The 247,444-nt window shown below is 40.6% G+C and overlaps 1 protein-coding gene and 1 long non-coding RNA gene across 9 annotated transcripts; one reads left to right on the top strand and one right to left on the bottom strand.

The window, feature by feature from the left end:
* Window positions 1-21,566: 21,566 nt before the first annotated feature.
* On the bottom strand, window positions 21,567-26,304 carry LOC126960807 (uncharacterized). Its single transcript, XR_007728116.1, has 2 exons — window positions 26,217-26,304; window positions 21,567-23,420 (listed from the first exon to the last, which is right to left on the bottom strand). It is a non-coding gene; the product is annotated as an uncharacterized LOC126960807 (long non-coding RNA).
* Window positions 26,305-53,289: 26,985 nt separating this feature from the next.
* Window positions 53,290-245,324, top strand: CHD7 (chromodomain helicase DNA binding protein 7). Of its 8 annotated transcripts, none has more exons than XM_050802155.1 (38): window positions 53,290-53,384; window positions 115,375-117,213; window positions 154,345-154,775; window positions 168,613-168,754; window positions 173,753-173,890; window positions 174,940-175,005; window positions 181,650-181,705; window positions 189,638-189,752; window positions 193,284-193,367; window positions 194,956-195,093; window positions 195,190-195,311; window positions 195,667-195,910; window positions 196,991-197,167; window positions 201,653-201,796; window positions 203,301-203,556; window positions 209,320-209,530; window positions 210,057-210,252; window positions 210,909-211,076; window positions 211,318-211,497; window positions 214,871-214,981; window positions 215,071-215,276; window positions 218,092-218,291; window positions 218,481-218,640; window positions 221,731-221,820; window positions 222,267-222,370; window positions 223,709-223,838; window positions 224,249-224,321; window positions 224,474-224,531; window positions 225,210-225,438; window positions 225,686-225,894; window positions 226,017-226,688; window positions 227,555-227,712; window positions 229,171-229,398; window positions 229,641-230,084; window positions 234,115-234,336; window positions 235,418-235,558; window positions 235,901-236,005; window positions 238,388-245,324. In XM_050802155.1, exons 2-38 carry the CDS (start codon window positions 115,549-115,551, stop codon window positions 239,306-239,308), a joined length of 8,994 nt encoding a protein of 2,997 aa, XP_050658112.1. In that variant the 5' UTR covers window positions 53,290-53,384; window positions 115,375-115,548; the 3' UTR covers window positions 239,309-245,324. The 8 variants fall into 8 exon arrangements, with proteins under 8 accessions (XP_050658112.1, XP_050658113.1, XP_050658108.1 ...); XM_050802156.1 differs by having other exon boundaries at window positions 227,552-227,712; window positions 235,451-235,558; XM_050802151.1 differs by having other exon boundaries at window positions 227,552-227,712.
* Window positions 245,325-247,444: the final 2,120 nt, after the last annotated feature.

The following is a 247,444-nucleotide window of genomic DNA, read 5'->3' as shown; positions in this document are numbered from 1 at the left end:
ACTCCTGATAGAAAAATGGAGGAAAATGAGCAATTTACAAGAAAAGATATAAAATGTCCCTAAAATGCATTTTTAATTCAAACATAATGTAAGTGATGGATACATTAATTTGCTTCACTCTAGTAACCTTCTTCTATTTATGTGTATCCCATAACATGTTGTGTACTTTTAAACACAATAAAATTTATTTTTAAAAATTCAAACATGCAAATTAAAGCTAAGATGCCATTTCTCACCTATGAGACTGGAAGAAATGTCAAATACAATGCCACCTTGTATTGGTGAGGCACCTTTGTGTGTTGCTGGTAGAAGTGCAAACTGGAACTACCTTTCTGGAGGGGAACTGGACAATACCTAATAAAATTACATATACACTTGCTGTTAGCCCAGAAATCCCACTTGTAGGAATCTGCCCAGGTGATAATTCTCCAATAAAGCAAAAGCTCCATATGCACAAGGTGACTTTCTGCAGCATTGGTTGTAATTAGAAATTACTGGAAATGAGTTACATGTCATTTCCACTTACAGTGATTCAGTAAACTATAGTGATTCAATGAACTATGTCCATCCACACAGTGGAGTCCTACACAGCTATAAAGAAGGATGAGGAAGAAGATCTCTAGAATACACTAGAAACTAGTTACAAACACTGGGTGGGTACAGGGTGAAAAGTAACAGGGCTGGGAATAGGATGGTTGGGACAAGAGAATGTTGCTTCTCTCAGGGTACATTTTTTGTATGGCTCTGACTCAACTATGGTTATGTTTCACATAACCCAAACATAATTAAAAACCATGAAGTGCAGGAACTCGGTAAAATACAAACTATTAATGAACTTGTCAAATGAGTAACACCACACTGAAGGGGTAGGGAAGAAAACCAACATATATAACTTTGAAAAATAGTATTATCACTGTTTACTGTAAGACTGAAGACAAAATGAACGATCACAAAGGCTGTAGCTAGTAAAGGGGATGGGTTAGCAATGCAAAGCTACCTTTCACATAGACTGAGCAAATAAGTAAATACATTGTGGATAATGAGAGCAAAGTTCCTCATCAAAAATGCATTGCAAATAAGTTGAGAAAGGCTAGAGTGAACCTTGTGGTGGTAGGTTGCAATTGAGGAGATCATGAACTCGTGGGTTTTATATGTACAGATGCACCGTGAGTAAACATGTTTCTTCACCTTTGCTGAGAGGGCCCAGTAGCAATGAGCATAATGCCTACTGCCCATTACTGGTTTCTAAATAGCATTCTCTAATAAAGGAAACTAGGGTTCATTAGAAAAATGATTGATTTCCTGGGTTGGGGCAGTGAAATTAGAAAATGAGCCTGGAATATCCTGCGATACCAGAGAAAAGTAAGGAATTGTTCGTAAAATGATGGGGCAGAGGGGAGTCAGGCCAAAGGACACTAACTAACGTGCTAGTAGTGGATCGTAAACCGGGGAGTGAGATAAATATCCATAAGTTTATATTAATATGAATGATTAAGTAGATGGGAAAGACGCAGCTCTTCCTTACATTAGCGACCAGTTAGTAAAGATAAAAGGGATGATGTAAACAGAAAATCTACAACACAGTCATTGTTAAAGGCAGGAATCAATACTAAAATTCGTGGGCAAAAGCCTGACAAAGGCTATGCATACAGTCTGAGTATCTCCTCACAAAATATTATTGCAAAAGAAGAAATACAACAGTGGAGAGACCTGGCAGACACCATGGCTTATCAAGTGATTAGGAAGATGTGAGGATGCCACGTACTTCCCAATGGGATGCCCTGAGAAAAACACTATTCCATGGCGAAAAATGGGTCACCTCAACCCAGTCATGAGGAAACCTGTCACCCAAATTTAGCAACATTCTACAAAGTATCCAACACTTCACAACTGGGCATCATGAAAGTTAAAGAAAGAACGAGGAACCGTCAGAGATTAGAGGAGATAGGGAGCCATGGCAACTAAATGCAGTTTGGGATGCTGGATCCAGGAAAGGGCATTAGTGGGAAAACCGGTGAAACAGGAATAGTGTCTGCTGATTCATTAGCAGCATTTTAATCAGTGTTAATTTCCTGGTTCTGATCATTGTTCTATGGTTATGTAAGAGGCTAATATTGGCTGGGCACGGTGGGTCATACCTATAATCCCAGCACTTTGGGAGGCCGAGGCAGGTGGATCACAAGGTCAAGAGATTGAGACCATCCTGGCCAACATGGTTGAAACCCTGTCTCTACTAAAAATACAAAACTTAGTTGGGTGTGGTGGCGTGCACCTGTAGTCCCAGCTATTTGGGAGGCTGAGGCAGGAGAATTGCTTGAACCCAGGAGGCGGAAGTTGCAGTGAGCCAAGATTGTGCCACTACTGCACTCCAGCCTGGTGACAGAGCGAGACTCCATCTAAAATAAAAAATAAAAAAAAAAAAGCTAATATTAGGGGAGGTGCATGACAAGTATATGGAAACTTGGCGTAGTTTGAGACCAACCTGGGAAACACAGGGAGACCCCATCTCTACAAACAAAAAAACTAGCGTGTGTGGTGGTGTGCACTCATGGTCCCAGCTACTCAGGAGGCGGAGGTGGGAGGATTTCTTGAACCTGGGAGGTTGAGGCTGCAGTAAGCCGTGATAACAGCATTGCACTCCAGCTTTGGTGACAGAACAAGACACCATCTTAATAATTTTGCAACGTGGTTATCTATATTTCTAAATATATATAATTTTTTTAAAGCTCACAGTGAAAGAGTTATAATCCATGGGCTGGCAAAATGTAAAAGTCTGACATCAAATGTTTGGATGTTGGCAAGGTTGTAAAGCAAAGGAAATGCTCATATCATATACTACTGGAAGGAAAGCAAATGTGTGCAACCACTTTAGAAAATAGCCTGCAAACCCTTCTCTCAGAACATGCCCTAGAGAAATTCATCCACATGTGCACCAGGATCCTTCTGCCAGAATATTCAGTGTCATAAGTAATAGTCCCTGGGAACAACCTTGATGTGCATCAATAGAAGGGATGAACCATAGTATATTCATATAGTGGGATAACATACAGCAATGAAAATGAGTTGAACTGCAACCATTTAGCAACATGAATGATATTTTTAAATTAGTAACCCTTATTTTACTTAAACGAATGAATTTTGCTAGTGAAAATATTATACAGAAAAGAATACATATAGCATCATTTCATCAACTTTAAAGTTAAGCAAGGAAATTATTATCACAAAAGTCAGGATATTGGTTACCTCTAGCAGGATAGGAGGGGCACAAGGAGATTATCTGGGACTAGCTATGTTCTGTTTCATGATCTGAATAAGACTTACATGGATATTTGCTTTATATGTCTATAAACTATACCTATGTGTTTTTTTTTTGGTTTTTTTTTTTTTTTTTTTTTTTTTTTTGAGACGGAGTTTCGCTCTGTCGCCCAGGCTGGAGTGCAGTGGCCGGATCTCAGCTCACTGCAAGCTCCGCCTCCTGGGTTCACGCCATTCTCCTGCCTCAGCCTCCCGAGTAGCTGGGACTACAGGCGCCCGCCACCTCGCCCGGCTAATTTTTTGTATTTTTTAGTAGAGATGGGGTTTCACCGTGTTAGCCAGCATGGTCTCGATCTCCTGACCTCATGATCCGCCCATCTCGGCCTCCCAAAGTGCTGGGATTACAGGCTTGAGCCACCGCGCCCGGCCTACCTATGTGTTTTATGCACTTCCCTATAAATAAGATTTTGTGTCCATTCAACAAACAAAAATGCTGCCTTATAAGTTGCCCTCAAAACTAAAAAGCATGAAGTTTGTAGCATGCCCCTCTTATGGGTTGCATTGTGTCTACAATGCAAAGATAGGTTGAATACAAAAGATGATAGGTTGAAATCCTAACTTGGCTCATGCCTGTAATCCCAGCACTTTGGGAGGCTGAGGCAGGAGGATCTCTTGAGGCCAGGAGTTTGAGACCATCCCTAACAACATAGCAAGACCCTGTCTCTATCAATGATAACAACAACAAAAAAGAAATGAAATGATATCTAACCACCCAGTAGTTCAGAATCTGACCGTATTTGGAAATAGGAACATGGAAGATGCAATTAATGAAAACGAAGTCCTACTGGAGTAGGGTGGGCCCCCAATCCAACGTAACTGCTTCCTTATAAGAAGATGGCCCGGTGAAGACAGACACACAAGGAGAACGCCAGGTGAGGCCAACACAGAGACTGGAGTTAGGCAGCTGCATGCCAAGGAACGCTGAAGATTGCTGGCTGCCAGCCACAAGTTGGGGTGAGGCAAGGAAGGATTTCCCCAGGTTTCACAGGGAGCATGGCCCTGCAGATACCTTGACTTCTGGCCTCCAAAATGGTAAAAGAATAAATTTCTGTTGGTTTAAGCCGAAGAGTCTCTTTGTTATGGCAGTCATAGAAACGAATACATCCCTTATACCCTGCAAACAAAGACATTTGTTCTGCTGGGCTGTCTGCATACCTGCAGTGAAACGGCACGTCACGGCCAGGGGCTATGGGAGGCTAAAGCTGCTGCACTGCCTGGCATGTGTAGAACTCAACTTGGCAGAAGCAAAGTGAATATCTAGGAGTATTATATTTACATCTTCCAGCCTCACAATAATCTGTATACCAAGAGGCTATTGAGAATATCAAATATCAGTACATAAGAGATTCCATAAAAAATCATATGTACCACATAGGACTTTATTGCTATAATATTAGAGACACATTTTCTAATGTGACTTATGCCCAGAATTCAGTCTAAATTTCAAGCAGGGGTCAAATGTACACAAGTGTCATCTTACGATGATTATGATGATGACAGTGACAATGGAGAAATAACACAGATTCCAGAAATGGTTCCCTTCCTATTGTAGAAATAAGCAAGTAAGAACAAATCCTAGAATGGGTGTGAGCTGACCAGGAGGTGTTGCGTTTTATGTGTGAGATCCTGAAGTCATTTGTGATCATTTGAATATTGCTAACAAGGTAGGGAGCATCGATGACAAGAGCGAAGATGACTTGCTGGAGGGTGAGGTAATCACTCGGGAGAAGGCCGCTGCAGTCTTATATTTGACAATTAATTTTGCATTAAAATGGCCACATTACAGTCCCCAGGAGATGCTGCTGCCGCACAGAATTCACATTTACTGAACGTGGTAAATGACCACCGCGCCAGCCCCGTGCCGCCTCTTTGCCTGTGTGTGTGTGCTGTGTTGGGAGCTGCCCAGGTGTGAGTTATCCATGCTTCATGTCATACCTTTTCCTCAAGCAGGTGGTGGTTTCTGTTAAAGCACTGATACTCAACATCCTCTTTGCAGTTAGTAGTATAAAAGCATTTACTAATGACTGTAATCATCGATGGTTCCGTTAGAGCCTGTAGCCAAAAAATTATTTATCCCTAGGATCTATCCTATAAAAATTTATTATCTAAAATGATCATGAGTTTATTTCACAAGATTACCCAATACAAGATCAGTGAGGTATTTGTACAGGTAATATGCATTTGAAGGTTGAAGAGCAGGGATTATTATACAGTGTAGTATTGCTTGGCTAGGGCAGCCATAACAAAGTACAACAGACTCGGGGAGTTTAGCAGCAGAAATGTATGGTCTCACAGTTTTGGAGGCTGCAAGTCCAAGATTAAGGTGTTGAAGGATTGGTTCCCTCTAAGGCCTCTCTCCTTGGCTTGTAGATGGCCATTTTGTCTCTGTCCAGTTACATTATCTTCCCTTTGTGTGGGTCCCTATGTTCAAATGCCCCCTTCTTATAAGGACACCAGTCATACTGCAGTTGGGCCTGCCCTGGTCACCTCATTTTAACTTGACTGCACTGTAGAGGCCTCATCTCCAAATACTGTCACATTTTCTGGTACTGGGGTTTAGAAGTTTAACATATGAATTGGGCTGGAGCACAATTCCACTCATAAAAAATGTGACTGTAGATTATGAGCTTTAGAGGGTTAAAAAGGGAAGCCCTCAGCTCCTTCCTCAGCCCAGGGAGTCTTTATGATGAAGCTGGGATTTAGGGAACACTATGTGTGACACAAACAGGCAAAGTATAAAGAGATTCTGAAGAATGCTTCCTCCGTGTTCCTTGTTTTCATCTGTGTCTGCTGAATCTAGAGAAAAGCTCAGCACGTGGAATAATCAATCCCCTTCCTAACTGTGGGTGTCTTACCACCTGTTCAACACTCATTAGGCATGTGAGCCCTTCACTCCTTGAGCCTCCGTGATTTCACGAGGCTGGCATGCACGTCTCCACTGTGTCGCCTGGTCCGAGGGCCATATGTCATCCTGCGAGGCAGAATCACTGGTCTGCCCAGTAACGTTCTTGAAAACATGGCAAGTGCAGTAGTGTCCAGCATTCCTAATTCTTCTTGCCTTCCCACTTAGTTGTCTTCCTTCCTTCCTTCCTTCCTTCCTTCCTTCCTTCCTTCCTTCCTTCCTCCCTCCCTCCCTCCCTCCCTCCCTCCCTCCCTCCCTCCCTCTTTCTCTCTCTCTCTCTCTCTCTCTCTCTCTTTCTTTCTTTCTTTCTTTCTTTCTTTCTTTCTTTCTTTCTTTCTTTCTTTCTTTCTTCCTTCCTTCCTTCCTTCCTTCCTTCCTTCCTTTCCCTCTCTCTTTCTTTCTTTCTTCTTTCTCTTTCTTTCTTTCCTTTTTTCGACAGGGTCTCACTATGTCATCCAGGCTGGAGTGCAGTGACACAATCTCAGCTCACTGCAGCCTCAACCTCATGGGCTCAATCAATCCTCCTGCCTCAGCCTTCTGAGTAGCTGGGACTACAGGCACACCCCATCACATGCAGCTAATTTTTGTATTTTTTGTAGAGATGGGGTTTTGCCATGTTGCCCAGGCTGGTCTCGAATCCCTGAGCTGAAGCCATCCGCCCGCCTCAGCCTCCAAAGTGCTGGGATTACAGGCATGAGCTACCGCGCATAGTCCTTTATCAGTCTTGAATGCTTTTTTGTCCCCTTCTTTCTTTTCAAACTGAGGCGAAAGTCACAAAATGTAAAATTAGCCATTTTAAAGTGGACAATTCAGTGGCATTTAGTACATGCACAATGTGTGCAACCACCACCTCTGTCTGGTTTCAAAGGGGATCCCATTCCAGAAGTTACGCCCCAGTACCCTCCACCCAGCCCCAGGCAACCGCCATCTGCATTCTGTCTCTATGGAGCTACCTGTTCCGGATGCTTCATATAAATAAAATCTTATGATAGGTGACATTTTGTGCCTGGCTCCTTTCATTTTGCATATTTCCAGGCTTCATCCACACTGTAGCTGTACGAGTACTTCATTCCTTTTTACAACTGAATTTTATACTACAAGTTGCTTATGCATTTTTCCACCAATGGACATATGGGCAATTTCCACCTTTTGGCTGTTGTGACCAGCGCTGCCATAGACATTGTGCCTGTGTGTCCATCTGAGGATTAAATAGCACTTGTCTGATTTTTCTAAATTGAAATAAAAACATTCCTTCAATATTTTATTTTAAAATGAACATTATACAAGCACACAGTTTTTTTAGAAGCCAGATAGTATTACAAGTCTTATAATAAGAAAGCAACCCCTCCTCATTTTGTACCCACCTCGCAATTCCCTCCCCAGAGCTCTCAGCCCTGTTTCTTACCCACTCCTTCCTTGGCACTGGGCATCCCTTGTCCGAAGCCAATGGCACCCGAACTCAATCTCCATCTCCCGTGTGAGGAAGGATGGAGGCTGAATCTCTGGCTGTGTGGTGTTTGGAGGAGACACAGAGGCAGCCCCACACCTTGGCTCACCTTCCCTCATGACTGCAACTCTGTTCACCGACATTTTGCTCTGCTAAGTCAAATATTTGTTGGCATTTCTTGTACACTGCTATCTCTTCTCCTATTCTCTTTGCCCTGTGTATTTGTATATTTTATTTCCTTGATGGCATTTTCTGCAGTCTTGTGAAGGAGATAAATGCATGTGTTCAATCCACCTTGTTTAACTAGAAATCCAGTAAATGCCTTTTTAACAATAACTTCGTCTTCCTTTTAACTTGTTAAAATGCAACATGCTTGCTGGAAAAACAAACAAACAAACAAACAAACAAAAACCTGAAGAAAGGAGAACATTTAAAAACTACTCACCAAGTCTGGATTCTCCACAAAGCCAACGCTGAGATGATTTGTGTGCCAATATGTTTGCCGGGAGGTGATCCCAGGAAGCACAGCGAAAGAAAGCAGAAATGAGATGGGAGAGGAACAGATAAAGCTCACGAAGGTGCTGTCACTGCTATAAATGTTACTGCTATGGGTCCCTGGTGCTCATTCTCCTGGGGACCCTCTGAGACAGTGGGAAGGACACAGCCAGGAAAGGGGACCTTCTGTCATCTGTAGGGGGTACTCCTGGGACATCAGCTCCTCAGCAGTCTGGTCTGCCCTGGGCACTGGCCAGAGATGCCCTTGGGCAGAGAGACCAGGAAACTCCTGGCCTGTAATAAGGGCACTCAAGGTGGTGACACGAGGGTGGGCCAGGGTACCAACAGCCTCTGCTCAAAAGACTGAGAATCCCACCCCCCAGAGAAAACACTCAGCATCTTTCTGGATTTCATTCTGATTTCCTTCTATGATTATATATACATTATATACATGCCTTCTTTCTTTTTTTTTTTTTTTTTTTTTTTGAGACGGAGTCTTGCTCTGTCGCCCAGGCTGGAGTGCAGTGGCCAGATCTCTGCTCACTGCAAGCTCTGCCTCCCGGGTTTACGCCATTCTCCTGCCTCAGACTCCCGAGTAGCTGGGACTACAGGCGCCTGCCACCTCGCCCAGCCAGTTTTTTGTATTTTTTAGTAGAGACGGGGTTTCACCGTGTTAGCCACGATGGTCTCGATCTCCTGACCTCGTGATCCGCCCGTCTCGGCCTCCCAAAGTGCTGGGATTACAGGCTTGAGCCACCACGCCCGGCCATATGCATGCCTTCTTTCACCAAAATCAGGTCACACTGAGCACACTGCCTCCTTCCCCACTTATGTTGCATAAAATCTTTCAACGTTGTTACATAGTTGTAATGATTAGGAGTGTTCAAATTCGGGCTCTACCACTTACTAGCAAGGAGTTGCACCCCCTCATTGGGTTCCTCAGCTATAATATGAAAGTAATCATCGCCCGGCCTCATACAGATGTGTGCGGAGGGTGAAACACATTGTTGCACGTCAAGTTCTTAGAAATCTGCTTGGCAAATGCTAAGCACTGGACAGATGTTAGCTCACTGTCATGCTATATAATTTTGATGGCTGCACAGTGACGGTGTTCACTGAGTGAAGGTTTCATTGTGAGGGTGTTCGATAATTTATTTAATCATGTCTTCCTATTGACTATTTAGATTGACAATTTACGCAAAACAATCAACACTCAGTTATTATCTTCAGAGATACGTCTTTGGACACATCAACAACTCTTTCACATGAGCCCAGGAGTTCCAGACTGCAGTGAGCTATGATCGTGCCACTGTACCCCAGTCTGAGTGAGAGAGTGAGACCCCATCTCTAAAAGTAAAAAATAAAATAAAATAAAATACTAGATTTCCTTAGAACGCATTCTTAGAAATTGAATTACTGGTTCATAAAGTATAGACATTGTTGAAGATTTTATATCTGTATAATTTCCCACCGGAAATGTGCCGATTTATACTCCTATCAGACCATGAGAATGTTCTGTTTCCTGCACTCTATTACCAATAGTGGAAATTTTTATTTGAAAAATATATTTTTGGCAACTTGATGAGCTTATGTTTTGTTTTAATATCATTTATTAAGCAGTTAATCCTTTCCTCAGTACATTTAAATGCTTTAATTTCAGGCAACTTTTATATGCATATTTGAACCTGCTTCTCAAGTTTTTATTGTGTCATAGATTCTGTATTTCTATGCTAGTGCCACCACTTGAGACCCTCATAGTTCTCTTGGGATTTTAGAAAGTTGAGGTAAATGTATGGTTTAATTTGGGGAAAATTGATATTGTTATAATAGCAAGTGTTCTCATCCAGGAGCAAGATACGCCTCCATGCAACAAGGACTTTTAAAAAATATTTAGAGATAATCACATTTATTCCAGAAACACTTCTGTTTTAATGATCTCTGTTTTCAAAATCTAAAATTTGTTTTGCTTCTACATTTTCAAAATTTTGTTCATTTTAGGAAGGAAATTCTTGCCTGTTTTTATTTTTTGTTTGACCAAATCTAAGATGTTCCATAATTTCTACTAACTCTGATTTTCATCAGTTCTTATCTATTTTTATTTTCAATTTCTTGCTTTCTATACATCTCTTAGCTTATTATCTTAAAAAATAGCCTTTCTTGGCCAGGCACATCGGCTCACACCTGTAATCCCAGCACTTTGGGAGGCCGAGGTGGGCGGATCAGCAGCTCAAGAGATCGAGACCATCCTGAACATGGTGAAGCCCCGTCTCTACTAAAAATACAAAAATTAGCCGGGCATGGTGGCAGGCGCCTGTAGTCCCAGCTACTTGGGAGACTGAGGCAGGAGAATTGCTTGAACCCGGGAGGTGGAGGTTGCAATGACCCGAGATCTCACCACTGCACTCCAGCCTGGGTGACAGAGCGAGACCCTGTCTCAAAAAACAAACAAAAAAACAAACAAACAAAAATTAACTTAACCTTTTCATACCTCAGTTTTCTTAATCAAATGAATACCTGTTCTATGGGATAGTTATGATGATGGTAGTGTGCAACCTGTGATTCCAGCTACTTGGGAAGCTGAGGCAAGAGAATCGCTTGAACCCAGGAGGCGGAGGTTGCAGTGAGCTGAGATTACACCACTGCACTCCAGCCTGAGTGACAGAGTGAGACTCTGTCTCCAAAAAAAGTAAAAATATATAAAAATACAAATAGTATTTATCTTATTTTAGCTATAAAATGTCATCCAGGAAGAAAGAGCAAATATTCACTCCATATGCATATGAATCAATTCAATATAAATGAAAATTCTCAAATGCTAAGTAAATATAGCAAATTCACCAGGTAAATATATCAAATCATATTTACGTGTTATTTGATAATGTAATAACACGTAAATATGATATAATATTCTTTCATACATATCATCCAAATCATTGAGAAATAATGACTATTAGAATCATAGCTTGTGGCTCAATAAAGCAACTTTTCCACATTGAAACCCTGCCCAGCAAGCTGGCCCTTATTGACTTACTTTAACCTTGTTCTCAAGATAAATTGTCCTTGATTGGCTCCATGGTCTGTTCTTTCTGCTCCTGGATGCTGTGAGAATGTGTTCTTTCTGCAGGCCACCTGCATACCACACTTCAGAAAGAAGGCTTTCAGCTGTTCTTTCTTCTACCCGTGTTGGTGCTTCTGACCTTCTCAGTCCCCCTGAACCTGACTCCCTGCTCCTCTCCAGGCTGCTTGCTGGTTCCCTGGGATGTGCACTGCAGCACCATGCGAAACCGCAGGAAACTAGAAACAGCATGAACTTATCAATAAGGTAATTTTAAAGTAAAATTTCAATTGATTCTGCAACTTACCAGCATGTGATTTTGAGCAAGGTACTTAACCTTTTCATACCTCAGTTTTCTTAATCAAATGAATACCTGTTCTATGGGATGGTTATGATGATTAAATGGGCTAATACTTATAAAGCACTACAAGAACGCCTTATCCACCCGCAATATGTATGTGTTGATTAAAAAGAAAGGAAACAAAAGAGAGAAAAATCTAATGATGTTCTGGTCATTTCTGGCTATATAACAAAAATACATCTTAAAAAACAAACATTTATTTCTCACAATTCTGCAGGCCGAGAAGTCCTAAATCAAGGTATTGGCATATCTGGTGTCTGGAGACAGCTTCTTTTTCACTGTACCTTCAGATGGCCAAGAACTCGAGCTCTAGCTTCTTTGTTTTCTTAAAAGGACGTTAATCCCATCATGGGAGCTCCAACCCTCAGGACTCCATCCAAACCTAACTTCTCAAAGACCCCATCTCCTAATACCATCTCACTTCGGGGTTGGGTTTCAACAGATGAATTTGGGGGTGGGACACAAACATTCAGTCTATACCACATGGAATACTAAAGGATGGTTTAAAAATCAGGGTTCTCCAAAGCCGGGCACGGTGGCTAAGCCCGTAATCCCAGCACTTTGGGAGGTCGAGGTGGGCAGGTCATCTGAGGTCAGGAATTTGAGGCCAGCCTGGCCAACATGATGAAACCCTGTATCTACTACAAACAAAAAACTAGCCAGGTGTGGTGGTGGGTGCCTGTAATCCCAGCTACTCAGGAGACTGAGGCAAGATAATCGCTCGAACCCTGGGGAAGGAGGTTGCAGTGAGCCGAGATGGCGCCGTTGCACTCTAGCCTGGGCGACAGAGCAAGACTCCATCTCAAAAAAATAAATAAAATAAAATAAAATAAAATAAAATAAAATAATTTGGAAAAAAAAAAACCTTGGTCAGGCACAGTGGCTCATGCCTGTAAATCCCAGCACTTTGGGAGGCTGAGGCGAGCAGATCACCTCAGGTCAGGAGTTTGAGACCAGCCTAGCCAACATGGTGAAACCCCATCTTTACTAAAAATACAAAAAAAAAAAAAATTAGCTGGTGTGGTGATGGGCGCCTGTAGTCCCAGCTGCTCGGGAGCCTGAGGCAGGAGAATCGCTTCAACCCAGGAGGCAGAGGTTGCAGTGAGCGGAGATTGCTTCACTGCACTCCAGCCTGGGTGACAGAGCCAAACTCTGTCTCAAAAATAAATAAATAAATAAAAATAAATCACGGTTCTCTATGTACGACATATTGTTAAGTAAAACAATTTATATATAAATCTATTAAGTTCAAAAAGCATGATGCAGGATAATAGATTTTTATGATCATAGTTACACACATACACATGTCTGTATACATGTATGTATGTATCACATATGCAGAAAAAAACTTTATAGGTGAATACATCCCAAATTTTGACTAGAGTAGCTGATCTCTGGATACAGAATTTTTACATTTTAATTCTATACTCTTCTGTGCTGTTCAAATCTTTTTAAAAATTATTTCTTATTTTTTAAGAGATGGCGTCTCCCTCTGTCATCCAGATTAGAGTGCAGTGGCACAATCGTAACACACTGTAACCTCAACTCCTGGGCTCAAGCAATCCTCGTACCTTCGCCTCCTGAGTAGCTGGGACTATGGGCATGCACCACCACACTCACCTAATTTTTCATTTTTACTTTTTATAGAGATGAGGTCTCACAATGTTGCCCAGTCTGGTCTCCAACTCCTGATGTCAAGTGATGCTTCCACTGTAGCTTCCCAGCACGCTGGGATCACAGACATGAGCCACTGCACCTGGCCCTGTTTGAAATTGTATAAGGACATTACATTAATATATTACTTGTATTATATGAATTGTTGTATATTACTTGTGGAAATTATTTTAAAAGAAAAATAGGTGAAAAGCATGAACAGAGACAATTTCAGAAGAAAGAAATTCAAATGATTTCCAAGCATATGAAAAGATGTTCAAGATCAGTAAAATATAACTTGAAATAATGAGATTCCAATTTTTGCCTTTGAAGGTGGCAAAAAATACCATCCAGCATGTAGAGATTTACTTATGTTGCTGGAACTTATAGAGAACCATTTAAATCGATGAGAGTGTGTGTGCATGTGTGTGCATGTGTGTGCGTGTGTGTGTCTGTGTGTGTATGAAATGAGCCAATAATCCCAATTCTATACTTCTGCCTCGTCTTACAGAAATTTTAGCACAAATGCATAAAGATGTGTGTATAGAATGTTTACTTAAGCATGATTGGGAATAACAAAATTACTTATATCTCTATCATAGGGTAATGGATTGTGGAATACTATGCAATCATTATGCACTCAGCTGGAAAGTTCATACAGACAATTTCCAACTTACGATGGTTTGACCTAATGATTTTTTTTACTGTACAATGGTGTCAAAAGCAATATGCATTTAGTAGAAACCATACTTCAAGTACCCAAGCAATCATTCTGTTTTTTATTTTCAATATAGAATTCAATAAATTAAATGAGATATGCAACACTTTATTATAAAATAGGCTGTGTTTGATAATTTTGCTCAACTGTAGGCTGATGTAAGTGTCCTGAGCAGATTAAGGCAGGGTAGGCTAAGCTATGATGCTTGGTAGGCTAGGTGTATTAAGTGAATTTTTAACATGATATTTTCAACTTATAATGACATTTTTTACTTTATTTTATTTTCTGAGGTCTTAACAATTATTGGATAGCTTATGATGAGTTTATCAGGACACAATTCTATCATAAATTAAAAAGCATCTGTACTGTATTTAAAGAAAAAAAATTTGCAGAACAATATTTATGGTAGAATCCCATTTTTGTAAAAATAATAACACAAATGAAACTGCCAGTGAACTGAGAAAAAAAATAACAAAAAACCCTTAACTTCACTTTTGAAGCACAGAAAAGTTACGTCTGTAAGTTTACACATTGTATTGAGTAGTGACCAAGGCAAGGGGGTGGGAGTGAGAAAGAAGGAGAAATTATATTTTTGTTTGTTTTTGCGACAAAGTTGGCCTCTGTCGCCTAGGCTGGAGTGCAGTGGAGCAGTCTCGGCTCAGTACAACCTCCACCTCCCGGGCTCAAGTGATTCTCCCACCTCAGCCTCCTAGTATCTGGGACTGCAGGTGCACGCCACCATGTCTGGCTAATTTTTGTAATTTTTGGAGAGATGGGGTTTTACCATGTTGCCCAGGCTGGTCTCAAACTCCTGACCTCAAGTGATCTGCCTGCCTCAGCCTCCCAAAGTGCTGGGATTGCATGCATGAGCCACCACGCCCGGCCAGAACTGACGGTTACATTCGTCAGGTCTGCTTTGCTTGTACTTGTTTCTGTGTGCTTCTATTGCATTTGAATTTTAAAAGTTGTGAAGTTTTGCTCTTTTTTAAAGTCAACATTTTCATTAGCCAAACCACATGCAACTATATTTTCATAAATGATAGACTGTAAAAATGTAGGTGCTAGGCCAGACGCAGTGGCTCATGCCTGTAATCCCAGCAGTTTGGCAGACTGAAGTGGATGGATCACTTGAGGTCAGGAGTTCAAGTCTAGCTTGGCCAACATGGTGAAACCCTGTCTCTACTAAAAATACAAAAGCTAGCCAGGTGTGGTGGCACACACCTGTAATCCTATCTAGTAGGGAGGCTGAGGCAAGAGAATCACTTGAACCCAGGAGACAGAGGTTGCAGTGAGCTGAGATTATGCCACTGCACTCCAGTCTAGACAACAGTGACACTCTGTCTCAAAAAAAAAAAAAAAAAAAAAAAGGTGCTAGGGGCATACGGGCAACCTCTGTACTTTATGCTTAATTTTGCTATGAAACTAAAATTTCTCTCAAAAACAAAGTCTAATTTTAAAAAACCAAATGTCCCAAATATTGTTTTGGACATTAAAGTGTTTAGCTTTGGGTGGCAAATTCCTAAACTGGCAAACTCCTGTCAAAAAAGAAATTGCATGCAACATATTGTTTTAAAATAAAATGTTATGGTACATTTTCTGCATTAAACACTTTACATAAAAGTTTGTTTGCAAAAACAAGCGTAAAGGTTCAACATATTCTTATCAAATGATTCTGCAACAACGTTTCTTGGTATTACCCACATGAGTTGAAAACTTATGTTCACACAAAAGCCTGCACATGAATATCTACAGCAGCTTTATTCATAATTGCCAAAACTTGGAAGCAACCCGAATGTCCTTCAATAGATAAATGGATAAAAAACGGTGGTACATCCCTACTATGAAATGTTATTCAGCAATAAAAAGAAACGAGCTATTGGGCACAAAACGAAACGAAGGGATCTTACACACATATTGCTGGGTGAAAGACACCCATCTGAAAAGGCTCTCCACTGTACGATTCCAGCTATATGACATTCTGGAAAAGGCAAAACTAAAAAGACAGTCAAAAAAGCAATAATTACTCGGGGTTTTGGGGAGATGAGAAGAGATGAATAGGTGGAACACAGAGGATTTTTAGGGCAGTGAAACTATTCTTTTGATACTGCAGTGATGGATACATGTCATTTTGCAATTATCAAAACCCATAAAGGGGCAGGGCATGGTAGCTCATGCCTGTAATCCCAGCACTTTTAGAGACTGAGGCGGGTGGAACGCTTGAGCAGTGGCGTGATCTCCACTAACTGCAACCTCTGCCTCCCAGGTTCAAGCAATTCTCCTGCCTCAGCCTCCTGAGTAGCTGGGACTACAGGCACCCACCACCACGCCCAGCTAATATTTGTATTTTTAGTAGAGATTTGGTGTTGCCATGTTGCCCAGGCTGGTCTTGAACTCCTGACCTCAAGAGATCCGCCCGTCTCGGCCTCCCAAAGTGCTGGGAATATAGGCATGAGCTTAAAACTACTGATTTCAGTAAGTAATAATGTATCAATACACACTCACCAATTACAACAAATTACCACATGAATGCAAGATGTTAATAATAGGGGAAATGAGGGTGGCAGAGGAGGTACATGGAAACTTTTCTATAAACCTAAAACTGCAAAAAACAAAACAAAACTAAACTAATCTAGGCCAGGCGCGGTGGCTCACGCCTGTAATCCTAACACTTTGGGAGGCCAAGGCAGGTGGATCACTTGAGGTCAGGAATTAGAAACCAGCCTAGCCGACGTGGTGAAACCCCGTCTCTACTAAGTACAAAACTTAGCTGGTCATGGTGGCGCATGCCTGTAATCCTAGCTACTCACGAGGCTGAGGCAAGAGAGTTGCTTGAACCCAGGAAGTGGAGGTTGCAGTGAACCGAGATCGTGCCACTGCACTCCAGCCTGGGCAACAGAGCAAGACTCCATCTCAAAAAAGAAAAAAAAGTAATCTATTCATTCAAAAAACAATCAAAAGAATACTCTATTCATTTGTGTAAAGGTTTAAAGCTGTGGCTCACCCTTCCCAACAGATCTCCAGATGGGAGAGCCGTGGGCAGAGCTGTAACTCAGTGCAGCTCAATTGCCGCTTGGAATCAGAGGCAAGGCCAGATGCTTGAAAGATGAACGGAGAAGCATGCAAACGGCAGGCGGATTCAGCTGCTTTCTTTGCATAAATAGAAACCCCCTCATCAAAAAAAAAAAAAAAACGACTATCCTTTTAGTGCTTTAGTATTCCCGCCTCACCTTGCATTAGTACTCAAGCCAAGAGCAAGCCCTATTGTCAGACTCTGTTTCCCGAGTCCAGTTCAGACCTACACAAGACGTTCAACTAGTTGTCCTACTGGCCCTATCTGACCAGTCGTGGACAAGGCAGGTGGTCAATTTCTTTTTCTTTATTTTTATTTTTAATTGAGACAGAGTCTTGCTCTGTTGCCCAGGCTGGAGTTCAGTGGCGCGATCTCGGCTCACTGCAAGCTCCGCCTCCCGGGTTCATGCCATTCTCCTGCCTCAGCCTCCCGAGTAGTTGGGACTACAGGCACCCACCACCACGCCCAGCTAATTTTTTGTATTTTTAGTAGAGACGGGGTTTCACCGTGTTAGCCAGGATGGTCTCGAACCTGACGTCAGGTGATCCGCCCGCCTCGGCCTCCCAAAGTGCTGGGATTACAGACGCGAGCCACCACATCCGGCCAGGCAGGTGGTCAATTTCTAAACGTGTGCTCATTTTTGTATCTAAGTACCTGGAATAAACCCAGCTCACTCTTGGCCCGGGTAGTTGTTCTCTTCCTTGGCTTCTGTTGGGATTCCCCATTTGCTCACATGTGCCTCCACGAGGTGTCCCAGTTTCTGATCCAACTCCCAAAAGAACTTCAACTCCAAGAAGGCAGGCTATGGGTTTTTCACTGCTTTGTTCTCTGGTTCCTGCATCTGAAATCACGCCTCATTCATAGGGGTATAAAAAAAATCATTGGTAAATGAATAAGTGAATGAATAAAGAAAGGAAAAATATATAAGCATAGTTTTCCCAACTGTTCTTTTTGTGGAAAAAAAACTCTTTTTCTCTAAGATTATGTTTTTCCAAGTTGTTTATATTAAAATGGCTTTTTTTTTCTAGTATAATAATAGAGGTTGCCTCTGTGCAAGGGACATTTACTTTCCACCACCATCCTTTGTACCTGAGCAAAGTGAAACTATTCTGTATGAAACTGTAGTGGTGGATACATGTCATTTTGCAGGTATCAAAACCCATAGAATGTACACAAAGAATGATCCCTTATGTAAATTCCTAACTTTAGTTAGTAATAATGTATCCGCATTCACCAATTATAACAAATTATCACACTAACGCAAGATATTAATAATAGGTGGGTAAGACGGTACATGGAAACTTTTCTATAAGCTGCTAAAAAAAATAGCCTGTTAATTTAAAAAATAAAAATACTCTATTAATTTGTTTAATAGATTTTTTTTTTTAAGGCAGAGTTGCACTCTGTCACCCAGGCTGGAGTGCAGTGGCTCAATCTCAGCTCACTGCAACCTCCACCTCCCGAGTTCAAGCGATTCTCCTACATCAGCCTTCTGAGTAGCCGGGACTATAGGTGCACGCCACCATATCCGGCTAATTTTGTGTTTTTAGTAGAAATGGGGTTTTGCCATGTTGGGCAGGCTGGTCTTGAACTCCTAACCTCAAGTGAACCACCCACCCTGGCCTCCCAAAGTCCTGTGATAACAGGCATGAGCCACACCCACACCCAGCCTGTTTAATAGACTCTTGAATACTAACCTATTTAAAAATAAATTAATACAAATAAAAAATAAAATAACAATGAAAAAGTCTTTTATGATGGCACTTTCAAAAAATCTCCATACTTAGCATAATAAAAATTTTAAACGTGCAATTCTATATCAATCTCCTAAATTTATGTAATTTGCTTAAAAAAGAACTACGGCAAAATTCTCAAATCTCAAAGCACTGAATATAGTGCCTTGCATATATTTGGCACTCCAATATTTGATAAGTGAATGAACCATCTCTAGTTCACAAGGCTTGGGGTTAGTGTATGGACTTCACAACAATGAAAGTGTTCATGACACTGTTGAGGGCCTTTGTCACCTGTCACTATACTCTCACAGCAAACTCCTAATTGCTTTCCCTGGAACTGGGCTCCTCCAGCTCGGATCCATTATTCTCACACTTCTCCCAATTGTTCATGTACGTGCACACTTGGGGTGCACTCCGGGCAGGGCATGGGTGTGGGCTGCAGAACGCTGGGGAGACCTCCCCAGTATCCTGATGCCGTGGGGTGGGTTGCAAGTGAGGCTGTCTCCCTGCATCAGAGTCACTTGGGACTTGTTACAAACACAGGCTCCAGGACGCAGAGTCCGAAGGGAGTCGCCTGAAGTCTGGTTATAAAGTCGCTCCAAGAGACATTCCCAAGCTGCTGTGTCCCTCTCTGCTCTGTGCCCTCTTCCCCTGTAGCTGCAAGCCAAAGAATGCCAATTGCAGGAACCCTGGAAGCTAGGCTGAGCCAGGAAGGTTTCTAGCCAGCAGCTCCGAAGAAGCACAGTGCTGCCTGTAGCTGGATTTCCCACTCTTGTCTAGAACTGTGAGAGAATACAGTTCCATTGCTTCACGCCACCCAGTCCGTGATACTTTTACAGCAGCCCTAAGAAACAAACACAGATTTAAATGTAATGCTTACACGCTGAATGACAATCCCCCACCACCATTTGTTTTTTGGTTTTACCTTGGCGATGATATAATTTGAATTTGAACCACAGGGTGTTTTTGTTTTTGTTTTTTGGTTTGTTTTTGTTGTTTTGAGATAGAGTCTCACTCTGTCACCCAGTCTGGAGTGCCATGGCTCGATCTCGGCTCACAGCAACCTCCGCCTCCTGAGTTCAAGCTATTCTCGTGCCTCAGCCTCCCGAGTAGCTGGGATTACAGGCACGTACCACCATGCCCGGCTTTTTTTTTTTTTTTTTTTTTTTTTTGTACTTTTAGTAGAGATGAAGTTTTGCCATGTTGTTCAGGCTGGTCTCGAACTTCTGGTCTCAAACCATCTGCCCGCCTCAGCCTTCCACAGTGTTGGGATTACAGGCATGAGCCACTGCGCCTGGCCAGAACCACAGTATTGATGGACCTGTGTGAGGTGCATACTCCTTTTCATTCTACTGCAAATCCTTCCACTTTCTGGAAACCTGCAAAATGGCGTACAAAATACACAAAGGGGTTCCCATTGCGAGAGCTATGGGGGCTTCTGGTTGGTCTCGTTTGGGGTCTGCTCTCAGCCCGGCTTTTCCTGTGATGGGGGGTGCATGTGAGTCCCCTGAAGATGTCTTTAGATCTGGGTCAGACGATCCCAGTACAACCACGAGGATGCTGCTGGCCTTGAAACCACACTTGTGACAAGGCTTTTTGTTCACAACCCATCCAGGTCCGGGGAAAACTGGGCTCATTTAGGAGTGCAAGGGACAGATTTAGGGAAAGGACGAAAGTTTCCCAAACATGGTGTGAATCCTGCTGGCTCTGGGATGCATGCTCTAACAGCAACACAGAGGACCACATTTCACCAGAATTATTGCTTTTATCGCCAAGGTCTTAGGTCTTTTGGACTCCAGTTTACTGATGAAGAAACAATTAAAATGCCTTGCATGAAATCAAAGAGATTTTGTTATCAGCTCCCCAGTTACCTGCTTGGCAGCTGCCTCTCATCTCTCTCTGGGATTTTAAAGCTCTTCCTAAGTCCAGATGCCCTGAACACTTAAAGATGCTTTAATAATAATAATAATAATGTTAAATAATAATTATAAAGGAAGTCCAATTATTTTCACTTGTCAAACATCTAATTATTAAAGCAGAGAAATTTATTGTTGGGACACATTAATCGCTGTATTAGGGGTGATGGTGGGGTGGGATGAAATATAAGTAGGTGTTGCTTTTTTATGTTAATATTTGACAGTGTGAGGAATGGATTTCAGCAGATTAACAGCAGCATTAATGATATATCAGAAGGATCAGCTCTCATTCGTCCTAGGCTACAGCATTACATGTAACCATAACCATCCACTTACATCACTGCAGAGAAGTGCTAGACATTGAGATGGCCACACTGTACTGGGAGTGCCTTCAACACAGTCCTGTGACTGCCTCTGGGCCGACAACTCCCCCCGCTGCACAAGCCATCGATGGCATTTCTTCACTGGGCTTTATTACTGTGAAGAAAACCTTTTTATTTCTTCACGTGATTTGACACTAGGAATTATTAAAAAGAACTTAACAAAACCAAAGCCATGACAAAAAAAAAAAAAAAAAAGAAACCCACACCAATATGTTGTGAATGTATCAATTTTATTCTTGGGACTGGTTTTATTATTTTTGGAACTATTACAAGACTTCTGTTAAACATGTTGAATGTTAAGAGGAAACAGACTCTCAGCAAATGTTGAAAACCAATTACAGAAACGTCCCTGCTAGAACTAGAGAAACACAGGGAGAGACCGAGGAGAAGTTTGTCCTCCCCTTCTCCCACTGCCCAAAACACACAGATGGTGGAATTCCCATGAAGAAAAATATGATGATTACACTGTGGCTCTTATTCTTCTGTTCACAGGCAAAAAAACACTAAAACGATACTTCTGAGTCAAACCTATTTATAATGAGTTCAACATAGGATTATTTAAGGCAAATCTGATACAGGAAAAAGTCATATAACTTACAGAATGATTCTTTACTATCCACAAAGAAATCTTCACTAATAAATCAAATTACATTTAAAAACACTTAAATTTCAAATATTAATCTATGGAACTTTCAGGAGCACATCTGCTGTAAACAGTATTGTAAAAGCATGCTATCATGTACACATTGATTAAAGTACATAATTTCATGTACATAAATACTGACAAGATTGAAATTTTTTAAATTTCAATTTTGAAACTCTAAAAACTGATTTAGGAAAAGGATCAACAGAAGAAAGAAACTTATTTTCAGTTATTATTCAGCTATTACTTTCCCATGTTCTACCATAAGTGAGGCTTTGTGCTAAGCACCAAAAAGGTACAGATATGTAAGACACCATCTTTGACCTCAATGAACTTCCCGTTCTGGAAAGGCAAGGCAGCAGTTACAATTCAATATGGTAGCCAGGCATTTGCAGTCCCAGCTACTTGGGAGGCTGAGCTGGGAGGATCACTTGAGCCCAGGAGTTTGAGGTTGCCGTGAGCTACGATTGTGCCACTGCACTCCTGCATGGGTGACAAAGCAAGACACCATCTCTAAAAAAATAAAAATTAAAGACATGTAAAAATAATTTTAAAATGCAATGCGCTAACGGCAATAATAGAGGCAGCCCACGTGGAAGGGGCTCTAGGAAGTCTTCGTATTCTTGGCAGAAGAACAGCATATGCAAGGTTGAGAGTGGTGGGTGGGTTAGGGCAGCAGTCTGATGCGTCAGAAGCAAGGATGCAGAAAGCAAAGACCACAGTGTAGACTGGAGGTGAAGGAGGGGCTGGACCATGATGGGTGTCTGAATCGGGCACCATCTGAGGAGGTCATCAAAGGCATATTCCTTAGGGGGTTTTGTAAAGACTTTTAAGAAGTGTGGGCAGAGTTAAGGGAATCAACACGGCAAGGCTCCCAGGGCCCAGTAGCAGTGGGAAGCCAGGCCCTCCCTTAGACTGAGAGGAGAAGATGGCACAGCCAGAGGCGGGCCGTGCGCTAGAGGCAAGGAAGAGTGGCCACCTGTTGAGCCCTAAGAAATACTAGAAAAAAGATCTGGAAAACTAGGTGCTTGTTATCAGATTTAAAATATTTTTAAATATTTGTAATATGTTTTAATATCTGGGTTTGAGAAATACCACATGGTAAAAGCTTAATTATGGAACTCCAGAAAAAAAAAAAAAAAAAAGACATACCCATTAGCTAATAAGAGGCCAGGTGGCTCTCTTTAGTAGGGCCTGAAGAGGTGTCTCCACTGCCCCTGGGGCACCTCGGGTGTTAAGACACTGGGCACAGCCATGCCTGTCACCCCCTGATGGCAGAGTGACTCGATGGGTCGGGCTTGCCAGCTGCTGTCCCTTCCTCCATGCTGTTCCCTAGATGTCACTTTACTGTACAGGAGCTAGAGAACCAGTTGTTGGCCAAAGATAAAGAGAGCTAAGTGATAAGTGGGAGGATGTGTGCATACAATCTTTTTCTCCCTCTCAGCCCGAACATCAAATCCTCACACTGATCCTTAATCACAAAAGTTAAACAGACTTAGCCAACTCAATTTTCAGTGATAATGAGCATCGAAAATCACATGGATTAATAAGTCACAAATGATCCCCTTCAGAATAATTTTATTTCTAACTTCTTAACCCACCTTATAGATGCTGTAAACAAGCAACAAGTGGGATTGATCTGAGACTGACTACACTCTTTTTTTCTCCTGTCTTCAGCAGAGCTACAGATGAGCGCTCTAATGGTCAAAAACTACAGAACCAGAGCCTAGAGAGAGAGCACAGGAACTGTAAGGGGTAGCAACCCATCAGCCTCGATTGCCATTAGTGATGTGCCAGGTCTTAGCCAAAGGTACAGACTGAAGAAGAGAGGCAAAAGAAAATTTTAAATACACAGTCCTTCCTCTCAGCCATGCTAATGAACCTCCAACATTCCTGTCTCTTGCTCTCTCGGTTCCTCCTCCCTTCTCCATCTTCTGAAGGTTTGGGTGACTTGTAGGCATTCAGCCAACAACTAAGTGACTGAGTATGCTAACACCTCTTCCGGGACTGACACATTAGATGCCATAACCACAGCCAATAGGCATAGAGTTCTATGGAGCAATAGGTCTGAAGGAAGAAAAAGAGGGGGAAAGGGAACAGAGAGACAGGAAGTGGAAAGACTTACCCAGGCACCACTATCCATGCCAAGGGTCTGTTTAAAAGAGCACAGAAGGCTGGGTGTGGTGGCTCATGCCTGTAATCCCAACACATTGGGAGGCCAAGGCGGGAGGATCACTTGAGCCCAGGAGTTCAACACTAAGCCTGGGCAACATGAAAAGGCCCTATCTTTAAAAAAGTGAATAAATTAGCTGGGTGTAGTGGTGTGTGCCTGTAGTCCCAGTTACTTGGGAGGCTGATGCAGGAGGATCAACTGAGCCTGAGAGGTCCAGGCTGCAGTGAGCTGTGATCACGACACTGCACTCCAGCCTGGGATGAGAGAGCAAGACCCTGTCTCAATCAATCCATCAATCAGTAAGACAGGATAGAAGAAGAAAATTCGAGGGGATAATACTGTTAAAAATTACACAGGTGCTTGACTTAACAGATGGCCATCTTATACTCACACAGCCACCTGAAATATAAATGAATGAAAAGGCTAATGCAAAAATGTTTAAATTAGTAAACTGTCCAAGAGGTCTGATCAAAATGAATTAATAATCTCTAAGTTGAAAAATAAATACTCATATCTATAGTTATAAGTCTGTTTAGTGAGTGATTGAAAATACACAGCCACAGGGCTTTGAGCAATCAGTTAGGCTGGAATCCCAGTTCTATATCCACCGACCGTCAGACCTTGGGCAAGTTACTTAACCTCTAGAGCATCAGTTTCCAAATCTTTAAAATGGGATAATTGTACCTGCCTCCTAAAATCTTTGTGAAGATTAAATAAAATACTTAGATTGGTGTTTGGCATATACCAAGTGTTCCATAAATATTATCACTCTATATAAAGTTACATATTGAATACCAAAGCAAAAATCCTAAGGAAAACACATGCTGGGAAAGTCTCAAACTTATTTTTTTGAGGCATTTTGTAACTGATAGCCTATACATATTGCCTAATGTTTGGGTTTATTATAAACAACTTATTTCACTGAGCTTAATTTCTAAATTTTAATCACTCAGTACCTTTTAAGTAAAACCAGTTTAATTATAAAAATTAAGAATGTAAGCGCTAGGAGTTTAAATAAAACTAAATCTGCTTCACTCACACAACTATTTATGGTTCACTTCCAGGGACAGCTATCAGAAATCACGCTATTTCTGCTTTTTTTATTCCTGTATTATGAGGGATGAGGGTGAGGCGTCTAGTAAACTATCATTTGAGGAAGCTGTAACTTTTTACAATTTTCCTTATATCTCTTCTCTTTTCCATACCAAAAAAAAAAAAAAAAAAAAAAAGACATATTGCATTACTATAAATTTGAGGAAAGTCTGTAAATTTAATTAACATCAAATCTGGTTTAGTGGAAATCACTCTAATAAGAAATGAGGTCATGTCTCTTGCAATGAATCATGTCATTAAATTTATCTTCTTTCTGAAGTCTTTCCTTCGTTTGTCATTTCTAAGTCCTTAATTGTTGTTGATTATTCAAATAAAATCAGTTTGTTTTAGTTTTGAAAAGATATTAAACTGATGCTAAAAAATCTCTCTCTCTACACGTCTGCTTTTAACTTTACAGTATTTTTTTCTAACCAGTTTTTTTAAAGCAAATACCAAGTTTACTTTATTCAAAATTCTCATTTATCATGTGTATCTCTTATTTCGCGGGTGTCTTCACATATTCCTCTACTGTTTTAATTTCCCTTTTTTTTTTTTTTTTTTAAAGAGACAGGGGTTTAACTATGTTGTCCAGGCTGGACTCAAACTCCAGGGCTCAAGTGAACCTCCCAAGTAGTTGGGACTACAGCATTGTGCCCAGCCTAATTTTCATTTACTCCACAATTACACTCTATAAGATTACAACCTCACTTAAATAACACCCAGGTATTTTCAAAGATAATCTTGGGAGAACTATCATCACCTCAAGGGCTCTTTCAAAGGTCTCATCTACTCCAAGGCCTTGAGATACGATTCAATCCATAGGACATATCAAGATTTCAACTCTAGTCAGAATCAGTATTTTAACAATGGAAGCAAACTGGGAAAGCTAACCAGTCTCACGTCTTTACACACATGGAAACTAAGACCATACATATTATAGTTACTTTTGCTTAACATTTTACAAAGGACATTCAGATGACTTATCACAGGTCCTAATTAAAGGAATCCTGAAGACAAAACCAAGTCACTTTCATAACACTTGACCCTTTTCAACTACCTTAATATTTTTCATCTTAGTTTAAAGGAAACCTTTATGTCAAATCCAACTATTTTATCTCCTTGTTAAAGCTGAGCTTGTATTTTAAATCAGCACCTTTATGCCAGTCTCAGAATCTCAAAAAAGTTACACTTTCCCCTACGGTGTTCCCACCACTGAATGGCCCCCAGGCGGGGCTTTCCCAGACCCTCGCTCCGCACCCATTTTGATCCAGGGAGGGGCGGCCGGGCAGGGACTGAGACGGCCGCGACCAGACAATGTCCTGCATTCACCGTGGCCTCGGCCAATCACAGGCCGGCGCCTCCCTGCCCCGCGCGGCGCCACCGGCCACCGCTCCGGCCGGAGGAAAACCTGGCTTCAGTCGGCCATCTGCGGCCAACCCAGTCAGAGCGCGCGGCGCTCCCACTGCGCCCGGCCCGGGGAAAGGGTCTGGGCGGCGGGCGCCGCGGCGTCCCCCGGGGCAGGGTCGCGCACGGAGGGCAGGACGCGCCGCCCCCTCCGCCCGAACGCGGCGCTGTCCCTTTAAGACGATCCTCCTCCCGGGGCCGAGCAGCGCGTTGGCGGCCCCGCCGCAGCGGGCAGCGACATCCGGGCTACCGGGCGGGCGACGGCGGCGGCCCCTCGGGCAGCTCTCAGTCCCCGCGGGACGCCCGGCGCGCCGCCGCCGGACAACAGGAGACCTCTAGGCCAAAAAATTTCCCCAAGCCCAGGGTCACACCGCGGCGGCCGCGGCATCTGCCGCCACCCGCCGCAGCCTCGCAGACTCCGGGATCGGGACGCCGGGGCCAGCACGCGGGTCACGAACGCTCAGCCCGCGGGGCCGCGCGGCGCGCGCTCCTCAGGCCCGCCCCACCTCCTGCGCGTGCCCAGGGGGCGGGGCGCCGCTGATCAGCCAATCAGCGCCAGATGTCCCGGGACCGCCCCTGAAGTCCTCTTAGGGGGAGGCACGGGAGGGAGAACTTCGTGGGGGGCACGGCGGCTGGTGGCGGGTGTGGAAAACTGGGAGCGCCAGAGGGGCTGGGAAGGTGGGCGCGAAGGCACTCACCCCGACTTCTAAGCTGTGCGGAAGTGAAAGGGGCGGGAGCGGCGGGGAAGGGCGCTGGCCGCTCGTGAGAACCGGCGCGGGCGGGCCGGGGGCGGGGAGGCGCCGGGAGCAGGTGGTGCAGCCCGAGGCGGGCGGGAGGGGCTGGCGTGTCCTGGAGACGGGAAAAGCGGGGATGGATGTGCTGAGCTAATAAGCGTACAGCCAGAGCTGTCAAGGTTTATTTATGCAGGACAGAGAACTTAGAGAAGTTATGCACTGACTGGTGGACACACGTTCTAAGATTTTCCTCCGTTCGGTTTAAGAGAAAAGTGCTTACATATTTCTGATGCCTGGTGATATTTAAAATTGAAAGTTGGTCACTTGATATTTTATTATGGGATTGGGAGAAAGAGGAACAAAAGGCATTTATAAAGCAAAAGCCATTTCTGTGATGCATTCTACCAAAAATTTGAGAACGAATGTGTTTCAACAATCGGATGCACGGAATTTGTAGGAGGGTAGAGTGGGGCTTGTATTGCCTGGGAGATTCACTGCCAGGTGGTCATGCATAAGCCCCTACTCCAAGCTCTCATTTTCCCTACCTGCAAAATTAGACCAATGAACACCCCTCCTGTCTCACCGCATGTTTTGAGATTCCGCGTGTATGAGGGAGGGAGGGAGGGCTGGAGCGCGGGCCGGCGCGGAGTGGGGGTCCCTGGGCGCCGTCTGGGCCGCCCTCTCTCCCGGGCGTGCTCTGGACCGTCTCGTCCCCTCCCGGCGCGTTATCCTGCTTCCGGAACCCCCGTGTCCTGAAGTCCAGGCATATTTAACTTGGATGCCACAGAAATCTCAAAATCTAGGCGTTCTCAGCGGAGCTCGGCACCTTCCCTACAAGCCTCGCGTGTTTCCCGACTCAGCAAAGACAACACTACAGTCTGGTCATTATCCTTCTACCCCAATTCACCTAGCCCCGGGATCCGCTTTGCGTCTGCACTTCAGGCCGCCTGGTTGTCGCTGCTGCCGCTCTCATGCCTCGGTGCGGGGCGCGGCGTCTCCCACCTGGACCTCCGGCGACCGCTCTCCGCTCTCTCTGCCTCCGCCCTTGCCCCTCCCCCGTCTCGACAGAGCAGCCAGTCAGATGCTTTATTTTAATGTAAATCCGATCGTGTCACTCCTGTTTACAATCTTTAATGGGCTCTCTGTTGCTCTTGGGCTAAAGTCCTATCTCCTTAAATTCGCTTAATAGGGCCCTCCTAATCCAGTTTCCGCTTTCGTCTGGCCTGGATCTTTTTACCTTGGGCCGCTCCTCCAGCCCTTCTTCGTGTTCCTCCCAACCTGGACTGCTTTCACTTCTCTCAGCTTGCCGACTCAAGCTGCTGCAGCACTTCTCCGTCTCCTCCCCGCTTCCTTCGTTTCCTGCACCTCCTTCCCCAGCGTGAGCGTTAAGGGCGCCCGTGGAACCCCTTCCTTTGCAGCGCACCCGTAGCCTTGCACTGCCGTGGGCAGCCGTCCGACCGGGGGCGCATCCCACGCCAGCCCTTTGGAGCGTGGGCTGCATTGTTCCCATTTCCTAGGACGGTCCTGACAATACTGGCAGAGCCCAAGAGCACTTTTAGGATACACAGTGATGGGCGCAGAAAACCAAACAAGTAGCCTGAGATCTTTGTTGATTGATTCATTTTATATTGCTGTATTTTTCAGTTTTAAAATTTTCCAGTTTATAAGAATAGCATGTTTTTTAAATATATATGTATATATAAATTTAAAACTGATAGGACGTTTTACACCACAAACAATTACAAATCTCTTTTAGCAGAAAGTGTGTGGGTTTATGAAATGAAATCAGGAACAGAGGCTCGATGTTCAATGCACATGGGCAGAAATGTTCACTTTAAGCTCAGATGCTGAAACTTTAAAACAGCTGAAACTCATACCCCAATAATGATTACAGGAAGGACCAGAAGAAAAGAGCAGTAAGCTGGGCTTATTATTAATTTGTAGGCTAGTAATTATCGATAGGTTAAGAAATTGCTTTTGAAACAATTCCTGGTACTGTTAATATTTCTATTGTTTATATGAGATGTCAGTGTAACAAATTGAAATTCTCATTTTCCCAGTGCTCCCTCCCAGCTAGCAATGATAACGTATGTGCCTTTGGATCTGTAGTATTTCTAAACATGGTTCTGCTACACACTTTCCAATAAAGTTAAACAAGAATTCTTTGTTGAGCTATGTAATATTTAGAAGGGAGGATAGGGGAATAAATCTTAACTACTGCAAATTGTTTCCCTTCAGCCTAACTCTGAAGGAGATCCTTGTTGGTTTTTTCATTACTGTACTACTAGGTTGTTTACTTTGTTACACTTTGTGGAAGGGAGCAGAACTTAGTAAATAATAAAAAATAAAAAATGAGTGGGGAGAGTTTAATAAAATAAGCAAAAAATAAATGAAATATAGAAATAAAGTAATAATGCACTTTGAGTTAGAAAAATTTGTTTCTATGCTCTGTGCTATAATTAACATAAGATCTTATATTGCTCAATTTATCTAATGAAAACAATATTTCAAGCAGAAGAAATAGGCATTATAGTTATTTACTGTTTCTATAGAAAAATATTCTCCAAACATGCATTTTATCTGTTTATAGGACCTGTCAAATAACTATTATAAACAAATGATAAGAGAAAAATAAATGCTGGAGAAATGGCTTTTCTTTTGGAGGTAGACTTGAATAATTTTGAATTTAGAAAACATTTTAGATACTCTAATTTGGTAAAAGTCCTAAGATTATACTTCACTTACATTTCAGCTAACTGCATTTTTCACTTTTTAAACCTGTTAAAAAATTTTATTTCCAAACTTGATGGAATGGTAAAGGATTTTTAAAAAGTGTTTATAATGAAACATTTTTAATAGCTAGTTTTAAGAGTATATCTATAATGGAAACACAGTACATTTCAGGCTTATTTATAAGCATGCCAAACCTGATTAGGTGACTACTTGAAAGAAACATACTGAAAATGAGATCTATTGCCATTTGCTGCATTTGTTGGTTTAGCAGAAATTTCCCATTAATTGGGCATTGAAAAGGCACTGCCAGTCTAGTAGAGATAGGCAGATATGATGACTAGAGAAAGGGAGAGTAGAAACAGGGTGAGATGTGGGACTAAAAGACTGAGGACTAAGTCAGCGAGCTTTACCTTCTGCAAATTATGTCTGAGACTTAGTTTCCACATTTACAAATTGGGCAACTCTTTGCCATCTTGACCACCTCACAGTACTCATACGAGGATCAAAGGAGAGTAATGTACTCCGTAAACCTTAAGACACTGGTCAAATAGTAGTTACAGATACTGTTGTACACATTCTACTTTGGACTTGGAGACATTTGGTTTTCATGAAAATCACAATAATAACCATATATATCTCTCATATATAATACAAGAAGTATAAAGAAATCTGAAAGGGAAATAAGTTGCCTTTTCACAACTCTGATTCTCTAAGGGGGATTCATATGTACTTGCATTTGCTCATGGGTGATAGATGATTACTAAAGACAAAACAGAGTTCATTATTAGAGACAAAAAAAGATTGTAGTATTTGCAGAGGAATCTGGTACAGTCTAGATTTTGTTATGCTTTAAGTATTATAAAAGCAAGGTGACATTTATATATAAAGAAGAAACTAAAAAAATAAATAAACAAAATAGGGCAAGTATTTAATGAAGGATATCATGTTCAATACTGTCAAAGATTGAGAAAGAAGAAAAATATTCTTCATTGATTATATTTATGTGCTATTATTGACCCATGATAAATCTGAGGGATCAAGTAGCAATGAAAGCAATTCTTCTATATTATCCTGACATCTTCATCCAAGTTTGATATATTTGGCCAGCAGTTAGTCATCCTAATAGGTTTGACTGATAACTTACTATGTGCAGAGTGCTTTAGTGTACACTGCATGAATGGTAAAATAAATATAAGATGCATTTTTTTTTCTCAAGGGGGCTAAAATTGGCTTCTGAAAAGTCAAACAAAACCAACCCTAGTCCATTTTTGAGTGAGCCTCCATTCTTCACAAGGGAAGGAGAGCTGGGTGGGTAGTTCCCCCAGCTGCTCATCTTTGCACCCTTCTAACATGCTCTCCCAGCAAGGAGCGGAGGACTCAGGCCTGAATCCATCACCCTCATGCTCTGCCATTCTACCATTATAGCTGATTCTTTTGGACCCTAAAGTTTTCGATTTTCTAAAGTTGCCCCTTAAAATGTGAATCTCTCTAGGAGGGGTATAGATAGTACTTTGATACCTAGATAATCTTTTACCTGCTCAGCAGAGATTGCTCTTATCCTGCAGAGAGCAAGAAAAGGAACAAGATGGAACTGTCAGAGAAGGGAAAGTAAGCAGCAAAGACAGAGATGCAGAAAGGATCAATGACCAAGTGAGGTGAGCTCAAAGAAGCTTTGATGGCTTTGCCTTGGAATAGTGTCTCTCTAGTTCTGTTTCTGAGCTGCTCTGGCATCATGGCCTGGGGTTCCAGCCTCTGCTCTTAGGGTTCTGGGGTCTGCTTCTCTGGCCCTACCCATATTCCTTGCCTGTCATGGAGTTCAGCTGAGTTCCAACCAGTTTGATGGTAAACTAGAAGGAAAAGCAGTCCCAACGTTGGAAGACTTGAGTTCTCTGTGACTTTGAGTCATTCAGGCTTTTTCCAACTTCCATTTCCACATTTGTACAAAGAGACAGTGTATTACTTCCCTCTTTCACTCTGGGTTTCTCCCTTTCTCTGTGAAATCTCCCTTTCCCCTCAGTCCTTTCACTATAATTAAGCCTGTACCACAGGTGGTCAAAATCCTAGCTGCCCCCAGACCAGGCGCGGTGGCTCACACCTGTAATCCCAGCACTTTGGGAGGCCGAGGCGAGCAGATCACGAGGTCAGAAGATCAAGACCATCCCTGCTAACACGGTAAAACCCCATCTCTACTAAAAATACAAAAAATTAGCCAGGTGTGGTGGCAGGCACCTGTAGTCCCAACTACTCGGGAGGCTAAGGCAGGAGAATGGCGTGAACCTGGGAGGCGGAGCTTGCAATAAGCAGAGAGATCACACCACTGCCACTGCACTCCAGCCTGGGTGACAGAGCGAGACCCAAATAAATAAATAAATAAATAAATAAATAAATAAATAAATAAATCCTAGCTGCCCCCAAAATGTGGAAACAACCCGAATGTCCATTGATGGATTAATAAATAAACAAAATGTGGTATAGACACACAGTAAAATATTATTCAGCCTTAAAAGGAAGGAAATTCTGACACGTGCTACACAATAGATGAACTTTGAGGATGTTATGCTAAGTGAAATAAGCCAGATGCAAAAGTCATACAAATATTGTATGACTTCACTCATATGAGGTACTTAGAATAGGCAAAATTCATAGAAACAGAAAGTAGAATAAAGGTTGCCAGGGGGACCGGGTGCTGTGGCTCACGCCTGTAATCCCAGCACTTTGGGAGGCCGAGGCGGGCAGATCACGAGGTCAGGAGATTGAGACCATCCTGGCTAATGCAGTGAAACCCCGTCTCTACTAAAAATACAAAAAAATAGCCGGGCGTAGTGGTGGCTGCCTGTAATCCCAGCTACTCAGTAGGCTGAGGCAGGAGAATGGTGTGAACCCGGGAGGCGGAGCTTGCAGTGAGCCGAGATCGTGCCACTGCACTCCAGCCTGGGCGACAGAGCGAGACTCCATCTCAAAATAAATAAATAATAAAAAAAAATTTTTAATGGCTACCAGGGGATGGGGGAGAGGCGGGAGTGGGGAGTTAGTGTTTAATGGGTACAAAGTTTCAGTTTGGGATGATGGATACGTTCTGGAAATGGATAGTGGTGATAGTTACACAACAATGGGAATATAATTAATACCACTGAACTATACAATTTAAAAGGGTAAATGTTATGTATATTTTACCACAGTAAAAAGATATATTAAACCATGGTAGGAACCCTGGCTGAAGACATGTTTTGAGTGATTTGCCTAATCCTTTGCACCTGATTTTTCTGTGTAGCTGTTTGAGTTGTGACCCAGCCTCAGTCTCTCCCTGAAAGACAGGACCTCCTCTGTACTCCTCTCCAGGCAATGCTCCCCGTTCTCCCTCAAATACACACTCCCGGACCTGGTCTAATATCCATAGTCCCCTACCTCTCATCTAGCAAAACTCTGCCACAGCTTCTTCCCACCACCCTCAAGCTGCTGTCCCATCCCCAAGTCTCAATCTCCCATGTTCACTGGGGACATCACTGGAACTGCTCCAATTCTGAAGTACATCCATGTGCTGCCTGTAATCACAGCTTCCCATCCTTCCTGCCTGACTGATTTTATTTCACCTGCTTGAACCTCATGGAGGCCCCCATTATTTCAGCTTCTCCCCAAGTACCTGCCCCATCCTGATGCCTCACTGTGTACTCCTCTCCTCTTCATCTATCCTGTCTTCTGCATGAGCTCATGAATGCTGCTGGGGGGTTACCCAGTTATGTCTACTGGGACCCCTGCCTATTGCTTTATTGTCTGCAACCCAAAGTGAGGTTTATCAGTCCTTTTCTACCAGTCCATTGGTGACTTATTCTTCTAACCTTTAAAACTTCACTCTTTAAGCTTCATTCCACAACACTTTAGTTGGCTACTAATGCTGTGTAGGAGAGCACTGTTTTGTCATGTTTTGTTCTGCATGAACAAGTGCTACGCTCCCTCTGTCCCAAGTATCTGCTCCAACAAATCCCACTGCCTAGAATACTGCTTCTCTTAATTATTGATATTCTTAAATATCAAGTCATTACCTTTTGCATTATCTTTTTCTTCCCGTTGACTAGTTTAATACTTAGTATATCAGTTAGAATTAGGTTTGCAAGTACAGAAAATTGCCAAATAACATTAGCATAAACAAAATAGAAATTTTAGGTTGGGTGTGGTGGCTCATGCCTGTAATCCCAGTACTTTGGGAGGCTGAGGTGGGAGGATAACTTGAGGCAGGAGTTTCAGACCAGCTTGGGTAACATATTGAAACCCCACCTCTACATAAACATTAAAAAATGAGCAGGAGTGGTAGTGTGCATCTGTAGTTGTAGATAATCAGGAGGCTGAAGCAGGAGGATTGCTTGAACCCAGGAGTTTGAGGCTGTAGTGAGCTATCATCATACCACTGAACTCCAGTCTGACAACAGAGTGAGACCCTGTCTCTATAAAAAAAAGAAAAAAATGAAAGTTTTATCCTAATCCTGTACAACTTCAAGGACAGACAGTGCTGGTCTGATATGTGTTCACTGCAAGTCTTATGGATCAATTCTCTTTCAGTTTTGCTTCCCCATCCTGAGGCTGTGCCACTATCTTTGTGTCCAAGATGGGGACTAGACTTAAATTCCAGGCAGCAGGGTAGAGGAAGGAATAAAAAAAGGGTAGAAGGCTCACACCAACTGTCTTTCTAGAAAGCTCCCCAGGAGCTTGCAAACAATATTTTGTTTATATCCTGTCGGGCCAACTTAATCACACCTAGCTGCAAGGGAGGCTGAGATACACAGTCTTTCTTTTGGGAAACCAAATTTCCAGCTAAAAATTCTATAGTGTGAGAGAAGAGGAGCAGTGAATATTGGAGGACAAAAAGAGAGTTAGGCCATATGTATCTACATTTAAAAGGATATCTAACTATGGCATCATAATCCAGATGAATCTAGATTTCAAAGGTATTCCTACCCAATCTTAATCTCCTTTGTTGTAAGGTCTGACATTTAGACTCAGTAGTTCTTACTCCAAGCAAGTCACTGCATTTCCAGGGGTTATCAGGTAGTGTAAGAATCCAGCGCTGTGATCTTGTTGGGATGAGGCATAGATGTGAGCTGAAAGGGAGTGGAGATAAAGGTATAAGTAGAGTGAAAGGCTCAGTAATTATATACAAAGAAAGGATTTTACATGTTGACATTTTTGATTATGACCCCTGAGCCTCACTGGCTGGATTTGCTTTTCCCTGGACTTTCAGGGGAGTGTGCTCCGCTCTCTACCAGGCACCTGCAGTTCCACCCCGGGCAGCTGGAGGGCTCTGTTCCACCACGGGCCACTGTGAACGCACATTTATTACCCGGTGTCAGTTGACGCCCTTCTCCAATCGCCCAAGAGAAGATGGCTTCACAGGCCACAAACAATCTCCACGACAGGACAGAGTGCTGGCTGCCGCTGCGTGGGAGCCAGGCCTGCACCCCATAGAGTCTGCTTTGGTTTAGAGCCAGCCCGTCCACCCTTGCCACCTTCAGCCGCTAGCCCAAATCTCAACGCTTTTCTCGCCCATTTCCAAACATCTCTGCGCTTCTCCCTTCCCCATCCGATCATTTCTGTTTCCATTATTTTTTTTTCTTCGCAGTTCCTTCCACGGTGTCTTCGGAAATGCTGATTCCTCTGTTGGCTTTGTGCTGTTTCTATTCGCCAAACCTATTCCGTTGTAAACCGACTTCTCTGAATCTCCTCCTCACAACAGGACCAGCCCTCCTTCTCTCTTCCTTGGCTGAGGGTGCACCGCTCCTGCCTCAGCATCTTCTGGTGCTCTGTAAGCCGCTTTCTTTCTTCCTGCAGACTTGCAAGAGCTTCCTTACTTTGAAAGGAGTCTTTGCTGCTCTGTTCCTTTCTCTGCTTTCATCACCAAATAAGGACATTCACAGTACCCGCTGCTCCCATGGCTTCCCACCACTCCTAGCTTAATTTTTTGTCACCTAGTTGTACTCGACACATCTCTATGAAATGAACACCATGATATCATCAGTAAACTTCGAATTATCTAATTCTCTATTTTACCTAATCTGGTAAAGGCATCAGACTATTTGATTGTAACATGGCACCATTGCCATTGCCCATTCATCAAAATTTTATATTGTGGCTGGCGCAGTGGCTCATGCCTGTAATCCCAGCACTTTAGGAGGCTTAGGCAGGCAGATCACTTGAGCCCACGAGTTCGAGACCGGCCTCGGCAACATGGGGAGACCCTATCACTACAAGAATACAAAAATTAGCCAGGTGTGGTGGCACACGCCTGTAGTTCCAGCTACTCATGAGGCTGAGGTGGGAGGATTGCTTGAACCCAGGAGGTTGAGGCTGCAGTGAGCCATGATTGCACCACTGCCATCCAGTCTGGGTGACAGAGCATGACTCTGTCTCAAAAAAATTTTTTTAAATCTTGCTTTCTGTCAAACTACCTATTATGGTTCTTTCCTTACCTTTTATGATCATTGTATTCGGTAATAAAATAATAATATAGCAAACATTTAATGAACACTTATTTTGTGACAGGTAGAATATAAGGTGCTGTATACACATGTTTCATTTAAACTCAAAATAACTCTATGAGGTAGATGAAATTATTATCCCTACTTTACAGATAAGAAAACAGAATTGGTGGCTTACAGAGGTTAAGTGATGTGCTTAAGACGACAGATCTAGTAAGAGTGAGAGGTGGAATCAAACCCAGGCTGACTGAATTCCAAAGCACTGATTTTTGCCAGCAGAGCGCATTGCTACTATTCTGGAAACCTGTAGTTCCTCTTTTCCTAATTTCACTTTAAATATGAAACTTTCCCAGGACTCAGTTTGGGATACCTGCTTACCTGTCTATAGACATTCACTTTCACAGGGAAGTGTTGACTTTCATGGGGTGAACTCTCTCCTTTACTTACTTTAAAAACTTGTCACTATGGAAAAAATTTAAACATACACAAAAATAGGAAGAACTGTATAATGACAACCCCCTTCCCCAGGTACTATCACCCAAGTCCAACAATCATCAATTTCTGGCCACTCTTGTTTCCTCTATACCCCACCTGTCCCCATCTCCCACCCTCATTGGGTTGTTTGTTTATTTATTTACTTTTGAGACAAGGGTCTTGCTCTGTTTCACACACTGGTGTGCAGTGGTGCCATCACAGCTTACCGCAGTCCTGACCTGGAGGTTGAGGGGCTCAAGTCTCTCCTACCTCAGCCTCCCGAGCAGCTGGGACTACAGGTACATGCCACCACACCCGATTAATTTTTGTATTTTTCGTAGAGATAGGGTTTTGCCATGTTGCCCAGACTGGTTTCAAACTCCTGGGCTCAAGGGATCCACCTGCCTTAGCATCCTAAAGTGCTGGGATTACAGGCATGAGCCAACGCGCCTGGCCTATCCCACTGGATTATTTAAGGCAAATGCCAAAAATCATATCAGTTCATCTGTAAAGATTTCAGTATATATCTTACAAATATAAAGACTCATTTAAAAAAAACTGTAACCGCAATTATGAAAATATATCTAAATATTAAAAAGAATTTCTTAATGTCAGTAAATATTCAGTGACATCAAATTTCCTCAGTTGTGTAGTACTTTTTTTTTTTTTTTTTTTTCTAAGAGCTGCTTTATTAGATCAGGATTCAAATAAGGCCAATAAGTCATACTTGGTTGCTGTGGCTCTTTAAGTGCCTTTTAATCTTTAGATTCTCTTTCCCTCTTTTTTACTTTTTTCTTGAAATTTATTTGTTGAAAATGTCGGATCAGTAGTTCTGTGTAATATCCCACATTCTGGGTTTTGTTGATTGATTTCCCATTTTGTTAACACGTTTGTCTCACCCAAATTTGCAGTGAATTGGTAGTTAGATTTAGAGGCTTGAGCTGATTCAAGTTCATTTTTTGGGCAAGATTTCATAGGTAATACTAGGTACTGCCATTAGAAATCCTGTTTACCAGCCGGAAGCAGTGGCTCATACCTGTAATCGCAGCACTTTGGGAGGCTGAGGCAGGTGGATCACCTGAGGTCAGGAGTTCAAGACCAGCCTGGCCAACATGGTGAAACCCCCATCTATTAAAAATACAAAAATTGGCCAGGAGTGGTGGCTCATGCCTATAATCCCAGCACTTTGGGAGGCCGAGGTGGGCGGATCACCTGAGGTCAGGAGTTTGAGACCAGCCTGGCCAACATAGTGAAACCCCATCTCTACAAAAAATACAAAAATTAGCCAGGCATGGTGGCGCTTGCCTGTAATCCCAGCTACTTGGGAGGCTGAGGCAGGAGAATCACTTGAACTCAGGAGGCAGAGGTTGCGGTGAGCCGAGATCACACCATTGCACTCCAGCCTGGGTGACAGAACAAGACTCTGTCTAGAAAAAAGAAAAATCCTGTTTACCAAGTCAGACACAGAAAGAAAAATATTGCATGTTCCCACTCATAAGTGGGAGCTAAATAATGTGTATACATGGGCATAGGGTGTGGAAGTATAGACACTGGAGACTGGAGGGTGAGATGGGTGGATGATGAGAAATCACTTAATAGGTACAATGTATGCTACTCAGGTGATGGATATACCCTGATTTCACCACTGGGGAAGCTATGCATGTTACAAAATTGCACTTGTACCCCATAAATTTATACAAAAAAATAAGAAATTACACTTGCTTAGTTGGTATTCGGTTGATTCTTTTACCTTCAGCTAATGCTGCATCATTTCACTTGGATATTCTGCCATCTTTCAAAATTAACATGTGTAAAAGCAAATTTATCTTCCTTCCACACAAGCTTTCCCTCCTGACACCTTCTCTGCTTCTGCTATCATTTCTATTGTTTTTGGGGTCCAGATCTCAGTCATCTTCCCCTTTTCCCTCAACTCCCACATTCAGTCATAAAGACCTGCCAGTTCTCCTTCTAGAGTATTCAAACCCTCTCCTTTTGATTCTACCATCCACTACCCTAATACAGGCTCTAAATGTATTATAATTGCCTGTGACTTATGCCTGTAATCTCAGCACTTTGGGAGACTGAGGTAGAAGGATCACTTGAGCTCAGGAGTTCAAGACCAGCTTGGGCAACATAGCAAGACCCTGTCTCTACAAAATTAAATTAAATTAAAAAGTATTACAATTACCTCCCACTGGTCTCTTTTCCCTCAATTCCATCCCATATACTGCCACTTGACAAATCACCCATTGCATTAGCGGCATCTTCTTCTGTGCTTCCTTATTCACAAACCTTCAATAGTGACCCATTACCCATTAAATAAAGTGTAAACTACTGAGAGTAGTTCAACATAGTCTGGTCCTAATCTACATTTCCAGCCTACCACACAATTCATATTGCTTAGCATTAGACATTTATTCCACAGTCATGGAAATTGACAGACTTGAACATGCTTAGGTCAATGTCATATTTGATATTCTCTCTTAGCATTGAATACTGGAGTCAACAGTGACTCAAGTGCTGGAGTAAGGCAAAGTTTCTCTCTGAGGATAATGCTGGATGTGTCTCGGGAGACACCAGGGGATGGGAAAGTTGTCTGTCACCCTGGTAAAATACTGGTTGCTACTTTCTTTTCTTATTATTCTTTCATAATAAGATGTGTACACTTCTACCTGTTTGTCTGATTCTTAAAACATGGGACTTGTCATGGACCTGTGATGCAGAATGCCAGCCACCTAGGCTCTGCCCTCGTATCGCCTGCTCTCTGTCTCTCATTACAAACCCAACACACAAACACGCAACAACACAAAGAATTCTCAGCTACTCTTCCAAGAACTCTGGTAAAGTAGACCAGTAGACACCTGCATCCTGAAAGGCCTTCAGCCAAGACACTCTTGAGCATTCTCCTGGATCACATTGATCCCTCCCAGTGCCACAACGCACTGTCTTCTATGTGAATTCCCACGTGACATTTATAAAATTTCGTTACAGAAAGAAGTAGTATCGAAAGAGCTGGTACACCGTCTTTCTGTCCATAGTAAAAGTTATGTTATAAACTTTTTTTTCCCTACTTTTAGGGTCTCACTCTGTTGCCCAGGCTGGAGTGCGGTGGTGTGATGATGGCTTACTGTAGCCTTGAACTCCTGAGCTCAAATGATCCTCCTGCCTCAGCCTCCTGAGTAGCTATGACTACAGACACCCACCACCACACACAGCTAATGTTTTAAGATTCTTTCTGTAGAGATAAGGTCTCACTATGTTAGCCGGCTAGTCTCAAATTCCTGGCCTCAAGTGATCCTCCCGCATCAGTCTCCCAAAGATCTTGGATTATAGGCGTGAGCTACCTTGCCAGCTGCTTTATAAGCTTCTTAATATGCATTTGGGAATGAACTGGTGTATACATTAAATGAATAAAATACCACCACATTCCTTTGCCTCAGGCAAAGGTCAATTGTTCACCTAAGACTATGTTTGCATATTTTGTTTTCTAATTAGACTGGTGTCCCACCCTGCTCTCCTACCACTCCTCTCTGTCCCTAAATTCTAGCCATCCTGTAGAGCTCATTTGAAAACCCCTCCTCTTCTGTGAACTGCTTGCCTGCCCTAGCCAATAGCAAGCCTTCCTTCCTCTGAGAGCCTCTCATGTTGTCTTATGCTATTCATTTGCCGCTTACCACAGTCTTTTATCGTTAGTTTTATAAACTTTGTTTAAATTTGAAAGTAATATGTGCACACAGAAAATTTAAACTATACAAAAGAGGAGCCCAGGAAAAAAGTCTTTTTGCATCCACAATTCTTCACCCTAGAGGCAACCACTATTGCTAGTTCTTTGTGTATAATTTTAGACATAGACTACGCATTTGCAAACAAAATACACATATATGTACATATGTACAAATATATGTGTATATGCATGTACATTTGTAAATCCTTTCTTTTTTCCCCATGGTTATGATCAAACCATATAACACTCTTCTGAGCCTAGACTTTTTTGTTGTTTTTTGTATAACAGCATAGCTTGAAGATTACAACACATCAGCACGTAAATATCTACCTCATCCTTTCTAATGCCTGCATAGTTCCTATCATAAAGATAAACCATAGTTTATTTGATTAGGTATGTCATCATGGTTTGTATCTCTGATTCAATATACTCTTTCTGAGAGCAGTGGAGAAAATACGTGTGTTTCGTATATTCTTCCATGAATCCAGTACAGTACCTTCTGCATAGGAAAAGCTTAATAAATAAATACTTGTCAGTTTTCATTAGTGAATAGTCAAGTAACAAGTAATTATATTTTATAATAATATTTAGAAATAACTTGAGAGGCTGGGTGCAGTGGCTCATGCCTATAATCCCAGCATTTTGGGAAGCCAAGGGAGGAGGATTGCTGGAGCCCAGAAGTTGAGACCAGCCTGGGCAAAATAGTGAGACTCTATCTCTACAAAAAATTTTAAAAATTAGCTGTACATGGTGGCATGCACGTGTAGTCCCAGCTACTCAGGAGCCTGAGGTGGGAGGAATGCTTGAGCCTGGGAGGACAAGGCTGCAATGGACCAAGATTGTGCCACTGTACTCCAGGCTGGGAGATAGAGCAAGACTCTGTCTCAAAGAAATAAATAACTTGAGAAAGTCTGATAGCATTATCCAATCACCATATGTGTCCTTCACTGATATTTTTTATGGGCCTTTGTTATTATCTACAGCACAGTTTGGAAAGGCTTGACCTTGAGGTATACTAAGTTTCAGCACCTCAGCTCATGAAGAGCAAGGGCTAGGCTGAGGGGGCCTGATGCCACTGCAGTGGCTCCAGCCTAGATCCCATGTCCAAAGACAAAAGCTGGGAATCTGCAGGTGCAAGAGGGCCACTCCAAGGACACAGCACAGCAGTGCACTAGGAAGCCGGCCTCAGTTCCCCTCCCAAGAGGAAAGACCAGGAGTGGACAAAGAGATGAGGGGATCTGGCATGAACTGGTCTGGGGAAAGGAGGAGTTATAAAGTAGCAGGATCTTGGCTGGGCACCGTGGCTCACGCCTGTAATCCCAGCACTTTAGGAGACCAAGGCGGGCAGATCACCTGAGATTGGGAGTTTGAGACCACCCTGTCGTGGAGAAACTCTGTCTCTACTAAAAATACAAAATTAGCCAGGTGTGGTGGCACACGCCTGTAATCCCAGCTACTCAGGAGGCTGAGGCAGGAGAATCACTTGAACCAGGAGGCGGAGGTTGCGGTGAGCTGGAGATCGCGCCATTGCACTCCATCCTGGGCGACAAGAGTGAAACTCCATCCCAAACAAACAAACACCCAAAGTAGCAGGATCTCACTTGGACAGGTCCCAATCTTAAAACGACACGAGGCTACATCTGTGTTCATAGCAGCATTCCTCACAATAGCTAACAGGTGGAGGCAGGCCAGTGTCTGCGGACATATGAATGGATAAACAAAATGTACCATATACATCCAACAGACTATTACTCAGCCTTAATAAGGAAGGACATTCTGACACATGCTACAACATGGATGAAGATTCAGAACATGTTAAGTGAATAAGCTAAGGACAAAAGATCATATACTGTGTGATTCCATTGGTATGAGGTACCTAAAGTGGGCAAATTCATAGAGACAAGAAGTAGAATGGTGGTTGCCAATGGCTGGGAAGTGGGGAAATTTAGTTATTTTTCATGGGTACACAGTGTCTGTTGGGGAAGATGAAAAGGCTCTGGAGACGGGCGGTAGCAATGGTAGCACAATGATGTGAACGTACTTAACGCCAGTGACGTGCACACTTAAAAATGGTTGAAATGTAATATACTTTACGTTATGTATATTTTACCACAAAAAAAGGCATGAGGGAGGAAACATACAATTAGAATATGGTATTGTTTATTGAAATTCAGTCATTTTTATTCTAATCCCTTGATTTTTGCCATCTCTGAATCCACTGTTTTACCCCCTGTGAGTAGGGCCTCACAATATTACATTTTCTTTTCCTGAGAGAGGTAATAAATGAATCGGCTGTCGGGGAAACATGTGAAGCAGTACTTAATCGACTTTAGGCCCAGGCGACTTAGAAGTGACCCAAGGGCAATGGCTTTTGAGGGCCCCACAACAGCGGCTGTGGGAAAAGGAATGGGCTAAAAAGGGTGGAGGGTTTGCAGTTCTGCAGCCAAGTCAGCTTCTGTCTTTTTGACCTCACGGGGCTCTAGCATATGAACTGAGAGCAGCAGCATGCATGACATACCTGGAGAGTCTCCAGAGGGGAGCTTAGAAATGGCCTAGTAAGAATTCTTGCTAGATTTCTAGATGAAAAGCCTCAGTATAGCAGCTCAATCATGTAAACACATTATAAACATATTAAAAAGTAATTACTCCGGAGGAAGTTAACTATATTAAAATACAAATTAAGATAAAATTAGGAATGTTTCTGCTTTCAGAGTCAAGTACACAGAATATTTTTTAAAATGATGTTTGCCTTTCTGTATGCAGTCATCCCAAGACCTTCACGCTACATTTACTAGTATTTGTGCAGTGTCACCTGTGTGTCAGACTCTGTGCTAGGTGTTGGCTGAACTAACCTCTTACAAATCTGAGAAATGTGTTGAGCATGTGGGTACCCATGACTGCTGTATTTCAGTGTGAAGCAGTTAGCCAGAGAACAGTCAGTGTTTCTACCCAAGAGAAGGAATTAATCACAAATGGCTACATAATTCGCAAGTCAGTCTTATCTAGAGTTGCAGCCTATGGCAACATCTTGTGGCAATCACAGTGCAGACTTGCCCATCATATGTGACTTTTCCCCTTTCACAACAGAGGAAAGTATAAACAATTGGAAGTAAACGAGCTCAGCTCAAAGTGGATCACCAGAAAGGCAAGCCGTCTTCTGGCAGTTATTAGATTTCCATTTGGGGAAAAGCATTGATCAGGGGGTTAGAAGATCTGGGTTTGGATCCCATCTTTGTCTTTCACAGCAGGGTGACCTTGGGCAACCTCTCTGAGCCTCCCATCCCTCTCCTGTAAAATGAGAGTTGTATGTACATAATCTGCGAAGACCAAGTTCAAGTTATTGGAAAATATCTAAACCAGAGTTAAATGAGGAGTGTTCTGAGGTCTGCACACAAGATAGGATATTAGGCAACTTTAAATTATGACCTATTCTCACTTAACGTATTAAAGTACAACTTTAAGTTTGGCATAGGTTGGTCTACAATTATCCAAAAACTTGCAGTGATAATATTAATTTCCCACTATAAATATAGGCACTACCAAGATCATCAGAGCAAAAACAGTTGTTGGCCTGATTAACACCAGCCATTCAGGGACTTAATGGAATAGAAGAAAGAGGAGACATGTTTAGTTATTTGTTGTTGCTAACACATTTATTTCCAAAAAAAGGATTTGAGATGACCAGGAATCCCTACCTATCTTACATATATTCATATACAACTCATGTTATATATTTTAACAAAGGACCATGATAATGGCAGCTTCATAGCTCCAAGTAACAATTCAAGCTGATCTTACCTGGTCCCCAGAAACTCTACCCTGGCATTGGCTTTGTGACCAACCATCCCTCTGGGTCTCTCTCTGAAGAAGGGAATGACTCCTTGGGTGAATCTGCTAATTCGCTGTGTATACTCCTCCCCCGCAGGGGTGAACCACACCTAAGAAAGTTGCATAACAACTTGTTGCTGCTACAATCTCAGCTCAGGACTCAAGAAGAGACTTTTTACTTTCTTCCTGTAACTTCTTTCTTCCCTGTAGTGGCTACTGCAAAACTTGAACACTCTCCTCATGTCTCTTGACCACCTGTGAACATTATAATCTCAGCAGGTGATTAACCACTGAATTGGCAAGAAAAATAGAAGATATTATAAATGAATTTGCTAAGCATTCTTCCACCTGTCTGCACTCCAACCTATAAACTTACCACCATTTTAACCAATCTTTCTTTGATTTCAGAAAAACAGGTATAACTGCTCCCATCAACCCTGAACTTGATCTCCTCTCCTGGCCCCCAAAACCTTACTCTCCTATGTAGTTGTTCTCTCCCTACCCCTGGCTCCTGTCTCTTAGTCTAGAAGAATGCTTATCACTTTGATATTAAAACAACAAAACAAAAACAAAAAGCTACTAGCCTCGCTTTAATGTAAGTTCTTTCTATATACTATCCCAGGTCTCTTCATTTTATAACCAAGCTTCTAATAAAAGAGCTGTCTATGTCCTCAACTCCCACTAACTTCTCACCCCTTTGCAATCTACCTTCTACTCTCAATACTTGAAACTGAAAAGGTTAACAACAACCAAATCCAATGGAGGCTTTTCATTTGTTTCCTACCTGATCTCTCCATGACCTTTGACACAATTGCTCCTTTCCTTCTAGAAGCACTTTTACCTGGAGGTCTCACTTTTCCTTTCAGACTGATCTCTGTAATTTTTCTTCATTGGCTTATCTTTTTATGTCGTCTTTTATTAGTTTTTCTGCCTATAAGCAGTGTTCCCCAATGAATGTCACCTCTAGGGATTTCCTATTCCTTTCCACATTGATTCTGGGCTTGACCGTGGGATTGCTTTGGCCAGTAGAACATCAGCAAACCCGAAGCAGGCAAAGGACTGATAAGTGCTTGTGTACTGGAGCTTGCCTTATTGGAACAGAGACTGCTATGTCATCAGGATGACCAAGATGAAAAAGCAAGTGGAGAGAGACAGAGATAGAGATAGGCAGAGAGAGAGAGAGAGGCTCAACTACTCCCACTTTTTCAATTGAGTGCAACCCCCAGGTAACCCACCAGATAAATCATAATTTGTTTTAAGCCAGTAAATTTTGGAGTGGTTCTATATACAAAAATAGAAAATAAAAACGATCCCTGTCATCAGCCTGATTTCCTCACCTGTCACATGAGTTCCCCCTCAATCCCATCCATTTCAGTGGACTTAAGTACTGTTCATACCTCATAATTCTTACACCTATATCTCCAGGCCAGATTAACCTTCTAAGTTCCCATTTTTTACTTAACAGACATCCCTATTTGAATATTCCACAAACCGCCTCTAAAGGAATTCCCACACCAAAGCTCTGTGTTTTTCCACAAGCTGCTCTCGCCTCCATTTCTTATCTTGGTTAGTGATGCAAGGCAGGTGGAACCCTAAAAGGGAATCTTCACCCTTCCCTTTCATTCACTTCCCAACTTCAGCCATTCATCAAATCTTACCAAACACATCACCTAAACATCTCTCACATCTATTCCTTGATCTCTCCCACCTCAAATGCTGCCCTGGTCTAGGGCCCCATCACGTGCTGGGCATGTCACTGATGTTTACTCACCCTCAACCTACCCTGTGGTTTGATTCTCTGTTCCCATCGTTTTCCTGCTCACTATCTTTTTGTGCCTCCTCATGACCTAGAGGATAAGGTAAACATTTCTTCATATGCTACAAACCCTTTCTAACTTGTCCCTTCAATCTTCACTTTTTCCCCCTGTGTGTGCTGTGCTCTAACTGAGCCAAATTACTTGCAGTGCTGACACTACCTGGTGCTGTCCCATCTGTCCCATGCATGTCTCTGCTGGCTTTCCTGCCTGGTGGGCCTCCCCACACTCTGCCATCTGCAGAGTCCGGACAGGCTCGGCTCAGTTTAAATGTCATCTCCTCTGTTGAAGCCTCTCCTGCTCAGACTTAGTCATCCCATCTTCTGAGCTATCACTGTACCCAATAATACCACAATTGCACACATTTTAGTTGTAAAGACATGCTTAAATTCCTGCCCCCCCAATAGATGCACAGAGCCCCCTCCAGGGTGGGGTTTGCTTCATTATTGTGTTTACAGCACCCAGCACAGTGTACAATGCACAGTAAGTGCCAATAACCATTGGTGAATCATACACTATACTTTTTCAGTTTAAATGCTTTGTAAAAATATTTCATAATTAGTTAAGTTAGCAGTAGAAATGTCCACTTATTAGACTAGAAATGGACACAATGAGTGGCCCAATATTACTTAGATTAAGGTGGGTAACAGCAAGTTATAGAATACTGGAACTGGCAACTGAGGGGAGAAGAGCCAAAGGGGTACAGTCCAGGTTGGAGGCAGTGCCACTTTAGAACTGTTGCCCCTAGAGCTCCCTATCACTGCTCCCTCTAGACAGAGCACTGCCGTCCTCTACCACAGGGCAGAGCGGGCCTTTGCTTCTGTTTTCTCTTCGCTCATCAGAAGTCAGCCCACACGACACGCAGTTAGTAACAATCTTGAGTCTAGACAGTGCAAAGAAATAGGCAGTAGCTTTTATATCTTCCCTTTTCTTGTCTTAGAAGGTCTTCCTCACTTTTCTCCCTGCTTCCAGTCTAGTTCTCCACATCCTTCACCCTACCAGAGAGATATTTCGAAGTACAGATCTGACCTGTTACTCTCACATGAAGACTCTCCAATGGCTGTCCATAACCTTTGGGGAGAAGTCTAGAGCTCTCCTTGGACCTTTCTACTTATCTAGTCTAATCTACTACCTCCTTACCCCTGCCACTTAAACAAATGTGTAAGCGTTTACTGAGTTCCTTCTACATGGAAGGCTCTATGGGACCTGGGGGTACTAAAAGACAGGGCACAGTCATTGTTCCCCAGAAGCTTACAGACCAATGGTAAGATAGAATAAGAATTAACTATAATTCAACATAAGTGTGTATCGATGGAGATGGGCATCCTTGGGAGAACAAAGGAAGAACAGCCAACCCATCCTGAGAGGATCAGAGAACATTGTGGAGGAAGATTGGCTCAACCTCCATGTTCCACTCCCAATAGATCCACTTGCAGTGGCCTGGACTCATTGGGCTATGAAACCACTGTTGTCTTCTTGGGAATCCCTCTTCCCCTGCTTGTTCTGATGAACCTCCCTATTCTGATGAGTTATTGTGCTTACTGAAGACACAATGTAAGGCTCTCATCTTCTAGGAAGCTGTCCCTGATGTCCCAGGTAGCAAAAATCACTTCCTGTTTTTTTTGTTTTTTCTGATGCAGGAGATGAATCTGGAATCTTCTAAAAATGAGTATATATATATATTTTAGAGACCCACAGGCTGGCCTCAAACTCCTGCACTCAGGAATGCAGGTCCTCCCACCTCAGCTTTCCAGTAGCTGGGACTACAGGCACATGCCACCACCACGCCCAGCCTCACTTATTACTTTATGCTGCCACACAGCATGAGCTCCTTGAGGACAGGACCTTACCATGTCTCCAATGCTATTTTAGAGTCTGGCACACTGTAAGCATTCAACAAATGTTTGCTGAAAGAATGGCTCAAACTCAGCTGAACACGTTATGTTTAGGAGCCAACAACGGCCAAGTTCTAGCCATAGTGGTTTTCTTTTCACCTGATATGTTGACCTTACCAACCTTGACCATTGCCAGCAAAAGCTCCTAGCAGTGTTCTGGGCTAATAGAGATAAAATGGGAATTGTAGCTAATAGTTTTTCAATCAATATACTATCTGCTTAATTAAAAGATACTATACTATGGGCCAATTACTAAAAAGTTTTACAACATATATACCCAATAAATAAAATAGTCCAGGAAGATACTACAAGTATAGTATAAGAAAATATTTTGAAAAATAATGGAATCGATTCATACTCATATACTCTCTATGTTGAAAACCTGGGAGCAGAAATCTAACAAAGAAATGTTTTTTTGTTTTTTTTTTTTAAGAGGAACCAAAGCCAGGTACACTTCAATTAGCACAAGAGGAAATAAATAGAAACTTTAAAGCAGTACAACTAATAAGGAAAAGGCAACATCACATAGGCAACTATAATTTTAGACTATATGAAATTATAGACTTTTTTGTTTTTTTTAAGATGGAGTATCGCTCTGTCACCCAGGCTGGAGTGTAGTGGTGTGATCTTGGCTCACTGCAGACTCAACCTCCTGGGTTCAGGTGATCCTCCTGCCTCAACTTCCCAGGTAGCTGGGACTACACCCGGAATGGGCCACCACACTTAGCTAATTTTTAATTTTTTATAGAGGCGAGGTCTCACTATGTTGCCCAGGCTGGTCTCAAACTCCTGAGCTCAAGCGACCCTTCCACCTTGGCCTCCCAGAGTGCTGGGATTACAGTTGTGAGCCACTGTGTCTGGCCTCATAATAGAACTTTTAAATGAAAAGGTAAGTGACCAATTTTCTAACAAATACAGCAGCACTTATATATCTAACTAGCTTCTTTCTTATTTTTATTTATTATTACTACTTTTTGAGACAGAGTTTCGCTCTCGTTGCCCTGGCTGGAGTGCAATGGTGTGATCTTGGCTCACTGCAACCTCCACCTTCCAGTTCAAGCGATTCTCCTGCCTCAGCCTCTAGATTAGCTGGCATTACAGGCAACTGCCACCACACCCAGCTAACTTCTTTGTGTTTTTAGTGAGGTAGGTTTTCACCATGTGGGCTAGGCTGGTCTCAAACTCCTGACTTCAAGTGATCCACCCAGTTCAGCTCCCGAAGTGCTGGGATTACAGGCATGAGCCACCGCGCCTGGCCAGCTTCTTCATGAAAAAATTACAGGTCGGGCGTGGTGGCTCACGCCTGTAATCCTAGCACTTTGGGAGGCCGAGATGGGTGGATCATGAGGTCAGGAGATGGAGACCATTCTGGCTAACATGGTGAAACCCCGTCTCTTCTAAAAATACAAGAATACAAAAAAAAAAAAAAAAAAAAAAAAATTATCCTGGTGTGGTGGCAGGTGCCTGTGGTCCCAGCTACTTGGGAGGCTGAGGCAGGAGAATCACGTGAACCCGGGAGATGGAGCTTGCAGTGAGCCGAGATTGTGCCACTGCACTCCAGCCTGGGCGACAGAGCGAGACTCCATCTCAAAAAAAAAAAAAAAAAAAAGAAAAATTACAGAGGAGGATTATGCCATTATCCCAGTGAAGCAGAAAAATTTTTTTAGACTTTTCTTTTTGCTGCTTTCTTCAGCATTTATACTCCTCCCTATATCTATATTTTAATTTTTTATGTATCTTCAATGGCAGTAAACCTTCATCATTTAGAGGCAAAATATATTGTTTGGAGCTAGCCAAAGTCATTTGGATGTAAATTTGGTGAACGAAGAAGAATAATAGTTTTTAGAGCGGGAAAAATATATGGTGGTAAAGAGAGTTATTTTCCAGTACTTGCAAATTGGTTCTGAACACAACTTCAAAAGATGAGTTCCAAAAATGTATTGAAGGATGCCCTCAACACTGGAATTAGTGTAATTTACATAATATTTTAAAGTTGGAAACATTTAATATAGATAGGACTTGACTTTTAAGTGTTTGAGAAGTTGGAGTGTTTTTTCAGTTATTTTAGATGCGCACATTACCTCCCCCACACCAAGTATTATAGGTGGATACATTCTGGGCTATTTTTCCAGAGATATTTATTTGTCTGTGGAATTCAGTATTAAGTCTGAGCTCTTCAAATAGACTACTTCTATTCATGTCCTAGGGCCTAGACAACCTTTTTGTAGTAGGTCATGTTTTCTTTGGAATTTTTCTCAATTGCTTTCTGCTTGGCCCACTCCATTCTTCAATGCCCTCCTTCCCAGGTCCTTGGTACCTTTCCACTGCCCTCTGGCTACAAGGAACTCAGGCCTGTCCTATTCCTCCACGGCTCAGACTCCAAAATTACCATTCTCTTATCACCAAATCAAAACTACCAATCCACTAGATTGTAAACTCTACGAGGGCAGGACATATTGTCTGTTTTGTTCACTACTATATCTCCAGTACCTAGAACCAATCCTGGAACCTCTTAGGCACTCGAAGTTGAATGAATGGCTAAGTCTCTAAATTTGTTAGCCTGGCTAGGTGTTGGGAGGAAAGCAACCCATTGAACCAATTTACAATCATCTGTGAAAGACCAGTAGCCCCTTATCTCACCCTAAGGTATTTGCATACTTAAAGGGAAAGCTTGTGAATTCAAATTACTCTCATTGGGAAAACTTCAATAGTGAAGCAAATGGAGAAAAAACATCTCAGCCTAAAGGGGAATGCGGGGGGGGGGGGGGGGGGGGGGGGGGGGGAGGGGGGTGCGGAGGTGATGGTGGTGGTGTGGTGAGAAGTATGATTTAGGTAGGCCAGATCTGCCTAGGAGTTTGCCCCTGAGGGCTTCTACTTTTTAAGGCCCCTTACGTTCCACACCACCACAACATCTAAAAGCTTAGAGACTTCATGATGGCTCAGGGCAGTGATCAGGATAAGTAGACTATAGACTATAAGTCAGAGGACTTACATTCTGTAGGACTGTTTTTACATTGGCACTGGTATATTTTAAAAGGAAGTTTCCTAGCTTTCGAGTTAAATGTACAAGAGCACAGGGAATCTCCTCATAGGCACTATTTGTTGATAACAAGTTATTTGTAATATTGTAATTTCACTATATGTAGATGTCACGTTTTTTTCTCCTGTGAATTGCCTTGAAATAAATGCACATCTGCCATGGAGCTGTGGCACACTGTAAAAGATAAGACATAATTTTTTTATGGCACATTATTTTAAAAATGTATTCTAATATAGTCAAGTACTAGTGATTTTTTTCTAGACATTGTGTCCTGTTTTTAACCCCCCGCCCCATACACCCCTAAAGCACCTTTCATATGCTTTCATTGGGAAATATAAACTTAATGGAAACAGTAGTCTAACCTCAGAATTGTGATTCTTTGTTTGTGATACCCGGTTTAAAACAGATGGAAGTTGATTTTAGTGTTTTCAACTTTTTAAATGTCAGAATTCTTTCTGTACTGTCTTCTATCTTCTTTTTGATTATCTATAAGCTCCTTAAACATTAAAACATTTCTTTTAGAACAAAACTCAAGTATATGATGAAAGCAAGCTAAAAGCAGTGCATTTAACAAACTACAATACAATGTGACATTTATAAAATTATTACTAAAATCAGAAAATAAATGTCTTAGTGATTAAGTCTAGGATAATCAAACTTACTGAATAGTTGTAGTAGTTACATAATGAGATAGTTTTGATTAATCTTTTGTCCAAATGACAATATTGTGATTACAGGCTTAGCACTACAGGTAGTGTAACCATCAAACAGTGAGTGAGATTAGTACATTTTACACAGTTTTGCTATTTTCTCAGTTTATTTTGGAGTCCAGTAATAACTATTCAGTCTGTACCTGCCATAGGACAATCTTTGGTTGATATGAGTTCCTTTCTTGATTTAAAAATAAGTGCAATCTTTAACCTAATAAAATTATCTTAAAGTTTACAATTGATGGTTTAAACACATAGCTCCGTATTTTGCAGATAGAAGAGGCTTAATCCATGTTTGTAAATCTGTCTCCTAAAATAAAAATTAATAAAAAATGTTTTTTTCTTCAGGTTTAATATTCATTTTGTACCGGGAAGAGAAATGGAATAAGAGGCTCGGATTTTTAAGACTATGCAATCATATACAAGTGCCATTTTGGCCAAAGAATGAGTAAAACATTCTAGTCCCGACACGTTTAATAATGAGCATGCATCCTATTTCTTTGTTTCATAATCATTGCGCTCTCTGCTTTCCCTCTTTTTTGGTATGGTAACAAATTTGACAAAATCAATGCCATCTAGTTAAACTTTTTGATTAAGTAGTGGATCCAGTGTCCTATCCACGAAGAGATGGGAAAAGCGATGTGGAGAAGCAGGCACGAACCCATCTGGAATGGAACGTGTCCATTCCGAATAATTTCATGTGGGAAAATAATTTCAAGTTGAAGGATAATTACTGCAGAGACCGCCAGACACCTCCGGCCGCCGCCGGCCGCGCAGCGTTGGAAACCCTTCGCCGCGGCCAGGAGGGTCGCAGCCGGCGAGGAGCCCCGCTTCCTGCCCCGGGGCTGCGCACCCGGCTCCGGGAAGGTGCTGCGCGGGAGACGTGGCAGCAGCCCCTCCTGCCCGCGCCTGGGCTCCGCGGCCGAGCGCTCCGAGCAGCTGGGCAAGGAAGGCTGCGGGGCAGCGGCGCACCGGCCGGCGGACCCGCCTGCAGCGCCGGCGCCCGCCCGGGGACGGGAAGTGGCGCCCGGCCCGCCCTTGCGGCCCGCGGCCCTGCAGCTCCGCGCCGCCCCCTTTCTCTCGGCCTCTCCCTCGGCCTCCGCCACCCCGGCCGAATTCTTGCATAAATTATGCCAGGCGCGCCTGACGTCAGGTGGCGGCGCGCGGGCGCGCGGCGCGGCGCGGCGCGGCCCGGCCCGGAGGGAGCCGGCGGCGGGCGCGCGCGGCCCCGCGGTCTCGGGTGCGCGCGGCGTGCCGGACGCGCGCAGGCGCTGGCGTGCTGGGGCCGCGGCGGCGGCGGCGGCGGCAGCGGCGGCGGCAGCGGCGGCGGCGCGGGGGTTGAGCCGTGGTGGTGCGGACGCGCTCGTGCTCGGGAACTATCGGATTAAACTTGAATCGAGTGAAATTACACAAAGGAGCGCCGCGGAGGAGGCGGCCCGGGGACCCGGAGACCCTGAAACTCACCAGAGCCCCGTTCGCCCCCGGCCAACTCCGTGCCCGTGGATTCAGCCCCCTGGCCGCAGCTGCCGAGCCAACTCCGGAGCCCGCTCTGCGTTTTGTTTTCCCCTCGGCACTAGGCAGCGGAGGAGCCCGACCGACCCGGTAAGCGCGAGAGTTCACCCTGCGCCCCCGGGAGGGGCGGCGGCGGCGGCGGCAGGAAATCGCTCCGGGCCGGGGCCGGGGCCGCGCGAGGAGTTGGGATCGAGGAGTTGGGCGTGTGCGGGGCGAGGGGCGAGGGGCGAGGGCGGGAGGGGGCCGGGGCCAGCGCAGGAGCGCAGCGCCGCCCGCGCGGTGTCGCCGGCGTCGCCGCCCGCGGGGCCCGAACCCGCGCCCCGAGCGCCGCCCGGCGCCCCAACTTTTGCCTGCGTCCGCGGGGCCGGCGGCGGCGGGGGCGCGCGGTGTGGCCGAGGGTCACTTCCTCGCATGTAAATGGCTTTTTGTTGTGCTGCCGGCGTGGGGGGGGGTACGGGGGACAGGAGGGAGCGTGTCTGCGCGCGGGGGAGCGCGAGCGCGTTTCCTCCCGCCGGCGCCGAGCACGAGTTGCCGGCTCCATTCGAGAGAAAAAGGAAGGAGGAAAAGTTGGGCTCCAACTCAAGTGCGAGCGGGCGATGGGCGCGCGGGCGCGGGGCGGCTGAGCAGCGGCGGCGGCGGCTCGGGGACGGCGGCGACCCCCGCCTCCCGCCCCCGCCCCCCGCTCCGGACCGACCACGCCGCGCTTGCCGGGAGCGGCGGCCGCACCGGCGCGAACAAAGTGCGTCCCTCCCGGCGCGGCGGCGCCAGCCCGCGCGGGGACCGCCACCGACCGTGGTGGGTCGGCGGCGGGGAAAGTGCGCGGGGCGCCGCGTGGGGCGGGGGCAGCGCGAACACGCGGCGCGGGAGGCGTCCCGAGCCCAGCCAGTGCCGGGCGCGGGCGCGGAGTTGCGAGCCCGGAGTTGGGGGCTTTTGGGGCTCCCCGGCGGCTCCTAAGTGCGCGAGGAGGAGAAGAAAGGGAGCGGGGCCGGGGCGAGCGCCGGGAGGCGCGGCAAGGAGGGGACCCCACCTTGCCGAGCTGGCCGGGCCGCCGGCGGCGGCAGCTGCATAATAGCGACTTTAACCTCCAACGCAACTCGGCTCCCCCGCCCCCCAGCCCGCCGGGGGTCAGCGCCGGTGGGGGGGGTCACCAGGTGGCCCCCGAGGTGACCCGGGTGCGCTCTGCCCTCGCGGAGAGCCGCGGCTTGGAGCGTGAACGGCCGAGGTGGCTGGAGGCCAAGCGGTCAGCGGGGAGAGGAAAGGAGGGCGGTGGGGAACGCGTTGTTTGTTTGGTTCGCACCGGGGATTGGGCTCGCTGGGGGCGCGGGGCTCGGGCGGGGGCGCGGGCACCGGCTGGGCTGCGGTGCTGGGCGGGCGCGGCGGCGCGGGGCTGGCGAGGTCGCGGGGGAGGGGGGTGGCGGCGGATCCCGGGCGGGGGTGGGGGCGCTGGTCGGGAGGCTCTGGGGAAGGAGCCGCCGGCCCCGAGCAGCCATCATTACCGAGCCGCCTTTCTCCGGATGGCTCTGCCTCGAGGAGCCCGGAGCCGTGGGAGCGCACCCCAAACTCCCGGCCGGCCGCCCGCTTTGTGAGCGCCCCCGTGGAGCGAGCGGCGCGGAGAGTGCTCCTGCTATGGGTCGGACTCTTTTCCTGGAGGTCACTTTTAGAGACTGTTCACGCCTTGGTTTAAACTAGTTTTTTTCCCCCTCTTCTGAACAGACAATGGACAAAAGAAAAGTAGCAACCCACATGGAGAGAGTTTCCTTTTGAATTGCTAGAATTAGATACACTATCCAGCGCTCCACTTGCTAAGTATACTTTTTAGTTTCCCATTGTATATTATCTAGCAATCGATTTAAATAAGTTATCTTAAAAAGTGTCTCTTTTGGGGGCTTAATTTCTGGAATACATTACATGTCTTAATTTATTTTTAAAGGATTTCGTGAGGCCCTAATTTTTTATTTTCTAAAAATTTTAATTTAAGCCGTCTTTGCAGTGGGCGATACCTTTCTAAAGGGTTGAGTGTTATTTCACCCCAATTCTCTTTCGGTAAGGGAGGGAGTACTCAGTATACGTAGCAAAGAGGAAACAAAATACATGTCTTCATTTCTTCACTGATCTTGTCTAACGATGTCAAAAAATATCTTAGTGACTGTGACCTTAGCAGCATTGGTACCTGATTTATCCCAGTTATAATTACGTTTAGATTGCAGTAATGTCTAAGTACTAGGTAATTCCTATTTCAGAAATAACTTGAGCAGTGATTTTACGAAGTTGAATGCTTCTCCCAGCCCCCAGAGTACATCTGTCGCGCAGTGTTTTTGTCTTGCTGTTGCACAACAGAAGCCCTCCAGTCTTTACCCTAAAATGGCAGCTTTCATTTGACTGGGGCCCATTCATTGACAATGATAATAAAGAGGCTGAAAGCTAGATGCTTGGGGCATGGAGTAGGACTTGGTTTGCCTTTCTAGGTGATAAGTAGGAGACATTTTATGTCTTCCAGTTTGCTCAGGAAAAGTTTATTTTCCCTGAAAAATCTGTCTTGTGGAAAAAAGTTATAAAGTAAAATAATTTGGAAATGGGTAAGGGCTTGAGCTGCTAGCAAATTTCGGAAGGTAAATTTTCTTATTTTGCCCAATAGTGGAAATCTGGCATTTTCTCTTTTTTGGTAATCTGCTAATAAAAGGACATAATGAATTTTTGTCAGGCTTGTAACAGGTGAATTTCCTCATCTTGGCACTCAAGAATTGGGATTGTTTTCTAGCACTGTGGGTTTTATTCTCTTTATATTTTCTAATTTTTTCTCCTGTGCGAGTCACTAAATTGAACCATGATGAATTGTATCCTGGGTTTATGCTTTCGAGATTCAAATGAGTTTTCAGATAAGAAATAAATTATACTTTTAAAAGACTGGTATATGAATTTTAAATTGTTATATTCATTTAATCAATGGCCTTAGTTTTAAATTAGTTTTTTTAAAAAAATTACTTTCTTTTGTATGTCTTAACATAGAAGGCAGAATAGAGGAATGATGGAATGGTTGTAGAGGTGATATTTAAAAACCCAAATATTATTTTCCTCTTTCGAGGAAATAATTAACTTTTTTTCCCAAGTTGAAAATACAGAAGTCAAATTTATAACAATGTATTCAGTAACTTAGTTTTAAAATAGTACTTTCATAGATTCGCCAGTATTTGGTCTAGTTTTTCATCAGTTCAACTTACAGAAACATTTCCCAAACTTTTTTCATAATGAGTCTTTTAGGTTAGCCTTACTTTTATTGAGTTAAAATGAATACCATGAAGAGTTCCTTTATAATACAGTAACATCAAGGAAATATTACAACCGTTTCTTCATACAGATGCGAAGTCAGTAACGTTATAGTTTTTAAGCAGTTAGGTCAAAATAGCAGGAATATTTTGTTATGAGAGAATACACTGTAAATGCTTCTGCGTGCCTGCTGTGTAACCCATAAAAGCAATGTAAGTGCCGAGTTAGTGTAGTTCTCTCAAACCTAATATTACAGCATTGTGTTCCACATGCTTGAAAAAGTTTGCTTGCCACACAGTCACTATGCCTTTAGTTAATTTTGATTCAGCAAACCTTGGCAAGCTTTCCATGGTTAAAACAATAAAAGGCAGTACTTTCCCTCAGGGAGTGTACTGTCTCTCATAGAGAGTTCTATAGGTAAACAAATATTCACATTTGATTTTTAAGAAAAACTTATAAGTAATAGATATCTTTCATCTTTCATTAACTAAATACAACCTTTTGGGTTTGATAGCAGACACCATGGCCATCTTAGAAACATCTAATATAAATATGGCATTACAAGAATAAAAATGTTTAGTCAGGTCTGAGCAAATGGCTCTTAAAACTTCAACTTTGTAAGACAGTGATTCTTTTTCAGCAAATGATTTCTACATATAAGTAGTAAGCACATAGTCACATAGCTAAATTCACCGAAAAGGGTGGAGAAGGAACATCTTAGGTGATACTAAGATGATGTCAGGAATATATTGGCTCTATGGGACCCTTTCAGTTGTCTTGGTCACCCATGTGGTCATATTTGTGTATCTTAAAAAAAATACATTCTTTTCATGCGATTGGAAATTCAGAATTTGGCATTTTTCTAGACAGGTTTCCAGAACCACTATAGTTTCATTAGTTCAGGAGATACAATTTTCCCCTTTATCTATAAAACTTTATTTAGTCTTAAAAAAATTGTTGACATTCAAAGGTGAATGATTTTAAAATAGAAAAGAAATTGAAAATCAATAATCACTTGGTTTTTCTACAAAAAATACAAAGACAGAATGATTTATTTCAATTTGGGTATCACTCAGGTTGCAGTGATGGCAGAAGTCCATAGCTGATTATGGTGGTTGTTAAGAACTGGGAAGGTAATTTAAAACACTGACTATGTGTCCGTATTTTACTTTTATCAATATATTAAAAATTTGAAATGAAATCACATCTGCATGATAAAAAAGAAATAGAAACAGGAAGTTGTAATGATATTGTCAAATAAAAATTCATTTTATACTCATTAGAGAATCATTGGATATTTAGAGTATGAGGACCTTAGAGAGCTAGTTGAACTTTCTCATTTTACAGATGAAGGAAGTAAAGCCCAGAGAGATTAATTAAATGAACTGCCTCTGACTGGCCACCTACCGTTGCAGAGCTTATCTCAGTTACAGTTGTCTTCCTAGTGCCTAGCATGGTGCCGGTGCAGGAGGGATGCTGGCCTTGTCTTTGTTGGCTCTGTAAGAGTGCAGCTCTTGCTCATGTTCTGACTCAAAGGTACCTTCTGGCTTTAGAATCCTACAGCATAGGACAACATAGCTCTTAAAGGTGTTCCTAAACCAACAATAATTTGCTTCTGTTTTTGGAGGTTTTATTTTTTAAACTATGATTATCCAGTTAGAAAAATGCAGAGATAATTACTTCAAGATTTGGTAACTGTTTTCACTTTAGATGCATGTATTGATCACCATAACTAGATTCCTGTTGCTTTTTAACTAATGTTAGGTGACTGACTGCAAACGTGATTGTTTTTTCAGAGGAGGATTTTTTGGGGGTTTCTGTTCTGCTTTTACTTTGAAACTTAGAAATGTCTTTTTAAAAGTAAAAAATAATGTAGATATTTATGAGGAAACATAACTTGGCAGTAAAGGCTGGTTCACTCTCAGGCTTGTTTGTTTATGCTAATGTGGAATCTAAGGCACTTTTTAAAGTGACCCTTTGAGCCTTGCTTCCTCTGTGCACGTCAGGATTGGCTTTCATGGCCACAGAATCTGGACTGTGATTAGTCTTCCTGTTTAATCTGTGGTTTTGCTCATTGATTCAGCTGTTTGTTGGGTACCTGCTACCTGAAAGATGCAATGCTATGAATTGGCAATATAGTGATGACATGAGAGGACATGGTAAACTCACACAAAAACGGGCTACCTTAAGGTCGTAAGTGTGATACAGTGGGTGCCAGGAGGAATGAGAGCTTGGGACTTGGGGATTCGGTCAGTTGGGTGGGGTATTACCTCTTAGGAAGTGGCTTTAGCATTGCCATCTGAATGATGGTAGAAGAAGGGGTGAGGGCACTTCAGGCAGTGCCCCTCACCTGCAGGGAGGCTGTGTGTTTGAGGCACTCAGAGAACTGCAAGATGAGACTCGAGGTAGGCAGTATCCAACTTGGTCAGGGCTTTCAGGATATCGAATTTGGGATTTTTGAAAAAAGCAGTAGGAACCACTGATGAATGTTAAGCAGTGTTTGACACAAGCAGAGTTGTGTTTTGAAGAAGATTGAATTGGTGGGTGCAGAGAGGACAATAGGTTGGAGACAATGTCCTGCCTGCTTTTGTTGTGGTCTGTGGGATGAGGAAATGACAATGATTTGGACTACATTGGTGGTGGCCATGGGAATGGAGAGAAATGGACAGATTTGAGAGATGTTTAACAGTTTGAATGAACAGGACTTGGGGATAGATGCGCTTTCAAGAGGGAGATCTCAGGGCATATAGGTTTCTAGCGTGTTCCCTGCTTGGCTGGTTGGCTGCTGATGCTATTCACAGAGGCAGGAATCAGCTTTGCTGAAGATTTGAGAAGGAAGCTCATGAGTTCTTGTAGCATATGATTGTGGTAGCTGATAATGGACCATGATAACATTATTTTATCCTTTGCATTGCTAGTGACATTCCAGAACTTAAAAAAAAAATAATCTGCTAGCTTTAACCAAAAGATATTGGCATGTGGGGAGTCCATCAAGGAATGTGAATGGGTTCAGTGAAATGGGAGACGGGAGGGAAGCTTTACTTGCTGAACACATAGCACTTTGCTTGTTACTTGCCTGATACATAGCACTTTGTAGGAGTTTGCTCATTCCAGGTTAAGCATAGAATCCTGTGGTAACCAGACCTTGGCACATTTTCTTCTTCTATATCTCCGCTTATGGAGGCTGCTTTCTGTTGCTAGTCACATATTAGGGCAAGGTCTTTGGGTTCCCGATATGTGGCTGGCAGGTCCCCCATGTTCTCAGGGCTGCAGTCTCCCTCGGAGAGAGTTGTATTTTAGAAGATGGTTGTAGTCATACAGAGGCAAGGTAGGAGTGAATACATTATTTAAATAAATGTGGAGAAGAATACCAGTGTTGATCAGAATACTTACCTGGTTTTTAGTGGAGTATATGTATAAACCAGTTTAATAAGTAAATTACCTTCAAAGTTACTTTGTTCAATTATTATAAAAAGTAGATTGTACAGCATGGTTACTGGTGGCAAATGAGCGATGCTGTTACACCCAGAAAAGCTTCTGTATTGCTGACTTTAATATTATATAAGATAAATTATGAAAATCTGGAACATTAATTTTGAAGCTTTTTTTAGGGAAGTATTTGTAGTTTTGTGTTTGCCAGCTAATATGGGTGATAATGTTATCTGTTTTGTTATAGATCAGATTTTGTTCTTGTATGCATAACGATAACCTTCCTGGGACTCAGTGTCTTTAATTAGGGATCTGTTTCAAAGATACTTTTATTGTCATTGTGTGTTCCTCATGGGCCTTTTTGGTGGCCATTGTGACTCAGTCAAGTCCTCTGGGTTCCTTTCTGTCTTGCCTTGGTTGTAGGGACATGCTTCATGTGAAAGTTTGCCTTCACCTGCAGGAGTTTTGAGTGATTATTTGAATACGTTTAAATTCAGGAGAAGTAATGTTTCCATGTGTGGAATGGCAGGAAAACTTGGTGCACTAACTTTAGCTTCAGATGGGCTTGTGCTAACTACTCTGTGGCAATTTATATCTAGTACTATTTGTTCAACTTGCAATTAAAAAAAAAAAAAAAACCTTTAAAACACATTCTGTCATTAGGTCCGGCCAGCAGTGTGTTCTTAGGGTGTAAGAGATTGTTTCTAAGAGGTGTAGACATTGAATGGAAAGGCGCACACAGGCTCCTGTGGATGTGGCTTTGATGGAGGAATAGAGGGGAAGCTTTTTTGGGGCCTGCCTTCTCTCCTGGCATCTGCAGTGGCCGAGGAGGCAGCAGAGGTCATGTGGTGGATTTGAGTTTTCCACGATATATTTTATCAGGATGAGGTTGGGCAAATAGCCACCTGCTGCTGAGCAGGAACCGTATGCGACCTGGGTTTCCACACCCAGCCTTTGTGTAGGGAAAGGCATGGAATTAGACATGTGTTAGTTTGGACACATCACCTACTTCCCTAGTATGCTCAATGGAAAACAGTCAGGTTTCTATACCATATTTGCAGTATGTCTAAAAAAGCATACATGGGACCTTAGTGGTTAATTTTCCCTCTAGTTCTGCAGCAAGTTTGGGGAACTATTTTAACTTATTAGAGGCCGCTGTCTCCTCTTTTCATCATTTTGAAAGAAACCACAAACATTTTGTTTATTATCCATTTTTGTTTTGTTTCGGTTTCGAGATGGAGTCTCACAATATTGTCCAGGCTGGATTCTAATTCCTGAGTTCAAAGGCTGTTCCTGCCTCAGCCTCCCAAGTAGCTGGGATTACTGGCATGCACCGTTGTGCCCTGTTACATAAACATTTTAGAAATCTGTTCTGTTGATATTTAAAACATAATTAGCAAATGTGCATATTATTTCAACACACCTAAAAACTATTAAACATGTTTAACATAATACTAAGCAGTCAAATAGTGAGAAGTCCCTTGAAGAATTAAAAGCATGCCTTTAGTTTCCAAGGCAGTGCTTGCTAGCATACTAAGTGAATAATAAAATCAGTTTGAGCACAGGAATATGATAAAAAAAAAACCTCAGTTGGTGATGTATTTTGAAGTGTATAAGCCTAGCAATTATTTATGGTTAGAACTGGCACTATATTGAAATTGTTAAGCCCACGTCCTTAAATAATTTTTTAAAAGTCTCTGTTAAAGTGTTTTATGTTCATGTATACTTGGCCTTGTTTGTGCTTGAAATTTTGCTTTCACTAATTGCAAGTGTACCAATCTTGCAAGAAAAGTTGTATATACTCATCTTGAGAATTTCAAAATCTTGATTAACAGTGTACCCCACCCTTAAGTATGTGTTGGGCCAATCAAGTAAAATAGTGCAGAAATAATGAAACAATATTAAAAATAACAGTAATAACCATAATGACCGGCTGTTATTTCCAGTTGGGTACTCAGCTGAGTGTTGTCATGGATCATTTCATTTCCTCATCAGAGCAACTCTAAGTAATAGGTAGAATTATTATTCCCATTTTACAGATAAGGAGACTAAAAGGGATGAGAACTTAAATTACCCGGGCCATACATTTCTAGCACGTGGTGGAGGAGGAATTTGAATACAGATTAGCTAGACTCCACAGTCTGAGTGCATAACCATCGTGCTGCTCTTGCCACCTAGACCAGCTCGGGAGCTTGCATTGTTGCCGTCTTAATAGACAAAGGTGTGTTAAAAATACCCATGCCATGCTGTGATGCTGCCTATTGCTATGTTTTACCAGCCCAGGCTATTTTTTTCTGTACTTCCTTTGTTGGTGCCTGCTGTAGTTGTGGGGCCATATGTCATGAGATGTCTTCGTACCTAAAGTGACCAGGTCCTTGCCTTTCGCACTTAAGGCCCTTCTTCTCACATGGAGAAGAGAAGAGTTGTTCTTGTGGAGGTTTCCTTCTGAGGTGGCTGAGAATTTGAGTTTTGATGTCAGATCAGGGTGTGAATCATAAAAATGGATATAATAAATTCTCCCAACTGCCCAGAGTTATGGTGAAGATTGAGATACTCTACCTAACACATTTGGTATAGCATATGGCATATTTATTGAGTAGTTACTATTTTTATTAGTTCAGTTTAATCATTGAACTTATCAAATCATATGTATTGATTTTACTTTTGGTTTAAAAAGTCCTTCAAATCATAATCTTACAGATGACCGGACAAGAATGAGTGGCCCAAGACGGTGACTGGCTACACAGTTTTCATTTTTCTTCAGGAGAAGACATTTTAAAATAACATCGTTATGTACCTTTGTCCATCAGTGCAACCAGATGTTACTTTCCTAATTCTCTTGTTGATTATATATATAGAGTTGACTCAGATATCCCAGGTACTAAAAGTGACAGGTTTGAGGGAGCGCTTGTTCATCTCGTCTTGAAGATGTTCATCTCCTACCAGAGTTATGGCTGTCCTTCTAGTGAAACAGTCATTTCTTTTTTGTCCCAAATCTACAATTCTCCAAACATGGTGGCTAGATGATCAGTGGTGTGGGCATGTTTGATCAGCTCTTTGATATTATGTTTTTCTGATTTAGACCAGAGGCCATGGGGTGTTCTCAAAATCTATAGAAACTCCAGATTCTCAAATCTCAGAACCTTTGATTCCTCAGCTCCTTCCCCCCAAGTTCTCTTTACCATGTAAAGAGGAGACAAGATGGTATCTGAAATGGGAGTAGGTTTGGGTTGGGGGCAGGGATGTGAGTAGCAACTAGAACATAAGAATGTTTCGTAGGAAAGGGAAGGCTCTGAGGTAGCCTACTTAGAATCTTACTGCTACCCAGATTGGCAGGGAAATGGAAGAGATGGAGTATAGACGATTTTCATTTTATTCTATTCTATGTCTTTACTTGAAAATGACTTGGGATAACAAAATAAATGACACAAAAAGTAAATAACTGATAAGTGTGGATTTATGGGAGATCCTTGTACTATTCTAACTTTACTGCAAGTTTGCAACTGTATCAATATCAAAAGTTTTAAAAGAACGGTGACTCCAAGGGGTTGATGTCAGTAGCTAACATTTGTGAAGCATAGAGTTTGTGTCAGCATTTTGCTAAACTATTTACATGAACTATTTTTACTGAATCCTAAAGTAGGATGAGTCAAAATGCTGAGGTAGGAACAATAATTGCTATTTTACAGGTGAGGAGGTTGTTTAATAAATTTGTCTAAGATCATAGCTTTTAATGAGTGGTGTTGGGACTCAAAGCAAGACAGGCTCATTTAACAGCCTGTAGCATTAACTGCTCTGCAGAAATTACTTTGGATAGTCCCATCAAAATAACCTAGGTCTTAGAAGGATAGGAACGACAAATGTCATGATCTTACACACCTGCACTTTCTAGCGCCAGCTCCTGGAGAAGAATCGAGAGGCTGAACGGTGTCTGTTAACAGATTATAGTCAGTGAGGCCTCTTTCCTCAGATGTTGTATCTTATCAATGGCAGACACTTTCAACCTGAAAGACACATGCTCGTTAAAAGACTTACTAGTGCTCCAACCCTGTTTTCACTTATCAGTCTAAGACGTAGCCGACATCAGAGTATTCAGCTTATTACAGAATTGACTTCCTCAAAGTTTCTCTCAATGTTTATCCAAGATGTAGTTCACTTAGCATCTTTATCTCACTGCACAGGACTAGAGTTGCCTTCGAAAAAACTCAGGATACTACTTGGCTCTAGATCACAGTACTTGTTATTTGTATTTGCGTTAACTTATGTGAATATGCAGCCTCCATGAAATGTTTGCATACTGCTTCTGTGAACACACAGGACAACAGACTGTCTTCCACAGTCATACGCTCAGTCATATTCTCAAATAGGTATAGAGTTCAAATATAAATCAGTAGTCTTGTAGGGTGGATGGATATTCCTTTGCCAAGGGATTAACAAAAATCCCATGTCTTAATACTGCTTTCTCCCATACGAATAGTCTGTGATGGTATATTTTTGGATTTTGTATGTTTATACTTTTTTTCTTTTCACAATTGAATAAACTGTAGACTAGCTTCAGTATAAGCCTCCACCTAAAATGTAAATTTTGCTATTTTTGGTGCACCTAATATTTTAATATATGTCTTAATTGTGTTAATTTTCAGAGCTGTGTTTATCACCAGATTTAGTATGTTAACTTTTCAATGTTCCCACTTATTAAAAAACAAAAATAAAAATAAACATCTGGGCTGGTGTATGAAGCAAACCTCCAGTTTTATAGGGAACTTTGTGGCTACGCTGGGGTGCTGAGAGCCTTCCATTTAGCTGCTGAAGGCCGGCAGGATAAGCAGAACTGTCTTATATGCTGTCAAATACATTAATAAGGACACAATTCAAGGACACAAGTAATTTCCCCACACTGTGGAGCGCACAGGTGGTGATACTGCTGTAGCTGAATTGCTGGCTGGCAGGCAGTACTGCCGTAGCACCACAATGTTCATTTGTGTTGTTGGTTTACTGTTGTCTCAGTGTGGTGAATGGTTGGGCTATAGGAGTGGCGCAATACCCAGGCTGTACCTAGCAGAATGGTTGACAGTCGATGACTCCCTGTCACTTTCTGCAGCTCAGTATTTCCAGGACTCAGGGAGCTGCCCATGTCATTGGCATCATTCTTCTTCTTCTTCTTCTTCTTCTTTTTTTTTTTTTTTTTTTTGTGAGATGGAGTGTTGCTCTGTCTCCCAGGCTGGAGTGCAGTGACGTGATCTCGGCTCACTGCCACCTCCACCTCCTGGTGTGCCTCAGCCTCCCGAGTAGCTGGGATTACAGGTTGTGCCACCACTCCTGGCTCATTTTTATATTTTTAGTAGAGATGGGGTTTCGCTATGTTGGCCAGGCTGGTCTTGAACTCCTCACCTCAGCTGATCCACCCGCCTCGGCCTTTCACAGTGCTGGGATTGAGAAGGTACAGAGTCGTTTTGCAGAAATAATGCATCCATTGGTCTTTAAGGAAGATTAGAATGGTGAGCTGGACTGAGGTAACTTTCTTACCTGTTTTCTCCAAGAAACCCATAAAATGGGTTTGTTTTAGATTGTTTTAAAGGCCATGTGGAATTTGTAAAAAGTTTATCTGGTAAGCTTAGAATGACTGAAAAAATAGATATTTATTGGGAGTTAGAATTACACAGTCACTTAGAGTGCTTGTTAAAAATGTAGATTCCTCAATTCCAGACCAGATTTATTGAATTAAATCTCCCTGGGTCATCTAGAATCTGAATTTTTATCAAGGTACGTCTGATGTACTCTGAAACTTACGAAGCAATGTGCTTAGACCAATGTGTTATGTAAGGAACGTACTTCGGAAATACGAAAAATTTAGAAAATGGCAAGGAATATATGTTTGTCCGTCATTCATGTTATAAGAATTGCAAAAATTCTTACAATGTATTTTGGAGTATTGAAAGTAATGTTATTCTCTTACACGTAATTGAATGAATGTGGCTGCTGTTTGACACACCAGTTACTGTAAAGGTGAAGATGGATGACCGATTAAGAGTTTGAAATCGTAGTCTTTAAAGGTGGCGCTAAAAGGGTAGAAGATAGATTGCTTTGTATTTATTTGTTAAATTTTATTTTCATTTCTACCACTGAGTAATTAAAAGCTTGTTCTGTGTATAGTTCTGGTTTAAATGGTAGATGTCTGCAAAACTGATAGATTTGTTAAGCTACAGTAACTATTTTGGGGCAACCATTTCAAGCCAGTGTTATTTCCACGGGCATATAATACATTTAAAATGAGAATCATCTTAAAACGTAATTTAGTGAGTGGGTTAGTGTTTTCTTGGAGGACTTGTTAGCATAATTTCGTGTAAGACAGGATGCTTATATGAAAGGCATAAAGGAAGCACATAAAGCAGCTTTTTTCCTGGCCCTTCCCCCCATTCCCCTCCCTTTTGGATAGAGGCCATACTGACCACTCCTCTTCCTGACGCCTCAGGTTGTCCTGGACCGTGGCTGAAGGCATCATTAGGGTCCTGAGCTTTCCCTTCCATGCTGCCTCAGTTCCTTATTCCTTTTCTTCCTACCCCCTACATATAGCCTGTTCTCAGGGGTTTGATCCTGGCATCCTCTGGGTCTAGTTCAGGCCCACAGCAGCCTCATTTTCTACTAACTTCTACGTCTGTATTCTTATTTCTTATGTCTCCCCCAAACTGCTATCCTTAATGTTCCCAATCTGTTTAAAACCGATGTCATCGTAACAACTTCTTCCTGCAAAAGCACGAAACAAAAGTATGAAACTTCAAGCCCAGCCCTTTCTCTTGAACTTAGGCTCTGCACTGCGAGTCTGCGAGTCTGCTCTGGTGGTATCAGGTCCTGGTGGCCCAGCTGATGGGCTGCTTCGGACTCCACTTCCTGTGTCCTGGACTGTTGGCATCCTTGTTCCTTCCATTATGTTGTGCCCTCCCCAACACCCCCTTGGTGGTCAGAGTGCAGTCCTAGGCCTACTAGGCCATTATGGTCACTGTAAACTTGCATAGGTGGGGAGAGTACAGCAAAGGCCCATGTTAGGGAGAGCCTTTCCTTGCTTCCTTCCTGCTCCCCTGTGGAACAAGTCCCTGTCTGTGTGCTGCGCCCTTCAGACCTGACCACCCCATTGCTCCTGCCGCTCAGCCCTCCTTGGGGCACCTGCAGAGAGAGGGTCCCCCCTCCAACTCTGCTCCTCTGGCAGTGCTTGTGGGGTGCCTTCCACAGGCAATGCCTCTGTTGCTGCTGAGCCCCAACGGTTTAGTGTCCAGGTTCCCTGTCTTTGGCAGGGCAAGGTTGCTCTGTGCCTGTGGCCTGTTCTTCCTTGGCCTCCTCTGCGACAGAGGTGCTGGCCCCTGCTTGGCGCTCTCCTAGCTGGATTAGAATGTGGGTGGGAAGAGGAGGTGAGTTATTCTGACCTCCTCAAACCCATTACCACATTCCTGGCATCTGATTGGAACACATTTTCCCATGGTAGTGTTATTATGGTTAGGCACTGGTGGGACACCGTGGGTTAGCCCAGTACTGTTGTAGGTTAGCACAACAATGTCAATAGTATAATGTTATATCCGAGGGAAAGTGATTCAACTAGCAGCTGAAGGCCTTTTGGGGAGGAGCTGCTTGCTCCTGTGAGCCCCCTGGGGAACTGTCCTGTAGAGTGTCATACCAGCACCATGGGTGGCATGACATTTGGTGGCACATTTGGTGGCGCAAGCATCAGAGCAGTCACCTGCTTTGCCAGTGGGCCCTCCGGTGGGTTTCAGAAAACTGGGCCTATCCAAACTCATAAGCGTGAACTTTTACATAAGAACCATGACCATGGCAATTCTAAGGACTTTAATGAATGCAAAAGCATGGCCACTAACGACAAGGAAAGAATTCGATAATGTTTTCAGATTTACATCTCTAAAGAGCAAATGGCAATTTTGGTGTGAGACTTATTACAAAATCTTTTTGGCTTTTGGAAGTGTAGATGTGCCTGGTGAAAAATGTTATTTTATTAACTTTTTTCGAAGATAAATAAGGACTATGAACAGGCACATCTTTAGGCTGTTGCTACTAACTTGTCGGTATAACTTTAATGTTTGTGAAGGTGTGCAGATGTGAGATTATGGCTTTGTTAAGCTCTGTGGGAGATACTAAAAATGTTACTCCTAGCTAGGTAGAGCAGGTTAACACACTTATGACCCTGTGGAACAGGACAGCACAGTCTGTAATTAAGTGCTAAGAAGGTGTGATGTGGTATAGTCATTGTATAGTGGAGAAAGAAATCAGGAAGCGTGACTTGCCCTCTCCTTTGATAAGTTAGAGGAACTGAGTGATAATGTGAAAACAATCATGGAGAGGCTGTCAGCCCAGGGTCCTGGCAGGGAGCAGGTGGCCAGTCCAGAACATCCTTCAAGGACCAGGGCAGGAGCCCTTTGTCGCTGGTGTCCTCCTGGGAGGGCAGCTTTGCAGGAGCTATGGCCCCCAGGGAGAGCAGCACAGCCACTGCCACCTTCTGTCCCCTCCCCACCTCAACGTTCAATTCAAGGACCAGTCTTCTGGGACTCAAGGAAGATCAGTTAGCCTGCCCTGAGAAGAGGGGCAGCAGGTTGGATAGGTAGGGAGAGGTTGAGCAATGGTGAAATTGGAAGCTTAGACTGAGTGAGATTCTGACTTATATTATGTGATGGAAATGGAGTTGAAAGGTTAGTTTGGCAACATGTGATGGATTGCAGTTGAAGAGAAACTAGAGGCAAAAAGTCAGAGGCTGTTGAAATAGCCCAACCAGGAGGTGGCAGAGCTTTGGCTAGCCAGGGAAAATGGACTGAGAGAGGAAAAGATGCAGCTATGGACATTCAGGGTGTAGGGAACAGGGACAAGGAGCTGCTCCACAAGGCCTGGCATGGAGCGAAGAATAGCTTAGAAAGCCTCCTTTCAAGAGAAGTAAGGTTGACATTTGAAACTTAGATTTGATCCAAAATAGGAAACATTTGAGCAGGGAGAGATGTATAAAAAGATCACCTTAGACAGGTTTAGAAATAAAGCTACTCCACTGGTAAACGTCTGCAACTTACAGGTCAAGAAAATAGGTATCTAACAATTAAAAACAAGTTTTAAAATAAACTTCTTATAAAAATGATTTTGAAGCATATAATTTGACATTGTTTTTATAAATATCCTTATAACATTGGGTACAGTCAGAATAATATGTCAATTTGATATTAGTATTATACTTTCAGAATCAAAATAGTACAATGATAATAGCCCAAGAGGGCTACAGAAATGCAGGTACTAGAAATTGAAGTTTATCATTTTAGCATACTTGACCTTTCTTTGGGATGTGTGTGTTGCAACGTTGGGAAGCATTGTCTCATGTTTTATGCTTAAACAACTCTAATACTTGTGTATGGGTCTATTAAAAAGGCACATCAACATGTTCTGTGAGAGAATACAACAGAGAAACAATTGCAGTCTGAAAGAAAAGCAGCCAAGGATATAAGTAGGTAATGTATAGAAAGAGAATGTAATTGTCAATAACCACAAACATTTCCAAATTATGGAATAATTTAAAAATGCAAATTAAATTAAAATGATAAACTTCTCCCCCTTATTAAATTAGCCAAGACTTTAAAATATTTTTTATGCTGCTAGAATATGGTGAGACCTGCACACTCACTGTTGCCTGAAGTTTCATAAGTATAAACTTTTTTTTTTTTGTAAAGAAAGTAGAGACTGTGTGTATAAAGATCTTTACAAATGGCCATTCCTGTTGTATCAGTCATCTATCCCAAGGAAAAATGTAAAATCCAGTCAACTGTTATAAGCCAAAGCATTTCTTTTTGACATTGAAAAACTGAGAATGGTTAAATTTATGTTATAGTCATGCTGGAATATCATGCAGGCACTGAAAATCATGTTTTTGAAAAATACGAAGCTTAAAAGAATACAAAAGAACATATTAACTGTATCATGAATAGTTTTATACAAATTACATTTTTACTTTTTAATTTTTTAAATATTTCTATGACCAGGTGTCTACAACAATACAAGTTAAATTATAAACATAAGAAAAGACTAGGGGAAATATATCAATTTAAAAATTATTAGTTTCAGGGATTGGCAGTTTCACTTAGTTAAAAGCTACGATTCCACAGTTAAACAGATGTGGTTTGAATCTTCCTGACCACTTAACTGTGTGACCTTGGATAGTGACTTATTAGTTCTATATGACTTACTAGCTCCAAGACCACAGGCCAATTACTTTATTGATCTAAGACTCAGTTTCTTCAACTGTGACATGGGAGCAGTAACAGTCCAATAAGTACAGTAATGCTCCAGCAGTGCTTGTTGCATCATTAGCCCACAACTAATGTTAATTATTTGGATTGCAGGTAGTTTTTTTTTTAAACTTCAGTCTTTCCACTTTTTAAATATTCTAAATTTTATACTGAAAGGATTGTAAAACTCAGACTCTCTGATACTGTATATGGAAGGAAGGACTCTGACAGTTTTTCAGTAATTTTGTGGTATAGGCAGAGAAATCTTTTTTTTAGGTACCATAATTTTCCATAATTTTAACCAGTGATACATCTGAAACAATACTTTCAAATTTTGTGGTTTTTTTTTTTTTTTTTTCCTTTTCTAGATTGCTTGGCAGTTTTGGCTTCTTTTTTTAATCCCAAAGAAGTTTTGTTTTACAGTAAGTTAAGTTTAATTGGAACCTCCCCCACTTTTTTTTTTTTTTTAAGTTTCCTGAAATCAAGGAACGTAAGAATAAGTTTTAAACATTTTCTGTAGGTGAAATCTGAATTTGATTAATATTAGCTGCATATTTAGCACTCAGATTTCAGACCTATTTAGTGGTAACTTCTGTGCATCTCACCTAATTGTTTAAATATGTGAGCATGATTTTGATATTTGGGAGGTTGAAGAGAAGCCTCTTGAGACTTTTGAACTGAAGTTAAACAGCTTATTCTGTCTTGGAGTTAGTTGGTGTAGGTTAGTAGGAAGACTTTAACATCTGGGCTCTTTCACCTTGGAATTGTATCTTTCTCATAGAAGAAACACATTTGAGCTGCAGACAGCCTGGAAAAGCTTTCAGGCTATATTTTCTTCACAGGAGGGCAATAGCTTTGCACTTATAATAAAATAGCTTCAAAGTTTTTGTCTCCTTGAAGTTATGTTACCTTTAATTTACACTCAAACATTATTATATCTTCTATAGCAAACAGAGGAGGATAAGAAAAGGAAAAACAGAGACAAATTGTTAACAGTGTTCCCAAAATTATTAATAAATGGGTTGTTGGTAACATAAGACTTGAAAACCATAGAATCCAGAATATATGCAACTTCATTTTATTACTGTATTGCATTAAATTTAAGATGGTGTCAGTTGTAAGATGTGTTCTATTTCTGATACATTGAAATACCAAAAAAAAGGTCATGGAATTGATGAAATCTGGTAGTTAAAAAAAACACAAAAATGTCAGTTTGCAGTCACTTATATTTTTCAATTTGGTGTATGGAACAAAAAGGAAACTCACCTGAATGCATCTGAAATTGGACTTTAATCTTTAGCAAAAAGATGTCCCAGCTATGTATGCCACTTTAATCACACGTGGTGCCACCTCTGATCTTGCTCCTTATGTTGTGCACAGCAGGTAGAGTACAGCATAGGTGCACTCATGAGTTAGGTGTTTGAACATGACCCTCCTCAGCTACTGGGCCGAATGTAAACAGTGGTCAACTTTTTATAGTGTTAATCTGCCAGACTGCTGTCAACACACTGGGTACCATTAAACAGTGTCACCAAGACTGTTCCACAGGAGTGATGCCAAAAATCTATTAAAACACGGTAAAATAAGAAATGTACTGCTAACCACTTACAGCCTGACTTGACAATTATCAAGTATTTGAGTATACATTCTAAGCTTCACTTACCTTGTACATAAGCAAAAGTCGGAAAATGAATGGTTCCTGTTTGTCAGAAATTTAAAATCAAATTACTCAGCAATTCAAAGCAGGGAAAGACCCCCTTTACCTTTCTGTATCGAGGATAATTTGAGAGGATTTTTGCATCAGTTAGGGTGAGGCCAATACAGGAAGAATATAGGGTAGGTGGACCAATTATAATGATGTCAGAGATTCCTCCTCCACCAGCCATAGGAAAGAATAATTTCATATAAAATGATGGCAATTTAAAGATTTCTCAAATATATAATTAGAGGTTGGAGGAGGTAATACGGCGTAAAGGTTAGAGGCAAGGGCTCTGGAGTTAGACTGCCTGGGTTCAAAGTACTCTCTGCCTTTGGGATCTTGGGCAGATAATCTGTTCCTGTTTTCTTGCTTATAAATAAGGTAGCTGATAGTCCCTTCCTCAATGCCTGGCATATTTTATACCAAACATTCACTGAATTGAACTAGAGTTAATATTGTTAAGGCTTGCTTTGTTTCTTACTAAAGAGAACATGGAAGTGAGCCGTGTAAAGATTTGCAGAGCCTTGGTGTCTAGTAGTATGACTTGACTTCTCATTTCTTCTTTCTTTTTCTTTTCTTTCTTTTTGAGGCAGGGTCTTGGTCTGTCTCACAGGCTGGAGTGCAGTGGCACAATCACAGCTCACTGCAACCTCCACCTCCTGGGCTCAAGTCATCCTTCCACCTCAGCCTCCAGAGTAGCTGGGACTATCCGCACATACCACCATGCCTGGCTAGTTTGTATATTTGGAGAGATGGGGTTTCACCATGTGGCTCAGGTGATCCTCCTAAAGAGGCGGGATTACAGGTGTGGGCCACTGCCCCGGCCGACTATGAAGCATTCAACATGGTACATAACACATTTCTTGGTGTTATAGTGAACGGTATGCAACTTGAGAGCAATTAGATATTAGCATATTTAAAATAAAATATTGTGAAAGTATGATTGTGGCAACTACCTATAGAACATTTTGCTGGTGGTATCTTGGTCAGAGTTTTCTAGATTTCCCCATGTGTCATGTGGTTAAATATGGAGTGGTTTTAACATGGCAGCGTGGATTTAAGATATAATGAAGTGTAGGAGCTATGCTTTGTATGAGATGACAATGGCATATCTATTTTGTTCCATAGATTTATTCGTCTTAGGTGATATAACCCAATATCTTAATGTCACCAACAAATTATGTGATCATCCAGAAGAAGTGAAATGATTTCAAACACTGATGATTTAACTGTTTTGTTTCTAATCACCTAGAGGGAGCCAGGATAATGTGATAGGTCCTATTTATTACATTTCACTTAAAAATGTCTTTTTTTTTTTTAAATCCTGGAGTAGCCTGTTTCAGAGCCAGCTCATTGTCTGTCCCATTGCTATGGAATATACTGTAGCTGCTCTATTTCCTTCCCTAGAGCCTGTCGGTACTCTTGCATGAGGTGGGAGAAGCTGTAGAAAATTATAATAAATAGGGCAAGACCTTAAGGAGTTTGTAGTCCATCTACATTTCTACCCCATGCTCCCTGACTTCACGTGTCATCCGTCACATTCTGCTCTCACCTGCATAACGGATTAGATGGCATTGTTTTTTCTTGTTTGTTGTTTGATGACTTGAAATCTTTCTTTCTTTCTTTCTTTCTTTCTTTCTTTCTTCGTTCGTTCGTTCGTTCGTTCGTTCGTTCGTTCTTCGTTCTTTCTTTCTTTCTCTTCTCTCTTTCTCTTTCTCTTTCTCTTTCTTTCTCTTTCTTTTTCTTTCTTTTTCTTTCTCTCTCTCTTTCTCTTTCTCTCTCTCTCTCTCTCTCTCTCTCCCTCCCTCCCTCCGCCCCTTTCTTTCTCTTTCTTTCTTTTTCGAGATGGAGTTTTGCTTTTGTTGCCCAGGCTGGAGTGCAATGGCGAGATCTCGGCTCACCACACCCTCCCGAGTTCAAGTGATTCTCTTGCCTCAGCCTCCCAAGTAGCTGGGAGTAAAGGCATGCGCCACCATGCCTGGCTAATTTTGTATTTTTAGTAGGAATGGGGTTTCTCCATGTTGGTTAGGCTGCTAGGCTGCTCTCGAACTCCCGACCTCAGGTAATCTGCCCACCTTGGCCTCCCAAAGTACTGGGATTATAAGCGTGAGCCCCTGTGCCTGGCAACTTGAGATTCTTTCTATGGAAATATTTTAAATTCCAAACAGCCAAATTTTAGAAGATCATTATGAATGAAACTAAATACTAAATTAGTACTTGGTGATTGCTTGCCTTAGGCTCTTTCTAACCATATTGGCAGCTTTTTACTTTCACAAAATGTCTGGGACATTTCTAGAAGCTTACCATCTTAGAATAATTATAACTGCCGGTGATTGTTCTGGAGTAGGTGTATGTTACTTAACAGGTTGTGGAGCTTGTCAGCTGATGCTATGTTGAGAGTGTACTGACCTCACAAGAACTAAGATTTCATCCATATCTCAGTCCAAACTAGAAGATAAAGACAATATTAAGCCCCAAGGCATCAGCACCATAGAAGATTACTGCATTTGGCCTAACACAATGAGATGATGCCATGTCAGGTGACTGAATAGTTGGTAGCAACTATGATGTTGCTCATTTTAGGTAGCAACCTAAAAGTCCTGCCTGGTTGGGTGCCGGCTGGTGCCCATTTAGCCAGTCACATGGTCTATCAGCATGCAGCTTTCTAATGCCAGATCTGCTGTTGGCAGCCATTGGAGGCAGTATAACCTAACAATTAAGAGTGGGTCCTGCAGTTAGAACCTGGTTCTAATTTAGACTCCTCACTGTACCATAGTATCTTGGGAAAGCGACTTAAGTTCTGAAGAGGGCCCAGTGCCGGACACACACACTGTAAGTGCAACAAGGACAGTGATGGCAGTGAGGCATCAGGGGTACAGCTTTGGCAGGTTGTCACTGCCTCAGAGCACGGTGCTTCTCACAAGTGGCACGCTGCTCACAGAGCACAGGCTGCTCATTTGAATTCTGTCTCAGGTTTTGAGCTGAGTGAGGTTGTGATAACATTATGTTTGAGTTGGAAAGTAATCTGAAGGAAAGGGAATACAAGATACATGCTGACTTATACTTGACGCGATTCAGAATCTGTTATGTGAAAGTAACAGGTAGCAACAATCTGACCAACTCAGCAGACTATAGGTACAGTTTTTAAAAAAAGATTCACAACTGATACATCTTGGTGAGCAGCAGCCACAGTTCAGTCTCTGTTTCCAAGAGAGAGCTGTGTGTAAAATGTTCCCAGGTTGTGTAGTACCGAGTTTGCAGTAAAGTCCTCAGTAAATGGTCATCATGGTAGAAGAGATCCTGGCACAGATCACCAGTCTTTTCAGTCACATGGATTCATTCATTTGTGGAAAGTCTATAATCAGTATCTTTATTTGTGGACTATCCCTTTTGTTTCCCAAAATAAGTGTAAGTCCTTAAGGTTAGGTGGATTATTTTTGCCTCTGTTTTTCTAGATAGTTATACTTGGATGTTTGGTTAGGACAGATGGGATTCGCTAGTTTTAATGGAAAGGGCATTCCTTACCTGAACGTTAATTGTGGCTTCTCCACACATAGTCATTACAGTGTGGATTACTTTATCGCATCATAGTTCTTCCTTTTGTGTAACTGTCTACCTTATATAATGGAAATATTTCCTGATATTCTTTTGTTGGACACCTTTTTATCAGGCAGTTACAATTTTTAAAGAGTGAATTTTATTTAGAAAGGTAGGCTTGGGTAAGGAAAAAACACTGTTGGTTTGAAAGGTATCTGGTTTAGTAACAGTTCCATGTGAACCTATTAAATATTTTTAACCTTCCTAGAGATCTTGAAAAGTTTATCCTGCACTCTTTTTGGTGAGAGGAAGGCATCATCATTGTGGCTTGTTTAATTTTTCTGTAGGGCACATGTGTCTTGATGTACGGTTGTTTTCTGCACCCAGTGCCAGTCCTTAAGTTCTGGCGTTGTGCTCTGCGCAGTCGTGAGGAGTGGAGGCTGTGCCTCCCTGCAGTGATGTTTTCTGGAGGCATGATAGAACAAAATAGAGAAAAAACATGCACCTTAAAAGCAGTGGGACCTAGAATCAAATACCAGCTCCTCCACTCACTAGTTTTGTGATTTGGGAAGAGTCACTTAATTGCTTTTGGTTTCCTCATTTACAAAATATAGGCAGCTAATATTCAGGCATAGTTGTGAGGGTTATAGGGGGGCAGGTGGTGTGTGGGTGGGTGAGAGGGTGTATGATGCAAAGCCCCTAGTGCAGTGCCTTTTCCATAGGGAGCACTTACTAAATGTTAATTACTTTTTCTTCTGCTTTAATACTAATTTTCTTTTTTTTTTTGAGACGGAGTCTTGCTCTGTCGCCCAGGCTGGAGTGCAGTGGCCGGATCTCAGCTCACTGCAAGCTCCGCCTCCCGAGTTTATGCCATTCTCCTGCCTCAGCCTCCCGAGTAGCTGGGACTACAGGTGCCCGCCACCTCGCCTGGCTAGTTTTTTTGTATTTTTTAGTAGAGACGGGGTTTCACCATGTTAGCCAGGATGGTCTCGATCTCCTGACCTCGTGATCCGCCCGTCTCGGCCTCCCAAAGTGCTGGGATTACAGGCTTGAGCCACCGCGCCCGGCCAATACTAATTTTCTCTATGTGGTGTGTATATAATCTGGAAAATATAGGATATTCTTATTTTAGATATTCTTTCTTTTTAGACTAGGTATCCCTCCTAATTTTTACTTCGGTGTAAATGTAGTTATTGTATTCATACCACAAGTTGTGTCTTATAGCTCTTGTTTTGGTTTTCTCTGACTGTCCTTTCCGACTTTACAGAACAACTGGAATCTATGTAGTCTCTTAAGTAAATAAAGCTTTTAATGCCAAGACCATTAAGCAATAAAGTGAGAAGGTGGAGACTGTGATCTTGGTTGTAAACTTAAAAGCAAAATCTCTTACACCAGTCTCTTCCCTGTTACAGCTTTCCAGTTGCTGGTGAATAAAATGCAAAAGTGACAAAGAATTTGCATATATTCTTAGGGACGTATAGCCTCATTCTCTTAGTGAATCTTATTAGTTATCTTTTGCTGTGTAACAAACTACCCTGAAACTTGGTGGCTTAAAAGAGAAGCCATCTATTTAGCACATACTTTTTTTGTGGGTTGGCAGTTTGGATTAGTTTCAGCTGGACTCACCCCTGCATCTGTGGTCAGCTGGTGGCTGATAGTTAGCTGGGGCCGTATGTTTGCCTGTGAGAGTGAGTGAGCAAGCGAGAGCGCGCCACACATTCCAGCAGATTGGCCTAGGCTTATTGACATGGTGGCAGAAAAGAAGGCAACTCTGGTGCTCAAGCACTCTTCAGGTCTGTTTGCCTGAAGTTTGCTATTGTCTCTCTGGCCAAAGCAAGTTACATGGCCAGGCAGTGTGAGAGGGAATACTCCAGGGAAGCCCAACGTATTGGGCCACCACTGCAACCATCTTCTGCAGAGAATGTGCGTCTCTCTCTCTTTCTCCTCCCCCTTCCTTTTTCTTACTGCGGTAAAATACACATCTTAACCATTTTTAAGTGTACAGTTCAGTGATACTAAATGCATATTCATAATGTTATGCATCCATCACCAGCATCATCTCCATATCTCTTATAAAACTGAAATTTTATACCCATTTCACTTCCCCACGTGCATATCTCTTAATTCTTCTGTAAAATGCCTTTGACCAGTGATTGGTCATGGCACCAGAATGAAAGGCCTGGGTAAGAACATGTTAAAATTCATTGCTTTCTCTTCCTCTTATTGGTCAAGGTAGGGTTATGGATAGGAAATGAAAATGAAAGAAAAAAACAAAAGAAAAACAGAAGACTACTTGTGCTTTCATTTTCTACTGTCCTCCCACCACCCAATCGAAAACCAAATTCGTGATACTTCAGTAACTGGAACCATGAAACTCTCTCATTTTGTTTAGCCACATTGTAAAATTAATGTTAATTTCTGTCTGTGAATACAAGCGGATCCATGATCTTGTCCCACCCCTTTATGGAAGGACTGTCCTGCCAACAAATAGCCCTCCCATCCTGGGATCATCTTGGCTGCTGCTTTGGATTTTAATTGCCTAAACTGCCCACCTTCCCTTCATCGAGCCAGTTACCAAGCCTGGTCTGTTCTGCTGCTGCATCTCTGAAACAGCTCATAAACTCCTACCTCTCCCTGAGTGAAGTCAGATACAACTTCGCTCTGCCAGGTGAATCTCGATTTAACCATGCCTCAGTTCCTGGATCCACAGTGTAAAACTTTCTCTTAATCTTTCAAGGCCCTCTGCTTGCACCCTTTCTTTCGTCCAGTTATTTTGTTCCTCTCCAGTGTGGCCCAGCTCCACTTGTGCCATTCTCTGACTTATGCCATCTTAGGGCTTTCTTCCCTTGATGCTCCCCCTGCCCCTTTAAAAGAACATTCCTGTTGTTAAACCTACTCACAGAAAAATTTCTCCCTTGTTTGAGTTTCCTCAGTACTCATGTCATATATTTTGTCTTACTCTTCCCAAGGTATTAGCTATAGAATTTATTGTTTTGTATTTTATTTATTAATCCAAAAAAGTATTCATGTATACCTGTAGGCTGGGCACCATGATGAGTGTTGGGGATGCAGGGGGGAACACAGTTATACCAGGCGCCCAAGGCTGGGGGACAGTGGGCCAAATAACCACACAAACCTGTGAAAGTACAGCTGTAATAATTGCTTGAAAAAAAGGAACAGTAGGTGATGTCATGGAGTGGGTAACAGAGACATTTAACTTAGTTCAGAAGATGTAGAAAGACTCACCTGAGGAAGGCAAGCTTGGGCTGGGGTCTTCTTGCCCAAAGGTTCTTCGGCTACACTGGGAGAGCTTGGTCTGTACCCCAAGAGCAATGGGAAGGAGTTACTCTGGTTGCACCATGTGCATCGATTGGAAGGCCTGGAAGGGGAAGACCGTTGCATAGTCCAGGTGAGAGGTGGTAGTGATTTGATCTAGTGTGGTGTGGTCCGGCTGTAAGCAGAATTGGGTGGGTCTGAGAAAGATTTAGCAGGTAAAATAAAAAAGATCTGATTATGAGTTGGGTATGGGAAACCACAGGGGCAGAATGTGTCCTGGGTGACACATGGATTGCTGCTTTGCCTAAATGGCTGATGTTCATGGGGCCACCCCTAACCCATATGGTGCCTTTGCAACTTAACAAGAGGTACCCTTTCTCTGGAGCACATGGCTTGGCTAGTGGAATACTGGCTGGAATTTTATACTCACTTGCTTCCTGTAGTAGTCCCTTGTGTAGTGAAGGGACTATTCAGTCACATGCCTTACTCCAGCAGCCCCTGGCCAGTCACCGACATGTAGGCTTTCTAGCTTTCTTTCTCACCTGGTTAGGATAGGAATCTCATCTGTTTAGGAGCTCTGAGTGTGATATAAAATCTGATCCAATTGAGAGGTGAGCTATAAAGGACTATATAGTAGGGAGAGAGTAAAGGGTAATTGATGGTTTAAGAGTCCTGAAAGGTAGTTAAGTGTGGAGTCTAAAAGTGAGGGAATAGGTCTCGGCCTGGAAGAGCATAGCTCTCCTGGAAACAAGGAGGCAGGAGGAATGGATGGGTACAGAGATGTTAGTGAGCCTGTGCATTTGACTCTAGGAACCCCCACAGTTAGCTATCAGAGGGGTTCCTATTTTGTCTGCAAAGCAGGAAATGACATTACTTGTTTATGTCTTGCTTCTTTAACCAGAGTATAAATTCATTGAGGACAAAAACGTATGTATGTATAAACATGCTTATTTGTTTTTTCACAGTACAATTTTGATACTTAATGTTGGATTTCATTGAAAATTGGAGTCACTGAAAAATCAGGCTTGTTAGTTAGGGTTAATAAGACATTGCATCTAAAAGATGACTCACCCAGTTTGAAAAAATATTAAACTCGGTAAATAGGTGCCATATTAAATTATTGCTAACTACTTCCTGAATGTTACCAGTTTAATTTATGATTAGATATCCATAAATAAACCTTATTGAATAAAAATGGCAGAATTTGTGCCAACAGTTTGGTGCCTTGGCTTTAGAGAAATGCACACCACCTATACTTTGAGATTTAAAAATAAAGTATAAAGATAATGGTGATGCATGTAGAAGAGAAATGGAGAAAAGTGAACTACCTGGAAAATAGCTCTTTATATCAACTCCTATGAATTGATTAACATTATATAATAAAATGAGTCACATTTGTACTATGTTTTATTGCTTACCAGGCATTTTAATACTTGCTGGCATAGTAATCCACAGTAATCCATATTTTCCATTTTATAAAAGAAACTTTGGATTTTCTCAAGACCATGCATATAGTAGATGGATGAGACATCCTTGATTCTAGGTCTCAGGACCCCAAAGGAAAGTCAAGAGCCTTTCACCCTGGGCATCCTAAAAGGATACTTTTTTTTTTTTTTTTTTTTTTTTTTAATGATCCTGAGCTATGCAGTTACAAAGGACATGGAAAATCTAATGGAAACACACAGACCCTTTTACACCGTGGTGATTACATTCATTGGATCTGATTGCTGTTGAGTGATGTGGCAAGCTTGATGATTCATATGATTTTTTTGTGTGAAATTATTTAAATTTTGAATTTGGGTTAGATAGTTGAACCATTATGGATTGCTTAAGTTGATAATGTTAAGGAAGTAGTAAGGAATAATTTCATATGGCACATCTTGGTAGTATTTAACATTTTTACACAGTTGATAAAAGAGTGAGTTTTGTGATACCACGAAATATTTTTGTGCTTGACTAGAATTTTGCATATAGTTTAATAAAAATAATTTAAACAATATCCTGGAACAATGTCTGAACAGTGTAGGTGATGAAAGAACAAGGGGTAATACTAGACTACTTGTTATATAATTACATATTATGAAACTTCTTTTAAATAGAGGATTTTGCTCTAATTATTGAATACTCAGAAGTAGGAATTAGAGCTGTAGCATATAAAAAGACAAATTTAAGAGTATCACATTTATCTTCAAATTATGAGGACAAAACTACAGTAATTTATGATTTGGTGATTTAAGAAGTTTGAAACCCCTCAGTGGAAATATTTTGCCATTTAAAAAAGTTGACATGTTGAAAGTTAGTTATCATTGACATGTTGAAAGTTAGTTTTCATATATGAAAAAAGGAAGTTATTTTAACTTTGCTTAGTAACCTACAAAGATCTTTTAAAATAACATATTAGTATTAAGATTCTGCATAGGAGCTCTGAATATGATATAAAATCTGATAAATATTAGTAAGAAACACCTTTTGATGCTGTCTGATGTGGTCTTGAAACTTGCTTATTCATGCATCCACAGAGGATGAAATATGCAAATATTGACAAAACTAGATTTATTGATAGTGATTTCAATTACAGTAGTGTGAGCCTCTACATCCAGCAGTCTCCCTTGACTGGCAGCTCTTCTGTGGAAAGGAATTTGCTTGCTTTTCCTGGAGTGCTCTTCTGTGGCCCTGCTGGATTTGGAGGTCATCATTTACTGTCTGACTTAGTTCATGCACATGTTCCCTGTGAACCAACTTAGATGTCTGTCTTAATGTAACTGATAGCTCATTTACTTACTAATGGATTGGATAAATAAAGTTTACAAGTTCCTCTTGTATAAGAATCTACTTTGAGGGATTTTAATAGTAACTGTGAAGAATTGATGACCAGAATTGGGTAACTATTAATCGATGACCAGCACTTACCGACAACCTACTATGGCAAAGCAGGATGCCAGGTACATGCAAGTTTGAATAAAATGCTGTGTATAGTCTGTCAAAGCATGAAGACCTCAAGTGTTTATTATATGTAGCCAGTTAAAGTGTGGGTGAGGGTTCCTGGAGGAATTAGCTTTTGTGCAGGATTTAAAGAATGTACTATAACCAGAGAGAGCGGTGATAAAGGTAGAAGGGCGGTGCGTAAAGCAGCCGAGTTTTGTATTTAGGAACCAGGAAGAATTTGGTCTAGGTGAAATAGAGAAGACGCGAAGATGCCCAAGGAGGACTTTTTGAATGAATCTGGGACTATTTTTACACTGGGAAGGGTGACAGCTGAGCTGTGCTTTGAGTATGAGGTATTTAAAATCACACCTGGCTTTCTCCCCAACCATTCTCCAAGTCACCCAGGAATACAATCGCCATTTCATCTCTGACTTTCTCTCCTGTTGCAATCCTCCATATCCAGAATGTTGGCAAAGTCTGTAGATTTTATCTCCCCACATTGCCTCTCACATCCTGCCTGCCTTTCAGTGTCTACTGCCTTCTCTTCTGGACTTGTGCAGAGACTTCTCAGTCTCTCTGGTGCCTGCATCTTATCGGCTCACACTTCTGGACACCCAGCTTTGCATTTAACCCTTGAAAACAGATTGCCTCCCTTCACCTGGGATGCAGGCCTCCCCTACTGCCTCGCTACATTTCTAACTGTTGGATCTGCTCTTCTTTAAATATAGTCCACAACAGGCCTAACTGGATTATTCATGGTCCCTAAACACTCAGTCATTTCCCTCTTTCATGCCTCTTGCTTTTGCTTCGCCCTATTTCAAGTACCATTTTGTCCACTGAAACCCAGCTTTGCCTGTCGAAATTCTGCTTATTTTCAGGTTCTGTTTCAAATACTACCTCTTCTGTAAAGCCATTTCTGACTCTTTTCAACTGAATGCAACTTCCTTACCTTACATTGTCCTTTCATTCTAGTTATTTGGGGGCACATGTCCCTACGTACCTAGGCTGTGTAGCCAGTAAACACACAAGTGAGGTACAGAGGTAAATAGGGCAGCGTCTTACAACGCACTAGTGGCTCGCCTGTCCCTGTGGAGACTTTGCTGGCCCTTCCTTTCCTGGGGTGACTCATTGCTCTGTTGCTCCTCTCTTTGACTGGGGCTCTTTCCTTTTGCATAATTCCTAAGATTTTATTGCACTTCATTATCTACGTTCCTGTTTTCTTCTTTTACATTACAAGTTCTTTGAAGGCAGCCTAGGGCTGTTTTATTATTTTCCTATTAAAGGGTTAAGATCTGATTTCTAAAATAGGTAGCTTCATTGTAACATTACCTAAGCAATAACCCAGGTGCATTTGTGTAGCTTGTAATATTTTGATAACTTGATAAAATGGTGGATGCCCTTAAAGAAGGAAATCTTGCATATGCTTGACTGGAACTCAGCTTAGTTAGAGGAAGGTGGAGATGATAAACATAGTATAAAAATCACCAACGTTTATTCACTTTATTTTTGTATCCCTGTAGCAGCCAGCATACAGCTTAGAATAGTAGGTTTACAGGTTTTGGTTGAATCGAAAATTAATAAAAACTCTTAGGTAAAAGTTACTTGCAACTGAAATATGCTGAATGAGTGTCATTGTTACTTTCTTTTTTGCTTTTCTGACTAGATTGAGTTCATGAAGAATTCCTTGTTTACTTTTAATTTATAGCAGCAAGTTCAATCTGACACATCCTATGTATATTTAAGTTTTTAAATAGAAATTTAAACTGTATTTGAGTGTAAAAGAAATCTTTAGTTATAATTTATTCATATCTCAAAAAAGGGAAACTATTTGAGATGATCGATATTTTAATTTGCTGGACTGTATAGTAGCCATTTCACTATAAGTATATGGAAGCATCATGTTGTATCTTAAATACAATTTTCAAAGCCCAATTTAATCTTCAATAGCAATGATAATAGAAAATACCATTTAAAGATAGCAGTTCTCCTACAGAGTTTAAAATGTGTCTTATAGTAATAATTTGTATAAATTTATGTATACCTAATTTGTTAGTAATGGAGTATTTAAGATTGGAGATTGTAAAGATGGGTTACTGGGAATACTTTTCATTATTTTTTTAAATTTCAGATTTTTATTATCTTAGTATTGCTTATAATAGTTGTTCTTGGAGTAATTACAAAAATCCACTCCATTTTGGGGGAAAGAATTCTCCCAGTGTCACTTTTTTCTTTACACTTTGTTTAGATGAAATATTCTCTTCTGTTCACAACAGTGAGAGGAGGCAGTGGGGAAGAGGGTATTCAAGAAAAACATTTTAGATTTCAAAATACATGTTCTTAGTTGATCATAATTCTTGTGCAGACTTTGAAATGAAAACTTTTTTTTGGTCATACTGATGGTGATAGTCCAAGTAGCTGTATTCTTTTTGGCAACACAGAAGTCACTCATGCTGGAAGCACTAGTCAGCCCATAGAGGGCAGGCGCCATGCCTGCAGTGCGCATAGTCATGTACGTCATCGATTCACTCAAGACACCCCATGTAGCTCTGTCTCTGCCTGTGAAAGATGGACATCTTTCCTTCTTCACTGTACCATCTGTGTGCAAGTTGGTAAATTGCCTTTCTAGCGTGCAGTTGATTTCAAGATTCAAAAACTCAGCGTCTTTTCTGTTGTTAAGAACCCAGATTCATTTTTATCTGCTTTCCACTACCCTTTGACATTGTTTTCCATACCCAAATCCTTAATCTTGAGGTATTTTAAATGCAAATATTTGTCATGGATGATTAGCCTGAAGCCTGTTGGATTTAAAAATGGTGCATTTTAAAAGAATAGAATACAGTGTGTACCTCAGAGAGCAGTGTAATTGTAAGAGGGCAACACCAAGACTTCACTTAGGAACAGCTCCAGCTGTGATGGCGATGTATGGCTGTGATGGCCAGCTCTTAGTGTCCTGCGTAAAAAAGAACTGGAAAATGCATACTATGTGCAGACACCCATCTGCACAAGCTCACCTAGGCAGGAAGGGATGCACAGGAAACTATTGAGTTTATTAGCTTTGGAAAGTTACACTAGGCAATGAAAGAGGGTAATAAAATATATTTTTTTGGTTCTTCGTCGTCTTTACTGTTGGGTTTTTGTCCTTTTTTTATATCAAAAGTTACTTTTACACTAAGTAAAATAGACCAGTTGACATATGGTGAGCGTGAGGCTGTGAAAACCTGTGTTCCCTGCAGTTGTGCTCCATGTACAAGTACCTCTAAGATCTTGTGGACAAGGAGGGCTATTAAAAGACTGTGACTGTCCAGCTTTAAAGTGTAAACATCAAATAACTATTTACTTTGTATTTAAGGACTTTTAGTAGTAGGCTTAATTATAGTCCCACGTCACAATTTTAAAGGAAAAAGTGATAACTCCTGGGGAAAGCATCTCTGTGGCCTGCAGAATTCCATTTCCTTGTGGAGGAGATGAGAAGGTTATAATGGAGTCCAGAGCAGTTTCAAAACAAACTGTAGCAGTCTCATCAGATACAGCTTGGCGGCCTAGTGACTTATAATGAGGGTGGCATGTAATTAGAAATTGTCCCTGTCTTTTCTGAGTACTGATGAAAACCATGGCTCAGAGGTTAATTCAAATAATAATTAATATTGGTCTCTGTCAGTACAGGGTGGTAATGAAATCTTTCGTTATTTGATGACTTTGACTTTAAGTGTTGAGCGAGGAATAGAAATGGTGTTATTCCTCTCGCTAATTGTGGGGCACCTCCAACAACTGAACACTCTGTGGTAAAAAATGTGATTCGGAAGATGTCAAGTACAAAATTTCTTTGTAGCCTATAATTGCCTACCATAGAAGTTATAATATGACACAGACATATTAGCGTTATTTTATTTTCTAGAGTGATAATTATTTAGAGTGAGGTATTAGGAAGGCAGTTGATCCTACCATTGTAGATTGAGGATGCTTTTGTTGGTCTCCCATTTTTCCTACTGTATGTGATACATAGTATCCAGAACAAAGTTACCCATTCAACCTTAACAGATTGCGTGTACACATTAATCTGAAAACAAAACCACCAAATGGCTGGTTGATTATAGAGAGCCTTGACTGTCCTTTACAACCTTGAAAGTCACTGATTGTGTAAGTTGGTGCACCACATTTGATGAACATCTTCCATATGCAGAGGTGGGTGTTCCAAATGATGTGGAAGATACATAGTTGATTTAAGAAGGTTATTTGGAAATACATAGGTATATGTTAACACAGATTAACGGCAGCTTTTAAAGCTGCAAATGGCAACTACAGTTGTTTCATTACAATAATTTTGGTGGAAGGAAGACGTTTAGGCAGGACAGTTTTGAAAAAATAATTACAGATGCTTCATTGCATAACTTGCTTTAAAATTAGTTTTTTTTGAAATGTTTGTTGACTGAACTTCTACAGCTTAATCATGGAGGGTGGTGTTTGGTATTATTCTAAGCAACATCATATTTTATAGGGAAAAGTAATAGGAAAAAAGAAGAATTTTTACAATGTTTGAGGACTCTGAGATGCTTCAGATACCCAAACAGCAGAACCTTTCTAACATGTAAAAGTAGACACCAGCAGAATCGGCCCTCCTGCATCCCTCATAAAGTCCATTAACTCAGGCCTACCTTGTTTATTCACATTCTCATTGGTGTTTTCCATGTCCTGTATTATTTAGCAGCAAATCCCAGGTAGCATAGTATTTTATTTTAAAATACTTCAAGTTGTATCAGTAAAAGGGAAGCTGGCTGGGTGCAGTGGCTCATGCCTGCAATGCCAGCACTTTGGGAGGCTGAGGCGGGCAGATCACTTGAGGTCAGGAGTTCGAGACCAGCCTGGCCAACATGGTGAAACCCCATCTCTACTAAATATATAAAAATGGCTGGGTGCGGTGGCTCACGCCTGTATCCCAGCACTTTGGGATATCACCCACGGTCAGGAGTTCGAGACTAGCCTGGCTAATATGGTGAAACTCCTTCTCCACCAAAAATACAAAAAAGTAGCTGGGTGTGGTGGCGTGTGGCTGTGATCCCAAATACCTGGGGGGCTGAGCCAGGAGAATTGCTTGAACCTAGGAGGCGGAGGTTGCCGTGAGCCGAGATCACGCCACTTCTCTCCAGCCTGGGTGACAGAGTAAGACTCCATCTCAAAAAAACCAAAAAGCTGGGCATATTGGCAGGTATGTGTAATTCCAGCCACTGGGGAGGCTGAGGCAGGAGAATTGCTTTTGAACCCGGAGGTGGAGTGCAACGTTGCAGTGAGCCGAGATTGTGCCACTGTACTCCAGCCTGGGCAACAGAGTGACACTCTGTCTCAAAAAAAAAAAAAAAAAAAAAAAGGAAGAACTATTTCCAGATTAAATTGCTATAGAGATTTTTGTGGACATTTTGTTTTTTTGTCGTCGTTGAGACAGTCTCACTCTGTCGCCCTGGCTGGACTCAGTGACGCCATCTCCACTCACTGCAACCTCTGCCTCCTGGGTTCAAGCGATTCTCCTGCCTCAGCCTCACTAGTAGTTGGGATTATAGGCGGACGCCACCACGCCTGGCTAATTTTTGTATTTTTAGTAGAGATGGGGTTTCATCATATTGGCCAGGCTGGTCTCGACTCCTGACCTCGTGACCCGCCTGCCTTGGCCTCCCAAAGTGCTGGGATTACAGGCGTGAGCCACTGCCCCCGGCCAGAAATTTTTTTTTTTTAATTGAAAGGCAGTACTATATTTGAGAAGGGATTCGTAAGCATGCTTTGTTAGCTAGAATATAGAGGGTGATAGGCAATTGTTAGACAGTTAGGATCAGTAGGTTTGATTTGATTTCAGCAGCAATCGTAGAATTCTGAAAAGAGAATGACAGGGTCAAAACATTATTTTATTTACAAAAGGAACGTTCTCTCTAGTGTGTCAGTATTAAGATTGTTTGGCGGCCAGAGGTTTGGAGGAGGTGGTGGGCGTTGATGAGGAGCTCTTCTAGAGCTGTTGCTGCCTAGGGTAAACTAACACGGATTCCAGGAGAAGCCAGGGAAAATGCATCCCACTGGGATCTAAGTGACCTTTCCCACAAGACCAGGTCTTGTCACTTCTCAGCTTAACATCTTAGATCGGCTTCTCATTGCCTGCCTGAATATGAGTGAGGAATTTCGATGTGATTTCTTTCCTTATTTTGCTTCCCCCTCCCACCTCCACTCCCAACCCCCGTTTTCTTTCTTTGTAGAAAGATAGCAGACGTAAATAATATTCAATAAAAAGGCAGTTAAGAAAAAAAGGCATGCCTTCATTCCAAAACCCCAGATTCAGACTCCCAGGGCTGCTTGGGGGGAGGGCTGGGGCAGAGCCAGGCCTCGGCGGGCGGGGTGGGCCGGGCTGGGCCGCGCTTCCGGGATGGGTCAGCGCCCGGAGCCCGCGCCAGGACATGAGGACGGCGAGTGGGCCCCCCGGGGGCGGGGCGTCCCCTGGGGACGCAGGGCGGAGCGGGGTCATCGCTGGCACGCGGAAGGCCCTCGCAAGGCCCTCGCTGCCGGCACCGTGGCCTCCCACCCACTCGGGGCGCTCGTTTCACCTCGTGCCCGCCTCAGTGGCTCAGGCCCCGGAGCTCCGGCCACTTCCTGACCGGAAGGCCGAGCCCCACCTGGCCTGACAACATGGCGGCCGGGAGAAGGCCCCCACACTGCCGGGCCTCCGGACGCTGAGACTGGGCGCGAAGTGGGCAGGAGTCAGCAAGGCCACATCGCGCCCGTGCGCACCGCTGTAGGGTCATCTCCAGCGCTGGCACCTGGCTCAGCCCTCAGCCGTCCTGGCCCCTGGGCTTCTCGAAATGGCCACACTATCCCCCCTTCTCGGCCTGGTTCCGCCCTTTCTTGGCCTCAGGTGCTGCACAGGCCACGCCCTCTGCTCTGAGCCGGAGCCCTGCTTGCCACCTGCCCTCCCTCATGGCTCCCGCTCTTCCTCACTCTGGTCGTCTCGGGAGGCCTTCTCTGGATGGATCCCCGGCTAGGTCCCCGTAACTTGACCTCAGCAGCCTGTTTTGCCTTCGTAGCCCACAGCCCACTTGTAAATCTGTGTTCCAGGTCTGCCCTGGGGAGAAGGGGGTGGTAATGCCTGTTGCTGACATAGCTCTATCAGAAAGGTGCTCGGTGGATGAATGAATGAATGCGGTGGAGCATGAGGGCGCAGGCGCCATAGCGGGGAGGGGCAGGAGGGAATAGTCTGCCGGCAGCCACAAGAATAGGAAAGAGAAATACTCTGTCCGAATGGTTTGTTTTTTGTGTTGGTGGGATTGCTCAATGCATGGCTCTTCTTGATCAGTGAGAAATGTGATCGGAGAAAGACATTAGAGTTTTATAGCTGATGTTAAAAAATAAGAGCAGCCACATTGACACGATTTGCTTCCTGAGACCAATGAGAGTGAAGAGCTAACAGCTTTGGGCTAAACGTTCGAGTGCATTTTTATTAATAAGGCTAGATGAACTATTGCTGGCTTTCCAATTGTATGTATCCCTCATAGAATCAGACACCAACTCAGGGAGGGGCCTTTCCAGCACACAGAGGGCTCTGCCTTTTTTTTGGCGGGGGGAGTCTTGGTCTGTCGCCCAGGCTGGAGTGCAATGGCGGATCTTACCTCACTGCAACCTCCGCCTGCCGAGTTCAAGGGATTCTGCGTCAGCCTCCCGAGTAGCTGGGATTACAGGCACCTGCCACCATGCCCAGCTACTTTTTGTATTTTAGTAGAGACAGATTTTCACCATGTTGGCCAGGCTGGTCTCAAACCCTGACCTCAGGGTATCCGCCCTCCTTGGCCTCCCAAAGTGCTGAGATTACAGGCGTGAGCCACCGTGCCCGGCCCCTTCCTCTTTTTGGCTTCCACTTGGCCACAGGAGCTTCCCTTTGGGGCCGCGACTGAATCATGTTAGCCGCTGGATCAAGGGAGCCATCTGAAACTCCCTGTAGCAGGATTTCTCCAGTATATGGCAACACTCTACCTTAGAAAAACAAAACAAAACGTCTAGCCACATGGTATAATGGAAAAAAACCCCAAACTTGGGCTAGAAAATACAGGCTATTATTTTGTTTCTAATACCACTATGTATATGGACAGAACAGTTAACTCTCCCCACGCCCTGTCTTCCTTCGTGAAAGGTGGTGACACTGCACCTTCACAGCCTACTTCATATGACTTTGGTGCAAAATGAGACAGCAGATGTTAAAGTACTTTCAGAGACGGTTGTTTTCAGAACCTTCATCACATTGTGGTATTTGAAACCTTGGAGTCCTCCTTGACTCTTTCACAGGCTACATTGAATTTGAGCCTCTGGCTCTGCCTTCAGAGTATATGCAGAATCTGATACCTTTTCTCTCCACTTCTTCCACCCGGCTCCGCGGCCTTTTTTCCTTGGCGGTGTTACTGCAGTAGCTCCTCAACTGCTCTCCCTGCTGCTGCCTGTGTTGCCTGCAGTCTGTTTCCAATGTTAGCAGTCAAAGTCATCTCTCAGAGCCAGAGTTGGATCATGTCTCTCCTCTGCTGAAAACACTTCCGTGACCCACCTTCTTCAGGCAAAACCTCAGCCCTCACAGAAGCACCCTCTGCTCCAGCCTCCCCCATCCAGAATCTCATGAGACACCGCATTTTGTCCTTGCTGTCCTTTAGATGCTCAGGTACCGGTTCCCCTCTCAGTCTCCACAGTTGCTCTGACCTCCTCAGACACTGTCAGGGCCTCTTAGGGCCTACTGGGCTGACTCAGTTCCTTCACGATCATACATAACTATCTTCCCTGTGAGGCAACCCCTCACCACCCTATTTAAAATTGCACCCCCTTCCTCCAACCTGTCCGCCTGCTGTGATTTGGTTTTTCTGTCTTACTTTTTAGTTATTTACTTATTTGACTCTCTCCACACTAGAATTTAATTAAGCTACATGAAGGAATCGTTGTCTATAATGTTTACTGATGGATCTCCAGTGCCTAGAACAGTGTTTGACAGATGGTAGGTGCACAATACATATTTGTCACTTAAAATTATATGGGAGCTAATCATTACAGGGAAAAATGTCTTCAGTTCTCTGTAGCACACTTTTTGGCATAGTATACCTGATGAAACTTTGTAAGCAAGATAGCAAATACTGTTATAGTGACTTTCAGAAATTAAAGACAGTGTTTTCTCTTTGAGACAGTCCTAATCAGCAAATTACACATTTTTTTCCCCTCATGTTACATCTACCTTAAGCCTTTTTTTTTTTTTTTTTTTTTTTTTTCCTGGAGTAATGCATGAATGATGATATATCTTCCCTCAGGTCATTGCATCTGGGTACATAATGTTCATTTGTCCCATTTACTGGTGATACTTAGTTTGATCACTTGGTAAAGGTGAGTTATTTCATTTGAAAAGAAAATTATTAGAATAACATTAGTTTACTGTCAAGTTGGAATTATAGTGATTTACTTGCTTGTAAATGAAAGTTTATCATTGTGGTGTTTTCCATTTAGTTACTTGTTTCCTGCAGATAAACACTTTGGTTAGTTATTAGACCTGGCAGTAACTTTGTGTAGAACTTTTCTGAGGGCACAAAGTTATTTCACATTTTTGTTTCAAGAGTATTTCTAGCGCTATGTATTTTGTTTATCTAGAGAGAAAGTAACTGTGGTCTTGATATAGGTCAGGCCTTGTAGTGGCACAGTATGTGACCCTAGCTTCTTTACTGTTACTTTCCTTTTGGTCATGCTGCCACTTAGGTGGTTATGTAGTTAAACCTTACGGGTGTAGGGGAAGGGCAGGTGGCATGAGCTGAAAAGTATAAAGTAACTAGCCCTGAAAGTTGACTGACTGAAGGTTCATTATACGGTCATGTGCCATGTAATGATGTTTTGGTCAGCGATGGGCTACATACACAACAGTGGTCTCATGAGACCGTAATGGAGCTGAAAACTTCTGTTGTCCAGTGACACTGTAGTCATCATAATATAGAGCAACACATTACCCATGGGTTTGTGGTGATGGTGGTATAAACAAACCTACTGTACTGCTAGTCTTATAAAAATACAGCATGTAAAATTATGCACAGTACATAATATTTGATAATAACAGTAAACAACTATGTTACTAGTTCTTGTATTTGCTATACTATACTTTTTATTGTTATTTTGGAGTATACCCCTTTTACCTTTTTTTTTGTTTTTTTTGATTTAACTGTAAAACAGCTTCAGGCAGGTCCTTCGGGGATATTCCAGAAGGCATTGTTATCATTGGAGATGACAGTTCCATGCCTGTTATGGCCTCCGAAGACCTTCCAGTCTTCAGAGTGGGACAGAATGTGGAGGTGGAAGACAGTTATATTGAAGATCCCAGCCTGTGTAGGTCTAGGCTAATGTGTATTTCTGTCTTAGTTTTTAGCAAGAAAGTTTGAAGCCGGGCGTGTTGGCTCGTGCCTGTAATCCCAACACTTTGGGAGGCCAAGCTGGGTTGGATCACCTGAGGTCAGGAGTTGGAGACCAGCCTGGCCAACATAGCGAAACCCCATCTCTACTAAAAAAATAAATTAGCTTGGGTGTGGTGGCAGGCGGTAATCTCAGATACTCGGGAGGCTGAGGCAGGAGAATCTCTTGAACCTGGGAGGTGGAGGTTGCAGTGAGCCAAGATTGTGCCATCGCACTCCAGCCTGGGAGACAGAGTGAGACTCCATCTTAAAAAAAAAAAAAAAGTTTGAAAAGTAAAAAACTAAATTAAACATTTAAAAATAGGAAAAAGCTTTTGGAATAAAGACATAAAGAAAATACTTTTGTATGACTATACAATGTGTTCTTTTTTTAAGTTGTAAAAGAGTCAAAAGGTTAAAGAAAGTCTATAGAATAAAGTTACAGTAACCAGATAAATTTATTGAAGAAAGAATTTTCATAAATTCATTGTAGTCTAGGTATACAATGTTTATAAAGTCTACAGCAGTGTGCAGTAACGTCCTAGGCCTTCATATTCACTCACCCACCACTCACTCACTCACTGACTCTCCCAGGGCAACTTCTAGTTTACAAGCTTCATTCATGGTAAGTGCCCTATACAAGTGTATCGCTTTTAATCTTTTATATTGTATTTTTGCTGTACCTTTTCTATGTTTAGATACCACTGTGTTGCAGTTGCCTACAGTATTCTGCAACATGTTGCACAGGTTTGCAGCCTAGGAGCAGTAGGCTGTATCATATTGCCTAGGTGTGTAGGAGGCTGTACCATCTAGGTTTGTGTAAGTGCACTCTGTGATGTTCGCACAAAGACAAAATCACTTAGCGACACATTTCTCAGACAATATCCTCATCATTAGGTGACACATGACTATGTTTACAGGTAGCCTCTTGCATTCTAAACTAACGCTGGAGTGATGCATGACACTATTTGGATATGGGAAAGGATTTTTGTCACCCACAGTGTAGGAAGCTTTGGAGATTGGCAGACTTCCTTTTTTGATTCAAGTAAGTCTAAATTATGATTTCAGATGAGTAGGCTGAAAATATTTTGTAAAGTTCCAGAGCAGGAATATGGAAAATTTGGACACCTTTCATTTTGAAGTTCCACAATTGTTAGATTTAGGTAGATTCATTGATTTTATGTCTTTAAAATGTTTGGAACATATGAGGGGGATCAAAGATTTATAAACTTTTTTTTTTCAGAATTTTCTTGAAATGGACATCAGTCCCAGACTGACACATTCTTACATTATTAGTATTGATTAAATATGTTAGGAGCTAGTCTGTCTTCTCCATGAATTATTAGTGGATCAAACCTTTGTACTGCACACTCTGGGAGCCCTGGGTAATAAATAAAGCCCTGGGGTAATAAAGGTGTACAAGACACATTCTGCAGCTGCCCTCAGGGAGCTCCAGCACTGGGGGACCCTCCTCAAACGGCAGTCTGTGAAGCCCAGCTCCAGTGAGTCCTGTGAAAGAGCAGAGAGTCCATTGTGAGATAAAATCGGGCAACCAACTTCTCATCCCCACAGGTCTTCCCGCTAACCTGAAAGGAAACTGAGGCCTTGTGAGGGTTATCAGCTAGCAGAACTTGGATGGACACCAGATCTCTTTGACAAAGGCAAAAAAATTATAATTAATTATTTTTCTAACATCTGGCTGATTGTAAGTATGCTTATTCTAAAATATTCAAGCCATAAAACATTCATGAAGTAGAAAGTGAAAGCCCCCACTCCTGATAAATTCAGATACCTTAATTAATCTTTTAGGTTTTTAATGGGAGAAAGGTTGCAGAGTGTGAGCATATTATAGATATGCAGCTCCTTTTTTCCCAAAATACTGTGGCTGATCTTTTCATACTAACACACAGAGCTCTGATTTTTTTCAGCTAGGTCAAATGACTATGTCCTGTTCCATATAATTTCACTTATCTGTCCTCTTTCAATGGCCAGTTGGTTCATTTCAGTGTTTCACTATTGAAAATGGCACGGCTGTAAAGATCATTAGCCTTTTATATACCTCTCTTTGCATATTGAGATAAATTCCTAGAAAGGGGTATTACAGGGTCACAGACCATGTTCATTTTAAATATGGTACATGTTCCTGGATTGACCCCAGAAAGGCCATATCAGTTCACACTCCTTTCATTGGTGTACGAGTTACCCTTTTTGTTTTTTTCTTTGCACTCACCAACTGTGGACCTTAGTGTCTTTTGCCAATTTGATAGGTGCCTTTCTTTGATTACCAGTGAAGTCAAGTATCATTCCATGTGTGTTTTTGACCCTCTGTGTTTCCTTAAAGCCTGTCCTCTGCACCATTGTGCTCTTGAGCCTCCAGCTTCTGTGATCGCCTTCCGTGACTGAATATCATCGCCTCGAGCCTGTGCGCCCTTCTCCATTCTGGTAGAGAGAGAGTAGAGGCTAAGACGGCTGTCTCTGAAAGCAGTCTCAGGGATTATTCCCATTGCTGCTGCTCGCCAGCAGTGGCCCCTTGGCAGGCTACTTAACCTTTGAGCGTTTCAGTTTCCATTCCTCTAATGGGGGTAATAAGGATTAAACGAACGAGTGCATCTGAAGCCTTAGCACAGGGCCTGGCATGTGAGTAAATGTCCAGGAAATGCTTGCCATCGTCAGCAGCAGCACCTGTGTGGGAAATTACTTTCCCTCCTCCTTTTTCTGTGGGAGTCCCTGAGAGCCCTGCTCAGCAACCTGGATCTTCATCAGTGCTGGGATTCTCTTGGCAGCTGCTGCTTTTCCAAGTGGACCCTTTTCTCTTTGTCACTCCATGTTGAGGCCTGTGAAGTGAGGTCCCATCAGCTTTGGCTTGGAGCCTGGGCATTTTCCTTCTGGTTGGTCTTATGGATTGAATTGTGTCACTCTCTCCCACCCAAACTCATATGTTGAAACCCCTAATCCCCAAGGCAATTGTATTTGGAGATAGGGCCTTTAGGGAAGTAATTAAGATTACATGAGGTCATAAGGTGGTCATAAGGTAGGATCATGATCTGATGGGACTGGTGGCCTTATACAAAGAGGAGAAGAGAGAGCTGGCTCTCCCAGTTAACAAAAAAGAGGCCAAGTGCGCACACAGTGAGATGGTGGCTGCCTCTAAGCCAAGAGAAGAGGCCTCAGAATGAATCCTGCCTTGCCAGTACCTTCGTCTTGGACTTCAGTCTCCAGAACTGTGAGAAATAAATTTCTGTTTAAACCACCCAGGCTATGAAGTTTGTTATGGAGCTCTGGCAGACAGATTGTTGGAGAACCACAGTCCTGGTGGTTGGGTGCCTGCCTCAGGCATTATTGTTTCTAGGCCAGTGGTTTGTGCATCAAAATGCTTGGTAAAGCAGACTGCCAGGGCTTACTCCAAGAATTTCAGATTTAGGATTGACATGAGAAGTCACATTTCTAACCAGTTCCCCAGCAGTGCTGATGCTGCTGATTCTGGTCCATGTTTGGAGAACACTGGTTTAGGTGGTGTGTCGGAGAGGCTTCAGGCAAACGCTGGGAGATGGGGTAGGGATAGTGGCTCTCCCACCCAACTAGGAAGTTATTTAAACTCAGAGCCTCAGTTTCATTATCTGTAAAAGGGTGATAGTATTTATTCTACTTATTTCATGGGATTATTGAAGTCAGATGCATAAATGAAAGTTTTTAGGTCCTCCTGCTTTTCATACAGAGTAGTTTCATACAGAATAGGACTGGGGTCAGGGATGTTGCATTCTTTTTGCAAAAAGAGAAGAACAAATGAAATGCTGAAGTATTCTAATAGTAAATTACAAAGCAAAAGTAAGGTATTTCCTTCCTTTTCTTCACCAGATACGGCCTGGTCATCTGATTTGCTGACTGCTTGGACATTGGTCTTTACCCACTTCTCTTCTCTGCAATCCCCACAGCAACTTCTCTTGAAAGCCAGGCAGTTTAGCTAAGAACCCTTTATTACAGTATCTGTGGCTCCTTATTCTGGCCCTGCCTTGTCAAGGATGCCTGTGGCTTTTTTGGTGATTGAGACAGTGGAAATTACTGAGTTTCTAGTTCTACTCCATGGGTACGATTGTGGTCATGCTTTTCATGTCCAGGGTATTGTAGTTGAAAGGTCTTTTTTGGATTTGTTTTGCCGTGCTTAAAATGTTTTGTGTTGTATAAGTTTTAAATATATAATTACTGGCATATTGTATTTTCGACAGTGTTATCAACCCATAATAAGATTGCTAATCATTTAGAGCTATGGTTTTCACATGAGAACCCCAAAGAGCTTTGGTTTATGTTGGTTAGATCTATGGATAATTACTGCATTTGAAATTAAATCTGAGAAGTGTAAAAATATTTAGTTTATTTAAAATCAACATAAATCCAGTGCAAGTTAATATAAATAGTGTAACTTTTGTTTTTTGAAACAAAAGTTTATTGAGAATGAGTGACATTCTTTCCTATTTTTATAAATCTCTTTAATGCCTGGTTTGAGAAAACAGCTAGATTCTCATAGCTGCTTCTACATTCAGTCTTTTATAATATGTTATTTCGGTTGAAGAACATGAAGAAAATCTGGTCTCATGTGGACATGTAATTAAAAAGGGAGGAATTTTTAGCTTTCTTAGATAATTAGACACTACATCAAAACTCTACAAGGGGTAGCTGCTTAAAGGTAGTTTCAATGTGGAATCTGAAAGTGTATGAGTGAAATTTCTGTGCTTGAGTTCATTAAAATCTGTTGGTCTATCTTGCACTTTGAATGGATCTTTTCACCATCTGTGGTTTTATAACATTGTTCATTGGTAATTTGGAAATTATTGGTTTAATGAATTACATAAATCTTTCAAATGCTGGCATATTTTATCATTTTTTAAAAATTGTGTTTGTATTACCACCTATCTAATCAGAAAGCCTTTTAAGTATCAGAAAACTGTCAAATTGTTGGTGGTAGATACAGGTTTTCCAAAATTCCCATTTTATTCGAATACTCATTTTATTTTATCATTGGCAACAAAACTGTCAATTGTTTTCTTGGAAGTAACAGGCTTATTTTGTTCATTTTTGAAATGTTTGCCAAATACTCAAGTCTGTATAACCGTAGTTTTTCAGTTGTTTTTTTCTCCCCTAGGTAAAACTGGTGGTCTTTGAAAAAAGCCTGCACCTCAGTTACACAATCTACTTCTCCTCTCCCTCAAATGGAATGGTTACTGACATTTAACCACCATCTAGAAGGAATGTAGGAATGATGGCATAGAGAGCACATCTCTGTGTATAGACAGGCTACTCAGAGCCATTTGGGGGAAGCAAGTACTCTGCTGGTTAAAAGCAAAAAACCTAACATAGTTGACTTAATATGCCAGAAATTATGTAAATGAATGTTGTTTCCTTCAACATAGTGACCTTGAGACGGGACATCACATTCAGTGATAATGCCAACAGTTAGAACGTTTTTAGAATGCCACCTTGTTTGGAATTGCTTCAAGTTGTGACTTTAAGCTTCCTCCATAGATTGTATTTGGATGTATTGTTTTAAAGTTGTAAGGCCTCAAATGCTTGTTAAGTTTTTCCCAATTATATCTGAATATAGTTGTCTAGTCTGTGAAGACCCTGTTGCATAGTGGAGAAATTGTGGACACATTTTTTAACAATTTAGGATATTTATCACACAGGACCCAGCACCATGCAAGCATAATTCTCAGAGGCAGGCCTGGGTTCTCACCTCTGCTCTGCCACTGACTGGCTGGGTGGCCTTGAACAAAGCATTTGCCTTCTTACTATTTCTCTGTGAGGTTAAGTAGTTGGCTTAGGTCTCAAGTCTTTTAGCCCTCATGTTCAATGATTCAGAGATTCTAGAGGCATGATAGGAGGATTCCCTTCATAATCTGGGAAGGTGGTTCTTCAGGGGGTTTGCTTCACAGCCTTCCTGTCCCTTTTGTCCAGCCTGTTTCTGGCCTAGGAAGACAGCAGGTTTCCTGTGGTTGTGATTTTTTAAAGGCAGTGTTTAATTCTTATTACAGCACAAGAACTTGGGTAACAGCATTTGAGTATTGTAGATTATCAGCTCCTACAGAGATACCCTGTATGTTTGGGGTTAAACTGGGAGCAAGGAAAGTTGGGTGACTAGATTAAGGTTGGTGCAGGATGGCAGGGAGAACAACTGACATTTGCCGACTGCCATATGCAAGGCATTTTGTTAATAGCCACTTGTGACAGTTAAATGAATCGCTTCCAAGTAGCCTTGTGAGGGAGGTGGTGGAGGTGATGGAATGCGAATTTTCATAGATGAGGAAGCTGAAGTTTCTCAAGAGCTACTTTAATTTGCCTGAGGTAAAGAGAGTGTTTGAGCCAGATCTAGCTGGCTTTTTACAACTGGTTCACCCCAAATTTCTCCTTTTTTCCTGCATCCCTTCCCAGCCATTATATTCCTTTTTTTTTTCATTTTTCTCTATGACTGTTTTAAGCTGTTCTAAAGTGTTGGAGAAATGTCACAATTGGACATCATTAATCTTTGAGAAGTGGTGATTTTATAAACTTTAACATTTATAAACTTAATTTTTGATAAAGGTCAATAAAAACTAAAGAAGAGAAAATGCTTATGTTAAGTCATAGGCCTGTGTTGAAATAGATGGCCCAGGGCTATTAGATATGTGAAATTGAGGGCAGATAAGCTTTGGGACAAGCAAGGACAGAATGTGCAAATCTGGCATTCAAGTGTTTCCAATTTGCCTTTCCATATTAAGAACAGAAATTCAAATTTTGGTGGATTATTTGTTTAAAAGAACAATTATCTTTTACTCCTTCAACAAGTGCATTCATGTACCTGCTTTATCCTAGTCACAGCAATAAGTCCTGGGGATAAAGAGGGGCAGGAGCCCATGGCCCAGGGCCTCAGAGCCACAGGGCTCCCAACCAGCAGCTTGAGTTCTTAAATTCCAGATTCCAGATGTGGGGAAATGTACTGATGGCAGGTTGTTAGGGATGAAGATGTCTTAAAGGAATGTTCGGTTATCTCTCCTGAAGGTTTTTAAAAATTGTGGAAGTCAAGATCAAGGGTGAAGATGAAATTTCTTATGGTTTCTTAATGAGATCTCTCTACTATCTGCATACTTAAGAATTCTGAGTAGTATCCCAAAGTGTACCATCAAGACAGATCTAGCAGAGAGTTGAATTTGTATATATTTTTTATATTGCTAAGCATATTTTTTGTTAGGGATTCGAAGTAGTTAAGTCATCCTCACAGCATCCCTGGGGATGACAGTTGACATTAAGCTATTTTATTATTGGAAAAGGAAATTATGGAGGTTGCTTCTCACTCAGATTTTTTCAGCAAATAATTGGGAAATGGAAAGAATATGTTAAGCGTCTGCATTATAGGATGCCCTTGCAGTTACATTCTGAACCCTTGAATTGTTATTTTGATGGAAGGGTTACAGTTGTGTGGCAGAGAGCTTATATTGTTGGTGATTAGGGAGAGATTGTGTGCTGCCAGACCTGTTTAGGAGTAAAGGGTAGTGAGAGGTTTCACTCTTCTGAGAAAATTGCTTCAGCTGACTTACTTGTTTTAGGACCAACACTCCAGGCTTATGGGACTGGGTCTGAGAGGTACCTGAGCCATTTTCCTGGAGGTGGTGCTGGCAGGCGTTCCAGTGCCAACTTCCCTTCCTTTAGGTGGGGAGCAGGGGGATTTCCTCCAGTGAGAACAAGCGAATGTGTTCTGAGAAGTGATGGTTTTATAACAGTTGGCATCAGAAGTATACAGGTTTACTACCAAAACCAGGTTCTAATTTACCTGCAGGGAGGAGCAGTTACTTTCTGATTTCTAATAGTTTCCTGGTAAATATCCCATAAAATGTAATTTTGCATTTAAAACTGAAGCTTCACTGAATCATTTACGTAACATGTGTTTGATTTATTTATATAATTATGTTTTATCCATTATCTGTGCTTCTTGAAATTTGAAATATTTTTCTTTCACCAGAAGTGTGGATTTCAGAAGAGGACAGCTATACTTAGCATATTTCCAATTGTGAAGCTAGTAAAGTTAGTATCTGAGAGTGAAGGGACTTTTGCCATTCTCTTCAGCCTCCTTTCCACTTCCCCATTCTGGAGATACATCAAGAATCAGAGAGGTTAAGTAACTGGATCAAGGCCACATGGCCTAATTTAATATTTTGTGTATTTAAATTTTTCAGGTTAAAACACGAAATGTGTGATCATCTGCACTGAGTGCTAATTATCTACCAACTATTGCGTTAAGTGCATTACATCACACAATCTAATTTGGCCTGATGAATTAAAGGTAGGTGGTATCATATGTATTTTACAAATGAGAAAAGGAATTTATTTGTAGTGCAGGTTCAGTTATAGTTCAGAGTCAGTCTCAGACCTTCATTGGGCCCAGAGTGTTCTGTTGATTCTTTCTTTAACATAAGCACCTCATGACCACTACACCCTGCGTAACTCATTGAGCCAATTGTAGCCATCAGAGTGGAAGCACGTCCACTGCTGATTTCCTTCTGCCATCTGCACCCACCTTCCTGTGTGTCCCAGGGGGTTCTGCCTCTCCCATCTCATCTCTTCGGAGACGTTTCCTTAATTTCCCGCTTTGTGTCTTTGCCCCTTCTTACTCCTCTCTCCCTCCGTGCCTACTTCTGTTAGTGTTTAATTGTATATTTTATGTAGCAAATGCTTACATAGTGCTAAGTGGCAGACATTGTTCTAAGTGCTTTACAAATACTAATGTACTTAATGCTCCTAATAATTCTGAAATAAATACTATTATTATCCCCATTTTATTTTATTATTTATTTATTTATTTTGAGACAGGGTCTTGCTTGTTGCCCAGGCTGTAGTGCAGTGGCTCGATCATGGCTCATTGCAGCCTCGACCTCCCAGGCTCAAGGGATCCTCCCACCTCAGCCTCCCGAGTAGCTGGGATAACAGGCGTGTGCCACCCCTGCCCGGCTAATTTTTGTATTTTTAGTAGAGATGAGGTTTCCCCATGTTGGCCAGGCTGGTCTTGAACTCCTGACCTCAAGTGATCCCCCCGCCTAGGCCTCCCAAAGTGCTGGGATTACAGGCATGAGCCACTGTGCCTAGCCCATAGTAACTACTTTTAACAGAGTTAATATCCAACTTGTTGAATCTGATGGACACTTGTCTTACCTTGCTTCTTTCTCTGTAGCATTTGAACTAGTTGGTCACTTCCTTCTTAAAGCTTTCTCTTGGTGTTTGCCCCTACCTTGTTGGCTGATTCCTCTGCCTGCCCTCTGAGTGTTGATATTCTTCAGGATTCTGTCCTTGCTCTTTTCTCTTGTCATTCTAAATATGCTTTTGGGTTGACCTCATCTGCTGCAACTTTGTCTTCCTTTTGTTTGTCAGTGACTTAAATGGCCATATCTCAGCTCAGCATTCTCTCTTGAGCTCTCTACTTTCATATTGTACTGTCTCCTGGAGAGCTCTGTGTGAATTTTTTTCTATACCTCTCTTCCATACCAAATAAATAAATCCTGCTTCTCTCCTGTTCCCCACATTTCAGTGAATGGTTTTTACCATCTGCTCAGTTACTCAAGTCACAGTCCTCGTTATCATCCCAGACTCTCCTTCATCCAGAAACAAGTCTCTCTCTTGAGTATATCTGTCTCCTTCTTTGTAGCACCATCGTCTTTTACCGAACTCCTGTATGAGCCCTTGAATTTGTCTTCCTGGCTCCAGTCTCATACCTTTCTCTTCCAGTCTGTGCTCCACAGTTAAGTAAAATGCGCAACTCTCTAAAAAAGCATAGCTTAAAAACTGTGGATTCTTTGACCCTGTTGATGGGAAATTTGCCAGACCATGTTACCTTGGAGGTTCTACTCTGAAAGCTGGAACAGGTCTCTACACAAACAAGGAATTGTAAAGCTGGAAAGGTATCATCAGTGTGCAGTTCTTTTGAATGGTATAGTATTAGCGGAGAGATGAAAGATACTTTAATTCCCCACCCCAATCCAAAACCCACCCTCACTTATGTGAATAAAGTCTTAAGAAACCCATATAGTCATTGACTCTTCCATGTTTTTGTGGCAGGAGGAAGGAGTGTTAGTGATATACTGAGATGTTAGGTAATGGCTAATTCCACAGCTATTTTAAGGCACTGTGTCTGGCATTGGGGGTACAAGTGAGAGATATAAAAGGCAAGGTCTTTCTTTTTTTTGAGACAGAGTCTCGCTCTGTCGCCCAGGCTGGAGAGCAATGGCACTATCTCGGCCCACTGCAACGAGCAAGGTCTTGATGTGCCTGCCTACCTGGGGACACTGTGCACATTTATAGAGATATAATGGGGACATTGAAATGTTTTATGATGAAAGAAATATTGAAATATAGTCTATATTTACAGGTTGACCTTTAAACAAGATATCATTTTTTCAAAGAAAAATATGAAAAAATGAAAAAGAATTCTTTCAAAATTAAGATAACAAGGTTTATTTATTTTAACTTTTAAGTTTGGGGGTACATGTGAAGGTTGTTACATAGATAAACTTACAGGGTTTTTTTGTACAGATTATTTCATTACCCAGGAATTAAGCCCAGTACCCAAGAGTTATCTTTTCTGTTCCTCTCCCTCCTCCCACCCACCACCCTCAAGTAGACCCCAGTGTCAATAACAGAAAAATTAGATTTATTCTACAAGTGTTATACATGATTCTGAAAGGTTAAACATTACTAAATAACCAGTTTGTATGTAGCTAGTAAAAGTTATTTGGATATGATGATCTAAGCAGTTTTGAGTACAAAGTGGTATTTAAGAACTTTTGCCATAAGTTATCTCACTGTCTTAGGATGGCAGGATTTTGGGGCTGAGGAAATTTGGCATTTGAACATGGAGAGTTCCAGACAGGTGCCCAACCAAAGCACAGAGCGCTTGTGAGTGTGCTTTTGAAGTAGAAAATTTAGATATGTGGTCTGTCAGAACATTTTTTTTTTTTTTGCCAAACATTTATTTATATTCTTCAGATTTATTTAATGGGATAGTGACATTTCAAATGATTTCTGAGAAATGGGCATAAAGTAGGGAATTTGGTATGTTTGGAGATGCAGCAGGTATGGGGGAGGAAACTTGAAAATGTGGGTAGGTATAGTATGATGCAAGTATTATCCCTGATGATACCTAATTATTTAGATTTCCTTATCTGGATCATAATTTTATTATCAACTGATTTATGGTAGTTAAACTCATTAAGATCATATAGATGAGTGGGTGCAGCAGTCTTAGGCCTTAGTAAACACTGTATTTTAAAACTGAGTAGGTGCCTGCTTCTTTTTGTAATCTTTGATTAAACCAAGTACAAAATTCAAAGCTTCATAGGTAGACTTAAATTATTTTCATCATTCTCATTTTGTAAAACAAATGTCATGTCTGGTAATAGCTTGTCTTCTCACTGCACTTTTTCTTATATTACATTCTCTTTGCTAACTTGATGTGTACTTAAATATTGATCTGTGATCAAAATGGACACAATGTAGAAATTTATGACTACTTAAGTGTGATCTTTTTTCAATCTGAAATCTGAAGTTTACCTACAAGTTAGAATGCTGTCCTAGTATCAAGAGTCTTGTACACTCATATGTATAAACTACTTAGAATTGGTTAGTCAAATGATTTTTAGGGAAAATATGTGAGCCAGAAGCATGTCATTACTGTCAGTGCTCAATGATGTAGAATAGCATGGTGGTGCAAAAAAAGTAATAAAAGAATTTGTTACAAAATGCTTTGTATTATAGTTTTAAAAAACATAGATGTAACTTATGAGTTAATTACTGATAATATTAAAAAGATGTTTCTTGAAGTTAGTTTTCCGCCAGTACACGACTGTCTGGAGGAAGGAAACCCAGATGACTGCTGGGGAATAAGGAGAGAGGCCAGTTTGGGGTTGAACCTTTGTTGAAGATGTAGGAAGATGTTAAGTTAAATATACAGAGTTTGTGGATAAAACTTTGTCTTTTATCATAGGCTAATATGAATGAAGACATTTAATTTGGCCAAAAGATGGCATGTTTCGCTGTATGATATTTATAGTTTTGATTATGGTGGCGTTGTAGAACCTACTTGCATTTATGATAAATGTAGGTACAGTAGACCCCCTGCCCCGCCTCAGTTTCAGCTTTCCATGGTTTCAGTTTCAGCGGTTTCAGTTACCTGCGATCAACTTTGGTATAGAAATATTAAATGGAGGCTGGGCGTGGTGGCTTATGCCTGTAATCCTAGTACTTTGGGAGGCCAAGGCGGGTGGATCACGAGGTCAGGAGATTGAGACCATCCTGGCTAACATGGTGAAACCCTGTCTTTATTAAAAATACAAAAAATTAGCCGGGCATGGTGGTGGGCGCCTGTAATCCCAGCTACTCTGGAGGCTGAGGCAGGAGAATGGCGTGAACCTGGGAGGCGGAGCTTGCAGTGAGCTGAGATGGTGCCACTGTACTCCAGCCTGGGCGACAGAGTGAGACTCTGTCTCAAAAAGAAAGAAAAATGGAAAATTCCAGAAATAAACAACTCCTAAGTTTTTAATTGTGTGCCCCTCTGAAGTAGCATGATGAGGTCTTTCACTGACCTGCATTGTCCCATCCAGGACATAAATTATTCCTCTGTCCAGCATACCCACGCTATAGATGCTACCTGCCCATCAGTCATTTTGTAGCCATCTTATGGTTATCAGGTCAACCGTGACAGTGTCAATGTGCTTGTGTTCCAGTCACCCTTGTTTTACTTCAGAATGGCTCCAGAGTGCAAGAGTAGTAGATTTGGATATGCCATAGATAAACAGGAAAATGCTTCTTTTAAATGGAAAGGTGAAAGCTTGTAAAGAAAGAAAAAAGTTTGTGTATTGAGATATACACCTTATAAATAAATCGCAAGTATTATTTGTGGTAAGAATGAGTCTTCTGTCAAATTGTGGGGAAGGAAAAACAAATTTGTGCTAATTTTGCTGTTGTACCACAAACTGCAAAAGTTACAGCCACAGTGCCTGATAGGTGCTTAGTTAAGATGGAAAATACATTAAATTTGTGGGTGGAAGACATGGATAGAAACGTGTTCCAACTGACAGCAATGGGGTTTGGTACTGTGCATGGTTTTGAGTGTCCACTAGAGGTCTTGGTACATATCCCCAGGATGAAGGGGGACTACTGCGGAGAAAAAATGTTTCCCAAATTTGTTATAAATTGAAATGATTGTGAAATATCAGATGTAAAACTGTTAACTCTGTATTTCAGCCTTAATTCCATCTCCTTTGTCAAATATAACTTGATTTGAAACCAAAATTTAGTATCATAGTCACCGAATAAGTTACATTTGTTTTCTTCATTTTTTTTTTTTTCTTCCTGTAGATTTACCTTTTTGAGATTGGGTGCAGTTTTCCAAAATACTTTTTCTAATACTCTTCCAAAGATCTCAACCTTCCTTTACAGTTTGAACTCCTGTTTGTATTGCTTGCTTCCCTGATAGAAATCTGAATTTTTATAATTCCTGTTATTTCTTTTTTGCATTGCCTTAACAGGCATGGGTCTTTGAAAGCCCTGGAGCGCCTTGTGTGAACCCTGCCATTGGTATGCTGTGATGCTTTGCCTGTCCTGTGCTCAGGTTTATTCGTGATGGATAAGGCTCCCTTCCTATCACATGTGCACTGCTCTAGCAAAGAGAATAGACAGATTCTTTTCAGTTCTGATGTTGTGCAGGGTTTGTTTTGTTTTTTTTTTTCTTTCCCTTTAAGGAAAAGAATGTTGGTGGTGTATATCAGAAAAGATTGTTTACACCCTTTCTATCCCTTTCCTTTCAAACCAGGCAGGATTGAGTACACTTCTAACTCCACTGGAATATGAAAAAAGATCCCTTTTCAGCTTTCCAGAAATTTTTTAAAATGTAAAAGAATGTAGGAAATTGCCAAATCAGTTAGTTAATCAGTGACAACTGCAGTAAGTACACGAAGTGCATGCTTCTTACAAGAGCAGCTGGCTGTTTGCTGCTTTCTCGGCCCCTCTGCATGCTTGCCCTTGCCTCACCTCTGCCTCCTCCTCCAGAGGTTCAGTGTCAGCCTTATAGGAGCTGGTGATTGCCAGGGGGTCCCCAGACAGAGCATGGCCACAGGGCAGCTCCTTCCTTCCCTTCCTTCTGTTCCACCCTCACTTTTTGTAGGCTTCTGTGTGTGTATGTCAAGTCAGTAGCTTGAAATAAGTCTAGAATAAGTGGGAAAATCTTTCCTAATGGTGATTTTTTAAAATCATGCTAATAAACATGGTGTCATTAACCTTTATACACCACCCTGGGCTTTACAAAACTCAGGATATTTTATAATATTAAGCAAGATACATACTAGCAATCAGCAAATTTTGTAAACTGTGCATGACTCTTCCATAAGTCTGCACTGTAAGCATTCTTGCCAGGTGGGTTGAAATATATTTCTGAAATTTAATTTTTTTCCTGTCCAAAATAAGTTACTTTAAAAATTTTCATTTACTTATTTCTAGACCTAGCTCTTCATTTGATTTTCTTCTTTATCATATTACAATTAATTAGGATAACATTCAAAAGATATGAGATCTGGTGCGATGGCTCATACCTGTAACCCCAGCACTTGAAGAGGCCGAGGCAGGAGGATTGCTTGAGCCTAGGAGTTCAAGACTGGTTTGGGCAACATAATGAGACTTTGTTTCCCAAGGAAAAAAAAAAATTTTAGCTGGGTGTGGTGGTACACAACTATAGTCCCAGCTACTTGGGAAGCTGTGGTGGAAGGATCACTTGAGCCCAGGAGTTAGAGACTGCAGTGAGCTGTGATTGTGCCATTGCACTCCAGCCTGAGTGACAGAGTGAGACCCTGTCTCTTAAAAAAAAAAAAAAAAAAAAAAGATATGGGATAGATACACATGTTTTACATAGCTACATATTTGATCTACACCTAGATATGGTATATATGGATACATGTTTGTCGTCATTTCTGTTTTGCCATACAATGTTGAGTGCTTCAGGTGCTATTAGAATGTGTGCCCATATGTTGCTAGGCCATGTTGTGTACATGGAATGAAAACCCTGCTGGACATATTTTCTTGGTGTCTGCACTGGGGCAGCAGGTCAGCTGTCTCCACGTTAGGGTCAAGGTGCTGGCCACCTTCTCAGTGGGCTTAGCTTTTAGGAGTTAGCTTCAGAGAGTGGTATTTGAATTTTGAATTGCAGGGTGTAAAGGCCATTCTCTAAAGGACATAAATTTCCATGATCCTTGTGCTTTTGTGGCATAACTTATGTATGGGGTAATATACTCCTTTTGACCACTTAGGAAAAAGCTAGTGCTGTGGGCATGCACTTAGTATAAGCTGTTAGCCAAGTGCTATTTCATTAGTTGCCTTGAAAGGAAACATATTAGTGTCAATACTGCATGAAGGAACAGAAGAACAACTTTTTTTTTTTTTTTTTATATCATAAAGGCTACTCAGAATATCCAGACTCTTCAAAGTTATGTAGAAATAACTGAAAGATTTCTGCAAGAAACCTGTGAAATAGTATGTTATGTAACATAGCATTAGATATTAATGTTAACTGCATTTTTTTGACTTGCACAAATGATTGGCAAACAGATGGGCATATCTTTAAAATTAACCATCTTTAGATACCCACTCCTTGTAAACTGTTACAGATTAAATTTTTCACTAAGGGCTGTTCATAATTCTTTGAATGAAGTCAGTATTGTTTATTTGTCAGACGCAAATGTCAAGACTACTTTCTTTAAGTGACATATCTTTGTATTACTTTGTAATATTATTTGTAACATGTGTCATTTGTTGTTGATCCATTATATTAACCGAGTGGTCAGTGTGTGCTGTGCTATAGGAGGAGCTCAGAGTCTGAGAGCAGGACTTCCCAAACTTTCACATGCACAGGAATCACCTGGGGCCCTTGTTAATAAAAGGTAGATTCTGGTGCAGGAGGTCTGAGGTGAGCCTGAGACTCTGTGTCTCTTACCAGCTCCCAGGGGTGCCGGGGGTCCTGTCTTTCAGGACTCCACTTCACATGGCCGGGGTCCAGTCTCCAGAAAGAGAGGGAGCTGAACACATAAGGACAGTAGAGTGCTTGGCACTTTTGTAGCTTCTGCTCATGTTGATGTGGTGCTAGTGTCAGTGAGGGCTTTGGAATCAGCCTGAAGAGGGAGGGTTGAGGTCAGGAAGCTTCCAGAGATGGGTTTTAACAAAGGAACTGAGATGAAAAAGAGGCCAGGTTGTACAGTGAGGGGATAAGGAGGCCAGAGAAGAGACCATGGGTGTGAAGGCGAAGAAAGTGTGAGATAGCTGATGGATGGTTGGTAAACTTTCAGTAGTTTGATATACCTAATGGGGGTGTTTGTGAGTGCTTCAGGGGACAGAGGGAAGGGAGTTAAGGGAGTTGAGAATGGACGGGTCAATAAGGATTTGATTATTAATACCTTCAAGCATGCTGGAGCATTTGGAGTGGAACCTGAAAGCTATGGGAGGTCCTTTAAGGATTTTAATCAGGGAGCGGTATGATGTAATCTGTGTTTTATAAGATCATTCAGTTGGTAGCGTGAAAGCGTTGAGACCAGACTTGGGAGAACCGATTAGATTTCTAATTTTTTGTGGTTCACTAAACCATGAAGGCCTGATTACTTCAGAGCTAGTGTAAACAGGGAGGAGGAGGTAGACCCATAAATATCTGGGAGAGAGCATTAGCAGGTTGGGAAATGCACTGAATATGTGGGATGTACTGGGGCATTTATTCAAACTGCGAGCTGCATGAAGATAGGGCCACATCTGTTTCGTTCAACACTGTATACACAGTGTCTGTTAACCTTGAATATTTTTTAAATGAATGATGACAGGAAGGATCTAGGCTTATTTCCCATTTTTTGGCTAGGTCGAAGAGGTAGATGGGGATGATGTTGCTGTCATAGGGAATGCTAACATAAGGCGTAGCGTTGCCCTATATGATGTCAGTGGTTTTCCTTATTGAAAATGTGTCTCTTCTGTTAATACCAGCAAAATGGGAGATAACCTAGTAATATGAATGGAGGTTACCAGTGCAATCCTTATTGCTTTCTATGGTTTTATTTTTAATATGATGCTTGGGGACAAACAGACCTTAGGAGGACTTCACATACTTCTTTTTTTTTTTTTCTTAATCGTTTTCTGAATTTTATATAGCTGAGAATTATTCCTAACAGATTGAAAATTATTTATGAAGAAATGGGAATATATGTTGGGAGATAATACAGAAAGGAGACATAGGTTGTAAGTATAGTTAACATAAAATATGATATATGGAAACATACCATATATTTCATCCCAGAGGGTAAATATGGACCTTTAAAAGAATACTAATCTCCGAAAGAGGAGAAAATATTTTTTTATGAAAGAGGATTGCTGCTATTTAATACGGTCTTCGTTAAAACATGTTACCTCTAAGAAGAAATACATAGGAGTGCTATCCATAGAATTTTCTGCAGTGATGGAAATGTTCATTATGGGCACTATCAAGTAGGTAGCCACCAACCACATGTGGCTTTTGAGAACTTGAATGTGACTTGTACGACTGAGGAACTGAATTTTAAGTTTTATTTAGTTTAAGTAGTTTAAATAGCAACATGTGGCTGGTGGCTGCTGGATTACACAGCACAGTCATAGAGTATTGGCAATGTCCTAGCATACTAATGAGGAAGAAAATGTGGTCTTGACCAGGAAGAAAACATGGTCTTGGCCCCGCTGGCCAACCCAGGGGGTTCAGGAAGGGCATCATTTGACCCATGAAGCAAATACGGAAAATACTTTGTGGTGAACTGATATGCTGGTGTTGGTGACTTGGGGGGCACTTCCTGATTCTTTATCTAGGTTCTTGTCAGTTGGATAGATGTCTTCTTCACCAGCAAGCATTGGCCCTGCTAGATGTTCCCAAGTGGCTGTCGGGGGCTGGGTTGTGGGTGGGGCAGGGGGAGGAGATTGCTGTTAACTGGCTTCAGGATCTAGCTGAAAGGACTTTCACTTTGAGTGGAAACTCAGCAGTGTGAACCCTTTATCTTCGGTCTGTCCACCTACCAGTGTGTGGATTCTTTGCCCCTCTTGATATGTTTTGTAGCCTTGATGATTGAGAGGTGTCTCTATGGGTTATGATGAGGGTTGTGATGTGCTGTTTTTTCATCTGCACGATGCTTCCTTGGAAATTCTGGTTCATGCTCCACCCTCATCCCCAGAATCATTACCACAGCTGTGTTCTATACCTTACGCTCTTTGGAAGTAGAAGAGAGAAATTTGAATAGAACAAATTTCTATTTGAAATTTGTTTGATTTTGAACAAATTCAAACCATAAACAGCAAAATAGTCTTCAGGTTCCAATAGGCAATATTCTATGATTTCACTGTTGCCCACTTGTTGGCTGTTTATCAAAAAAGTTTCCCTTGGATGACATTTTACTTACACAATTGGACGTATAGTGGTTGAGCTATAGGGGATACTTTGCATGCGAAAGATGGTATATATTCGCCTATCTCCTTGCTAGGTTTCTAGCCCATACCTGTAACACAAAAAGGTTCTGTGTCACTACCAAATTAAAACTCAGCTATACAAATACCATTCTACTTTGAGAAGAGTGTAGTAAATAATTGTTTATGTTGTTTTGAAAGGTCAGAAAATCACTATATATAAAATAAATGTAATAAGTAAAAATTTTAAATGAGTTATGATTAACAAATTTTATATATACATATATTTTTTCAAAATATTAATGTTTTCGGTGACATTTCTTTCATCTTGGTTTCTTGCGCACCCATTGCTTTTATCATTGATTCTGTGCTTGGATCTGCCCATTTTTCCTTTGGCTATTTTCCAGTAAAATTTACCAATAGCTCCAATTTGGTGTTGATATATGCTTGTTTCCTAAAAGTAATATATGGTATAATTTAAAAACATTTTTGGAAAGGAAATTCACTTCTATTTGATGATGGCAGCATTGTTTTAGTGATTCTCTGAATAAAACAGACTTGATGTAGGCCTTTAATATTTTGTCCTCGCTAGTAAGCTGCCATTTCAGTCATTCATTTCTTTCATCTTTGGGAACTGTCACTAAAATGTTTTGTAGAAGAAGTTTACTCCTCTCAGTCTATAAAAGGATTTTTTTCATCAGTTAAATGAGGAGGGATTTGGATTAGAAGGTCTTCAGAGTGCTTGCTAACTCTAAAATGTTTGTAATTGGTTTCACAGTGTGCCTCTAATGTTGATGATTCTGTTAGTTGAGTGGTCTCATTGTGACCCCTCCTCACCCCAAAAAACACATGCATCTTCTGAACCGTCCTTTCGTTCACATCTCAGAAAATGCTAGCCAATAGGGCACTGAGTAGAAACTTGAATTACTATGTCTCCATTATATGCATCTGTACCGTTTGCTACATATTCTCACATTTAGTTAGACTATTCCTTATCAGAAGTTACTGAGAAGTATTTTGTAAAATGGTAACTGATGTTTTTAAGAACATAAGCCCTGAATCTTAGTTCTTATTTAGGAGATTCATCATTTACAGATATATAAGCTCCATGAGGACAAGAGGGAATTTTGTTTTATTCACTGATCTCTCTCCAGCTCTTAGACTAGTGCCTGGATCACAGTAGTGCTCAGTAAATATTCAAATACATTTTGAATAAATGATTGTGATTTGAGAGTTAATTTTTATGTAAAGCCAAATAAAACATAAATGCAACTCAAATGTTTATTACCCAGGTGATAATTATGAGACTTAAAAAAATGTCATTGCTAATTTGTTATTTCTGTTTCTTCTTTTTTAAATACTTTATGCTGTCCAGTATGGAAGCCACAGCCCCATATGTACATTTTTTCACTTGAAATGTAGCTAATAGGAATTGAGATATACTGTAAGTATAAATTACATACTGGGTTTCAAAGACTCAATACCAAAATATGTGAACTAGCTTATTCATTTTTTCATATTGATTACCTGTTGAAATGACAGTATTATGCATTTATTGGGTTAAATAGAAATTGATAAAATGGATTTCACTCTTTTGGTCTACTTTTAAAATGTAGCTACTATAAAACTAAAAATTAAATGTAATGGCTCGCATTTGTGGCCCATTGAACAGCGTTCATCTAGACACAGAAAATCTAGATATTGTCTGTAGACAAGGGAGAAGCTTTCAAAATAGGGCTTTGAATGAATATCTTTTATAGAAACACAAAATTATACGTTGCAGCTGCGACTTGGGAAAGTGGGCTTTCAGATGGTCTTGATCAAATTTAAAAAAAGGACCAAAACAAATTAATTAGATTAGCTCAAATCAGAAATATGAAATGCAGCTACCAGATGGATTCCTGGCATAGTTGCCAGCTGGGTCTTGAGGTCAGAAAAGGGGCAGGAAGGCGTTGGTGGCTGTCCCAGTGAGTGGTCACTAATGACAGACTACAAAGCCAGTTTTTGAACTTCTCTGCCTGGACCTTACCTGAGCATGATTGTAGTTGTGGTGAGCGACATGCTTAGTTGATACCATATAATGCTGGCGTTTTTCATGCCTCTGGGAGATGGACACTTAGTAGAAGGGTGTAGGGAACAGGAAGAGGAGTACAGCCAAGGGTCAGTATGGTTACTGTCGGAGGGCTGTTTTTTCCCTACTAATGCCGTTAGGCAACTTGTCCTTCTTCTGAATCTTAAGCTGATAAAAAGTAAGCACCAGCTTCATCGCCACTTCTCCAAGCTTGATCTGGCTCTGCCTCTCTGCCTCTGGGCTCAGTGGGCTTGCAACAGAAGGTCACCAGTGGGCTAAGCCATCCACTCCCTCTCGGATCACTTTTACCTGGAGCTGGCCTGGAGCCCCATCCAGTCAGTAGCATTTCTTCCCGTAACAGTTGGCAGACCCTGGAGGATGAAGCTGCTCCCCAGGACACATGTAGATGTGACTTTCCTTAAGCTAATTTGAAATGTTGTTTTGGTAAGTGGTTGGTCTGCATGGCTGGTTTAAGCTATTACCAAGTCCATTCCAGTATTTATTTCTTTCAAAGTTAAAATGAGCCTTGAATAAATGACAACTGACTGCTTAGCCTTCTTAGGAGTGTATTTAATTTTATGAATATTTGTTGCAACTGGCACTGGAGATGTCTACTTCTCTTTATTTTGGATTTTAAAATAGTTGCATAGTAGAGCAGCGTGTTTTCAGTAAAATGGCTTTCATGTTCACCTTATTTTCACCCATCTGACCTCTGCATTTGGAGAAAGTAGTTCAGAAAATTCATGGCAGTTAGCGGCGGAGTGAAGAGACCTTTGACTTTAGCTGACAGCTGTCACCTGAAAACTACAGACCTGGAGACCCTCTCAGGTGTTATGTCTATAGTTCTGACAGTGAACAGGAATGTTGTTTACATTTTCTGTAAGCAAAATTCTCCCCTTGTTAGGAATGTGTTAGAATAGGGCAGGCAGAAACAGAATTTTTATGTGTCTTACTGGTAAGTTCTCAGGAGTGTTGGTTAGCCCATTGTTCATTCCCATGCTCTTATGGAAGCGTGTCAGTAGAATTTATGAGTGTGCCTGTTTATAGCATCACTTTGGAAATTCTTCAAGATACTGTTTTTTCAAGTGGGCTAGTATCACACAATGCTTAATATCCTTATAAAAGAGAAAAAAATGAGTGAAATTCCAAAGATGTTTGAGATTTCAGTCATTTTCTCTATATGAATTAGTTCTTTATTAGGCCGTTGATTTAATTAGCACTCAACAAAAACACTTTCCTGTTTAGATTGTCAAAGCATTCTTTAAATTAGTTATTTTAATCTGACACAGGGTCGTTAGGAAGACTTTGAATAAAATGCAGCATGTTACATAGTGTATACTGTGCACTGGAAGCACGTAGGGTGCGAACACAAGTGCCTGCCCACTTGTCTCCCTACCTGCTTAGGTCCTGCCTTATCCCAAAAGGACTTAAGGCAATGGTGAAGAGAGCATATTTTGAACTTTATTCTGTTAAAATAATTTTCAGGCCGGGCGCGGTGGCTCACGCCTGTAATCCCAGCACTTTGGGAGGCCGAGGCGGGCGGATCACAAGGTCAGGAGATCGAGACCACGGTGAAAGCCCGTCTCTACTAAAAATACAAAAAATTAGCCGGGCGCGGTTGTGGGCGCCTGTAGTCCCAGCTACTCGGGAGGCTGAGGCAGGAGAATGGCGTGAACCCAGGAGGCGGAGCTTGCAGTGAGCCGAGATCGCGCCACTGCACTCCAGCCTGGGCGACAGAGCGAGACTCCGTCTCAAAAAAAAAATAAAAATAAAAATAAAATAAAATAATTTTCAGTTCTGGAGAAAGTTGTGTTTCTAGTTATGAGAATAGTCATTGTCTACAAAGTATCCACTCAACTAGTTTCCTCTTGAGTGGTCACATGGGATTCTGGTCCACCAGAGCCCAGCGTGCCTGCGGGTGAATAATGAGCCTGGTAATTGGGCTGCTCTGTGTCAGTGCAGACTGGGACCATGGTAGGCTCAGAGCCATGAGTGAAATTGGTCCTCTTGGAGAATGAAAGCTTTTCTTTTAGTCTCCTTCTGAATCTTGTATATTTCTGCCATTAAACATAATGAAATTATGTATGTATTGTCCTGTTCTCAAGGTTGCTTTTCAACATCATTATGAACACTTTCTTGTTAGATGCCTCTGTTGCAGTTACATAGTTGTATGTGGGCTGTAAATATCTAATTCGTATGAAATGACCGATTTTGGTATTTGTATAATCCTCTAGTCAATTTAACTAAGTTGAGCTTTTCACAGCCCTTGGTGCTGCTGTTGCTCATCTGATTACACTGCTCAGGGGAATAAGGTTAAGGGCGGGCTGTTGGTAACCAGAGCATTTCCAGGGCTTTAGTTTAGCAGATGAGCTGCTTGGCTATATTCATACATCTGCTTGCCTGCTGTGGCAGCTGCTGCTGCTTCATGTTGTGTTCTTTTGTTCTGTTCCATTCAAGAATGGAACGCTAGGAAGTGTAGTGAATGGATTAATTTAAGGTTAAGGTTAGTGTTTTGCTTGCTTTCTAAGTAACTGATCATAATGATGCTTCTGGTAGAAACTAATGAGTTTCTCTTAAAGTGAACTAAATTTATAAAATACAGCTCAGTGAGGGAGCTAGATTAGTATTGTTGATGGGGACCAAATTCAGATGTACAAAATACTGGCAGTTTTATCATCGGATCCTAATTCTTTGTTTTCTTCCTTCTTCTCCCCCACCCCCAACTCCCTTCTAGGACCTATATCCAGACTTTGCCTGACACTGCAGGGTCCAAGAGAATTAAAGAAATATGGAATGACATGAAGAAGATTAGTTAAGGATTATAGGCTTTGAGGGCAAACACCTCAGTGAAGTGAAGCACAGGCAAGCTCCTGAGCTGTGGTTTGGAGGAGCCGTGTGTTGGAAGAAGATGGCAGATCCAGGAATGATGAGTCTTTTTGGCGAGGATGGGAATATTTTCAGTGAAGGTCTTGAAGGCCTCGGAGAATGTGGTTACCCGGAAAATCCAGTAAATCCTATGGGTCAGCAAATGCCAATAGACCAAGGCTTTGCCTCTTTACAGCCATCCCTTCATCATCCTTCTACTAATCAAAATCAAACAAAGCTGACACATTTTGATCACTATAATCAGTATGAACAACAAAAGATGCATCTGATGGATCAGCCGAGCAGAATGATGAGCAACACCCCTGGGAACGGACTCGCGTCTCCGCACTCGCAGTATCACACCCCACCCGTTCCTCAGGTGCCCCATGGTGGCAGTGGTGGCGGTCAGATGGGTGTCTACCCTGGCATGCAGAATGAGAGGCATGGGCAATCCTTTGTGGACAGCAGCTCCATGTGGGGCCCCAGGGCTGTTCAGGTACCAGACCAGATACGAGCCCCCTACCAGCAGCAGCAGCCACAACCACAGCCACCGCAGCCAGCTCCGTCAGGGCCCCCTGCACAGGGCCACCCTCAGCACATGCAGCAGATGGGCAGCTATATGGCACGTGGGGATTTTTCCATGCAGCAGCATGGTCAGCCACAGCAGAGGATGAGCCAGTTTTCCCAAGGCCAAGAAGGCCTCAATCAGGGGAATCCTTTTATTGCCACCTCAGGACCCGGCCACTTGTCCCACGTGCCCCAGCAGAATCCCAGCATGGCACCTTCCTTGCGTCACTCGGTGCAGCAGTTCCATCACCACCCCCCTACTGCTCTCCATGGAGAATCAGTTGCCCACAGTCCCAGATTCTCCCCGAATCCTCCCCAACAAGGGGCTGTTAGGCCACAAACCCTTAACTTTAGTTCTCGGAGCCAGACAGTCCCCTCTCCTACTATAAACAACTCAGGGCAGTATTCTCGATATCCTTACAGTAACCTAAATCAGGGATTAGTTAACAATACAGGGATGAATCAAAATTTAGGCCTTACAAATAATACTCCAATGAATCAGTCCGTACCAAGATACCCCAATGCTGTAGGATTCCCATCAAACAGTGGTCAAGGACTAATGCACCAGCAGCCCATCCACCCCAGTGGCTCACTTAACCAAATGAACACACAAACTATGCATCCTTCACAGCCTCAGGGAACTTATGCCTCTCCACCTCCCATGTCACCCATGAAAGCAATGAGTAATCCAGCAGGCACTCCTCCTCCACAAGTCAGGCCGGGAAGTGCTGGGATACCAATGGAAGTTGGCAGTTATCCAAATATGCCCCATCCTCAGCCATCTCACCAGCCCCCTGGTGCCATGGGAATCGGACAGAGGAATATGGGCCCCAGAAACATGCAGCAGTCTCGTCCATTTATAGGCATATCCTCGGCACCAAGGGAGTTGACTGGGCACATGAGGCCAAATGGTTGTCCTGGTGTTGGCCTTGGAGACCCACAAGCAATCCAGGAACGACTGATACCTGGCCAACAACATCCTGGTCAACAGCCGTCTTTTCAGCAGTTGCCAACCTGTCCTCCACTGCAGCCCCACCCGGGCTTGCACCACCAGTCTTCACCCCCACACCCTCATCACCAGCCTTGGGCACAGCTCCACCCATCACCCCAGAACACCCCGCAGAAAGTGCCTGTGCATCAGGTAAGGGGACACAGAGCCTGCCTCTGCATTGCAATGTGAAATTCAACATGGCTAACTTGTGTAATCAAATTTTTCTTTAAGCTATGAAAATATTTTCCATTATGAGTGCCTTAATTTTTATTTGTTATTGGCTTATGCATTTATTTTATTCAGGCAAGAATTCTTGAATCTCCCTGTCCCAGGGATTGTGCTAGATGTTAAGGGTATGTAGATAACTAAGACTGGGTCCCTGCCGACAAGGAGCTAGGTCGCCACTAGCAGGGAGATGGACAGAGACTCAGAATGCTCATGAGACAAATGCTTTTGTTTCCTTCTCTGAATTCTTTTTTATTCTTTTTCTTTCTCTGTGTGTGTGTGTTTTAAAAATACACTGACACTTGGTTTCTAGCAAAGATTTATGTGTGTGTGGTAGTCTCCTCCATCTCTCCTTTTATATTGATATTTTTCTTGGGAAGCTGCAAAATGTATACTTCTGTGACACTTATTTTACTAACTGTTGAATTTGTTAATATGAGTTTAAATTGCAAACTGTAGAAAATCACAGTAAATGATAATTCACAGAAGATGTTTGGTCTCTAAAAGATTTGGGTACCCTGCACTGAAGTAGGGAATCTTCCTTTTTTGTAAGCTGATGTTTTTGTTATCATTTAGAATTTATAAAAGAACAGATTTAAGTTTTAAATTATCATATTCACAAAGACATCTTTCCATTATAAATTTTGCTGTTTATGCCCTAGATCTGTGAAAGATAAATTAATGCCTATGTATACAGATTATTCTTAGTGCTATTCAAAAATATATACTTATTATCTACCAGAATTACAGTTCTGTTTTTGGGGTGCACAGTAGCTGATTTTACTGCTATAAAGCATAGTGATTGTTTTGATGCACTTATTATCAATTTTGGGGAAATAAGACCTCATGTGAAAATACAAAAGAGTGAAAGACCAGGCATGATTATGTGACAAGTGTCCAGAGAGAGGAGATAACCTGTAGTTGAGGGTGCTTGGAATTTGGGTAGGCCTTACCCAGGGAGGTGAACCCAGGTCAGCAGTTCAGATTGAGGGGTGGTTTGCTAAACAAGGGCACAGGAAGTCAAGCTTGCTGCAGGTAATAGGTTGGAAAGTATCAGTCAGGGCCAGATTGTTGTGATCTTGGATTCCTTTTTAAGGAATTTGGACTTAAAAGGAGGGGGGAGCCAGTGATATTGATTAGACAGTCCACAGGACAGATGGAGAAGCAGAAGATGAAGTATGAACCTGTCGTTCCAGGCCTTTGAGGACAGTTTGGACCAGAAGGGTCAAACTGAGAGCAGAAGGGATTGAAAGCAGTGTTGAAAGTAAAAGGGTTTGGTCAGTAAACAAAGCCACTCAGGTCATCTCAGAGCAGCTTTTTTTTTTTTTTAGTGGTGATAATTGTCTTCTATGCTTTTTGTCAGTTCATTTAAAAAAAAAAAAAAAGTATTTTAGGCCGGACACGGTGGCTCATGCTTGTAATCCCAGCACTCTGGGAGGCCGAGGCAGGCAGATCATCTGAGGTCAGGAGTTCAAGGCCAAACTGGCCAACATGGTGAAACCCCATCTCTTTTAAAAAATACAAAAAATTAGCTGGGCATGGTGGTGCACACCTGTAGTCCCAGCTACTCGGGAGGCTGAGGCAGGAGAGACACCTGAACCCGGGAGGTTGATGTTGCAGTGAGCTGAGATCATGCTACTGCACTCCAGCCTGGGCAACAGAGTGAGACTCCATCTCAAAAAAAATTTTTTTGTTTGTTTTTTGTTTTAGTTTCAGCCAGGCATTTAATACAGAGCCTCTGAAGCTTCGTCCTAAGCTGGGCTGGGGGAGTGGAGGTCAGGAAGACTCCTGGGACCACAGGACAAGTAGTGGCTTCAGGAAAGTTGCCCTCAGCCGGTGGGCAGGGCAACTTCCCTGAAGACTTTGGTGATCCTCATATAACCACCCTTGGTGATTCTTACATAACCTCAGGGCAAAACGCCTCTCCTCAGAGCAGACCAAAAGTACTGTCCCTGAGGCCAGCAGATATGGGAGGCTTTTAGGACAGAAATGAATGTGACTTAGTTTTTAGGAATTATTATTCCCTGGAAAGTTTCTTAATAAGCAAGGGATATTTTAGAGCAGTGGTTTCTCAGACTTCTCATTCTGGCATCCTCTGTCTTCACCAGAGGGCGAGCACTGTTTGGAGACCCGCTGTGATTATAATCTGATCTCTGGATGAGAACTGTTGCTGTCCTCCAGCTTTCCTGGGTTTTAAGAGTACAGATACCTCAATGGCTTTTTCAGAGGACATGTGTGAGTCTGTGGCATGTGAGCCCTTGAGCAGTGGAGGCTCCATGCATGCTGTGTCCTGTGCTAGACTTCAGGAGAGCCCACATGCATTCCCTCCTTCTTTGACTATGTCATTATAGGCAAACTCAGGATCTTTACAGGGATGTAAACTAGGACATTTGAGGTATTTTCATTCAAAGTACAATTATGTTTTCCATTTTGCTCATTATTATTTGCTTTCTTATTTCTGCTTAACTTTGCATTCTCTTCAGATTTTGAAACACTCACTTTTGAACATAAGGCTATGGCGGTGTGAAGTCTTAGGCACAGAACATAGACTTTAAAGGTAGAAAGGTATGTGGAGCCCAGCTCTATCATTTATTAACCTGGTGATCTTAGGCAAAGCATTTAACTTCTGTTTACCTCAGAATTTGTATTAGTTAAGCAGGAAAAATAGCACCCACCACAAAGGGTGTTAAATTAAGTGGGCTTAACATAGACGGAGTGCCTAGTATAATGTCCACTCCATGGTATATATGTTAATTCTTTTCTAATTTTAGCTTCTGATCTCCTGAAGTGCAAACCTTGCTACATAATTATGTCATTTCCCATGTAGTTACAGTGTAAAATTAACTTTGTTTATTATTTATTGTTTTTTGAGATGAAGTCTCACTCTGTTGCCAGGCTGGAGTCAGTGGCGCAATCTTGGCTCACTGCAGCCTCCGCCTCCCAGGTTCAAGTGATTCTCCTGCCTCAGCCTCCTGAGTAGCTGGCACTACAGGCGTGCACCACCATGCCCGGCTAATTTTTGTATTTTTAGTGGACACGGGGTTTCATCAAAATTAACTTTATTTTTAAGGATAGGTTAACTATTATGTAATGCAGCCTTAGTTATGAAATAACTAAATTTGATTTGTGCAAATATTATCCCCCTTTTAGCTTGTGTTGCCACATGTGAGGAGGATAATGATATGGGTAATTCAAAATACTATCCTACACCTTTAAAATCTCTGTCTCTGAATGATTGACATTCTACCCTAGGAAATATTTTTATTTAATTATGTTTTACTTTAGAGCTACTAAAATTATTTCAAATTTTATATATGATGGAGTAGTGGCTCAATACTATACCAGGTATCAGGGAAGATACCAGATTAGGTTGAAATGTCCATTTAACTTGATAATGGAATTATCACGTTCAGGTAGACTTAACTCATTCTTGAGTTTTTTGCTTTTTAAAAATAGAAATTATGCTCTTTATGTGTTTCCTGACTTCTGAATGGATATTTCCTAAATTATGAAACACGTGTAAGTATCTTTAAAGATAAGTTTAACTTTATATTGAAAAGTCAACAAAGAAAAAATATTAGAACAAAAAGGCCACAGTTCATCTGATGAAAATGTGAAAAATTACACATTTTGGTGTATGGACACTTCTTTAATGGAAGTGCTAGACTTTCGATTATTTGATAAGATTTACAGGGAAGGGAAAAACCCTAGCTTATATTTCTTTTTCAATAGCTAATTAGAACAGTTTTTCTCAAACCTTTTCATCTCAGACCTCTACACATTCTTAAAAATTGTTGGGGACTCCAAAGAGTGTGTATTAGCTATGTGAGTTATATGTATTGATATTAACTGTCTCAGAACTTTTTAATTTTTTTATTATTTATGTATTTATGTTTTTATTTATTTTTGAGACAGTCTTACTCTTCTGCCCAGGCTAGAGGGCGGTGGCGCATTCTTGGCTCACTGCAACCTCCTCCTCCCAGGTTCAAGCAATTCTCCTGCCTCAGTCTCCCTAGTAGTTGGGATTTCACTACTAGTAGAGATGGGGTTTCACCATGTTGGCCAGGCTGGTCTTGAACTCCTGACCTGAGATGATCCACCCGCCGTGGCCTCCCAAAGTGCTGGGATTACAGGCATGAGCCACCGCGCCCAGCTAAAATATTGATGAAAGTTTAAAATATTGATTTGTTAATTATTTAAAAATAATAAATCGGCTGGGCGCGGTGGCTCAAGCTTGTAATCCCGGCATTTTGGGAGGCCGAGACGGGCGGATCACAAGGTCAGGAGATCGAGATCATCCTGGCTAACATGGTGAAACCCAGTCTCTACAAAAAAATACAAAAAAACTAGCCAGGCGTGGTGGTGGGCGCCTGTAGTCCCAGCTACTTGGGAGGCTGAGGCAGGAGAAAGGCATAAACGTGGGAGGAGGAGCTTGCAGTGAGCCGAGATCCAGCCACTGCACTCCAGCCTGGGTGACAGAGTGAGACTCCGTCTCAAAAATAAATAAATAAATAAATACAAAAAATAAATAAATCATTATGTGTTAACATACAAAATACTTTTTAAATGAAAGATAACTTTTTTTAAAAACGAAAGATAACTTTTCCCAAGACAAAAAATTAGTGGCATTGTTTTATATTTATTAAATATTGATTCTCACATCTGCTTCTGAATGTAGTCTGTGTGCTAGTCATAAGCCTCTGGAAAAGTTTACTGCTCATTTGGAGAAAATGAGGATGAAAAAGCAAATAACATTTCAGGATCATGTGGAAATAGTTTTCTGATCTCACAGACCCTACAGACCCTGGCCCACAATTTTAGAACCACTGGCATGAAGGAAAGAGTACAGGCTTTGGAGTCTGAGCTTTTGAATAGAAGCACCACTGCTTAACATCACCACCTGATGTTAGTAAGGATGTCAGGATGTCATTTCATTATCTCTGAAGTGAGGATTCATATGCCTTCCTGGTTAGAGGCTCAGTGAGATTAGTAGCAATGTCTTTTAAGTGGTTAACAGTGCGGACTCAAAAATGACACATCTAGCAAGTGTTCAGAATTGCCTGTTGCAAAGTTTTAAGAAGAATCTTACGTATTTCAATGTTAAACATTTTCATAGTTGTTTGACTTTATATCTTTGGTTTTAGTGAACACTTATCAAATATTGAGGCTTCCTATGTGCTTTGAGGGAGGGAGAACAATCTTGCTGTGTGAGCAGGAAGATGCAGGCAAGGATATGCCGTGAAAAGCACACTGTAGTGATCAGCACTGATCTTTAAGATCAGTCTTAAAGTGGGTGAGGTGGGGGTCTGGGAGGGCTTTCTGGGGGCAGTGATGTCTTTGCTGAGATGTGAAGGATCAGTCTAAGTTGAGGGAAGGATGGATAAAAGAGGAGGGAAAGGAATTTAAGATTTAGGAAACAATGAGTGCAAAGATCAGAAAGCCCTTTGGGCCTTGAGTGTCCCTCGTATTGCCGGAATGTAGGTCTGGGGCTTAGTGGACAGAAAGCTGCATGGTCCCGGGCCCATGCCACTGGAGGGCACTAGGAGGTGTTTTCAGCATGGACACAGCACCATGGGGCTCTCTGCAGCACCCAGGAGTATGAAGAGAGTGGAGAGGGGGTGGAACCAAAAATGAAATATTTATCAGTACACTGTGAACATGGATGAGAACAATCTAGAAGGAAGGCACAGAGCAATATTTTGTTCATTTGAAGAGCTTATCTGAAGAAAGACTGGTTAAGTGGATTGTCCTTAAGGTTACAGGCAAATCCCTGAGTTTCTGGATAGAATTTATACTGCACAGTCCATAGACGTATCCCAGATCACGGATTACGCTCTTAAATGGAAAGTTCTAGTTGAATTTTTAGGATCTGCAACAATGTGTCCTTAAAATAAATTTATTTTAGATACATTTGTGACTTTTTCATTAATTTGGTCCTGAAATACAGTCATCATGAAACAGAAGTAGAAAAAAAATTTAAAGGCTACTAAGATTAAGGTGATAAGTAATAATTTCCCATCTCCTCATTTTCCCTTGAGATTAAAAAAATACCTGGAAGAATCAGTGGTACAATTTTTTTTTTCCAAAAAAAAAAAAAAAAAAAAAAACAGCCTTTCTGAGAAAAGCTTTTATTGGTAAATCTAAAGCAGCATCAATCTTATACTGAGACTCTTTAAGTTTACCCAGTAAATAAAGAATTACAAGGCCGGGCATGGTGGCTCATGCCTGTAATCCCAGCACTTTGGGAGGTCGAGGTGGGCGGATCACAAGATCAGGAGCTTGGGACTCTAGCCTGGCCAACATAGTGAAACCCCGTCTCTACTAAAAATACAAAAATTAGCTAGGCGAGGTGGTGCATGCCTGAAATCGCGGCTACTGGGAGGCTGAGGCAGGAGAATCACTTGAACCTGGGAGATGGAGGTTGTGGTGAGCCAAGATCACGCCACTGCATTCCAACCTGGGCAAGAGAGCGAGATTCTATCTCAAAAAAAAAAAAAAAAAAAAAAAAGAATTACAGACATGGGCAGAGTAATTGGCAACTACTAAGTAAATTTATGGAAAAAGGTGGCTATATTTCTTAAGGATTATGTATGCAGGTTGTAAGCAGAAATAGACAAAAATACCTTTTTAATGGAGAGCAGATGTATCTTATCAATACTACCTTTCTCACTTCTAAAGATGTCTGGGGAAGATGGGAAAACAAAATGTCTCTTTAAAAAATTAGCTTTTACCTAAGTGGTATTTAGGGGCTTTTGCAAGTGTACCCACCTTCAGAAAACAGGCACCCAGGCTGGACCTCATTGGAGCAGGTTGCCCCCTCTGGTGCTCACAGACAGAAGGCAGAAGACATCACTGCTTTCCCACTTTCTGTGGCCCACTGCTAGTTCTTCATGAGACCTTTAGTTAAAGCAAACCATCCAGCCTTTACTGGTCTCTCATTCCTGGGCCATAGGGTGCTCTCAACAGACTCGTCGTTTCTCACGAAGACTCAAAGTATTTCTTCTGACTACCTCAATTTGTATATACTACAGCTTATTGAGTAACCTGTCTACGTTTTTCCTCAACATCCAACAAGCTCGTTTATCCCAGAGGTCAGAATTATACCAAGTGTCAAGTTAAAGCACAGGGAAAATTTTGCTCTGTCTGTCCTTTCACCCCATAGTCTGAAAGCATGAATACCTGATAGCCTTGCCCCTTAGATGGCTTTTATTTTGTAAAAGAGTATTGTTTTATGTGACATCAAAAATATTGTAGGTGATAAGAATTTAGTTTGTTAGTTTACCTTTGAAGCCTGGATATTAGGCCTCTGCTAGGTGTCCCAGGTAGCCAATTGATATTCTTAAAAGAAGCCACTTTTGATGCTGCATTTTCATCTTGGTATCTTAGGTATCTTCATGAAAGGCAGTACCGTATGAAAGAAATACTTATTTAGTGCCTGTTATGTGCCAAGGACTGTGTTAAGGAGAGATTGCTGGTATGGTGGAAGGCAGGGAGGAGACAGAGGCCCCCACTGAGGTGAAAAGGGAATTTTGTTATTTAAGTATAACATTCTGGCTGTCCTGTCTTTGCGTACTTACTATGTTCTAGACCAGAACTGTCCAGTTATATGATGGGAGCTACAAATACAATGCGTTTATGTTGATACAGATTTTCTGGTAACCGCATTTTACCATTAAAGAAGCTGGTAAAACTAATTTTAGTAATACATTTAATTAAACCAACATATCCAAGACATTATTTCAACATGTAATCAGTATAAAAAATTGCTTGTGAGATATTTTACACAAGAATTTAAAACCTGATATGTATTTTACACAGATTGCGTGAGCTGCATCTCAGTTGCTCAGTGACCACACATGGCTGGTGGCTGCATATTAAACAGCACAGGCTATACTCTTTCCGTATCAGTTGCTGCATATTCTTTTTAAAAACAAGTCAGAGTATAAATAATTTTATTCACATATAAATAAATGTAAAATTGTTAGTCTAATTATGACAGTCATCCTCCAAGACAGGTGTTACCCACTTTGCTATAAGGTTAAGGAAGTAGTAGCAGTGTTTTTAGGTATCATGAATAAATGCAGTACTGGGGGGTGTGCCTGTGTTAGGGATATTAGTATCAGTTCTTGACAAGATACGTTATTGAAGTTTGATTTCATTTGTTTGAGTTTCAAAGAAGGCTACCTAAATGGTGTTTGTCCTGTGGAAAAAAATAGCGTGTTTCTCTGAAAGGTAGATTACAGACATTTTCAAGGTTTTAGCTTTGTGTGGTGTTTGGATACTTTTGGTAGTTAACTCCTCACCTCTATCCCCCAGCTTTTTGCCTCTCTGTCTTTAATAGAATTGCTTGTTTCTTCATGAAATTGACTCTCCAGGATAAGGGAAAAAGCCTTCATTTTTATTAATATGCATGCTCTCCCCTCCCCATTTCTTTCATTTTTTTCTTTTGTGCTGCTTTTTTCTTCCCTGTTTTAATAATCTTTCAGAAAGGCGGTCTCTGGTACAGCAGAGCAATAGTTAGCTGAGGAAGGAGAACTGGGAAGTGGGTTAGGGAGACAATTAGGGGAACAGCATTGTGAGAACTAATCTGGAGAATTTACCCTACCCTTGACATCTTAATGTTATTTTCCATTCTCTGTAGTTACAGCTGTAAATCTATAGATAATCCCTAAGTAGCCATGCAGAGATGGTCCTGGTATTTCCTTTGTTGCTGAATGCAGCTCTTTTATCAGTGAAGACAGTCAGTAGCAAACTTGTACTTGTCCTTTTGCCTTGTAAAACTTTAGTGGTTCATGGTGTGTCACCAGGAGTGAGGTTTTATTTTGGTTTTTCTTCACTTCGTGTAAAAAATGGAGGAGAACCTTCAAGCCCTAGGACATGACAGCAGAAGTGGTAGTGATGGATAACGTAAAGGAAGCTGGCAAAATGCCAAGAAATTGACAGCATTGCGTTTAAGAAAGTCAACATAGATACAGGACTACCCACATCGTCTTGCTTGGTTTTTATCCTGGACAATTTCCAGGACGATGAGAGCGATGGCCAGGGAAGGCTGCAAGGCATTTCCTTACCTCTTATTTTAAAGATTGGATCAAAAACATGCGTTTTTGATGCTCCTTAATATTAATGAAGACTATAACATTTCTGTTATTCTTTAAAGTGTGTTTGTCCTGTTTTCCTCTACTGCCTTCTGTGTTTAGTTCTAAATCATTCTGTAGGTTTCAGGAGTCCTAGACGTTAACCTTAACTTAATGTTAAGTGTGTAATTTGGCTCACTGTGTGAAAGCAAAAAAACAATTGTTTTAGGGCTTAAGCAAGTGTTATTGATTTTAAGAGTTTTTTTGTTCTGGCCATGGGTATAAAGCGTTGGAGAATATTGAGGAGGTGCAAGCAGTGGTGCTGGGAAACTGTGGAGGCTTTTTCGAATGGCAAGTGTTCTAGCTTAACTTGTGCCTTTCCTGTCTAATCTATTCATAGACTGGCTGAAACAGGTTTGCAATATTAGCATAGGAATTCCACTCTCACCCATTTGGTGGGCTATGAAGTGTTTTGGCCTCTTGCCAGCGGCTGCTCAGTTTAGAGGGTTGGGAGGTTGCAGGGTGCATATCCTTTCTTGTGAACAGGCAAGGAACTTTAGATCATTCTTTTTCTGAAAGCTTTTTGTTTTTTGAAGTTATGTATCTAAGTGTGCTCTTTAATGAAAGGGGAGGGTATAGACTTAAAATTCTTATTGAATATAGAAATACTTGAAATTAGAGTTTAATTTTTAGATCATGTTTCTTGATGGACTCTTGTAACTTGAACATTTTCTTCCATTAAAAAACAATAATAGGAAATTGTGGGATTTTTGAAAGTTGTCATGTGTTTGTTTTCACTGTTATTTTTAAAAACAAGTTTAGCATGAAGAGATACCAAGTTTAACCACTTTGGAGCCTGCTGGAAATAAACTGTGGGGAACTAACTTGGAGAATTTTCCTTGATCTTGACATCTTAATGTTACCCTCCATTCTCTGTAGTTACAGCTGTAAATCTGTAGATAATCTCTAAGTAACCATAGGGAGAAATGGAACTGGGCAATAAATAAGTAGAATATGCTGACTTTGCTTTAAATTGGTCCATTACTAAGCTAACTCTATTTTTGGCTGCTCAAATATGTCAGAGACATTTCCATGAATGAGAGCTGTTGAAATGCATGAAGACATAACTTGAATTAAAGGAGATAAGTCACAGTTTTTTAGGGGAAGTGTTTGATTTAAGTAAGATGCTAAGTAGCATTTCATTTTTGTCATCGATTTCTCTGAATGTTTTTTCTGTTCACTTTAATTATATTTATCCAGAGAGTGGGACATGTCAAGGGAGTAGTCATCTTCATATTGGAATAAGGTGCTGTGGGAACCCTTGTGCTCAGTGCCTAACCTGACCTCTGATGCAACAACGTGTCTTGCTTACTTGAAAACCACGGTAGAAGACCTACATCAAAGAAGGAAATAATTTAGTCTAATTTTGGAAAACTTCTTTCCTTAGATCTGAGCTTAAGGTTTGCAGTTTTATTTTTTGCAAGGAAGTTCAAAACCAATATTCACACATAAATAAGGTCTCTAAGCTAGGATATCATTGATGAAGAAAACAATAAAATGACAACAGTAAGAAACTAACCATTCATAGAATAAAAATGAGCCCAATAATAAGATCAGTTTTTTTGTTTTGTTTTCTTTTGAGATGAAGTCTTTTTGTGTCACTCAGGAGATGGAGTTTGCAGTGGCGCGATCTTGGCTCACTGCAGACTCCATCTCCTGGGCTCAAGTGATCCTCCCACTTCAGCCTCCAGAGTACCTGGGACTACAAGTGCCCACTACTACACCTGGCTGATTTTTGTATTTTTAGCAGAGATGGGGTTTCACCATGTTGGACAGGCTGGTCTCGAACTCCTGACCTTAGGTGATTCACCTGCCTCAGCCTCCCAAAGTGCTGGGATTATATAGGTGTGAGCCACTGCGCCCTGCTGCAAATCATTAAATCAGTTTTAATAAGCTCCCCACATCAAAGAGCCATGTTAGATCCTAGAGTGGTATTTCATACTGAATATAAATTTAATTCCAAAGTAAGTAAATGCAGAGAGACAAGTGTCAGTTTATTTCTTTCATTTAATGTTTTCTCTGTCATTTTTTTAGCTTCTCACCCCTCCACTATTCTGTGTAGTGGTCACACACTAGGTGGAGCTGCCAGGACTCTGCCCCTCACTGCTAGTACAGGTTGCTGGGCAGGCAGGAGCACAGGGTTATGAAGACCACAGGCTTCATATACACCGAGAACTCCATTTGAATGTGGCTCTTCCATTTTTTTCTTAAGTCATCTTAAATACATACTTGCTTAAACCTCAGTTTCCTGATACAATAATTGTACCGATTACACAGAATTATGAGAATTAAATGAGATAATGACTGTAAAGTTTTTAGCACAGCATGTGGCATGTAGTACATGCCCAATAAATGTTAAATATTTTTTATTGTAACTACTGTTGTAGTGGTTATCAAAATGAGCTTTTGGAATTCTTTATTTTTTCACTTTCTACTCTTTCACTTTGAAGTAGACCGACTTTCCTTTATTTTGGAAAACAGGACATCATCTATTAATGCCTTAAAAATCAACTTACTAGAGTCTCCATAAGGCAGACAAAAATTCGTAATGTTTTATAGGGGGGAGCAAAAATTACCATCACACTACTGTATTTCTTTTCAGTTGAATCTCTAGGAAATATTACTATATATAAGATACTAGCTGCTTTCTAAGTGTTTAATTTCTAACTTCAACCAAGGTGAAAACCATCACTTAGTTTTCAGAAACTTCAAATGGCAGGTTAAGTTGACACCCTGTTTCCTATTGCTAGGGATGGTTGCTGGTATTCCCTCTAGCATGCAAGAAGTTCACCCACTGACCTATAATGTATATAGGTCTGCACAGAGAGAGTTCAGTAGTACTAAGTCTTTGTTAAATATAACTTTAATCTTACAAATTCCTTAAATCCAGTGATCCACTTCACCCCCTTGTTGTTACTAGCACCTTACCATGTTTTCATGGTGTGCTCTCCAAAACCCTGAGGTGATATTATACTTTAGTGGATGGGTTCCTGTTGACTGGCACTGAAGGCCCTGTTGTGAACCCAGTTGATTTATGAAGGCTGTCGCACTCAAGATTTTTATAATGCTTCTTTACCCTAATCTATTTGTTTTTCTTAAAAAGTAACTTCATATGTTTTAAAGTATGGAAGACAAAAGAAAATTGAAAGGATGGCTGCAGTGTAATTTAGTACCTAAATTTTTTAAAAAAATAAGGCAGTTCACATTTTTTCAAATAAGTAAGGAAGGTTTACATTTTTGGAGACAGTTTTTATCCATAAAAAAGTTTATGGGCAATACTGTAACACCATTGCCATTGTTTTTTAGAGCGAGAGACTTGTGTAAGAATTGAGCTTGGAGCCAGGCTTTCTCTGCAAGAAAGAGTGGTTATATCTTTGCTCAAATTTAAATATAGGGAGAAGACCGTTTTGTTTATTGTCTTCAAACTTTACACACTATAGCTTTTAAATATTTTAACAATATTTTAATGTATTTTTAAATAAAAATATTGATAAAAATGAGATTGAAAACAGTAAACAGAAAACCTATTTAATGTCCATCAGTTGTAATATGTTTACTAAATAATGTGTATACTGTTTATATGTATTTTATTGAATTGTAATCTATATGAAGTGTTTCCTGAATTTTATACTATAGAGTGGTTGCAATCCAGGCTGTCATATATGTTCAGTGAACTCAAGGATTAAGGAAAGAAAAGCCTTTTAAATATAACCGTGTACTGAAATTTGTCAGAAAGTATCTAGGATTTTCCAAATTATTTTTTAAAGAAAGTTTGCCGTGTACTTTGATATCATGCTAATAATGAATGTTTGTAGAAAATGTATAACTTAGTACTGTCCATGATCTTTCTGTCATGAAAATGTTCTGTATTTGCTCAGTCCAATATGGTAGCCACTAGCCACTAGCCACAAATGGCTACCATACCCTTGAAATGGGGCTAGTGAGGCTGAGGAACTGAAATTTTAATTTTATTTGATTTTAATTTAAGTAGCCATGAGGCTAGTGACTTTCATATAGGAACACTGAAGTATAACCACACAAGCCAAATTATTTCAAGTATCAGAAAATAAGATGTAGAGCACAATTAAACATAGAACGGAGAGTTTTTTGTTGCATATGTAACCAGTGTAAGCTTTGTGTTTCCACTTTTATTCTCTTACCTCTTACTAGGTGGCCCTGAAACCATGGGTATCTCCTGTCTTTGGCCTTGTGATGTAGTGATAGGATATAGTCATCCGTACCTGGTAAATGCTGACATAAGTCACTTCATTATTTTTGGAATAAATTTTTGCTCGGTATTAGCCAATTGTTAAACACAGCATATTGTTTTAACTAATGCAAGTACAGCATCTTGTTTTATGGTATAAGTGATATTTTAGAAAGTTGTTAATCCCAAAGAAGTCCCCATCACAAATGCTTCATATAAAATATTTAAGGCCAGGCACGGTGGTGTGCACCTGTAGCCTAGCTATCTGAGGGCTGAGTCAGGAGGATTGCTTGGGCCCAGGAGTTTGAGGAGGCCACAGTGTGCCATAATTGCGCCTGTGAATAGCCACTGCACTCCAGTCTGGGCAACATAGTGAGACTGTCTCTTACACACACATACACACACACACACACACACACACACTCTCTCTCTCTCTCTCTGTCTCTCTCTCTCTCTCTCTCTCTCAAAATGGATGGGGTGGGTGCATTGCATATCTTAGATAATATCCACTAGATTTTTGGTTTATTAATTAGGTCATGGGTAGGACCTTGATAGAAAATAATTTGTCAAATCCTTTAGGTCATCGAGTCTAAGAGAATATATTAAATGCCATTGAAGTGCTCACTTTAAAATGCTTAATTTTATGTTACATGAATCTCAACTTGATTTTTAAAAAGGGTCTAAGTACTAATTTTATATCTTACTGCTGGAGAGAAGAGCTCCATTCTTTGAAAACCAGAAAAAAGGATCGTAGGATGAATTTTTTTTTTTTTTTTTTTTTGAGACGGAGTCTCACTCTGTCGCCCAGGCTGGAGTGCAGTGGCGCGAGATGAATATTCTATATTGAGTCTCTAACATTTGTCCTCACCTGGATGGAAATTTCCCACATTCTGCTGGGATTAGGGCCTTAAAAAATGACTGTAGTAAATCCAGCCCTTTATTAAGTCAAGATTCCAGAGAGCTCTGTCCAGTGGAATTTTCTGGGATGATAGATGTGTTCTTTTTGGTGTCCAGTATGGTAGCCTGTAGGCACTTGTGATTAGGAAGCACTTGAAATGGGGCTAGTATGAGAGAGGAACTGAATTTTAAATTTTATTTAATTTTAACCAACTTAAAGTCATATTTGGCTACTGACTATTATTGGACAGTGCAATTTTTAAAAACTTTTTAAAAAGAATTTAGAATTTTTAAAAAAATTCTCTTTTTCAGTTTAAATATATGCATTAAAATGTGTTTGCATGACAATTACCTCACTAAACAGGCATTTGTCACCTGGATGAAATGAAGGACTGCCTTCTTGATATTTCTTAACTCTGCTTTGCTGCCAAGTGACTCTTCCTAAAGAGATTGGTGTCCCAGAGGTTTTTATACTCCAGGGCAACACACTGTAATAATATTTGGGATGAGTGAAAGCCGTTTTGGTAAAGAGAAGTGATTGTAAAAAGGAAGGTGGAAAAGGGGACTTTTAGAGAATAGATACCAAAGACGAAAGTGTTAGTTTTGATAGAATGTATTTTGAGCCATTCTGATTTGATACTTAGATACCAGAACTATTTTAGATAATAAAACGAGGCATAAGTAGTATAAGAAAGAACACGTAAACTTTCTGCTACTGAGGCAGGTGGGGGCATTCATCCAGATTATTTAATACATTAGACAAATATGTTCAGGTAACTGCTTATCTGTTTACAATTGTTTTATTTAAAGTAATAGGTCTCAAATGTTTTGGTTTTGGAATCCTGATGCTCTTAAATATTGAGAACTCCAAAGAGCTTTTGTTTATTCTGGTTTTTATCTATTATTATTTACCATATCAGAAATGAGAACTAGGAAATTTTAAAAATACATTTATTCATTTAAAAATAATAATAATCCCCTTATTGTTTCATTGAATTATGCCAATCTTCTGATTTTTGTGTGTATATATATATATATATATATTTTTTTTTTTTTTTTTTTTTTTTTTTGAGATGGTCTCACTCTGTTGCCCAGGCTGGAGTGCAGTGGCATGATCTCGGCTCACTGTGTCCTCTACCTCCCAGGCTCAAGCAATCCTCCTACCTCAGCCTCCTTAGTAGTTGGGACTACCCACTTGGCTAATTTTTTGTATCTTTTGTGGAGATGCAGTTTCACCATGTTGCCCAGGCTAGTCTCAAACTCCTGAGCTCAAGTGATCCACACCCCTTGGCCTCCCTAAGTGCTAGGATTACAGGGGTGAGCCACTGTGCCCAGTATACAATTTTTTTTTAAAATCACATTTGTTGATATTACCATGACTTCTCAGAAGAGTCTTTAAAGATTGAGAAGTTGTTGAGCTCGTGGGTGTTTTCAAAATTCTCACTTGTTTGAGAGCTCATTTTTTATTATTGTAGATAAGCACCATGAGTTACTTTCGTTGAAGTGATTGACTCACTTTATTTCAAGAGAAGTACTGCCAAATACTTGAGTCTGAATATCTGTGGTTTGTCTTTGAGTTAGTCTTTCAAGTAAAAACAATAGTCTTTGAGAAAAAAAAAAAAGGGTGGCCCATTCAACTCACAACTCTAGGCAGTTGCCCAAGTGCTGTTCTTGGTGATAGCCTTCCTTGGTGCTTTGGCGAGCAGCAGATACCCTTGATGTGCACTTCCTGTTTCCTCACAGAAAAGATTAAAAAGGGTCAGGAATAACAAAAATCAAGTTTTACTATTTTGTCAAAGACATCCTTAAATGAGTTGGCTTACTTTTTTTCTTAATGTGAGTTGGTGGCCATGGCAAGAATAACAATTACCAGTGTATTTTTCTGTCACTGCCTTGATTGTACTTGCACCATTGATGTAAATGTCAACACAGTGAAAAGGGCAGCGATGTCTTAGTATATTATGAAAAAGTGCTGATTCTGTGGATGTCCTGAAAGAGTCTCAGGGACCACACTTTGAAGACTGCTTGTTTAAAGGGAAGTTCCAAATAGTAACTTTTTCTTACAAAGTTGAAAACCCATTTTTATCTAGAAAAAAATCTGTGTTTGGGGGTGGGAAGGTAAAGTGCAGCTGGGATGCTGGCCACCACTGCCAGGTCATGTCTTGAGCTGCAATGAGTTGGATGCCTGTGAGAGAAGACAGCGAATGGATTGGTTTTTGTTCTTGAGTGAACCTATTGTTTCTGATACTGTTTGCTTCTCTCTCTCTCTCTCCCTTTCTAACCTTCTGGTGAGAGAGCCTTTATGGCAAACAACTCACTTTAAATGGAGGCCTGGTACTGGGTAATTAGGAGGTGTTCCTGTTGCTCTGCAGAGGTAAGCCCCCCTTCAGTCATGCCTAGACTCTGCTGCCCCAGGAAAGTAGAACCCACCATGCAAGTCTCTTCTTACTCATGTCTCTAGTATGGGATTTAAAAATTCTCTTAGTGAAAATCATGTGTTAAATAATGAGTTTAAGCTACAGTATGAAAAATAAGGTTGTTGAGAATGGAGGACAGCTATGTAGGTGAGACTTGGAGGATGGCTGGGTCTTAGTGAGGTCATTCGTTCATTCATTCATCCATCCATTCATCGGATATTTAGTGACTGCCTAGTATGTGATACACGCCGAGAATATAATGCTAAATGCTATCTTTTTCTTGCTGCCAAGAAGCTCAGCTGTGGCTCCCACTGAGTGGTAAGCATGCATTTGGATTGCTGTGTAATAATGTTGGTGAGAGGGAGCACACGTTTAGTTCAGGGCAGAGGTAGACCATTAAGTTTGGGGTTAGACAAGGCTTCCCAGAGGTTATCAGCTTTGGAAATCTGAAATATATGTACACTCAAGAGTTGATGAGGCACTTTGGGATTGACTCCATAAGATGGTCCTAGGAGCTGGTATCTGAAGACGGTGGAGGCCAGTTAGTGCTTTATAGACCTTAACAATATTTCCAGTTTCACCATTGCCTTTTTCTGCTCTCAGGGTACATGGGAACTCCAATTCATAATCAGACCATGTTTGGTGGGAACAGAGTGGGAGCAAAAGGGGTTTATGTTTCTGAGGTTTATCTAGGATGTTCATCCAGGCTTCCCTGTATCTCTGCCACACAGCAGAGGTCTTTCTGGTAGAAGGATTTCCATAATCCACGTATTTCCTAGAACTTGTTGGCTAAATGGCTAAGTGAATGTTTTTTGGGCTGCTACCAGATCCTGCCCCTCCTGTTAATAAATAGATTAATTAATTAATCAGAAATTTTCTTAATTTTCTTAAAATTTAGACGTACATCTAAGTTGGATAAAGTAGGATCTTCAGGAGCTCTTGGCCAGTGTCAGTATATAGAACATCTGCCTGAGAATTTCTTCTAGAGAACTGGGCTCACTTGGGCTTCCCCTTGGTAAGAGATGCTGAGGTTCTGGCTGGGGTGGTCAGTATCTGATATAAGCACTGTTGTATTCTCTTTACTTCCTTTCCAATTGCCATTAGAGGGGGTCTCTGCCCCACATTTTTAATCAGTCCTTCACCAGACTCTTGAGTTTTAGTCTGTGTCATGTCTTCATGGGCCCTTAGCATCCCCTATCTGTGTAGGTCCTCTCAGTAAAGTCCTTCTTAAAGCACAAATAAACAAAAGCCCCATCTTCCTCTAACTGCTGCTCCAGGCACAGTGAACTGATTTTAGTTCTTCACAACCTTTTCACCCCTGAGCTTCTGGCCCATAACACTCAACCCTAGTTTAGAAATCCTTCTGTCTGCAAAGCCTCTGCTGACACTGCTGAATGTGGGGTCTAGGCTGCTCCTCCACACCAGTCTTGTTGTCTCTGTTACGATTATTGCTTCTCTGCACACCTGGGAAGGCAGCACAGCACAGTGTTGAAGAGCATGGCTCTGGAGTCCCGACTCTGTCACTTAGTGAGCTGTGTGGCCTGGGGTGAATTATATAGCTTCTCTGTGCCTCAGTTTTCTCACCTCTAAAATGGGAATCATACTTGGACCTATTTAACCGTGTTGTTAGAAAGATTGAGATAATACGTGTACTGTGCTTAGAATTGTGCTCGATATATAGTAAATTGTCTATAAATTATTACTGCTATTGATGCCACATTATTACTATTTTTGCTGCTACTAGAAATCTGTTTTTGCTAGTATACTCTGTTGCCCCCACCGTACTCTGAGTTGAGCGAGGTCAGGGTTTCTGCCCCTCATTTTCTCTGTCATAGCTTCAGTATGTCAGCACATACATTCTATAGGTGCTCGTCGAATGTGTGATATGCTAGGACAGAGGAATGGGAGCAAAGAGGGATCTTGCAGGGTGGGGAGACAGTGGCATTCTGAGGCCTCCTGCTGGAGGACATGTCTTCAGGGCTGAGCTATACCTGATGGGCGGAAGCTAGCCAGGACCAAGGATCACATGACAGCAGCACAGAGGTCCCCCGGGTGGTGGTTAGGGGGCAGCCCGAGGTGGGAGAAGATGGGACTGCAGAGGTGAGGCCAGCAAAGAAACTGGGAGTCATGCTGGGCAGGTCGGTCTAGTGGGAGCAGGGTGTGGCCACATGTGCCGTGTAAAATTATCTAGTCACCATGGTAAGAGAGCAAAAAGAAACAAGCGAAATTAACTGTGGTATATTTCATTTAATGCAAGGTATATCCAAAAGATTGTTTCAACATGTAATATTTAAGCATCATTTCAACAAATCATATTTAATAGAGAAATACTGATGAGATATTTTACATTGTTTTTGTACTAAGTCTTTGAGATCTGGTGCTTTTGTACTTATAGCACATCTCAGTTTGGACTGGCCACATTCCAGGTACTCGGTAGCCACACATGTCTGGTGGCTGCCACGTCGGACAGCATGGCTTGGTAGAAGACAGTTGAGAGGTAATGGGTTTTGAGTTAAGACAGTGTCAGTGTGGGTGAGGATAGTAGAACTACCTCTACTGTCAGAGCGGTCAGGGTAGTAGAACTTTACAGGACGACTGCCATGTCTCTTGCTTAGTAGATGAGTGGTGACTTCCCAGTTGATGGAAGAATTTAGGAAAAAAACACAAGGTTTATTTATTTAATATTTTTCAGGAATAAAGGGGCAGGAAGTAAGATGAGTTAAGTTTTAGAGTTTGAGATTTAATTGGGACATTGGACCTTGTGGATATGGAGCGTAGTAGAGAGTTTATGATCTTGAGGCCTGGGAAGAGGAGCAGAAGCTCTTTAAGCCCAGCAAAGACCCCCTGACCTGTCCCTTCCCCTCCTGAGCTGAGCCCACCACTCACTTGGACGTCCTGTCACTGCTCCCATCCTTTCTCTGGCTTGAGGGCTGTCTTCTTGGGCTTCAGTGGAAGATAGATAATCACCACCCACCCCCACCAGTCAGTGGGCTGTGGTCAGAGAGGAAAAGAGAAGCATACATGGGTCTGAGTTCACAAACATGCCTTAACCTTCTTCTGAAGTGACTGAAATATTTCTTTTTTTTTTTTTTTTTTTTGAGACGGAGTCTCGCTCTGTTACCCAGGCTGGAGTGCAGTGGCGCGATCTTGGCTCACTGCAAGCTCTGCGTCCTGGGTTCACGCCATTCTCCTGCCTCAGCCTTCCGAGTAGCTGGGACTACAGGCACCTGCCACCGCGCCCGACTAATTTTTTTTTGTATTTTTAGTAGAGACGGGATTTCACTGTGTTAGCCAGGATGGTCTCGATCTCCTGACCTCGTGATCCGCCCGCCTTGGCTTCCCAAAGTGTTGGGATTACAGGCGTGAGCCACTGCGCCTGGCCTGACTGAAATATTTCATAGTTCATGAGCCATTTGGATTTTAAAGTTTATTTTAAAGTTATGTACAATGAAATCACAAGCCATTTTGGATTGAAAAGAAGTAAGATGGAGGTAGTTCAACTACTACTGGAAAATGTCTGTGCCTTTTTATTTTTGATATCAAATTCTGAGAACTTTTTCTGGGTCTCTTTCTAGCAGTACGTTTGTTTGGCAGTGTCTCTATGGGAATGAGATGAGGGATTGCAATTAGTTCATGGCAGAAAGGGAATGAAGATTTGTTGCTTGTTGACTCTTATTTAGAATATTCAAAGATGAGGTAAGAAGCTCATCCATCTATTCAGCCATTCATTCATTCATTCATTCATTCATTCATTCATTCATTCACCAGTCAACATTGTTGTGCATTTACAATGTGCTGGCTGCTATGTGAGATCCTGAAGAAATAAGCTGTTCTTCCCTTTAAAAATCCCAGTTACCGTGTAATGATGTAACTGCAACGAAGAGATAAATGCAGACTTGTATGGGAGAAGAAATGCAGGGCCAGAAAGGAAGGTGAAGCTTGAGCCAGGTGAAAGGGGTAATGAAGGAGAAACTTATGCAGACATAGTACAGAACATGTAGCTTTTCAGAGAAGAGCAAATGTTGCAATATTGCCTTGGAACAGTCTTCAAAATGTGCCTTCATTTATGTGGGCATTTGTTAGTTCTACAAAAGGTTCAAGGCACTGTATTGAGCGCTCTGGAGGTACAGCTGCTTTAAGGTGTAAATGCACGAGGCAGCATGAGTGCCCTTTTCAAGAGCAGAGAGCACACGAGCAGCTGCGGTACCCAGACTGAGGAGATGTGACATCCACATTAACATTTGAAGGCATCATGGGACTTTGATATTCTACCTGCAGACAATAGGCCTCTGGTGTGTGTCAGTCCCTGCATTAGATGTTGGGGATATGCATAGACACACACACCCCACACACATATGCACACACCTGCACGCACACACACGTATTTATATACATGCATACACACACACCCCCACACACATATGCATGCATGCATGCACACACACATATTAATATACATGCATACACACACACACACATGTAAATGGCAAGAGTATAACATGCTGCTGTCTTTCAGCGCTTCACAGTCCAGAGGACTAGTGGATCTAAAAATAGTCAAGCAACATGATGTTACCTGGCCTTGTGGGAGCATTTGACTCCACCTGGAGAGATCGGGGAAGGCCTTGGGAAGAGGGTATGTTTAAACTGAGTTTTGAAGGTTGAGTAGGAATTAACTTGGAGAAGAGAGTGGGAAAGGACATTCTAGGTAGGAGGACTGATAAATCCACAAGCACTAAGCTGGGAAAGAGCAAAGTGCCTTTGTGTGGCTGCTGCTGCTGAGCTTGGTAGGGCACAGCATGTGTGGTGGAGAGGAGGACATGGGCCAGGAGGGCCTGGGGCAGCCCCACACCAGTGGCGCTGAGGGTTTCGGCTTTCAGTGTGGTTCACAGGGAATCACCAGTCAGTTGTACAGAAGCATGGGCGCTTTACATTTTAGAATGATCTTGCTGAAATCAGAAGATTCGTTGACAAAGATGAGACCAGCAGGAGGAAGACACACCAAGAAGCCCTTTGGTTCGGGCCTGGACTGGAGAAGCACAGGTGGAGGAAACGGCCACTGGGAAGGTTCGTGGGGAGGCAGGTCTTCATTACCAGGTGGACATGGCCAGTGAGGGTGGGGAAGAAACCATGTTTTTCTCTTGGTTGGGTGACTGCATATCACAGCAACATTAACCAAGCTGGGGAAATGGGTGGATGGCAAAAGAAGGTGATTCTGATTTTTGGCAAGCTGATCTTGAGATGCCAGAAGGAAACATCCAGTCTCTGGTGGAAATAAGCATCTGACTGTGCCATGCAGATATGGAATCCTGATGACCACCCAGACTTAAGGGAGAACGTAGAGGAACCAAGTCAGGAACGGATGGAAGAGGGAAGAATCATCAGTGACAAGATATGACAGAGAGTAATGGTGTAGTAGCAAAGGGTTTCCCCAACTTTGGTTTTTGAAAAACTTGAAATCCACAGAAAAATTAAATGAATAATACAGTGCACACCTGCTTATCATTCACCTAGAACTAACAGTTGCTAACACTTTGTCACTTTTGCTTTAATCTGTTACTGCCATTGCCCTCCTGAAGGAAGCAAGGGAGGTGGCCATGGAGATATTTTGGCAAGAACTCTGAGGGCAGAGGTAGCCTGTGCAAAGGCCCTGAGGTAGAAGGATGTGTAGCTTGTTGTCTACCGGTAAGGAATTCATTTGGCTGGAGTGAGAGAAAGGGGGAGAATTATAGGAGAAGTGTTAGGGAGGTGGCAGAGGTCCATATGTTTGAGGGCCTTGCAGGCCATGGTGAGGTGAGGACTTCAGATTTTCCCGTGAAGGAGATGAGAAGGTACTGGAGATCTTTAAGAGAAACGTTATACAATCTGATTTGCATTTTGAAAGAATTGCTCAGACTGTGTAGTGGATTAACCACGGTGGAGGCTTAGCAACAGGAGGTCAGGTAGAGAGGTGACTGCTGTAGTCCAGGCAGGGTCTTGATGTCACCTGAACAAGGATAGTAGCGGGGAGAGGCCACTAGGAGTGTGTCCTTTGTCTACGTTGAAGGAGGAGGCAGCGTGATTTACAGAATGGATTAGAGGTGATTCAAATGTAAGACTAAGTGAAGGGTCAAGGGTGACTCAAGTTTTTGGCTTCTGCTGCTGGTGCAGTAACAGTTTGTGGAGAAACGAAGAACCTGCTTTGGAATGCATTAAATTTGAGGTAGCCGTTGGGATATCTGTGTGGCTGTATGGAGTAGACAGCTGGATAGAGAAGTCTAGAGTTGAAGGAAGTGGTCTGGATTGGAGAAAGGACTTTAAGAATCATTGACATATAGGTAGTATTTAAAGTGATAAGTAGATTCTCTCGTTGTGAGAGAAAAAAAAGCACAGATAGAGTTGAGATCCAAACTCGGAGGCCTGGAGTGCCCCAGAAATTATAGGTCGAGAAGTTGATGAGAAACCAGGAGGAGCGCAGAAGGCAGGAGGAGAGGGCTGTCCTGCATGTCATGCGAAGAAGTGAGGAGTGAGCAGCTGTGACAGGTGCTGCCGATAGGTCAGGTGGGATGAGAGAGGAGAGCCTTGGAGGGCACCTTGGTGAGAGCAACTTTTGTGGAATGTTAGTGTGCAGTCAGAGCAAGTTCAAGAGTGAATGGGAGGAGAGGAAGTGAAAACTGCAAATATTGTTGCTGTTTCAAGGATTCTGCACTAAAGAGGAGCCGAGCTGGAGGAAGATGTGTTGAGAGGCTCTGTAGATGCTTGAAGAAGTGAAGAAGGTGAGGTAGAAGGATGTAGAGCGGGAAGGAAGGTCAGGTAGGAGGCAAATTCAAAAGTAGGTTGGTAGATCACTTTGGAGGAGATAGTTGTTTAAATTAGTCCTTGAGGCAGACTTGTTTTAAACGGCTGTTTGAAAGAATTGTTGCTACAAGGGTGTTCTGTGTTAGAGTGACTGAAAGCCAGCGCAGAGCTTGCCTTGGCTGGTGCTCAGTAGCTGCCGAAGCTCATGGCACTCTGATGGTGGATATCTGTGCTGTCGCAGCCACATGCTCAGCTGTGCTGGGAAGAATTTGGGTCCCTGGAGGCTTCCTGCCCTTAACTCCCTGAAGTCAATGCTGTCCCCCTGCCCGGCAGCTCTGTGTGGGACTCCTCACGGTGCTGGGACTCTGAGTGACTGCTGGTTCTTGTCCTTTCTGCTTTCCCTTTCTTCTCCCCTCTCTCTTTGTGGTTTATTTGCTGTGTATCTAGGACTTCAGAGGTTCACAAACATGAATGAAGTTTTTATACTTAAGCATAATTATTCTGTGCATGGTGAACTGTCTAATAATTATTATTTTATGACATGTATTCAACATAGACTAAAGTTACTGTGAGCAAACCTCACAGATGTTAGTTAGGTATCTGAAATGAGATGGTGTATTATAGGAATGTTGTTCTGCAAATTTTTATATGGGAAAAGTAAATTGTATTTGAAGGTTTGGTTTAGATTTGTAATTCTAGTATATTTTATTTTTTTTCTGGCGTTTCATAGTTTTTCAAATCAATTTTATTTTTCTGTGTGTATCTGAGAAACTTCCTTAATACTCCCCTCTGAAATCATTTTTACTTCCCCCACCCCCTCTTACAAATACTTCATTCCTTACTTCATTTTCATTTTTGAAGTGTGGAGATGGTTATCATTGAAGCAGGACCAGAGCAGAGACCCCCAGATGGTCTGAGAGTTAGAAGAGACTTCATAGAGATCAGTTCATCCACTTCCATTCTAGACGAGGAAGTTGAGGCGTCTTGAGTTGTTTTCCCATTTGTTTGTTATGGTAGGAAACCAAACCTAATATTAAATCCTTCAAGTTTTACTATCCTTCCTTCTAACAACTTCTCTAAAAGGAACCACTCACATGCAGTGGCTGGTGTACTTGGATGGGGTGGCTGCCACCCTGCAATACCATGGGCCGTCCAGTGTTAGGGCCATCTGGGTCAGCGCTGCTCTGACCCTGTCCTCCAGCTTGTATTAGTTTGGTCCTTCCTCATTGAGATAAATTCGTTCTGCATGTTGTTTCCTGTTTGCCAGCTGTCCCTGGGGATGGTGGGGATGGTGATAGATTCAAAAACCTGTGAGATTGCTCCCCAAGTAATTGCTATTTACATTTCTGAATTTGCTGTAGTAGAAACTGAAGAGAAAATCTTTAGGTTCTTGGTCAGCACTGGACTAGATATCAGACCACTATTACATTTTGGTACTACAGAGCTTATTCAAATAATTTTGAACAATAATGTTAAGCTACCATGAAAAAAAAAAAAAAAACTGCACTCCTTTGTTTGCAATAATTCATACATGAATACTGCTAAAACACCCCATCTTATGTGACTAATTGCATTCTTATTCATCACCCCAAATTGTATTTTAAGTGAGAATATCAGAACATTAAGTATTTGTATTTTAGGCTGAAATGAAGATATTCTGTCATAAGTCATCTAAAGTAATATGTTTTCAAAGTAGGGATGATTCTTTGATATAAACAAGTTGAAATAGAAGCAAACCTCAAATACAAATCCTTTTGTAATAGCATCTCTGTAGTATTTTTCAAAGAGTTCAGGTATTTCCAAATAAACACGTGTTTAAGAACTCTAACTAAGGCTGCCGAATAGTTGTTGATGCTGAGGCCAGGCTAAATCACACAGCCGTTTAAACTGAAACAGCTCAGTTCAGAGGGTACTGCTGTTTTATAACCATATTTAAAAATGTGTTCCTCTTTTACTCCTTCAAACTGGGTTCAGGGATATAATGGATCCCATTATAGGTAAAAGGTCTGTGACTCAGCCATCGAGCTACTCAAACTCTTGGCTGTTTTAATTGCCACCATTAAAGCTTTAGTACTTTTATCTCATAAAAATAGATATCATTGATGTAAAATGTGTGCCTATTGAAGATACATGTGTACCTCTGCCCTTATAGTTAGCTAATCAGCCATTTGAGTTTGAAGTTAGTTAGGTTTTATGCAGATGGGAATATGACATAGATCACAAATTTGTTCAGATTTAGTCATTTAATTAAGAAAAAAATTCCATGTAGTAATAAGGGCAATATCTAACTAGAATGTCTTCCAAGATAAAGCTTATTTTGTTTTGGTTTGCCTTTTAACTACATTTAATTGATGGAACGATGGTAGATTTTTACTAATCTCTTTCTTGAAAGAGAATAGTGTTTCTGTGATTTAATACTGTGACTTCAGTGATTCAAGGAAATACTTGAATTACTCTTCTGTCCCTATTCGACACATCTGTTTAAGTGTGGTAATTGGAGATGTTTCTCTGGCTATATTTTGGTGTATACTTATAGACAAAAATAAAGCCCTGCAAAGGGGAAAATATCAAAGTGTGAAGGAAACTCCAAGAACACACTGGAAACTAAATGTTAAGATGTGAAAAGCTAGTTCATTCTGGGTTTTTCCTTCCAGTATTTGAGCATGTCACAGCCATTCATTATTCATATTGTGCTATGCAAACAAGGTGCAATGACTCTAGAAGAGTTCTAAAACGAGTACATCTCAGGACAGCTTAACTGCCTAACCACTGTGTACATACACCTTGCTTTCTCTGTTGTGAAAATAAATTAGCAAATAATTGGTGGGACAGTTTTTTAAGTTATTCTGTTCTGCAGTTGTAATTGCGGGATTGTATTCAGATAAGAGAGAAAATCTGACTGTAAAAGGGTCTCAAATCTGAACAATTCTAAAACTAAAACCTACCCACACAAAACATTTGTGAGCTGATATACATAACCAGGCTTCTATTCTTGCCCAGCTGTGTAGATTCAATTATAATAATTTTCTCAGTTGCACAACACTGCTGTTTGTTTATTATTGCGTTATTAGTTAGTGAATGAACCTCCCTCTTTTTGACCCCTCAGCAGTGTTTATAAAACACTTAATTGCTTTGGTGTCTTCTGTTTTGTGCGTAGTTCCAGCTGGAAGGAGTCATGGGGACACAGTCCCCTCTAAGTGTTAAACTGACTGTAATATGTATCAAACTTTCTTTCCAAGTAAGTATCAGGAACCTTTAATATTGCTTATAACATGGCTGCTTAGAGTTTTTTGCTTGAAAATGAAGAGGTTTTTTTTTTGTTTGTGTGTTTTCTTTTTTAATCTCCCTGTGATGATTTACGTGGTAGTTAACTATCTAACTTGTTAGACTCTAGCTTTTTTTGCTTATCATAGGCACTCCCTTTATCTCACCTGGACTCTTCCTGTCTGAACGGGTCCTACCTCTGCCCAGCTGTTATCTTACACCCAGTTCTCTTTGCCATTACATCTTCCACTTCTTTGGAGAAACTTCAGTAGAATTGTATGAGCTACAGCGATTAGGTAGTTAGGTATCTGAAATGAGGCATAATGGTTGAGAATGTGGGCTTTGCCAGAGGTTGCCTGGTTTGAATCTTGATTCTTCTTATAACCAGCTTTTTGTGATGTGCAGCAAATTTCTTAACCTCTTTGAATGACTTCATTTCCCCATCTGTAAAATGGTGATGACTTCATTGGTTGTCTGGAACAGTGCTGGGCACAGAGGTGCTCAGTGATATCACAGCAGTGGCCTCTTTACAAAGGCTTAATAAAGGAAGTCCTGCTGTGCTGTCTTTATGTGAAAGGATAAATATCTCACTAGGAAAGGGCAATCCTACGTAGAAAAACAATTTCAGATGAGAGTTGCAAAAGATTTTACAGTATACATTAGTTATTTATTGTTATGTGACACTTTACAGGTTGACTATCTCATTCAAAATGCTTGGATTGAGAAGTGTTTTGGATATCAGATTTGTTTCAGATTTTGGAATATTTGTATTATGTTTATTTGTTGATCATCCCTAATTCAAATATCTGAAATTCAAAATGCTCCATTGAGCGTATCCTTTGAGTGGTATTTCAGTACTCAGAAAAGTTTCAGATTTCAGAGCATTTGGATTTCAGATTTTTGGATTAGGGATACTCACTCTGTACCACAAACTTTATGGCTTAAAACAATATCTGTTTCCTCTCTCAGTTTCCATAGATCAGAGCTCGGGCATGGTTTAGCTGAGTCCTCTGCTCACGCCTCACAAGACTGCAGTCAGAAGTCGTTAGGACTGTGTTCTCATCTGGAGTCTTGACTAGGGAGGAATCCACATTCAGGTTCATTCAGGTTGCCCACAGGATTCATTTCCCGTGCTATATGACTTGGACAGGGGGCTTCAGTAACTGCTGGCTGTTGCCTGGGGCCACCTTCAGCTCCTGAAGTTCTGCACCATGTTGGGTTCCCCAGCAATGTAGAGTTCCCACCCTCAAGAAGGGTCTCCACCCTCTTTAAAAGCATCCCCCAGTCAGACCTAGCCAGAAAATTGCCCTTTAAGTAACTCCAAACCAATTGATGTGGAAATCTTGATCACACATGTGAAATCCTTTTACCTTCACTGTATTCTGTTGGCTTGAGGGTCACAGGTCCCTCCACACTCAGAAGATAGAGATAATGGGACCATCTTGGGATTCTGCCTCCCCACAAGATGTACGTGAGTTTTTATAGGACAAGAGTAGTCTGTCATTAAGCAATTATTGAAAACTAAATTTGCTAGACTCTCAGTCTTTGAATCCTGGAGAACTTGCCTAGAGTGTGTAAATTAACTTTATCACTGTGCTACTTGTAAATTGATTTTTTTCCCCTTCAAAAATTGTTCTGTTCCCAATTCTGCACAAACCCCTGGGATTGTTCAGTGTTACAGACACACCTTCGATAGTCTTTGAAGTTTGACTTTTAAAATTCTTAAGAACAGCATAGTAAGTTACTTTTAATATTGACCCTTTTAAGGTAGTAGAAACTTAAATGCAAATTTGGTAAAAATTGCTTTACCAGAACCAAACTCTGCATTTCTTCTTTCCAGTTTAAAGATTAAACCTGCAAAGCATTTTGACCAGCCAGGAAGCACTGTTGTTGTCTTTTGTTTTGCCAAGTTTGATCCTTCGTAAGCTGGGTAGCTTCAGGTATGGGTGTCCACTGCCAAATTCAAACTTCCAGACACCTCTTTGAGAACACTATGGACCTTAGGGCTAACTTGAAATAAACAAGACAGATGCCTTGAGACTGAAATTGGTTCTGTAGAACCAATTCTATATTCATGTATAGTTCTCATTCATGTATAGTTACTAAGGTGAGCCCACTAAGGGAAGGGCAATTTATGCAAGGTGGTGAAGAAAAGAGAGAAGGGAGAGAATGAAATTTACTTTGTTAAGGCCCATGAACATACTATATTTGCCATTTTTACTTCTAGAAAATAATGTCCAGTAGAAGAACATTTGCTGATTTACTGCCCTAAGGAGCTCAGAAATTTAGAACAAGAGGGTGAAAGTATGACTGTGTCTCAGATTCCTCTAATGGGCTCATATTTTGGTTTGCTTGTGATTAGTCAGAGGCACCATGATGTTCACATTGGAGACCCTGCCTTTTCTTGAGTTGTTGCTCTTGTTCTGTCATTTCCATTCGATCATTTATAAAGCAACAACAATATCACCCACTTCACCAACCTCATAGGGTTATTATATGAATCCAAGAGAAGAGGTATATAAAATGTTCAGCAGAGAAAATAGGTGGGCAGGCCTGCTGCCTCAGGGGGCTACCCCTCTGCTTGTGGCCTGGGAGATGTAGGAAGTTACTCACTCTTAACTGCAATAAACTTCGCATTGTGTTGCACTTGTGGTGGTTTTTGTTTCTTCCCTGCCCAGAGAAGTGATGGTTCTGTTGGCCCTCTTTTTTCCCTCAAAATTACTCCAGGGATAGGAGATGTAAGGTCAGGAACACAGTCTAAATACTGGCATACCCTTTTTAGAAGGCTAGCACATGTAAAAACATTCAAGTCTCGTATAAACAAGCTAATTTTTGCAAGCATTTATGAAGCAACAGAGACACATCAAAGCATGTTCAATTTAGCATTAGCTCAACTCTGTGCCCTAGGGGTGTGTGTATAGATAAACAGGCTGTTTCAACTATATGGCCCCTAAATGCAAGCCTGTGACTTCATCTGGTACTTTTCCTAAGAAGTAGCAATGAATCTGTGACAAAGATGGAGAAAAGAACTGGCTGCGTTACAGTCTTTGAAATATAGTAGATGGTGATTTGGGGTGGGGAGAGTTTTCAAGGCAGGGTAAGGAGCGGGCTTATTTTTTTGTGGTTCTTGAGGAATTGGTTCAGTCCCTGGGACAAAGTAGGCCTCAATATTGATTGCATTGAATTATGCCAGTGGAGTGATTTTGAGAATCATAGTGGATAATGTTTGTTGGCTGCAAAACACAGTAAGAATACCAGTTCTCACCTACATCGTTATCTTTGAGTAAAAGGTTAGTGATTCTCTACAGCTTTAGTTTGGAACTAGAGTTCTTCTCCGACCCTTTGAAGGCAAAACCCTCAAATTTGTGTTAAATTTTGTAGCCATCTTAACCTGCAGATTAGGGTTAGGATCTTAAATAGAAGTAAGGCCTTTACGGTTTTGGAGAAGGACAGCAGTCTGCTCCCTAGGCTTGTGCTGCGGCTACAACTAGGGTTGGAGAACTCCACAGCCACCCCCTTTGGCTGAGGACACCACTGTTGGGGGTCCTGGTCACATACCAGGACCTTCTCACAAGAGGCTTGGTAAAGTATGTGGATTTTGTAGCAATAGCTCCTGTGTTAGGATTCCAGTTTTGCCATTTTCTAGCTGTGTAACTTTGGGTAAATTAATCTTAAGATTTCAATTCCATCATTTATAAAGCAGCAACAATATAACTCACCTCACCAGCCTCATAGGGTTATTACAGGAAACTGAAGACAAGAGGTATGTAAAATGCTTAGCAGAGCACATGCTGCATGTAACTATACAAGAGATGATTAAAGGAAACGTCATTCAGTACAGTGTTGCAGGATGGCTTTAGGACTGGTACCTTGGTGCTGTCTCTCTGCTCAGCACCCTCTTCCCATTGCCCTAGGAGGGCCAGGCTGGGGCAGCCTTGCTGGCCCAGCAGCATGACTCTGTGCTTGCAGAGCTGACCCTTGCCCACTGGTACCCCTGGACCTGCAGGGCAGCACCAGGCAAGGGTGGACAACTGGTCAGAATCATGTTGGTGGAGAACAGAGAGACAGGAAAGGGGAGACGGCTGGAAGGGCAGTGGTGGATATGGCAGAGGGTGAAGGAGCTGAGGGCAAACGCCCTGTTCTCCTCCACTTGGGGGGAGCCTTGTTTCAGTTAGAATTTCTCAGATGTTTAGAAAAGGGTTTAGCATTGTCAGAGTTCACTGCTTATGTTATCCCAGTCAATCGGACTATAGAAACACCACAGAGTAGTGTTTTACACATTATAAATGCTGTTGGACAGTTCCTGTGGTATCACTCCACTCCTAAATATGGAGAACATGCTTGGTATTCTGTTTCTGATGTGAAACTTTTCAACATGACTGCTTGGTTCATTATTTCCATTGTTTTGGATGCTACTAATTCAGAATGTGTTTATAATTTAGATGCCATAAAGGTGGCTCATGTTAATTTCTAGCCATTTAAGATTTTGTTTGTATGGTTAATCTATTCTAAGGACAGCTTAAAAACACAAGCAGAAAGCCAAAGGTTCAAAAATGACTTCAGATAATTTTTCAACTAGATATTTCAACAGTAATTTAAAATTTTTATTTATAAAATTTAATGATTCTGAGGTACATGCTAAGATAAATTATTTCATTATGCTATATCAAAATTCATTTTATTTAAGTTTGTAATTATTTTGACTGTGTGTGTAACAAAAGTCATTCTTATATGATTATACTGGTTTATTCCTACCAGTGACTTGAGAATAAAATAAACAGCCAATTCAGCGAGCTGTTTCAGTGCATTTTATATAAAGTTATATTTGTGCATAGTGTAATATGCTATCTTTTAAAACATTTGATAATCAATGTTTTGAGAAAGAAAGATGGACAGATACACATACTTACGTACCCCTGTGCTAGAGAAGGTGATGAATTTGCCATGCTATCGCTGTATCAGTGTAATCAAAAGGATATTTTGATGGACATTTAAAATCTTCATGGAAAGAAGGGAAGCCATGGCTAAACACCCGTAGGACACTCTCTGTACTGTCTCCAGTGCCCCTTTTCCCAGTAATTAAGGGCTTGGAAAGTCCTGCAGTGAAGAAAACTGAATTTTGGTTAGCACAGAATTCTTTTTTTTTTGAAATGGAGTCTTGCTCTGTTGCCTAGGCTGGAGTGCAGTGGTGTGATCTCAGCTTGCTGCAACCTCCACCTCCCGGGTTCAAGCAATTCTTCTGCCTCGGCCTCCCAAGTAACTGGGATTACAGGTGCATACCACCATGCCCGGCTAATTTTTTGTATTTTTAGTACAGATGGGGTTTCACTATGTTGGCCGGGCTGGTCTCCAACTCCTGACCTCAGGTAATCTGCCTACCTCGGCCTCCCAAAGTGCTAGGATTACAGGCGTGAGCCACCGCGCTTAGCCTGTCACAGAATTCTTTAAACTCATGTTACCTGAGACCTGTTTTTATGTGACACATTTGAATATCCTTAACTTGTTCTGTACTCTTTGCCTTCTCAATTAATTCATATAGTCATTCAATATAAATATGTTTTCCTGGAAATTGTTAACAATGAGCTGAATAAAACTAACTGGCATATAAAAAAACTTGAACTCAGGGCCCTGAGTATCATTGATACTGATTTTTAACCAAGCAGAAAATATTTCAGTCCTTGATCCTCTTAAGAATATTTTTGTGCTTTTTATTTTATATCAAATAATTAAAGTTTATTATCCCAATTGACCATTCAAACTGTTATCCGCTCATCTTGATCTCCTCCCTTACAAAGCAGATTTTAAAAGCTTGCTTGTGAAGCCTTTGCATGTCTGCAGTCACCCAGTCTTAGGCAGGATTTGTTGTTCAAGCTGGTTCCTTTGCCTCCCCCTGTCTCTCAGCCTGGGACAGTTTGTAGAAAGCCTCCCTGGTCTCAGCCTGGGTTAGGTGCTCTGCAGTCTTTCCCAGCAGGTACTATGTCTGCCTTGTTTACTGTTAGAGCCTCAAATATTTGTTGAATAAATACATGAATTGGGTACTAGATACCAAATGCATCTTCTTTTTTATCAGCGTCATTGTTACAATCTCAGTAGGACTTGCTGAAACTTTGCTAAGTGTTCTTTTGAATCATTGCACACTCGTCTGGCTGAAGATCAAGTGTCAGTTTTCATACCAGAATTCCTTTTTTGAAGAGTGTAGAAGGGTCAAGAACCTGGGGAATACTGGAAAAAATAAAAATTAAGAATGTTTGTAATAAAAATGTGTCTCCAAAGCCATTTTTAAGATACCAAATAGTACGTTTCAATCTTAAATGACTCCTTGATATTTGTATTTTCATGAGCCATTTAAGCAATAGTTTAGTGTTCTTAAAGCTTGTATTTGTGCTTCTTGGGACTTAATTGGCCTGCCTCTTCTTCACCAGAATCTTATTTTCTCTGAGAGCACAAGTGCCTCCTCCTCATTGCCTCCCTTTAGCTTAATTTGTGGGGAGGCTTTTGTTTTCATAAGTACCGTGTTATTCTGGTCCCCTTGGTACCGTCTTTTCTTTTTCTATAAAGCATTGTTTTGATTTTAGACTTGTTTGTATGTAAATACACATGTAAATAAATACATTTGTCTGTAAATAAAATGTTTATCCTTGGGTGCCCTGTATTACAAAATGTTGGTTTGCAGAGATCATACATGTTGAAAGCATGGCACACACTGTTAACATTGTGTCACTTGCTCATGCTATCCTCAAAATTGCTAACAGGCTGAGGCTTCAGCAGTATAATTAAGGCAAAACATGATAAAATTACATAGCTTTTTAAGCCAGAAAATACTGATGAATTGTGGAAGAAATCACACTGAGATAAATAAAAAGTTGCTTTTTTACATATCTTTTCATTTTCTTTGATGATTCTCCTATCATTTTGGGTTGGATTTGCTTGAAAGAAGCAGAGGGATTGCCCTCACTTCCCCCACTGGGTCTCCTTTGGTTAAATTTGCATCTTGTCCATTCTGCTGTTTTATATATGATAATTTAGTTGTATGTCTTTTCTAATTTATATGTTGTGAACAATGGAGTTAAAGAAACGAATAATTGTCTTTAGCTTATGGTAATTTTTCCAACAAAACACACTCACCTTAGATCGTTTTTATTTATAGTTTAAGTATCAGTTATGCTGTTTCAGTTCCAAAAGTTCATGGCAGTCTTTATATATTCCATAATGTTCCAAATGGCATATGGAATTGTAGTAGAATATATGTCAAGCAGAAAGTTTGACAGGATGTTATTTAAAAATACCTTTGGTATCTAACATTCTCCATGTTTGCTCTAATAAATGAGAGGTTTTAGGAATGCCCTACATGGTAATATCAGATGTTAATGGCATTGATTACCTGTCAGGCAGTGGGAATTGATGGGAAAATGTCTGCTGTAAAATTAAATAGCATTAGAGAAGACTGTACCATGCATCTGGTGGGTGGGGGGTGGAGGGGGGGACATGGCTGGGCCTGAGAGACTTTGTCAGGGTATTACTGGGAGCTCCAGGTTTTTTTCCCCACATGATTAAGGCAGGCCATCTGTTCTTTGTTAAATGTTTACAAAAACAGCTTTTCTCTAAAAGATTTAAGGAGATGTGGGTCTGGTAAACACTATAATATTTCTGAGCACCTTTTTCACCCTATTTCAGATAGTACCAAAACATAATTCTGCTGCATATCAAATGGAATTAATACTTTTTTTGTATTTGATCTTCACTTTTTTCCTCCTTATGCAAGATTAAATTTTTTACTGAGTTATTAATTTATGGCTTCATTTATTACTAAAAGGAGCATCTAACATGATTTGTATGCTAAAGTGTGTAGATAAACTTTAAATCTTTTTGTGTTATGTGTTTTATGCTTTTTCTAATTCATTACTGTGTACCGGGGAATCTCTCATTAGAAGCTGGTGTTCTATTACTGGAGCGAATGCCATGCAGATCAAAGAAAGGTAGACATACCTGGTATTATTTCTCCATTCTAAGTTTTAATCATTGTTTAGACTTTCCTCTTTTCCTCTCTTTCCAGGAACAACTTTTTCTTTCATTTCCTGAAAAATAGCTTGTCCCAAATAAGTTTGATCTCTGTGTCCTGTGCAAAAAATATAGGGCTTTTTCCTTTTTAATTACATTAGGAAATAATATGTACAAACTAACTTGACTTATGCAAACTAAATATAAAACAGTTACATCAAGTCCCCTTGATACTTAGGTAATGATAATTTGGACAGTGCCTCTGTTGATGTGTAAGAGTGTTTGTGAGGAAAGGATAGAGGGGCAGGGGGTAATTTTGGCAGTGTTTAGTTAGCTGTGTTATCCCTACATGGAAATCTGCTCATGTAGATCTACATCTATGTATTCTTCTTCAAACTTTGACCTTGCCTCTGTGTTTCCTATGTATCGTTCCTCTTTTTTCAGCCTCTTTCTCCCTTAGCTGTGACCAGGAAAGGGCAATAAGTACTTTAAGATTTTTTAATGCCACCGGATTTTAGAAGAAACTTTGAAAATCACCTATCAATCACCTAACCCCAAACCGTCATTTTGCAGAAAAAGAAACTAACTCCAGATAGGTGAAGTGATTTTTTTCCCAGATGATATAGCTGATGGTAGGGCCTGTACTTGAATTTTAATCTCTTAACTCAGAGTTCTGGGCTCTTTCTCTTACACCAGGGCAATTGAGTGAAACCTGTGAGCCTTTCCCAGAAAGATGCTGTGTAGAAGATGTTAGGAAGAGGTGGACAGAATCAGAAAGTACTAGAGTTAGGAAACTAGATTCAAATCTTAGCTCTGTCACTAACTGTGTGACCTGGGGTGGCCACATCACCTTCTTGGACTGTTCCTTTCTGAAAGATGGGGGTAAATTATCACTTTTTTATTGTGAGATTCAGGGGAATTAACACATCTAGCAAACATAACGTAGCTTGGTGCATGGCATCAAATAGCTGCTCAATAAATATTAGATGTATTGGAATTGAATTTACAGTACCTGTATTTTAATGTTTAATTCTAACCTTCCTCCTTTTCTCGTAGTAAGCCTTGGCATGTACAGTAGTCACAAGGCTCTGGAGATGTGGGCCTGGGCTCACCTGCCTGCTCCTCTTCTGTAGGTCATGTACTGAGGAGTGAGGACCCTGGAACTATTGGCTCTGATGTCAGTCTCAGTTCTGTCACTTAACATCTGTACCTCCTCGGGCAAATTACTTCATCTTAGAGTGGCAGTGTCTTCAACTATAAAATTAGAAGAATCACCTAACGCTTAGGGCTGGTGTGAGGATTGAATGGTACCAAGACATAAAGCATATATGCCTGGCACATAGTAGATCGTTTATATTAGTTAGTGTTGCATGCCAGAAGCAGCATATGAAAAAGGCAGGAAATGAGAGACATATGTAGATTTAATATTTTCAAGTATTTTGTTGAAATGTAAATGTTCGTTAGATGTCATAATTTATGGTATAGATGATAATCCAGGCTCTGGTTTGGATGGTGAGCTATGAGGGAGGCTGTTGTGTGCAGGAGTCACTTCCTCCGATCTTGGCTGACCACTAAGAATCCCATCCTAAATGTGGTTAGTTTTCAACTCTATTTAAGATAGTGTCTGGGTGTATCCCTAGTGGATGTCAAAAACCTCCCAAAGGCATGTCACCTTAATTTATTTGGGTTATCTCTCCCTTGGTGAAATTTTGAAATACAAAGCTTAAAGAGGTTAAGAAAAACATGTTCCACCTTTCATGTCAATGCAAGAAATTTCACCAACCCAAAATCATCAAGTTTGGGTATGTGGTTTTAATTTGATATTTTAATGTTGTTTAAACCAGAAATGACTTGTGTAAGATTTATATTATGTTTACACTTTTATTTCAGACTTTCACAGTACTAGAATATCTTGAAATGTTCAGTATACTTGCTCATTTTAAAAATGGCTAAATTATATACCTTTAATTTGAGTTCCCATTCCCACATGGGGCTAGAACTCAACTTAGATGTATTCTTTGTGGCTTAGTTTTGCTGCTGCTTTACCATTCACCATTTTCATGTAGGCTGTTTGAAAAATGGACAGTGTCTTAAGTTGGATTAATTTTTACTTCCCGAACTGATTTTTTTACTGTATTAACTAAAGTGCTATTTTAAAACTTTCTTACTTAAAAGATTGTCTCTTAAAGAAACATATTTTTTTTTTGGATGTGAGAAGATGATAGATTCTACAACTGTATAGTTGGAAAAATATTTTCTACTTAAGTATAGAATAAGTTTCAGAAACATCAGCCACTAACTTTCAGTTCTTTTCTTTACTGTGAAGAATGATAAACTAATTTCAATTGCTATTTGTGTCTCTTAGCATTCTCCGTCGGAGCCCTTTCTAGAGAAACCAGTGCCGGATATGACTCAGGTTAGTGGACCGAATGCTCAGCTAGTGAAGAGTGATGATTACCTGCCATCAATAGAACAGCAGCCACAACAAAAGAAGAAGAAAAAGAAAAACAACCACATTGTAGCAGAGGATCCCAGTAAAGGTTTTGGTAAAGATGACTTCCCTGGTGGGGTAGATAACCAAGAACTAAATAGGAACTCACTGGATGGGTCCCAAGAAGAAAAAAAGAAAAAGAAAAGGTCAAAGGCAAAAAAAGATCCGAAGGAACCGAAAGAACCCAAGGAGAAAAAAGAGCCCAAGGAACCCAAGACCCCGAAAGCCCCTAAGATTCCCAAAGAGCCAAAGGAAAAGAAAGCAAAAACTGCCACGCCAAAACCCAAATCCAGCAAAAAGTCAAGGTAGGCTGTGGGCAGAAACAACAGTTGCAAAACATTGAGAGTACAGCAATTAGCGCCAATAGTTACAGCCTATGAAATGAGGGGTGGGAGGGGACACAATGATTTTTGTCATCATTGAGCTTCTTTCCCTAATATCCAAACTAAAAAGCTAAGACTTTTACGCATTCTGAAAGTTAGGATGTATTGTTGTGAACTGTTGATATACAGATCTTACTAGATACAAATTAAAAATCAATTTTTTATATTTTTGTGAAAACTTACTTAGTAAATGGAATGAAGTTAGCAGTATAATTATTTGTAAGAATAGACTAGCAACCTCATTTTCAGTGATGATATAAAACTGGATAGGAAGGATTATAGAAGAAAGGTCACTATATTTCACTAAGCATTTCAGCCCTTCTTCCCAGAGGTTGAACCAGGATTATTAATTCTCTCTACTTGGCAGAGTAAGCCTTCCAGGAGCAGGGTTGAAATCCTAGTGAGCAGCGCAAGAGAAATCAAATAGTACTTGTCCATGGAATATGAATTCAAGAGTAGCATGAATTTTAGGTTCTAGGGAAGACCCTCTTTCACTCCATACTCCCCCATCAGTTCTCTGACCGCTCCCCCAAAAAGCATATTTATTCAGTAAGAAAAGCTGAGAGGAGAAGACATTGAAGACTAATTTTTTTCATTTGTAGTGAATGTTTCTTACAACTGTTCTGAACCAGTTCCAGACATCTGAATCTGTTTTTCAGAATGTGGCTCATGTTAGAAAATATAGTTTCCAGATGGAACTATGGTCAGCCTTGGTTAATCTGAATCTGTTTGCAAACTCCATTAGAAAACACACCCACCCCATACCCTCATGTGCACGTGTAAATACACACCTGTGTATGCACCAGTCAATTCTGCATTGCCTGTGAACTTTTTGAGATTGCTGCTCTGTGTGTGCATGCCCAAGTACACAAACAGAGGAGATTAATTTTGTGGCTAAAAAGATGTTGCCTTGAAGTGAAAGGACAAACTTGGACTTGCAACTTCCTGCTAAAAATAATCTAAACAACTCCAAATACATTATTATTTGATGTTTTAAAAGTTTGAATCATAGCCATTTAGGAAATTTTGCCCTCAATACCTTTTATGGTGCCAAAGTAACTCAATTACATTCAGTAGCTCAATCTTACAGATAACTTAATATTTGCATTTACTCGTGAATTTTCTTTGATGCCTCAGTGTGTGGTCTCCTAATTGAAAACCATCACTTTTTTTCCCCTCTTTGTGAACATGTTTTTAAACTTAACACATTATAAAATCTGTTTTTATGTAAGAAATATTAAGTGCTTATTATTTGCACTTACTGTTTTAAGCGTTAGGGATATAAGGGTGAGGAAGAAAGACATGGGTAAAATTTTAGTTTGACTTTGTGAGGTAGTTTAAAAAATAAGTAATTAAATCTAAGTATTATGCTTTTGGTAGGAGAAAGCATAAGCCTATTTCTCCCAAGGAGAAAGAAATCGAAGCAAAAATCTCAAAAAGACTATAATCTTTTTCTTTAACTTAAAACATAGGAGTCTGTGTTCTAAAGAAGCTTTTTGGAGCTCAGGAAATACATCATCAGTATCAATCTTAGCATCAAGATATATATCTGATTCCAGTTTTCATCTTAATTTTTAAATTTATCACCTAATGGTAAAAATGGATTAAAAAAAGAAAATAACACTCTGTATTGGATATTGTTACGAATTTCCAAGTATATCCTTTCAAGTTCTGAATCTACATCAGACTGGCTCTATGTTTAAAAACTTACTTAGCATACATACCCTTACCTCTTGTAGAGTCTTTTGGGGCAGATATTAAAATGCTGTATTTAACAATGAAATTTGTTAACATTTTCCTAACAACTGTAAGAAACTGTTTGAAAGTTGGAGCACCAAATCTAGTTAGTCCCAGGCATGCCATGTCTTCTTGGTGCTGATACAGACCCTGTGTTTATCCACTAGAGAAATGTTCAGTGCAAGCCACATAGGCTTGCTATCCACTCTGAAGTATGAATCAGAGTCTGTGCAGAGTAAGTGCTTGGCATTGCTGAATCTGAGTATTGGCTTTGCACTAGAATCACAAGCTTTTGGTAGGAAGAAAAGGGTGTATTTTCTCTGAAAAAGTGTCTAATACCTTCCCCACTCTTGCCCCTTTTGACTAATAGTCTCAGTCAATGCCTGCTATAGGCAACAGTTATTTTACCCTAAGTGGTGTGAAAATAATTGGATGGAACACATCTGGTGAGCCTGTGGATTTACAGGTTAAACGGGAGCTGCTGCAGTGTGGCCCAAAGACTTAGGATGCTACACTGGGGAGCGGGGCATAAAGAGTGTTGGTGGCACCTCTGTTGGCCCTGGTTACTTGATCACTTATAGGGCCACTGTTGATTTACAGTGAAGTGTGGTAAGGACATTCCTGAACTTCCCTGTTGTTGACAGTCAAACAGGGATGGCTGTCCAAGCATACGGTAGTTGAATTGAGGTTTTAAGTAAATTAACAAACCAGACCATTATTTTGTTGAACCTCATTGTTTCTCTTGATCTGATAAATTGAGTATGTTGCGTTGTAGTGTTGTTATACTAAGTGTAGAAAGGAAACAGCATCCCTGGAGCAAGGATAACTAGAGTGCATACAACTACATGTAAATTCTGAATAGCATAGTAGAATAATTATGTAAATTGAATATGCAGTGATGAAGGTAATAGGGGGTTTGGGTTATGTTAGTACTGGATTTGAATTGCCGTAGCAGTTTGCTTTTAAGCACTGGAATACAACAGTGGCAATTTTGTTTTGCAAAATGTTATGTGATACCAGTTATTTCCATCCTTGAATAAGTTAACTTGATGAATTTGTTTATACAGAAAATAATTTTCCTACAGAGAGCTAAAATAGAGGGAATAAACAGAACTGAAACGAAACATTTAGCACAGAACTGCTCACATCTTTACTCTGCAGCCCTGTATGCCATATCATTGCTGTGTTATACAAACAAGTGTGCTGTTCTTTGAGCGGGAGGTAAAGGAAGCGGCCCGAGGGTGTGCTAGCTTTCTCTGTGCTGTGTCACTGTCAGGGAGAGAGCTTGGTCTGCATCACTTAACACTCACCATGGTAAAAGACATGTGAAGGCTGGCTGTTGTCAGGGGCTGATTTTCCTTGCATGTCTCCTCACTGCCTGGCACCCCATCTTGTTCTGTAAAATGGCAGAAGCTTGAATTTGTGACCATTGCCAGAGAACTGGCCTTTTTGACAACTAAAATATGATCATACATGTCTTTCCTCTGCAGGAGGACTTAAAAGAATCTGCCCAGAAACTGTTACATAGAGTGGTGGTGAAACAGGAAAAGAGTTCAGCATCACAGAAAAAGACATGTAAAACCTTGATGAGAAAAATGGGCCACATTCCTCTTCTCTATTCTGGCCGTATCTTTTTTCCCTTTCCCGTTTTATGTTAAATATATATTTTTTCTGTCAATTTTTCTAATGCTCTCCCCAGTTGTCCTTACAGCTTTCAAATATTGGTTGTTAATATTGAAAATAACAGCGAAACCATTTGTGGGTTGGAGAGGATGCCGTTTTGCATATGGAAGGATTCATGGAGCTAGAATATGAGGATTTGCATCCTTTTCAATGCATTTTCTGTTGTGCATGCATGTGCCTTGTGCGATGAGAAAGAATTTAGAGGAAGTGCTTCCTTTGAATGACTCTTGAAGGATTTAATGGTCCATTTAGCTATATAAAGATTCTTTGAATGTACAGAAAGAAGGGAACTTGGCCAAAGATTGTGACTTGACTACTGAAGCTGAAGTTAAATGAAACAACACAGACTTGCTGCTACTGCAGTTTCTAGGAATCCCTTTCGTTCCTTGTTCTGTACTCTGTCCCTAGAATTAAACTTAGTAGAAAACTAAAATGTTACTTTTCAATTAAGAGTGAAGTGTTGTTTTTACATACTACTCTTATTTAAAAAAAAAAAAAACACATACAGTACCAGAAACATGTGAGGGAGCTTTTTGCAAATCATACTATCATTATCATTAATAGTAATAGTATTTATGTAGCAGCTATCTCTGAGGAACTTAGCTTTTCAAATATTGCTTTCTCAGTTATGAGCTTAGAGAGTAGCAACGTTTACCTAGAAATACTTTTATTCAGCCACCAAGTCCAATGGTGGTGTGTTTTTATAAACTAATACGTATTTTATGCTGTACTCTTGTATATATGAAATTTCTTAATAGAGATTAGGCACAAAAGTAACCCATTATGCTAATTTTGCTAGTAAGTACAAAAATCTAGACAGATGTCTTCCCGTCAGGTACATGGGTAATAAAGTAAATTAAACCCTCAGCCTTTCTTTGCTTTTTTTTTTTTTTTTTTTTTTTTGTAGCTGTCCTGATGATTTTTTTATGCTTTATTTTACTCACATGCTATGATTTACTCTTGATGCAAGACATTGGACATTTGAAAAGACAGAACTAAATGTTTTGCACCCTGTGCCTGTGGAAGAGGGTAGAGATTTCTTACATGTGTGATGATAAATGAATCTTTGAGCCCTTTCAGTGTTGGTGCCCATGAACATAGTGTGGCTCTGTCTCCCGACCTGTCCTACCCAGTCTCTGGTTCATTAAATCCAAGCTCGTGCTCCCTTTCCTGCTGTCTCAAAGGCTGTCTTTTCTTCAACAAAAGGACCATAGGATCTTTTAAATCCCGAATCCTTCTTTGCTTTAGGGTAACCACCTCAAGGCCTTCCTTTTGCCAGCCAGCCTCAGTGGCCCCACTGTGGCCCTTCCTCTTTTTGATTTCATCTTAAACTGGCTGAGTAAGCAGGGTGAGAGAGTCATCAGCCGCTTTTAGTACAGAGCCCGGTGTCTTTGACATGTGTGGTTCAGTTCATATCCATCAAGGGAAGAGAATGCCTAATAATACTGACTTTGAAAGCAAGTTTGCCAACTCATTGTCTGTGCCAGATGCAGGGTGGGCTACATTGGGCCTGCTGGAAATTTGTTTTTGCCCATCCAGAGAACTGCAGTGGACTCCAAAGCAGTGGCCTTGTTGCCACTTTGGTTTACATGGAAGCAGGTGGTGTAGATCCCACTTTCAACTCCCACTGCACCTATCAAATGGAAGTTCAGATGTGAGGAGGCCATGAGCCACAGTGGGATATTAAAGGGAGATTTTTCTGGAGGCACATTCCTTGAAAGTCCTAAGTGGAGTTTTCAGGTGGAGTGTATGTTACCATACAGTACATGTGGTTATGATGTTAGGGCTGGCAGGTAAAGAGCAGAAGGAATCATAGGCTGATTTTGTCTTTTATTTAAATAAGTCTATGTATGTGAAAATGAAGTGCTTTTGAAAAATGAAATTCTGTACAAATGCAGTTTGCACCTGATATGTGAAGATCTTTATGTTAGTTGTCTTCTGCCTGGACGAAGGCCCCTTTGAGTCTTCTGGTACTTGTGCAGAGCCACTGTGCAGAGCATCAGTCATCTGAAATGCCAGCCCTCACTTCAGCCACCTTTATGTAGAAGTCTGTGTGACAGCTTTCAGACGTTAAGTAGGAAATGGAGAGTGCAAATCAAGAAAAAAGACACTGTTCTTTTTTGTTGTTGTTGTTTTTAAGTTAGACCACACCCTTAAACTTCCATAGAATACTAATTTTATGTGTAGCCCTGACTTGTATAGGAATAATATAATTTTGTGGGAGTTTGGTTTCTCCTGTTGGGGTGGATGATGGTAGTTTCTTCTTTGTTGTTTTTACCATTTATTTAATCTGCCGAAGTCTCATCTCATCTGTGGTACCTGATTGAAATGTGGGTGGGCAGCATGGCTCATTTGTTGTGTTAGCCTCCCTGGCAGATTAGAGACCATAATGATGAATCTAGGGAGGGGGTTTTGACTGCCAGAGTCCCCCTTCCTACTTCATAGGATTGCTGTGCATGAATAAGAGTGGCATCTTAAAATGTGACACAGGTAGTCAAATGTGTGCCCTATAGTTTGGCACTTGGAAAGATACACTATGATAAAAGGCCATTGAAGGGCCTACTTTTTGCATCAGTTTTGTAGTGTCTAATTGGTTTAATTCTTTATGTTATGTCTAGGAAATGGAGAGTGTGAATCAAGAAAAAAGGCACTTTTTTTTTTTTAAAGTAAGACAACACCCTTAAATTTCCATTAGAATACTAATTTTATTTGTAGCCCTGACTTCTATAGGAACAATATAATTTCGTGGGAGTTTGGCTTCCATTATAATGCCAGATGATGCCACGTAGCCAAAGTGTTAATGTCGGTGTTAAGCTTCTATGATCAGATAGCTCATTAGCTAACTAGACTTCTTTTCCATGTTACTTCTGGCAGATCTGAATTTAATCCATAAAACTTGGTAACTCTTATAGATTTTCTTTCTTTTCTTTTCTTTTTCTTTCTTTTTTTTTTTCTTTTGTTTTTTTTTAAACGGAATCGCTCTGTTGCCCAGGCTGGAGGGCAGTGGCGTGATCTCGGCTCGCTGCAACCTCGGGTTCAAGCGATTCTACTGCCTCAGCCTCCCTAGTAGCTTGGGACTACAGGGGTGCACCACCACGCCCTGCTAATTTTTGTATTTTTAGTAGAGTTGGGGTTTCACCGTGTTGGCCAGGCTGGTCTCAAATGCCTGTCCTCAAGTGATCTGCCTGCCTCGGTCTCCCAAAGTGCTGGGGTTACAGGTGTGAGTCACTGCACCCAGCCCCAGGTGACTTTTTTTTTTTGTTTTTTTTTTTTTTTTTTTTTTTTTTTGAGACAGGGTCTTGCTCTGTCATCTAGGCCAACGTGCAGTAACACAGTCTCAGCTCACTGCAGCCTCAGCCTCCTGGGCTCAAGCAGTCCTCCCTCTTCCCACCTCAGTCTCTCTTTTTTTTTTATTTTTATTTTTTGATTCTTTCAGATCCAGACCTACAGAGACTTTTTTTTTTTTTTTGTATTTTTTATAGAGATGAGATTTTGTTGTGTTACCCAGGCTGGTCTCCAACTCCTGGCCTCAAACGGTCCACCTGCCTTGGCTTCCCAAAGTGCTGGGTTTACATGCTTGAGCCACTGTACCCAGCTGGTGACTAATTTTAAAGAACTTAAGACATTTATTAATTCCTCATTGAACTTGTACATTTGTTGTCCGTAAGTAAAACGGAATTCTTCCCTCTTCCTTTCCTGCTAACAGCTTTCCTCTTTCTTTTTCAACTAGAAGAGTAGGGTAAATAATTTGTGGCTGGGGTTTAGGAGTTGAGGGTGGCGAGGCACCTGCTTGGAGTGAAGCATGTGGGTGCCAGGTCTGGCGCCTGAGAACCGAGGGTGCCTCAGGCTGCTGGGTGCAGAATTGCAGACATCTGGGCAGCGCACTGAGCACTACTGGGGCCTTCGCCAAAAGGATGCTGGATGTCTTGGTGTGAAGTTTTTGACCTCTGGGTTTATTATCTGTCATTCAGAGTTTGATTTGTCCCCTTCCTCATTAGTTTATTCTGTCGCCTACATTTTATTACATTCTAGTTTAGCTATTAAATTTTAGTGTTAGGACTTTCTTTAAGATTTTTATTTTGTGGGGTTGATTTTACTCTATGATGTACCAGATTTTATGCTGCTTTAATTGGCTTTTTAGAACTTCACACTTTATCTTTTTTTAGTTTGCCTTTTTGTCTTTTAATTTTCTTTTTCATTGTCTAAAAAAACTTACCGAATAGTAGACAGGGCTTAAAGGAAATCCTCTGCTCTTAAGTTGAGAGGCTAGATACTCTCCTCTGCCAGCATTGAGCCCTTGGCCTCTAACATCTAGCTGTGTATTTTAGTGTGGCAGCTCAGATCATTTTAGAGTTGTATTTTGCCACAAACACCCTGCATCACATTCTGTGTGGCATCCCATGCCACAAAAACATCTCTTTTACTTCTTATCCATTAGGTTCATTTCTTTATTCAAAGCCTTTTCAGGATATAAAGTGTAAGAATATGCTTTAATACCTTTCACTCTTCAAAAAGATTATAATGTAACATTTTGGAGAAGCTTGAGTCTCTGAAAACAAACCTGATTAATCCTCATGACCTAAGCCTTAAGGTTAAGTTTTCCTAATATGGTGAGAAACTTCACTAACTTATCCCATCTGAAGAGACTGATTGAGAACTCCTTCCCATTTTCCAAACATTCTCATTAGCTGACCATATTCTCATCACATTTGGGTCCACAATCTGGTTCTTTTTCGAGTTTTCTTTCTGTTCAGGACTTAGATCATTAGGCTGACACTAATCAGTGTTTAACTGTGTTCTATTTTGTAATAAATCAGGGCAGCTACCTGGCTTTCCAGTGAGCTATGGCCCTTTGTATCAAGCTTTGTTTAGAAAGCCAACAGAAGGAATTAGTTGTCTATACTGAATCCATCCAACCCCATTTCAGGTAATATGACTAGGCCGTCCTTATGGACTTACAGTTGTAAGCTGAACATGACTCCTTGCATAAAGGTAGATTGCCTAGACTGTCTCTCCATGTGACAAATACTGCTCTCTGAATATAAAGTTTGTGTTCTTCTAATGCCTGCTTCTAAAAGTTTGCATTAAGTTGGTATATGCTTTGGTGCCATTGGGGGTGACTGCAGAACTTAAGACGTTGGTCGCTTAGCTATGGACCCTGAGCACATCCAACTACCTACCAGTGTAACCCAGCTCTCATGATGAAATGTGAAACGTAAGTAAGGCTGGAGGAGGAACAGTGGCCCTTCGAACCTCCAGCAGCATCCTCAGAAAATGTTCTCCATCTGATTACAAGGGCTTGTCTAAAATGAGTAGATGGCTGTATATCTCATTGTCTTGCCTCATGAGTGGATGGCTCTGTGTGTTAGTCTCTAGCCTCAGGAGTGGATGGCTCCGTGTCTCTTTAGCCTCACAAGTGGATGGCTCTACGTCTCTCTAGCCTCATGAGTGAATGGTTCCGCGTCTCTCTAGCCTCACAAATAGATGGCTCCGAGTCTCTCTAGCCTCACGAGTGGATGGCTCTGCGTCTCTCTAGCCTCAGGAGAGGATGGCTCCACGTCTCTCTAGCCTCGTGAGTGGATGACTCCACATCTCTCTGGCCTCATGAGTGGATGGCTCCATGTCTCTCTAGCTTCATGAGTGGATGGCTCTGTGTCTCAGCCTCTAGCCTCAGGAGGGGTGGCCTGGTTTTTGGTCGTTATCAGTAATGATGTGAGATAAGGATCACAAAAGAAGTTTGTGAGTATGAAGGCAAGGTATGTAGATGGTATTCTTTTCTATTGGTTTTTAAAAAAATGCTAGGTTTCACTCTATGTTTTTAAACTTTAGCCCGATTTTACTGAGCTTTATAGGTGTTTCATCAAGGTAGGTGCTATGTGGGGAGTTCTTATATGAGTTAATGAGAAAAATATTTAGAGTAGTGCCTGGTACATACCCAGGGCAATGTATGTTTCCGCTGTTGTTATTGCTATTACTTGTACTGTTGTAACTAGACCAGTTAACAATTATAAGTAACCTACCAGAGTAGGCTCTAGAAATACAAACATAGTAAGACACAGTTCCTTCTCTGCTTGAGCTTATATGATAGTTGGAGAAAGACACACATATAGTACTTTGATTTTAATACATTGCAGTAATGTTACCACCAACTTGTGTGTATTTTACATATCCTTTGTATGGGGTACATCATGTGACACCATCCAGGGTGGAGTGAGGAGATCATATCTGATCCAGACCGTGGTGATTAGAAAATGCTTCTTGAAATGAGTGGTGTCTATGCTGAGTCTTGCAGATGAGTAGATTGGGATAAAAGTATAGGTAGAAGAGATACATGTGTGTTTTGGAGAATAGTTCTGTATGCCTGGAAGCATAAGAGGCAAAGGGTCTGGTACCCCCATATGGAGAATCTCAGACATTATATGTAGAGGTTTGAAGCAGAGGAATGCCCCAGTCAGATTTGCATTTCAGCTGGTTACTCTGAGACTTGAGATGAGTTTTCAGGTGATGTTTTGGTGGCATTACCATGATGCTGAGGTGGGAAATGCAGAAGGCAGAGCAGGTTTAGGAGAGGAATGAGGGCAGACCTGATTTCTTCTGGGCTGGTGCCATTCAGGGATGGAATTTACAGGTGTTCCCTGCACATGGCCTAGTTATTCTTCCCACTCACAGGCTGCCACGTGGCTGTCGGCCTGAGCTAGGCCCATGAGTAGCCATCACTGCAGCTGTTAGAGGAGTCTTATGGTTCTGTATCTGCGTCAGGCAGCAGAGTGGCCTTATCTTCAATATTGCAATGTTGGTTTAAGTGATGTTACTTCTTAAAGACGTTCTCATCCCCCCTACCTAGAACACTGGCCGTTTTTATACATTCCAGCTTCTATTGTAATTTGGAAGAGGAATATATGTCTATGTTTTGGATTTGATGTTATAAAAGACTAGTTTTTACGCTTACAGATGTAAACGATAACTATACATGTGGACTCTCTGTCCTTTCTCCACCAGTCTGATGTTGTATAGCCCTGCACGTGGGGCATGAGGGTGATGAGGCAGTGGGGAGCTGTTGTGATTAATAGCCTGGGCGGGAAATGATATGTGTCTGAACTAAAGCAGTGGTCATGGGCATGGGGAGGAGTGCATTGTGGGTCTGTTTGCTTGCATGTTCTTTTAGCAACTGCTTAGTAATATTGATGAAGGCTCTTCCTTCTATGTATGTTGCTTGAATGAAGTCATCCTTGGTGAAGGTGGGGTCCTGTCTGTAAGTCTCTGCAGCTGAATTGGCCCAAATGGGTCTGAGCCATGACCAGAGAATACTTCCCAGACTCAGCTGCTTGTTTTTCACATGGGTGTGGATGTTAACTGTCTGTGCCATTTTCTCATTTAAACCTCATAATAAATCTTGGAAGACTGTATAAATATTAACCTTATTTTACAGATGAGGAAACTGAGGCTCAAATTAAGTAACTTATCCATGGTCACAGCCTATAAATGACAGTTCGAACTGGAACTAAGGTTTATCTTGACTCAAGTCAATGCTCATATCCACCATTCTAGATTACCTTTGTTTGTTAAAAGAAAAATCTTGACTTGGATATATTTGGGCAAAGCAGTTTTAATACAACACTTAGTTGAAAATCACAATTAGCTTATTGCAGAATAGTAGCAAAGGCAATTTAATTTACATAACTTAATTTTGTCCTTGATGGTAATGTTGTAGGGTGGACACTGAAGATTTTGTTGCTTTTTTTTTACTTCCTAGAGTGTTCTTTGATTTGTATATTGATGCATGGAAATGCTTAGCTGTCCCTTAACAACATGAGTAGTGCAAGGTCTGATGAGTTTAGAAATCTTTCCATACTCAGATCTGGGATAAGTGCTTCCCTTGGCTATAGGCTTTTTGTCTAAACATTTGGAGAGGGCCTGTCTGACTTTCAGCTATCTTGGAGGTTCCATACAGTTCATTCTTTGGAAGGGCAGACGGAAAATCATTAGCACTTCTCTCCTTCAGCAAATTGATGTTTCTTCAAACCTGGGCTCTGGTCGGTTTCCAGATAGTAAGCCTTTTACTCCTGTAGGACCATGCATGCAGGGCCCGGCAGCCCTCTAAATTAAACCGCGTACTTCACTCTGGTATAGAGAGGTCACCGTGAAAAGCATGAGCTGCCAACTCACTTTACCTGGCAGTGGTTCAACTCTTTGACAGGCCTACCTCTGATTTAAACAAATTTGAGAAATATGTAAAGTTTTGGAAGCAGTTTTGCACTGATTTGATAAAAGAAACCACAAAACACTGCAGCGCAGGTGTTGAGAATGTTTGAAAGCTGATTGAGGGAAGCAGATGGCTTTAGTCAGTGGCATCCAGCCAAAAGAGCAGGTGCTGGTCATGTGACCGCTGGTTACCAGGGTAATCTGATTGCTCTTGGCGTGCAGATGAAAGGAAAGGGGCCCAGTGTTCAGCTGTAGTATTGTATAATTTGTGGCAGTTAGAGCGGAAATAAATGCTGGAAATGGAACCTCATAGTAGGGGAGACTTCTGTCCATGTGTAGCGTAAACACTAGGACAGTTGGATGAGGAACGGTTGTATGGATTTTTTTTTTTTTAATTTTAAAAATATTATGCTTTCTGTGGATCTTTTGAAGACAAAGTTTTTAGAGCATTTCCTTTTTCTTTTCTTTTAAATAAAAATAGCTTTTTAAACCTAACTGCCATTTGCTATAATCTTGAATTGCTATTTTCTTATGTAGCTATTTACTATGCTAAAATGTTAACAAAATAAAATAAAACTCTGAGTATTAAGAATAACTAATTTAAGATGATCAGATATTTTATTTAGTTGAAAAAATCCATTTTAGGTGTGTGATGGGTACTTTATTAACAATACTTTTGAAATATTTTACATGACATATGCTTTATTCTGAAAGCCTTATAGATATCTTGGCTTCTTCCTTTTGTAGTAGCCGACGGTAAAAACATGCTGTTTAATGCATTGTGTCAGCACATTTTCCTAAGAACTTACACATTTCAATAAATAAACTTTTTGAAGGTTTTTGAAATACAGCTTTTGTTTTTCACAATTTATTGGAATTTGAGGCTCCCTAGAAATATTTTTGAAAAATATCATTACTGAAGTTGCATTATTTTCAGTGTTGGATAACAAATAGTAATTGGTATTAGAAAATTTGGAGCTGATGGCCAGGCGCAGTGACTCAGGCCTGTAATCTCAGCACTTTGGGAGGCCAAGGCAGGTGGATCACCTGAGGTCAGGAGTTCAAGACCAGTCTGACCAACATGGTGAAAGCCCATCTCTACTAAAAATACAAAATTAGCTGGGTGTGATGGTGCATGCCTGTAATCCAGGCTACTTGAGAGGCTGAGGTAGGAGAATCGCTTGAACCCGGGAGGCGGAAGTTGCAGTGAGCCAAGATCGTGCCATTGCACTCTAACCTGGGCAACAAAAGCGAAACTCTGTCTCAAAAAAAAAAAAAAATTGGAGCTGATTTGGAAATAGAAATGGAAGGTAACACTAAATATACATTCTGAAAGAAAATCAGGTAAAGGTTCTAGAGGTAATGGCAAACTTAAAACATTTTTTTTCTTAAAGTTTATGTCCTTTGTCTTATGTAATATTCAAATTCTGCTAACATTTGTCAGCAGCATACTATGAAACATGCACTTTATTAGGGTTGCTTTACTGTATTTTTATTTTTCAGAGAACTATCTTTCAAAAAAAGGGCTAATTGTGATTATCTCAAAAAACATATAGCACCAAAATAAAGCTTATATTTAATTAAGAACACAACACTAACTAAAATTATGTACAACAGGAAATTGCTATATATTTTGATTATATTCTAAAAGATTATAAGTTGAACAAAAATGTAACTGGATGGTATAAAAGAGGATACCTTCTAGTACTGGTGGAAAGAGTACTTAAATAAGTGTGTAAAACTATCCACAAAAGATACAAAGAGATGATCATGATATCATTTTTCATGACAATTAAAAAAGTGTTGTGTACCTTAAAAACTTGATAGCAAAACTACTTCTTAATCTGATTTTTTATTATGGCTTGATGTTCTGGGGGGCATTTTGCACAAATATACTATGTGTGGTATAAGTTTTTGCATGCAATTTATTTTTAATTAGGTCATATATTTGCTAAAAGTCATTAATATGGAGTTTTGCCAGGAAAACTTAATTGGAAGTTGCATTTAACTGTAAATAGCCAATATGTATGAACTTAACAATTGTCATTGATACTTTTGGGATATTAATGTGGGAAATATAAGAGACATGCAGAGACACATTAAAAGTGAACACTAAGTGATCCACTTTGAATTCTAGTAATAAGAAACCTGACTCAGAAGCAAGTGCTTTGAAGAAAAAGGTCAACAAGGGAAAAACAGAAGGTTCTGAAAATTCAGACTTAGATAAAACACCCCCACCATCTCCTCCTCCTGAAGAAGACGAGGACCCAGGTGTTCAGGTAATATAATTATTGTGATTCCCGAGCCTTGGTCATTTAACATAGGTAACTTTAGCCATGTATGAAGTACACAAGACCTCCGCTGTCTTGTTATAGAGATGCTTTTGAGATGTCTTTATTGTAGTCTGGAACATTATCTCCATAGTGATGTGGGGAGGGGGAGCGGGCGTGGAACAAGAAATTACACTCCTGACGAGAGTGGCTTGATTTTGCTATCTTTGATTCTATAATTAATAAGGCAGAGATTCTTCATTTATTTCTGTAAATGTATATTTTGCTGTCTATGTTATTGTTAACATATTGTTGAACATTTTGTGAATATACAGGCTCATATAAAACTTCATTCACATTTTAAAATTTCTCTAAAGTTTGGTTGATTGTCACTTTTTTTAATTTTGCAGAATTAAAAATCAAGATATAATTTGTAGTAGCTTGTCTAAAGTTTCTGACATCTGACAGTCAAAGTTGAGATATATTCATGTAATGTAACTCATGTAATACTAAAGTTTCTAAGAACAAGCCAGTGACTTTCCAAATGGCAACTCTGCAGAATATTCTCCTGACATTAGGAGAGTTTTATAGGAATGAGTTGAAATGCTAACCCTGAAGTAAACGTGAGGAATGTAGGTTCTTGTGTGTGAAGCATATTGCCTTCACTGATTGGACTGAGAAGGACCCTTACACGTGACAGTTAAAAATTATTTCCTTGTTAGGTTCCCTGGAAGCATGCCAGTGTAGTCCACTGGGATGGCTGGGAATGTAACTTATGTGAATGACATCTAACTTGCCAAGGGGCAGTTCCTGAAGAGTTGTCCTGCAGGAGGAAGCCAGCCTCTAGAAGCTTACTGGACTTTTTCTTATCGTTTAGTACACACTCAGGACTTTCCACCTGTACCCTCACCAGTCAGAAACAAACTATTTGTAGTGTGCAGCTCTATTCCAAAGAATTTCAGATATTTTTGGGTTTGGCTTTTTGTTTGTTAGAGTAGAACTCCCTGATATCTGTAACTTCACAGAATAGCCTTAAGCTGGACCTGAAAGGGAGGGAGAGAGAGAGAGATGGAGTGAATGAATGCGTTTTGGTTTGGTTTGGTTTGGTTGTGTAACTAACATAGTGATACTTTTGGCAGTGTGGGTTATTTTGTGATTTTATTTTATACATCAATGGAAAGATACTGGGAAGGTAAGTAGATATCATTTTTTAATTGCATAGGCTGTTTTACAACTAAAGCGTTTTAATGATTTTTATTTTTTTACTGGGATCTGGTCTTACCGAATCAAATGTTTTAATGATTTTGAGGTGTTTTTTTTTTATCCTTAAGGGTATTTTCTCCTGATTTATGTTTGCTTAAAGTAGGACCTTTATGTCAATAGTATTTGGACAACATTAAGAATTTGTTTACATCAGTAGAGGAAATTCTGTTGTTCTTTCACAAATACTGCTATTGTTTTTTAAAAGTATGTTTGTATTAATTCAGACTCAGATGGACCTTATGAAATGCTGGCTTTAGGGTTTTTTTTTTTTTTTCCTGCTGCATTTCAAATATGGAAAACTGCTAATCAATTCAAGTGAACATTGGTGTATCCTTTCTAATTGACTAGGGCCTAACTGTTACGTGTTCAATAGCTAATATAAGCAACCACACAAGATCTGACTTTGAAAGTTGTGCTTTCTTGATATGTCTGATACAGGAAGTGATGCTGACTTGTTGTTTATTATATTTCTTCCTGTAACACATGCATGAAGGGCTTAGCATTAAAATTCTTGAGTTTTGTGATTGATTTACTAAGGTCCATGTCATGTAATTTTAACTAACTCAAAATTGTGTCACAAGTTACTTCAACAGTGAGGTCATGGAAACATTTAAATGTTCTATTTGTTATACCTGTTTTAAGTATCTTTTCTAAAGCAATCTGAGTTTAAAAAGTCGATCTATTATTTTAGTGTCAATTCAAAAGTTTTGAATTATGGTTTAAAGACAGTTCTTATATTTCATTTTGATTCGCAAAAATCTTTCAGATAATAATAGTTTACCAGATCACAATAGAAACATTGTGTATTAGATAATTTAATTTTACATTGGGGAATTGTGAAAGGAACCTTGATACTCAAAATAAATGTAAGATCAATTATTATTTTAAAAGTAGAGAAGCCATGTAACATTAAAAAATTTGTATAAAATTGAGTTATAATTGTATTTTGGGGTGTTTTTACATATGAAGTGACCTTGTATCCACTGCTAACTAACTCCATCACTATTGCCCAGATTTATATCACAAAGTTGATATGAGGAGGAACTTATATTTTAAAAGTTATACTTACCAACTCATAAATTTCTATTTAAAAAGAAGAAAGCACTCTGTCTTATTGCACTGGATGGAACCCTTCTTTAACGTCAGGGTAGGATTTAGCATAAAGTGGATTTGTCTTAGACCCTATCCAGTTACTTATATGGCACAACACTGTGACAGTGGGGCCTTAAGCAGGGAAACCTGATGAAACATCTGCAGGCAGATCACTAGGAGCCCATTCCTTCTTACTGGAATGGTGTAAAGATGGAAATATAAATGAATCCATTTAAATTGAGTTAAATTGACATATCAAATGAAATACAGCATATGCTAAATTTTGCAGTATTAAAATTGTTCTTGATAATGGCCTTTTATATCTTGAAGAAATTGGTGGTCCAGAAGTGAGGAATGGTAAAGTGGGCATGAGAGCAGGAGTAAGTAGGTCAGCTTTGGAAAGAAAAGGGAAGCTGTACAAGGTAACTGGGCCATTTTTCTTTGGAAAGCTGGAGCTGATTAATGATAACTTTAGTCCTACTAATTACATCTCACATTATTTACCATGTACTGTTCTAAAAGCTTCGAATGAATTCCCTTATGTGATCTTCACAGTATTCATATGAGGTAGTTACTGTCATTAACCCCATTCTACAGACCAGGAGTCGTGGTCCACAAAATTACTTGTCCAAGGTCACATGATAAGAGTCACATGGTAAGAGTCGAGGCCAGTTCAAACAAGAGCTTTTCGTTCTAGGACTTACAAGATCAAATTGCCACCTGAGATATGGGGAAGGATTGCAGATGGCAAAAGACTCTGCTGAAATCTCTATTGCCTCCACCTGGGGTTGATTTGGGCAGTGCCAAAGCTTTGTCCTGTAGAGGAGGGTCCCAGGAGGAACCTCTGGCCCATGTCACTACTCCCTCCATGTAAGCCACAGGGAAGTCTCTTAATAAAGTTTTTCTAGAGTGGTCTCACGTCAGAAAAGTACTTTGCACCTCTGTGGCCACAGCTGTGTGTGGCTTGTAGCTAACAGTCTCTAACAGTCTATTTGATGGTCATATTATACCGAGTTCATATTGTGAACTGTCTCAAATCCCTTTTTAAGAGCAGGGAGAACACAAACTTAATAAGATTTAAATCAATCAGTACCACTCTTTGGGGAAAAGTACTGGGATTGTGTTCATCCTAACTTGAGAGTTGGTAGTGCCTGTCTTGCTTTAGGTGCGCACAATGTATGTTTTGCCTCTCTCTTCCTTACTGTCTCAACTTTAGCATTCATCAGACTCTTTAAAAAGTTTTATTTCATAATTCTTAGAAAAAATTTTGTATAAAAATTTTTCTCAATATTTCTATTTCTTCTGTGTGCTTTGCAAACTCATTCCATAGGTTGTAATATTCTTGAATTCATTAGCAGCTTAAAATTTTACATGTGTCATTTTCAAATTTAGATTTCACATACATATATCAATAAAAAGATTATTTCTCCTTATTTTTAATTAGCTTGCAAAATGAATTATTTGACAAAACAGTTAAATAGTATAGAATTATTATGAACAAAGAGTTCAGAACCTCTTGTTCTGGTCCATTTGCTTCTTTCCCCATCTTTATAACTATTAATAGTCTGTTGTGTGTTTTTTCAGATTCCTTTGTTTAAAGCCATATACATATACATTCATTTTTTAGCAAATACTCATTGAGGCATAGAGAAGTAAACAAGATAGGCAGTCTTTTTGTCTTAAGAAGTTAATATATCAATGAGCTGCACACATCTAAATAGATAACATTTTTTATTTATCTTAAATAGAATCTTAAGCTACTTCTTGTTATGTGGCTTGTTTTTCTTTTTATTTTACAGTTTATCTTGCAGATATTCCCAAACTTCCTGGAAGTGAAGGTAGTGAGTCAAAGAGTCTGCGTGTGTAAGTTTTGATGGATAGGACCACATTGTCCTGCAAGGACTGTATGGGTTGCATTTTGACCACAGGATTGTGAGAATACCCAGTTTGCCAGTAATCCTGCTAATACTGGCTGTTACCAATCTTTTTAATTTTAACCACTATGCTAAAAACATATTTTTAAAAGTAAAATTACTTTTCATAGTCATTCATTATGAATTTTGCCATTTAACCCTTCATCTCTTCAGAAATTTTCAGAGTATTTCTTTTAGGATCAAGATTAAAATACAAAAACCTTTCATTGAAAATGGCCTGAAATATCTTGGGTACCTTGGATAGCATTATAACAATATTTGTATAGAACTTTATAATTTACAGATTATCTTCTAATGCACTGATTTTTTTTGGACTTTTTATATGGGAAAAATGTTAAAATGTACAAAGGTAGAAGGAATAGTATAATGAACCCCTGTAGATTCATTAGCCAGCTCCAGTATTGCTGCCACTTTTGATGGACATACTGACTGAGTGAGGAACCAGATTTGTTGTTATTTCCATTTTCCCAGTTGAAGGGCACGTAGCTGGGAGTGGCAGGGCTACAGCTGTTCCAGGCGTCTGACTCCAGATTTCCACCCATTTCTATTTTATTTGTTACCACTGTGATCTTTTCACATCATTTATAGGATTAACATTATCACCTTTTCCTTAAGATTAATTTTTAAAAAATTCATCCTTCCACTCGGTGCCATTATAAAGAGCATTTTTCTTTTTAATCATTAAGTTCAAGGCCACTGTGTTGGGTTTTTGTTTTAGAAGAGACGGTCCAGCAGACAGGTGAAGAGAAAGCGCTACACTGAAGACCTGGAGTTCAAGATTTCCGATGAGGAGGCAGATGATGCAGATGCTGCTGGGAGGGATTCCCCCTCCAACACCTCGCAGTCAGAACAGCAGGTTAGTGCCAGATTTGTGGGATTTATGGATGCATTTTAAAGATGGACTGGAAATTTCATTGCTGCGATCTGAGAAGTGCAGTGGAAGCATTGTACTTTCAGCAAGGGAACATCCACCTAATGTTGGATAATGTGCTATGGGAAATACGTTGTTTAGCAGTATCTTTTAAAAAGCCCTGTTCACTGCAATTTATTTTTATATAAGCCTGTGATATGTAATTTGACACAATTTTGGAGAATTAATGGTCTATGCTGAGGAAGAGCCAGAGTTAAAATATAAGGAGGCTGAATATACCTCTGAGAATTCAGTGCTGTGGCTTCTGGGACTTTAATAAACCACTCAAGCTTGTCTCCTGCTGTTAGGCACTGTGAGAACCCCTTTATGAAATTACTGCCTTGTAGTACCCAGCAGGGTGTACTTTATTCTCTGTGCAATGTAAATGATGGATAAAACAGTTTGTATAAAATATGGGTAGTGTAGGATTGATCATTATAAAGATCTTTTTTAAAAAAATAATGCTTTTTTCTTACCATTACTGTACTTTAGTTAACAAACTGGTAACCCGTTGAAAAGTGTATTAAATGCACCTTTGCGTTTTATTTGGTAATTTTTTCTATGTTAAGTTGTTACATAATGTTTTATGTGACCTCCATAGATAAAAGATGCCTACTATAGCAGAATGATGAGTATCTTTACCCCATGGGTATAGATGAAGAGAAGTTGTATTTTTGACTGCTAACATGTAGAAATTATTTTGTCTTGGTGGCTAGAATTTCTGATTGCTCTCTAGCTTTAGGGACCTAGGCTGGTCCACATAATTAAACCATATAATCATGAAGTAATAAGCACAAATCTTCCTTTTGCCTTTCAGTAGAGTGAGATTTTTGTTCCTTTCAGTCGTGTGTCTCACTGATAACTTTGTGCCCAGTGACTTAAAAGGTGTGGAGGTGGTAGCAAAAGGGAAAGATTTCTTGCTCTTACAGCTTGAGATGAGATGTTTTCTATTTGAATTGATTCACAGGACTCTTTTTTTTTTTTTTTTTTTTAAGGAATCTGTTGATGCAGAAGGCCCCGTGGTAGAAAAAATTATGAGCAGTCGTTCAATAAAAAAGCAGGTGAGTGCCATTTGGAACGATTAAGATCTGTGAGGTGTGTGCAACTCTTACAGGATTGTTGGCTTTGTAATTTTCTTTTAAAATTCTAATATTGTAAAATAAAACTTCTAGTAATAATTCTAATCCTGTCTAATTTGTTAACCCAATATGAATCTTTGGGATATTTGACCCCAAATGAAATTAAAATATATCAAGCAGTCAGTGCTTTATTACACCATTTAGAGTGAACTAGAAACTCAAAAGTCTCCAAATAAATGTATGGGACTTTCAAAGTTGTAGACTGCCTTTTTCATAAATATTATTCATAAAAATCAAAACATGAATTTACTTCTAATCTCTCTTAGGAAGGTTTTCCCCCCTCTTTCATGTTAGGATGGAAATTCTGTCATTTTAGCAAGTAGGTGTTTTCTCATGTGTATTGTAACATTTTCTCATATACAATTATTCATTTCTTTCTTGCCAGTGCAAAAGTGAAATACAGGTCTATTTTCAGTGTAATTTTAAAAAATAGTTTTGACTTAGTACTTCAGAGTTATTCAAAGTTTCTGTTGATCTGCAAAGGTGAGCTCTAAGTATCTGTCACTAGTCTGATTGCTTTGTCATTGAGGTACTCATATGCTCTTTAACAAAAAATGCCAGTGACACCGTGTTTTCTTTTACTGATGAAAATTCCCTGTTTTAGCCACCTCCCTTCTTACAGCCCACTTTGAGAAAATGCTTTGCTTAGTTTGAATAATTACATAAACCTGCAGGTGCATTAGGTATTACAACATGCAATTTTTCGTGTCTCTAGGAAGTAGTCTGCTTTAGACATAGGTGTCTGTGTTGCAGCTTCAGTCGTTATCGATTCCACACAGTTCTTTCTTTGTGTTTGCTTTCAAGGAGGGTGGAACTACAACTTCATGTTTCAGCATGTAAAACAAACTTCAAAAAATTAACAAATAAAATGTAAAGACATGGTCTAGCTACGAACTCCTGGGCTCAAACAATTCTCCTGCCTTGCTCCCCCAAAGTGCTGGAATTACAGGTGTGAGCCATAGTGCCTAAAGTTGTTTATTTTTAGTAAAATGTATACAAAGTATCTCCCAGTAAGAGAGTTGAGGAATGGAGGATTTACAGGACTCAGTGAGAGTCCTATAATAAAGTGAGATCCCAGGCTTATCAAATAGGAAACCATTACCATTCAAATACTGCTATTGAGTGATCCTTGAACATGTTATTGCACCAGCAGGTAAACTTCTCTTTACTTTCATGTTAATACTGTGTGCTTTGCTATTGTGTGAGTCAAGGTATGAATTTTTATCGAAATATGTATCTCTAGTTTGTAAGAAGAGCAATATGTCAGGGTGTTTTCCAGTTGAGTATAGGGGATACCGTGTGTGGAGTGACTGGCTATCTTGGTAACTTTTTGAATGTGAGGGTTTCCTGATGAATGAAATGATAAAATCTCAGCCAAATTTTCCACCTGCTCAAGTAGAAACAAGCACTATTTAATTCATTAGAAGGTTGCATTTTTGTCCTACTAATGACTCTAGAACTACTAATTTATGAATTGTAGATATATGGTAAAATTTAAATACTTGACATGCTTTGAAGAACAATCCCCTTCACTGAATTGAAGTGACTTGTTTGAGTAAATAGCATGTCGTTTAGATGGGATATATTCATTTTCATTCAATTGATAGTGCTTCAGCAGGCATACTCAGCAGGTTTAGGGGTTGCAAATTATAATTAGCTCTATTATTCAGAGCTACTTAGACTATACATTATGTAGAACACTGCTTTTTCTTTCTGTTTTGCCCACTTTAGGGTTTTTGTTTTCTTTTCCTCTTTAGCTACCCTTTAAAGATAGGTACCCATGGTTTAGGAGTAGGTACTGTTAACCATTTACTGATGATTGGGTTTATCTTATCATAGGAGATTAAAAATCACTGTACAGGAGGGTGGACATTTGTTGAGTTGGTGAATTTGAAGCTGGAGAAAATTAATGGAAAAAATTATTCTGGAAGGGAGATATGCTTTGAGGTATGATTTAAAATAAAGAAGAGATGTGGAGCTCATGGAATTACTTGTCAGTTACTGGTATTTCTTAAAGGGCAATAAAAAAGCGTTAGAAGGTACTAAACATTAACAGGTGCTAACTTTTTAAACTGCTAATATTCTCAAAGGAGGTAGTTTAGTTATCACCTTTAATAACATTGGAAGAAAGTGTTGCGAATAGAAACAAAAGGAAATTTGAGATTTTTTGTGGATTCGATCTGTGCCTGCTGGTCTGTTTCTTATTACCATGAATAATTTAATAATTGGCTGTGAGAAGGTGTCTTTATCTCTGCCAGGCAGCACTGTAGAAACTGGCTATGAGCTCTGCATGGTGTTGACACAGAGTAGAGACTCCATGTTTTTCAAAGTCAGGTGACCTCATCACTATGGCCTGAGAAGCATCATGATCCATTATGATGGAGTTGCGCAAACATAAAACTCACTTGGCAGAGGCACCCTAATTCAGCACCTCATATTAAATAGGGGTAGCTCAAGCATTTATGTTGTTCTAAACCCAGGTTAATGTCTATGACACCTAGTTGCATGAGGTAGTTGGTGCCTATTTGAATTTTGAGGTAGATATATGAGTAGATATTTGGATTGTATAAAGGCTTATTATTTTGTTTTCCTTGTTTAGTCAGCCTGTAGCTATTTCTGCTTTGAGCCATTCATCTTTGGAGAATAATTCAAAGATTCTTTTTTTTTTATATCAGAAGGCCACAAGTAGTTTTAAAAGTGAATTGTGACTGTATTCCCTAAAATTCTTTATTTTTCTTTAACTACAGGCCGTATTTTCAGAGTGTGTGTTTTAATTCTTTAGTTGAGCCTCCTAGAGTGTAAAGAAGGCAAAACTCTTAATCTCATCCATTATTATGTCCTTGTTGTTTCCCTAAGTGAACTGTGATTTGGTGTCTCTAGTAAAGTAATACGGTAGGTTGGGCCAGAAGTAAAAGGGATTCATACCCATGCCTTATTGATAATTTTATTGAGGTGCTTTTTCATTCTTTTGTGTATTATTTAACAAAATTTTCTTTTTTTTTTTTTCTCTGTAGTTTAGTTTCTTGACTATGACTACTTAATTTAGTAGTAGGACGCATAGAAAAGGCCTAAGTTAGGCCTACACTCTGGGTGGCTGTTTAGAATCCAAGTGGCTGGAGAACTCATTTATTGCCTTCTCAACATTTCTGGTTTGTTTGAACAGTGGGACAAGTATGGCTTAGTATGTTTGAAACTTTAAATTTCATATGGATAATAAGGATTTCCATAGACTAATTTTGGAACTAATGAAAAGGTGTATACATTTCTCAGAAAAATTCTGTTTAATTCATAATATTACTGGATTCTCAAATTTAATGGTAGCTGCTCAAGAAATAAATCTGAGTGTTGTGTGTATATGTGTGTGTATGTATGGGAATAGTGCTGTGACTTAGTTATTCGTTGCCTATGCCCATTGTAGAATGGCTTCTGAAAATGGGGCTTAGAGGTGAGAGGTTTTGGGGTGGGGGCTGTTGTAAGCTGTCATCAGAGGCTGGTCAAACTGCCTCCCATTTAGTAAATAATTGAAATGATGTTTCTGAGGGCTTATGAATTCACACACTTTTGTTAAATTGTTTTACTGTTCAGTAAAAGAAAAGAGGTCAGCATGATCATATTTATGTGAAAGAAACAGTGAAAAACAGCTCTATTTATAGTTTTAGGGGCAAGAAGGTGGTGATCCAATATGTGTGGTCCGTTAAACAGAACAAAGTATTATATTCTGAAACATCCTAAAGATAACAAGCCCTGGGACATTCTGTACCAGCTCCAGGTGCTGCTAAATGAAGTTTCAGAACCTAGTTGGTTCCTCCTAGGCAGCCCTAGACTCTCTTGTCAGGCATCTTCACAGCAGGTTCCCAGAGGAATAGCTATCATGACAAGAAAGTGGGTAGTAATGAGAGTTGGGGACAGATGGCTGTAAGAGTCAGAGCTTTCTGGGAACAGACTTGAGACAGAATAAAAACTGTCTTTACTGTTCAAGATTTGATCCTGTATGTTTTGGTGCCCACTTAGAATTATGGGATGATAAGACCATTTAGAATGAGAAGGAAAGGGACAGTATGAGAGAAAAGATCAGATAGAAGAATCAGGAGAAATAATAAGAGCATAGACATGATAAATCTTGTTTATGATTTATAACATATATCAGTTACATAAATGATACATGGTTTTGAAAATGCCTTCAAAATTGAAAAAATATAATTATTATCAGAAGGGCAAAAGCTCAGACCTTTGAGTTCCATTCTTGATTTGAATTTCATGGTAATGCTGTGTGAAGAATCAAAGGATCTAGTTTCATCCTTGCTTCTTGCTTCTCTTTTTCCCTGATCATCTACTATCTTTTTGTCTTTCTGCTGGAATGTCTGGTTCTCTATAAAGATTATATATCTTGAAATGGGAGGCCGGGTGCCGTGGCTCAAGCCTGTAATCCCAGCACTTTGGGAGGCCGAGGCGGGCGGATCAGGAGGTCAGATCAAGACCATCCTGGCAAACACGGTGAAACCTCGTCTCTATTAAAAATACAAAAAAAATTAGCAGGGCATGGTGGCGGGGCCTGTAGTCCCAGCTACTCGGGAGGCTGAGGCAGGAGAATGGTGTGAACCTGGGAGGCGGAGCATGCAGTAAGCCAAGATTGCGCCACTGCACTCCACCCTGGGTAACAGAGAAGAGCAAGACTCCATCTCAAGGAAAAAAAAAAAAAGAAAGAAAGAAAGAAAAAAAAAAAGAAATGGAAGTAGAATGGGGAAATATTAAGACTAGAGAAAAAAGTAGGGTGGGTCTTGGATGGATTGCCACTTGAACTTGATAGTATTTATTTACAAATTAATTCCATGTTCCATTTATGTTGCTGGTTCTTGAAGCCATCCAACAAACATTTATTTTTATTTTGGATAACTAAAAGTCTATGACATAGAAGGCGTTCTGAATACATTAGTTTAAAATAATACTTTATAGTTATCACCTTTCATAGATCCATTAGGGCACAACCAGATATTAATAGATATTGACGACTCCTGCATGTCCAGACTCCTTCTTGATGATTTCTAGACAGGCCAAAACTACTTAAAATACAGGTTTAGCTGGGTGCAGTGGCTCATGCCTGTAATCACATCACTTTGGGAGGCTGAGACGGAGGGATTGCTTGAGCCTAAGAGTTTGAGACCAGCCTGGGCAACATGGTGTAAAACCCAGCCTACAGAAAATACAAAATTAGCTGAGCATGGTGGTGTGTACCTGTAGTCTCAGCTACTTGGGGAGGTGGCAGGGAGGCGCAGGGGTTGCTGAGGCAGGAGGGTTTCTTGAGCCTGGGAGGTTGAGGTTGCAGTGAGCCATGTTTGCACCACTTCACTCAAGCCTGGGTAACAAAGCAAATCCTATCTCGGAAAAGAAAGAAAAAAAATTAGGTTTAACTGTTATAAGTGAGAGTTTCAAAGAAAAGTTTAAGTTCACAATCTTTGAAAATAGTTTGAAGGTTAGAGATTGAGGGGACTAGTACCTTTGAACAGATCTGTGCCCGTCTGTTATCCAGTAGAAGCCTTTGCTCTTTCGTTTGTTCTTTGCCATGTTCCTACTTGCCTTGATTTTCTTCGAAGCATTTTGGAGGTGGCTGAACAGCCATACATGACCCTCAAGGCAGGCTTGGGGTCTCTTGTAAGAGTATAAAAGCAATCCCCAAACATCTGTAGGTGGTGTTTATATTTTAGATCCCTGATTTATCTGATCAAATGTTCCAGAAGGAAATTACATATTATGACTTGCTTAAGAGCCTAAAACCAAAAGGGGAATAAAAAGAGATGCCTAAAATATCATCTGAACATTAACTTCTGCATACACTACAGCAGGTAGGATCAAGGGAGATATTATAGATAATCTTACTACTGAAAACTCTTGATTTGGCTGACATGTATCACAATTTTAACCTTACCTAAATGTAGTATTTGGAGTGTTAATTTTATTTGGCTGCTATGTGTGTGAGACATCTTGTCTGAGAGATTTTAATTGTACCATTGAGTGAAACTATGAATAGTGATGCACTGAAATTATAGCATAAGAACAAGGTTTAGTTTTATATGGTTTCTTGTTTAGAGTTATTAAGTATATGGAGAAATAAATGTCTTTTAAATATTTTAAAACATTACAAAACCCACAATGTAAAGTTGCCATGAGGCAGCCAAAAATAATACATATGGCATTCAGGAGAGCAGTTGCTAATTGGCTGCTGCCTGAGAAAATGGTACACTTGGCGTCTACTTAACACTGTGGGTTTGGCAGAAAGCCAAATTTGGGGTCAGGTTGTTGTGAATGAAGCTGCATGTGGTTAGGGAGGAGTTAAAGTGATTCATGTCTTAGAAGCTCTTGCACGTCGGGCAGAGGTGCGTGCATGGGCCTGAGCGTGGCAGTCTCCGTGGCCCTGGCCGCCTCCCAGCTCACAGCGTGCTCATCTTACGTGAAGGGCCTGTGCTGCTCTTCTCAGTCCTGTTTTGTGCTCATATGGGAGTAAATCGTTACTTTTAAAATATTGTAGTAGATGGTTTTAAGTATGTGCCTGAAATTTTCTTTTGTTGCAGAAGGAATCTGGAGAGGAGGTAGAAATTGAGGAATTCTATGTGAAATACAAAAACTTGTAAGTAAATTGTGATTTTGTTTTTATTGGGGGGCTATATTTTCCAAGTAGTAAGCAACCATTTTTTTTTTTTTAAGTTGGTGAATTAAGAAACTTTGGTATGATTTCTTTAGTCATCATGGCCTGGGATGCCATTTTTTAACTAACTTTTGTATGTTTGATATTTTGTGAATTTTTCTGGAAAATGTGTAATTGGTGTAAAAGTTGACTAACTTCCGTATATAATCAATAAGTATTTTTTTAGAGAGGATAAAAACTTCTACAATAATAGAAAAATGAATAAAGCAGTATTTCCCTGTCCTCTGATCATGAATTCTACCCTGTGGGGCTACACTTCGTCCCTTCACCTGTGCATAGGGTGCAAGGCCCTAGACACAAGAACTCTCCTGTGGAATGAAAGTTCTAGAGAACCATGGCATCACTCAGGTTCTAAAATGCAGTGAGCTATAGGTTTATCTATTTTTGTTTGTTTTTGATATTTATTTAGTAGATTTGAATTCATAACTAAAAATCTGAATTGAAAAACACAGTGAGTTGTTGTCCTTGTAGATTCTGTTGTAAGCAGTACACCTGGCCCAGACAGACATTGCGATGAGCTAGGGTGTTTTCAGAGTCAGTAATCATTCTGCTGAAGAAGACTGAGGCCATTTTGTAACCTAAATAACAATCACAGAACAAGGACAAAATGTTCATTGATAATGTAAACATTAAATTTATTTTTTTACCCCTTTTAAGACAAAGGACTAAACCACCATATTAATACATTCTTAGGGCTTTAAAGAGAGGCTTTTGTGAGTTGCTGTGAAAACAGCCTCAGAAAATTTACCCCACCCTAGAAAATGAAAGCATCAGGTGCCATGGGTTTTCTATCATTCTCTCTTGTTGTAGTTGGCACTGTTAATAGATTGATGCGCTTCTGAAGAAGTTGTGAGTAAAACCTTTTATCAAGTAAAAAGATAAAGAAATCTCTATCAGTTTTATCATGAGAGTTCAATGAAATACAGTCTGACAATTTTAAAAATGCTCGGAAAATGTTAACTGTCGTCATTCTTTTGTCCTCAGAGCATGTCAGTTTACACATGTGGAAATTATGCCTACAACACGATTTCCTATGGTAAGGAGGAGGTAAACTAAGTAAACCAAAGGGAGAGAGTTCCCTTGTAGATTTACCAAATTGAAACAAGAGCATAGGAGTTCAAATATCAATCACCAAAATAATGGTACTACCAGAGAGACCTCCAGATCAGTGTGTGACAGTGAGGCCTGAGCTGCCTCCTTCCAGTCAGCCTGTTAGTGACCCCAGAGATGGGCTCCGAGTTCCTGACCAGGTGGCACTGCCAGACCAGGAGACTCTAGCCCTTCTCAAAAGTCATTTGAGATGAGGTAAAGGGAGTTTTGGAAAAAAAAAAAAAAAAATAGCTTTTCTGACTGTTGTTATTGAGAGCTAAGAGAAGATTTCCATAAAACTATGAGTTTTTGTTAGCCTTATATTTGTACACAATTTCACATTTATAGAAAAATTGTAAAAATAGTACAAAGAATTTCTGTTTTTCTTTTTGTAGTTAATGTGTGTCTTCTGGAAAGGTACTTTAAGACTTAAATATGGTAATGGTTGCGAAGGGATGATTTACTAATTCCATCATTTCTTCTACATTGATTGGTTGGGTTTTACTGTAGGGAAGAGCTTTACCCTCTTGTCCATTTGTTAATTTATAGCTGAGCGGACTTGTGGCTTCTCATTTTATTCAAGGGATTATAACCCTTTACTGTTGTAGTATTTACTTTGCCCACATTATACCAGGTTTGGCCAGTGGGAGCCCCTTCAGACTGGCTCTTCTGTCCTTTTGCCTTGTCTTCATTTTTCTTTGAACACTTTCTTGCTTTCTGGCACCAGAGGATGTTCCAGGCTCGTCTTGTAACTTCCCTGTTTTAGTTATGGAATCAGTTACTTCTCCAAGAAGGCTTGGTGGTTTTCAGTGAACGGGGGGCACTGAGAAACCAAGATTTGGGCTTTAGGTGTTCCTTGTTGCTGAGGAATTATTGCTTCTAGTGCCTCTCAGTGGATGGGACTGGGAGAGTGTACACGTGTGTGTGTGTATGTATGTCTGTGTGTGTGTATATATACATACATATATCGAGTTACACACACACTTATCTGTTTATCATATACACACACATATTTACCTACCTCTCCAACACAACAGCAAAAACAATGCCTATATATTGATGCTTACAGTACTATTTCAGCAGCTCAGAGTTTGTTCTCTCCTTTCCCCTTTAATATTAGTAATTCCCTTCTTCAACCAGAGTAAACCTGGCTCTTTTATTTTTTATATTTGCTTTTTTGTCAGTCCTAACATATATAGGAAGTGATTTCAGAATTACTAGTCCATATTTCTGTGAAAAAGAAGCCTATATTTGCTTAGTTTTTTGTCTTTAGTTTGAGGGCATAGGGACTAAAACTGTATCCAAAATTTCCTTAGGTTGGTTATTCTCCTTTCCTACCCCACCAGTGTGGTTTGTTACTTATTTCAGGCGTGCCCAGTCCCCAGGCCGTGGATCAGTACTGGTCAGTGTCCTGTTAGGAACCTGGCCGTACAGCAGGAGGTGAGCGGCAGGTGACTAACCATTATCACCTGAGCTCTGCCTCTTGTCAGATCAGCACGGCATTAGATTCTCATAGGAACGTGAACCCTATTGTGAACTGTGCATGCGAAGGATCTAGGTTTTCCATGAAACTGGTCCCTAGTGCCAAAAAGGTTGGGGCCTCATGATTTATTTGATACACAGTGTGTTTCCTTAGTTTTGGTTTGTATTTGTATTCCATTTTAGCCCCTGCTTGTTGATTTTTATTGTTTTTCAAGTTTGTGAAATATTAATATGTTACAAAAGTTAGAACTATACAAAAAAGAAGTGTAGTCCTCCCTTCCTTTCCACCCCATTCCTGCTTGCTTCCTTACTAATCCCAGGTTTATCCTTTCTGTAAAATTTGGCCTGAGCATGCAGGTATGATTTCTTCTTCTTTCTTACAAAAAAAGAAATTGGTGTACTGTTAGTATATTTTTGTGCTTTGCTTTTTTTCACATCACATTCTGGAAATCACTCTACCTCAGTTCATAGGGGTCCTCCTCATTCTTTGTTTCAGCTGTATAGTATTCCATTGCATGACTGTGCCATAACCATTCAACCAACCTCCTCTGTATGTGGGTGTGTAAGTGGCTTCTGATGTTTTCCAATTACAGATAATGCTACAATATATATTCTCATACATATCTCTCTATTTTCAAGTTGTTGGAGGCATGGCTTCCAGGTGAATTCCCAGAAGGGGGTTTGCTAGATACAAAAGGCAAACATGTATGTATTTTTGAGAGATACTGCCAAATTCCCTTCCTTCAGATTGTATGAATTTGTGTTCCTGTCAGAAATGTATGCGAATACCTATTTCCCCACAATCTTTCTAATATAATGTGCTGTTTTACTTTTTAATTTTTGTAAGAAATTGTATTTCAGTTGAGGTTTTAATTAGCATTTTCTCTTACTGTGAATAAGAACACCTTTTCATAAGTTTAATGGTCACTTTTTACATCTTGCTTTGTCAGTTGTCTGTGTCTTTTGTTCATTTTCTGTCATGCTCTTAACTTTTAAGAGCTCTTTATATATAAGGGATATTAGTTCTTTATCTGGGTTGCAGCTATCTTTTCTCGGTTTCAATTGTCTTTTGACTTTATGGTGCTTATTACATTGTCCATTAAAATTTTTTGTACAGTCAGATTTATTAGTTTTTTCTTTTATTGTTTCTAGCTTTTGTGTCATAGCTAGAAAGCCTTTCCCTATATCCAGATTACAGAGGAATTTGTCCATGCTTTCCTTGTGGTTTCATTTTATCTCTTTAGGTGCCTGATCCATTTGGTGTTTATTCTTGTGTATTGTGTAAGTCATGGCTCTAAATTAATTTTTTTCAATTGTTATTCTAGCACCATTATTAAAGAGTCAGTTTTTGGCCAGGTGCAGTGGCTCATGCCTGTAATCCCAGCACTTTGGGAGGCCAAGGTGGGCTGATCATGAGGTCGGGAGCTTGAGACCAGCCTGGCCAACATAGTGAAACCCATCTCTACTAAAAATACAAAAAATTAGCCGAGCATGCTGGCAGGCACCTGTAATCCCAGCTACTCGGGAGACTGAGGCAGGAGAGTCACTTGAACCTGGGAGGCAGAGGTTGCAGTGAGCCAAGATTGCACCACTGCACTCCAGCTGGGCGACAGTGTGAGACTCCATCTCAAAAAAAAAGAAAGAAAAAAAAAAAGAGTCAATTTTTGACTCAAGTGATTTGAGATCCAAACTTTATTATGTCCTAAAGTTTTTTTTATTTTATTTATTTTTTAATTTATCTGTACTTTATGCCTTTGAACTGCTTGTCTATTTATAAGCCAATACCATACTGTTTACTTAGGGAGTCTTTAGAGTGTGTTTTAGTATCTGGTAGATCTATTTCCCTAGTAGCTTTTCTCTTTTAATGTTTTCCTGGATATTCTTGCATGTTTATTTTTATATATAAAATTTAGTATTGTTTAGCCCCATATAAATGCCTGTTTGCATTTTATTTATTTACATTGTGTTAAATTTACAACTGTATGATGTATGATGTTGAGTTACACAGTGTGAAAATGATGTCTTTTCAGTGGTCCAGTTCTACTTTTGTGTCTTATAAGAGTTTTAAATATTTTCTTATACAAATTTTACACATTTTTAATTAAATTTATTGCTAAGTATTTTATCTTTGTTGGTATTGTGAAAGAGGTTTTCTGTAACATATCTCCTTATTGGTAATTGTTGTTGTGAATGAAGACAATTTGTTGGCTTCTGTATGCTAATTTTATATTCTGCTACATTGCTGTATTATTTTATTATTTGAATTAGTTTTCTAATTGATTCTCTAGGGTTTTCCAGGTACCTGATCATATAATCTGCAAACAGAGATAGCTTTACTTATTATTTTCTAATTATTATGTCTCTTATTGTTTTGACTTGTCAGTGACATTGGCTAATAACCTCAAATACAATATTGAATAATAGTGGAGATAGTAGGTATCCATGCTTTCTGATTTTTGTGGAAAACTGTGGTGTTTCTTCATTTAGTAAGATCTTGTCTTTAGAACTAAAATCTTCAAATATGTGTTAACAAAATACCTATCAATTCCTGTCTTCCTAAGTTTTAAAAAATCCATTATGGGTGTTAAATTTCATCAAATGTTTTTTCCATGTCAATAGAAATAACTGTGTGATTTTTCTCCTTAGATATATTAATATTGTGTGTTTTTAGTGAATTTCCTAATATTGAACCAACCTTGCATTCCTGAAATAACTACTTGGTCATGACGTATTATTTTCTTAATGTGATGTGGAGTCGTGTTTGTTAATATTTTACTTATATTTATTTATAAATATAAATATTTACTACTTTGCACTGATATGGGTAAGGGATATGCGCTTTCTTTTTTTTTTTTTTTTAAACTGTCAAGATTAGGTGTAAATGTATACCTGTTTCATAGTCATTACATTTTATTTTTAAATGAAATTTTGTTTTCCAAAGTGACCATAAACTTTATTATCTGTAGGGCCTAGTTCAGATTATTTCTTATTAGCTTCATAATATTTTTCTTACATTTACTTCTTCATAACTTTAAAAAAAAATTTAGTTCTAGTTCAATTAGAACTTTCTCTTGCCTTAATCTATTAAGACAAAGCAGTCTATTTTTGACCCTTTATTCTTCCTTCCTCTTCTTCCTGACTAAGCCTCCAGAGTGGGTTATCATCAGGGTCTAGAAAGCAGAGTCCCACTAAAAGTTTCATCCCAGTTTATAGCAGATAAAGCAGGGCTGGAGCCACTTGCATATATGCCTAGGTCCGGTTCAAGGCTACACAGGTGGTGCTTTGAAGGCTTTTGCACCTCAGCCAAGACAAGAATACTGACTGACTGCACTTGTGCCTTTTTCTGTCAAATAATTTGGAGACTAGAGCAGATTATTTTTATAATATGTGTTTCTTTTTGTGTATGTGTGGCAGGGGGAACAGGGTCTCCCTCTGTCGCCCAGGCTTGAATGCAGTGGCATGATCTCAGCTCACTGCAACCTCCACCTCTGGGGTTCAAGCAATTTCCCCGCCTCAGCCTCCTGAGTCACTGGGATTACAGGCACATGCCACCACGGCCTAGCTGATTTTTGTATTTTTTAATAGAGTTGGGGTTTCACCATATTGGTCAGGCTGGTCTCAAACTCCTGGCCTCAGGTGATCTGGCTGCCTCATATAATATGTGTTTCTGATTATGACAGTATTGCATATTATTTATTGGAAATTTGGAAACTACAAGTTGAAAGCAGAAAATAAAATACTTGCAGTCCTAGTACCCAGAAATAATCAATACAGGTTGAGTATCTCTTATCTGGAATGGTTGAGATCAGAAGTGTTTATACTTTAGTAGTTAAACATCCCAAATCTGAAATCCAAAATGCTCCATTGAGCATTTCCTTCAAGTATCATGTTGGTGCTCAAAAAGTTTCGAGTTTTAGAGCATTTTGAATTTTGGATTTTCACATTTGGGATGGTCAACCTGTATTAGCATTTTGATACAGTTTTATCTAGTATATTTTCTGTGTGTGTATATAGCATTTATATCAATTCATAGCTATATAACTCATATGTATTTAAAATCCTATTCTCCCTCAATTATAGAAGGACTAAATGAGTCCTATCTTTGAAAATCGTATTAGACATGGTTATCGGTTATGTGTTACTTAATATCATAAGCATTTCCTTTATCATGAATCATTTTTGAAAAATTTGTAATGGTTGTATAATTTTTTTTTTACTTGTTTTAAACTTCTGACTTCTGTGAACTAATTTCTAAGAGTACTAGTATGTTGATTCTGAAAGAGATATATATATTCAAGCATATAATTTCTTTTTAATGTCATCACCAGAAAGAGAAATAAGAGGCTGTCAAGGCTATTTGAAGGGCAGGGAGAGGGTGATGGGACAAAATAATATTGAAGAACTAAACAAAAGAATGTCAGAGTTGCCATAAAACATTAACTGTGTACCTGTGAGTGTTGGAGAAGAAAAGGGAAGTACAAATGTATTCCAGTTCAGGTGAGGGAAGACACCATACATGCTCAGAGCAGGGGGTGGCGAGGCCGGGGGTGGGGGTTGCCTCGTGCAGGTACAGATGATAGCAAGTGAAACATTCACAGGGGACCAAGGGATATCATTGCAGAACGCCTGGAGGAACACAACCTGGGAGACCAGCAACTGATAAAGAGCTGGTTAGGGGCATGGCCCAGTGTTCCAGGAGCAAACAGTGGTTCTTTCCTCCTAGATTGTTCTAGAAGAACCAGGTTAGGTTTCCCTTTGGGACCAGTATGATAGGCCTTGGATGACTCTAGGGTACCCTACACCTCTTATCTCCAAAGAAACTGCTGTTTTAAATTTGAATTATTTTAACTTGATAAAAACCTATTTCTCAATGGTAGGAGATTCAAAGTATAAATTCAGAATTAAGGCCACCCTGTAGTGCTAATTTTATGTTGAAGTGTAACCCATTCACTTATGGAAATAGATTGTTATTAGGCCATTCTCTCTCTGTCTCTTGTGTCTGTCTGTCTCTCTTTCTCTCTCTCTGTCTCTGTCACTGTCTCTCTCCGTTGGTAGCTGGTAAGAGAGCTGGAGGCTTAGGACAGAAGGCAAATTTTAGGCACTAATACTGAGTTTCTCTTCTTATTCTAAACATTATTGGGTATATTAAATGTTGCTCAGCAGCCTTAATGAGTAATTAAGCAGGTTATTTTAATTATCTGTTTAGTTGACTTTTTTGAATAAGACATAATAACGGATTAATTATATTCTACATATTTCAAGGATATTATTTTGTTCTTTCAGCTCTTATCTTCATTGTCAGTGGGCATCCGTAGAAGACCTGGAAAAAGATAAGAGAATTCAGCAAAAAATTAAACGATTTAAGGCAAAGCAGGGCCAGAACAAGTTCCTTTCAGAGGTACGAAATACCTGCTTACTTTTCCAAAGTATTTACTTTATTAAAATGTTCTAAATTTAAAATTTTAGTTCCGTGAATTAAGAAAAAATAGTCTCATTTGGTGCTGTTACTTGCATATTGGTAACTGGTTCTTGCTAACAAATTTGTAAACAGGAAATTTCTCATTCTTCCTGTTGCTTAGGCTAGAAGATATGGGTCCTTATGATATTATGTGGAAATAGTGGTGATGGTATGATAAAAGTCTTGTAATGAAAGTACAGTTAGTAGGCGATGAAATTAAGTGGACAGAAGTTCTATTGAGATTTAGCAGGTTAAGAACTCTACAGTAAATGTTAAGTACAAGTTCTAAGTAAGATACAAAAGCTTAACTTGTGTTGGGGAAAGTATGTGGCAAATTTATTTTGTTCAAGTCAATGCCTAATCACAGAGAGTTCACTAAACTCATTTTTGCAAATGCTGTGTTGTAGCATAGAAACTGGTAATAATATCTTTGCCTGTGTCCCTTTATCCCAGGTATCAGTCTGGAAATACAGCAATAGTATGTCAGGGAAGAACATCTGCATTTATTAGAAGTGCCAGTTCTGCCCTCTGCCTCCGCAGTATAGTAGTTACATTTTTTTAAAAGTGCTTTCACAAGCTGCTTACTAGGGTCTCTGGACTTTTGATCGTCAATTTGGTTTCACTTAACAGCCTCAAGTAGATAAATGAAAAACCCTAACATTGAAAGATAAGACTTGCTGATTTATTAGTTCCTCTTTTCATAAAAGAGTTGACAGAATGTAGACTTTATGTAAAGAAGCATACAATTTGATGCAAAATAGTATCTGTTTAACAACCTGCTTTGCACTGCCACCCCTTTTTGGAGATGAAGGAAAGTGGGACAGAAGAACACTTAGTACTTTTATGTCATAAAATCCTTATACTATCAGGTAACAAGTCTGTGTTCTTCTGGGTTTTTATTTCCATGATCCCAACTGGCCTATGGTAAAGTCTGCGTTCGATGGGAGATCATGTGGTTGTTCTTTTACTGGACACATGTCTGCATCACTACCCCTGGCACTCTGAGTGTGCAGCATTTTTGGCAGTGCAGTGGTTCGGACTGAGTGGAATGGGGTTACTTGAATGTGACTCAATTCATAGATCTTGGAGAATATTAAGATTCTTCAAAGAACTTGGAGGAAAATTCTTTTGAAGAAAGAATCTTAATATTTGATTTTGAGAACAATGCTATGAGGTTCTATTTTTCATGCCCTTCTTAAGAAATCAGAGTTGAATTTTTGGGACATTGGATGAGCTGAAATCATTAGCCTCCTTTTAGAAGGAGACACCATATGTTCTGCTGACCTTTTCTGTGGGCCAGGGGGAGGGAGACAGGCAGAAGCACAATGGTAGCTTTCCCCCCATCCCTAAATCCTGGTCCTGTTTATTAAGTTTATTTGTATTCTGTCTCCTGTAGTCACACAGTCTTTAGGAAATTGTGCCTAGCCCTAGCTATACATACCAAAGTTGAATGTACATTATTTACCTGGTAACTTGTCAGCTAGAAATCTTAGTTTCTGTCCTGAGTGGGAGTTAGCAGAGAAGGATGGCAATCCCCTTCCTCCCTCTCTTTTACACATGAAAATGCACGTGCCTCCATTTGTTTCATCCCATACATGATCATGGCTTCAAGTGTTCCATGGCTGTTCTGCTTTAAGATTTTCAGTTTCAGCTGCTTTTACTTCTTTGTTTCTACTTAGGCTGCCTTACAAGCCTGCTGCAACTAAAAATCTCTATTCAAAAACATCATTTAGACTGGAAATTTCATCACATGTGTGATGCCGCAGATTACTCACTTAAAGGGTAGAAATGTTTAGGAAAAGTTAAGGATTTTAATTCAGCACTGACTATGAAAGCTCGTGTTTAAGAACAAGTTTTCTTAGAGGGAATTTTTGCTATCAAAACGTGGTTTTGAGAAAGTTTAAGTGTTTCTGCTGTACATGGATAACATGTGTGTTTACCTAAGTCTAGAAGCTTTTGAAAAGCCAGTTTATTAATATACTAATACTTTATATTAATTGAACATTTCAATGGATTTTTTTTTCCTTACTAATCACCTCTGTGTAAAAGCCTGAGGTAGTTGAGACATGTATTTGTGTTTCTGCTTTCTGTTTCATAATTCACAGTTCAAAGCTTCCCAAGTGGGTGTTTTAAGAGGGCCGAGTAGCCAGGGACAGTTTGTTGCTCTTGAGCAGATGATGACTGAACTGCTTATCTTTTCAACCTGCAATTCAAGGGATATGAATGGTGTCTAAGTGACTTCTAGTTTGCCTTTTGCAAAATATTTTAATGCAGTTATATTATTGATAAGTTAATTGAGAGGTACACATAATAAAATGTGTCTTTTGTTTTCTAACATCTGAAACTTGTCTGACCCTAACTTCTTTTGGGTATGGCTTAGTCTATAACTTTTTTTTCTTTTCTTTTTTTTTTTTTTTTTTTTTTTTGTGTTGAGACAAAGTGTCGCTCTGTCACCCGGGATGGAGTGCAGTGGTGCGATCTCGGCTCACTGCAACCTCCGCCTCCCAAGTTCAAGCGATTCTCCTGCCTCAGCCTCCCAAGTAGCTGGGATTACAGGCACCTGCCATCACACCCAGCTAATTTTTTGTATTTTTAGTAGAGACGGGGTTTCACCACTTTGGCCAGGCTGGTCTTGAGCTCCTGACCTCGTGATCCGCCCGCCTTGGCCTCCCAAAGTCCTGAGATTACAGGCATGAGCCACCGCACCCAGCCTATAACTTTTTTTTGAGCCAAATTCTAGTCTTTTATATGAGATGCCTTTGCAAGCAGCAATATTACTTTACTTTTGTAAGATTATTTAATATATTGGTTAAATAAGCCAATTATTTAGGCCTTATTTCTTTATCCTTAATACTTTTACCTAAACACACTATATTCAGTGTAAATCATTAGAAAACTTAGATTAATGATAAGACTGTGGTTCTAAATGAGGTACTAATATTGATTGACAAATACTACCAAACATTGTAAACTCTGATCATGCTAAAATATGAAATTAGCTGGTTTCAGTGTATTTGGCTTTTGAATAACATTTTGTAAATGATGCTAAAAGGCATCGGACAACTCCAGGAGTTATGAGATTCCAAGTAACACTTACTTTGCATGACTCTGATTCGTCATTGCAAACTGTAGTTTCAGGAATGCTAAATGCATCGCATGCCATAAGCTTTTTGGATTGCTCATTAGTGAATTGTAATTTCACACTTCATTTAAAATATTCTTAAACATTCTCTCACAGTAAAAGGTTTCACACGGTAATTAAAAGACCCAGTTAACAAAGTCTGAGAAGTCTGATTTCCTCATGGGGAATGATTTTGCTAAATTGTAGCATTTCAATTAATATAATAGAATTTGGCAAATTTAAGTGTTGTATTGCTATGACCCAAAATATTATTGCTTGGTGAAAAGTGGAATAGTATTTCATCTTGGGAAATAAATAAACCTTTAACTCTTTTTTCCCCTTTGGTGTAGATTGAGGATGAGCTTTTTAATCCAGATTATGTGGAGGTTGACCGGATAATGGACTTTGCACGTAGCACAGATGACCGGGGAGAGGTAACAGGAGATCTTTTGTATTACGAAGTGGTCATTCAGGCAGTCCATACATGTTTATAGAGAAGATGGTAGAATCCTAGACCTGGTCTTGGTCAGAGCCTTGGACTATGACACACTTGGCCTAAATTTAACTGAAATTTAATGATTTGTTATTAGTTTTATGACTTAATAAATAATAGTGCTAAATATGTTTTATGTTTAGTCTGAGAGCTTTTTAAAAAATTGATTTTCAATATGAAAGAAACACATTGACGTTTTGCACAATTCCACAATATGATAAAGAATTCAGTACATTTTGGTATAATTCTGTCATGTAGCACAAAGTATCCTTATATAATTGAATGTCTCTTGTGGCAGAATGGAGTTTAAGGTTATTTAGAATTGGGCATCATTAGTGAAGTTGATGAATTCATTTAATGCAGTGCACAGAGGCTAATGGACGTTATTTCTCTTAAAAGATCCCAGTCTCAACACTCTCATTTTGCTTTGCAAAACTCTGTGAGATTATAAGGGATATTTGATAGGGAAGTAAGAATGAAGACAAGTGTAGTGACTTCTGAGTATTGTGTCTTGATAATGATGTGCCCACCCACCATGAGTTCTGTCTTTCCTGGCTTCTCCATGTAAATTGAATTTTATATATACAGTGTTTGGATCTTGCTTGTCTAGGAAGGGTCTGCAAAGAACTCCCATTTTCTTCTAAACTCTGTGTCATGACACTCTATGATGTTTCCAAGACCATATCTGTAACATGATCTTTACTTTTCTAGTTTTCCTTAGTTATACTTCAAAAAATTGTTTCATAGCATATTTACATTGCACAGCAAATAGTTTTCACATTACGACCAGGTCAGCGTACTTTGGTCCTGAAATGAAGGTCAACAAACCCAAGTGTTTTCTAGAGGAGAGACAAAGGAAATCCTGTTGATCTGCATTACCTGAAATATTTTGCGCTCCACCCTTCTAAAGCTCAAATACGTTATTTTAGTGTGATTGGATACAAACAGTATCACTCTTTTTAAGGAAAAGGTGGAGATCCTAATAAATTTAAGTGTATGTCTCATTTTTAAAGAAACCAGCCAATTATGTAAACATTTAAATATGCTAAGATGATTTACCATGTAAGTCTGAATCAAACTCCTGATGAATGATTTGTGCAGATAAAAAAAAATCTCAAATTCAGCTTTACTGTTTACTAGCTATTTCTTTATACTTCCTGGCTTTCGAACATCACTTACCAATGATTTTGATAAAAGGCTAATTTGTTCTGATAATACCCAGTAATACTGTTTCCAGTTTAGACTTGAGACTCTTAACTAGGAACAGCTGTTTTATGGCCATAGTTTTTAAATTTTTGTCAATTCAGACTTACTCATGCCAGGATAATGTCTATTGATAAATGAAGTAGAGCATGCTTTTCCTTAATGTATATGTAAGTATACATGTATATGTATATATGTATAGGTATAAATGTGTGTGTATATATACACATATATACACACATATATACATATACACACATATATATGTGTGTGTGTATGTATGTGGTCAAATTAATCCAATTCTGATTTATTTAAATCTGGTCCAGCCTGTGACTCACTATCTGGTGAAGTGGTGTTCACTTCCTTATGAAGACAGCACATGGGAGCGGAGGCAGGACATAGATCAAGCAAAGATCGAGGAGTTTGAGAAACTAATGTCCAGGGAGCCGGAAACAGAGCGTGTGGTAAGAATTGGCTGATGGTAGAGAATTTAATTTGAAAATAGCGTAGTGGTGTGGTCTTTGGGAAACCACTAATGGGATTTACTATATTTGAAACAGGAGCGACCTCCTGCTGATGATTGGAAGAAATCGGAGAGTTCCAGGGAGTATAAAAACAATAACAAACTCAGGGAATACCAGTTGGAGGGAGTAAACTGGCTACTTTTCAATTGGTACAACATGTATGTAAAACAAGTTTTTCTTCACTTTTAAATATATCTGTAGTTCCTTTCCTTTAGTTGTTGAAAATAATAAAAAAGAACTTAATGTTTTAACTCTAATAAGAACTTTTTAAAAAAGCATTGAAAATATATGTAACGTTTATTTAACAGATATTAAACAGAGATTGATATAAGTATGTAAAATAATTTTTATTCTTTGAGAATTTTGTTTGAAAATATATTTTGTTGAATCTAAGAGAACATCTAAAGCCTTTGAGTATGCATTTGTGAGTACAATGGTATATATTTTGTGAAATGACAGCAGTGTCTCATATCCATACTCATTAAACTTTTGTACTTTATTTTCCTCCAAAAGGCGAAACTGCATTTTAGCAGATGAAATGGGTTTGGGAAAAACTATCCAGTCCATTACATTTCTCTATGAGATATATTTGAAAGGAATCCATGGCCCTTTTTTAGTAATTGCCCCATTGTCCACAATCCCCAACTGGGAAAGGGAATTCCGAACCTGGACAGAGTTGAACGTGGTTGTGTATCATGGGAGTCAAGCTAGTCGTCGGACCATTCAGTTGTATGAAATGTACTTCAAAGATCCCCAGGTAAACTGTCACAGGTTGTATTCTGTGTGCTTATTCTGTGCATTTTAAGGTGTTAAAAGAAAACAAAGTCTTGGTGACTTGGGAAGGCCTAAATTTTGCCAAATTGAGAAATTTGCTTTAGATATCTGAGTCAATTTACATTTGTATTATCTGTGTCTATAGATAAAAAAAACAGCTCTTTATTTTTATAGCTTTGGTTTTTCTGATTATTAGATTAGAAGGAATGAAATTTTTTGCCTTGGATGATCACTGAAATCTGTTTAATGCTTTGATATGTTAATTAGTTTTATTTCGCAAGCCTAAGAGAAAACTAAACAAAAAATGGTAATATTAAATGTGAATAGAAAGAATATTTTATTATGCTATTGCTAGAAGTGAAAAATAGTAAGATGTAAAAAGTCCTTGAAATATATGACACATTGAATGAAATATATCCCAAGGGAGGAATTTATGCTTTGGCTGTTAGTAGCAATTGCTTTAATTTTTTCTTATTCTAGTTACCTTTATGCCATTAGTGTGTATCAACAGTGAAGCGTTATAAATGACATGATAAGGAAGAATAATATATGCTAAAATAGTTTTATGTTATGGGTAGTAAATGGAAGTCCTGTAATTGCCAATAGGACTTTTGCTATATATATATGTTTTGCTATATATATATATATTTATATATAGAGAGAGAGATAGGTGTGTGTGTGTATTCTAAGTATAAAATCTGACCTACAATTAAATAACTAAAGGAGAAAAAATATTGAAGTCTGTATCTTTAGATTTGGGAAATTATTATAAATTTTGTCATATGTGAATGTGTGACTAGAATGGGTATACTTAGTGGTAAGTGATGCACGTGCTCTATTAGGAGATTAGATCCAAAATTTACTGACAGTTTTGTCATTTGTTTTACAATTCTGTTTTACCATATAGTTTAAAACTGCCAAAATAACTTGAAAACAGATGTATGTCACCTAAAATAAAGAGATCTCCAAAGGGATAAATATATATGTTTATGCTATTTATTCATCCTTAAAGTTATTTATGTAGTCATTAATGCTTAATAATAATTCAGAGTTGTTCTTATAGGGTCGAGTGATAAAGGGGTCCTATAAGTTTCATGCCATCATCACTACATTTGAGATGATTTTGACTGATTGTCCTGAGCTGCGGAATATTCCATGGCGCTGTGTAGTCATTGATGAAGCCCACAGGCTGAAGAACAGGAACTGCAAGCTGTTGGAGGGACTCAAGATGATGGACTTGGTCAGTGATCATATTGGTGACTGCACTGAACCTGAATAGAATTGTTGCTGACTTGATAGTCCCACTGCTCTGAATTTGATGCCTGTAAACAGTATTTGAAAAGCTTGTCAAATATTGTGGTATATTCTCTGGAACTTTCAGTTATTCAAAAGTTGTTGCCTTTTGGATTCTTACATTGTTGGCTAGTGTCTATTATACAGTTGTCTTATAGCAGAGTGTAATCATGATATCTTCACTAAAGTGAGTTTCAAGTTTTTGTTTTACCCTTTGTTCATAAATACAGGTTGATCATACCAAATACAAAAATCCCAGAATCCAAAACTTTTTGAGTACCCACATAATGCTCAAAGGAAATGCTCATTGGAGCATTTCGGATTTTGGATTTTCTCATTTGGGATGTTCAGCCCATAAGTATAAATGCAAAATCTAAAAATATCTGAAACCTGAAACACTTTGGTCCCAAGAATTTTGGATAAGGGATACTTAACTTGTACTGCCATTTCATTAAGTTTTGGGCCAAGCTTTACTTCAGTGATGATAGTCCAGTTATTTTCCATGGCTCATAGGTTTTGTCATACTGTGGCCAGCAGGACTTGTAGATGCAAGTTCTCAATGAGTTGAGTAGGATATCTGGGGTTGGTTTAGTTCGCACAGATGCTTAGAAGTTTGGGGCATTACAATGCCTCAGATTTAATCTGGAGTTTTACACCACGCTTGTCCCATACTTTTCCAGCTTCCCAAGAGATGATCAGGTCTTCCTGAGTAGATTTTCTAGATTTTTTTTCAGTAGGAGCATCATGGAATAGCATATCATAAGAGTAGAAGGATTTGATTTATTTTCTGTCTAATATTGCTGTGTGTATGATTTCCTAGTGGGAATTTCAACATGACCTGTCATCCTCAGGCTTCTTTTCACTCCATAGTTTATATCGTGGTTATGATCACTTATATTTTATTTTTAATGTACATTTTGAAAGCAAAGCTACTGTCGTTTAGCATGCCTTGGATGATTTGATGGGTTTCATGGAAGTACAGAAAGGTTTTTAAAATATTTTTAATGCTAATTTCTATAGGCTAATTTGATCTTTTGTTAACTGAGAGTTTGAGATGAGAAGGAGTGTTCTATGTATTCATGGCCATATATTTTTAGCTGAAGACTGTTATTACCAAAAAACACCTAAAAGCTTTTTGTTGCAGCTGATTCTCTGAAGCAGCTTATTTTATTCTTAAAGAGATTAGATTTGCCAGCTTTGCTTTTAGTTTAAAACAAACAAAATCTAGTTTTGCTTAAAGGAAAAAGTCTGACTGAATTATCCTATTTAGGATGGGATTTCCCATTTTTCTTCCTAATGAATTATTATTAAAGCTATCCTAAGATCTGTCTCAAAGCAGTTGACTGTTATTTGGTGGCCAATCCACAAAACAAGTGAGAGTGCTTAGAAACAGTGAATAGTCTCAGGGACCTTGGTAAGCATATGGAAAAGAGAAACTCTGTGTTTGCATTTATTCACTCCAGGTGATACTTAAGCATTAAAATGAAGTAAACTTGTATTTGCAGGTAAACACTAATGCTTATGATATAATCTAAATATATCTTCTCAGTAGGGATCCACCTTCATAGTTTTCTACTAAGAGACAGTTATGTCACCATTTCCTGAAGGCTTAAACAGTCATCTGACTGAGCTTATCTGAGTTGTGTTCTATTATTAGTTCATGTGTTCCCAGATAGTAGATTCTTACTGTAAAACATTCTTTCATTGGTGAGTACACATTAATTTAACTCTGTCAACATCAAACAATCTGATTGTCACTGGGCTATTTTTTTTTTAATTTAAGTTCTAGGGTGCATGTGCAGAATGTGCCCGTTTGTTACATAGGTGTACATGTGCCATGTTGGTTTGCTGCAACCATCAACTTGTCATTTACATTAGGTATTTCTCCTAATGCTATCCCTCCCACAGCCTCCCACAATCTTTGGGCTAGTTCAAAGAGTTTTCTGTTATTTATACTAACATTTGATTAATGGATTAGAATCTGTTATCCAAATAATTTTCCTATTACATATTGCAGTGTTCTTAAGCTTTTTCACATGATGGCACATACAGAAAATGAATGCCACACTTGGGTAAAAACAGAAGGCTGCCTACTGCCACGGGACACCACCAGTCCTGGGTGTCCTGACCTTCCCCAAGGACTTATAACCTGTACTCATCCTTGGCTCACCAACTGGGAAGCTCTGATTAGCACATGAACAAAATATTTATTTTTCTAATGATCGGGAGTATTTATTTGAGAAGAAATGTTTTCAAGATGGAACACATTGTTGTTCAGAATATAATTGTATTTGTCCAATTCCGAACAGCTCATTGTCTGGTCTTTAAATCCTTACTTAAAAAGTAAGCATCTTGATAACTTAGCCACTTTCTACTTTTTATTCTTTCCTACAATAAGTCACAGTCAAAATAGTGGATAGTAACTATATCCAGCTACGGCACAGGCCATAGGGAACTGCTGTTACCTGCACTAGACTTACTTGCGATGAAAATGCGCTTGATGAGGATTATCTCCAAGTGCATTCCTAGAAAGGAAGACCAATGAGTGTCTTCAGCTCTGCAGGCACCAAGGAAACGTTTGTAAAGATGATACGTTGAGGGGCAGTCACCGTCTTCACAGTCCTCCACAGGAGCTCTGGGAAAACAGCCATCTCGTTGTCCCCCATCCACGAGGAGGGGATGCTGTGGAGGTCATGGTAGTTCTTCATTGATTCTGGTATCTCTTTCATTGTCAGGAAACCTGACACACAGAGTCTGCTTAAAATGAAATTAAATGGACATCACTTCATCGGAGCTAAAAAGAATAGTAAAGTTGTCAAGGCAGAAGCACATCTGCTGGCATAGGTGGAGGTGATAAGGTCCATCGCCTGAGTTTCTTACATGATGTTTTGTGAGACTGTGCATAGTAATTGTGTATTTTTTTTATTGTTACCCACTTTCAAATTGATACCTCGTTTTATTCCACTATTTGTAGGTAACTGTATGAAAGGATTTTGTGTATAATCATTTGGTGTAACTATAATTGAAGGGAAGCTGCCTAAGAAAGGAGTGCTTTCCTTTTTTCAGATAAGTTTATTTTGAAATTAATAAGTTAAAAAGGCTTTGACTTTTAGAATATTTGGTTAGGCAGTCAAGATTTAATTTAATGTAGTAATAAAGGATATGAAAAAACTGGGAGACACGATCTACTGCAGTAACTCTTTCCTGAATATGTGATGGGGCTTAAAAAAAAGTTCTTGCATACAGTAATCCAGGACTTGGGTATGTCAGTGATTGTGGCCCAGGCTATCCACAAGTGTGGTGGTACATTAGAAAAAAATTGATTGATTGCTCCCTACTGTTTTTGAATTTACTGAGTCTGAAGATGATGGTGGTCCACGAAACTGCCTCAGAGACTTTATTCAAAGGGAAGAGGAAGAGGAATACAAGTATATTGAACTCCTTTACCTCACTTTCAAAGAGCTTCATTGACAGATATGACATGGTAGATATTAAGAAAATTAGCATGTTCTTACGTCATTCATCTAGTATCTACTGAGCGTATACTCTGCTTGGCAACCAAGACTTCTCAGGTTCCGAGTTAAGTCAGAATATTTCTTTCTCAACTACTGGGAGGTATAATTACTTTCTGAAATAGTTTTGTTAGCTGTGCTGTGTACCAAATGGCCAGAGAAAGCAGAAAATAATAGGGTTCTTAAGATTAATATCTCACTATTGTTAAGACTGGCCATTGTAAAACAGCTCCTCTGTATTGCATATATAGAAATAGGAGGACAGGGTACAACTGCATGAGGAAAGCTGGGGAAAGAGTTCGTAAACAGGAAGAATTAATTAAAGAAATACCTAAGTTGGTTCAAAGAGACAAATTTATAAATAGCATCTGATTTTAAAAAAAAAAGTGATTGTGGTATTTACAACCAAGTTGACCTCTTTGCTAGTTGGAAATTTTTGCAGAACAAAATAGTTTTTCATAGCTGTTGCATGTGGAACTTCTTTTGTCTCTATGAAGTGAGTCATGCAGGAAGCAGATGGAGAGATGAGAGCACTGTTGATGTAGAGAGCAGAAAGAAGCATGCATGTTTCATCTGAATCTAGGGATTCTAGGAAAAAAACTTAACTGGTGGGGATAAAAGCATTGAGACTTGGGCACTTAAAAAGCCATGGCGCTAAAATACTGACCTATAACTCCAGGAAGAAACAAAATGGCAAGACACATTTAAGGACCCTGTAGAGTTCTGGAGAGGACTGTCCCCAGATCTGTTTACCTGACACAGAAATCGTGTTCTAATATCTCTGTTTTCATGCCTGATTCCTATACTTTTCATAGGATAGATGAGTAGGAGTAGAACAGTGGATATCTAGTGAGAGGCTCTGGTTTTAAGAAAGTGTTTTTGTTACAATTTGATTAGTGGTTTTCCTTGCGTTACCTCAGGAACACAAAGTGCTGCTGACGGGAACCCCACTCCAGAACACTGTGGAAGAACTCTTCAGCTTGCTTCATTTCTTGGAACCAAGTCGCTTCCCTTCAGAAACCACATTTATGCAAGAATTTGGTGATCTAAAAACAGAAGAGCAGGTATTTATCACCTCTACTTTGTATTTCACTCATAAAATTGAAGAGTAGCCCATGAAACAGCAAAATATTAAGTTATTTTAAAGTGTGATTATATTACAGTTTTTCCCACCTAGTACACAGAACCTTAGATACCCTTTCCTTGGACTTTCTAGGTCATCATCGTAAAGGTTTTCTTCTTTGTTTGTTTGCTCTTGTGAAGGACTGTTGAGATTTATAGAGAGGTTACATACCTGTTGATATAATTTTCAGAGATAGTTGTGCTGTGCAGGTTGGTAGTTTTGCTATGTATGTGTAGTTTTGGGGATGATGTCAGATGCCACTGACAGTAATAGAGCTGTTTGCCTACTGCAGTTTTGAGTCTCTGTTCTTTGTGAAGCATCTATACTCAGCCACAATGCTTACTTCTTCAAGCCTACATATTTTCACTTTAGAAACTTAGGGCATAACCACTGCACAGTATTTCTGTGAGAAATAAATGAAGTATTGTGTATGAAAAGTGCTTGGGCCAGGCATGGTGGCTCATGCCTGTAATCCCAGCACTTTGGGAGGCTGAGGCAGGTGGATCATGAGGTCAAGAGTTTGAGACCAGCCTGACCAATATGGTGAAACCCCGTCTCTACTAAAAAAAAAAATACAAAAATTAGCTGGGTGTGGTGGTGGGCGCCTGTAGTCCCAGCTACTGTGGAGACTGAGGCAAGAGACTAGCTTGAACCCGGGAGGCAGAGGTTGCAGTGAGCCAAGATCGCGCCACTGCACTCCAGCCTGGGCGACAGAGTGAGACTTGGTCTCAAAAAAAAAGAAAAAAAAAAAAGTGCTTGGCTATTTTATATGCTGTAAGAGTTATGTGGGTATTAGTTATAATGTGTGTGCTGTATTTGAAATAAATATGGAGATAGATGTGAAATCTTGGTTTTTATGTGCCATCTCCCCTGTCTTACTGTCTAAAATCTCTTAGCTCGGTTCAGAGTAAGGTCTGTTTTGTTTTTCTTTTCTAAAATAAAAACCGTATGGAGTACTCAGTTCTCTTGCCAATCAATAGAAAAGAGAACCAGGGAGAGATGTCTCTACTGGCTCCTTCCTTCAGGGACTAGACTGCTCCTGGCTCACTTCCTCTCATTCTTTAGCTCTGCCTAGAAAGGAAGAGAATAGAAACAGAGCATTGCCATGACACTGTCTTGTCGCTCTTCTCTATCTTCCCTATGGCTTAGAGCAAACAGAAGGGAAAGCTACATGAATATGTTGGATTTTTGCTGGGTACTTTTCAAGCCTTCTGGCTGTTCCGGGCTCCTGGATGGATGAAATAGTTCATTTGACATAGAATCATCCAACCTTCGTGCGCTGCTCTTATGAAAGCTGAAAGATGAGCTCCTTCATTCTCTCACTGGGCTTTGAAAAATGAAAATGGATGGTTAATGAATGAGATAATCCTGATGTTTCATGTTAGAATATGTTTTAACTTACCATCAAATCATGACACAAGTATTTACTTAAGGTCCTTTTTTAGGTGCAAAAACTTCAAGCTATTCTAAAGCCAATGATGTTGAGACGTCTCAAAGAGGATGTAGAAAAGAACTTGGCCCCCAAAGAAGAAACTATTATTGAAGTTGAGCTAACAAATATTCAGAAGAAATATTACCGAGCCATCCTTGAGAAGAATTTCACATTTCTTTCCAAAGGCGGTGGGCAAGCTAACGTACCTAACCTGTTAAACACTATGATGGAATTGCGGAAGTGCTGCAATCATCCGTACCTTATTAATGGTAAGCCTGCTCTGCTCACAAACTTGTTTAAGTGACGGTTGAAGCCCAGAAATCCTTTTCTGCCCCCAGACTGGGGATTTCATGGTATATAGTCATTCCTGTCTCCTGTCCACTCAGCATGGATTTCACCAGCTTCCCACTTTCTGTGATGCCTCCTTCTGTGTTTGCTGAAGGCGAGTGACCATTGCCCCAGCAATCGCTAAAATGGAATCTCACTTTGCCTTTCTCCTACCTCCCTGTGCTTGAAAAGAGGCATTAGTTTTCCATGGCTAGAAGTCATCTGAAGTGCTAACAGCCAAAGAGAAATTAACCCCTAATGGAGGTTTTCTTGGGGTGTGTGTATTTAAATCAGAGATGTTAAAGAGGAACTTAGGTGTGGGCAGACAGCTAACAGCTGTCTCAAGCCTTTGATAGAAAATGTCCTCATCTTCCTCTCAGTCTAGAGTCATCTAGCACCTCTGTCCTCTGAGAACAAAAAGATTAACTTAAAGCTTTGATAATTTATGGGCCTCCTCTTTTCTTAACTAAATTGATAGTGTTATATAACTCATGGCTTAAAACCTTTATTATGCATTTTTGGAAATCATTAAGGTGATAAATATTTCATGCTTATGTTGTATAAGATACTCTGGAGAATACAAAGGTAAATAAGAAGGGAGCATTCGCCACAAGCAGTCTTCAATTAGCTGAGAGATTGAGATTGGGGGAGTCTTTAGAAGGAGATGGCCTTTTAAGGCAAGTCTGCAGGGGTAGAAAGGATTTTCCCAGGAGAGTTAGAAAAAGAAAGGATGTTTAGGCTGAAGTAATGATACAAGCAAAGAGAGGGGATCAGGAAAACAATGAGGAACTTGCCCAAAGTAAAAGGCACACATAAGAAATGCACCTTAGTCATGGCTTGGACCCTACTGCAGAATTCCTTAAAGGCAAGTGCATGGAACCTCCGCTCTCCTCTGCAGGCAGTGAAGAACCACAACTAGTGTTTGAGCTGAGCATTGATAAGAAATATGATTCAGGGTGATGCGTCAGGCAACATTGCATAAAAAGGATGGGAGGAGGAAAGACAGACAAGAAGAAGGACCAGCTCAGAGGCTATTGTATTCTGGGCAGAAGTTAATGTGGGTTAAAGAAAGGTGGTGGCAGGCTAATTTGGGAGACTTGTACACGATGATAGTTGGCCAGCAGTGCAATTAGATGCCTTTCCAAGGAAGAGGGAGCACAACCTGGTCTGTCTTTATCACAGTTTATGAGGTTCAAGGACAGCTAATTTAAAGAATTTCTAATCTTTCCCCTTTTAATAACTTATAACTCATCAGACCCCAGATTCAGAAGTCTCCATTTCTAATGGACAGAGTAGTCCACGCCTGGAAGACAGTCTCAGAGGGTTGCACCTGGGATTGTTGGTGTGGTGCGACGAATCAGTGAATTTCTTTATATATATATATGTGTATGTGTATATATATATATACACACACACACACACACATATATACACATTTTTTTCTCTTGAATAGGGTCTCACTCTGGCACCCAGGCTGTAGTGCAGAGGCATGATCTCAGCTCACTGCAGCCTTGACCTCCCAGGCTCAAGCATCCCTCCCACCTCAGCCTCCCGAGTAGCTGGGACTACAGGCATGTGCCACAACGTGCAGCTAATATTTTTTTTATTTTTTGTAGAGACGGGGTTTCTCCATGTTGCTCAGGCTGGTAGCGAACTCCTGAGCTCAAGTGATCTGCCTACCTCAGCCTCCCAAAGTGCTGGGAATACAGATGTGAGCCACCGTGCCCAGCCAGTGAATTTCTTTTTGTGCTTTTAGTTTTGTCTTCTAAAGAGAGTATCCTGTGTGATGATTATGTATCTGATACTGCCAACCTGCTAATCACAGTATGTTTAGGAGCTTGTACAACTGTTATGGTGAGTGTTAACTAGCCAGGTCGTGAGTTGGCAAGACAGAGCTTAGGGCAACTGATGGAGCGAGATGAGGACACGTGTGTGCATGCACTGTGCACATACACGCGTTTGCATTTAATAGCTGGTACAAAAGAAAAGAAATAATAGGCTCCAAGGGGAAAGAAAAGAAAAGGAGATACAAAAGAGTCTGAATGCTACCAGCAGGATGTGTGTGAAAGGGGAGATCTCAGCAATGGTAGTTAGATTGCCACCCCCAGTTCCAGCAAGTTTACCCTGTTTGGTCATATGTTAATTATATGCATTGAACATTGTGGGTTGTTTTCCCCCAAAACACAGCTGGTGTGTCTCTTCCTCTGCTGATTGCTTTCCAGGGTCATTCTCTATAGCATATTTGTTCGCCAGGAGCCCCTTAGGACTCCCTAAGGCTTGGCATCTGTGGCAGTTGTCCTAATTGGTCACACCTTGAGGTCAGCTTTTCTATCCTGACAAGAAGTGTCTGTTAAGCAGGTGTCCTTGTTCCTAAATTTGGGGAAGTTAGGGTGAAAAAGTATAGATAACCTACAAACTAAGCGCACGCAGTTGCCCAGATAACTTACGTAGACATCGTATTGTGTAGAAGTTGCTCCAGGGCCAGTACTGTTCATTTTCATCCACAGTCTGGAGTAAATACATATATCCAGCATTTAAAAGGAAATTCTTTAATTTGGGAGATTACACTGAAATTTGAATGGGTTGTGGCAGAGCAAAGAAGCCTCAGTCAACATTCAACAAAACACATTTCCAGGATTATGAAAAATAGAAGCAATTTTATATGTATGAGTTGAAAGTAACATAAGCACAGCACAAGGAAAAAAGTTTAGAAGTGTTGGTAGAACACAAACTATATATAAATGAGACAATATTTTTAATGTGACCCTTAATATTTTTACTTCAATGCTTGGAACAGTGTCTGGCACACTCTAGGTCCTCTGCTAGTTGTTTTCTTGCTAAAAAGTTAAGCAAGAAAGTTAAACAAGTGAAGGTAACTAACTGAGTGACATAAATGGAGTTACTATTATTGGCCCAAGCTTTATTTCAATGGAATTTCCAATTTCTTGGTTTTGTAATGTGAAGTTAAGAATAATGTTGAAAACATGTCCAAGGTACCCTGCTGGTTAGAGCTGACTTAAGAGTCATTGCTGGTTATTGTTTGAGGCAGGGGGCGTGTAGAGAAGAGTGGGCAAAAAGAAAACAAGAATGAGGCTTACGTGATGGAGTGAATTTCAGAGAGAAAATAGTAACTTGTTTTTTTCTGGTAATCGTCAAGAACAAAATATTTTCTTGTTTGTTCGTGGCTTTTATATAGCTAGAGGACATTGCAGTTACTGTCCCGACAGTGACCATCTGTTGAAGTGAAAAGACTTCAAGCTGTAAGTGAGTGCACACTTGTTTCAAGTTGTCTTTGATATACACACTTTCCAATGTAGTACCAGCCGTACATTAATTTAGGATGGAACCAACAAAGTGTTTTGGGTTGTCATAACCCATTTCCAGTTAATTTTTGGATTGATGTTTACAAATTGGGTATCAAACGTTAATTGGTAATCTTGAAAATTTAGCTATGATGTCAGAAGGTAGCAGTTGCCTTCCTCCGCAACACTCTTCCCACCCTCTTTCCTTCAATGTTGCGACAATAAAATGTCAAGACAATCGTATAGGAAAGATGTTTGCTGATACTATTTTTGAATGAAATATTATTAGTATAAACTGGCTGCCAGTTGTAAGAACCTGAATTCATAACAAAGAGCTGAATTAATTAATTCAGCAGTAGCTTTTGTCAGGTAAGAAAGAATGGATTTTTTTTTGGACTATTCTTTTTGGTGGTATAAAAAAGGCAAAAATTATTTTTTAATCTCCGAATAAATTTAAAATTAAATTTCTCTGCAAATTTGACCGAATTATTTATATTAAAAAATTTTTAACTGAAACTCAAACATATCTGATGTTTATTTTGTCAAAATGATTATTTTCTTTTTGAAAAATATTCATTGGCCATTAATTTGTTTTAAATGGCTAAAATACTATATTTATATTATTGTGGATTTTAACTTAGTATGGACAAAACATAGTTGACCAGATAACGTAAGAGTAAAATTTATTTCTGAATTTCAGAGCTTATGGTATATTGTACAAGAACACACTCGAAAGAGACCTAATGTAACATGTGCACTTAAATCTGTTTCCCCTGTCTCTTGAGGGGCTTGTCCTGAATCTAGAACCTGGGTTTCTAAATTTCATGTTTTAAAAAATATTTAACTTTATTCAAGAACATTCTTGCTAATGCTCTTAAACAGCATTTTGCTCTTTACTCTTACATTTATTTTCCATAAAGAAAAATTGTGAATATTACCTTTTCATTCACTTTAAAAAAGGTGTGAGGACCAGGCCCCCTTCGTAGGAAGTCAGTGTATTTTGTGGAAGGCCTTAGTGCTTGGGAAGACATTAAGTGACTTTAATCTGTTCTCAGTAAATTATTTGTTGATTAATAATTAACAAGCTGTATTTCTGCATTTGACCGTGCCATAAGGTAATTTCTACATACAACCTTAAAGTACAGATAGGATTGCAGTTTTGTTACATCTGTGCTTGTTGCAGCAGTACCATGTGAGAGGCTGTGGTGGCCTGTCCCACTAACCCAACCTTTAAAGCCTCTGTGAGATTTATATATCCCCATCTTGTGTATAGTTAGTTCACATATTAAAAACTAGTGGTAGGAAGGTAGTTTTAAGTTTCTGGCACAATTAAAGTCCAGGAGACAATCCCATTAAGATGAATATGTGTGTGTGTATTTTTTAAAGAATAGTTGAACACATCCTCCACCCTCAGAGAAAGGAGCTGAACACAACAGCTATGTCCTCATTAACCCCAGAGGCAGGAGGAGGCCAGACCAATGCTGTGTAATTCTAGTTAAGCCACCTAAGCAGTTGAAGGAAGCTTAGCCTGCTGCTTCCTGAATAAGCGTGTGTCAGGCAGGGATGTGGTGGGGCATCTTTCCTTAGGAAGATGTCATCTTCTTGAGGCCTCTTGCCAATGTACCCAAGTCTTTGGACCAGCAAAAATCCATGTGGGGCTATGAGGGAGAAAAGAAGGGTGTAAGCATAGAAGTCTTGTGTCAAACACTTAAAAGTTTATTTGTTTTTAATTTTAAAAGGTTTAGATAGTTCAAGATAGAATTTTGTATCTTAGGAAAAATCACCAGATGAGAATGAATGTGGAGGGAGATTTAGAGATTACAATAGATGTATGCTTAGGTCCCCAACAGATATTCCAAGAAATTATCCTGGAAGTAAATTCCTCTTTTTGTAGTTCCTTTGCCTATATTAATATGCAATTGTAGACCCAAACTACTACTGCTCTTACGCTGTAATTGTTAGGACTCTATTCCTTTGTTTTTTCATTTCGGAACAGATTTTGTTGTTTGTGTTTATGTTCAGCTAGTAAACATTTCTTCATTTCTTTAGCAATTTAGGTTCCAAATTTTTTGTAGGTATCTGGCCCTTGGCTTGTTTCTGCCACTTCTGGCTTGACAGTCTGTTGTTGAAATTCCGTTTTTACAGACAGCAAACATTTGTTTGTTGAAAAATGTGGTTTTCCCCCTAAATGCCTCAATGTGTCATGCTTAAAACTTTTATCCCTTTTGTGCATCCACAGTTTTGTATAGACCCAAGTATGAGTAAGTGGATGGATTCTTGTTCATAAGCAGGAGTTTGGTGTTCTGGTTCCTACAGTTTGCAATGGGTTTTGAAAGCAAGTTCATTGTTTTTAGTAATAAAAACCTTTTACAGTATTCACGTTATGCTGTCCAATCTCTGCAGGTGCTGAAGAGAAAATTTTGGAAGAGTTTAAAGAAACACACAATGCAGAGTCTCCAGATTTTCAGCTCCAGGCAATGATCCAGGCTGCTGGCAAGCTAGTGCTGATTGACAAGCTGCTGCCAAAACTGAAGGCTGGTGGCCACAGGGTGCTTATCTTTTCCCAGATGGTGCGCTGCTTGGACATACTGGAAGACTACCTCATTCAAAGACGGTGAGGGCCACCATATCAGAATAATAAAAAGGAAATCTAAAATTACCTTCACAGGGTTCCAAGCAGTCCACTAAAAGTGGTATCTATGATAAAGGGGATAGAATGGGGAAAATGTATCACATGTCATTTTTAAAACTATAGATGTACATGATTATTTTATATGATGACTACAGGAGGACATTGCATACTTTTTTAGGCAATTTTATTTCCCCATTGCCTTTATTTGAGTAAGGGAGAATATTTCTTACTTAAAATTGAAATTATTTGTTATCTTACTGTTATAGATGTCAGCTGTTTTTAGAATTTAGCTATTTCCCTGGAGAGGAAGTAAAATAAAATTTAATCGTTGATCATTCAATCAATTATATAAAAAACTCCAATAAACCCTGTTTGCTCTGAGATTAGCTCTGTTAAGTCATATTAGTCTTTTAAATATATATTCCATATTGTAATAAAAATTTTAAAAAAGGAGCAAGTATGTTGTCGCTGTGTGTCAGGCCTCCTTGTTCACACTGATGATTTCTAGGTACCCATATGAAAGGATTGACGGCCGAGTAAGAGGCAACCTCCGCCAGGCAGCTATCGACAGATTCTCCAAACCTGATTCTGATAGGTTTGTTTTCCTCCTGTGTACAAGGGCAGGAGGTTTAGGCATTAACCTCACTGCTGCTGATACCTGCATCATCTTTGATTCAGACTGGAATCCCCAAAATGACCTCCAGGTAAATGCACAAGAAAGTCCTGATGCCTTTAAAAAAGAAGTCATTCTGCTTACTATGACAGAGAGTCCCAGTCAGACCCATAAATTAATGTTGCGTTGTCACTCAGGCTGTGTCCTATGACTCAGAGCAAGTAACCAACTAGTAACTTATTGATTAATAATGTGAGAAGAAACTTTTTAGTTTTAACCTTCTTCTAAATGGCACCTCTATTTATTGGCACATAGATAGGGTCTTATAACTGGCAGTTGAGTCTTGTCATTCGTTGGTAGCCGTCTTAGCTCAGGTCTCCTTAACAAAATACCATAAATTGGTTGGCTTAAACAGCAGACATTTATTTCTCACAGTTCTGGAGGTTGGAGGTCCAAGACGAGAGTGCCAGCAGAGTCAGGTTCTTGGTGAGGGCCCTCTTCCTGGTTTACGGACAGTCATCATCTTGCTGTGTCCTCACCCAGCTTAACGAGAGCCAGCTCTCTTGTCTCTTTATATGAACACTAATCCCGTTCGTGAGGACTCCACCCTCATGACCTAATTACTTCCCTAAGGCTCCACCTCCAAATATCATCACAATTGGAATGAGGGTTTCAGCATATGAATTTGGTGGGGAGACACAAACATTCAGTTCATTGCAGTAACTATTAATTTCATTTTTCTTCCAGGCTCAGGCTAGATGTCATAGAATAGGACAGAGCAAATCTGTGAAAATCTACAGGCTGATTACAAGAAATTCCTATGAAAGGGAAATGTTTGACAAGGCTAGTTTGAAGCTGGGGCTGGATAAAGCTGTGCTACAGTCTATGAGTGGAAGAGAAAATGCTACCAATGGGGTAAAACCACCCTTGCCCAAACCATTCATTTATTCTGGCACTTTTCTTTATTTAACTAATTATAAAAAATTACTCAGCTTTTGATTATTTTTCGACCTCAATATTTTAAGTGTATTTTTGTAACACTTTCCTTTGTTATAATTTAGGTTTACTCTCTTTGAGAAAAATGCAGCATTTGTTTAGTCTACAAATCTTTTAATTCTAAATTATTTTGAGTATTTTAAATATTTCTCTAAAACAGGTACAACAGCTTTCCAAGAAAGAAATAGAGGATCTTCTACGAAAAGGGGCCTATGGTGCACTCATGGATGAGGAGGATGAAGGGTCTAAATTCTGTGAAGAAGATATTGATCAGATCCTCCTACGTCGAACCCACACCATTACCATTGAGTCGGAAGGGAAAGGTTCCACGTTTGCTAAGGTGTGAATCGATCTGAAGAGGCCAGGTTTTCCATAGAAACATAACAGAGTTCATGTGAAAAGTACCTTGTAAAAGTGCTTACAAGATGCATTGGGAATTAATCAAATTAATCATTAACTCCCTGTGGAACCCCTGGCACATGAAGCTTTCTTTATGCTTTGGTTTCTCTTCTGTGTACCTGCCACTGGTATTTGCCCTCGCCTTGTCATCCTTGTATCTACTTCCCAGCTCCTGAGGCTAATCCCTCAGTTGTGTTCTTGACTCCATCCTCTCCACTTCTGAGATCCTGCTCCATTGGCATCTTCCTTCTCTCCCCAGATTCTGGTTTCTGAAACAGCCTGTAAGAATGATCAACTCACTCCTTTAAAAACACCTGTCCACTATTTTCCCCTTTAACTCTGTCTCCATACATAAACTCTTTTCAGAGCTAAAATCCACACAAACGTAATCTACTCCAGCTGTCTCTACTGTCTCCCTTTCTACTTATTTTTCAGCTTTTTCAGCTTCCAGCTTGCACCCGTTCCCTGCCTCTCTATCAGAGCTGCTCTGGCCAGGGTCACCACTGAGTACATCCAATGGTTCCACCTGAGAGCCCGTTCTGAGGTTTTGCCTGCATTTTGTTCTAGCCATCTCACTAAGGCCCACTCTGTACTTTTATTTTTAACAGCTTTACTGAAATGTAATTAACTGACTATACAGTTAACCTGTCTTAAGTGTACAATTCAGTGCCTTTACCATATTACAGACGTGAGCACATACTACCACAATCTAAGTTTGAAACATTTCCATTACGCCAGAAAGGTCCTTATGCTCATTAGCAGTCATTCCCTATTCCTATCCGTACTAGTCTCCCATATCTGGAAAGCATGAATCTACTTTATTTTTCTACAGATTTGCCTTCTCTGTACACATAAATGGAATCATATGATGTATGATCTTTTGTGTCTGACTTCATTCACTTAGCATAATGTTTTTCAGGTTCATCCATATTGTAGTATGAATCAGTAATTCATTTTTATTGCTGAACAGTATTCCATTTTATGGGTATACCACATTTATTTGTTGATAATGGACATCTGGGTTGTTTTTACTGTTGGTTATTATGAAGAATGTTGTTATGGATATTTGTGTACAAGTTTTTATATAGACTTGTTTTCATTTTTCTTGAGTATATACCAGGAGTAGAATTGCTGGGTCCTATGTTAACTTCATGTTTGACCCTTTGAGGAACTGCCAGACTGTTTTCTAAAGTGACTGTACTATTTTCTTTCCAAGTCAAATAGTAAGAAGTATAGATGAGGATATGGAGGAAATGGAACTCCATATACTCCCCAATACTTTTTATTATCTGAGTTTTTAGTTTTTGCCGTTCTAATGGGTGTGAGGTCATATCCCACTCTTGTTTTTATTTGCATTTCTCTGATGATATTGAGCATCTTTTCATGTGCTTATTGGCCAGATGTAGATCATCTCTGGAAAAAATTCTATTCAAGTTCTTTGTTCATTTTTTGAGTTTCTTGTTATTAATATTTCAGACTTAAAATATGTTCTGTATGAAAGTTCTGTATTAATATGATTGCAGATATTTTCTCCTACTCTTTTCTTAATAGCGTGTAATTTTAATGAAGCCCAGTTTACCATCTTTTTCTTTTATCGCTTGTGTTTTAGTGCATTGTCAAACCCAAGCTCACAGAGATTTATGTTTTCTACAGATTTGCCTACTCTGGACAGTGGTCAGTTCATATAAATGGAATCATGTGGTATATGATCTTTTGTGTCTGGCTTCATTCAGTTAGCATAATGTTATTCACTAGCGTAACTTAGATTCCAAGATTCGTAGTTTTTAACTCTTACATTTTGGTCTGTGATTCCATTTGAATAGAGTTTTGTGTATGGTATGAGGTAGGGGTCCAACCTTCCTTTTGCATGTGGCTGTCCAGTTATCCCAGCTCCTCCAATCTGGAAAGGCTCTTCTCCTGTGGGCTTTGAGACCCACATCTTCTCCCTTACATCTTTCAGCTTTATGTCAGATTATTTTCTCAGAGCTCACCGCCAAATTTACCATCCCTGTCTCTCCCCCTACCGCCATCTCTGTTTGTCCACCTGACTGACATCATTCAGATGCCTGAAATGGATGCTGAGGTTTTTCCTGGCTTCCTCTTTCATATTTCACATACACCCAGATTCTGACTCTATTAATTTTGCCTTTTTTATTTTTAGGGATGATGTCTCACTGTGTTGCCCAGGCTAGACTTGAACACATGGCTCAAGTCACCTTCCACCTTCGGCTTCCCAAGAATTTTACCTTTTAAAGAATATGTTTCTTTTTTTTTTAATTTTTTTGTTTTTATTTTATTTTATTTTTTGACAGAGTCTTGCTTTGTGGGAGTGCAGTGGGAGTGCAGTGGCGCAATCTCAACTCACTGTAACCTCTTCCTCCTGGGTTCAAGTGATTCTCTTGCCTCAGCTTCCCGAGTACCTGGCATTACAGGCTTGCACCACCATGCCTGGCTAATTTTTGCATTTTTAGTAGAGACAGGGTTTCACCATGTTAGCCAGGATGGTCTCAAACTCCTGACCTCAAACCATCTGCCCACCTTGACCTCCCAAAGTGCTGGGATTATAGGCGTGAGCCACCACGCCTGGCCTAAAGAATATGTTTCTAAACCACCTTCTTTTCTCCATTTTGTTATTTCTTCTGTAAATTATTACAGTGGCCTCTTCTGCTGTGTTCTGACCTCCATGCTCCAAGCATTGGTATGACCTTTCCAACTTGTGACTCTAGATATGATTGTGTCCATAATGAGATTATTCCCAGTTTCAAATAGTCCCTGGTTCCCTCGGGATAGAGTTCAAACTCTGTTAACAACACATGGAAGACACTGCTTCACCTAGCTTCCCTCTCCCTCACCAGCTCGACCTCTGGCTCTTCTTCCCTGACTACCCTTTTCCCCTTTACTCTCCTCTGTGCCATTGCACATGCTCTGCTGTGAACATGTCCACATGCTTTCCTGTTTTATGAATGTTTTAAAATGGTTCAGGCATCATTTTATGGGAGAGCCTTTTCTTCTCAGTTTCCAGCAATGCCCCGCCTGAACCAGGTTAGGGGCCCCTCCTCTGTATATCACTTGCACTGGTCTATACCTTTGCTCCCTGTCATTTATCATGCTGCAGTGTAATTCTTTGGTTTGGTCTCAGCTCCTGGTCAATCAGTTGCCTGAGGGCCCGTCTGTCATTCTAGTCCCATCTACTGTAGTGTCTAGCACAAGTGGAGGAACGCACAATATTGGAGCAAATGAATAAACAAAAGCTGCTTTACATTCTACTTCTGAGAAAAACCTCTCAAAGTAATGTGTTTCTTTTTTCTCTGTAGGCCAGTTTTGTTGCATCTGGAAATAGGACAGATATTTCCTTGGATGATCCAAATTTCTGGCAAAAGTGGGCTAAGAAGGCTGAATTGGATATTGATGCCTTAAATGGGAGGGTGAGTAAGAAGTCCCATTCAAACACCTATCTGATCTAAACCAAGAGCCACTCTTTCAGAAATTTCAAATGTATCTCCTCTTTTGTTAGAACAACCTGGTTATTGATACTCCAAGAGTGAGAAAGCAGACCAGGCTCTACAGTGCAGTGAAGGAAGATGAGCTGATGGAGTTCTCAGACTTGGAAAGTGATTCTGAAGAAAAGCCCTGCGCAAAGCCACGGCGCCCCCAGGATAAGTCACAGGGCTATGCAAGGAGTGAGTGTTTCAGGGTGGAGAAGAATCTGCTTGTCTATGGGTAAGTAGGACTCACTACGTAAGATGGAATTTTGTTCTAACGATAGTTAGAATTCCCAACTGGTATAGAGCTAGATTTGTGTTCGAATTTGTGTGACACCCCTTTGCACAGTCAAATGAATGCTTCTGCAGTAACTTTACAGGGCTTTGGAGCCATTTGGTTGACATAATCTAAGTTGTTCAGATGCTTCTGGATTCAGAGGTCACCTGAAGTTAGGGTGCTTGTGTGTACCTTAAGGAATTATGCCAGATCCAGATTTACATGTTGATTATTAATAAGAACAAAGTGTCAAAATTACAAAATCTTTTCTCACTTTACAAGCTTTGCATAAAATTTGTGACTGTCGTAAGCTTTTAATATTTCTCTTATAAAAAATTGTCAAAGGCAATAATCTCACTTGTTAAATTCTTCCTTGCAACTCATGTGAACCATGAATGGTCATTTGAACTTTGTGAAAATGTTGTATTTTTCCTGCTGGACTACAAGTTTCTGAAAGGCAGGATCCATGTCTAATTTATCTCTGAATCACTGTGACGCCCGAAGCAGTACTTCAAATGGCAGGGTGCTCAGTAAATATCTGAATCGGTCAATAAGAGTTCTCTAACAGATTGTGGGACTATAGGCAACTCCTGTTAAAAAAACAAAACAAAACAAAAAAACTGCTACTAGAGTAACCTTTCTACAGATCTGATGACGTCCTGTCTTGGATGATTTCTTCCAATGGATTACCATTAGTTTCAGAGTAAACACAAACATATGCTGACATGGCATCCAGAGCTCTTCTAGGCCCTTGTCTTCTGTTGGTTCTTTCCCATGGGCAGTACAAGCTTCTGTTAGGACAGACGGCTTCATCTCCTTCAATGTGCCACGCTCCATCTCATCTGTGTCTTTGCACAAGCTCTTCCCACTGCCTAGAGGACCCCCCACGTGCACCTCCACTGGGAGGTGACCTGCCTCCCTTCTGCTCTCTGTGGGTGTCCGATGCAGGCATCAGCTTGTGCTCTGCAACCGAGTCTGGCCTATACTTCCCATCACACTCATCATGTTGTTTACGATTTTTGAGTCACCTCCCTCTTTTGCTAGATTCTGTTTGCAGCTCCTTGAGGATGGAGGCTCCTTCTTTGTGCCCTCAGTGTGTAGTGCAGTGTGAGCAGACACATAGTGCTGATAAATGCTTGTTCATCAGAAGTCCATCCTCATTATCTGTGCAAGCTGGGCATCCTCTCTTGTCTCTTCTTACATGGGGCAGAGACTCACACCCTGCCCCCCAAAAGCCTTTTGCTACCCTCGCCTGCTGCCATGTTTCAGCACAGTCATCCGATTTGAGAGTTCTGTGGGTAACTTTAGGAATGGAACACATAAATAACTCCTACAGCTAAGAAGTGTGCTTAGCACAGATTGTCTTTCAGTCAGGTCCTTCCCTCTTCCCATAGTCGTCACTATGTACTGAACACCTATGTGCTGGTCACTGTCTAGGATCCTCTCAGTCACTTGGGGTGGAGCTCTGAGCAAAACAGTCATGGCTCAGGCAGGCAGGTGAGCAAGCAGAAGTGGTGCAGACTGTGACAAGGAAGCATTCTGCTGTGGAGCATAGAGCCTGTCAGCTCACTGTTAAGACACAGCTCCAGTGTTGTCTCCCTACCTCTGGGGTTAGGAGGAGTGAAAGGAGGAATTCCACAAAAAGTCACACAGCCTGTGACTTGGTGGATATCACAAATCAGCCAGGGTAAGAGGGAGTGCTGGGATTTGGGTAGGGAAGGGAAGTAAGATCCCAGCAGACAGAGCAGTGTGTTCCAAGGCCATCAGTGAGAGCTAGCCTTGTGGTTGGAGAAACTTCAAGAAGTTCACAGGAGCCAGAGAGGACCAGGGAGTGACAAGAGACCAAGTCAGGGTGAGAAGCAGGGCCTGAGGGAGGATGTGAGCTGCTCTCTGCTCCAGACACAACTCTCAGTCTGCAGCGGAGGGGCTGTTCATACCATGAGCACTGCCTTGGTGGCTCAGTCTGCTGTGGCCTGGGAGAAGACATGGCTCAGACAGCACCTACTGCTGCCTGCCCCCGTACCTATTTGTTGTGTGGTCTTACCCCACAGCTCCCAGATGAAACAGCACAGCACTGTTTAGTCTGGGATTATAACACGAAACAGGCAGTCAGGCCCCATGGCATGTTGTCTGTTTGCTTCTGTTTTCTGTCCATAGCCCTTTCTCCCACTTATTTCTCATGAGGATCTGAGGGTTGGCAGAACATCTTGCCTGTGAGGGTTCTTATGCTTGGGGTTATTACTCCCCGTTTCAAAAGGAACCTCAGAACTTTCCAGAACCTTTCACCAGTGACTGTGGCATCCCCTTAGAGGTGGGTCGATGCAGCCATATACTGCTCAGCATCACATCCTTGATTTTGGGGTAGTCACACCTTTTATCTTGAGTTGCCTTTTATCTCAGATGGTTGGTCAACATCAAAATGTACTAATCATGACAGTATGAAGCAAAGTCCGTAATTTGCAGGCCCTCGGTTGAACTCATGTCCTGAAAATTGCACTGTTGCAGCCTGCATGTACCTGGAAAAGCCAAGGTTAGCTTTGTGGGGGTTATTCTTGTGGCAGTTCAACTCCTGTGCTTAGGAGCAGTGAACTGAGGGGCAGCTTGCTGTGTAAGGGAGTATTTTTAACTCTTGCACCCTGGATTGCTTTCCTGTCATCCAGTGTGAATTGTTGCTAGTTTTGACCCAGGATTTCCCAACACTGCTACCTGACTGTTAAAGTAAAGCCGTAAATCAAAACTCACAGAGACCTCTGCATGCTGAATATTTGCTTTGCAGTTGGGGACGGTGGACAGACATTCTTTCCCACGGACGCTATAAACGCCAGCTCACTGAGCAAGATGTCGAAACTATCTGCAGAACCATCCTGGTATACTGTCTTAATCATTACAAAGGCGATGAGAATATCAAAAGCTTCATCTGGGATCTGATCACACCCACAGCGGATGGCCAGACTCGAGCCTTGGTCAACCATTCTGGTAGGTTTCCGCCATGTTGTTTGTGCTACAGGGTCACAAAGCCATCAGGATCCTTCGTGACACACTGTTGATAAAGAGATGTGACATACACCCCATATTTCCCTGCCTCGTGCATTCCCTGCCTCTCTGCCATTGACACTATAATTGGAATGTAAAAGGCTTCTATTATTATTATTATGGTGATTCTAGGTTTATCAGCCCCTGTGCCAAGGGGAAGGAAGGGAAAGAAGGTGAAAGCCCAGAGCACACAGCCGGTGGTGCAGGATGCCGACTGGCTGGCCAGCTGCAACCCAGATGCCCTGTTCCAGGAGGACAGCTACAAGAAACACCTGAAGCATCACTGTAACAAGTATGTTATTAGAGGGTGGACCTGGAGAGTTTAATTCCCTTTTTATTCTTTAAAAAATGCATGCAGTCGGCCCTTCACGTCTGCAGATGCAGAACTCGCAGATTTGGAGGGCCAAATGAGGGACCTGAGCATCTGCGGATCTTGGTGTCTGAGGGGTGTCCTGGAACCATACTCCTGTGGATATGGAGGGACAGCTCTGTTATTAAGACTTTTAAATGGTGTAGTTGTTGCCTTTGCACAGCCTTACCATTTTTCTTGAAATGTGGTGTCAAGTTACAGGAGAGCATACGTTTAGGTGACTGATTATTTTTTAACATGGTAAGATACACAACACAACATTTACCATTTTTACCGTTTATAAGTGATCAATTCGTTGGCATTATTTACACTCAAAATACTGTACCTGAAATGTTTCCATCATCCCAAATGTAAATACTGTATCAATTAAACAGTAACTTGCCTGGCCCCTGGCAATCACCATTCTATTTTCTGTTTCTATTAGTTTGTCTGTCCTATATGTCTCCTAAGGGGAATCACAGATTATTTGTCCTTCTGTGCCTGGCTTACTTCACTTAGTATTTTCAAGGTTCATTTGTGTTACGGTATCAGAATTTCATTCCTGTTTATGGCTGAATAGTATTCCATTGTGTGTATATGCCACGTTTCGTTTGTCCCAGTCATCTGTTGACAGACACTTGGGCTGGTTATGATGGCTGTTGTGAATAATGGTGCTATGAACATTGTAGAGGACTGGTTTTTAACCAGTATCTGTTAGATAATTGTAGTCAGTGTTATATGATCCCACCTTCAACTAACTGCGTACAGTGGAGGGAGGACTGGGGAGTTCATGTATTATTTTTTGCTTAATATTACCTCAGTTGCTGGGTCCATTTTTTCTGCCTATGAGCTTAGAATCATATTTCTTACCTTTATTTCCAAAAACTGATTATAGATAATTGAAGAATATTGAACCTAAATTTATTTCATTGCTTGGAGTTCTGTTAACAGTTCCTATTAAACTAACATCTGCATATGTTGTTTCCTTATTCTGAATATGCGTTTTTCCATATCACTAGTTCAGGCAACAATGCTACTGATCAGCTCTATGTCCTAGCTTCGTGTGACCTTGAGCAAGTTATTCAGCCTCTTGAGGACTCACTTTCCTGGTGAGTCCAGTAGACCTCGGCAGCAAGATCTCAGCTGGATGAGGCAGGATGTAAATAAGTATGCATTTCTCTCTGTAAAAGTAGCAGCAACAAAGTCTGAGCACATAATACTGGCAGCGTGCCAAGCGCTTTGTATGGCTTATCTGTTTGAGTTGTCTAAGATTAGTATGGCTTTTATCCCTATTTAACTGACAAGGAAACTGAGACTAAAGTTGAGTAACCTCCTCAAGGACCCTCAGCCAGTTAAGGGGCAGAACCAGGTTTGAACCCAAGTAGATGAGGGCAGCCTCAGCTCGGAAGTCTTCTCTGCTCCTCAGAGCTGTGGTGAGGCTCCAAGGCATCTTCAGAACCATTACCTCCAACCCTTTTGGTATCTCAGAAAGTTGGTGGTTACTGCTGTGGCATAAAAGTGCTTCCTAAAATCCTACCCCACTCACACTCTTAGAAAATGTCTGTTCAGTATGGCACAGTTAATGTTTAATCTCATGAGTTCACAAGAGAAAAAAAATCTAAAGACATAGAAATGAGTTATCCAAAGTGAGTCTCTTCAGGGATTTACAAGCTCATGCTTGACCTATCCAGAGCCCATGCTGGCCATGAGTAGGCTCGTGGTTGGGGGAAGGCCTATTGGGGAGCATCTGTTGATGTGTGATCGGGAGTTGTCTGTTGTGGTGAATCCTAGTTGTTATTTTGAAGTTTTAGGGACAGTTTCCACACCCTGAAAACAGCGTGGTGTAGTAGAGCCTGAAGACCTAGTTCCAATTGTCCCATGTGCAAGGTAACTCTGTGGCCTTGGATTTGTCACTTATCTTCTGCTACCATCAGTTTTCCCATTTGAAAGTGGAAATTATAACTTGCCCTGCTTCATCATAGGGTTGTTGTGAAGATCAAAAGGGCTAGTGTAAGTGTGAGACATTGGTTGTAAAGTGCTGTACCAGTACATGATGGGATTACTCAGCTGGGGAAATAACATTTGTATTATCATGTACTCATGGCCAAGAAGGCCACGATTCAATTGTCAGTCCCCAATGCACACCAGGGCTGTCCAGCAGGGGATACTAGCTTCGGTAGACACTGGCTTTTGGGGGGACTTACCAGGTGGACTTTCTTGAAAGAATTATGTTTTAGCCATTGAGGAACTCCAAACAGGATTGAAAATCTAGTTCCTAGAATTCCAAGCATTTTAAAAAATCGATTTCTTGAGAATGATTAAGAATGTCAATGAATTGGACACATTTTAATTTTCTAATTTTTTTTTCAAGCTACTACAACTTAAGTTCCCAGGTACAAAAAACTAGAAGGAATAAAAATGTCTAACATAGTATTTCATACAGGAGAAGAGCAAGGACACACCTTCTACCCAACCCTGTCGCCATCTTCTTTTCTCGGAAGCAAAGTTGTATAATCTGAAAAACCTGACATTCCATATTGAGGGTTTATTGTAAGGTAGTAAAACCAGATTTTATATCTCGTTTATTCCTACAACTTCTGATGTGCTTCCAAAAATGGTATTAAGGCAGCAGCTGAGGAAATTTTATGAGATAATGAAGCAGAACAGTTACTGAAAGCCATCTGCTCAGTTGTTTACAAACTTGCTTCAATACTTCAGAGGCAATGGTAGGGTACGTGTCTAAACTTCACAAGCTGCACTAGGTAGAACTAAATGAAGTGCGCCTGGGCTGGGCTGAGCTTGGGCCCTCTCTGTGCAGTGTGAGCGGTTGCCAGGCAGGCCTGTTGGAAGCCAGCAGAAAGCACCACACAGAGGTGATTATGTGCCACCATCTGTCACGCTTCAAGCCTACCATACAGCATGGCTAATCAGCCTTGGCAGGATGATGGATGAACAGCAGCAGCTGCCAAAAGCCACTGTTGGCAAACAGTCCTGAAGTTAAGAACTTTTTCCCCCCTCTGTCTTCCTCTCCAGGGTCCTGCTGCGTGTCCGCATGCTGTACTACCTAAGACAAGAAGTGATAGGAGACCAGGCAGATAAGATCTTAGAGGGTGCTGACTCAAGGTTAGTGCGAGCTCACGTTTGTACTCAACCTCAGTGAGATAATCTGGGTAGCCGGAAAACATCATGGATTGTGTTTCAGAACATTCGTAAACCACTAGTAACCCATCTCCTTTTTTGCATCTTGAATGCGGTATTTGTCCTTCCTGCTTGGGGATGTGATGAGAATCAGGAAAAGGCTGTTTGTATTTATGTTTGTAGTGTAAAGAGGTATGAACTAAAGCACTGGTGTTCTGAGATGACCCTTAAAATGGGATACCATGTGATAAAGTTCTTTCTGGTCATAGCAGAGGGCTACTGACTCATGCCCTTTCTTTTTACCTTTGCTGATACCTCCCCACCATGCTCAGATGTTTATTGTGGGAGAGAGGGCACGTGAGCCGTGTATCACATTCATTACTTGGAATTCTTTTTTAATACTAATATTTCTTATAAATGTTGTCTTTCAGTGAAGCCGATGTGTGGATCCCTGAACCTTTCCATGCTGAAGTTCCTGCAGATTGGTGGGATAAGGAAGCAGACAAATCCCTCTTAATTGGAGTGTTCAAACATGGTAAGTGACGTTTCTGTTTGAATACATCTCGACTGTATGGCTTGGTCTTTATTTAGAACTCTTTACATACTCTTTTCCAAAGTCATAATATTAATGAGGATAGTTCCAAAGGACTCTTGGCGTCTACCATTTTTCTGTACTAAAAATCTAATATGAACTGTAAATATCAGATGCTGTTTTTGAATGTTTGTTGAGCATTTGAGAAGAAAACATTTCTTTCTTGGCTGTAAATAAAACCCAAACCATATTTGTTTTAATAATAGCCAAGTTGTACTATAGCTCTCCCTAAACTTTGCTTCCAGCATGGCTTCCCTTGCTAACTCTGCCAACCAGTGTCAAAGTGGACGGTGGGCTTAACCTCTGCTATTAATCTGTACAAGTGCCTCCTGGGCTTTGTTCCAAGCAATATTTCACAAATGTCAGTGCTGAGAACTCGTGGCTCCCCTGAGTGGGATGCAGCCTTGTTAACTTTGAAAGGCTGGGGATGCAGAACTGGCATGATATATACAGTGAGCGATTCCTGATTATAATCCCAATTCTCTGGAGGTCGTGGAGGTATTCTCAGCAGCCCAGCCTGACTAAAGGGGAGAATGATGGCTTATAAAACCTTTCATGATTACAGTTTGGCTTGCGGCTCTACAGCAGTTAGGAGCAGTGTGTTGTAGTACACATCCTAATTGAATTGTGCTGTTCTGCCTATGTACTGCAGCCGCGTTTTGTGAGCTCAGCCTCAAAATCATTTTCCCGCAGTGCACTGTTGGGATCTGCCATTTTCCATCTAGTCAACTTGGGCAGTCAAAAAGCAGATTGCAGTTTGAAAACCATAGAGGGAACAGTGTCATCTTACTGACATGCATCATCCTAAACCTAATAAGACAGGTTCGCTGGCCTTACGTATATGGGGATTTTTCAGCCAGCCATGCGAGTTCCTGCAGGACTGATGCTATTCACAGGGTGGATGGGGGTGGACTCAGCACACCCCTGCAGAGGTCATAAAGGAACATTGCGAAGCCTTCTAAATGTCAAGCAAAATTAGATCTGGGGGAAAATAGGTTCAGAAATCCTCCCAGGCATCTTGCAGTTATTCTGAACCTGTTTTTCTATTAGTGTTTGTGGTAATTCTGATAATATCCCTGAGGTGTAACTTGGCCCCCAGTACCTTCCCTAGAAGGAGCATTCCATAGTATCCTCTACTAAAACAAGGTCCACTTAGATTCAACATAGATGCTAACCTTGACTGAGAAACAAACTTGTGTTGTGGCAGTGTTGTGATTTTGCCTGTGATGGGGCCTTTCTTTGTTTCTGTGTGTTTTCCGTGCACGGATGGGCACGGCACAGGCTATGAGAAGTACAACTCCATGCGAGCTGACCCCGCACTGTGCTTTCTGGAACGAGTTGGTATGCCTGATGCCAAGGCCATAGCTGCCGAGCAAAGAGGAACAGACATGCTAGCAGATGGTGGTGACGGGTAAGAAGGACATTTTAAAATTTGAATAAACTTTATGTCAGTTTCACATCTATTGGCAGCGCTCAGTTCTTACCCTGCACTACACACTGTATTGTGTCAGATTTGAAGTTCAAGTGCTGTTTACCAGTCTACTCTATTTGTGTGTTGTAATGACTGTTTAAAGGATATACATTATCTTGATAATCTGAAACTTGTTTTTCTTTTCCAAATGTCATTTCCCCCGACCTCTCCAGACCCCCTCCACCACCCTGCCACGGCTGCATGTTTTAAATACTGATAGAGTTGCTTTTGATGTCAAACCCATAATTAAAAGTAGCACTGGATAGATTGTTACTCTTTCCTACCCACCCCCCCTTCCCTCTCTTGCTTATCAGTATCATTCGAACAATTTTTATGTTTGTTTTACATAGGGGAGAATTTGATAGAGAAGATGAAGACCCAGAATATAAACCAACCAGAACACCATTCAAAGATGAAATAGATGTATGAACTTGAGTATATTGGCTTTTATAGCTCCATTAAATATTATATGCCCATATAAGACTTGTTAAACTTTATAGATAATGACCTTTTCTTTAAAAGACAAAGAAAAATGAGACCCCAAATTAAAGTCATTCTGTTTCTTTGCTTTCAAGGAATTTGCAAATTCTCCTCCAGAGGATAAGGAAGAATCCATGGAAATACATGCCACAGGTAAGGCCCCAGAAAAGCTCGTGCAGCTGAGCAGTCATTGTTCATGTGGTAGGGACTGTCCTGCTTCACAATGGCAGTGTCTTAACACCTTGTTTCTTCTACACTGACCTGTTTTGTGAATCATTTTAATTCTTGTTAATGGTTGTGTTTTCATTACATTGAATTTCTTAGCTAGGATAACTGTTTCTTTGATGATAATTAGCTGATTTATATTTTACACTAATTAGTGAAAAATTTTAAGTATCTAAACTATAACTCTTGGGAATAGAGAATTTGCTCTGTATTTACCTAAAATATTTTCAGTTTATTTAGAATATTGACCTTTTACCGAATAAAATCATTACACAACAATTATGCAGTTATTTTTTATACTCAAGATGATTATTGCACATACATTAGAGGAGAGTACCTTATAAGGAAGTTTATGCTGTAAAGTGTGTTTCTTTATGTAGGACTAATAAATAATGTTTTCACCCCCTCTAAGGAATTAAAAAAGAAATAAGTGTATACGTTCCAAGCAAATGTTATTACTTATTTATATTTTTAAAATGAGGGCACTGAGATGCCCTTACCCACACTGTCATTTGAATCTTAACAAGTCATCCTGTTTTGTTGGAATACTCTGTGTGTTGCAAGATTTCAGCTACACATTTCAAAAATGTTTTTCTACTTCCGCAGGCAAGCACAGTGAGAGTAATGCTGAGTTAGGCCAACTTTACTGGCCTAACACTTCAACCCTGACTACACGTCTGCGCCGGCTCATTACTGCCTATCAGCGCAGCTATAAAAGGCAACAGATGAGGCAAGAGGCCCTAATGAAGACTGACCGGCGCAGACGGCGGCCTCGAGAGGAAGTGAGAGCTCTGGAAGCGGAAAGGGAAGCTATTATATCTGAGAAGCGGCAAAAGTGAGTTTCTTCAGGGTTTCACTCAGCTCCTGGTACATTCCCTTCTGCCCTGCTCCTGTAGACCCACAGGAGATGGGACTCATATCAAAGAGTGACCGCCAAAGAAAGGCTCACTCCAGCAAAGCAGTCTGTCTCCCCACCCCCAAATAACTACCATGTATAAAGTCTGGGAGAAAGGGGAAAAGAAACAGTAAATATTAAGTCTTTTCCTGAAGTGTGATGCAAGCTAATATAATCTTTCTAACAGGTGGACAAGAAGAGAAGAGGCTGATTTTTACCGTGTGGTATCTACCTTTGGGGTTATTTTTGACCCTGTGAAACAGCAATTTGACTGGAATCAATTTCGAGCCTTTGCCAGGCTTGACAAAAAGTCTGATGAAAGTTTGGAGAAATACTTCAGTTGTTTTGTGGCCATGTGTAGGCGAGTATGCCGAATGCCTGTCAAGCCAGATGATGGTAGGTACATTTAGCAACAAAGCTCTATGTGAAAAGACCAGTAAAGTGAAACATAAGAAAGTGTACAATGTAGACTGCTTTTGAGTTCTTCCCAAGTAAATATGAGCCCTTCTGTGTTACAGAACCGCCAGACCTCTCCTCCATAATTGAGCCGATCACAGAGGAGCGAGCCTCTCGAACTCTGTACCGCATTGAGCTACTACGGAAGATCCGCGAGCAGGTTCTCCATCACCCCCAGCTGGGAGAGAGGCTTAAGCTCTGCCAGCCAAGCTTGGATCTGCCAGAGTGGTGGGAGTGTGGACGGCATGACCGAGACTTGCTGGTTGGTGCTGCTAAACATGGGGTCAGTCGGACAGATTATCACATCCTCAATGACCCTGAGTTATCCTTCTTGGATGCACATAAAAACTTTGCTCAAAACAGAGGAGCAGGTAATACATCTTCCTTGAACCCACTGGCAGTTGGATTTGGCCAGACTCCTCCAGTCATGTCATCTGCTCACATTCAAGATGAGAAGGTACTGGAACAAGCGGAAGGCAAAGTGGAGGAGTCTGAAAACTCAAGTGCCAAGGAGAAAGGTGAGGGCAAAGACGAGGAAGAAGAAACCGACGGCAGCGGAAAGGAGAGCAAGCGGGAATGTGAGGCGGAGGCCAGCTCTGCGAAAAATGAACTGAAAGGTGTCGAGGTCGGCGTAGATGCTGGGTCCAAATCTATCTCAGAGAAAGGTTCCGAAGAGGATGAAGAGGAAAAGCTGGAGGATGACGATAAGTCGGAAGAGTCTTCCCAGCCTGAAGGTAAGGCCTCACCACTGGCCCCTCTCCCGATCCCACAGCAGCTGGTTGTGAGATATGTTGCTTTCTGGCAGCATGGCACCTGCTCTTTTCTTTTTCACGAGTACTTAGTGTACATTTTCTTCCATGAGGGGATAGTTTCAAGTTTTGCTTATACCTGTGTTTTGCCCTGGCACCTTATAGCACCTAACCATGGTATTTTGAACAACGTAAACTCTTAAGAAGAGTTGCATGGACACATTAGCAACTTTTGGTTTAAGGATGGAAGTTAGCTTGTAGTGACAGTGTATTAAGAATTCTATGTGATTTTAATTTTGACAAATGTGAGGGAAGGTGGCCATTCACTGAGTAAATATTGTTAATCATTTTGAAACAATTGGTGCTGCTTATGTTTTGATTCAGAAGTAAAGAGTAGGAATAGAATCTAAAAATAACCAATTTTTTAAGTCGCAGTAAGGTTGCTGAAACTGGCCCAAAGTAAAAATGAAGCACATACTGTGCTGTAGCTGGAACCTTCAACTTTTGCCAGAAGGTCAGCCCTTTTTTCTGTGAGGAAGAAAATAGGCTCTTGAGTCAATGACTTGGTTGGCTGTCATCCTCCTGTAAGGTTTACTTGCACAGTGCTAGGTGGCTAGTGACTAACCTCTCTCAGCCTCTTGTCATCATCTGCAAGATGGAAATAACACCATCTATGTGAAATGGCTGTTACAAGCTTTAGACAACAATGCCTAATACCATTCTAGCCATGTAGTAGGTACTCAATAAAATGGAGTTGATTAGTATTCACATTTTTAATCGTGTCCTTTCTAAACTTCAGTTTCCCTGATACTGTGGTTGTGAGTAATGCACATTAACTCATTTCTCAGCAGGAGCTGTCTCTAGAGGGAAGAATTTTGATGAAGAAAGCAATGCTTCCATGAGCACTGCTAGAGATGAAACCCGAGATGGATTCTACATGGAGGACGGAGATCCTTCAGTAGCTCAGCTCCTTCATGAAAGAACATTTGCCTTCTCATTTTGGCCTAAGGTTGGCAGGTTTATGTTGCTGTTGTTTGGCTGACCAAAAGGGATTAGGGTAGAGGAAATCTTCCTAACTTGATTTTTCAAATAATTTTAAGGTAAACTTTTGACACAGTATATGAAGACTATAGATTTTTCTTATGCTTTTAAAGAATGATCTGAAAAAGCCCAAAGAAAAAAATTGTAGAACACTTTTCTAATAGGATGAGAAATGTGATGTGAAAGAAAGATAATAAGAAATAGAAGTGTTTATATGGATGGATCTTTGGCTCCATGTGGCTTTTAGGTTACTTACCCCTGTTGTCTAGTATAATCTGTGGATTATTACTGTGTTTTAAAAATTTTTTATGTGAAATAAAGCCTTCAGATTTAAGACAACTTTATATTTTTGGAAACCTACCAGCTTCTTGACTTGGGAGACGGTATACTGTTGACCCATTTGCTCTTAACACATTATGAGATAATTCCAAATGTAGTTATCTGTAACCAAAAGCAAAATGGAAGTTACTTTTTTGGCTAAATAGTATAATTTTATAATAATTCCCCGTATAATTTAGGTCTGTTTTTCGGGGTGAGGAAATAATCATCCTAATCACCATAACAGGGCTGTCTGGTTTAAAACAACACAAAAAATGAGCTTCAGTCAGCCTACCCTCAGGCTGGTCTTTCCCAGTATTATTGTTGTTTAAGAAACAAGGTGAAAATTTTGACCAAAGAATGTACTGTCAAAGATATTTTCTTTCCTCTGTCTGTCCCTTTAGTTCCCCTGTTATGCTAACCTCCTTTATTGAGTGTAGGAGGGAGTTTCCCAGATCAGTCAAAGGTTATAGTAGCAGGCACTTTTAATCTAGGGAAACTCAGTCTAAAGCTGTAATTAGAAATTTTTAGTGTACACGCTTCAATGAAATTTGAAGTGATAATAGGTAGGGAATGCAAATTGACATTCATTAGGTGTTCCTAGGTTGGTGCCCATTTCATAATGCTGAACTTTATTAATAGTGACGCTAATGATGTCCCACTTCCTGGGACTGCAATCCAGCCTGTAGATCTGAAGGGCCTGGGCAGCAAGATGCTAATGCAGGGTTTCCATTGTCATCCACTGACGTCCACCAGCAGAGGTCTGTGGAGCTTGTATAAGAGTTACTTTTTAAATATGAAGATATTTTGAAGGTGGTGATTATTTAGTACATTTTTCTGTTTTACGAAGTTCAGTGTTTGTAATTTAAAAATAGCATGTTTTCTGTGTTGAAGCCACCTAGGACCTTCTGCCAGATCAATGCCATTATAGGAGATTTTGTTTATTTACTTTCTTACTTGGTTTCTTGCCTTTTGTTTTCTTTTACTCTTTGTCCTCCAGTTGACTTTTAAACATTTTATGCTCTTTTGCATCTTGATGGATGTATTTATCTAGTAATTTTAACCAGGGCTTTGTTAAAATTTCTTGTGACTTTTCTTCTCCCTCCAGGATAGAGTAATGATAAACCGATTAGACAACATCTGTGAAGCAGTGTTGAAAAGCAAATGGCCAGTAAATAGGCGCCAGATGTTTGATTTCCAAGGCCTCATCCCAGGTTACACACCCACCACAGTGGACAGCCCCTTGCAGAAGAGGAGCTTTGCTGAGCTCTCCATGGTCGGCCAAGCCAGCATTAGTGGGAGTGAGGACCTCACTACTTCTCCTCAGTTATCAAAAGTAAGTTAGAATGGCTTGTTTCTGCAGCTTAAAAGGGAGCCCTCTAAGCCTTAACTGAGTTTAGGAGCTTATATTTCACTGGTCCTGCTTAGAAATAAGATAGCTGCTGTTTCCTCAGCTCTGTGCACCAGTCGTGAATGCTTAATTCCTTAACCTTCTTGTTCCTTATTTCTAAAACCAGCCCATATAGCTGATACAATTCTGGCTCACTGCAACCCTACTCTGTTGGAATTTTTCAATAGGAAGATGCCCTCAACCTCTCTGTCCCTCGCCAGCGGAGGAGGAGGAGGAGAAAAATCGAAATTGAGGCCGAAAGAGCTGCCAAGAGGCGAAATCTCATGGAGATGGTTGCCCAGCTTCGAGAGTCTCAGGTGGTCTCAGAAAATGGACAAGAAAAAGTTGTAGATTTATCGAAGGCCTCAAGAGAGGCAACAAGCTCTACCTCAAATTTTTCATCTCTTTCTTCAAAGTTTATCTTGCCTAATGTCTCGACACCAGTGTCTGATGCCTTTAAGACTCAAATGGAACTGCTCCAAGCAGGCCTTTCGCGCACACCCACAAGGCATCTCCTTAATGGCTCCCTAGTAGATGGAGAGCCTCCCATGAAGAGGAGGCGGGGAAGGAGGAAAAATGTGGAGGGCCTTGATCTGCTTTTCATGAGCCACAAACGGACGTCATTGAGTGCAGTAAGTCGGGGAGCTTGCCTGCATGGCGATTGCACATGTTGACAGCTGAGGGTCCCGCGATGCTCACGCTGCTGGGCTGTGTTTCTCTCAGCAGCATGGTATGAAAGCCAGCTTCCTCCACTAAAGAAATAGTTTTACAGTGAACAGTCATGATTCTGATCATTGATACAGATCACTTGGCCTGAACGAACTGTAGCTTGAGGATGTATTCTTCCCAAGTTCTGATGTGTAGATTGCTCTCAGAAGAACAGCCCAACCCAGAAACATGTTCTTCTGAGCCTAGAATTGTTATCTCTGAATTCTCGAGGTGAAACAAGTTTCTGCTCTTAAAGCTATTGATATGTTTTAGGCCTGGCATTTATTAGAATTAGTATAAATGTTTCGTTTTGGACCTAAGATTTGTGTTAACATAAAAAGCTAGTGACGGCAAATTCTCCTACCTCCGTAAGTATTTTAAAAATCTGAGCTGCATCTTTACTAGAATAGGTTTGAATAGAACGTATGAACCAATGGATTTTGACTTTCCCTTTCTCAATTCAGAGGAAATAAATGAATGCAGTATAATCAAAATGATTTTCTTTCTTAATCTGCTTCAACTACATCTCACCCAAAAATGTGGTGCCCGACTCACTGATGACCAGAATTTTATCCCAAAGAGCACAGTTACATGCGTTTTTTTAAAAAATGGTTTAGCACTATATATCTTGAACCTATTGACTAGAAGCCCCAGTCACCATAGTGGCTGGAGCTCCTTGTCTGTGTTGTGAAGAGTGGGTGCTCTGGGAAGCCTTCCAGGTACTGGGCCATCCTGGGCCCTTCCTCAAGCAGTGGGACATAGCTTGGGAAATACTGAAATTTGAGATTGAGGGAAGACAGTTGTCTGTTGCAGCATGTTTTTTCTTACTCCATCCCTATTATTATTTGCCCATTTTCTATTTCTTGAACCCAGAGAAAGCTTAATAAGAAGGCAGGATAAGACATGGTTGAGTTGAAGTTCAGAAACGAAAAATAACATTCACTGAAATTTGTTTGCCCTCTGGTGGAGTCTAATTAAAACAGAAGCATTCAGAGTAAATTTTCAAAATTGGACCGGGCACGGTGGCTCACGCCTGTAATCCCAGCACTCTAGGAGGCCGAGGCAGGTAGATCACTTGAGGTCAGGAGTTCAAGACCAGCCTGGCAAAAATGGCAAAACCTTGCCTCTACTCAAATTATAAAAATTAGCCTGGCCTGGTGGCATGTGCCTGTGATCCCAGCTACTCAGGATGCTGAGGCAGGAGAATTGCTTGAACCCGGGAGGTGGAGGTTGCAGTGAGCCACAATCGCGCCACTGTACTCCAGCCTGGGCGACAGAACAAGACTGCGTTTCAAAAAAATAAAAAAAATTTTTTTTCAAAATTGATTACCAATGCACCAGTCATCATAATGGTCACATTTGTTGATGGTATGATTGTTTTCGGAATCCTGTAAAAGTATACTTTGTAATGGACTAGCTGTGACTTATATGTTTTCCGTAAGTTAAAACACCATTTCTAGGGGTATGGCCCTGAAACAGAGTTGTAGCACTAGTGATTAGCCTTTCTGTTTGAAACTACTTCTTTGATAGATTTTGTTGACTGATAAATTCTTTCTCCATAAACTTTAACAAATTAGGAAGTTTCTGCAGCTGACACTTCTTTTTGTTTATTATCATGTTCAATATTTGTAGGGTTTTTTGTGTTTTGAAACAGGGTTTGTTTTTGAGACAGGGTCTCACTCTGTCACCCGGGCTGGAGCACAGTGGCACAATCTTGGCTCACTGCAGCCTTCACCTCCCGGGCTCAAGTGATTCTCCCACCTCAGCCTCCCGAGTAGATGGAACTATAGGCGTGTGTTACCATACTCGGCTAATTGTTTTGTATTTTTGGTGGGGACAGGGTTTCACCATGTTGCCCAGGCTGGTCTCGAACTTCTGGGCTCAAGTAATCCACCCACCTCAGCCGCCTGAAGTACTGGGATTACAGGCAATTATGTTCAATATTTGGATCATGACACAGCTTTATCTCTGGACCAGGTGTTAGGAATTAGTAATGCAACCCAGGTGCTTTCTTCTACACACCCTATTTTAAATGTGAGACTGATTTTATTCATTTCACTATTTTAAGTCTTTAAGAATTTGTTGATATTTTTCTGAAGTCACATTTAGAAAGCCTGAGAAAATTCCTAATTGAAGTTAGAGAATGTGTTTTTAAAACTTTTTTTTTTTAACTGTCACATTTTGAAATGTAGGGATTCCTCATTTGGTGTTGTCGGGGGTGATGTGCATGCACATAAAATACAAGGAAAGCACTGATCGATCTGTAAATAAACCGAGTAGGAAAGAGATGTAAAGGCCAGCAGTGTTACCTGGATGAAAGAGGACAGATCCTAGAATTTAGTATTTTGTCAGCACTCTTAACTGTGCTGCCATGAAAAAGAATGCATTCAGCAACAGTGGACAAGCTGGCACTATTCCCTGTGCCGGCACTGAGAGTCAAAAAACACAGTCCTGACAAGTGCTTGCACTAGAGAATGCAGTGTTTAGGAAGGGGTAACAGATAAATAATAATGTGTCCTGGTTGTGCACGTGTGCCATGACCAAGACATGTCTAGGGTACTTTATGAGCCCAAAGGAAGCCTGGGAGTAGAGGGAAGAGGATATGGGGAGAAACAGATGAAGAAGTTTCCCTATGGATGGCTGTACTTCAGTTAAGTTTTGAAGATCATGCAGGAGTTGGTCATTTTAAAAGGGTTGGCAGAGAACATGTGTAAGAGTAGAGAGTCTCTTGGGTCTGATGAACTGAGGAATTTGCTGAGGAAGTGAGCTTCAGCAGAGATGAGCTTGGAGAGAAAGCAGGATGCAAATCATGGAGGGCTTTGATGCCATTCGGAAGAACTTGGATTTTGTCCTGGAGGTAATAGGAATGCAGTTATTGAAAAAAATAGGAGAGTGATGTGACATAATTTTTTGAACTGGGAAAAGCTGCATTTTAGAAAACTGACTCCAGCATTGTGGTGTGGAGGTTGGATTGAAGACAGGTGGGGTTAGAATCAGGGAGACCATTTAGGAATATTGCAATAACCTGGGTGGGAAGTGACGCAGGCCTGGACCATGGTAGAGCTGTGGGGAAGGAGAAATGGGTGTCTGGAGGTTGAAATAACTGTAGACTTCAGTTAGTGTTGTTCTTTCCAATGTTGCCACACATACCTGAGACAGAATGTCCCACTACCAGCAAAATTATATTGTGCACAGATTGCCAATAAGTTGCATATAAACTGGCTTTTAGAAATTCCTTTAGTATAAATTATCTTCAATTTATTTTGTTAATTAATATCTAAACATTATTAAATAATATCTTTAATTTATTTTGATAAATTAAATTTATCTTTAATTTAATTTGGGGATCTCCAAGAGAGCTTGAGAGGCCGCCCTTCATGCATATCAGCTCAGACTATACTCCCCATATTGTATTCCCAGTGGCTGGCTTAGGGTTTCAAAGCATGGAACCTTAGTGGACTATACATTTTTTACCTTCTTACTATTCTACAGTGTGAAGAATGATATAAAAGTTTCGTCTTCTAACTTTTTTTTTCTTTTTTTTTGAGAAAAAGTCTCACTCTATCGCCTAGGCTGGGGTGCAGTGGCGCAATCTCTGCTCACTGCAACCTCTGCCTCCTGAGTTCAAGTGATTCTCCTGCCCCAGCCTCCCAGGTAACTGGGATTACAGGCAAGCACCACCATGCCTGGCTATTTTTTGTATTTTTTATAACTCCTGACCTCAGGTGATCCATCCACCTCAGTCTCCCAGAGTGCTGGGATTACAAGCGTGAGCCACTGCACCCAGCCTCTTTTTCTGACTTTTAATAGCTGTTCCCAAACTGACATTGTTTCTAGTAACTATTTTCCCTTTTTGATCAAAGATCCATTCTAGGATAGCATTTTCTTGAAATAGGACATTGTCAGAGGCTCTCTCTTTGTGTGAGAATTCATACCATTGTGAACTTTCTGCAGGAGGATGCTGAGGTGACCAAAGCTTTTGAAGAAGATATAGAGACCCCACCAACAAGAAACATTCCTTCTCCCGGACAGCTGGACCCAGACACACGGATCCCTGTTATCAATCTCGAAGATGGGACAAGGCTGGTGGGGGAAGATGCTCCTAAAAATAAGGATTTAGTTGAATGGCTGAAGCTGCACCCTACTTACACTGTTGATATGCCAAGTTATGTACCAGTGAGTATTGCAGAGTTTAGAGTTGGAAGGAATATTGCAGGCCGGTCCACTTCATTCCCTTACAACATAGAAATCCCTGAAAGCTGGTCCCTCTGCCTTTTCCTTGAATGTTTCCTGGTCTCAAACATTTCCCAGGTCTTTGTTGTTGAATCTTCTTCATTTCAGATACTAGCTTTAGGTCTGTCTTACTGAAGGCAGCCTTATGGTTATTTGAAGATGTGCATTATGCATTTCCTTACTGTTTGCTTCTCCCGTCAAACTCATGTGACTTCTTCAGTTATTCTTTCCATGGCATTGTTTCCAGGCGGTCTTAGTATTGGGGTAACACTCTTGAATGCACTTTCTCTAGTCTCCAGACAAGGCTTCGCCATCCCAGAGTGCTATGAAGCCATTACTTCCAGAGATTTGACCAGTTAGTGCAGCCCAAGATTGTATTAGCTGCTTTTACGGCAACTAACGCTGGTGCCTTATATTAAACATTAGACAGTTCATATCTCCAAATGGTTTGTCACACAAACTGTTTGCTGGCTAGCAATGCAAGTCTTTTGCTTTCCAAATTTATGTGATTGATTTTTAAAAACTTAAATGTGGGGTTTTACATTTTATTTTGTTGTGTTATTTTGTTTGTTCAGCCTAGTGTTCTTGCCACTCAGAATGTACCCCTGCCCCCTCACAAGATCTGTCTATTTGCTGGTTAGTTCCCATTACAGACAGTCTCATGTTGTTGATGGGGTATCATCTCTTGTGTTCATTCAAGCCACTAACTAGAAATTAGTAAAAGTACTATAGAAAGCCTCCTTTAAAAATATCACAATTTGGTTAAACATTTAAAGAAAAACTTTAAGTGAGCTTATTGATAGACAAAAGGAAAAGCCAGCACTTACATGTTCCTTAATGGACAGGGGTAAAGAAGGAGTTTTTTCTTTCAAAGAGAAGAATATGGTTTCTAATATTAATAATTAAAATGATTCTTGAAACTTCCATAATAATTGAAGATGATCTGACAGTTTTCTTTGGCATTTATATAGAGAAGACTAAGTACTAAATACCAGTTTTACTAAATATGTTTTTTCTTTTGCAGAAGAATGCAGATGTGCTATTTTCCTCATTTCAGAAACCGAAACAGAAACGACATAGATGTCGAAACCCTAATAAATTGGATATAAACACTTTGACGGGAGAAGAAAGGGTGCCTGTTGTCAATAAACGAAATGGGAAGAAGGTAAACGCTGGGAAAGGGAACTGATCACTATGTGATTTCTTAGCCCAGAAAGAAGTGTTTTATCCTGCCCTCTTCTATAAGGGAAAAGAATCCTGTCTGCCAGATTGTGTGTGTGTGTGTGTGTGTGTGTGTGTGTGTGTGTGTGTGTATTAACAGAGAGGAGAGGGAAGACTGTGTTTTTAATCATTTGTCAAATGCCTCTACCCAGATGGGTGGAGCTATGGCGCCTCGTGTGTGTGTGTGTGTGTGTGTGTGTGTGTGTGTGTGTGTGTGTGTGTGTGTATTAACAGAGAGGAGAGGGAAGACTGTGTTTTTAATCATTTGTCAAATGCCTCTACCCAGATGGGTGGAGCTATGGCGCCTCCGATGAAGGATCTACCCAGGTGGCTAGAAGAAAATCCTGAATTTGCAGTTGCTCCAGACTGGACTGATATAGTTAAGCAATCTGTAAGTACAAACTGCATTTCTGTCAAGAAAGGTAGCTATACAAAACTGTTTTCCCGAGTCTTTCTTGTTTTCTGTTGGGCATTAATTATTCAGTTGTAACTTATTCTTAGCTTAAAAGAATTGACATAATACATCATTTTCATACATCATTTCATACATCATTAATATATCATTTCTTACATCAATACATCATTAATCCAAAGTGAATTCATTTGTCAGCTCCAATTTAAAAGGTTTGTATGGAAACATACATTCACAGTCTTGGAGGTAGACTTCTCCAAGGGGAACTGCCCCAGGTAAGTCTACTTAACAGCTCACCTGTGGAATGGGATGTATGGTGGTTGAGATCATTAAGATTAACTGTGATTTCTGATTTAAGAAAAACAACAAAAAAATACAACAGTTCTACCTAAAAGATTTTGTTATTACTAGCTTTTTAAAAGTTCATTCATGACATGCTGATTATTTGTTTTAATTATACATTAAAACTGACTTTTCTTTCAGTGTAACGTTCTGTCAGTCTTAACACACGTGTGAGTTTGTGAACTGACACCTTAGTCAGAATAGGGTTCCATCCCCCTACCCCCTCAAGTTCCCTCATACTGTCCTTTCCCCTACCCCCAGCCCCTGGCTGCCACTGACCTGTTCTCCATCCCTGTCTTTTTGAGAATGTCATAAAATGTAAGCATGAAGGACATAAGTTTGGAAGAACTGAGCAATTTCTTTTGCTCATCATATGGAAGGTCATCGATGGTCACGTGTCACAGTTCGCTCCTTTCTGTTGCCGAGTAGCTCTCTCCATTGCATAGATGTGACACTGCACGGCTTAGCCCTCACACGCTGAAGGACATCTGGGTTATTTCCTGATTTTTGAAACTATGACTAGAGCTGCTATAAGCAATTGTGTACAGGTTTTGGTGTGAACATAAGTATTCATTTTTCTAGGGTAGATAATAAAATATAATTACATTTTCCATATTTCAAAAATACTTTTTCTCTTACACATATTTGAAATATCCAAAATAACACATTATAGAGGGGATAAAACATCCTGGGTTTATATTATGTTACACTATTTCATAAATTTTCTCCCATACAATATCTTTTTTGTTTGTTTGTTTTTTGAGGCAAGGTCTTTGTCACCCAGACTGGAGTGCAGTGGCAAAATCACAGCTCACTACAGCCTCAACCTCCCAGGCTCAAGCAATCCTCCACCTCAGCCTCCCAAGCAGCTGGGACTACAGGCACACATCACCAAGCTTGGCTAGTTTTTGTATTTTTTGTAGAGAAGGCATTTTGCCACATTGCCCAGGCTGGTCTCGAACTCACCTCAAGCAGTCTGTCTGCCATGACCTCCCAAAGTGCTCAGATTACAGGTGTGAGCCACTGCCCAGCCAAAAAATTTTTTTAATTGACAGATATTTAATTGACAAAAATTAACTGATGAATCAAATATATATTCAAGGTGTACAGCATGGTGTTTTTTTCTTTTAAGAGACAGGGTCTTGCTCTGTCACCCAGGCTGGAGTGCAATGGTGTAATCATAGCTCACTTGGCAGCCTCAAACTCCTGGGCTCAAGCAGTCCTCCCATCTCAGCCTCCTGATTAGCCAAGTAGCTGAGATGACAAGCATATGCCACCACACCTGGATAATTTTTTTTAATTTCATAGAGATAGGGTCTTGCTATGTGCCCCAGGCTGGTCTCAGACTCCTGGGCTCAAGAAATCCTCTCTAATCTTGGCCTCCCAAAGTGTCGGGATTACAAGCATGAGCCACGGCACCTGGCTTCAAGTGATGATTTGATATAATTATACATTATGTACTTTCCTTTATAAAAATGTGTTATGGGTACATAGTAGGTGTATATATAGGGTACATGAGATATTTTTGTACAAGCACACAGTGCATAATAATCACTTTGGGTAGATGAGGTATGCATCACCTCAAGCATTTACCCTTTGTATTACAAACAATGCGATTATACTCTTTTAGTTATTTTAAAACATACAATAAATTATTGTTGACTATGTAGTCACCCTGTTGTTACCGAAAACTAGATCTTACTCATCCTGTCTAACTTTATTTTTGTACCCCATCATGTACTTCCTGATGTATGATTTCTTGAGTTAGTTATGGATGCAGCTAACTTGACATTTACCTCACTGATGAGTAGCCTTGAGCAATTTTTCTGCAGTTCAGCAAGCTAACATAATAATAAAAACAAGTTTTGCTGTCATTAAGTTTTATCATTGAGCTGTTAGAAGGGAAGAACTACTTAGGTCTTTCTATTTGGAATGGCAGGTTCACCACAGAGGCTCACATTGAGATCAAGTTGTCTTCGGCAGCCTTTATAGCCATTGTTTGCCTCCCCTCTCCTCCAGGGTTTTGTTCCCGAGTCGATGTTTGACCGCCTTCTCACTGGGCCTGTGGTGCGGGGAGAGGGAGCGAGCAGAAGAGGAAGAAGGCCCAAAAGTGAGATTGCCAGAGCAGCCGCGGCCGCTGCTGCTGTGGCCTCCACGTCAGGGATCAACCCTTTGCTGGTGAACAGCCTGTTTGCTGGAATGGACCTGACGAGCCTTCAGAATCTCCAGAATCTCCAGTCGCTCCAGCTGGCAGGCCTCATGGGCTTCCCTCCAGGACTGGCAACAGCTGCCACCGCCGGAGGCGATGCGAAGAACCCTGCTGCTGTGCTGCCCCTGATGCTGCCAGGAATGGCGGGCCTGCCCAACGTGTTTGGCTTGGGCGGGCTGTTGAATAACCCTCTGTCAGCTGCTACTGGAAACACCACTACTGCTTCTAGTCAAGGAGAACCGGAAGACAGCACTTCAAAAGGAGAGGAGAAAGGAAATGAGAATGAAGACGAGAACAAAGACTCTGAGAAAAGCACAGATGCTGTTTCGGCTGCTGACTCTGCGAATGGATCTGTTGGTGCTGCTACTGCCCCGGCCGGATTGCCCTCAAACCCACTAGCCTTCAACCCTTTCCTCCTGTCCACCATGGCCCCAGGCCTCTTCTACCCATCCATGTTTCTACCTCCAGGACTGGGGGGATTGACGCTGCCTGGGTTCCCAGCATTGGCAGGACTTCAGAATGCCGTGGGCTCGAGCGAAGAAAAGGCTGCTGCTGACAAGGCCGAGGGAGGACCCTTTAAAGATGGAGAGACCCTTGAAGGCAGCGATGCCGAGGAGAGCCTGGATAAGACTGCAGAGTCCTCCCTCTTAGAAGACGAAATAGCACAGGGTGAAGAGCTAGACTCACTTGATGGGGGGGACGAAATAGAAAACAATGAAAATGATGAATAACCAGTACCAGTTCCAGTTCAAGTGTTTAAAACTTTTGACAAGTGGTAGTCCTACTGTTTACACTCACAGTTAATGTTCATACCTAGTTTTATAAGCTGTTCTGTAACATAGTGTAGCAAAAAAAAAAAAAAGTTCAAGTCATGTTATACAGGTGTGTCAAAAGGTATCTTGGTCATTAAGTATTGTGCAGTGCATTATTTATTATCCCTAGGAGAGATGAAATTTGAGAGGTGATCATGTCTTTTTAAGGAAACTTACATAATGCTCTGCTTTTTTTTTTCTCTTGGTACCATTGGTATTATAATAAAGAGCAATTTGTAACTGAGTGGCACTAATGGAAGAAGGTGCTGCTCAAAGGAAGTATGAAGTTATATATTTAATTTTTTAATTTTAATTTTTAATTTTTTTGCTGTGAAGGTCAAGCTGAAATTTACCATACATATCATCCTTGCTCATTTGTTTCCCTTTTTGACTGTATGGGGTTCCCACACTCGCGCATCCACACACATCCACCCACTCTGACAATCTCCACGCTAGTGTGAACGCCTCTGTCCCGAGGCGCAGCAATAATAAGGCAGCTGTTGAATGTGAAGGGTCCCTTTGGAAAACTCACCTACTGGGAGGGTTCTTGCCAGACAGAACTACAGTTCCATTGTCTTGTGGTCTTGTAATGCACTGGTAAAAACAAAATAAATAGATGAATAAATAAAGAGTGAGAGAAGAGAGAATCAGGTACCTTTTTTAAATTAAAGGACTTTGTTACTTTAGCCACAAAGCTAAAACAGCATTACCTCAGCTCTAAACTAGCCTTGAAGTTTACAGACATGACTTTGTAAATGTATTGTTTTTCTTTGTTGTGATGTCCTTTTATTTTTTTCTTGGAAAACTGCTATCATGTAAGATAAAATGTAAATTGCTGCCAACTGTAGTAATGATGCTTTTAATAAAAGTGACCCATGATATGCAGAGATGTAATTATAGAATGTAGTATATAGGGAAACTGGTGTTCACTCTATTTTTTGTATTCGCAATAGATGCAAATACAGCATTCTGGCTTTTGTAGTTTCTTGATATATCCTCTTATACTAGATTAGCTTTTAGTAATACACTAAACTGTCTCCAAGACTAGACAGGAAAGAAAACCTTGAATTACTCTCACATAATTCCACTCCAGATATCTCAACAGAAATGCATACAAAAAGCTCCTATTACTCCCTCAAAAGGGCATCTGAGACTGAGAATACTTAGAAATGTGTGCAGCGTGTGATAATGTGGTACACTGAAGAACAAAAGGGCAAAAGAAAAATGAGGCTTTAATAGGCACAATATCTAGGTCATTTATCCTTGGTTAATGGGTAGAAAAACACAATGCAGTAGTGTCAGCAAGGGACACAAAGGCACTCTGGTGTCCTGCAGACCAGCGCTCGATGCCAGGAACCAGTGTGTGGAAAAACCCATGTGGAATTGAAACAGACCGACTTAAGCACGCACGCGCGCACGCACGGTCTCAGGAGCTACTGATTTGTGGACCCCTTTTCGACCTTTGATATTTAAAGTAAAATATAATTTGAGATCTACTGTTTTCACCTTTTTATGTCACCTGAACCAACACAAAGCCATATTTTCATCCAGTTAAAAAGCAGAGGAAGGGATGTGGACGAGAGTGTTTTGTGTGTGTTGCCTTCCTCCACACCCTCCCCCCAGGACGTCCGCACACAGTCCACCCCCAGCCAGTGTGCTGCCAGACAGGTGGTCCAAATTCCTCCCAGACAATGAGATTCAGTTCATTTATGCCCCTTAATGATTCTGGGAAAGGAACAACCTGAACCGTCCACCTTACAGATCCTGTGATGGCTTTTATTTATCATCACCGTTGTCTGCTGAAAGTGAATGGGCTGTGCACATTGGAGGAAAGTGCCTTGAAGAGAATATTTTTTGAAAGGGAATTATTCAAACACCGAAAAGTAAAACTAGATCTGCCTAAAGTATAGGGAATTTAAGTATTTGAGTAACAAAGATGTTAGCAGGGAGAATTTGCTTAATAAAATGAGTCATTAAAGGGTGTTTTTTAAAAGTTCTTTGTAGTATTGGAAATTTTCCTATGAGCCTCTGTAAATAGAGAATATAACGTGACACTGTTAGAATAAGATTTGAAGAGCATTGATGATCTTCAAAGCCATCAGTTGCTCATGGCCAGAGGACCCCTGAGTTGATGGGGCTCACTGGCTTGTTATGTGCACCTTCCAGCATCTGTTGACATGGCTTTAACGTCATTCACATTTTCATATTGGAAAATGCATTTTGTTCTTCCAGTGAAATTCATTCTTGGTAGTAGATCTTGAATCTACCTAAGTTAGAAGCATTTTATTTTTGTTGTTTTTAGGCGGAGTCTCACTGTCGCCCAGGCTGGAGTGCAGTGGTGTGATCTCGGCTCACTGCAGGCTCCGTCTCCTGCGTTCACGCCATTCTCCTGTCTCAGCCTCCCTAGTAGCTGGGACTACAGGCGCCTGCCACCATGCTCAGCTAATTTTTTTGTATTTTTAGTAGAGACGGGATTTCACCGTGTTAGCCAGGATGGTCTGGATCTCCTGACCCTTGTGATCCGCCCGCCTCGGCCTCCCAAAGTGCTGGAATTACAGGCATGAGTAAGAAGTATTTTCAATTCAGTGAGATACTAATGGGTGTGATGGTGTGCCTAGCGTGGAGGAAGCACTGAGCTGCCAAGGGTTCTCCTGGCATTGCTCCCTGATGGAAGTGCTGTTCTTCCCTGAGGAGGCTGAGGCCCGGGTGTTGGTATCACTGCCAGCAGTTAAGTGCGGGAGCAGGACTTGAACTCAGGCCGTCTGACTGCAGAAGCCTGTGTATATGCTCCTAAAACACTGCACTTTTAGGTCTCTGAAAGAAAATCATGACATAAGGATGACTGAAAGTTTGCTGTTTTTCCCCCTTCATAACATCTGAAGTTTGAGGTTGGGAATTAAGAGAAAGTCTTGAATTAGAGCCTTAACTCTGGCTAAGGAAATGAATCCCACCTACCTCATTTAAATTTGGATTTATTTTGCCCCACAAATACTTCTATTTTATAAAGAAATCAAGTCTTTAAAAAGAATTTGTCCAAATAAGTTACTGAGATAGTAAATTGCTAGCCTGGTATTTGAACCCTGATTGATCTAACTCCAAAGCCCAGGCTCCTAAGCACTGTGCTAGTGTAATTAACATTCATCAGCAACATTGGGTGCTGTGTGCTAGAGGCTGTGCTGGGAATATAGAAATGAAAGCAAACAGACTAGTCCCCTGCCGTCATGCAGCTTATATCCTAGTACGAAGAGATGGATAACAGAATACAAATAAAATGTTTGCAGAGCAAGGAAGACTTAAATAAGGTGATAGGATGGCCAGGAAAGAGCTCTCTATGGAGGAGACAGCTCACACCTGAGTGATGAGCAGTAGGCAGACTGAGATGTAGTTGGAGAATGGTCCAGACTAAAGGAATGACAAATGCAAAGACCTTGAGTTGGTAATGAGCTTGGAATAAGGAGTGGAGAGGCCATCTGCTTTGAAAACTTGGGAGGCATGGTCAGATTACATAGGGCCTGGATGGCCCTGGTGGAGGATTTGGGTTTCATGCTAAGTGCTGTAGAAAGTCTTCTGAAGGTTTTATGCAGAAAAAATGGTCATTTTCTTGTTTTTGAAAGATCATTATGTCTGCAGTTCAAAAAACTCCCTTGTAAAGGGGAGTCAGGAATTCCAGTTGTGAGATGGCTGTAGCAGCCTTGGGTCAAGGTAGTGGGCAGTAATGGAGAATGAAAGCCGTGGATGGACTTGGGATATGTTTTGAAGAGGTAGACCCTCCAATTTAAATGAACTTCTCAGTGAATAATTTGTATTCTTCAGGACTACTACTAAAAACTAACAGATAAAGAACGTCCACCATGCTGTTTTTTTTAAAATAAGAATGTTGTGATTACTGTTAGAAGATACTGGGAAAAGAAATTTTTCCATCATGTCTATTACAAAATTTTCTTTTTAGTTCAATGAAAATTATTTGTTAATTATCTGTGGGAAGAGTTTTTAGAAATTACTTCTGACAGAGGAGGTGAGAATGAGTGTTGTTGAAGCAATGTGTGTTACAGCAAACATCTCTGTGTCTCTAGGGCCATCAATAAATTTAAATTAGGAAGCAAAACAATGTAAATGACTTCTAACAAGCGCTTAAAAGTTAGAATACATCTTATTCATTCAACTTGGCTCTCTAATGAGCAATTTTATGTTTTCTTAAGCACAGGTAAGATTTACCACAGTTTTACAGATGTAGTAAAATAAGCTACATTTGGCAAAATAGATGAATAAATTACCTTCTGAAATATTTTACCTAATGTAAGACTCTAAGCATTTCATCACTGAGATTTTTGGCAGAGGAGCCGCTTAATTTGAAGATTTTCTGGTAAGGGTTAGGATGATCGTTTTCTAAGTATTGTAAGTTATTTTATGCAGTGCAACATAGCGCCACCGTCCCGATAGATCTATTGGTCTATAAACCTTGTTTTGGATCTACAGATGTAGAGTTGAATTTTAATTTGGATCTCCTTAATCAAATGTGTACTATGTAATTTAAATGAAATTAAAGAATAAGGTAGTGAAAAAATTTCAAATATTTTTACATCTAATATCTTTACTTTCAGAACTATTTACTTTTTTTTTTTTTTTTTTAAATGGTGTCTTGCTCTGTCACCCAGGCTAGAGAGCAGTGGCATGACCTCGGCTCACTGCAACCTTCGCCTTCCGTGTTCAAGATTCTCCTGCTTCAGCCTCCTGAATAGCGGGGCCTATAGGCATCTGCCACCATGCCCGGCTAATTTTTGTATGTTTAGTAGAGATGAGATTTCACCATGTTTGCCAGACTGGTCTCAAACTCCTGACCTCAAATGATCTGCCTGCCTCAGTTCCCAAAGTGCTGGGCTTACAGGCGTGAGCCACCGCGCCCGGCAGAATGATTTACTCTAAAAATGTGTTTAGCTCCTAAGCAGGTTGAAATATTCTTCACTTGAACAAAGATGGCAGAATCCCATTTCACATGTTTGCAGGCATGCTACTTAAGTGTGCTGGTGCCTCTCCACAGTTGGATCCTGCTGTGAGCCTTCCCTTCTCATGAGGTCCTTCCTGGGCTCCAAGACAAATGTCATGATAAATTTGGAGTTGTAGCTAAAGGACAGCCTAATAGTTTTCTAATGTATAATAAATAGTAGCACTAAGTCAAAATACTGCTTAGGAATCACTTTATACTCCAGGTGGCTTCCTCCATTGTCCCCTTGCCGCCTCTGCATTTTGATCTGAAAGCTCGATTTCAAGATTACAAATGAGAGAAACCTGATTCTCTTCTGTGACAGGAGCCAGGTACTGCAATGGTTTGCAATCCAAAACCTCATAATTGTCAGCCTCAGTTCAAGAGACATCAACTTGGTTATAGGCTGGATGACTGAAACCTAAGCAGGCTGTAAATTTAATAGTTTAAGGGAGTGCACATGACAGTTTGGAAAACTCATCCTGTTTGACATGTTTCACCATGTTTCCCTAGGAATTGGGAAGCTCAACATTTCAGAATTCAGCATTTGTGTTTGTTAATAGGCACTGGTGAGTTCATCCACACCACACCCTGGTAAGTTAGGCCAGTCTTGTTGCCACCACCCCTTCACCAGGTGAGGCAGGGTCATTTGCCCAAGGCCGAGTAGTACACAAGTGTGGTGGCCAGAACTAGAATTCAGACTTTTCCAGCGAATGTGGTGGCTAGCTGTGGCCCATCTGTTTTAGGATAAACCCATCATCAATGTTAATTCAGGTCCAGGATCTTAAACAAAAACCTAAAATAGATCAAGCTACAAGGTATTTTAATAAACAACTGATGGTGTGATCTGAAGAACAAATCAGAAAGTTCCAGAATCTCATGCTGCATCACAGAAGTGATTATTGAAGAATGCCTGAAAGATGCTCAAGTAAAAAAAAAAAAAAAAATTAACAAGCAGGCTTTATATCCATGCTGAGTTAATGATATGATCTATGCAACCGACAATCTGAATATTTCTGCACGTTACTGAGGATATTCTCTAGGATTTCTGGATAGTGAATATTGCCCTTTCTTCTACCTTGTATCTGAATGGCCCTAAAAGCCAGCCCCAGCTTGTAGAAATTGAGATGACAAAGTCTGGAACCTATGGTTCCTACAAGGATGGAAAATAGCCCCAGCAGAACAGTGTTGCTTCATCTGTCCCCACCCACGGGGCTTTCCTAGGCTATTGTAGCTCTCACAGCGGATTTGCATATCTGTAGCTGCAGAGCTAATGTTCTCTCTCTAGGCTCAGGGGGCCCTGCAAGGCAGCTCCATGGTCCTTTCCATCTTATTGTGAGAGTTGGTGGAAAATGAGAGGCGGCCATTGTGTCTGACTGCGGAGGCATTGTTCTTCCCCCGAGGAGGCTGGCCTGTTTCTCAGCTCCCGGTTTCTGCTCCTCCAGCCATGGCTAGCTTCTGAGGAACAGCTGGACTGACTCAGAATTGCCCCAAGGGTTACTTAAAACCATGAAAAAAATTTTACTCTCCAAAACATAAAGTTACAAACTGCCCCCCACAAACTCCTTTTCTTGGGAGTCCCAGTTTGCATAGAACCTGTGTGTTCTGTTAGTAACACAGCCGTGGCAACTCAATGACAAAGTGCTGGCTTGCCCATCGGCCCCCAGCCCCTAGTCCCCTTTGCGAAAAGAATTTCATTGACCATCAGAATACGTGGTGATGGCAGTGGGGGATAAAATTAAAGCAGAAAATGTCCCTTTACATTTCAACCATAAAACCATCTGTTGCTGAGGACTGTGCAGGTATCAATTGTTTATGATCATTAAAATCTTGCTGTTGGGGATAGTAACTACAAAAACCTGAATATCGTTTACGATGTCGATGTCGGGGAAACCAAAGCTTTTTGTATTTATGTTGCTTTCTTATGTGTTTGGGGGCAGGCCAAATGAGCAAAACAACAGTGGCCTTCCAAGGTGCATAAGCCTAGGAGAACATGCTGTGAAATATATGCAAGAAGAAGAGCAACTTTGAGAATCACTTGGTGTTTCTTGTATTTGGAGCTCAAATGACTAAATGGCCAAAATGTCATCTCCAGCTGACATGCTTCCAGCATGCCTGTGCTGGTCAGAAAGCTTACCCAAATTAGTTTACAATTTTATTTTGTACTACGATATACCCGCTTCTGGACACGCATCTGCAGATTTTAGGTGCATGCTGATCTGGCACATTTATTCTCATGGATTGTATGTACAGGGCTTGATGTGCTCCCTGCCTTCAAGGAGATGCTGAAATCCACAACAACTTGAAGGGTTAGACAAACTTACTGTTTTAATAGCTGTTACAGGTACAAATTATCCTAGCCACTTGATTGTCAGCTGTGGCTAAATGTGTTGAATAATGAGGAAGGTACTGAGCCCAGAGACCCTGGGAGAGGACATGTGGATTTGATCGGTTGTCCTTGCTCCTTGTAATTTTAGCTTCCTGCACCAGATCACTATCCAGAACAGGAACAGCTTTAAACTAATCTCGTTTTGCTTTAAGTATAAACCATCTAGGCTTCTGAATTATTGCAAAAAAGAAAAAAGTTTAGTAACTTCAGTTAAATTTCTAAGACTCACATCTCTCCTGCATCAACATGATCATGATATTCCCCTTCTCTTAGGTGCTGCCGATGGTGACCTAAAAACGGAGGCAGCAATGCCCTGAGGATGGCTTCCTGTTGCTGGTGTCCACAGGTGATTTCCTTCTGTATCTAGACATTCTTGCTTGATGGACTAAATGCAGCCATGTTTTGCTTTCGGCCTTTCCACATTGAGTCTCCGCTGTCTTAGGGACGAATGTCATGGAGTTTTTTTGTGTATTAAGGACACTTTCTTTTGAAAGCCATGCCAGGGTTATGCTAAACAAAGGGAATAATAGGTAACATTCTCGTCCTTAAGTAGCAACCAATTGGGAAGTATTTAATGTGCAATTGGAGGGGCGTGTTGGAGGGTAAGGGTGAGAGAAAAAGCATATAATCAGGGTTCTTCCAGGGCCTAAGAGTGTTGCTGAGGTAGGTAATATAAACAACAGAT

The sequence above is a fragment of the Macaca thibetana genome, chromosome 8 (genome assembly GCF_024542745.1).
Source record: "Macaca thibetana thibetana isolate TM-01 chromosome 8, ASM2454274v1, whole genome shotgun sequence".
Taxonomy (NCBI): domain Eukaryota; kingdom Metazoa; phylum Chordata; class Mammalia; order Primates; family Cercopithecidae; genus Macaca; species Macaca thibetana.
This window is presented reverse-complemented; position numbering and strand designations above follow the sequence as displayed.

Coding starts and splice junctions, on each gene's coding strand:
- CHD7 (XM_050802151.1), top strand. CDS start 115,549: ATGGCAGATCCAGGAATGATGAGTCTTTTTGGCGAGGATGGGAATATT. Junction 154,776..168,612: donor AAATCCAGCAAAAAGTCAAG/GTAGGCTGTGGG, acceptor TTTGAATTCTAG/TAATAAGAAACCTGACTCAG. Junction 224,322..224,473: donor CATTCAAAGATGAAATAGAT/GTATGAACTTGA, acceptor TTTGCTTTCAAG/GAATTTGCAAATTCTCCTCC.